Below are 243,793 nucleotides of genomic sequence, written 5' to 3' on the forward strand. Positions count from 1 at the left end.
TTTCCAATATGTCGCAGACTGGTACTATTGTAAAGTACAAATCTATGCAGACCGCTAACGTCTGCAACAAATTTCCAATTCGTCGCAGACTAGTAATAAAAAGTGCGCAGATGGCACCAGTCCACACTTTGAGTTGCACTGTCATAGCAGACCTATGCCATACAACTTGATCAAAAGGAGCAGGTCATTAACAGATTTCATCAAAGTAGCAGCTACAGCAGTGACGGTCTATTCATAGAGGCTATGGAAAATTTTAATTTTGCTACTTACTTTTTTGCAAAATAGTTGAAATGATTGTTCTCTGACAGTATATTGTCAGGAACAGTTATTTTAGATGATGGATTAGTCTCTCACTCCATTGGGTCCACACAGGTAGCGATGATTATAACCTTGCTCCACACACTGGGTGAAAAGGCCAAAGTTTGAATCTTGTGGTTCAAGCATAGACAGCTAGGCTTTTTATCCATTGGAAATTTGAGTTTCACCCAGTAAAACAGGCAAATCGACCAAAGAGCACATGAAATTGCATATTATCAGAAAAGCAATTCAGTAGCCCAAGTCCTATTTCAGATTATTAAAAATGGAAAACCACTTATCACACTTTAAAAAAAAAAAAAAGCCAAAAAAATTCACATGGTAACCAGGTTTGGTAAATGGACTTTACCAAAGCAGATACAAGTTGGGGGAAGGGTCAAGGAAGCCTAAAGCAAGTTTAGTGTAGATGTTAAAGATTAAATGAGGGATTCCAGTCTAGCATTTAGTTTCACCATGGAGTAGCGATTATAACCACTGGGTTACACAAGCGAGTGTTTGCAATAAGTGGCAAAGCAACTAAGATTATGATGCATCAGTACAGTAATACTCCGAAGTTACGCGATAGGTGGGTCCGACGAAAATCGCGTAAGTCGGGATACAACTTTGCATATAAATTTTGCTTAATTGGGACCAAGGACTAACAAAAACACTAGTTTAGAAGAAAAATATTAATAAAATTGCAGTTATTTATACATATTAATACAAAATATGTATTAAAAAACAAATGACTTACGTTAAAAAGTTATTTCGATGTCGATGGCTTCATAAAATCTAACAAATTCGTCTGACGACACAGCGCGTTCTTTTTTTCACTTCGTAGCAAGCTAATAATTTTTTTTATTCCTTGCTTTGTAGCTATAACGCGTTCTTCGTTCCATGTGCTTTTCGCCGTTGCTTCATTTAGGCCTGTAGCACGTGCAATATCACATGGCCTTTCATCTCGCTCAAAGCGTTTCACAATTTCATATTTTTTCTCTATCGACAGAGGCGGACTGGCCATAAGCCTTACCGGGGAAACCCCGGTGGGCCAGTGTGATTTTGGCCATAAACCATAGTATGAGGCCACTATAAATTTTCCCGGGTAAGAATTTTTGACCCAGTCCGCCTCTGTTTATCGATAATTGCTTTTCTTTTTCTCTCTGAATCTGCAGTGTCTTCACCAGGACGCTTCCTTTTCACACCTTTTAATTAAGTATTTTACTCATTTTTAGGGAATAAAGCACAATTACAAAACGAGGAGGCACGCTTGATACGCATAAACAAAGCTGCGCGCATGTAGCAACTGAATAAACAACACCATAAAGGCAGAGATACACTATTAACACCTCACATTTCTAGGGGTTACTACCATAAAACAATAAAAATCCAGTTGTGTTTCTGCTAGTGAAATGTTATAAACTGGTAGTAAACTCGATCTAATTGCATTTGCGATTATACCGATAGCTGGAATTGTTGGTTTTTACGTTATTATGGTGAAATGTGTTTCCCCTTCACTGATATAAAAAACATAAAAGCAGCAAAGTTGAATTTTGTTCATCTCTCGCTCTCATTCTCCGCCGTCGCACCGTATATCGATAACATATGAAAAACAACCTTGAAGATAGTGGGCGGTAGCGTTGCCAAACGAAAAAAATCAAGAACCGCGTAACTCCGAGTTCGCATAAGTCGGGGTATTACTGTACAATGCTTTCATTAATGTCTTGTTCTGTCAGCTTTTCAGATGAACACTTTCCCTGACAGAGAGCCATGCTAAGCACACAAAAACCCTGGCAGATAACTCATACCTGTTGCAAAAAAAAGCACAGGTAATTCCTATTCCTTAACAGGATTCATCATGGGGTGTTAGGAGCATCAGCAAATTTGGTTTGGAAAACCATGCATCTTTATCTGAGATAGCTAACCAAGCCACGTCGAGGAAAAAGGCTCCAAAATGTATCATGCCATAGATGGGACTCAAAGTAATATTTTCCGTGTGGGGAAGATACAAACCAAATGTGATATCCACATAGGCCTAGTGCGACAAAAGTGATCACCAAGAGAATGATATCCAGCTCAGGACCCCGGGTGTGCCAAGCCCATATTCACCAGATATGAGACCCTGGGAATTTGAGTTTCAGCAGCTGCTAAAGAAGCAAAATACATTTAAAAAGCCTTCCCCAAACACACTCAATCATTACATAATTGCAGTCTTGAAGATTCCAACTAATCAAAAGATGTAGATTTACCTACATTCCAATTTTGCTCTTAAAATGGAAAAACCAGTGTGTTAAAATGCCACGACTCAGCCAGCAAACACCTTTGCAATATGACATGCCAATAGCTTGAGTCAAATGAGCTGCGAACAGGGCATGCACGAGTCCTGCAGATGAAGTGTAGGTAAATCATAGCATTATCCTATTTCACCTTTTTGCAATTATGAACCACTTGGTGGATTATGCAATGGAGAGCGAGTTACAAATCTGATCCTCTTGTCAATGAGATCAGCATGGTCACTGACACAGCCAACTTACCAAGCATTTGGAAACTTTCAAAGTTGCTGTATACAAGCCACAGTTAGTTTTTATTTATGCTCCAAATAAAAATGAACTGCAGTCTGATTGTTACCATGTAATGGGACAGAAACAAACTTTACCCCTAGCACATTTTTTTTATAGCAATTTATCAATTGTGTTGGAGCAATAACACCATATCATCCTAACATGATTGATAAATTGCAGCAATCCTCGCACAGGTGTTAGTAAACCTCACCTTGCATGACATTTTTTTGGGTGGAGAAAACCTTGCTATTATGTTGGATGCAAATTTTTTTTTTTTTTTTAACTTTTCCACTTTTTGAATCCCAGCTAGTCAAAAAAAAAAAAAAAAAAAAGAGAAACCCCTGTATTATCGTCTGTGCTATTGAACTGCTGGAAAAATCTAAATCTCAAAGCTTTATTACTATTGGGTAGCACACCAGGCCATCCAAACGTTGAAGTTATGGTCCTACTGTCAGTTGTACTGGGTTAATACAAATTTTCCTTTAGCCGTTAGATAAAGGCATTATATCCACCTTTAAAACTTGTTCCATCAGAAAATCGTTACAATGGCCTTTGGGGAAAAAAAAATTGATACCTAATCTATTGAAGGCATGGAAACATTTCTCGATTGTGGACTGTATCAGAATCATAGCTTTTCAGATGATAGTGCAGATGAAGATTCTAACTTCCAAATTTTACACTGAAAAGCACAGGGGAAGGCATAAAGTTAGCCAACAATTAGTATCTTATTTTTTGAATGAAAGGAGCCCTATTCAGTAAAGAGCAGAAGATACAAAAAAAAAACCTAGAATATAAACCACCCCCCCTTTGTACTTTTTTTTTTCTTAGTCTCACATATCACATTTTATAGGAACATAAGTGATATGCAGGTAAGGCTTGTTGTGCAAATTGCAGTGTACTGAGACCAGGAAACTGCAGGGAGATCAACTGAGGTGTTTAAAGCCTTGAACAAGCTGAATGTTAATTGCATTCTTCCACTTGCTGAAAGTACACACGAGGGGGCATAAATTCAAGTTGAGTAAGGATGGTTGTGCAGAAATTTGCCTCCAATAGTGGGCAGTTGATTGTTGGAACAAGTTTCCATCTGTTTTTACATTTCTACTATTACCACAATCGGTGGCACCACCACTTCTGGGTAAAGAGAACCATTTGTTCAAATAAGCTTTGCCACAATTCTAGAAGTACCAATTTCCATTTTATTACTTAGACTTCAAACTGAACAATAAAACAAATCCCTACAGAGAGCATGGCATACTTTTATTGTAGTTATTTTGAACATTAATACAAAAATCCAATTTTAGTGCAACCTGAACTACAATGCCATCTTTCAAGTATTCAATATAGCAATCAACTGTAACAAAAACAGCCACACAGCACCCGACAGGCAACTTATTTTCAGAAGTTTATATTCTCTGAATTTTGCTTCAACTATACCAAAGCACTCAATCTTTTCTTAATGGGCAGCCACTGAACAAAGGTCACAAGAATGATAATGCTGCATCTCATGCCTCTGTATAATTACCCGAACAAATTCAAAATCTCATACCAATTCTAGTGTGGTTTTTAATAACGGTTATGTTCATATCCAAATAACATTCATAAATGCATATATACTGTGAATGTTTATATTTAGATACATATCTTATGTTACATATGTATATAAAAAATGCACAACACTAGATTTCTTTACAGTTCTGGTAGTAGTGGCAGGTTTGCATTAACATCAAAATTCATTATACTTTAGTACCCCTAGAACATATTTCTTGCACCTCAAGGTACTTGCAATGAAATTAGAACATTAGTTACTAAACTTAAGTGTTTTTGTTTACAGTGAGAAAAGATTTAAATTTCCACGAAAAACTTAGTTCTGAGAGAGAGAGAAAAAAAAACCCCCACAGATAATCAGGTAACATTTAGAATGAACATTTTTCTTAATTCAGAAGTTTTAGAAAAATGCATTACGGATGTATTTTTTTTCCATGATTTATTAACATTTTTAAGTGACTTTATACAAATTCTCTACACGTTTTTAGATTATATACAAAATGTAAATTTTTAAAAAACTGAATTCAAGAAAATGTAAGTATATTTTTCCTCTAGAAACCAAATAATGAAATTACATGATCTGTTTGGGAGACAATCTAAAAAACAAAGTACCACATAAAGTTTGATTTTTTTTAATACCAGCTCTTCAATAATACAACTTTGTCGTTAGGCACAAAACCACTGCATCAGAAACAAAATTTGACCAATTAAGTTAAACACTATCACGGAATGCCATCACATTATAGAACCATTTAATCAGTTTCAGTCAATTATGCCACCAGAAAATTTTCTTATTAGAGAAACACTTGCAGAAGTTATTTGCAACTAGAAATGGTTTATCTAGTAATATGAAAGCTAGATTGCATTTAAATTTTTACTATATTCAAATCTTTTTCTTTGTTAGAGTTCAAGGAGTGTTGAAGCATATACATTTAGGATACTTTTGTGGAAGATAACACTAAAAAATCAAACCAGACTGCTAACTTGTACAGAGGTAATAACAGCAACAGAATAAAAGGACAAAGTAATGACCAATAAGCTTACTTTATATATATAATATAAAATTTCCTATCAACATAAGGGCCTGATCATCTGTCAGACACCCACAAACTTTTAGAAACATTACTTTCTGAATTTAACGCAAGTTGTGAGTTCACAAAGTGCACTTAAGTCTTACATGTGCAGAGCACCCTTCTGTCACTCTATTTTAATCAGTTTCATTCACTCTGTACAATAACATTGAGGGGAAGGGTATAAGAAATACTATAACATACAAACTCCTGAGAATTTTCCATGTTTAATGAAACAAGACTGACAACACTTAAGATAAAAACAACTGCCTTCCAGCTTTGTAAGCATTTAAATCCCATAATGAAGCTGTAGTTCATAACTTATGGAAAAAAATAAATAAAAAAAATAAAATAAAAAAGATCCCACAAAGTGACAATTTTAATCACTGTTTTACATAAAAATTAGCCCAATTTAAAATTTTAATTTTGGCTTAATTGAGGTTTCAATTTATGTGAAATGAAAAATTTAGCACTAACTGAATCAGATGAAAGTGTGATTTCTTTTAGCTCTCAATACATGCAATGGGATGTGATCAATTTCAGTGAAAGTCCTCAACATTTCCCCCCCCCTTTACCCAATATAGTCTTGAGTCTTTAATTGGCATTTTTGCAAGCAATGATAGCTTCTTCTCCTACAGCACACAGAACTGTTACCTATTAAAAAAAATAATAAATTATTATATTAAAAAGCAACAACTTTCAAGCATTAAAGATAAAAGGGAAATTCAATAGGAGTTAATTTTTTTTTGTACCTACCACTACTTGGAGAATATTAAATGTCCTGTGCATTTACTGCTCTAACCTGGTGTAAAAATCTGCAATACTTTCTGATAATGACAATAATGGATAAAAAAAAAAAAAATTTTAATTGAAAAGGAAGGTTTGCAAGACAGATGTGTAAAATCTGTTTTCAGCCAATTGTTGGAACAACAAAGTTACACCCAGTAATTATGGAGCTGTAGGAATAAAGGATTAGAAATCGTTAGAGGGGAACATGCAGATACTAATGTCGTATGCACACATATGGATGGGGTACCTACCCTCTGATTTTTCACGTCAGTGGAGTGATGCCAGTCATAATATACAATATGCTTTGACTACCTAGCCTATACCTAGACCATACTTTTCAATCCATGCCAACTGTTGAGCATATAATAACCCACAGGAAACTTTGCAATAGCTTTGTGTTCACTGTTGCAATTAAGTAACTGCCACTGGAATATGTCGTAATTTGATTTTATTGCTGCAGGCCTGAAGGGTTCTTTTAACAAACAAATAAATTACGGCAACTAAAATGTCAACTGCCACTAATTCTTTTCTGTTCTGTGTCTGAAATCAATGTCCATACAGTTATTTAGTAAGAAACAAATTCACAGTTGGTTAATTATGATGTCCTGCACACACAGCGATAAGGCTTATTAAGGTTTCTTCACCTGTCTAACTTGTATATGCAAGGCAATATGAAACAGACCTGAACCAGGAGTACTATGCAAGAGAAAGTACACTGGTGGTAACTAATATCTGAAATCAGCTAACTATAGCCTTGACTGAAGAGGGTATTACTGTATTTGTCGGGTTAATAAAATGCACCTTTCCCCCTTGTATCTTAAAAAAAAAAAAAAAAAAACCTCCCTGCATCTTAGAAGCTGAAAGTGGGAATACAGCACAAGTACAAATCCGAGAGTTAATCTATAGCAGTTAACTACTATACATTAGTACACTTAAAATTTTGGACCACTGCCTACCGAGATGATAAAACGAAGCACACCATTCGCAAAATTCCACCTAAATGAACAAATTTAGAAGAAAACTGGTGTAGCTGGATAATGGAACTTGGGTATTGCAGTGAGTACTAAAATGATCCAGTCAGTAATGAAGCTGAAGTTGAAATTGTTGTTCTGACTGTTACTTAAATAGATATTCCAGTCATAGGAGACCCACCAAATACCATATAGATACTCCCAATTACGGCACAATACAAGTTTCCAGATCTTTTGCAGCATGGAATGGATGAGGAGCAATATTCTCCTAGAGACGTGCAATGAAGGATAATGCATTTTGACACAAAGGCTTTGGGATCAGAAATCTCAAAGCTACTAAGAGCATTGTAGCAAATATTATGTTCAACTGCTGTAAAGTGCTTCTTCTGTCAGTCAAACACAGGAGACCAATATACACACAACCAGATTAGTTTTGTAGAGGTGTACTGATCAGCTCCCCAAGATATGGATTAGAGATTGAAGTATGCAACTGCTTTAGACAAAGTACAGATGAACTGTAGTATTAACAAGTGGCACTGGAGCCAAGGTTGCTTGTGAGTGACAGGAGTTCCGTTCTGTCAGCCAATAGAGATCCAGGATTCTCTTTTGGTTAAATATCACGTGTCTTGTGGCTGATAGATGTTAAGGTCAGCCATACAGGTTATATCTAAGTTTACAAAGGTTTTTGGAATATTTTGTACCACATTATTGAACCATGAATGAGACAGTATGTATAGATAGCAGATCCAAGCCTAAAGGAAATTCTGAAATAAAAACAGCCTTAATTTACTAATTATTTAAGACAGCAAAGCATATATAATTTTAATAACAGAATTGTGGGGAATTCAATGCAGAAGTCAAAATCTGACAAATTTGGGACACATTGCATGCATTAGGTATATGATCACGACAGAACGTCCTGCTCCTCAAAAAAAATATTCACAATTTGGAATTAACCATTAGTCTTATTTTCATGTTCAGCATAAGAGAGAGAAAAACCCCACTACCTCATGGTACTTACAATCACAGTATTATCCTCTTTACCAAATTCTTCTCTAATTTTCTGACCAAGATCACCTTCTGGAATTCTAAGATCATCACGAGTGTCACCTTTGTCATTCATCAATGTGGCAAATCCATCATCACTAATATCAATAAGCTAAAGAAAGGAATAAATAAAAACAGCATTATAAATCACCAACAAATAGCTTACTCATTTATTGATATACTACATTGGGGAGGGGGTTGGAATAGACAAACACTAAGTGACATTCAAAAAAACAAGCAAGTTCAGTCAGCTCGAATGTCCATTATTTGGGAAGTCGCTATTTCAACAGTTTACTGTACATTTAAATGAATTTTATAGAACATTTAGCTCCTGTTATCGTTATGTTCCTAATTTCTCTTCTCTCGTCCAACCATTCTTGTGGCAGCATGTGCATTCTATAATCTACACAAGAGCTTGAGTGACATTTAACAAGTCAGCCACAAAGAGAATTTTACATTCCTAGACCTTTTAAACAGTTCATTTATATGAAACATGGGAAGAAAAATTAAGTCAACAAAGCATTAACTTTCTACACATGTATGGCACCACGCATTGTATGAGAAGAAAATTACCACACTACAGGACTGTATAGGATTACAATCAGACTCTCTGGGTTTGTTATTGAAAATGTTTTAAGATTCACAGTAATTTCCTGCTGAGAAGAAAGCTGTGGCATTTGAATGCTCCAGTATGTCGTGTGTATTTCAAATATTTTTTTATCCTGCATATTTTCAGCTGTCTTATCTTGAGGTGATTTTAACAGTATAATGTTTGGTTTTTATACAGTGATTCCCAAAGGATCAAATTTAAAATAACCCGTTTTTAATAAAACAAAAGCATCTGTGTCCAATGGATATTTAGATCTTGCCTCATGAAAAGAGAACTCAAAATAAAGATTTCACCTCATCTCTTAACAATTAATTTTCCAATTTCCAGGCAAGTATACATGTAAAAGAACAATCACTTGCAAAAGTGAGAAAATTTAATAAATCAGTTTTCAAATAAATAAAAATCAAAATACAGTTCTTGTCAGCAGTGGTTTTGCTGAAGTATAACATTCTGATAAATTTATATTGTAATTGCACAATTAAGACATTATGCCCTGAATGAATAATTTGTAAAAAAATGGGATTACCTGAAAATCTGAACGGCTAACATTTGGTACATCTATATTATGTGTAGAAGGACATAAATCTTCATATTTTTTGTTAGTGAAGATATCAAGTCCAACCAAGTGAACCTAAAAAAAAAAAAGTATATATATATATATATACACATACACACTGTAAAAAGATCAGGACTAATAAATAAACGTTTTCTGTAGTTATTTTGAGAATGACCATTAATTAGCATAAAATATTTCCACACAGATTTAAATCCAGTGTATTGGTATTGGGAAATGTCTTCCAGTCACAGGGTGTTATAAAGTGTCACCTCAGCTGTTATTTACACCAGGATGCACATCTAACCGTCACAAATTTTAATCACTGACAATACCTCTAAGTAAAAATGGCAAGGGAAAGAACAGATCACAAAATGGTATATCAAAAGAAAGATTGTTTTGCTAGTAAAGTTATTTTAACAGAAAAGCAGCAACTCCAGGACTGCAATAGATACCTTAAAACAGTTTCTCAAACTGTGGGATACAACCCCCCCAGGTGTGTGTGGGGGGAAGCTGGATACAACTGAGTGTGTAATGTATATATAAAAAATAATAATCTTAGTTAAAATGAGAGTTAAATCTCAAACATGTTAACATGCATCATTAACCAAATTACAAGACAAGCCCCCCTAAAATTGTTTTTTTTTATTGCCCAATTTTAACATCAATGTAATTTACTCATGGAGGAAGGGGTAGGGGTTGTGGTACCACAAAGTTAGAGAACCACATTCCCCAAACAGGCAGAATTTGTAGATTATGACAGAAGGCTCTGTGGTCACAACAGATGAAGTCAAAGAGATTGTTGCTATTGCTGATGATGTAGCAAAAGAAATTTGTCCAAAGTTCTTAAATCCATCATTCATTGATGTGTACAAACACTGATATAACAGCTAATGCAAACTTGATCTGCATTAATATAATGGCTGTGCTATATGATTTCTGACAAGGATTGTGGGTTGACAACATGGCTGGGAAACAATTTTGCAAACTAACAAGGTCTGTTTCAAGTGTGAATTTAAAATTAATTTCATTAACCATTTTCCTTCAAGGAATTTCAAACTAATCTCACTCAGATGTGTGAAATGGCAACCAAGTGTTATGATCTTCATATCATGTGATGCCTTGATCGCAAGGAGAAAGGTTTGGATTAATTTTTTTATTATTTTATGCAGTGCAAAATGGCCAGTCGGTAACTTAACTACTTTGCAAAACATTTGATGATCGTCACACGGTTCCCTGTCACTTTAAGAATGCTTGGCCATCTTGATCCCGAGACCTCAATCCTTATGACTTTTGGTTATTGGAATATCCCCAGGACATGTCCAACCTTTGGCTGATTTGAAGGAAAGCACAAGACATGTCACTAACATTCACCATGGCATGTTCCAGGCTACAGATAACCCTGCCACACTGCATCTCCCGGACACAAATGGTCACCATACTGAACACTGTAATCTGTACCATGGCTGCAAGAGATGCATTATTTTGTAGGATTTTGACAAAGCACCTGACAGAATCCTACATGAACTGGAACATGGAATTGCAGGAAAACCACACAGTGCCAATTGCTCCAAGGTGGCAGTTTTTGTAACTAATTTTTTGCACATCCATTTCCATGTACTGGATAGAGTTCCATTCCAAATTTATCCTTAATCACTTTAGCTGGCTGTATGTTTTCACCTACAGCCAGCTAAAGTGATGCACTTTATAAATACCCTGTATCTCAATAAAATAACACAGCTGTTGAATAAGCAAACACTTGCTTCCAATCACAAAGTGACATGGCTAAGAGGAACTTTAATTTTAGAAATACACTGATTATGCTTTCAGACTAAACTGACAATGGGGGAAGAGAAACTTTCTAATTTGGAAATCAGAATTTGTGGTATGCCAATTTTCACAGTAAATTCAAAAACATCAGTCCAAATATGACAAAAAAAAAGCCTCTAAACTTGAAAATAAGCAAGAACTCAAGTGCCATTTAATTGAAATACCATGCATATAAAAGTGTGCATTTAGTCAGTATGACATCTAGTTTTGGACCAAAGCCTTTATTTCTTATTCTGCAACAAAAGGACCCTTAGAGAAGAAAGACCCACCAAAGCAAAGATACCATACGAGTGAGGGTTATCAGCATGAAATTAGTGACACTGAAATTAGACGGCATTACATATAACTTGAATCTGGAGGCAAGTAAGGCTCCAAGAGTTGATGATATACACTGTTTGAAGGGGGCAGAGAGAGTGCATTGCCTCACTTGAGATTCCCCGCTACATGAGGAAAGTGCTAATGTACCAATATTAAAGGTGGGTCTAGAGCAGTGGTTTTCAACCGGGGTGCCACATAATTTGGGTTTAAGTTACTTAAACTTATTATTTTTAAAAATTTATAAAAGTTTATTTAATTATAAAACAGTGTACAGTATGGTAGGGGTGCCGCAAAATAAATTAAATTACTTAGGGGTGCCATTATTAAAAAAAAGGTTGAAAACCACTGGTCTAGAGCAAAGTGGTTCCCTACAGATCAGTGTGACTTCACTGGTGGACAAAATCATGGAGGCAAAGAGTGCAATACAGAAACATTCAAGCAGAAATAGAATTGTGATAGCTACAAAACATGGTCAGCTATTCTGACTTGGTCACCCATGAGCAGAATGTAGGAAATCATTTCTACATTGTTTTGTAGGATTTCAGCAAAGCAACTGACAGAATCCCGCATGAACTGGAACTGCAGGAAAAATCATAGATGGGATTTTTTGTGCAATTAATGGTTACTCTTAACATTGGTATTGGCACCAGTTCTCCAATTCTCTTAAATGAGATTGACAAAAGGGTAAAAGACATGTTTAAATTTGCAGATGGTGCTAAGGTTGGGAGAGTGGTTACTGATCAGCAACAAGCAACATCTTGGAATTACCTGGATATATTAATAGCATTGTTAATTATAAATAATATGCCAAGAAGATCAGTGCCAAATAAATGGAGCTTTTTTAGAATGACTTTTGGTGGAATTGAATTAAAAACAGGAAGGGATTTCGGAGTTACAGTATAGTTGGACATGAAAGCAGGAGGCAAGGATAGTCAGTGTTCCCTCGACAATCCATCGAACATTTGCTTGTAGAAATAGGAAGGTTAGAATCCCCTGTATAAGGCAATGCAAGAAAGGAATAGGAATACTGTCAAGGTATGAGCAATCCTCTTGGCAACACCAGCAAAAGGGATCTCTCAATGAGGTCTTTAACTAAGAGGGGATAGCAAAACGAAGGTAAACTTTCAATAAATGCTACGATTCCAGAACCAGGGATGATAAATTTAGGGGGGGGGGGAGCATTAATTTTCTTTTATTTTTAAAATTTTTTTAGCTATTTTATATTTTGGGCAGTGTTGCAAAGCCTGGGAGTCCTTGCACCATATAGTCATAAAACCAACAAAGTTTTTGGGAAATTCAGAGAGTTTATATCATTCAGTGAAATCTTTCCTACCAATGATCTCTAACACATCTATAATCAGAGTACCTATAGGTGCTGGCAGCTGTTTATCAGTATTAAATATGTAAAAACCAAAACAAATCCACAAATGACATTAATTACACAAGTTCTAGTCTTCCACTCTGTACTTTAGACAAATAAGATAAAAACAAGTAAGTTATACAGCAGGTCCAATCTGACAAGTTCTTAAGGGCACCATAAAAATGAAATGATAAAAAATCAAGAGGCACATGCACTGACATCTGTCATATAAAACCTTACTTCACAAATGGCAAGAATTTACACAGCATTAACACAATGATGGTACTGAATGCATTGCTGACAGACTTTCTCAGGCTACTGTTGCTTAATGAATGCCCAATAACACATCTTCTTCCACAAGACCATGGATTTATCACTATTGCTTCAAGTCAAAATAATCATTTGGTCATTGTTTAAATGACTTTAATACGTGCAAGGGATAAGTTGTATATGTAACACAGTTAAATAAAATATCTACATGTACTACAAAGTTAGTCTATGTGGAGAAAACAGGATTTCCAAACACCTGTAGGCCAGTGGTTTTCAACCAGGGTGCCGCAACAACATTCCAGGGGTGCCACGTAATTTGGGTTTGTCACTTAAACTTATTTTTTTAATTCAAGTGTTTATTTAATTATAAGAAGGTGTACAGTATCTTTTTAATTTTGTGGTGATCTATAATTGATGTTTACTCAGTAACTCTATATAAAGAATAAAATTATATACTGTATATATATAATCTGCATTATAAAATTTAATTTTTATAATTATATTATAATAAATATAACATATATATATATTTATATATATATTAAAAAATAACATTGTATATTAAAAATAATATATATATATATATTATTAATAATAATATATATATATATATATATATTACTTGGATCTTCATATAGAAATATTACATAATAATAAAATAGACGTAAACGTATATAATAAAAGAGATGCATTTAATTTTAACGTAGTCAGCCTTACAAAATGGAAATCAAATGTATCAAAATCAGTGCATGCTAATATAATTTCATCGCAATGTTTAAGGATTGCTTATATCTGCAATAGTAATAAAAATTGTTCAACAGGCTTAACAGCGTTGTACGGCAAGTTGATTAATAATAATTTCCCTATCGCTTACCTGAAATATCACTTCAGGAAAGCAATTAGCATAATTAATTTCAAAAATTTGTTTTCTGAACCTATCGTTTCAATATAATTTTCAATAAAATCGTTATATTTAGTGCCATGTATATATGTAAATAGGATACACTTTGCATTCTTGGTGTCTTACGGCGTAGAAAACTTGTACCCACCGGTTTGCAAATTACAGTGTATCATTTTTTTTTTTTTTTTTTTAATACATATAGTTAATTTCATTTAAATTTACTTAAATTCACGCTGAGATAACATGCAAATTCAGCTCAGGGTCCTACTATAGGAACGGGTTTGCGTTCCCGGGCATACCCGAGCTACAACTTATATCTTGTAATGTCTTTAAACTGTCCTACACTCTTTATTTTTATTTCTCCGAAATTATTAGGGCAATCCGAGGACGTAGGAGAAACTATTTCTTATCTATACCACTATTTTTCGCCTTTGTGGAGTTCAGGTTCTATTTTTCCTACTCCTTTAGTTTTTCTTCTTACTATCTGCATGTTTCTCTTTGCGGTAATTTAATTTAATTATTTATTTTTACCGTATCCATCACATAGGGGACACCACATATTATTTTGACGACTATTACATTATGTCCTAGATACGGTCAAATGTAGTATGTATTATATATTTAATCTTGTTTTAATCCTTAAATTACGTTCTCTGTCGGGTCAAGGATGATTAATATATGCTTACATTTATATTTTACTTATATTTCTTACCTTTGATTCTAATATTTTAAAATTTTTCTTAATTAATTATCTTCATTCGATTTATTTATATTCGATTTATGTTCAGCCTATACTGGTTTATATTTGGTTTAGATTTAAATTACTTAGCATATATTGATCATCACAGAAACAGAGAACTTCTTGTCGTTTTTTGCCTTCATTCTGGGTGGTTGGCCCCAGTTGAAGTCATCTAGATTGTCGGTAAAAAGCGATAATAATAATTTTTTTTTTTTTTTTTATTTTGCGTTTTCTTAAGTCCTTGATGGTATTCTTATTATTGGATTGATTTACTTTTTCTAATGATATTCTATAGACATTGTGGGTGTATTGCATGATTGCTTGCAACTGCATTAACCCATAAATATTAGTTATTGTCTTTTAACTTTCTTGCTTTGCTTTATTTCTTGCTTTCCTTTTATCACTATTATAACTATTAATATATACAAAAGCTTTGCTTAGGTTAAGTATACACTACCCATGATTGCTTTTTCTATTATATTATATTTCTTTTTTCTTAACTGCATTGATTGATCTTTCTTAATTTTACCTTCATGGATTTATGATTGCGCATCTTGATTTTATTTTATATTAACTTTGCTTTTATTTTATTTTAACTTTGCGCTTATTATGTCACTTAAATATAATAATAATAATATACTACATCGGCAGAGTAGGATAAAAGTGACCGAGGATACTATTGTTGCCCTGGATAGTAATCCTAACCATGTTAATACATTTACACATACGCAAATATCACACACTTTACAGAGCAGTTTAGCATATAATGCTTCTGGCACTAATATCCGATCTCTTAAATTTCAACCTTGTAATAACAAATTATGTCTTACTTGCCCCTATATGCATCCAAATCATGCTACAATGAATACGAATTCACATATATTCTGTAAAATGAATAATGTTATATATATGATCACTTGTCGTATATGCAATGTTAAATGTATTGGTCAAACTAGCAATAAACTAAATATCAGAATGAACCTTCATCGTTCCGATATTAAAACTTATAATAACAAATCCAGTAAGAAAACAGGTAATCTGGAACATGATATTGAATTCAGACATTTCCAAAAACATACTTTTGGTAATATTTTCATTTCAATACTTAACGTAATTAACAACGCAAATGAAAGATTATTGCAAGAAGAAATTAGCATGTTACAATATAAAACACTATATCCATACGGTCTAAATAATAAATTTAATCAAAAATATATGACGAATAATTTAAAAGATATTTGTGTTTATAATATGTTTCAAATTGCCAAACTTCGTAAAGATAATCGCAATAGGAAATATAGTAAATCCAACACGTATAAAAGCAACCGAGAACATCTAGGAGACTTTATAGATTTATTCAAAATGTGGGATACGGATCCTATAAATATTAGTAAAATTCACAACACACTTTTCAGTATTAAACTTAGTGTACTCAAAGCACTATATAGAAAAACCAATGATTACGTCTTTGCATCCTCCCACCTTATGCACATTATATTGGATATTTTTAAATTCAGAATTAATATTTTGAATGTTAGCAAGCAGCCTGAAAACTCTGTCCTCATCTTATACTTTCAAAATAAAATGATGGATGATTTAGATATACATAAAACTATTAATTTACGTAATGACTTGCTGCCTATTAATAACTTACATATTAATATCAGATTTAGATATTCTAAACCATTTGGTCTTAAAGCGTGTAACTATAAAACAATAGCTACAAACCTTCACAATATTAACATCGGACAGGATACACGTGTTTGTCACAAACCTTCATTTCATAGATACGTGGATCCTAACCATAATCACATTATAACCGGCAATTTAGATATAATCCCATATCCCGAACTTAGAGATATTTTATCACTGGGTTTTAAATTTCGACCTAATCCACCTATTAATAAATCTAATTTTAAAAAATTGTTATATCTAGATTTACTAAAATACTGCATAAGATCAGCATACAAACATAATATACCGGTTGAAGCTTATCACATGTGGTTATTTACAATGCTTAATATCATATCTAATAAATATAATCAATTGAAATTCGTACAGGATAATCTATATAATACCAAATTAATAAATAGGCAGCTCAAAGATATACATGAACATTTTATAATAACTCCCGTTGACAAAGCTGCTTGCAATTATGCAATCATATGTAAATCATATTATATAGATATTATAAAAAATGAACTACAGTCTAGCCGTACATATAAACAGATAACATCTTCTAATATAATAATCAAAAAATTAATTGCATTGCATAAAAAATTAAAGTTAAAGTATAATAACCTAAAATATCCATTTATATATTGCATACCCAAATTTCACAAAACACCAATTGCTTTTAGATTCATAACATCATGTAGAGATAGTTATGCTAAATTTCCCGGAAAAACGTTAGAAAAGTTACTTAAAAGTATATTAAATAACTTAAATAAAACTATTATAATAAATAATAACTTACCTATTATAAATGCTCTAAAAAATAATAATATTCATCAAATACAAACTTTTGACTTTAACAGTCTATTTACGAGCATTAACCTTAATAACTTAGAAGTCGTCCTCCAGAAACTATATTTAGAAAATAAAAATGCTATAAAGGTTGATTTAACCTATTGGAATTCTCTAATAAAATTATGCATCTTTAATAACTATGTATATGACGGAACATCGTTATATTTGCAAGTCACTGGCACCCCTATGGGAAGTCCAGCATCAAGCATAATCGCAAACCTTTATCTGTATTATACAGAAAGAGAATTTCAAGATAACCTACTTATATACAGATACGTAGATGATATATGTGTTTTTAATTGTCCACATTTTGTCCAGGATTACAGTGGATTATATCCAGGGGAGCTTGTGTTGGAAAAAACTAATAGTTCCGATACTATAGCAAATTACTTGGATCTTCATATAGAAATATTACATAATAATAAAATAGACGTAAACGTATATAATAAAAGAGATGCATTTAATTTTAACGTAGTCAGCCTTACAAACTGGAAATCAAATGTATCAAAATCAGTGCATGCTAATATAATTTTATCGCAATGTTTAAGGATTGCTTATATCTGCAATAGTAATAAAAATTGTTCAACAGGCTTAACAGCATTGTACGGCAAGTTGATTAATAATAATTTCCCTATCGCTTACCTGAAATATCACTTCAGGAAAGCAATTAGCATAATTAATTTCAAAAATTTGTTTTCTGAACCTATCGTTTCAATATAATTTTCAATAAAATCGTTATATTTAGTGCCATGTATATATGTAAATAGGATACACTTTGCATTCTTGGTGTCTTACAGCGTAGAAAACTTGTACCCACCGGCTTGCAAATTACAGTGTATCATTTTTTTTTTTTTTTAATACATATAGTTAATTTCATTTAAATTTACTTAAATTCACGCTGAGATAACACGCAAATTCAGCTCAGGGTCCTACTATAGGAACGGGTTTGCGTTCCCGGGCATACCCGAGCTACAACTTATATCTTGTAATGTCTTTAAACTGTCCTACACTCTTTATTTTTATTTCTCCGAAATTATTAGGGCAATCCGAGGACGTAGGAGAAACTATTTCTTATCTATACCACTATTTTTCGCCTTTGTGGAGTTCAGGTTCTATTTTTCCTACTCCTTTAGTTTTTCTTCTTACTATCTGCATGTTTCTCTTTGCGTTAATTTAATTTAATTATTTATTTTTACCGTATCCATCACATAGGGGGCACCACATATTATTTTGACGACTATTACATTATGTCCTAGATACGGTCAAATGTAGTATGTATTATATATTTAATCTTGTTTTAATCCTTAAATTACGTTCTCTGTCGGGTCAATGATGATTAATATATGCTTACATTTATATTTTACTTATATTTCTTACCTTTGATTCTAATATTTCAAAATTTTTCTTAATTAATTATCTTCATTCGATTTATTTATATTCGATTTATGTTCGGCCTATACTGGTTTATATTTGGTTTAGATTTAAATTACTTAGCATATATTGATCATCACAGAAACAGAGAACTTCTTGTCGTTTTTTGCCTTCATTCTGGGTGGTTGGCCCCAGTTGAAGTCATCTAGATTGTCGGTAAAAAGCGATAATTTTTTTTTTTTTTTTTTTTTTTTTTTGCGTTTTCTTAAGTCCTTGATGGTATTCTTATTATTGGATTGATTTACTTTTTCTAATGATATTCTATAGACATTGTGGGTGTATTGCATGATTGCTTGCAACTGCATTAACCCATAAATATTAGTTATTGTCTTTTAACTTTCTTGCTTTGCTTTATTTCTTGCTTTCCTTTTATCACTAATATAACTATTAATATATATATATATATATATATATATATATATATATATATATATATTGTATGCAGACAGAGAATTGGATCTAACAGGCAGAAAATTGAGTAGGGGTGCCACAAAATAAAATAAATTACAGTAAACCCCCACGAATAGCGGGGGTTACGTTCCTGAGAAATGCCGCAAATACTGAGTTATGGCTCCCATAGTAATAAAGGGGGTTCCGTTCCAAAGTATGAAATATATAAGAAAAACTAGTCTAAAATTTTGTCTACGTATGTATTATTTGTACCTTCATAATATGAATATGTACATAGTGAAATGCAAGCATATAGCATCGAAATGAAAATAAGAAACAATTTAATATTAAATGTAATATTTATTAGAAATTTCAAACAAATCTTTCAAACCAGCACCTTTGCTAGCAAAAAAACTTATCTATCCCGCCAGTGCTATCACCAGTTTCGCTAAAGTGTTGATAAAGGAGTTTTGCCTTTTCATGAATGATGAGTGAACGTAACGGAATTTTATTGAGTTCGGTCTTCTATCCACAGATTTAAAGCCTTTTCCATTTTTTCTAATTTAACATCATGAGTTACAGAGCAAATTTTTGAAGCAATTAGCACGTTCTCACGGACACTACGGCGGATTTTTTGATTGATCGTACCGTTGACTCATTGATTTTATAATGTTTTGCCACTGAGGAGACACTTTCACAATTAAAAATTTTATCTAATAACTCAATTTTATTCGCTAATGTCATCACCTTTGATATTTTCAAATTTCTCTTGTTATTCGTAGTCATATTTTTGTAGGGGATTAGAAAGAACTTGTCCACAATAAAGTCACTTTCTTCCGTTAACACACTCGAAAAAGTCTGTTTTACACTGCAAAATGGTAGATTTATCATTTTTGTAAGCATATCAATTTATAAATTGATAAATTTATTCAATTTATAAGCATATAAATTAAAAGCAAATGACGAAGCCTTCCATAACAAGCGCATAACACATATTGAACAAGGATTAGCGAGAAACATCCATGCTCGGGATTTTGGCACCCCCCCCCCACTGAGCTCTGTTTTGACCGAGAAAGATTTTTTTTAGGTTTCATTTTATATTAAATCGGCGATCGCGAATACAGATACCACGAATAGCGGGGGTTTACTGTATTTAGGGGTACTGTTATTAAAAAAAAAAAGTTGAAAACCACTGCTGTAGGCACACTCACTCAACCCTGCAAATTTATGACAAATTTCTAAAAAATACATTAGGTTTAATTTGAGCACAATATAGTTTTGATTGTATTGTTCAATGTAGTGTTAATTTCTTTATTTCCAGAAGAAATTCTTGAAAAATAAGTTCACAAGAAAAAGAGGAATGTAACACTAGGAATAATTAACATGAAGTAACCAATACTATACTAATCTAATTCCACAACAATGCAGGGTCATTATTGTGGAGTTGATAACACTTACACGCAAAAAATTTCCCACCCTATTAAAAAACACAATACATACCTTAGCATGACCATGTTTTCCTGTCTTTGATGTGCTCATTTCCATAATTTTGCATGGACGACCTTTCAGCATTACAAAACCATTTTTACGCAGAGAGGAACATTGGACTGGGTAGGTTGTAGATGCACCAGCATTGGCTTCAGTATATTCATCATCTCCTTCCATGATATTTGACAATCTGAAATAACAATGCAATTATTTTAAAACATAACCAAAATTGGTATACCTGTGAAATACAATATGCAAATTTATATGGAAATTAAGTATACAAATTCCTTCAGCATAATGTAACTTCCTGTACACAGTTTTACTAATATGTACCTCTTGCTGTTTTTTTTTTCTTTGAAATTATGGAAAAACAAGCATACTAATGTTGTCCAGGGAGAGTGTTTAATGACAAAGGTAATTATCCTTACCACTCTATAAAGGCAACAGTTAAGACCACAAAGAATTGAACATGAAAAAATAAAATAAAAATGTAAGTGTATATGAACATCTGAATGGGAAGAAAGAATTGTACAAAGTCAATTGTTGAAAATGACTAGTTCATTAACAAGTGATAGTAAGAAAATCTGAATTCATCACTGTGAAATTCACATCTACTAACTTTTGAAAAGCTGGATATTGTGAGAAACTTCACTGATAAAATAGATTTTATATTAAAATACAGCCACAAGACTAACTTTTAAAAATTAACTTACAAAGAAATTCCATTACATCTATGAATTTGTTTTATTGTGGGTTAGAAATCAACTGATAACTGCTTCAAGAAAGATACTCTTGCAGACTATGTCCTCTTTAGAAATGTTGAGTCAAAGATTTGTTTATAACAAAAAACTGCTGTTTAGACTTACCTGGCTGTTAATGGCATTTTCACACCAGAAAGGAAAAAAATTTCAGCCAAGTTTTTCTCATTCTTAATATTCTTTCCTACTCAGCACAGCTATGAGGAATTATTAAAATACAAAGTATGATTTGGGATCATCATCAGCCATTTTCAATCCGCTGCAGGATGAAGGATAACTTGCTTTATTTCAAGCTTTCTTGTACACTTGTCAGTTCCCCAACCAAGGACCATTGTACATCAATTCCTTTATTATAAAAGAACTGACATTACAAAAATGTCTATTTCTTCATCTTTAATGATATATACCGAGATGCACTAGAAAGTTTTTTTTTTATTATTTGGAAAATTCACTCATTTCAATTTGGCCGAAAATTTTCTCTCTCCAAACAATGTTACTGCTGTATTGGAAATGAGAAACCTAGACTGATTTTTTTTTTTTTTTTTCCCTAACTGAGCAATTACAGCAAACTAATCTCAGGTGCTTATTTCTTAATGAATATAAAAATTTCAATTAAAAAAATCCCGTTATGAACTAGGTTAACAGCAATGGGATGGAATATACAATTATATTTGCTGCACACAAGTTTTAGAAGACTAACCCAAATTCTTCACCCATTTGTACGTCTGTGAAATTGATTGCTTTATTCATTCTGTCGATGTCAAAGTGCAACCTAGTCTCCATCCATATAGTCCACTCTGCACAACTGAATGCTTTAAAGGGTTTGCTAATTGGAATGTCCAATACCTATTTAGAATAAATTTTTTTTTTTTTAAAGCAGAACATTACCAATTTTGGTTGTAGATTTATTGTCAACTTATTTGTTATCTGATTCACATATATTATGTACATGACTGAGGAAGCTCAAACATGGAAAAGCAGCAGAAGCAAATAATGGCTCAATTCTTTAAATTGCTTACTGCCCTTATTCTGAACATTTCTGCGATATCAGAACTCATATGTATCAGCCATATAGAAGGTTAATGCCACTCACAATTGCAAAACTACACTTTTAAACAAAAAAAAAAGTTTATAATTTTACAATAAAGATTGCTAAAATAATAATTTAAACATTAAATAAGTTTGCTATATAAATAAATCTATAACATACACATTCTGATATAATTTTAAATTAGCACAAACTATATAATATTGTGTAAAGCATAGGCATCCCAACTCATGGATGGATAAGATAAAACAACACAATCTTCTTTCCCAATGTCTCCAGGAATTTTTTCCCCCCAGATTATTTCCTCTTTTAAAATAATTCAATACCTCAATACCGCAGGATATTAATATTCTTATCCAAGAGGCTTGTCTTCTTTGACTGGGTGGAATGAATGAAGCTCAACATGATTGAATCCCAACATTAACACTACAGATGTTTAGTTGCAAAGTTAATAAAATCAGTACCCGAGTTTTTTTTTTTTTTTTTAATTTTTAATACTAAAAATAACTTTAGAATGACTACCCACACAGACCAACTATTTACAAGAACCAACCTTTTTGAGGTTGAATCATCTCACTGAAGGGTGAGAGAAAAACAGACAAACCTAAAACTAGTAAATAGGCATCATTGTTTTTAACAAATACATGACAAATTGTGGGAGATTCCCAAACTTATGAGGTTCATGTATGCAGTGCCTGAATTTGACATGCCTAAAGAAAAGCATCGAACACACTTCTCTGTAGTGAGAAGTTGGTTTAGAACATATCACAGAAAACTAGATAATCATTTATATCAGGTATCTTCCCAATTGTTTAAGAAAGGGTTTCCTAAACTTTATATAGCTGGGGACCCATATTTTCAGTAACCTATTTTGAGAGCCAAAAATAAATGCATATAAGAAAGGAATTCAGTCTTTACTTAATATATACATATTAAAAAACACATTATAAACTTATAACAAAAATATAAGACTGCTGTAAATTGGAGCAGTGTGGCCTTAAGGGCAAGTTCTCCCATTATTGTTTTTGTATGATATCAATGATACAAAGGTAGGCAGGGTAGCAGAAAATGAAAAGGGTATAGGAGTAATTATGCAGTCAGATATGAAGTTTTCTGGGCAGTGTAGACAGGCTGCCAGGACAGCTCATGGAGTTTTTGTCAATGACGAAAGAATTTTGTTAGCAGGGATAAGGTGATTATTCCATTCAATAAGGCAAAGGTCAGGCCACACCTTGACTACTGCACACAGGTCTGGAGGCCTCATTTTAGGAAGGATGTAGAGCTGCTGGAACAAGTACAGAGAAGAGCAACAAGATTGCTGAGGGGAACAAAGGGTTGTTCGTACCAAGAAAGGCTCAAGTTCTGCAAACTGCAGTGTCTGGAGACTAGGCAACTTCCAACTGTTGTCATGGAAGTACAGGAAAAATGGATTTTTTTTTTTTGCTGATTCTGTAAAAACTTGCTTTCTTGTATGATTTGCCACTACCTACTTCATTATATGTGCACTTCACAGCATTTAAATAAATAACTAATGTGGACAATCATGTTGTTTAACATCGCATTACTTTGTCAGGAGCAGAAGAAATTTATCTTTAAACCTTGTTCGGCATTCAATCGACAAATCAATGTTGCTATTTATTTTTGAAAACAAAAGATGAGAAAGTTTCACACCTGTGTTGGGACTTGCTGCATTCATGAATGTTGTACAGTAATAATAGGATCATGCAATTATGTTTATTTTCTTTGGGCCCTCTCCCATCACAAGACTAGCCACTTTGGGAAACTTAAGCTAAATTCAAAAGTTAAGTGTTTAGGTTTAGCACCCTATCTCCTTTTTTGACATTTAGTACTTCGTCAAAAACATCTGAAATAATGTTATTCGAACTAAATAAAATTTAAACAAACAAAAAAAAAAAAAAGTCCAACCTATAAAATTTTCATTCTTCATTAGTACACTACCCCGCCATTTCTTTCCCTTTATGAACTCATAGCATCTTTTATGTATTTATTAAGATGGAAGTGACCAATAATTTGATGTTTATATTTTAATAAAAAAAATTAAACAATTACTTTTGTTGAAAGTAGTAGTATTGTGTAGCCTGACTGGCCCACAGAAAAATATTGCATGCCAGTCACTGTCTTGTAAGTTTTTTTTTTTTTTTTTGTGCTATCTAAATGAAAGTGTAGAAATAACTGAATTAAAAACGTACTTCATAATGCCGAATTCACAATTATAAACTTTGAAAGACTTAAAAATCCATTCGAATTTCGTAATGATCGAGGGAGGAAAAAAAAAAAAAAAAAAAATGGAATTAGTGAATGGCCCCACAGTTCGCTTTACTCTTTTTTTTTTTTTTTTGTATAATATTCTGGTTTTGAAAGTATTGTACATATTTTTTTTTACATTGCGTCCAGGTATTCAATCAATCGAATAATATAAAACGCAAGGTGGAGACCATAAAATGCACGACGCATTGTTAACCGTTGCACTGATACAACGAGAGAGAGAGAGGGAGGGAAGAATTTTAACTTTTTCGGCAGCGGTGAGCAGAATCACACAAAACGGTTTTTTTTTATGCACCAGAAAAAGAAAAGAAAAAAAAAAAAAAAAAAAAAAAACACAACAAAACCAGTTATCACACGATGATGCCATTTGTAATCGTGGGATACTGTATGAATGTCGGCCATGCAAGTCAACTTCAGATTCCATAACTGAATGTCGCTGATTGTTTAGCCCGACAGTACCTCCAAAGGCACTACCCATCATACAGTACCTTTGTTGGTACTGTATGACGGAGTACCTTTGTTGGAAGTTTCAATTCTTGCAAAAATGCAGACAAACGTGATCGTAAAATAAGAATTCGGTGACAGCCTTATTACTGCTGTAAGACTAAACCGTAGAGTCTACAAATTGTACTTCTTTATGATGCTAACACCCAGGATTTGTCAAGTTCTATATGCATATATATACACACACCAAGAAAGGGGGAGGGAAGTTAAACACGTTGAAAAACGAAGAATCGAAAAGGTATGCCCCCGTCGGTATTTAGTGCTGTAAATCCTGGAAAGCTAAAACAATAATACGCTAGAAACGGATAAAAGAATCAGCAATTAAGTAGCATGTAATATCGAGATCACAGCCGTACCTATTTAGTGAGGACCGGGTAAAAATAAGCAAAAAGACATAAGAGGGAAAGCGATATTATAAGTTATTTCTACACCTAGTCCAAAACACCGCAACACAAAGAAACCTACTTACAATGGCATGCCACCTAATTAACTCACCTAACACGTGCACAACTCCAAAATCAAATGGCCGCTAAACATCTTAAAGCCTAGTGCCATGAATATGTTGAACAGCGCCCCCTCACAGAAAATGTTTAACCATTCCAAATTTACACAATTACAGCAAACCGCACGAAGGAAGGCAAAAAAGGAGCCACACAAATCAAAGACACAGGTAGCAGATTTCGAACTGCTTACACTACACGCAATTTGAAAGTAAAAAATCTACTAGTTATACAGGGTGATTCAGTATTTCTGAGCCAATTTTGAGCTAAAAGGAGTGCACATAAACATGGGTACGATTCCAAACAATCACAGGTTGTTTGAATCAGAGCGGGAGAGAGAGAGCGATATAAAATAAAAACAAACGTTAACTGACAAAAATGTTTTATTTTACAGATACGTATGCACATATGATTAAGGCAGATTCTCAAAAACGCCATTTTCAACTCACTTTAATGCATTTCGCAGATCTTGCGTGAATAGCGTGCGCTGCTCGCTTAAGCACATCACGGCTCTTTTATGCGGGTCGCAGCGTTCAACATGCAATCAAGTAATGAACCTCGAGTTTTCATTTGAAGGGCTGATGGGAAAATCCTCTTGTCTCGAAACTTGACTAGACATGTTGGACAGACAACTTGTGTGATCGAGACCAGCTAATTTTAATAGGTCTGGACCACACAAGTTGTTTGTCCAACATTTGAAGGGCTGGATGAAAGATCTTGTGTACCACAAGATCTTTCATCCAACCCACAGGCAAATATCTAAAAGGGTTTAAGTCAGCTTTAACGACAATTTCGTATGCAACAGATCTATCGCCTAAAGAACCGGTCATTAAGGTGAGAAAGCTGCATGGCAATGAGTTTTGCAGAAATTCTTCAGCGGGACGACCCTCAAACCAGTCAACTGATCAGAAGATTCCACACAACACAGTAATATTAACTCTGTGTTGAAAATTACTCTTTAGAGTGGAGTGGGAATTCATTTCAGACCAAACATGGGAACTGTTATGCAATATGAGCTTCACTGAATAGGATGGAAAGATGCAAATAGCGATTGTCATCCAGCCAACAACAAAATTCCAGCCGCCGAACAGAATCCCCAGGTTCGAGGTGTTGAACATGCCGGTGGTATGTGCAGATGCCTTCTTTATGCAATGTTCTCCATACTCGTAGTAGCAGTGGCATGTGATGCAAGAAAGCAAGTGTATGGGCTCATGCAGCATCGGCAAAAAAAAAACAAAAAAAAACCCTCTAAATGTTTGTCCAGTCCCTCCTTCAATTTATTTAACCTATCAACTTCCACAACGACAGATGGAAGTTTGTTCTAGCAATTAACCACCCGCTTGCTAAAGGCAAATTTCCGCACATTAACCACGTTCATGGGAAACGCCGAGACGCATGGATATCCTTCTCGTACTAGCATGAGGACTACGCTTTACACCAGCAACTATGTTCTCTTGCTCGGATATTTTTTTTCGATGCGCCCATATGAGCGCATCCCATATGCGCTCATATGGAATGTGAACTGTCTCGCGATGTTTGGAAAAATTGGCTAATGACCTGCCGATTCGGAGAATCGGCGTTGGTATTCTGTGACAGCACTTCCATAGCAAAATCTAAAAACACATCATACCATATCAGAACATTTAAAAAGCATCTTGTAAGTAACAAGGGAACATAAAGGAATGACACCAAGCTGCCCATTACACGTTTCGTAAGTCTTCGTTGATCAAGGTTGCGAGAGTTATCAGTGCAATTCACAGTAGTGCGTTGAGAATCTATTACCATAACCCCGTAACTATTCAGAATCAGATCCACGTTGATATGGCTAAATTTTTTTTTTTTTTTTACATGAAATTGCTTCAGAAATCAGCCCGTGAAGTTTTACCATATCTTCGTGAATCTTTCTGTATATATACACAAGTAAATCAGTTATAAACTATCATAAGCTAAAGCACAAACAACCTATCTTGCAGCCACTTAATTGAATAGCAGTAACACGGAATAATTTATGATTAACTACGTTAAATAAGTAAAGTATTCCCACCCCCCCAAACACCCATGATTTTTTTGAAAAATTTCCAAAGCTGCAAACTTTCAGAGGCACAACGAATGCAGTAAAATAATTTCAGGACGGTAAATGTCAAATAAGTATTGGTTAAATAGCACTGAGATTACTTTTAAAACATCCCTAGGAAACACTAGAAGAATCATTTACTGGTTTAGTGGTTGTACAAACTGAGTTGTGCACAACCCTGGCATTAGTCGTAGCTTAAAATATGAATGATTCTCGATGATTTTGAGGCAATGGTTTGTATACCGTGCATAGGAGGGTGGGGGGGGGGAGAAAAATATATATTGCTATAATTTTAGAAATGAAGTCCGAGGTGTGACAATAGTTCTCAGACTGGTGCTGTTGCAGTTCAAACTTTCTCCAACAGATGGTGTATAAAGATTGTCCAGTAGGCTAACAGATTGCAAGTAAGAACCAGTTATGTAGTAACATTAACATTGGGTTTCACGATTTTGCAATGGAGCAACGAACGAATATCAAAATTTGCTTTAAAAATGTTAGAAACGTTAAGTTGCATCAGTGTGGTTGAATTGTATAAGCGGTATATATTGTATAAGACGTGAGGACGTTCGCGATGACCTGAGAAGTGTAGGTTTGTCAACCCTTCGAAATGAGGACAGAGCTGCAAAAGTTCGGGAAACTGGCAAAATCGTCCTTTTACCCTCAGAATAATGGCTGATGAGTTGGATATGAGGAGACTATTCATTAAATTCTGCACGAAGATTTAGGGAAAAGGAGGGTTTGTGTAAAATTCGTGCCACACAGCCTAACGAATGAGCAGAAGCAACGAAGAGTGACAGCAGTGAAGACTTTATCCAGACTTTGGATGAAGGAATTTGTCTTGAAAAAGGGAGCCCATGCTGTGTTCTACATACAGGTGCTTCAAAGCCTACTAAGTGCATTTCCCGAGGGGGACCGCAGTTTCGAGAGAAAAGCAATTGGTTTTTGTTGCATTACAATGTCCCAGCCCATTCTGCACTTATAAAAGACATTTCTCTAGAAATATAGCAACCATCCACCCTACTCTTCCGATCTAACACTGCCTCAAAAAGATTTCAGGATCTTTTACAACAGGTGGTGACTACTTTGAATAAAAATAAAACCAGTTCTTTACTGCCACAACTCTTATAGCAATCACCAAAGATTTCACTAATGCGACCATTCTTTTTCGTCTAGAGCGAGAGCTTAAATTTTCTCCCCCCATACTCAAATCCAAAATATAAACTTTTCAGAATGCGAAAAAGTTTTCTCCGTATTGTGATGCAATGCGGATGAACTTCATATGTTCACTAGGCTTAGATCGAGGCACAAATATGAACAAAATTATCACTAGTAACAGAGGAATTATGAATAAATATCATTTAGTCATGACATAATGATAGATAAATAAACATATATATATATATATATATATATATATATTTGTGGGGGATAAGAGGCAAAAATTATTCCAAATTATCAAACTGTAACAGGAGAATAGTATATATTTTATAGAAACCAAAAGTTTGGGCCCATTTGGAACTTCTTAAAAGTAGCAAAAGTACAAATTCTGCCTTCCCAGGTGAGTTCAAGTACGCACCCCCCCCCCCAATGGCGGCATGGTAGTTTCGCCACTGCTTATATCATAATTTATTTCCATTATTACTGATGATTTGAAATTGAGAATATTTAACTGTAATAAAATAATAGGTTTTCACCTTAATTATAAATGAATACTGAACTTAGTCATAAAACAAAAATAAATAAAAATAGAAAATAATAATGAAACATAAACTAGCTCTTCATCCAAGCAGTAAACAGAATTTCAATGTTGCTGTCAATTCCGTGTCTCGTTTCAGAATTCATATAAATTGGGTATGCTGAAAACCTGGTATTATTTACTGTGCCCAAAATAAAAATGTCGAAATGATCAGCTTCGTACTCAGATCGGAAAAATAATACCTTTAAGTAAAAGAGTAGCTAATGTCAGCATTACCGTATTGTGAATTACTTAGAAAGGTTTCCAATCTTTACCATAATAAATCTTCTGCCACCACTCCAAGATAATGGACGATCTGTAGAGAAATTCTCAAAAAAAAAAAAAAAAAAACCCCTTATAATTAAGTTTGATAATATCATTGTTAAGCATTCCATTTTTGTCATACCATCAACTTTTAAAGCCAGAAGTCCTTTAGGCTTATCCATTTCCTTGAACCGCAATACCTTTATCAACAATACCTTCCATCTATCCTAATACTAAAATACGACCGATACAGCTACATCATCATGTTTCTCTTTCTTGGTGATTCCTTTCTACTTCTGATTCTCATTCTCTCTCTCTCTCAGGGTAACTAGGGAATTTTTTTTGGCTGGTGCAGCATAAGCGTCAGGCTTCCTTGCACAATATGGCTAATATTAATAATAATAATCAATGACAAAATAATTTAAAAGGGTGTAACGCTATTTTTCATGGGGCACTGATGCGAATCCACAATTTTTCTATTACGGGGGTAGATTAATACAACGACGTTGTGTGATTGCAATATATATTATTGAGAATAATTTACGTTCAATTACCGTACAATTTAACAACACAAACACAACGGCAGAGGTTCTATATTACGCAGGCTTTGGGAGAGGGAGAATACCCCTCCTGGTTCTGCGACTGCAGTGATTCAGACAAGCTGCAATGGCGTCACTGGCGTTCCTAATAGGGAAAAACGATCGGGCGTAAGGCAAGGACTATGAACTACAAAGACGCACGGGACGATTCCTTGGAATAAAAATAAATTTCAGATTAGGCAGAATTGCTTGGGAAAATATTACATGTGAAGTTTTGGAAGCAACCTCATTTCCAAATCACATTTAGTACCTAAAACAGAAATAAAAATCACTCCCTTTTTATGTTTGCCTACATAAATTTACCGACGCTGGTACAATATTTACTATGTTTGTGAGAACGCAGTCAGTGAACTAAATGCCCTTGGTTCATGCAAAAGCCAGTCATTGCTTTTTGCCATTAAAAAAAAAAAAAAAAATATATATATATATATATATATATATATATAAATGTACAATTACTATTTACTAATGCAGCTGAAATATGATGTACTGTGTACACTACCTAACTTGTTCAAGCAAGCACATCATAGCAAAGTATGCAATTGTGAGTAAAGCCCTAAATTACGTTAGCATTGATTTTGGGCTGATGATACGTTAAGACATAACTGAATAAGAACACAGAAGTGATAAATATGATTATGAAACCTCAGGATTGGGCTATGATTCTTCAGACAACAGAAATACAAGATACAGTTCAACTAGTGTAATCTTCTTTTGTTCTTTCAAAATAGGAATGCATACTGGCTGTTGGAGCACCTACCCCAGCACCCAGTTAAAGTGTAATAAAAGCTACTCCCACTCAACCACGAATGCTATTTCTAGAATAATAAAAAAAAAAAAAAAAAAACCCTTTCAACTCTATACTTCCCATACCATTTCCTCAGTGACAAAGATGTGGTAACTTAATTACAGTGTTCTCAAATGAATCAGTTTTCTTAGTTCTTATTACATTTAATTGTCAAATTTAAATCTTATAAAATATTAAATCTTACATTTAATAGACCATTCACTAATTATAATTTAATGATCAAGAAATACCAATGAATAGCAAATTTTAATGCTTTTTAAAAATGTGTTTATTTTTCAGGTTATCTCTATAGTTACACCAAGTCACTATGATCCAAAGGAATATATATATATCATCAGCCATTCTCAATCAACTGCAGGATGAAGGCCATCCATTTAATACCCACAACTCGTGAATTTCATGTGTCCATCTCAGTCGTTGTCTTCCACATTTTCTTCTAGCTCCTCTTGGGTACCATTCTGTTATTTTCTTAGTCCATCTGTCATCATGTCTTTGAGCTACCCAAGACTATTTTAGTTCTTTAGTTTTGATAAGAATGTCCTCTACTTGAGTTTGCTGCCTAATCCATGTGTTTCTCTTCTTATCTAACAGTCTGATTCCTAGTATAATTCATTCCATTCTTCGCTGTGCAGTTCTCAGCTTCTCTTCCATTCTTTTGGTGAGTGCCCAAGTTTCACTTCCATAAGTCATGGTGGGGAGTATACATTGGTTCACTATTTTACATTTCAGACAAATTGGGACATTGCTCCTCAGTATGTGACTAATTCCTGAATGCTATCAATCCAAAATTTATTCTTCTCTTGACTTCCAACCATTTATCATTATTACTGCTAATGACTTGTCCCAGATCAGTATACGAATCCACCTTTTCAATTACTGCTCCTTCAATGATTATATCCCTTTCTGTAGCATACTTGTTCATCATTACTTTTGTTTTAGACATATTCATCTTTTGTCTTTTCAGTGCCCGAAACATTGCCTTATGCTGTATGGAGTCAAATGCCTTTTCATAATCCACAAATGCCAGGCACAATGGTGTTTTATATTCATTTGCTTTCTCCATTAGCTGTGATATTACATGAATGTGATCCATAGTTGAGAATCCTGTCCTAAAGCCAGCTTGCTCTTTTGGTTGATTTTCATCAAGTATTCTTTGTAATCTGTTAGTATTTCACCTTGTGAACAACTTGTAGATGTGGGATAACAAGCTAATTGGTTTGTTTGTTCATATGCTTTACAGTGCAAGGTCATAATGCACCTAACTATGGTGATGTTAAATACATAGTTATATCTGTTTGAGGAAACTAAAAATTTTGTTCATATGTGGCATATCTGCTAGGAGGTAAGCTAAGTGGCCTATAATTTCAAATTTATCTCCTTTCTTATGCAGCAAAATTATGATTGCATTATTCCACTCCTTAGGCATCACACCTTTTCTAATGCATTTTGTGAACTCTTGCTAGTTTTTGAGTCATATCTCTCCCTACTAATTTAAACAACTCTACAGTAACTTCATCTTCTCTGATTCTTAATTTTCTTTAACACATGTTCTACCTCACCAGGAAGGATATCGGGTATGTTGTATGTGTTACTAATTTGTGGTCCACCCTCCCCACTGCTGGCATCATTCCCTTGCTCCTTGTATAATTCTCTATAGTAGTCTTCTGCTATTTATAAGTAAACAATCGCTATTCTTCAGTTTCAGTATCATTTGTCTTTCTGTATTACTGCTCATGGCTGTTGATTTCAGTCCTTCATTTTCCCTTAATGCTTGTTCTACTTTTCTTGTGTTAAATCTTCTTATGTCCTCTCTGAATCTCTTTCTAATGGCTTTGCATAACTCAGTATACTCAATTTTATCCCTGTCACTGTTTACCTTGCTCTTCATCATGACAAGTGTTTCTTCACTAATTTTTTCTTCTTTGGATTTATTTTTACCTATAGGTTTCTTGGGCTTTAACTTTCAGAACGTTGTAGAATCCCTCATCAATATCTTGGTCTTGAACAGTCTCCAGAAGCTCAAACTTCTTAAGTTCCAGCACACACTGCTCTTTCTCCTCTTCTGTTATTTCAAAGACCATATTATTTACTTGAGTCAGTTTTTCCCTTTTTCTTACATCTATATCATGTGCATCTTACCATTTTGTGATCACCTACAACATTTACCTTGTTCAGGATGGTAACATCATTCATGATATCTTCTGTTAGTGAGGATGACACGCACGCATGGAAAACAGCAAAGTTAAAACAAGTTTTGTATTAGAAATAGCCACCCCCCCACCTTATTAAACCGGTTGTACAGATCATTTTTACACACAAAGGTTTAAAGCCTATAACAACTCTGCAGCATATCGTTATTTGTCACCCCACCCCAATTCTAAAACTAATATTTTTCCAGGTAATACCACTACATGCATTATAAAAGTAAAATATCGTAAACGTAAGAGGTTTTTATTTATCACAGAACCCAAGATTTTCCAGAATAGTGTGCCATGAACAGACATTTATATTTCTCTCTCTGATTGACTGACACACTGTAAAAATAAAATATCTTAATCATTAAAAACTTATGACCCAAGTGGTTGCTTTTGTTTATTACTTTAGTTTGAAAGCTGTAAATAGAATTTTTACAGAAATGTTTTTCCCATTTAGCACAACAATACACACTGTTAAAAAATATCTTAATCACAAAATAAAGTTATAATTTTCATTTCTTAACCTGTTCAAAATTAAAATCAATACAGATGCTTTCTACTCAGTGGTAGATTCATAAAAAGAATTAATTTTTCACTCTCCATTCAAAAAGTACATAATTTTAAATATTTTAGTGGATTGGTTCATATTCCAGAACATTCCTAAAAAGAACTAATACAGATGGAGTGGATTTTTTTTTTGTGAACTTTATAGGAGAAAAATCCCCCCCCCCCACATGACATTGGCAGATTAAGAATCTTTAAATAAAGGAACCACTGGCAAGCAGTAATCATTGTGTATAATGTAGGAGGAATGTAAAGTAGGCTTAGTAAAGACACTTCAAGTGGTAGGGCATCTCACTAAACCTAATTAGAAGCCCCAATGCCATTAAAATAATTTTGGCCACAAGAAAGGCTGTCCTCAGTGGCAGCTTAGCTGGTAAAATTCATTGTCTGCCACTTGTTATGAGAGGCCCAAGTTCAATTAGATGATCTTAGGCAGGAGTAGGATTTTCGTGACGTATTCTCACTCTAGTGTGGGAAAGTGCTGAAGGAATTCCTTAGGCTTGCTGGCCTAGTCACGGATAAATTGGCAGTATGTAGGTGTGAACACCTGCAGTACACCCCTATCACAATTGCTCATGAAGAGCAGTGGCCATCCTTTATCCAACTGCATATCTCCTTACCTGCAGGGACTTGTCCTGAATCTAAGAATGTTCATATTTTGGCTTAACTACCTCTTTTGCAGCTTCTTTTAATATAATTGGATAAATCCTATCAGCCCTGGGTGCTCTGTTCACTTTTAGCTGCAGCAGTTTTTCTTTCAAATTTCTTTCCATTATTATAAAACTATTTAATCCTCAATCCATATTAGATTTCTGCAAACCGTCTCTAAAAACTTCATGTCTGAACAGAAATGCAAACTATTTATTCAGTTTACCAGAAATCTAAATAAGATCACCAAAAGTTATGCGATATATATCTAGTGAACTGACATGATTTATCTAGTGCTTGCTAAATGCATTAGGGATTTTTCTTTGCCCTCTAGTGTTAATATTGAAAAAAAAAAAAAAAAAAAAACATACTTGCAACTGTTTGCATTCTTAGCCTAAACCTTCTCATAATCTCAAGACTGTCACAGACACTCTCAGGTATGTCACTCTCAGGCAAGCCAGGATTACTATTTGGGAGTCTAAAACACTGATGGAATTGATATTCAGATGACACCCAAGTCAAGTGAACCAAAATTTGACAAAGTGTGGTCGTTCTGCAACAACCAAAACCTTCATGATGGCAAGACTGTTAGTAACTCTGGGTATAACTTCCATATGCAAACTCTCAAATAAGGCACCTAGTATACTAGAGGTGACCACCCAGGTGCAAACCAAGGTAGGTAGAGATCAAGGTGTGGCAGCCATACCACACTGAGGAATGCCATCCCTCCCAGTTACCAGGCAACATTAGGAAGTAGACGACCCATCAACAACTGCAATACCACCACATATCAGACTTGGAAGAGAAACCCACATTTAGTCTCAAGAGAAAAACTCTAGCAACCCCTATGGGCTCACACCTGGTGAGTATAGACTTGGCACACCCACGGTCCTCAGCAGGATATCATCCTTCTCTTTCTTGGTGATTCCCTTTTGATGCACTCTCTCTCAGGAATTTTATTTTTGACTGGTGCAGCGTGGGCCCCAGGCTTCCTTGCACCATATAGCTAGTAATAACAATAATAATCTCTTCCATCACAAGGAGATCCAATCTTCCTTACATTTCAAGAGTACAGCTCCAAAATGGTGTTCGCAGGCCAGCTGCTAGATAGTCCACCGGATCAGCTAGTGTACAATCTCACTACCTCTACCATGCCAGATAGTGACAGGAGGGAGTCTGAATAGGTTGTTTGTAGGGGGGGGGGGCAGCATTGCTGAGGCCACACCAAAAATTTCATTAATTCATACATGTCTCCAATACCTTTTCTTAATACTGAATATATCATGAATAGTCAAACTAATAGAACAAACTTATTTGTGAAAGATATGAACCTCCCAAATACTTCTTTGTTCATTTCACAAATATATGTTAGTCTCAATGATGTCCATTTCCACTTAATTTTCTGATAGAATCTGAATTATCAGTTGATTCACCCATTGCTCATCTCAGTTGTCCCAATGTCGCTGTACAATTCCTTTCACTTCAAAAGTGGCATCATGCACATATCTGCAATATTCCCTGTCAGACTTACTAATTTGGTATTTCCTCTTTTTGATCTTCACTAGCTTAAAATCCCCCTATCCCATTCTGTCAAATTCGTCTGTTACCTCATCATTCTCCCAATTTCACTAATCACCTGGAACCTCTTACTTTCTTTGAAACTCAGCTCTCTCCAGTCCAATTGCCTAACAGTGAGGTAATTTTTCTTGGTGATTTTAGCATTCACAACTCCAGCTGGTCAAGATGCCGAGGTTTTTGCAATTACTAATGGTATTGCACAGATTGTTCATTTACCTACCAGAATACCAGAAAATTCAAGGTGAGTGGTTCATCCTCTAGGTACCTCTGATAAATTGGCGATGGTCTCTTCTCCAATGTGGCCTTTCTCTCATGGCCATTCTCAGCATAGTGCTATTTGGCATTACAAGAATTCAAAATGGGATGATCTGCAAGGTTTCTATTCTTTTCCTTGGTTGGATTACTCCTTTAAATCTTCTGATGTCAACATTTGCTCAGATTGTGTCAGTGAAATTATTCTTGTTGGGATGAAATCCTCTATCCCACACTCCACTTTAAATTCTCACCCTTTATCTAAACCTTGGTTTTTAAATAAATGTACTTAGGCTGTTCAAGATAAGAGTGTTGCATATAGCAATTTGCTTACATCCAAACCTCCAGGTTCAATTTTCGCCTACACCAAAGCTGGCAGATGCCTTACAATCTCTCCCCTCTCAACTAGAATTTGAACTCGCACTGCTCCAAACGAGTAACAAGTGGTAAAACAACTATAACATCATGGAGGAGTATTTATACAGGGTGGTCCACAAATAACAACTGGTTATAATTAAAAGACATACACTAATACAATTTTTTCTTAGTAACGAGCACTATCATGACTAAGGGAAATTACAAGGTGGCTGCTTTGGTAATCAAGTGACCAATTCATTCAAGCCTTTACGAAAATTATTACCACAACCCTTTAATTCTACTGTCTGCAATTCAGCAATGAATGTCTCAAGTTGTGTTACTGGCATGAAGCATTGCTATCACCAAATTGCACACATTTACTTTTTCTTATACTGGCCAGTATATGATATAAAAACAGTTTTAAAAGTATATAAAGTTAAATTTTTGATAACTTATGTGACTTAGTTCTAGAGGTTATTTGTAAGTCAAGTAGAGAATGGGAAGATGTGAATCTGGCAGCTTGTTAAAGAGTCACAACTTTGTAAGTCAAGTAGAGAATGGGAGGATGTGAATCTGGCAGCTTGTTAAAGAGTCACAACTATGTTTATGGTAAGCAGCAGTACACACAGTATGGGGAGATAATAACATAGTAACAGAAAGGTGCACTAAATAAGGCCAGTGCATGGTCTAGGCAGCTCAATCTTTGTCTGTTCAGCAAGACATGCGTTCCATAGTTCCAGTTCTTACTTCATCTGTAATAGCTTGTGAGCCATGTTTGTTGTTTGGTTTTAGGTGCATCAGCAACTTAGACAACGTTGTGTTTCTGTGTATTATATATCTATACAAATGTACGTTCCCTAACAGATCTGCATGTTGTATGGGCTGAAAAATCCAGAATAACACGGGGGAAATACCATACTTACTTCACCTGAGAGTGGTTAACATCCCTAATTTAAGTCTCTGGAAATTCCTGCAGTCTACAATGGGACTAATCCAGATCTCTGAACGAGTAGCATGTGGCAAAACAATGAAATTGCCACGGAGGACTAACCATATTTGCACTGACTGTTCACAAGTCTGTTGTACAATTAGCTTGTAATTAGTGCAAGGGAATGGAGCCAGTGATAAAGGGGGATACTTGATCTGCACCACCTTCATTTTCTAGTATTTCATAATACCAGGAATTCAACAAAACTTAATGGTCAATTTATTTTCATTAAGCTGTACAGAATCTAACTTTCTTCACTAGGTATTTAATTTGCAGAGCCATCACTGCCTGAAGTAGTTCTGCCAAATGCATTAAAAAAAAAAATTATGTCCACTGTCCAAGCACACCCTGACTATATTTCTTTACTCATGGCTCTAAAAGCTTACAACTAAACATTCCTCAATTATGAATGGACTAAGTTCATGCTCACTAGCATTTTTTATGGACAAAGAGGAGAGCAGCTTGAAGCACATGTTCCATTGTGCCTGCACTGATCAAAACATTTTTGGAAGTCTTCTGTGTTCCAAATCAGGCAATTGCCACATGTCAGGAATGTTTGTCAGTTGAAAATTGCTGGATGGCTTGTAACATGTGAGTGACACATTATCATGGTGAAGGAGCCAAACACTTTTCAGGTATTTTCTAGTGGACTGCACCTTTAAACCACATCTGACAAATCCGCTATAAATATTATAGACATGGTACATTATACAATTATTGACAATATCTTATATACAGAAATACATTATACATAATTAATGAATTCAATTAGTACAAGATGACAAACTAACCATACTTTGCAATGTTCATCCCAAAGTCAGCTACAGCACAACGAGCTGGACAAGCAGGATAAATAGAATATCGAAGTTACTCCAACAGCTGCACAGCAAGGCAACATGTTCTTCTGATTCCACTGTAGCACAATGAGCTGTATGATTACTGACAACAAACTAAGTATACTCTGCAATGTTCATCTCGAAATTAGCCACAGCACAATGAGCTGGACAAACAGGATAAACAAAATACTAAAGTCATTCCAATAGCTGGGCAGCACAAGGAACTGCACAGTAACAGTTACAGCACCACTAACTGTAAATTTTTTACAAAATGAATTCAAGAGCAGCACAATAAGCTGCATAAATACAATTGAGGAGGTAGTCTATTAGCAGTGCAGCAACTGCAAAGTCAACATCAAGGTAGGAATTAAACACATTCAATTAGAAGCAGCCATTCAATACAATTAATCAATACTAGTAGGTACAACAAAAACCAATGAAGAGACTACACCATCTACAGATGAACATCACATCCTGCAGCTTGCTTGAACAACTCAGATGAAATGACAATCTGATGCTATTTTTGACCCTGTGTGAGAATGTGTGGAACAAACTTGCTTACCTGCCCCAAGTCCAAATCCTCAGTCAAAATAGCTGAACCAAACAAAATGGAAGTGACACTGCTTCAGTAATTTCTTGAATAGTCAGTCTTCATTCTGATTAAATGATTCATTGTGTTTTGATAATTTTGGAACGTTTAGTCATTTTCAAATGAGAGAGGTTTTCATTCAAAGCAGCATTCCACTAGATTGGCCCATGCTCAAAAAATGTCTTTGTAAGTCCTGTTCATCTTTCAGCTACTGTTTGCATTGAAGACTTATAAGATCATTTACCAAATTTTTTGAAGAAAACTTGTACAGATAGTTTCATAGGTGTATATGTGAATAGGCCACCAGCTCTCAGGATTTACAACAATGAATCTATTTCCCTCCCACTCAACTTGATTCCTTCTCCATTTCCCTGTTGTAATAGCTTTCCCCTCTGAGGGTATCTTCACTTTGTTGTAATGGTGGTGGGGCTTGTGTGACCAAATGATCCTGTGAGCCAAGACAGCGGTAATCTTACTACCAGCAGGGCCAGACAGGTTAAAGGTTGGGCATGGGTCTAATAACCCCACCCCAGAAAACAAACATAACGTTACAAAACCTCAAGGAAATAGCCGGTCTGTCTCAAATGGAATTTGACCCAAGCATGCCAAAAAGGATTAAAGAAATTTTTGTAGTTACATGGAACATTCGAAGTTTGTACCAACCAGGAAATTGGAGAAAGAATCGAAGAGATATAACATATGTTGTTGTTGTTGTTTTGGTGTTTATTGGCGCATCGACAACGGAGATCATAGTGCGCCAGTTCATTGATTATACAATGTTCTCTTTATATAAATCTTGTTTGAATGTGAAAGGTTAACTGTTTCTGCGGTATTATACTATTATTTACAGCAGATGGTATATGTTGATTGTTTGTATGAAACTAAAAATATCTGACACGTGTTCTTTGTCACCTATTAGATTTTCAAGGGTGATGTTTTGGTTTCCTTTATATAATGATGAAAAAATTCGGTGTCGATCATTTTCATATGTTGGACATTCTATAAGTATATGTTTAACTGTTTGGATAGTATTGCATACTTGGCATCTTGGGGGTTCTTCTGCACGTAATAGATAACCATTTGTTAAATGCGTATGGCCTATCCGCAATCTGGTCAGAACTACTTCTTCTCTCCTTGATTTCCTTATGGTCGTTTTCCAGTGCTCCACTTTTGGTTTTATTTCATATAATTTATTCCATGTTTGTTTTTGCCAGAGTTCTTGCCATTGAGTTAGACAGCGATTTTTAATGATTGGCTTGTAGTCATTATGTGGGACTGTGAAATATTGTTCTTGAAGGTTATTGGTTGATTTTGCAATTCTATCTGCTTCTTCATTTCCTTTTATCCCTTTGTGTCCTGGTATCCAGCAGAAACGTATATCTTGTTTTTTATTTGTGTAGCCTGTTAGTATCCTTTTAATTTGCCAGAGTACTGGATGGGTTATATTGCTTGTGTTTTGTATGACTTGGATTACACTTAATGAATCACAGTATATTACTGCTCTCAAGTGGTAGGTGGTTCTGAAATGCTCCAGGGCTATTTGAATTGCTACTAATTCTGCAGTGTAGACACTGCATTCTTTTGGAAGTTGGCGTGACAATGTAATATCTGGGAATACTGCTGCTGCTCCTACATGGTTCTCTGATTTTGATCCGTCTGTATATATTGGTATGTGATTGGGATATTGCATTCTATGTGCTGCATGCAATTGTTGAAAGTTGCTGTCTGACAAAGTATTTTTATTCCAGTTTGGTGTGAGGAGTTCATAGGCTGAGGTATGGTTTATCCATGGTGGATCTATATATCCTTCTTGGTTTGCAACATTGTCTATTTTGAGGTCATGTGTTATCAGTAGCTCCTGTAGTCTGATGCCTAGAGGCTGGTTTGCTCTTTTGCGGTTTCTATATATGTTTTCCCATTTTGGCGAGAATAAAGTTGTCCAAGTCGGATGGTCTCTTATGGGTCTTATCCTGTAAGCATACAACAATGACAACTGTTGTCTCCTCAGGAACAGTGGTGGTTCATTAGCCTCTGTATAGAGACTGTATATAGGGGATGTGCGGAAAGCTCCTGTTGCTATTCGAATTGCACTATGGTGAATCGGATCTAGCCATTTGAGGGCGCTCTTTCTTGCTGATGCATAAACCGGTGCTCCATAATCTATTTTTGACCTTACTAGTGCTTTATACAAGTTGAGCAGGGTATAACGGTCTGCCCCCCAAGATGTTGTTGTTAAGACTTTAAGAATGTTAAGTTGTTTCATACATTTTATTCGTAGTTCTTTTATATGTTCTACAAAGGTCAATTTTCTGTCTAGAATAAGTCCAAGAAATTTTACACTTGGTTTAACTGGTATTGTGTTACCTTGCAATATTAGTTCAGGTTCAGGATGTAAATTTCGTTTTCTACAGAAATGCATGCAGACTGTTTTTTCTTTTGATATTCTAAACCCGTTTTTCTGGGCCCAATGACTAACGTTGTTAATTGCACATTGTAGTTGTCTTTCTATTGTTCCCATGTTCTGTGCTTGATATGAAATACTGAAGTCATCTACATATAGTGCATATGACACTGTGGGTGGTAGTTGTTTTGTGATGCTATTTATTTTTATTGAAAATAGTATGGCACTCAGGACAGACCCTTGGGGAACTCCTTCTTCTTGTTTATATGATTTTGACATGGTGTTTTGTACTCTAACTTGAAATGTTCTATTTTTCATGAAATTTTGAATGAATAGTGGTAAATGTCCTCTGAGTCCTGCATCGTGGATATCTTGTAATATACCGTGTCTCCATGCCGTGTCATAAGCCTTTTCTATATCAAAAAATACCGTAACCATATGCTTTGAGGTTATAAATGCATCTCTTATCTCTGATTCTATTCGTACAAGGTGATCTAGTGTGGATCGATTGTGTCTAAACCCACACTGCATATTGGTGAACCAGTTGGTTGTCTCCAAAAACCAGACTAATCTTTTGTTGATGATCTTCTCTAGTACTTTGCTTAAGCAGCTTGTGAGGGCTATCGGACGATAGTTGTTTGGGTCCTTCTGATCTTTATTGGGTTTTTGGAAAGCTAATACTATTGCATGATGCCACTGTTCAGGATATTGATTTTCTAGAAATATGCGGTTGTACAGTTGAAGGAGGTTTTCTATCTCTGCCTGCTTTAGGTGTTTAAGCATATCATAGTGTATGTTGTCTGATCCAACTGCACTTGGTTTTGTTTGTGATACTGCTTGACGTAATTCGTGTATTGTAATTGGTTGGTTGTAGGGTTCAATCCTTTTAGTATTAAAATTAATTCTGTTTTTTTCCGTTTTCTCCTTATAGGTCAAAAATTCAGTATTGTAGGATTGTTTTGACGATACTTTAGCAAACGTTTCACCTAGTATATTAGCTATCTCTGATGGTTCAGTAATGCTTTCTCCATTCCAATGTAATACTAGTGATGGTTGGTTTTTATACTTCCCATTCATTTTTCCTATTTTATTCCATATTATTTTTGTGTTTGTTGTTCTATTTATAGAGGAAGTAAACTGGATCCAGGAAGTTTTTTTGGCTTTTTTCCGTGTATACCTAGCTAGTGCTCGTGCTTGCTTAAATTTTATCAGATTATCCGTTGTAGGATATCTCCGGAACTTATTCCAGGCTTTGTTTTGTTGTCTTCTTGTTTTCATGCAATTTTCGTCCCACCAGGATTTTGGGTGCAATGGAAAACGAGTCGAGGTTGTGGGTATTGTTTGTTTGGCTGCTTGTATTAAGGTATCTGTGACGTGCTTTAGAGCATCATCGACCGATGTTTCTTGGATGATTTGTGGATTAAATATTGCCAGTTCTCTAAATTTTTCCCAGTTACCTTTTTCTATTTTCCAGCGGGGTGGTCTGTTTGGGTGGCAAGGAAGGTTTCTGGTCAGTATGGTGATTACTGGGTAGTGGTCACTGCTGTATGGGTTTTCTATTACTTGCCACTTTAATTCCGGTAGGAGTGAAGGGGTGCATATGGTTAGGTCTACTGCTGAGGTTGTGCGACTAGGAAAGTGAAAATACGTATGTTTGCCATTATTGAGTAGAGAAAGGTTATGAAGGTCTATTATTCTTTCTATTATCCGTCCTCGTCTATTGATATCAGTGTTTCCCCATAGTTGACTATGCCCATTCATGTCTCCCATTATACAGAAAGGTGATGGGAGTTGGGAGATTAGTTGGTCTATTTCCTCAAATGGTATATTTGGTCTTGGTGGAAGGTACATTGAACAGATGGTTACCCTAAATTTCAGTGTTATTCTTACAGCTATCGCTTCTATATTGCTATTTAAAGGAATGTGTTCGGTTGGGATATGGTTATGGACTAAGATGGCTACACCTCCATGTGTTGACCTTTCTCTTAATCTGTCTTTCCTATACAGTCTATAATTTTTCACTGAAAGGGTGTCTTGTTGTCTAAGGTATGTCTCTTGTAGACAAAAACATATTGGCGTATGTTGTGTTATTAAATACTGGACATCGTCGTAATTGGCACGTAGTCCTCTACAATTCCACTGGATGAACTGATCCATTATTTGGTTTTTCTAGGGCTTCCGGGTTGCTTCCGAAATGGAGCATTCTTATGCTTTGTCTTATCTTTTTTAGGATAGTTTGGCCGGTCCATGTCCATATCTTCTTCTGTGAAAATTTCTAATACTGGTTCTTCAGTTGTGTTTATTTTTCCTATTTCCATCTGTTCGGCTTCTTTGGTGTTTATAAGTTTAGATCGGTTTTCGTTGTGATGCTGATTTGTGGATATCTGTTCTGTGTGAAGAGAAATTGAGGTATTCACTGTTTTCTCCTGTTTCTGTGCCTTCAGTCCAGTAGATGATTCTTTTGGCATCATGGAAATTTCGGTTTGAACTTCTACTGATTTATATTGGATTACTGCTTGTGCATATGTTGGCTTGTTTGTAGTCCGTGGCTGTATTATTCTTCTTGCTTCTTGGTACGTTGTGTTGTGTTCTGTTTTGTATTTCTGAATTAGTTTCTCTTGTTTCCATTTTTCACACGTTTTTGAGTAGGCTGGGTGTTCCCCTTTACAGTTTGTACATTTCAAGATGTTGGCAGAGCAAACTGTAGTCTCGTGTTCTTTAGAATCACACTTTGCACAGGTTGCTGAGTTTCTGCATGCCATTTGTGAATGTCCAAATTTCTGACATTTGTAACAACGTAGTGGATTTGGTATGTATTGTCGTACTTGGCAGTTCAGGTATCCTGCTTTGATTGTTGTTGGAGGTTTTGGAGTATTAAATGTTATGATAAGGGTTCTTGTTGGAATTATATTTCCATCCCTTCGGATATTAATTCTCTTCACTCCTGTAACTCCTTGGCTTCTTAATTCTTCTGTGAGCTCTTCCTCTGACACATTTAAGAGGTCCCACTCTGAAATCACCCCTCTGGAAGAATTCAGTGTGTTGTGTGGTGTTACAACTACTGGCATTCTTCCAAAAATTGTTGTTGAAAGTAATTTCTGGGAGTGTTTGGGATTTTCTGTTTCCACTAGTATGTCTCCAGATCTCAGCCGTCGAACTGACTTGGGAGATCCTACTAGACCCTCTAATGTTTTCTGGATTACAAACGGAGACATACTTCCTAATGTCTGATCTCCTGTCGCATGTATGACAATGAATGTTGGTATTTTTGGTGGGTCCATATCTGTCTTTTGTCTCTTTGATTTGGTGTTTTCTGTTTCACTACTTGGTAGAGCTTTCTCTTGAAGCCCTATAGTACTAGTAGTTAATTTACTACTCATATTTGCTCTTTTGGCCCTGGGAGTGTTACTTTCCTCTCCCAGGTTACCAGCCCCGCCACGTGGAGGCAAGAGCAGTGCCTCTTAGTGACCAAGCGGCTGTGTAAGTTAGATTAGTAAAAGTGAGAATAAGAGAAAAAATAAGAAAGGTGAGTTTCCTTTCTGTGTCTTCACTTACTGTTTGTAAGATAAAGAGCTGCTTCACAAAAAATAATAGGATTTTAACGAGGAAATTAAAGAAACTTGTTTATTTTTGATCACTCTATATATCGCTGGGAATCGCTTAGTCACTAATAAATCGCTTGGCACCTGGGGCCAGATATAACATAAGTGTAGCAGCATTACAAGAGATAAGATGGGGAAACTTAGAAATTATAGACCTCCGAGACTACACCCTAATAAATAGTGGAAGCAGAGACAACATTCTGGGGACAGGCTTTATGATTAAGGACACTAAAGCCCGAATGATGAGTTACAGTGTAATCAATGAAAGAATATATATATGCTAAGGCTTACTGGGGTCTTTTTTTTTTTAACACATTCATGATCAGCGCACATGCTCTGACAGAAGATGAAGCAAAGGATGCCTTTTACGAAGCACTGGAGAGAACATTAGATGAGGCTCCAAGACATGATATTAAACTCATCCTTGGAGATTTCAATGCCAAAGTAGGAAGAGAGGAAGTGCACATACCAACCATAGCAAGAAACAGCTTACATGAAAATGGGGAAAGGCTAGAGCATTAATAGTACAAATTTTCCACATAAGAATATCAACAAAGAAACTCAAACAGGGGGGCAGATTGCGATTTGGACCATTTTATGGTAAGGTGCCATCTGTGAAATAGGCTCTCAAAAGGTATATAGAGGGAAAGGAGAGACAACAAAGAAAAGATATCAACAAGATAAGCTTAAAGAAGATGAAGATAATACTAGAGAAAGATTTAGAATGAAAGTCAAGGAACAACTGGAGAAACACCAACAACAGGATGGTGAGCCCATCAATAAAAAATGGGAAGATATTAAGGAAGACTGAGTGTAACAGCAGAAGAGGCACTTAGAGTGGAACAAAAAAGAGTGAGAAATGACTGGTTCAATCAGGACTGTGAAAAGATTCTGGAAGAATGAAACCAAGCCAGGCAGAAAATGTTACAGAGAGGAACTAGAGAATACTGAGGATTACAGGGTCAAAAGAGCAGAAGCAAAGTCAGTATGTAGACAAAAGAAAAGAATAGGAAAAAATGCAAGAAGAATATGACAGAAGGCAGATCAAGAAATTCTATAAAGGAGTAGGAAATGTAAAAAAAAGTTTCCAGCCCCGTCTTAACCTGTGTAAGAATAAGAAAGGAGAAACAGTGGGGGACTAGTGGAGATCAAAGTTTGGAAGCAGCATTTTAATTCCTTACTTAATAAAGAACAGGCACGCCCAAAAGAAATTGAAGAGGTACGGGATGCAGTCCAAAAGGCTAAAAATAAAGCACCCGGAGAAGATAACATCCCAGCAGAACTTATTAAGGCAGGTGGCGAGAAACTGATTAAAAAATTACACCAGCTTATATTACTAATTACATTAGAAATGGCCAGGGAAAAAGACAGCTGGGCAAAAAATTGTCGAGGAGGCCAAGGTTCTACAAAGACCACAGCACTGTGGAGTAAGTAAGTAATGAGTCTTTTCCACAAAAAAAGCCTACATTAAAATTCTGCGAATTTTTGTTTATTTCAGTTGACAAATTAGTTAAGTGTGCTACTCTACATCACAAAACTGGAATGAAGGGTAATAATGCCATTTCCTGAATCGACTTCACTGTACTTGTGTGGTGCAAAGCTAATTAAATGTCCTTCAGCAAGAGTTGGAAAAAAAAAAAAAAAAAAAAAAAAAAGGTGCAATGCTAGGAACCAATGTCTTCTGAACAGTCAGAAAGCAAGTGAGATTCTTTTAAAAAATTGTCTTGCACTTACTGTTGGTAATGCCCCTGTTATTGTAGGCCTAAAACTGGAATAGCAAGGAATTAAGAGTTGAGGCAGTAACAGGCTACACATCTTGTGAAAGTGAATGAAAATTTGGTGGATATTTTCTACCACCTGACAGAAGTACTAAAAGAGAAGAGAAACTGTATTTATCAAATTGAAAAATGCAAGTAATCATTAGATAACATTAATTAGTGCCAAAATGCAGTCCATGATCCAGAAAAAGTTTGAAAGACAAAGATAATTACCATTGATGTGAAGAATGTTATGTGCAAATTTGTTATACCAACAATTTGTTTTTCAACTTTGGAAGATTACAAGAATGACAAATTTCTAACTTAATCACAGGTATTTCTATTTCCAAGTTTGTGGACAGTTTAAAGCAAAAGAAAAATCTGTTCTTTTGCTCAGTAAGGAAGTCCTTTATTGCCACAAAACGTTTCCACTGAAAAATTAGGTTCTTATAAATGCTGAGCTAGCACACATCTCATCAAACTGGTAGTGCAAATTTTCAAATTTTAAAATTTTTGAGGACAAGTTTCCAGCACTTCTCAGCATGAGTTCCACTCAGTTTCAGTGTTAAAATCCACAAGATGCTATTATGAAAGAACTGATATACAATGGCTTTTAGTTGAGGTGCTGACAAGTGCACAAGGAATTTCTCAAGTGCTTAGTATTTTACCAATTCCTCATAGTAATACAGAGCATGTGAGAATATTTAGCCAAGTGATGGGGGGGGGGGGAGGAGAGAAAAGGTTTAGATTTCTTTCTGAAGCTTTGGAAATGCTCTCAACCAAGTCAAGACAATGGGAGCCACTATTATAAATAAAATTTTGATTCAATATTTCTAAAGAGGACAAAGACTGCAACATTATCTTTCTTAATGCAATTATAGTCAATTGATGTCCAACACACAAAAAAAACTTAAGCTAATGTTTGAAAACATCGTACTGGTAAATGATCCCATGGCTATATTTTAATAACAGGGTGGCCACAAAGTTCCTTAAACCCATATATATATATAATTAGCCAACGTCAAACATAAGAATGTATCCAGCTAAGATTTCACTATTTTTATTTCCTTTTGCAATCAGTTAGTATTGGGTATTTTATATTTTCAGATTTAACAATGGCTCACCAGAGTAACTACACTATTAAAGAACATGCTGTCAGTTAGTGCACAACAAGGGAATAACTAAAAAGATAGTGAAAGAGTTGCAAGCTGATTTCCAGCAGCGATTCAATGAGATCCTCCACCAAAACAATTTTGTGGTGGGAGAAGAAACTCTTTAGCACCGGAAGTGTAAAGGATAAACCAAGTAGTAGTAGTGGTGGTGGTGGCGGCATGTAATGCAAGAAAGCAAGTGTATATGGACTTATGCAGCATCAGCAAAAAAAAAAAAAAATTACAAAACAATTCTCTCTAAATGTTTGTCCAGTTCCTCCTTAAATTTATTTAACCTATCAACTTCCACAAAGACAGATGGAAGTTTGTTCCAGCAATTAACCACCAGCTGGCTAAAAGCAAATCTCCACACATTATTCTACACCAGTCTTTCCTCAATTTGAATTTATGTCCCCTTAGGTTCATAGTCTGAACAAGTGGAAGAATCCCATCAGAATTCAGCATGCTCAACCCATTCAAGGCCTTAAACACCTCAATCAAATCACCTCGCAGGTGCCAGTTGCTGCAATTTGCAGAACAGAAGCCTCTCTTGGTAAGAGGATCCCTCCAATCTTGTTGTTCTCTGCACATGCTCAAGCAAATCTACATCCGTCCTAAAATGAGGCCTCCAGACCTGTACACAGTACTCAAGGCGTGGCATGACCATTGCCTTATACAGAGGGACAATCACCTCCTTTTCCCTGCTAGCAAAATTCCTGTATATCATTAACAAAACATCATGACCTGCCCTGGCAGCCTGTCTGCATTGCTCAGAAAACTTCATATCTGACTGCACAATTACTCCCAGGTCTTTTTCAATTTCTACTCCCTTAAGTGTAGTACCACACAGTTGGTATGTTTCTCTGGGGTAAGTTCTACTCATATGCAGTACTTTGCATTTGTCAATGTTAAACTTCAGTTGCCACTTCTCAGCCCATCTGCCCAAATTTTCTAGATCCTGTTGCAGTAGCACACTACCATTAACAACCTTGCCAACCTTTGTATCACTGCAAACTTCAACACTAAGCCTAATATACCTTCATCAATATCATTGATAAATATACAAAACAACAGTGGACCCAACACTGAACCCTGTGGGACTCCACTAATAACATTAGTCCATGAAGAGCAGCACCCATTGACTGCCACACTCTGTCTTCTCCTATCAACCATCCTTTTATCCATTGTAACAACTTACCCTTAATACCATTTTGCTCCAATTTGTGCAAGTCTTCCATGCACAACAGTGTCAAAAAAGCTTTCCTGAATCCAAGTATATGATATCAAAATAATATTTTGCATCCAGTTCCTTTGTAACCACATCATAATATCCTATTAAATTTGTCAGACAAGCCTTTCCCTTAAGTCACTGTCTATTATAACAGACAGTGACTTAATTTGGAGGAAGGAGGTATGTTCCAGATTACTTCAAACTTTCAACACAATTCTATGGTAAAGTCATATTTAGAGACAGATGCGCCATACATAGGAGTTGTCAATCATGAAATGTGGTCTTCTCTCGAATAACCTTGACATCAAAGAGAAATGCTAGTTTTGACATGGAGTGCCAGCACATTATGCCAGTGTAATAAGTGAATATCTCAAAGAGGTGTTACCAGGTCCCCTTGAATTGCCACAGTGAAGCCCTAATCTATCAACATGCAACAATTCATAAAGGAAACTATTGCACAAGAGTTATAATACCGCTGATGAGCTCAAAGAAGCTGTAAGATCCATTTTCGAATGCTGCACCCCCCCAAAAATGATAGGATGCCCCGCAGAACTTGGCAGCGAATTATCCTTTCTTCTGAAAATGATGGGGGAAACATACTGATCCACTGGATTATTATTATTATTATTTTTTTTTTGTATTGCTGTAAATAAATAGGGGTAATGGGGCTTTGTGGCCACCCTGTAGAATGCATACATTGTTCATGAAATTTATAAAAAAATTCCATCTTTTTTCAGGCCAAAATTTGGCAGATAGGTGAATGGAAGGATGGTTTCAGCACATGAAAGTACATGTTGCAGGTGAAAGTATGCTTATGAAACAGGGTCAGCACCCTTGGATAAAGCCTGAAGTTGTGCAAGGTGAATACAAATGAATGTTTCTCTTATGATGCAGAACTCAAATTCAAGTCCACTCGAGTGTTGTCATCCATGTTAGTTCTCATCCAGAAAAAAATTGAACAAGAACTGGAGGATTTAAAAGTAATTCTAAGTATGACTGGGATTGCACCTGCACAGCACCACCATTTCCTGGAGACTGTAAATCAATTTGCACAACAATGCAAAAATCTTGACCCTCTGCAAGATGACAGAACAATTAAGATGACAATGTTTTTAGACAAAGCATCTTAAGTATGCAGCAGACCTGCATGCTTGTAAAGGTAACTATCAAATATTTGTAAATAAAACTTTTTTTTTTTTTTGCAATGGTCAGACAGCAATTACTTTTTCAACGAATCATGGATAAGATGTCAATGCTACCATCTTTCTTTAATAGGTGTAATTTTATTTATATCTCATCATTCTACTTTAATTAGTGGTCACTAGGCAACTATATAAAAATTTTGTTGCTTAGTAACCATTAAATTCAAAGGAACAATGCCATCTTGTTCTTATTTTACAATATACAATGCCAAAAACAAATAAATGAACATTAATTCTTCTAATCCAGCAATAGCACTAGTGCCCAAAGATGCCTCAGCTAGTACAAAACAGATACGCCACAGTTCCAATTTTAAGAGTTTTCCTTACAGGCATTTCCTTCCTACTGGCCTATGTGTGGATCTATTTTTATAAGATAACAATATACTATCTTACCCATACTAACTCCCCTCCACTGTTATAAAAATTATTACTAATTCACAACAGTGAACCTAACACAAACATACACAATCTCCAAAAGGTTTCTAATCACTGTTCTAACAAGTATCTAATGAAAAGTGCCAAGTGAAAATTACAAATAAACACAAGTTTCTTTTTATACCAATATCACTCACTAATGGACAGAGGATTTTTAATTTCACTGTAATTGCATATAGCAGCCAATAAACAACAGCACAATTAATTGTACATACAAGTTTTTGTGGTAATGCATAAATTAGATTGCATAATATGCACACCACTAGTGCCCACATATATTGTTCCATGATCACAGGCAGCCTCCATCATGCACACTAAGAACAGCTTTCTCCTCCCACCTTTAACAGCCTAGACAAAGATATTAGCACCACATCCTACTGATCAGCCAGGATGGTGACAGCTGTCCAATATGTCAAAATCACTTGCCATCATTTTTCTAATCACACCACTCCACTAGAGACACTCCTGTTACCTAACAGAAGTATCTCTTCCTTCTATTAGCTGTATCCACAGTGCTGCCATTTGTACAACTGAAAAAATGGCTTGTTGCACATGTGTCCAAAGTACATAGAATGTTGTAATAAGAAACTCATGTGTGAAGGTTGCTATTTCTAAAAGGAAACCGCACCTTAATGCTATAGAGAGTTATGGTTCCAAATAACAGGCATAATCATAAATGCCTAAATGAGAAATTTTAATTCCAAATTTTGCTTTTCTGTATCAACCAAGGCCTTACATTAAAACTGATTTCACACTATATTTTTTCTACTCGTGGTCACAGCAGCTCTTGCACTAACTAATGTTAGCAAATCTACATTCTCTTATTTTTACTTTATTTTCTTCTTACTATGATATCACACATACATGCTCTGCCAAAGCAGAAGTAATGGACACAGTTTAAAACAAAATATGCATTTATTATGAAAACTGATATTGGGTTGGATCACCTTTGGTCTTAATGAATGGCCAATGCACACTAACTTTTCTACCAATTTCTGGTAAGAAATGTGGTATGGTGCTCTATTTTCCTTCAAAGCAGCAGTGAGGTCCGATGATAATGGGGACCTTCTTGGGCAGGTATCCAAATTCAGCATTCTTATTTGTCACAAAGGCACTCTAATGTGTTAAGAGTAGGGTTCTGTGATGAACATGGCTTTCCATATTTACCACAGAACCCTACATGGAAGGTGCTGAACTGGTTCCATAAAATTGCTATTGCATAGAACACAAAGAACCAAACTCAAGACAGTTGACTTGGGAGTAACTATGCAATCGCATATGAAGCTCTTTAAAGAGTGTAGCCAAGTTGCTGGAAGACCTCACTAATGATATAGAAGAAACTTGCAAAAAGAGCCGTGACTATTGTAAAACGATTTTTAGGCAACAACTTTTCACATGACCAAGGTGGAGAAGAGTAACAGGATTAGGGTGCAGTGGGATATTTGTATCAAAAAGAGATTAGTTCAATTATTGTTTGGAAACCAGACATCTTGAGGTGCCCAAATCAAGTTGTTTAACTCAGTAGTGGTTGCACCCTTTCTGCAACAAGTGGTTATGCTACATCTGACAGCTGCTAGATTTTTTTTTTTTTTTTTTTTAGTTACTGAAAAAAATAAAATTTTAAAATTTGAATTCTGCTTGGAGGATATCAATGCACGACTATTTACTAATGGGCTGTATTAGTTATTATACAAAATTATTTTAATGAAGTAATTTAAAAATGTCTTTTTTTTTAAACATGTAATTTTCACTGAAGCAGAGCTTTTAATTCTGTTCAAATATTAAAAGCGTTATAAACATAAAAAGTAAATATGGAAAAGAGTAGGAATGCAGCTGTAATACATTTCTTTACTCAATGAACAGCTGAAAGCTCTAAGGAAAACTAGCACTTATTTTATTAAGCCTAAACTTTTAGTCCAAAATGGAGCCTTTTTATGACTACTTCTTCAATGAAAAAAAAATTAGGCAAATGGAAGGCAGGTGACTTTTATGATACTTAAAAGAATACTAAAATTTTCACTTTCTACACCAAAAATGAGGTTTATAAAGAATGCTATGCATTCTAGTAAAATACATTGCTAATAACTAAACTGAACTAAAATTCAAGCACTGCACATAAAGGTACTGTTAATTTTTAAATAACCTTTTCTTTTAACGATTAACAATAATTACTCATCTTTAATTTGCCAATAAAATATTTTTGAAAAATTTGACTTCACTGAAAGATATTTGAGGACGTATGCTGTTAACATTGGGAGTTACAACTGTAGAACTTTTTTTTTTCATATCCTTCCTACAGATTGAATTTGGTAGCCCTTTCAAAGGCTGTTTGGAAAGTCTCCAATTCAACATCAATGCATTAAACCTCCCAACAATCACTGTTATCCAAAAAAGAATTACAATAATATTTTAAAGAGTTTGAATCATTCAATGCTCACAGGATAACTTACATATTGTGTAAGCCCACAAATTATTCAGGTTTAAAAAAAAAACAAACAAACTTGGAATAATTGCCATAATTCTTGGAAAATGAAACTGAAATCAATGCCCTACGCTGATGACATTAAACACATTTAGATCATACATCAAAACTAGGAATCTCAATGGTATTGCATGTGACTTAACCCTAAACAATCAGTTACCAAAATAAAGCTTTCCAAAGTGGGTGTTGCCAGATTTTGACATCATATCAGTATTGTTTTCATGGCATATAATGATTGATTAAAATATATTATTGAACAATACATTAAAACTTTGAGATTCGTTTCTTCACAGACAGTGAGTTCTGGGTGCAAAGCTTGCTAGAAAGAGAGAGAGACCACTTTGAAAGCAATCGATGTAGTTCTTCTCTTAGTTGGCCACACACACTCAAACAAGCTTGTCACACTGGGTGAAGTATGTATGGCCAACCCTACTCTTGTCTACATGTTTTTGTTTCAAAATAAAAGTATACACTGCATTTATTGGTGTGCAGTGAACAATTATAAATTCTAAGTAGAGTGCAAGATTTCGGGTGCACAGTGTTATCACCAAGAGTTTGAAAAATCACTACCCTAAAGCAAAAACACACTTGCACACCTATTAGATTCAAATTTTGGTTTTTTTTCCCTTTTTGTCAAACTACAACCTGTCTTTTATTATTATTTCTACAACTAACCCCATTTCTCCTCACTTTGAGCTGCATGTATTTTATTGCTCATTCTTATAGTAATGCCATACTGCTGTCGGACATTTTCAGAAAAATATGCAAAAAGCTAAGCCGAATTAATGAATTCTGCAGGTGCAAAGGTACTTCTCTTATTTTATTCATATACCTACCCGAGGTCCATCCATTGTAGCACTCTATACTGATGCTTTGCTGTTTGTAGCTTTCTTTGAATAGGCCTGGGTTCAAATCCTTGTGGAAAGTGGAGTTCTTAAAAGCTCCTTTACTGGAGATATAGCTAACTTAGTGGGTAACTACCCCTTTCCCCAATGATTTATTCCAGATTTTTCAGCCTACACAGTGTGCTAAAATTGGGCCTGTGAGCACTTATACAGCCATAATATTAGGATACTATAAGAATTGGTGCACTAAAGCTTCAATAGCCATGTGCCAGAAGTTTGGAATGACAAGACAAGATATGCACAATGAAGAGTTATTAGATGGGCAAATTAGTTGCTGAATGAGTTAGGTTGCCCACTCCAAACAAGACATTAGCACAAAATCTACTCCAAATTTTAGACAAACAGCATAAAAATAAAACACCAGTGTATCTGTTAGATACCATGGAACTAACAGATGGTTAAATAAGTAGTTACAATACTGAAAATATACTGATTTAGCAATTATCATCTAAAGTGCAAAGAGATTAACCAGAATATTGAATCCTCAATAACCAAGGTTATTAAATTGGAATGGAATGAAAAGCAATATCTACTTCACAGAAACATTAAAACCATAAAGAAATATATATATACTAAAAAATACATGCAGTGGAACTGAGTTGCTCCAACTAACATTGAAAGATTTTACTCAGATAAATTCAGGCTGCTGCAGTGGATGTCACGACTACTTCATAAATGATTGGAAGGGGGGGATAAAAATATATACTGTATCTCTTTTGTGCCACTCCTAAAAACAGCAATATTAAACATTGATCAAAATGACAGCTGGGATCGTACACACCTCATCCCCTTATGAAATTTGTCACTGGAGGACCACAATATTCTCAACACTGGCACTGAAGGCAACTCAGGTTAGCATACTGAGCCTAGATAAAACCAAAAGATTCTATCCATCCACTGATGCAAGCTAGACTAATCAACATTAAAAAGGACTGGACGTGCAGTGGAATGGAAATTCGGCTGGTCAAATAGCATCACACCTGAACTTATAACTGGTGTTAATTGACATGAAATTTTGATATCACAAGATTTTGCCACTCAGTAATTTGAAAGTTATTCAATAGTTTTATTGAATTTTTAATGGGCACAATAAGTATATTATATACTGCAATTTTCTAGACTAAAATCAAAGACTTCTCCGTAGAACATGTATCTTTATTATTACTTTTTATTTTATGAAAACTGCAAACACAAAAGGTATTAGAACCTATGTTACTCAGTATTTTGCATGGGTTGAGAAGATTGAAGATACTTGTTGACAGTAGCCTTGAATTTCTATAACATTGTAATTTTGAGGAAATACTTGAAGGGATAAATGAGAAAGAAAAGTAGGTTCTGTGAGTTTGAAGGACAGTAAATGGAAGCCGACTGGGACAATTACAGAAGTAATTCAGAAGAGCAGTGCCCATAGAATATCTATATAAAAGGCACACAACAGAAACTGAATACCTGGGACACAGAAAAGAGACAGGTAATCAACATGTATGCCTCTCTTTTGAATGTAGTCTCAAAACCTGAGAGGGTTTGGGGGGGGGGGAAACCACTCCAGATGTGAGAACAATATTCCATGACAGGCCAGATTTGTACAAATACTGAGAATGAAACAGAAAACCTAGTTTTTTTAAGACACAAAGTAAGCAATATTTTTGCTATGCATATGCCAAGAGAGATCAAAAATCAGGGTAATCCCTAATTGAAATTCATGATCTTGTCTAGAGTTCCAAGCATCATCAGAGATAAGCACAGTAGCAGTACATTCTTTTACAAAGATAAGACACGAAGTCAACTAAGTTATCCTTGCCCCATTGGAAAATTATCAGATCACCATTTAAGGAACTGCTGATGGATATTTGAGAAGTTGAAGCTGTTTGTGCAGGGGAAGGCGTCTGAAACTGGAATGCAATGTATTATCACCAGTCCTGAAGAACAAACATGCAGACACAAAAACAGTGTCCTGTTCCATCTTTGTGGCATGTTTTATTGACACCCTCACTTACCAGGTTTTGCACCTGCACAATTACTGTACAAGCTAACTATGGGTAGGCTTGAAAACACCTTCCTTCATTAAATGCCAAATGACATCACAATTAGTATTAGTAGTAGCAAACGATGCAAGAAAGCACACTTATAAAGCATCAGAAAAAAAAAAAAAAAAAAAAAAACACCACACTTCCTACATCACCTGCCAATCCCTCTAGTAGTTTGTCTAGTTCTTGCTTGAATTTATCTATTTTCATCAAACTATCCATTCCACGACAACAGATGGAACTTTGTTCCGACCCATTGGAACAAATTTCTACACATCTATCCTGTAACCATCTTTCCTCAATTTCAATTAGTATTAGTAATTGCCACATTGTGCAAGGAAGCCTATGGCTTATGCTACACCAAAAAAAAAAAAAAAAAAACCACAGAAAACACCAGCAGCATTGACCTTGCTCGATCCATTCACAGCCTTAAACACCAATCAAATCACCTCACAGGTGCTTAGCCTCCAGAAACTACAATTTTCAGAACTAAGCCTCTTTGTAAGACCACTCACCCTTTGCCCCTCCCCCCCACACACACTCACTGTCCTCCTCTGCACCCATTCCAGCTGATCTATATGCAAGTATGTACTAAAGATGCAAACCACTGCTTTGTACAATGGAAATTACCACCTTATTCCTGCTAGCGAAGTTCCTGTACATCATTTACAAAACCCAATGAGTTGTCCTGGCAACTTGTCTGTACTGCTCACAATTTATCTGACAGCACAATTAACCCAAGGTCTTTATTTTCTCCCACCATGAGTGTAGTACCACACACTTGGTACATTAACCAATGTTGGACTTCAACTGCTATTTTTCAGCCCATCTGCAGAATTTCTCTGGATCTTGTTGCAGAAGCATACCTTGATTACTGTCATTAACCACTTGGTTGGTTGTTTTTGATTTTATTGGCGCATTAGCTACTAAGGCTATAATGCGCCAAGACCATGTCATTTATAAAAAAGTTTAAACTTTCAGTGACCTAATTAGTTAGGTCACTATGTCCAAAGGTATAACAAATACATAAAAGAAGAATGTAAATTTTATATACGAGCAAAAATATTTATTGATTTTAAAAAGCTAAAAACAGCAGACACATTGTCATTGTCGGATAAAATCTGACTGAGTGTATAAGGCTCAGTTAGATGATTAAAAGCGGTAAAACGGATATTGCTAAAATCTGGACAATCAATTAAAATGTGTCTCATGGATAAAACTGTGCCACAGGACTCACACATAGGAGGGTCATCAGCCCTTAGCAAAAATGAATGAGTCAAATGACTATGTCCTATGCAGGTCCGGGCAAGAACAACTTCCTCCTTACGATTCCTGTGCAGACTAGACTGCCACGGTTCAATTACAGGCTTTATATGATATAATTTATTCGCAGTCTGATTTTAATGTCCATTAAAATCCCCAAAAAGTAAGAAAGGGGGAGGCAACTGCGTTACAAGATCATCAAGGTCTTCCTGGGAGATGTCAGTCCCAGGTGGCAAATAAATAGGGCAGACCGTTAATAAAAATCCCACTGTAAGGCGAATTGCAACAGCTTCTATGCTAGTTGTAATTAGCAAGGGCTGAACTGGGGTCTGGTTTCCCACAAGGATAGCCACTCCTCCATGAGCAGGACCATCCGCAATTCTATCCTTACGAAAAATTGTGGTGTTATGCATTGTGGGATCATCATTTGCCTTTAGGTAAGTCTCCTGCAAGCAGAAGCAAACTAGCTCGTGCTTTTGCAGGAGGGCCTTGATGTCATCAGTATTTCGCCGGAATCCACGACAATTCCACTGTAGGAATTTAGCCATTATTTTGGCTTGGTGGGTCCATCAGACGGCTTCCGAGGTGCTGAGGGCTTACTTTTATCAGTCTTGGGTTTATCTTTTTTGGGGAAGAATGGACGCTGTCCCGTGTCCATTTCTTCCTCCGCAAAGAGTTCCAAGACTGAATCTTCGGGTACTTCCTTCTGCTCGACATCCATGTTTTCTTGGGTACTAGGGGGAACTTCCCCTTTCTTATTCTTTTCTTTTATAATTACTTTTGTTACTTGTGGAGCATTAGGAGGTACTGATATAGGAGTGGCAGCTGATTGGTTTTTCTGTGCAGGTTTTTGATTACTTAAGAGATAACACGCGATGGGAGTGAAAGACTCCTTTGGAGGAATGGTCATGTCCGTCTGAGTTCCGACGGAACATCTCCCTGCTACCTTCTGGGCGTAGGTAGGTTTGTTGATATTCAGGGGTTTCACCAATTTCCTTGCCTCCTGGTATGATATATTTAGCTCTGCCTTCAGCCGTTTAATTTCTTTTTCTTCTTTCCACCCCTGGCATGCTCGTGAGTAGGCCGGGTGTTCGCCTTCACAGTTAATACAGGTGGGTTTTGCGGCTGAACATGCTGTTGTTTCGTGGTCCTTTGCACCGCATCGAGCGCATGCAAGGACTCCACGGCAGGCCATTTGAGAATGTCCGTACTTCTGGCATTTAAAACACCGTAAAGGGTTCGGAACGTATGGACGCACTGAACAATTGATGTATCCAGCTTTAATCTCGTCAGGAGGTTTAGGAGAGTTAAAAATCAGGATAACGCTCCTGGTTTTAACAATTTTTCCATCCCTTCGCGCGGTAATTCTCTTGACGGCAATAACTCCCTGTGGTTTTAATTCGGAGCAGATTTCCTCCTCGGTTACGTCGAGGAGGTCTCACTCCGAAATGACACCTCTCGATGAATTGAGTGTTCTGTGTGGTGTCACTGTTATGGGTATTCCTCCGATTGATGTTTTGATTGCCTGTCATTTTTATATTCAATCAAGAGATCCCCAGAACGAAGCCTCTTAACTGATTTGGGTGAACCTGCTAACCCATCTAACCCTTTTTGAATAAAAAAGGGCGACATTTTACCAATCAGTGTTTCATTGGTAGAATGCATGATTAAGAACCTTGGGACAGGCCCTGATGGTAAATCGGTTCGCTGCCTCTTTTTAGCAATAATGCTATCTGCTTCTCTGTCTAAATTTTCAGATAGGGACCGGGTTGGGGCCCCTGAAGAAGTAAGTTTACCAGGATTCATATAGTTTTTGAATTGTTCAGTGCCCGGGCTCCCCACTACCCACCATGCAATAAATGCGCTCGGGAGTGGAACGCCAGGGCTGCCCAGACACTATACCCGCACCGCCGCCAGCCTGAATCCTGTCCTTTGGACCATGAGGGTAGAGGCGTGGCATTGACACGGTTGACCCTCGCAGGCGAGCCTACTAGCTGATTGATCCTAGCCGGGCCTTCCAGGACCACCCGTCTTGTCAAAGCAGGGGCCAAAGTGGTGTACTGAAGCTGGGCCCCTCAACCACCAGGATCCCCCTTTCCGAATTTCCACGGGTCGCAACGCACGGCAAACACGCCGGATTCCATTGATGTAAGCCTGGAACCTGGGCTGTGGGCGTTGGATCCCAGTGATGCTAGTCATCTGGAAGTCCAGCAGCGTCACTGGGAGGTCCCCTCACCACGTACAGGTGCCCACGTCGAGGGGTCATAACCACTCCTGATACCTTCAATATCATTAATAAATATAGCAAATAATGGGCCTGGCATTGAACCTTGGAAGATTTCACTAATAACACCAGTCACAAAGAGCAGTTTCTATTAATAAGCACTGTCTTCTTTTGCTCACCCATCCCTTTATCCATAGCACCAGCTTGCCATTACTGGCACAGTGCTCCAATTTGTACAGCAGTTTTATGTGCAACAGTATCTAAAGCTTTCCTGAAATAATCTAAGGATATGACATCAAAATTATTTTTTTTTACACCCAGGTCCTTAGTCACTACACCATAGTATCCAATCAAATTGGTCAGACAAGACCACCCTTTAACAAATCCATGCTGTGACCACAGTATAACTGCATTCCCATCTAGATGGCCCTGCATTATCTCTTTAACCAGTGACTCCATTATTTTCCCAGGTACAGACATTAAGTTAACAGGTATGTAATTACTCATGTAACCTTTTGATCCCCCTTTGTGAATTGGGAAATACATTCACACATCTCTAGTCCATAGGAACCTCCCCTGAATCCAAAGATACTCTCATAATTATGGCTAAGGGTTTGCTTACATCATTTGAACCCCTTAACATAGATCCATCCACCCCAGATGCCTTTTTTTATGTTTAGCTTCAACAATTTCTCTTCCACTTTTCTCTCTCAGTTATCACAAAATTATTTAGCTGCCTGTTAAAGTTTGACACAGCTCCAGCATCCTAGTCCTTAAAAAATTCCTCATGTGTGAATGTAGATGCAAAATACCTATTTACCAGAAACCTGAACAGGATTATCAACAGTTAAATCATCAATATCAAGTGGACCAATGTGATGCAACCCTTTCCTTTTATTGTTAATGTAGATAAAGAAGAATTTGCTACTTTTCTTTGCCACACTTCTTGTAATCAGCCTTAGTTTGCCCAAACTCCTTTGACTTGACTGCAGAGTAAATTATATGCATCACATGAATTTTTTCCTCTGCCACAAGTCTCACTGGTTCATGTAACATCCATTTAGGTCTAAGCCTTAAACAGTATTTGTTAGTGTGAAAAGACTAGTAGCTTTTGCAATTACTTTCCATTTAGAAATTCCTGTTGGTAAAATCAGTTATCTCTGTGCGTAGAACTTAGAAACTGACTGAGACTACTGTAGTCACCCTTACAAAAGCCCTTCCCTTTATTCTTGGCAGTTATGTCTAAGTAAATCCCACATTGATACACAGTGTTCGATGTCACCCAGTGGATATTTTAACTGCAGATTCTTAATGCATAAAGAATCACTGCTGATAATCAGATCAAGAGTATTACACTCTCTCTCTTGTTGCCTCACTAATATGCTGGAGAAGGAAACAGTCATCCAATAAACCACTAAAAGTCTTGCTTATGTGAGACTGACCGACCAACCTACACGTTCTACTCAATATCTGGAAAGTTAAAATCCCCATTATAAGACTTTCTGATTTGCTAGCCCACTCTTTCTTTGTATAGTTTTGTTATAATCTTCAGTTATTAGGCCTATAACACACTACTAAACCCCATTCTTATTTTTTCAGTGCTTAAATCACACCAAACTAACTCACCGTTTTACTGGCCATACATGTCAACAGGATGCACCCAATAAGAATTAATATGCTTCTCAACTAAGAGCATAACTAATAAATTCATAAAAGTCTTGCTTGTGTGAGACTGACCAGCCTACACGTTCCTGTTAAGATCCCCATTATAAAAACTTCTGATTTGCTGGTCCACTTTTTTTTGTTATACTCATCAGTAATTAGGCCAACACACTACTACCTCATCCTTATTTTACCAGTGCTTAAGTCACCAAACTAACTCAACATTTTACTGGCCAGACATGTAGTAGTTGTAGTGGCATGTGATGCAAGAAAGCAAGGGTATGAGCTTATGCCGCATCAGCCACAAAAAAAAAAAAAAAAAAAAACAATCCCCTCTAAATATTTGCCCAGTTCCTCCTTAAATTTATTTAACCTATCAACTTCCACAATGACAGATGGGAATTTGTTCCAGCAATTAACCACTGGCTGGTTAAAGGTAAATTTCCGCAAATCTATTCTACATCTGTCCTTCCTCAATTTCAATTTATGCCCCCTTAGGTTCGTAATCTGAACAAGTGGAAGAATTCCATCAAAATTCAGCATTGCTCAACCCATCCAAGGCCTGTCAACTGGATGCACTCGATAAGAATTAATATGCTTCTCAACTAAGAGCATAACCCCCTCATCCTATTCTGTCCATACACATTGTACTGCCCATATTCAAATTCTACATCCCTTATGTCCGAGTGGCACCATATCTCTACAGTGTCCACATTTGATGACTTAATAAGTACTTGATGTTGACCATAATGAACTCATTTGCATGTGGCACTTTTTTTTTTAATTGCTGTGCATATATTATGTCTGTATAAAGTTTATGGGCTAGGGCTAATTCAGATATTATCAAGCCAGAAACTAATGGGATGGGAGTTATATCCTTTGCCTGGGATCAACTAATTCAGGTCTTGGCTGAGAGGCTTAAGAATTTGTCCAGTTTCTGGTGGGATTTCAACTTGGATCTCTACAAGCAGTAGAGAAGAAACTTGCAAAAAGCATAAAAAAAAAAAAAAAACTGCAAATGCATTATGACCAACATTCAAAATTCCATGACTGTATAAAGGGCTTTAGTAAGTGTACATGCATGGGACGAACATTCTTTTTAACTGGCAGTACACGAACAACAAAACATCTAAAGTATCATAATTAAAGTAATGGTAATTATGTATCCTAAATAACACATTAAGATTAGATTAACTTTTATGGACATTAACGGCAGACACCGAGTAAACACAAATACTTAGGTGCCAAATCCAGAAATATAGTATCCACGTCAATCTACAAATCATGTTCAAAGGAGAACATATTGAACAGCCTTACTATTAATATCCAAACACATATATATCTACAAATAACCTTTAGTCTTTATGACAGCATATAGCCTCCATGGAACACTCGACCAGATTTTGTAAATGTTGACCATTATTTCCTACCATTTGAACAAAGTGGCGACCAGTTCAACTCTTTTTTGGACAGTCTCCTCACATGCACCCAATGATTCAATAATCTCAGAGGTTCACTATAAGATTGTGGGCTGGCCAATCCAACTATTTGATGCTCATATCTTCAAACTCCGTCATAATGCAAGCAGTATGAATTGTAAAGTTGTGCTTATACAGGTACAGGTTCTCCCTGACATGACGCCACACAATGGAGGCAAAGAATTATTATCCAGGACATCTAAGGAGACCTTAATATTCGAGACTTTGTCCTAACAACGGTCCTTGAACAAACCATGAAAAACAGCTCCAGACCAGTTGCAGCTCCTGCCAAAGTTCACTGTCCAGATGATAGTCTGGCAGGTAGCTTTCTCCAGGCATCCACCACAACCATGCACAATTGCCACACTGGTAGACCCTCTACTGTGACTCATCACTCGAAAGTGCAGCTTTCCATTGGGCTACGGTCCAAGAACAGCAAAACTTATACCAAGCTAGATGACACCTGGCATTGGCCAAAGTGATCACTGGCTGGTGGACAGCTGTACAACCATCATAACCCATATTACGCAGCATCCAACACACTTTAGTGCTGACATGTCCCAACTGTCACACTGAGGGCCTGTGCTTGTTGCAACATTGCAAGCAGAAGATTCTCTACATGGCTCTCCTGTCAAGGCCCATCAGCTCTGGAAATTTTTGGCATCATTTAGTAACAGTTTCAACACCAGTCAGTTTCCATTTTCAGATTACATCGCCTATCACAGACAGGGATCTTCATAGCCATTGAAATGTCACATACTGATTCTTTATATGGTCCTCTATTTATCGGTCCATGTTGTAATTCTTAACTCCATCGATCACAGAATCTTGCATTTTACAATGTATTACTGTCTCCCGAAAGGCCCACGAGCATATTTATAATTGTCTCTGACATGTGGCACTTGTATAGGATACCAACTAGCAATGTGGTGTTAACATTAAAAAACTACCTAGACACCCTGTTTTTATTAATATACAGTTTATGGATATTAATGGTAGCGTAGTGTCGGCAAACCCACCTTTTAAATTTGGTTCTGATACAAGTATAGTGGCTCTTACGAAATTCTTGAATACTACTACAGTTCTAGTATTTACAACAAAAAAAAAAAAAAAACAACAAAGGAAACGGGCAGTGTCGCTCATTTCAGAACAGAAGTACGTAAAATATCTTAGAAAAATACAACTACGAGAACGTTTTATACAGAAGTACTGTACTAGTTTTTTTTTTTTTTGGGAGCGGTTAGGGGGACTGATTTCAGTATATACCCAAAATCCAATGACAGTACGAGCAGCTTTCAATTTATTTATAAAACTAAAAATCAGAAACCATATTTGTAGTATTTATAAAACAATATTTTCTTTAGCATAAACGCATATTAATATCTCTAGGATACAGAGGTCTTTTACCAATAGTCCCGAAAAGTTAGCATAAACGAGAAAATGCAGAATCAACTTTAATTGCTGGTGAAAACAGCTCGCGTTTAAATAATGGCAATGTTCCATCATTTTTGTCTCTCAAAACTTTTTCCTAAAGGCACCGTTTCCAATTTGTCCTTAAAACCCAGTAGCATGCATTATTCTTAGGCCTAAAGTTAAATACATTAGGCTTACACATTACTATATTTTCAGTAAGCAATAATGCTAATGGACCCATTTTGGTCGTTTCTTAAGCCAGAATAGTACTTTTATGAAATTCTCTTAAATTTAATATAAAACGCATATTTTAGCTAAGCATTTTAATGATAACATTTTAGGGACATAAGAGAATGGCGGTTTTTACTGTATTGTCATGGCGGGTAAACTTAACCCTTGTTTATTTTATAGCAATTTTTTTTTAAACAGATATTGCTTTCTTAATTGTATAGTAATTATAAATGACAAGCACTTACACTCAATCATGCGTTTGCAATAGCAACCCCTGCACTTTAATAAGCCATTTTAGAAAAATGGATGAAATATACTTTACTTACATGTGACTCTTCGTAATGTATATGGGAAAAAGGATTGATGCGCACGCGCTACACGTTCACCACGACAATACTATCTCAAAGGGGGCACAGCTATTTCGCAAACTGTGAACTGTCTCGCAGCAACAAGTTAAGTTTACGATAATAAATATTTTAATTTTTATTTAATATAAAACATTAATTTATTACATATTTATTAAGCAGTATTATAAACGAATTTTTACAAAACTATAAACTGCAGTACTTTCATTTATTTTTATGGCTTTTTTGATTGGAAGTCTAACCTCCAATCAGCTTAGGGAAATCTATTTGTCAAATTCAACCAATAGGAGGTTACTCACCGGCGTTCTGTAGTCAGCGTGCACGAGTGGAATAAGAAAACAGAACGGTTTGTAAACTACAACTCATAATTAAAGAGAAAAACAAATAGAAAGAAACGCCTGATACATATATATTTCTGCAATGTCGGAGGCAGATAAAAAAGCAGACCAGTTGCCAACTGTTGTGGCGAAGAAAGTTTTAGGTAAAGAGGTTTTGCTCTTTGGAGTGTTTTGAAGTGTAAATATTAATGTAGGACGTTAATTCATATGTAACAATGAATTTAAATGTACGTTCAGTACTACAATGTTCCACAGCCCATTTTGACACGAATCGGATACAGTGAAAAATTTTAAAATGGTAGTGGGGTTTTTAAAAAAAAAATCAGCGTGGTTGTTTTAGTAGTAGGAAGAGCAAATTAGTGAACAAAAAAAATTCTGAGTTAAAGAAAAAAAAAAAAGGCTTCATCACATTATGCTATCATACCTTGATAAAACAACGCAGCCAGAAATTGTATCTGGATGAAAGTGGATTGGGATTCTTGTGTGTAGAAAGTAATAACTATTCAGTTTCTATGTATGCAATGTGTATTAAGATGTTTAAAAAGAAAGGTTCAGGAGAGGAGAGTTCACAAATTCTTGCCCCCCCCTTCCTCCTTAGCACTACTGTCGTCAGCTCATTTATCGTGCTTTATCTGTGATCAGCTAATAGAGCAAAAACTCAATGCCAGCGTTATGATACTTTTTATTTATGAATAATACACAACAAAGAAATACTAAAGCTGTTCTAGTACACTTTTTTTTTTTTTTTTTTTTTTTCAATCTTAAAACGAAGAAAAGTCTTTTTTTTTTTTTTTTTTTTTTTGTCTGAACAAGTTATAACGAAGGTGAAGCTGCAGGGAAGCTTGAACGTGTGAAATAAGTGGCGTACTTGTACGAAGATAAGACTACAATAACTGAAAAGCATTAACAAAGAATACAAATATGCTATGATCTCATGCTTCTGTTAAAGTATTCTGAGATTTTAAGTAACCTGTGCCTGTTTATGGTAATAGGTGCCAATTTGACACATCAAATGTGAGAATACAGTAACTTAGATTATCAAACTATTGCCTTTTATAACTTCCCAAATTAAATGGGGTTCTTTCTCTTCACCTCTGTTGTTGTAGGTATAATTTTTTTTTAATAGAAGTTGGAAAATAATTTCGCAATTTTTGTGATCCAAAATTTTCACCTACCTTTTGACTGTCCTAGGGATACAGGATCATTACAGTTGGTGGTAATCCTAGCATTCTTTTAATCCAGGGTCTCACATTTAGGGAAGGTTACAATTGGATTCAAAATTTTGATTTTCATGAGGAGACTGTAGTGATCAGTAATTTTAGATCAAGTTTTCTTCAAAAATATGTTCAAAATTATAAAAACTTTTTACCAATAAGTTTTTTTTAATTCCAAAATGATTTAGAAATTGAGTACTCAAAATTAATATACATCTTGGCTACCAATGGCATTCCTGTGGGGAATGCATTGGAAGCCCAGAAGAAATTCCAAAGCAATATTCACAAGCCAATAATGGATTTTGATATGCAGAGATTAAACATAGGTGTGTGCAACAGGCATTAAATTACAAAAAAATCGGCTGAAATTTATTTATCTGGTACCCCTCGTTTGTTATTTGGTTTTTAGGAGCATTAGCAACTGAGGCCATATTGCTCCGGGGATATTTCACCCCAGGGGATCACATCTGGTTAGTATGGGCTTGGCACACCCAGGGTCCTGAGCTGGATATCATCATTCTTCTCTTTCTTGATAATTCCTCTCTCTCTCTCTCTCACACACACACACACACAAGATAACTCAGAATTTTTGTTTTGGCTAGTGCAGCATAAGCCTCAGGCTTCCTTGCACCATATGGCTAATAATAATATGCAGTGATCATTCCCTGACCTTTCCACATCCTCTGTATTTGGTGGTCACGGGCTCGAACTCCGGTCTAATCAAGGAGCATGTGCTACGCACAGCTGCTCCTGGCTATGGAGGTGCCGGTACCCCTTATGTAACGAACAGAAGGTTGCGGGAAGGACGTGAACTGAGAAGAGCAGTTGTAATTAGAAGGAAAAAAAAACAAGAGGGGTCATGTTTTTAATTGACTTTCATTTTTATTTAGTGAAAAAAGGTTAGGTTTTTACGGGATTTCAGGAGGGATTCAAGCAAAAACTGGTTGTTGGCAGTGGCCAAGGGGTACCGTATACTAAAGTTTTATCAAAAAGAAAAAATAATTGTAATTTTCAAACTCAAATGTAAAAAAAAAATGCAACAGAATGTTTTTTGCAAATCAATTTAAAATACAATTTCAGTTGCGATCTATTTTCCTTCTTTTAACTTAACCAAAAAAATATTTGAAATGTAGATTAATATACATGGGTAAATTTTAGTCAGGTTTTCTGTTTTTCAGTACTAAACATGCACTTAGATTGAAGTTCTCAGGGCAACTTCAAGAAACCCCTCTCAGTATGTTTGAAATGTTCTTGAAAGGTGCTGAAGAGTGGGAAGGGCTTTTGCACATGTCTCAAAGGTGTACTGTTTTCAAGATATTCATTGGGTAATTTTTACTGCATGAATGTACTCCTTAGTTAATAACTTTACTATTGACTTAGGTAGTTACTGTAAAGGCAGAAAATGTATAAAGTCCATGTTATCTGTTTTGGCTCATGAGTTGGTATGGATTGTTTAATGTCATATAGACACAGTTTGATATTGTTATTCATCAGAAAATTTCAGTTTATCGTACGAACTAGTCTAGAGAATAAAATTTACTTCACATAAGCTTTTGATATCCTAGGTTTTCTTATTTTTTCTGTGTATATAAACTGTATTCAGTAGATTACATATAATTTGTTTTGTTGTAGAGCTAGGGTAACTGTGCTTATTAGCAGAGGCATACAATCAAGTAAGCAAGCTTATACAGTATCAGCCAAAAAAAAAAAAAAAAAACCTTCCCATTTCACCCATCCATTCACTCCAAAAGTCTCTCTAGTTCAGCCTCGAATTTATTTAAGCTGTCAACTTCCACAAGAGCAGATGGAAGTTTGTTCTAGCAATCAACCACCCACTGGTTAAATGTAAATTTCTGCACATCTACAACTGTCTTTCCTCAGTTTGAATTTGTCCCCCCTCAGGTGTGGAATCTGAGCAAGAGAAAGAATCCCATCAGCATTGAGCTTGCTCAAACCATTCAAGGCCTTATACACCTCAACCAGATCACCTTGCAGGTGCCTAGTCTCCAGATGCTGCAATTAGAACTTAAGCCTTTCTTGCTAGCAGTAAACCCTCTATTTCACTCACTAATCTCATTGCCCTTCTCTGTACTCGTTCTAGCAGCTCTACATCTTTCCTACAATGAGGCCTCCAGGCCTGTATGCAGTACTCAAGGTGTGGCCTGACCATTGCCTTATACAAGGGGCTTGTATAAGGCAATGATCACCTCCTTATCCATCCCTGTTAGCAAAATTCCTATACTGTATATCATTGGCAACACCTCATGATGAGCTACTCTTGCAGCTTGTCTGCATTGCTCAGAAAACTTCATATCTGACTACACAATTACCCCCAGGTCTTTTTTATTCTAGTAGTAGTAGTGGCATGTGATGCAAGAAAGCAAGTGTATGAGCTTATGTAGCATCAGCCAAAAATAAAAATAAAAAATCACACCATTCCCTCCAAATGCCTGTCCAGTTCCTCCTTAAATTTATTCAACCTATCAACTTCCACAACGACAGATGGAAGTTTGTTCCAACAATTAACCAACCGCTGGCTAAAGGCAAATTTCCGCACATCTATTCTACCTCTATCTTTTCTTAATTTGAATTTATGCCCCCTTAGGTTCGTAATCTGAACAAGCGGAAGGATCCCATCAGAATTCAGCGTGCTCAACCCATTCAAGGCCTTATACACCTCAACCAGATCACCGTGCAGGTGCCTAGTCTCCAGCCACTGCAATTTGCAGAACTTAAGCCTCTCTTGGTAAAAGGATCCCTTCATTCCCATCACCAATCTTGTTGCCCTTCTCTGTACACGCTCAAGCAAATCTACACCCTTCCTAAAATGAGGTCTCCAGACCTGTATGCAGTACTCAAGGTGTGGCCTGATCATTGCCTTATACAGAGTACTGTATAGGGCAATATAGTAGTACTGCCAGTGCCAGCCACAAGCATGTTCAATCAGTTCTGTCAAACAGGGGCCCCACACTCAAATGGTCTAAATAATATCATCCGTGTCTTTTCCGCATTTCTGTCAATGAGCCTACCACTGTCTTAATGTCTAGTTACTCAAATTGTCATCACTCCAAGAGTGGAGGAATTTGAATATTGTAAAATTTGAAAAAATTGAAAAATCCCTATTACAAAAATACCCCTTATTTATTTTTTTACAGGACCCCAGTGCTCCACAAGTAATTCTTGAACGGGGTCCCACAAATTTTGGGGCCAGTCCTGAGTACCACACAGTTGGTATGTTACCGTGGGGTTAATGCTATCCATTTGCAGTACTTTGCATTTGTCAATGTTAGACTTGAGTTGTCATCTCTCAGCCCATCTGCTCAACTTTTCTAGATCCTGTTGCCGTAGCGTACCATCCTTACTGTCGTTAACAACCCTACCAACCTTCGTATCATCTGCAAACTTGGACATTAAGCTTTCATCAATGTCATTGATAAATACAGAAAACAACAACGGGCCCAACACAGACCCTGGGGGACTCCACTAATAACATTAGTCCACAAAGAGCAGTGTCCATTGATTACCACTCTGTCTTCTCCCACTCAACCATCCCTTTATCTGTTACAGCAAAATGCTCTTAAAGCCATACTGTTCCAACTTGTACAGTAGTCTTCCATGTGCAACAGTATCTAAAGCTTTCCTAAAATCCAAGTATATGATAAGAAAACAATTTTTTGCCTCTAGTTTCTTTGTGACCACATCATAGTATCTGATCAAATTTTTCTGACAAGACTTCTCCTTAACAAACCCATGCTTTGTCTGAACTATAATTGTAGTCTTGTCTAGATGATCCTGCAGTGCTTCTTGAACTAGTGACTCCATTGTTTTCCCCAGAACACAAGTTAAACTGACAGGTCTGTAATTAATTGTCACCTTTCAATACCCCTTTGTGAATTGGGGATACATTTGCACATCTTCAGTCCATGGGATCTCTCTTGAGTCCAAGGATGCCTTTATAATCATGGCCAAGGGCCAACGTACTCCCTTTGCTGCCTCCTTTATTATAACTGGATAGATCCCAGGTACAAGGTGAATGGATGGCCTCTTCTGTTCCCACCTGAATGTAAAGACCTAGATGTTCAGCAATTTCCTTTCATGCTGATAATCTTAAACTCACCAGCCACTAAGAACAAATAAATCAATATTTAGTAAAAGTGAAGTTAAAATAATGTAAAAATGTTACTACTGTATTATATATTTTTTAACATAAATATTTTAAAATATGCAATTTAAATCAGAATAGGTAGTTTTTGACAGTATATACTGCCATTTTCAACCAAAATAGTTTGATAATATGAGGCTTTACTAAGGTAAAAAATCTAACTCAAAGAAACACTATTACACTATACAAAGAAACAGACTATTACTGTGATTGTTACATTGGTAGAATATTACATGATGTCAGCAAATTGTGGTTAGACAAATACTATGTAATGAATGATATGTGCTTATGTGTTACACTGGAAGGTCTTCCTTTTTTACCCAAATTGATCATACTATAATATAGTCCAAATAGTTGAACAAATTCTGATTCCCTCAGTAGTTGGACTTGACACACCATGGCTTTAGTTGCTAATATGCCATAAAAACTAAAGTCACTCACTTAATCCCCCAGCATTATTAATGTTTGATATGGATTTCTGAATGGTGAGGACCTCAACATGTAGTAGTAGTAATAGTGGCGGCATGTGATGCAAGAAAGCAAGTGTATGAGCTTATGCAGCATCAGCCAAAAAAAAAAAAAATCACACCATTCCTTCCAAATGCCTGTCCAGTTCCTCCTTAAATTTATTCAACCTATCAACCTCCACAACGACAGATGGAAGTTTGTTCCAGCAATTAACCACCCGCTGGGTAAAGGCAAATTTCCACACATCTATTCTACATCTGTCTTTTCTTAATTTGAATTTGTGCCCCATTAGGTTCGTAATCTGAACAAGTGGAAGGATCCCATCAGAATTCATCGTGCTCAACCCATTCAAGGCCTTATACACCTCAATCAGATCACTGCGCAGGTGCCTAGTCTCCAGTCACTGCAATTTGCAGAACTTAAGCCTCTCTTGGTAAGAGGATCCCTTCATTCCCCTCACCAAACTTGTTGCCCTTCTCTGTACACGCTCAAGTAAATCTACATCCTTATTAAAATGAGGCCTCCAGACCTGTATGCATTTTAGGAAGGATGTAGATTTACTTGAGCCTGTGCAGAGAAGGGTAACAAGATGTATAAGGCCTTGAATGGTTTGAGCAGGCTCAATGCTGATGGGATTCCTCCCTTTGCTCAGATTACGAACCTGAGGGGGCATAAACTCAAATTGAGAAAAGACAGTTGTAGAACAGATGTGTGGAAATTTGCCTTCAGCCAGCGGGTAGTTGATTGCTGGAAGAAACTTCCATCTGTTGTGGAAGTTGATAGCGTAAATAAATTCAAGGAAGAACTGGACAAACATTTTGAGCGAATGGGTGGGTGATGTGGGAAGAGGTGTGGGTTTTTTTTTTTTTTTTTTTTTAAGCTGATGCTATATAAGGTTGCTTTTTCTGGCATCATAGCGATGCATTGGCAGAAGCAATGCTAATGTATTGCTAGCTATATCAGATTTAAATGATGTACTTGCCAGAAGTGATATGTAACTGGTTTACTTTTCAAATTTAATTGTAATTTACTCTTGGCATATAAATCATATATATGAAAGTAATATCAAGGTAGATCTATTTAAAGAAATTAGAGAAGAGTAAAAGTATGGTTTGTTTGGTACATCACTTTTTCAAGTGGCAACAGATTTTATATTATATATCTCTATACATTAAAAAAGTTTCCCTCCTATAATGATATTTATTCGAGCCAGTGGGAGAAAAGAGCAAGGCAATTGCGTCACTACAAATGTAATTAATTATTGACAACTGACTCTGTAACATTCACCACCTAGTCCACATGCTTCACTATCTAATTGGCATCAAACGTTCCATTGTAAATTTTTTTTGTACATTAATGAATATTGCATATTTGTAAATATTTTAAATATTGCCGACCGGGCTAGCCAGGTGGGTAAAGTGCCTGCCTGGCAACCCAAAGGTTACAGGTTCGAATCCTGCCTCGGGCTTGGATCACAGTACTGCAAAAACCTTGGGAGGTGCATTGTGGCCACAGAAGCCGATGCGCCAACAACTAACTGAAAAAAAAAAAAATTAAATATTTTTTAGTTTGTAAATATTTCAGTTAAATATTTTAGTCCTGCTCTTTCGGATACAACAATATTCCTCATGCATTATGCAACCTGAAGCAAAAGGCCTTTTCCTAAGTGACCTGTGTAAATGCATGTAAATAATAACTAGGTAAATAAGGTATATGGTATAAATAATCAGGTAAATAATTACATAGTGATATTTATTTGACCTGGTAAAATTTATTTGACCAGGGTAATTATTTACCCTGTGCACTACAAATGCACAGGGTAAATAATTATATAGGTCATTTCCTGATTAGATATCGATCATAGTGACAGTGTTTTTTTGCCAGGTGGCACCAGGTGTCTCTCCCAACTTTGCTTTTTACTCTGTGTTGAATACAATACATTGCATAAGGCCAGAGTGTGTGTTAGTGTGGGTTTTGTTGTTCCTCTGACCACTTAGCCAGCTTGGAGGCTTGTGGAGAGCCACTAACACCACCAGTTTCTGTCACTGCCCTGGGGAGGCAGGCCAGGACACATTAGGAGGGAAGAAAGCTCTGGTGGGGTGAACCCTGGGGTAGCCCAGGTATCCTATACTGGAGTTCAGCCAAAAAAAAATTTTTTTTTTTTTTTTTTTGGCTGAACCCCAGTATAGGGTACACTGATGAATGCGAGGAAAGACAGTGGTGATTGATGGGTGAAGGCACCTCCCACTCTGTGGACATGCTCATAGAACGGAGTGATTATACGGTAGAATTCTGTGATTGGGGGATTATTGTGGAGGCATTTTTCTTTCTTTATGATTGTTTTGTGTCGTTGAGGTAGTGGGTGCTTAGCTTAGGTAGGGTATTTACTCCCATCCTGTTGTTTTTTTAATTGGAAAATGAGTTTTCAATCTAAAAATAACAGCAAGTGGGGGAAACACCCTGGGCATAACAGCCTAGGAGGGGAGTGGGAGGAGTCAACTTGTCAATCACTGTTTTTCTAGAGTTTAATTCATTTGGAGTTTTACCAAATTTTTTATTAGAAAGGAGATAGGAAGAGGGTAGAATAAAAGGAGTAGAGACCAAAGGGGGCAGTAGTTGAGGAAACAGCCTGATTTGAAAGGGGAGACAGTAAGAGTACTCCCGGTACAAGATGCCTATCCTAGTCCAGAGGTTGGGAGTTGAAAGTGGGTGGTGGGGTGAGCCACCAGGAAAAAGGGGCACCCAGGGTAGGAAGGGTATTTATCAGAAGGAGAGTCAACCACTCCAGATGGTAGGAATAAAAGAACATAGGGAAAGAGATCCCTTTGGTGGAGTGTTCGTTTTGCAGCTCTGTCCCACACTGACCTGGGGGTTACCCAAATGGCCAGTGTCAGCATCTCACACCATGCCAGCTAGGAAAAGCTACAGCATGGTGTCAGCTTGGATAACCATGAGGGCTTGTTGTTTGTTATTTGGTTTTTAGGAGCATTAGCAACTAAGGCCTTATTGCTCCGGGGATATGCGGTGGTCATTCCCTGACCTTTCCGCATCCTCCGTATTTGATGGTCATGGGCTCGAACCCTGGTCTAATCAAGAAGCGTGTGCTACGCACTGCTGCTCCTGCCCACCTGGCTACGGAAGCACCAATCCATGAGGGCTTGCATAACCATCAGTCTGTGCAGTGAAGAGGCTAAGAACATGCAATTAATAATTACTTTTATTCACTCAACATTCACACAATTTTACATTTTATAGTTTTTTCTTGCACTTCCTATTTTCTTTTATATATTAAATTTCATATCGATCAGTGCGTTTTGACAGGTGTGTCTTTTACATAGAAAACATTTGACTTACTCCATCATATATACTCCAGGGTTCACACCTGGTGAGTATGGGTTTGGCACACCCAGGGTCCTCAGCTGGATATCATCATTCTTCTCCTTCTTGGTGATTTCCTTCTACTTCTCTCTCTCTCAGGGTAACTCAGAAATTTTTTTTTGGCTGGTGCAGCATAAGCCTCAGGCTTCCCTGCACCATATGACTAATAATAATAATAATACTACCCCTACATATTACGTATGAAAGCGTGCACGGGAGTTGACAAGCAGGGGTTAGAGCCACCCTAGTATGCATTAAAAATACAATTGATTATGTATTATAGTATTGTTGAATTATTTATATAGTGTATTTCTATTGTGTGTGCATGTGAACTTTTATGGTACTTGACTTCAGGAGTGTTCATCATCCCAGATCCTTGATCTTTTAGCATTATTCGAGAAACAGAACCATATTCCAAAAATATAGTTAGTTCCAGTAAGTTATTTTTCTTTAAGTTGAATGAGTCATGACCACCAGATTAAAGTAGTTGTTTTGTTTATATGCCCAATTGTTGTAGAATATACTTTTATATGTAAAGTTTTTTTAAAATTTAGGGTCACTGTATTTCAAAAGGGTTTGCCATTTAAAATGGCAGTGTGTGAACTGGGGATGTGCATAGTCATATGGACTTTGCAGTAATAGGAGGGGAAAAGAGCCTTTGTAAAAAGCCTTTTACATTAATTTTAGCCAGATTACATTAAACAGAAATAAGATATGCTATGGAATGGACAGTTCAGTAATAAAATTAAGTAGGGGAGGGTCAGAAATAATAGGCTATGCCAGGCACTGGATTAGCCCTTGTAGCATGATGTCAGCAGTTTGTGAAAGGTGAATTTGTACCCCTTGTTCCTTCTTGTTTTGCATGTGACCAAGAGCCTGGCATAGGATTTTTAATAACTGATACTCATTTATTAAAATATTTATCATGGTGTATAAAGTGTTAGAATACTTCATTTCTTGATGGATATAACCAGTAAAAAAAAATCCATCTTTTTTAAAGACATGATTAAAGGTTTACTATCTGAGACCTAGTGATGTCTAACATCCACTTTTAGGAAGGAATGTTAAGTAACTATTTGTAGAAAATCAGGGAAGTCATATATCTATACATGCTCTGTGTTTGTATTATCATAGATGCTGGGTGGGGCTTTACCTCCACCTGATAACTAACTAAACCTAGCTGGAAGAGGTGTCTATAATTCCTGTATTCTTTGATGGAAATTTATTCAGACTTTTCCAGCTGGACTGGTAAGTGACAACTCTAGTATCATTATACTGTACATTTACTATTGTAAATTGTCATCTGCAATGTGGACATAGGATTATTGTCAATTTGTTTTGTATAGCAAATTGTTTTCCCCCATCTAATTTTAGGGCACATCTTCTGTTGTGTGGAAATGCACACCATGTTGATGCCAGTCAGTCTCCTTTGAAGTTTATTAATTTTCTTTAAAAAAATCCAATTTAAAAGGGTTTTCAACAATTTGAATGATGGGTGAGAATAAACTGATATATTAAGCTGTTATAAAAGCATGGTTATGCTTTGGATCTTATGCAGCGCATATTAAATATGTCCTTTTGGTAATCTTATGTCAATTTTTGGCATAATTTGCTAAATACGAAAATACCCAATCTTGACTAATTTTATCCTGCTGAACATGAAGATCACATTAAAATTTGTTGTTTGGCAGTTGTTTTCGAATTACAGTTGGGATCTCATATTAGCAAGTTACTCTGCATTATCAACTATGACTCTTGGCAAAATGCATGGCAACACTGCAGTTTCAGTACCATCATGCTCTTATCACATGATCAGCAACTGTTGCCTTGCTCTTCATCACGTGATAAGTTGCCTCAAATGCATCTTCAACTCTGTTGCAGTAATCTTTGAATATGGCAAGGTACCGGGCGATTTGTTCTCAGTTAATGGTTCTTCTCTGTAAGATTACTACTTTTTGCTCAATATTTGTGTCGTGTAAGATTATTATGCCCTGTAACTGCGAATAGTCCGGATGACTTCTATTGCATATGTGCGCATGAATCAAAATTTTTAGCTCCCTCCATATCAATTTGCAGTGCTCATGATATGGAGGGAGCTAACAAATCATGTTACTTCTGTATGGTGCCTCCTATTAGAAAAGGGATGACAATGAAGAAAAAGGGGACAGTGACGTACCCAAATATACCATTGCAATTCGTCCTGCCTCACTGTGAAGTACTACCTATTCTTGAACCACTTGACCATTTATCTGTACACTCTGATGAAGAAGACACTGATGAAAATCAACTTGATATACACTAAAAAGTACAACAGCCATCTACATCAAGGGATCCACCATTTTGTCCTTCTGAACCACATAAGATCACAGAAAGTGAGCTTAATGACCTCATCAGGGATCTTGAACTACAGAAGAATAATGCAGAGCTTTTGACCTTATCACTACAACAGTGGAATCTTCTAGATCATTCTGTGAAAGTGACAACATTTTGTACTCGAAATAAAGACTGTGATAAATTATATCAAACAGAAGGTGAACTGACCGTTTGTAAGGATGTTGATGGTCTAATGGCAACAATGAACATGAAGCATTTTCCCGAAGAATGCCCACTATTTATAGACACTTCTAAGGTTAACTCAGAGGCGGACTAGGTCAAAAATTCTTATCGGGGAAAACTTGTAGCAGCCTCATACTAGTGTTTATGGCCAAAATCACACCAGCCTCCTCCGTCCCACTGCTGTTTCTCCCGGAAATCTTATGGCTGGTCTGCCTCTGGGTTAGTTTTAAGGCTGTGTTATTAGACAATGGAAATATGTTGCCTTCAATACTCTTGCGTATGCCATCCACAAAAAAGAAACATTCACAAACATGGAGGACATCCTCTTAGGTGTACACTGTCAGAAGTACGAGTGGAAGATATGTGGTGATTTAAAGGTAATCATTTTATTAAGACTACAAAAAAAGGTTACACTTAAGTATTGTTGCTTCCTATGCGAGTGGGATAGTTGTGCCAAGGTTATGCACTATGAGAAGAGGAGTTGGTCTCAACGAAAATCATTAACACCCGGAATGAAGAACGTAGCATTTGAACCTCTGGTAGATCCACATAAAGTTCCATACAGCCACTTCTGTTACATCTTGATAATTCTGTTGCATGTTTATCTAAAAATAATGCTAACATATTTTCTTTATATCCTTTTTTTCCCCTCTAATTCATACATCATTGACCTTGGTAAATCTCCACCTACTGTGCATCACACTCGATGCTTCCCTTGGCTTTCCAGCAGAAGGATTCTAACAGTCCTCCTGATTAGTTTGATACCAGTAAGTCTTCTTGTCTTGATGGCATTTCTCCACTAATTCTTCAAAAATTGTGCTTGAGAGTTAGCTCCTGTTTTGTGTTACCATTTTATACTTTAAATTTTTTACTGTTTTTCCCCCCTTTTACACAGAAATTTGATCACATACAGTGAATCCTAAGAAGGCTGACAAATCCTTTCCTTTTAGTTGTCTTGTTATACTTATCTCAACTCTTTCCACAGTAATGAAAAATTCATTGACTTCTGCACTGTTCTGAAACCTGTGTTAAAGATTCCAAAATGGATTCTGTTATGATGATCCATTATATCTTAGTTTACGTTACTCATTCATGCATACATTCCATGGAAACTTTTAGAGAAATTTGAGCATTTCTTGACATTTTAATAGAGCCTTGGAACCATTTTCTCTGTTTTAAATAGGGGAGGTAGTCAGTTTCCTCTGTGACTGCACATTGTGTGTGATGTTAGATGACTCTTTCTTCTAACATCTCAGGTAATGCTGAAGTTCCTCAAGTTTTCTGTTTTTAAATACTTTTCTCTTTTACATTAATGACCAATTTATTCATTCCAGTTTTGAACAAACCATGTTTTCCATAAACAGCTACAGCCTCTCGAATATTTACCACCAGTTCTTTAAGCTGATCTACAGGTAATTCTCCAGTAGAAAGAAAAAAACTAAGTTAACTTTAATCTTTCTAAAACTCACACTTTATTTTGTGCAGGTAAAGAATCTGCTGTTTCTATATTAATCTTAAATATTATTCAAGTATCTAGACAAACACATCTTTAGTGGGAATAACTCTGACCTCTGACCTTTCTTGGCACAATCCCAGGGGCTCACATCTGGTGAGTATGGGCTTGGCACACCTAGGGTCCTGAGCCATCATTCTTCTCTTTCTTGGTGATTTCCTTCTACTGCTGACTCTGACTCTCTCACTCAGTATAACTCACATTTTTTTTGGCTGGTGCAGCATAAGCCTCAAGCTTCCTTGCACCATATAGCTAATAATAATATCACAAAGGTAAGCAGGGGTCGAGGTATGGTGCCCAAACAACATGGAGGAATGCCGCTCCTCTGTGTTACCAGGCAATACTAGGTGGCAGATGACTCTCATCAACTGGTGTAATACCACCACTTTGCTTATTGGAGGCTTGAAGTGATGGAAAAAAGCTAGGTTTACTCTTGGTGTTCATTTTGTTCCCAGAGCTTCTCTAAAACAACTCAGCTCTATCCAGAAGGGAGTGGTCAGGTTAATTAATGATCTCATCTTACAAACTTAGTCTGCTACTTGTCATATAGGCATTGTTTTTTTTTTTCACGTGGTTTTTCTGCAGATATTTACATGAGCACTACCTTTTAATTATGAGTAGTATCTGTAATTTCACTCCTTTCTTCCAGATTAGCCTGAACACATGCATCACCTAGTTAACACCTACAGTTCCAATACATTGAACTAATCCTTTTTCTTTATTTATCTGTTTGACTTCTATTCTTTGGAGTAAACTTCCTTATGTATTTCCTGAAAATTTCAATATACAGAAATTCAAGATCATTGTCAACAATGATCTTACATCTTCTCAACCCAAACACTACTATAGTACAATAGGTTCCAGTAACCTTTTGTCTTGGGCACGGGTGCCGGCAGGATATTTTGAAAGGTGGTGCAAAAAAAAAAGACTACAGTAGAACGTAGATTATCCAAACCACCGCAGCTCCAAAAAAAACAATTACAGTACTTTTGGGAGTCTAAAACGCTGATGGAACTGATATTCGGGTGACTTGCGCCTTCACGATGGTGGGACTGTTAGTAATCCCGGGTATAACCCCCATGCACAAGCACACTGTGGGTGACCACTCGGGTATGAACCAATGTAAGCAGGAGTCGAGATGTGGTGCCCACACAACATGGAGGAATGCCGCCCCTCTGTGTTACCAGGCAATACTAGGTGGTAGATGACTCTCATCAACCAGTGTAATACCACCACTTTGCTTATTGGAAGCCTGAAGTGGTGGAACCCATGTTTAGTTTCCAGAGCTAAGTTCCGGCCAGCCCTTCCCCATCTCTTCCATCATGCGGTATGACTGATGACTTTTGAGGTTATGATGAACATCGTGGCGAGATCCAATCTTACTTACATTTCGAGGGTACAGCTCTAAAACGGTGTTCGCAGACTTGCCGCTAGTTAGTACACCGGACCAAACCTATTGGTAACTCTTTAGGAGGCTTCCGGATCAGCTAGTGTATAATCGTGCTATCTCTACTCTGCCAAACAGTGACTGGAGGGAGTCCGAGTACTGTGTATGCGGAGGTCATTGTCGAGGATCTGGGTATATTCTTACCACTTGTATGCCATATCCAAAAATTTCATTACTTCATACAGCATGTCCCCCCCCCCACTTTTTATTACTATTGAATAAACCATGAATTGTCAAACTAATAGATTAAGCTTATCTGCGAAAAGATCTAAACCTCCCAAACACTTCCTAGTTCATTTCACAAATATACATGATCTCAACAATGTCCATTTCCACTTGAAGTCTGCCAAACCCCATGTACTTTTTCTGACAGAATCTCAGTTATCGGTTGATTCAACTACTGCTCATCTCAGTTGCCCAAATTATTCGCTGTACAATTCCTTTCGCCTCAAAGGTGGTACTTGTGCATATGTCCACTCCGATATTCCCTGTCAAAGACTTGGTAATATGGAATCCCCTCTTTTTGATCTTCTCAGACTTAAAATCTCTCTGCCTCATTGTGTCAAATTCATTTGTTGTCTCTACCGTTCTCCCAACTCCACTAGTCATTTGGAGCTCTTCGACTTCCTCTCTTTGCAACTTGACTTTCTCCAGTCCAACTTTCCTAACAGTGAGGTAATTTTCCTAGGTGATTTTAATGTTCACAACTCCACATGGCTTCCGTTTTCTAGCCACACCGACCCAGCTGGTCGAGATGCTGATGCTTTTGCAACTCCTAATGACCTTGCAGACTGTTCATTACTTACAAGAATCCCGGAGAATCCTAACCATACAGCCAACACGCTTGATCTTTTTCTCACAAACAACCCTTCTGAGTACATGGTCGAAGTGAGTGGTCCTTTAGGTACCTCAGGTCACAACTTGGTGATTGTCTCTTCTCCAATGGAGCCTTTATCTCATGGCTATTCCCAACCTCGTATTGTTTGGCATTACAAGAATGCAAAATGGGATGACCTGTGAGATTTCTTTTCCTTGGTCAGATTACTGTTTCAAAACTTCTGATGTCAACGTTTGCTTAGATCGTGTTAGTGAAATTATTCTTGCGCGAATGGAATCCTTTATTCCACACTCCACTTTAAAATCTCGTCCTTTATCTAAACCTTGGTTTTCCAATAAATGTGCTAAGGCTGTTCAAGAGAAGAATGTTGCATATCGTAATTGGCTTGTTTCCAATTCTTCAGTTTCATTTTCTGCCTACACAAAAGTTCGCAACAATTGTAAAGCAGTTATTAATCAGTCCAATGTAGATTCTGAAACTCTGGTCTGTTCTTCAAAGCTAATCCAAAATAGCTTTGAAAAAGAGACCAGAATGCTTAATGGTTAATGGTAGCCGAGCATTGTGGTCTCTTTGATGTGCAAAAGTTGCAGCCAAAGCAATTGGCTGCAACTTTTGCATATCTCTGCTCCCACCTCTGTCAAAACCAGATGGTTCTGTTGTTACTTCAGCCAAGGATAAAGCTGACCTGCTAGCATCCCATTTTTCTTCCAACTCATGTATCAATGATCTTGGTAAAACACTTCCCACCATTCCCAACATGCTCCATTCAATGCCTCCTGTGGTCTTCCACCAAAAGGATGTCAGAAGGATTGTCGAGGGTACAGCTCTAAAATCATGATGCCAAGAAAGCTCCAGGTCATGATGGTATTTCTCCACCTGTTCTAAAAACCTGTGCTCCTGAACTTACTCCTGTTCTTTGCCGCCTTTTTTCACTTTCTTATTCCAAAGGTGTTTTTCCTTCTGCTTGGAAATTTGCTCATATCCAGCCAGTTCTTAAAAAGGGTGACAAATCCCTCCCTTCCAATTATCGTCCCATTGCAATTACTTCTACTCTTTCTAAAGTAATGGAGAAATCAATTAACTGCCAACTTTTAAACTACCTAGAAACCTTCCATCTGATCAGCGATTACCAGTATGGATTCCGTCAGTGTCGATCCACTGGTGATATTCTGGCTTATGTTACCCATTTATGGACAAATTAAATGGAAAAGTTCGGTGAAACACAAACAATTGCTCTTGACATCTCAAAGACTTTTGATCGCATTTGGCATGAAGGTCTTCTAAACAAGCTTCCATCTTATGGTTTGCCAACTGTTTTTTGTAATTGGTTATCTAGTTTTCTCTCTCATCGCTCACTGAGGTTGATGGTAGATGGCTCTCTATCTTCTAACTTCTCCACTAATGGAAGTTCTTTCTCCCACTCTTTTCCTCTTGTATATTAATGACCTTCTTACATTGACTGTAAATCCTATCCATAGTTTTACCGATGATAGCACATTGCATTCCACTTTCTATTGAGAAACCTTGCCCTGCTCAATCAGCTTCAACTTCTCGAATATCTGCTACCAATTCCTGAAATGCCGATCTCCAGGTAATTCTCCAGTGGGACAAAGACGACTTAGTTGATTTCAATCCTTCTAAAATTCAGTCTTGTCTTATATCTCGGAAAAAGGATTCTTCTGCTCCTATGCTTGTCTTTGGTGACACTCTGATTTCTAGGCAAGATGATATATCTCTTTTGGGGATTACACTGACTTCTAATCTCTCTTGGCACACGCACCTTAGAAATATTGCTTCCTCTGCATCTAAAAAACTCTGGTTTTCTCTTTCGCTCTCGGCGTTACTTTTCTTCCAAACAGCTGTTCACTCTTTACAAATTGCAAATCCACCCCACCAGGAATATTGTTCCCACATCTAGGATGGTGCCCCCCAAAACCTCTCTCAGGCTTCTAGAATCCGTTTAGAAGAGAGCAGTTAGGGTAATGACTCCTCTCTAACAGTCTCTCCACTCGCTGCCTCATAGACTTACTGTTTCTGCTGTATGCCTTTTCTACAGATACTTCCATGGGCACTGTTCTTCTGAATTGGCTTCTATAATTCCCGCTCTCCCCTTCAAAACAGTCCGAACTCATGCCGCCAACATCCATTTACTGTTCAACTTCAGACCCACAGAACCAACTTTTTTCATCATCCTCGTTTATTCAATCAATTGCTGTTTTCTGGAACAACCTTCCTTTATACGTATTTCCTGAAAATTACAGTCTACAGAAGTTCAAGTCTAATGTCAACAAATACCCTCTTTCATCTTCTCAACCTCCAACCCAAGCACGGTACTAAGTACTATAGGTTCTAATACGTGTTTGGTGTTTTCATAAAAAAAAAAAAAAAAACTCTTTTAGTGCACTGGTTGTTATGCTGAAATATTACTCCTGCTGCTTGATGCATTCGTTTTTGATTATTTATTTGAAGATATATGCAGTATTGCATAGAAATAGTGTTAATTTGTCAGTACAGGATTTAAAAATGAAATGTTGGATTAAACTACTGTGTGGACCCATGATAGTCTCCCTTGTCCTTGTTGCACCATTATCTGTTGTACCGTTGGGAGTATGGTGGGGGGGCAGTTAGCTTTCACTTAGTCTGCTGCGAGCCACTGCTGAGCGAGGTTATTTCAAGCATTTTGTTTCTAATTACTCAATGTTTGAGTTTTTGTTTGTGGCTATTTAAAAGTGAAATGTGTCATTTTGCTTTTTAATTTTAATACTGCTGCCCCTTTGTGTTAATAATGGCATCTATAGGTAAAAGAAACCATAATGTGTTGTCAATAGAAGACAAGATAACAATTATTAATAGACTGGAAAAGGGCAAAACTGGTATATCTCTTGCTAAGATTTTTAATATTGGTATAGCAACCATATCTGACATAAAGAGCAGAAAAAAATGAAGTTTACTTCAAAGTTAGACAATGAACATGACTCTAAAAAAAGTAAAACTCTGAAAAAAGCTAGCAATGAGAAATTAGAAGACACTGTTTATTTATGGTTTCTACAAAAGAGAAGTCAAGGCGAACCTATTTCTGGACCTCTGTTATGTGAAAAGGTGTTACAATTGAATCAAAATTTTAAAAGCCCATCTGCATTTAAAGCCAGTACATGATGGCTAAAAAATTTAAAATCTCACCATGGTATAAGGGAGCTTCAAATTCAAGGAGATTTATCAGGTGATGTCCCGGAAACAAAAGCTTTTAAAGAGTCTTTTCTGAAAATGGCAGAAGAAGAAAGTTTTTCAAGGATGACGTTTACAATGCAGATGAAACTGGTCTTAATTGGAAGTCACTCCCTCGTAAATCACTTGCATTATGACATGAAATGGCTGCTCCTTGTTTCAAAGCTAACAAACAGCGTGTTACAGTTATAGGGTGTGCAAATGCAAGTGGACAGCATATTTTACCATTGTTGGTGATTGGGGAATCCAAGATGCTTTAATGGTGTAAAGTGCCTACCAGTATGATATAAAGGACAGAAAAATGCTTGGATGAATTCCGTTTTATTTGGATTGGTTTAGCCAAGATTTTATTCAAAGTGTGAAGAGGTCGAGAAAATGAGGGTAAAGCTGGTAAATTTTTGCTTATTATCGATAATACACCATCCCACCCTCCTCTTGAAAAACTGAATTCAATGATGAAAACTTCATTGTCAAGTTTTTACTGACAAATGTTACAGCCAGTGGATCAAGGTGTTATAGAAAAACTAAAAAAGATGTACAAAAAACAAGTCTTGTGTCATTTACTGCTACCAGAGGGAGATGAAGAGAGCATGGTTGAATTTTCAAACAAGCTAAACATTAAGGATTGTTGCTACGTGTTAGCAGATGCCTGGGATGTGTTGTCAAAAAAAAATCTGAAAAAGGCATGGCATAAACTTTGGGGTGCTGCCGAAGAGACAGTCACACATGTTCAAGTTTTGAATGAAGACATAGGTGAGATTGTAACCTTATTTCAAGGGATTCCCAGGTTTTCCGAGTGTGGGCAAGATGATGCAGAGGCATGGTTAAACCACAATGCTCATGATCCTGGTTATCATATTTTAACCAAAGAAGAATTGTCCCTTTAACTTCTGTTTTCTGGAGTAACCTCTTTTAAAATGTATTTCCTGAAAATTACAAAGCTATACAGACATTCAAGTCTAATGTTAACAAGTACAGTGTATCTTCTTTCATCTACTCAACCAAACTTGAGCAGCAAAGCAGCGGGCACAAAGTGGTAGGAGTGCTGTGACTTGGGGGAGAACTGAGGGGGGGGGCGATTCTCTGACGCATCACATCCTAAAAAAATGTGCAACTTGTGAAATGTTTGCCGAGCTCTCTGGAACGGAACATGATATTACCATGGGGGATGTCTTTGTGTGTGTGCGCGATGTAAGGAGTGTAAGGAAATCAGGCGACAACTCACGAAAGATCTAAATTGAGGGGCCCATCAGGCTCTCAGCTGCCCACATCAACGCCAGAGTTTGCACTTGGTCATCACGCAACACAGCGGCAACCCCCAAGGCAGAATGCACTGGTCCCACAGGAACTAGTAGTTGTTGGTGACTCTATTGTCAGGGAAACGGGGAACATGCTTTGTAAAAAGGATAGGTGGAACAGGACCAGGGTATGTCTGCCAGGGCAAAGGTTGATGACGTTGTAGAGCGAATATCATCTTTTAAGGGCACAAAAGGTGATATAGTTGTACACGTTGGCACTAATGATATTAAGAGTAGGAGACTGGCAGAATTACTTAACAAGTACAGATCACTGTTGAAAAAAAGCCGGGAATTAGGGTTGAATTTGAAAGTGTCTGTAATTCTGCCCAGACACGATAGAAGGGAGTATATGATGACAGCCTTATCGATCAATTCGGTCCTGGAAAGATTGTGCAAGGCTCGAGGGATAGAAGTTTTTTTCAGCCTGGTCTGTACTTGTTAACAGGAGAAACTGCTTCTACAGGGATGGGATACACTTAAATAGAAAGGGTGCAAGAATATTTGCTGATGCTATCGAGGCAGTGTTAAGTGGGTCGGAAAACTGCTAGCTTTGGGGGATACAAGGACTAATAGTTTAACAGTAGCTGCAGGCAGAGGTGAAGGTGATTCTTGCACAACTTCTATTAGAATAAGTAGTGATCTGGAGCAAGGGGTGTTGGGGGTTTCAGGGACGGATGGCAGTCATCGTGAAATAGGTGGGTATATGGGATGTGTTAGGGTAACTTGGAATAGGAACAGGAGCATGTATACCAATGCTAGAAGTATAGTAAATAAATTTGATGAATTTGAAGTGTTGGTCAAGACATCAAAGGCGGATATTGTTGGGATAGCAGAGACGTGGTGTCACACAGATATAAGGAATGCAGAACTGGAATTTGGGGAGTACAATGTGTACAGAAAGGATAGACAGGGAGGAGGTGTTATGCTGTTAATTAAGAAAAACATAAGATCAAAAGAAGTGCATCCAGTTGATATTGATGAACGGTGCACTGTTGAGACAGTTTGGTGTGACATAAGCACTGCAAAAGCAAAAATAAAAGTAGGAGTGTGTTATAGGCCTAATGACTCGAATGAGTACAATGAACAATTGTACAGAGAAATAGTGAGCTAGTAAATCAGAATGTCTTATAATGGGGGATTTTAACTTCCCAGATATTGACTGGAACTTGTGGGTTGGTCACACACACTAGTCAGACTTTTGTGGATTTATTGGATGATTGTTTTCTGCAGCAGCATTTTCGAGAGGCAACCAGAGAGAGTAACACTCTTGATCTGGTTATCAGCAGTGATCATTCGTGTATTAAGAATTTGCAGATAAAGGAACCACTAGGTGGCAGTGATCACAGTGTACTGATGTGGGATTTACTTAAAGATTTAATTACCATCAGGGGTAAAGGAAAGGGTTTTTGCTTCCGTAAAGCTGACTACAGTGGTCTCAGAAAGTTTTTAAATTCTGTACAGTGGGATCAACTGACGATGTTACCAATAGTAAATTCTAAGTGGGAAGCATTCAAGGAATTAATCGTGGATGCTACTAAAAGTTTCATACCTATTAAAAAATATTGTTCAAGGTTTAGGCCTAAATGGTTATCTAATGAACTAATGAGACTCGTAACAGAGAATAAAAATGCATGGGATGCATATAAATTATCAAGCGACTCAGAAGCCTATGGCAGATATAAGCTAGTCTGTAATCAGGTCACAAAGGAGGTTAGGCAGGCGAAGGCAGATTACGAGAAATCCTTGGCAAAAGATTCTAAGAAAAACAGCAAGGATTTCTTTACTTATATAAACTCTAAAAGGAAGGGGATGAATCTGACTGGTCCACTTGACATCGATGGTTCGACTGTTGATGATCCTGCTCAGATAGCAAACAAACTGAATGAGTATTTTGCATCTACATTCACACATGAGGAATTATTAAGGTTTGAAAATGCCAGAAGGTTATCAAATTGTAGCAGGATACGTAATGATTTTGTAATAACTGAGAGCAAAGTTGAGGAGAAATTGTTGAAGTTAAACATAAGAAAAGCACGTGGGGTGGATCGGATCTATCCAGTTATATTAAAGGAGGTGGCAAAGCAACTAAGCAAACCCTTAGCCATAATTATGAGGGCATCCTTGGACTCAGGGGAGGTTTTTTGAGGCATCACATACCTCAATTACTATTACCATTCTAGGAGTACTCAATATATTTCTGAATTCCATCCTTTATCGCACGATTAAGTTTCTTATGATATTGATGTTTCCTGTGAAGATTTTCCAAAGCAAATAGTCTGTTATTAATTTTTTTTTCTCTGTGCTGTTATAGACTTATAACAGACTGGAGATGTGCAAATGTATCCCCAATTCACAAAGGGGGATCGAAGGGTGACACTAGTAATTACAGACTAGTTAGTTTAACTTCTGTTCCGGGTAAAATAATGGAGTCACTGGTTAAAGATGCATTGCAGGATCATCTAGACAAGACTGCAGCAATAATTCAGACACAGCATGGGTTTGTTAAGGGAAAGTCTTGTCTGACAAATTTGATTGGTTATTATGATGTGATTACAAAGGAACTGGACGCAAAAAATAATTTTGATATCATATATTTGGATTTCAGGAAAGCTTTTGACACTGTTGTGCATGGAAGACTATTGTACAAATTGGAGCAGAATGGTATTAAGGGTAAGTTGCTACAATGGATAAAAGGATGGTTGAGTGGGAGAAGACAGAGGGTAGTAATCAATGGGTGCTGCTCTTCGTGGACTAATGTTATTAGTGGAGTCCCACAGGGTTCTGTGTTGGGTCCACTGTTGTTTTGTATATTTATGAATGATATTGATGAAGGTATATCAGGCTTAATGTTGAAGTTTGCAAATGATACAAAGGTTGGCAGGGTTGTTAATGACAGTAATGGCAGTGTGCTACTGCAACAGGATCTAGATAATTTGGGCAGATGGGCTAAGAAGTGGCAACTGAAGTTGAACCTTGACAAATTCAAAGTACCGCATATGGGTAGAAGTAACCCCAGAGAAACGTACCAGTTGTTTAGTACTACACTTAAGCTGGTAGAAAATGAAAAAGACCTGGGAGTAATTGTGCAGTCAGATATGAAGTTTTCTAAGCAATGCAGACAGGCTGCCAGGGCAGGTCATGGCGTTTCGTCAATGATATATAGGAAGTGATTGTCCTTCTGTATAAGGCAATGGTCAGGCCACGCCTTGAGTACTGTGTACAGGTCTGGGGGCCTAATTTTGGAAGAATGTAGATTTGCCTGAGCGTGTACAGAGAAGGGCAACAAGATTGGTGAGGGGAACGAAGGTATCTTCTTACCAAGAGGGCACTTCCGTAGCCAGGTGGGCAGGAGCAGCTGTGCATAGCACACGCTTCTTGATTAGACCGGGGTTCGAGCCCGTGACCACCAAATACGGAGGATGTGAAAAGGTCAGGGAATGACTACCGCATATCCCTGGAGCAATATGGCCTTAGTTACTAATGCTCCATATAACAAACTAACAAGTTAGGTAACTTACCAAGAGAGGCTTAAGTTTTCTGCAAATTGCAGTGGCTGGAGACTAGGCACCTGCGCTGTGATCTGATTGAGGTGTATAAGGCCTTGAATGGGAGCACACTGAATTCTGATGGGATCCTTCCACTTGTTCAGATTACGAACCTAAGGGAGCATAAATTCAAATTAAGAAAGGACAGATGTAGAATAATGTGCGGAAATTTGCCTTTACCCAGCGGGTGGTTAATTGCTGGATCAAACTTCCATCTGTCGGTGTGGAAGTTGATAGGCTGAATAAATTTAAGGAGGAACTGGACAGGCATTTGGAGGGAATGGTGTGATTTTTTTTTTTTTTTTTTTTTTTGGCAGATGCTGCATAAGCTCATACACTTGCTTTCTTGCATCACATGTCACTACTACTACCACCTCCAACCTGCACACGGTACTATAGGTTCTAATATCTTTTGTTTGGTGGTTTTATAAAAAAAATACATATATATATACATATGCAATAAATAAAGGATACATTATGAAGACTATTACACAGTTCCTAAACTGTTAAGTTGGGTATATTGTATCATCAATTTTTGTTTTTGATCAGGTCAAATAGTATGGCATGGATTGGTTTTTGCACCACACGGTGAATGCTGGTTATGCTTAACAGTGACAATAAATTTAGCTTGCATTATGAATAGTCATCTTGAAACTTTAATATTGCAATAATATAATCTTATTTTTGATTGACATTGTTTACTGTTTTGTGGTCGTTGTCTTTCTGACTAGTTCAAAATAGTTAATAAAGATTAAAATCGTTATGCAGTAAGGAAAAAATGAGATATAATTAAATATTTTAGCTTGGAATTATTTAAAATGAAAAGTAGTGAACGGGTTAGTGCCATTGCACCATGTTTTGTTTGTAGTGAACTGCCGAGGTAGTTAAATTGGCCTTGTTTTAATTGTATCTCATACTGTGAATATATTCACGAGTTGTCATGGTATTGCACTATTGAATAAGTATGGCAACTCATTGTTGAAGGTATTCACAATATGAGATACAATTAAAACAATGCCAATTTAACTACTTCGGCAGTTCAATACAAATAAAACATGGGGCAATGTCACGAACCTGTTCACTAGTGAATCTTATGTTTAGTCTCATGCTTTATGCAAAATAATCACATTAAAATAAAACTATAGGTTTATTCGGTTCTGTTTCAGTAAGATATTTTTAAATGATAGAAATTCTTCAATTTTAATTTAACTGAATAAAAGCATAATATACAGGGCATTTCAATTAAAAGGCATCACTTATTTTACACTTAGGCTGTGTTATATCATCTGGACCCTTTTTGTTGTATTTGGGCTGATTTGATTTTAAAATTGGAGTAGGTGTTAGCATTTAGATTTTGTGATTTGTATTTTTAAATTTTGCCAGTCCTGCTGCCGTTTTCTCAGTGCAAAGTTTTCCATCCTTGGTTTTAGTCTAAAAAATGTCTTGGTATGCTTCTGAAATAATCTTAAACTGATTTCATTAGAAGGTGGGGGGGAAACAAAAAACAGCTGTATGTGATTTTTGCTCTTGCTGTACATGCATTTAGCTGAGAAGAACAACTAGCTGTATGAGTGGAGTTATGTTGTAACCCCATGCTACAATCTACTACAATCATTGTAAAATTTCCTTCCACACCATTTGTTTCAGAAGTACACTAACAACATTTTTAGACTAAATCAGAGACTGGGAATAATTTACCCAATTTAGATGAAATGCAAATTTACAAATTGTGAAGTTTTACTTAGTGGAATTTTAACATAAACAAACATTTAAGCCCAAATATGATAAAGAAAACAATCCAGATGACAAATAACATAAATCTAAAAAAAAAAATAAGTGAGATAGACTCCAGTGCCCTTTGATTGAGACACCCTGTGTCCTGTGCACATGTATTTACCTATCATTGAAATATGACACCCATGCTGCTGCTGTGAATAGTGCATTGTGTTTGTTGTGAGCAGACCTGATTGCAGTGCATCAACAAGGAACACCAACTATGGCTGAGTACTGTGGTTTAATAAACCACAAAAGAGTATGAACATGGGTGCAAAGTTTTCCATCCTTGGTTTTAGTCTAAAAAATGTCTTGGTATGTATGTAAATTGCAGTGGCTGGAGACTAAGTACCTGCGAGTTGATCTGATTGAGGTGTATAAGGATGCCACTAATTGATGCAGTATGGTTGATGAAATGTTTGTACAGGCCACATTGTTGTCTAAGAAAAAATGGTAGAACATATTTGAGTCAGTAAAACATAAAACAATGGCATTGTTGTCATTGGCAATTTCCAGCAGCCCATTTGTGGTGAAACCCTCTTCTGGCATAATGGCTACAGTTATGCTTCTATGTGAGCCAACATCACAAGAAATGATGATGTGCATGGTACTTGGAATATTATAAATGGACTGTTTGTGATTTGGAAAAAGTTGACTGGTTGGATGAATATTTCTGCCATGGTTTTGTGGGGTACATTTTGAGATATCCCTGATATTGCACCTTCGTGAAAAGAATGACGTTTCAAGAAAATGGAAAAGAATATTTAACTTTGATTTAACAGAATAGTGTCATAATAAATGCATCAGACTTCAGTTTATAATTATATCACGTTGGTTTTCAATAGTATGAACTTCTGCATCTTCTACTGTCTATTGTTATACATTAATTTTACTCTCAAAATATGAGAATTTACAAAAGCTATTTGAGTTATAACTATCAACCACTCGCTGGCTAAAGGCGAATTTCCGCACATCTATTCTACAATTGTCTTTCCTCAATTTGAATTTATGGCTCCCTCAGGTGAGTAATCTGAGCAAGAGGAAGAATCCCATTAGCATTGAGCTTGCTCAATCCTTTCAAGGCCTTATACACCTCAATTACATCACTTCGCAGGTGCCTAGTCTCCAGAAGCTGCAATTTCCAGAACTTAAGCCTTTCTTGATAACAAGTTCTTTGTTCTCCTCAAAAATCTCATTACCCTTCTCTGTACTCATTCCAGCAGCTCTACATCTTTACTAAAATGAGGCCTCCAGACCTGTATACAGTACTCAAGGTGTGGCCTGACTATTGTCTTATACAAAGGGATAATCACCTCCTTATCCCTGCTAGCAAAATTTCTGTATGTTATTGACATGACACCATGAGCTATTCTTGCAGCCTTTTTTCACTGCTCAGAAAACTTCATATCTGACTGCACAATTATAATTACCCCCAGGTCCTTTTCATTCTCCACTACCCTGAGTGTAGTACCACCCAGTTGATACGTTACTCTGGGGTTACTGCTACCCATATGCCGTACTTTACATTTGTCAATGTTAAACTTCAGTTGCCACCGCTCAGCCCGTCTGCTCAACTTTTCCAGATCCTGTTGCAGTAGCACACTATCTTTACTGTCATTAACAAGCCTGCCAACATTTGTATCGTTTGCAAACTTAGATGTTAACCCTGATACACCTTCATCAGTATCATTGATAAATACCGAAAACAACAATGGGACCCAACACCGAACCCTGGGGAACTCCACTAATAACATTAGTCCATGAAGAGCAGTGTCCATTGATAACCATTCTCTCTCTTCTCCCACTCAACCATCCTTTTAGTCATTGTAGCAACTTGCCCTTAATGCTATACTGTTCCAATTTGTAGAGTAGTCTTCCCTGTGGCACAGTATCAAGAGCTTTCCTAAAATCCAAGTATATGATATCAAAATTATTCTTTGCATCCAATTCCTTTGTGACCACATCATAGTATCCAATCAAATTGTTCACACAAGACTTCCCCTTACAAACCCATGCTGTGTCTGAACTATAACTGTAGTCTTGTCTAGATGATCCTGCATTACTTAACCAGTGACTCCACTATTTTTCCTGGAACAAAAGTTAGATTAAAAGGTCTGTAATTACCCGTGTCACCCTTTGATCCCACTTTGTGAATTGGGGACACATTTGCACATCTCCAGTCCATGGAGACCTCCCCTGAGTCCAAGGAAGCTTTCATAATTGTGCCTAAAGGTTTTCTTACTTCCTTTGCTGCCTTCTTTAATTTGATAGTATAAACTAGAGCTGTGATGCTCAATAAATCTAATATAACTGAGTTGTATAATACAAATTATTACTATTACAACTACAGTAGTGGGGGGAGGGGTTATGCTATTAGTTAAGAAACACATAAAAACCAAGGAAGTGAAGCCAGTCGACATCGCTGGACAGTGCAGTGTTGAGTCAGTTTGGTGTGACATAAGCATTGGGAGATCAAAATTGAGAGTAGGAGTGTGCTATAGGCCTAATGACTCTGATGAGTATAATAAGAAACTGTACAGGGAAATAGAGTCGGCCAGTAAATCAGAGAGTGTCTTATAATGGGAGATTTTAATTTCCCAGATATTGACTGGAATTTGGGGGCTGGTCACTCACACACTAGCAGGGCTTTTGTGGATTTATTGGATGATTGTTTTCTACATCAGCATGTTCGGGAGGCAACTAGAGGGAGTAATACTCTTGATTTGATTATCAGCAGTGATTCTTCATGCATTACGAATCTGCAGATAAATGAACCACTAGGTGGCAGTGATCACAGTGTGCTGAAGTGGGATTTACTCAAAGAGGTAACTACCATTAGGGGTAAAGGGAAGGGTTATTGCTTCCGTAAAGGCGACTACGATGGACTGAGACAGTATTTAAATTCTATACAGTAGGACCAACTGATGATGTTACCAACAGCAAATTCAAAATGGGAAGCATTCAAAGAACTTATCTTGGAAGCTACTAGGCTTTACATACCAACTAAGAAATATTGTTCAAGGTTTAGGCCAAAATGGATGTCAGATGAACTAATGAGGCATATGGTAGAGAAGAAAAATGCATGGGATACTTACAAATTAACACATGACACAGAAGCCTATGATAGATACAAGTTGATATGCAACCAAGTTACAAAGGAGGTTAGGCAGGCGAAGGCAGATTACGAGAAATCCTTGGCAAGGGATGCAAAGAAAAACAGCAAAGAGTTCTTTACTTATGTAAACTCTAGAAGGAAGAGGATGAATCAGATTGGTCCACTTGATATCGATGGGTCAACTGTTGATGATCCTGCTCAGGTAGCTAACAAACTAAATGAATATTTTGCATCGACATTCACACATGAGGAGTTATTCAGCGAGGGGAATGCCAGAGGTGTATTCAACTCTAGCAGTAAGCTACAGAATCTTGAAATGACTGGGAGTAAAGTGGAGGAGAAACTGTTGAAGATAAACACAAGAAAGGCACCCGGGGTGGATGGGATCTATCCAGTTATATTAAAGGAGGCAGCAAAGGAAGTAAGCAAACCCTTAGCCATAATTATGAGAGCTTCCTTGGACTCAGGGGAGGTACCCATAGACTGGAAATGTGCAAATGTGACCCCAATTCACAAAGGAGGATCAAAGGCTGATACAAGTAATTATAGACCTGTGAGCTTAACTTCTGTTCCAGGAAAATTAATGGAGGCACTGGTTAAAGAAGCACTGCAGGATCATTTAGACAAGACTTCAGTTATAGCTCAGACACAGCATGGTTTTGTTAAGGGGAAGTCTTGCCTGACCAACTTGATTGGATACTATGATGCAGTCACAAAAGAACTGGATGCAGGGAATAGCTTTGATATTATATACTTGGATCTTAGAAAGGCTTTTGATACTGTTGCACATGGAAGACTGTTACACAAATTGGAGCAGTGTGACATTGGAGGCAAATTGCTGCTATGGATAAAGGGGTGGTTGAGGGGGAGAAGACAGAGTGGAGTGGTAATCAATGGACACTGCTCATCGTGGACTAATGTTATTAGTGGAGTCCCTCAGGGCTCAGTGTTGGGTCCATTATTGTTTTCTGTATTTATAAATGATATTGATGATGGTATATCTAGCTTAATGTCCAAGTTTGCAGACGATACAAAGGTTGGCAGGGTTGTCAAGGACACTACTGACACTATGCTACTGCAACAGGATCTGGAAAGGTTGAGCAGATGGGCTGAGAGGTGGCAAATGAAGTTTAACATTGACAAATGTAAAGTACTACACATGGGAAACAGCAACCCCAGAGCAACGTATCAACTCTGTGGTACTACACTGACAGTGGTAGAGAATGAAAGGGACTTGGGGGTGGTTGTGCAGGCAGATATGAAGTTCTCTGAGCAGTGCAGACGGGCTGCAAGAGTAGCTCATGGAGTATTGTCAATGATATACAGGAATTTTTCCAGCAGGGATAAGGAGGTGATTATTCCCTTGTATAAGGCAATGGTCAGGCCACACCTAGAGTACTGTATACAGGTCTGGAGGCCTCATTTCAAGAAGGATGTAGAGCTGCTGGAACGAGTACAGAGAAGGGCAACGAGATTAGTGAATGGAACAAAGGGGTGCTCTTACGAAGAAAGGCTTAAGTTTTGCAAATTACAGTGTCTGGAGACTAGGCACCAGCGAGGTGATCTGATAGAGGTGTATAAAGCCTTGAATGGTTTGAGCATGCTCAATGCTGATGGGATTCTTCTTCTAGCTCAGAAAAATCACCTGAGAGGGCATAAATTCAAATTGAGGAAAGACAGATGTAGGATAGACGTGCGGAAATTTGCCTTTAGCCAGCGGGTGGTTGGTTGGTTGGTGGAACAGACTTCCATCCCTTGTAGTGGAGGTTGATAGCCTAAATAAGTTTAAGGCTCAGCTGGACAGGTATTTTGAACGAACAGAGGGGTGAAGTGGAAGTGGGGTTTTTTTTTTTTTTTTTTTGGCTGATGCTGCATAAACTTGCTTTCTTGCATCAAATGCCTCTGCTAATGCTAATTACAACTGGCAATTAATAATGCAGATGGTATGGCACTGAAAAGATCTGTTACAATTACAAAAAGTGAACAGTACATAGCTACAAATCATTAAAAGTACATCATGATATCCAGGAATATTATTACTATTAGCAAGGTCTAGGATTTTTTTTTCTTTCCTTATTAGAAACAAATTTTTGTACAGTGGTGTTAGGTTGAAGGCAGTGGGAAGTTTTGATTTGAATTTCATCACTTGAAATTTTATGCATTACTGCATATAACTTTGCCCTCTCTCTTCTAATTATTTTTATATGTGCAAGCTTTACCTCATTGTTGGAAAAATTGTTAATCCATTTGGGTGCATTTTTTTTTTTTTTTTAAATTTCCAAAAATCCTTATGGTGTTTCTGAAATGAAATAAGGATTCCTTTTTTCTTTGCTGAGCTTATTAAATAAGTATATTGATTATGCATATAAACAGTTTCAGTACTATCCTATTCTTTGTCTTTTGACAACGGACTGAATGGATAACCCTTGTTTTGGTTATCACCATTACTTTGAAATTTTTGTAATAGCTTTGATATTCAATTTGCTAACTGTGTGAATAATACATCACAGTAATGAACTCCTTTTTTTTTCTCCCCCTCACTACTGCAATTGTCAGAGTAAAATGTGACTTATATTGTTGCCTTTTTTTTAAACATATATCTGTAAACACAAGAATCAATCTCATTGCCCCACTATTCCTTTCCCTCCTTGCCACACATAGCATTTACCTTTATTACTCATTAATTCACATATTGTGAAACTGTATCTTTCAGTTTGGATTTGAAATAAAAAAAAAATAAGGAATCTGTTCTCTTGGGCAAGGTAGAATAGACTGAAGTTTGTAGTATGCCACAATTAAATTATTTCCTATTTTTTCTTTGACTCTTTCCTTTTCTGCATAGGATGTTTCTTCCATATCAAGAATATTCATTTTTCTTCTAGTGCTTCTCTTTCTGATCCTTCGACTTCCATCTGATGAGTATGGGCTTGGCACACCCAGGGTCCTGAGCTGGATATCATCATTCTTCTCTTTCTTGGTGATTCCCTTCTACTCTCTATCTCTCGGGGTAATTCAAAATTTTTTTTTTTTGCTGGTGCAGAATAACCCTGCAGGCTTTCTTGTACCGTACGGCTAATAATAATATGACATACAAGTTCACAGATATTTTTTGGTATGAAAAAAGCAATATTAAACTCGTGGGTAAATATCCTGTGAAATTTTACTTAATTAGCTTACGGGCAGTTCTTTTTGAATTCATTAATGTAATTGCTGTGTAGATCTGCAATTGAGTTTTGTCCTTCATTATACTCCCTACTTGTCTAAGATCAAAGGTAGTGACTTTATATTCAACAAAGATTGGCAGGATTGTTAATGACAATGGCAGTGTGCTACAGCAACAGGATCTAGACAATTTGGGCAGATGGGCTGAGAAGTGGTAACTGAAGTTTTAACGTTGACAAATGCAAAGTACTGCATATGGGTAGAAGTAACCCCAGAGAAATGTACCAACTGTGTGGTACTACACTTAGGGTGGTAGAAAATGAAAAAGACCTGGGAGTAATTGTGCAGTCAGTATATGAAGTTTTCTGAGCAATGCAGACAGGCTCCAGAGCAGGTTGTGGGGTGTATTGTAAATGATATACAGGAATTTTGCTAGTAGGGATTATCCCTTTGTATAAGGAAATGGTTATGCCATGCCTTGAGTACTGCATACAGGTCTGGAGGCCTCATTTTAGGAACTATGTAGAGTTGCTTGAGTGTGTACAGAGAAGGGCAACAAGATTGGTGAGGGGAACGAAGGAGTCCTCTTACCAAAAAAAGCTTAAGTTCTGCAAATTGCAGTGGCTGGAGACTAAGTACCTGCGAGTTGATCTGATTGAGGTGTATAAGGCCTTGAATGGGTTGAGGTTAATTTTCCAAATTACGCTGAATTCTGATGGGATTCTTCTGCTTGCTCATATTACGAACTTGACGGGGCATAAATTCAAATTGAGAAAAGACAGTTGTAGAATAGACGTGTGAAAATTTGCCTTTAGGCAGTGGGTGGTTAATTGCTGGAACAAACTTTCATCTCTCATTGTGGAAGTTGATAGCTTAAATAAATTTAAGGTGGAACTGGACAAACTTTTAGAGGGAATGGATGTGTGAAATTTTTTTTTTTTTTTGGCTGATGCTACATAAGTTCATATGCTTTCTTGCATCACATGCGTCAATTACTATTACCATTCTAGGAGTACTCAATATATTTCTGAATTCCATCCTTTATCTCATGATTAGGTTTCTTATGATATTGATGTTTCCTGTGAAGATTTTCCAAAGCAAATAGTCTGTTATTAATTTTTTTTTTCTCTGTGCTGTTATAGACTTATAATAACAGGCCTATAATTAATATCAAGAATTGTCTTGAAAAACCTTTGTGCATTCAAATGCACTTTCGTACTTCAAATTGACTTGGCACATTATGGCCTTAGCTGCCAATGTGCCATCAAAAATCAATCAATCAATCCTACTTCAAAATAAAAAGCATTATAGGTGTCTTACTGTTATGCCCAATAATGGTATGTGGGCTTTACAAATTACATGTTTAATGTAAGAAAATTATATTGTCTTGCTATATTTCCTAATTCCTGGTACAGTACTTTGTAAAAGTTTCTTACCTCGCTTCAAAATTTATTCTAGAAGCACAGTGAAGCATACATTTGTTGTCACAGGAAACTTTCAATTTTCTTGATGTAAAGGTTTTTTGAGCTGGAAATGACCAATTAATTTTTTTTTTTAAATGTTTAGCCCATTTTTTGTTCCATTGTGACTCTAAGATTTACTGCAAGTACTTTTTTTTTTGTGAATCACTAGGAGTTATTGTCACTTCAATATTATTAACAGGAACCTTGAGAGAAATATCTTCATCAGTGGCAGTTTCAGGGTCTGCATCATATCTTTCTTGATTACTAATAATTTAATCAATATCGCCAATGGCATTATCTATATTTGAGTCGCTTTCTGTTTCGGAATTAGAATCATCTGAAAAAAATTGGGTATTTAAATTTTAACTTAAAATTTAAAAAAATTAAAATTAACATTTTTTCAATAGTTCGTAAGCAAGTATGTATCATTATATATATATAATAATATGTATTAGGTATGTATCATTAAAAATAATTAAATATTGAAACTGTTGTACTTATTCACCTTTATTTGCAACACTTCTAGTGCAATTTTTAGTGAAATTTTCATTTGTAGATAGAGCAGAATTAGCACTATGTTAACAGTTGCTTCTAAAGATACCAATGTCCAAATATGTTTAGGACCATGTATTTTTTCTAAAATTACTAATTACATCTTTGAGCTACTAAAATTACATCTTTGATCTTGCATTCTTGCTTATGAACTATTGAAAAATATAAATATTGTTTCCAGCTTTCTAATGGGCACTTGGTATGTTACTCCTTTCAACTTCCAGTTTGAAAATAGACGGCCACAAACTAGTTTTTGGTATCTCACACCAGATATCCCATTTAGGCTGATTTTAAAACTCGTGTTGCACCTACTAGTAACATAAAGTTGATGGAATTATCAGGTTTACAGATTGTTATCAATAAATATACAACATCTAAGAATGACAAAAACTAAATAAGTAATACAATAAGCTGAATGGTCTCAAATTAAAGCAATAATATAGTTTGGGTCATCCTTACTTATGATTTCAAATAGATTCTTTAAGTTATAAAAATAACCAAGAGAATTAGAAATTATGGATACTATATATCAATTTTTTTTTCCCTCATGAGAACTAGTCCACAACTTTCAGTATACTGCTTAGTTGAGTGTTATACATATATTGGTAGGGTGATATTTTTTTTTTTTTCTTGAAAAACATTGAAGAGTCAAAATGGTTTTTATTACTTTTAGTAAGGCCAAATGAAGTGAGGAAGCAAACTTTTTCCGTATCAGCCAAAAATAAATAAATAAAATGATAATAATAAAAAATTTAAATACAATGCATTTATTTGAATTTTATTTTATACATTTGTACAATGAAAATAGTGGACAGTATCAATTAATGTAGCTATATAAATATAAGCAAAGTTTGCATATATAGCTCTATTATGACATCTCATATAGTGAATCTCTTTGCAATGAGTTTCTCTGCTTATATATTTCAAATATATGATTGGGGAAACTCAATGTGAAGACTTTTCCATAAGAGAAGTACATTTTTACTTGTTCTCAGGTGTGTACCACCACTTAGATAGCTGTTTGAAGATGTCTTCTCATTTGTGTAAGGGCCTAAGCTGTCAGCTCCTTACCCTGTGTTTAAGAGCTGACAGCTTGGTTGTCAGATGTTATACTCAGAATACCTATAGACTGGGAGACAACTATCTCCAAATCAGTGCAATCTGCATGGTGGTGAAGGGAGCCACAATGTGAGATGTTATAATGATGACATTTTATGCAAGCAAAACTTTGATTTCTTCCATTTATATAGCTATGTTAATTGATGCTCTGAACTATTTTCATCATAGTTATATAGATTTCTGTAGCTTGAAGCTTGCTGCTCTAAAATTGTATGGAATCTAAGCTTTATATGTTTCTTAGTAGTATCTGCGTCAGGTTATTAATATTGGAATCATGATGAAAGGAAGCAAAGCTTATACAGTGCCAATGGACTTGATGCATCATGGCCTAAATTGCCTTTGAGCCATAAAAATCTAAATCAAATCAAAATTATACAGTGCCAACAAAAAAAAAATCTATTTAATTTGTCCATTTCTTCCCATAATTTGCCCAAGCCTTTAAATTTATTGGAACTACCCACTTTCACAACATTGGTGGAACTTTATTTCAACAGTTACCCTCTGGCTGCATGCAAAATCTGAACATTTGTTCTGCACCCATTCTTTTTCACTTTAAGTTTATGCACCCTTACACCCATATGTTTATGCCATTTGAGAAACTGTGAAGATGCCTTCAGCGTTTAGTTTTCTTAACCCATTTAAAGCCTTATACACTTCACTGAGATCACCATGCAGATGCCTAGTTTCCAGATACAGCAATTTACAGAACCAGTCTTGTTTGGTAAGAATATCCTTTTGTGTGCCCCATCTAATCTTGTTACTCTTCTCTTTCCCTCCTTACCACTTATAATTTAGAGAGGTCTGGGTTGATGTCCTGCCAGTGACTGGAGGAATTTCTAAAGGTCTCTTCAATGGAAGCTGTAGTTAGCTGGTCACAGGTGGAAGGATTAATGTTTTTCCCTCATGAGTCATTCCAGGTTTTTTAGCTCACACAATGCAAAAGTAGTCCTTGAACACACCTTTGTACAAACATAAGGGTGCAGTATGACCTCTAAATTGTTGATCTGCCTAAAACCCAATAACAGCTCTTCTCTGCACCTTTTCTAACAGATATGTGCCCTTTCTAAAATGAGGTTTCAAAACTATATACAACAGGATGGACACTGCTTTGTCCCTGCTGGCAATTTTCCTGTATATTATAGTAGTTTTTTTTTGCACTGGTCAGAGAATCTCATACTGAGTTGTACAATTACTCCTAGTTCTTTTTCATACTCCACTGCCTCAAGTTTGATACCACCCAAATAATATGCCGACCGGGCTAGCCGGGTGGGTCAAGTGCCTGCCTGGCAACCCAAAGGTCTCGGGTTCGAATCCTGCCTCACGCTTGGATCACAGTACTGCAAAAACCTTGGGAGGTGCATTATGGCCACAGAAGCCGATGCGCCAACAACCAACTAAAACAAAAAAAAAAAAAAACAAACCCAAATAATATGTTATTCTGGGATTACTGCTACCCAAATTCAGTACATCTCTTAGTCTCAATTAGCATTTTCCAGCCCATCTGCTTAGTTTCCCTAGATCTTAAAGTAGCATATTTGATTATGGTAATTAATCACTATGCTCACCTTCATATAATCAGCAGACTTGTACATTAAATTGAAATACCTACATAGAAAATACCTACATTTTTTTCTCCACCTACATCAGTATTGTTAATAAATAATAAAAATAGCAAGGGCCCAACACTGACCCCAATGGAACCTCACTCGTCACATTAGTCCATGAAGAGCAATGGCATTTATAACCGCTCTATATTTTCCCGCTCAATCACCCCTTTATCCATAGTAATAATTTGCTCCTAATTCTACATTTCTTCAATTTATAAATAGTCGTTCGTGTGGAGTATGAAAGGTTTTACCAAAATCTATATTATGTAAAAATTATTTTTTTAGTCCATTTCTTGTGTATAGGAGATACATTTATGCATTTCCTGTCTGCAGGGACTTCTCCTTACTCTAAGAATGATCACATTATTATGGTTAAAGGATTAATTATAGCTTATTTTAACATAATTTGATAGATTCTATCATACCCCAGGTGCTTTGTTTACTTTTAGCTGCAGCCGTTTCTCCTCCACCTTAATTTCCATTATTCTAAAAAAAATCATTTGACTCCCAGTCAGTTTTAGATAAATGTTTGATAACCCCTTCTATAAAAATTTGAGTGAATGTAGATTCAAAATATAATGTATTTCAGTTTATTAACAGTCTGTACAGTATCATCAATAGTTTTTGTCATTCATATCTAGTGAACCAATGCGATTCATCCATTTCCTTCTAGTAGTTTTTCTTTCAAAAAGAAATTCTTTGCATTCTTAGTCAAAGACCTCATAATCTGCCCTAGCATGCCTATCTCCTTGAGTGAGTTGATTACAGACTGGTTTGTGTTTACTGTAGGACTGTATTCCCCCGAATACAATTTAAATAATGTTTTTCTAGTCAGGAGATCGTGTGGTTTTGTGCAAGAGCCATCATATAAAAATATTTTGTAATTTCCTTCAGCGATGTGATACACCGGTATGCAAAACTTAAGGACCAGTCAGATTTTCACCTGTAGCTTCTCATAGGAGTGGCCTGGATGTGGGAAAAGCATATCAAAGGAACCTCGTGAGGTACAGAAATGATGAAGGAAACAAAACAGTACAGAGGTACTTTATTCAAAAATGGTAACATGACACTGGCTGCCATGATACAGATGCATCACTGGCAAAGATGGAACAAAGGGAAGAGGTGGTCCATTTCTTGTGTATAGGAGATATAAGGAAGAGGTGGTCCTCATCAGGAGATATGACCACCCCTAATGTCATTGCAGGCTTTGCGCCGCCTGTCCATACTTAGAACAATGTTGTTGATAAGTTCTTGCAGTAACATCGTCCAATCCTCTCTCAGTGCCATCTTCAGCTGGTGAACATTTTCTGGTGGATGTGGATGTGCCGCTAGGCATCTCCCCATAGTGTCCCATATGTGTTCAATGGGATTTAGATCGGAAGAATGGGCAGGCCAATCCATACGAACAGTTCCTCACTTTCCAAAAGCATATCAACAGCTGCAGTATGATGGGGTGTGGCGTTATCATCCATAAACATGAACTTGGGGTTAATGGACCTTGGAACAGACACACATGGAGAAGGATTACCTCAGTACAATAGCATGCACTGGTTACAGTTGGGTGGGCAGGAGCAGCAGTGCGTAGCACACGCTTCTTGATTAGACGGGGTTTGAGCCCGTGACCACCAAATATGGAGGATGCGGAAAGGTTAGGGAATGACCACCGCATATCCCCAGAGCAATATTGCCTTAGTTGCTAATGCTCCTAAAAACCAAAATAACAAACTACTGGTTACAGTACTGCCTTCCAGTATCTGGAATTGTGTACATCCATCCAAGATAACGCCTCCCCAGACGAGAACATCTAGACTGCCATATCAATCCCTTTCAGTGATGTTTGCAGGGGGGTACTGTGTGCCAACCTCTCGCCAGATTAGCTAATGTGCAGAATCACTGCTGAGACTGAATCTACCCTCATCAGTAAAGAGTACCTTACCCCATTACACTGCTGTCCAGTCCTTGTGTTCAATGCACCACTGTAAACGGTGTCTCCGATGGGCAGATGTTAAAGGGACATAGCATACTAGCCGTCGGGCAAACATTCCACCTTTGTGGAGTTGCCTTGCCACGGTAAACTGCGATATCCTGTGCCCTGTGCAGCTGGTTTGCAGTGGATCCTGTTGTCTAGTGTTGGTCCATTTTGGCCTGTAGGAGTATATAGCGGTCATCATTGGGCGTTGTTTTTTGTGGACAACCACCACTGGTCCTTCAAACAGCTTTGAAACGCCTGTCGTTCTGAAGGCCGACCACACACATGAGACGATGCTATGGGCGATACCGAACTCTGCAGCCACACTCCTCGCATTTCGAGCTTCCCAATTATTTGACTCCGTGTAAAGTCATCCAGGTGTTGTCTACTGGCCATTTTGTTGTCTGTAGCACTGTATGAAATCAATCAAACATCTGTAACAATCGTGCTCACCATTCGGTAATTTGCAAAATAAGATAAAATAAGATAAAAACAGCAGTTTAGCATGACTGCTAAACTGCTGCTTTTATCTGTTTTTGTGAGCCCTCTCATCACGATTCAAATTTTTGCATTTGCACCAGCTTTCTACTGAACAGCCACAGTTACAAATTGCCACAGGCTGTTTCGTTTGATCTGGTTGTAACCTTTAGAAATAGTGTTAGTCCTTAAGTTTTGCACACCGGTGTGTTAGTGTGCACTGTGTGCATATTATTGTGGTTCATAAATCCTTTAAGACTCCCTGATCTGTACCGATCAATCCATAATATTTTCTTTTCTTTCCCTTCTCAAATCTCAATAAAATGTCATGGCTATTAACATTCTCTATCCAAGTAAAATATATTCAGATATAACCTAAAACTGTTATTTTATTTGATATCATGAGATCAAATAAAATGTAACAGTTATGTCCATTATAATAAATGTTACCCATGCACCTTTTTTTTCCTTTCTAGTCTTGCATCCTACATTATGAAGCTGGAAATTGAATCTGACCTGTTATCGGCTGCCGTAGCCTAGTGGTCAGGCGCGCGGGTGCATAAGTACCCGTGCCTTGAGTGACCAGGGTTCAAGCCCGTGACTGCTGAATACGGTGCTGTTTCTTGTATTCTGTCTATCTTGTTAACTCCTCTGACTGTTTGGTCGTCCCAGAGTATAAACAGAAAATTTATTTATTTATTATTTATTAGTGCCAAAAGGTTTGCCAACACATTGCTTGGGTACAAGAAACAGATTCCGGAAAAGTATATTCTGTAGATGAGTGTGTTCTGTTTACATATATGATGGGAACACTATCATTTATAGCAATGGTAACATTAATAGTATGTTATAGATTAAATATGTTGAGGTAGAATGGTTATATGGAGGTAGGATATCAAATTGCCAGTCCACGGGTATCAAAGGTGCCATTGTCCATTAGCTGTAGATGATCAATCACCTACAGCTAATGGACAATTTTTACAGATTGATAGTGTTAAACCTACCCTAAAATTCAATAAAATTCATAAATTATGTGAAATAATAAATGTTGCTATTCAGGAGTAGTGTGTTTTTGTTTCAGTGATGCCATATTAGTGTGCACTTTGTGCAAATACTAATATGGCATCACTGAAGAAGATTAAACTGTGGACCTCACTAATGTGCAGTCAGCAATCTCTAAGAGTCATTTTTGGAGTGGGTTAGAGCATTTCTGTGTAGACAGATGGAGTTGTTGGATTCGAATGTTGTTATGGGAGAATTGAATTCCAGAGTTTGGTCACTATCCCAATAGCAGCTTATTTCTTAACTGGTTTAATGAATACTTTCTGTATTAGCATATTAGAGATGCTACAAGGGCATCTCTAAGCAATATACTTAACTAGGTTACAATTAAGGATCCATTGGATGGTAATAATTTATTGTACTAATGGTATGATGTGAGGATTGTCTGAAAAGTAAGGTTGCACAGGTATTTGTGAGATGACTTTATCATACAATTCTGAAGTTAAATGATAATCAGGGTTCATATCTGTACTATTTTTCAACATCATTGTACTAAGGCATTTGTCCCATTTGGGATGAGTTATCTGTACCCTTCTGGAATAAGTCAAGGCTCAACTGTAATAGCAACAATTGCGCTTCATCCTGTGAATATGCACATCTCCCGAAAGATACCTCTTTTAAGGCCCATAGAAATTTCCAGAACCTTCCACTGATGTATCAGTGCAGCAGTGTGAGAGGTAGTATTGTCATGCAACAAAACAACAAAATGAATCAGCAATCCTGAACATTTGTGACAGATTTGCTACTTCAATTTCTTCAGTGTTTTACAGTATTAGTCAGCAGTCAGCATTAATTATGAACTCACCATATTCCATGAGGTCAATAAAAAGAATGTCTCCACAATCCCCAAAAACACCCTTGTCATGACTTTTGTTGCAGTCATTGTGGTCTTCATTATTTTGGCTATAGGGAATCTAACATGTATTTCCCACCGTATAAGGCAATTGTAAGACCACATTTGTAATTCTGTGTTCAAATATGAAGACCTCATCTGAAAAAAAGACATTGAGCTTCTAGAAAGGGTCCAAAGATTGGCAACATGCATGACGAGATCAGCAAAATGGCGACCATATGAGGAAAGACAGTATATGTGAGCTACAGAGCTTGGCAACCAGGCAACTCAAACATGACCTAATTGAAGTTTATAAGGCTCTGAGAGGGGTTATTAAAATGAATGAAGGCAGAATTTCCACTGTTATAGAGAATTCCAGAACTCTGAGGCGGGGCCATAAATTCAAATCACAGGGCAGGAGGTTTAGACTAGATTGTAGGAAGTTTTAGCCAGCGAGTTGATTGCTGGAACAGGTTGTCTTCACAGGTAATTGAGGCTGACAGTTTTGAATAAATTCAGAGGTTAACTGGATAGTTATCTATGCAAGGAGGAAAGCATATAATTTGTATTTTCTTATCTACCTATGGTGTTTTTTTTTTTTTTGCCAATTCAGCAAAAGCCTGTGGCTTCCTTGCACTGTATGGCTATTGCTATTACATAACATGCTTCCACTTCCTTGCATAATCTTGTTTCATTTCTAGGGTGCAATGATGCACCCACATTATGCTTCTTATAATCCTGATTAGAAACTTGTTGCCTTCATTACAGTAATGAATCAGCAACTGCGTGCTCATCCCAATGTATGATGTGTTGTGTTTTGGCAATTGCTTGGTTTTCTGGCATGCATAGTAGATTTGGGCAAACCAACCTCCCGAGCAATTGTTTGAATTTTCATATGCCTGTTTGATAAACCACACTGGTTGATGCTCCTAATATTGCCATCTTTATTTAATAAAAAAACTTTCGAGCATAAAGTAAGGCTCCTGGGGTTGATGGCATATACCTTATAATTTTAAGGGAGGTGGCAGGTGAGTGCATCGAACCATTAAGGCTAATTATGAGAGCATTACAGGACTCAAAAGAGATTCTGTTGGATTGGAAAAGTGCCATTGTATTGCCAATACATAAAGGTGGTTCTAAGAGTGTGGTGGAAAATTGCCGACCAGTCATTCTAACTTCAGTAGTAGGGAAAATCATGGAGGCGATGGTCAAGGGTGGAATTCAGGATCATTTAGATAGAAATAGAATTCTGAAGGATACACAACGTGGTTTTGTAAAGGGAAAATCATGTTTAACAAATCTGGTTAGCTGTTTTGACAGGGGTCACTCGTGCTGGATTTAGAGAATAATTTCGACATTGTTTATTTAGATTTCAGCATAGCATTTGACTCTGTCCCACATGAGTGGTTTTACTTTATTAGCTGTAACAGGTTGGAATCACAGGGAAATTCCTTAGATGGATAGCAAGATGGCTTCAGGGCAGGAAGCAGAGTGTTGTGATAAATGGTTATTCTTCTGATTGGGTTAATGTAAGAAGTGGAATTCCCCAAGGATCAGTATTGAACCACTGTTATTTTTGATTTTCTTAAATGACATCGATGAAGGTATAGAGGGCATGATGTCTAAATTTTCAGATATAAAAGATTGGTAGAGTAGTTAATGATCCCCAAGTGACCTAGATAGACTTCAGGGATGGTCAGAAAAGTGGCAGCTTTGCATTAATTCAGCAAAATGCAAGATCTTACACCTGGGGAACAGCAACCCCAAAATAACTTATACACTTGGTGGAGTTGAACTAAAGTCAGTAGTGGAAGAAAGGGAGTTAGGAGTTACAATATGGTTAGATATTAAGTTCTCTGAGCATTGTAGACAGGTTGCAAGGAAGGCCCATGGAGTCGTATCAATGATTTATCTAACATTTTTTAGTAGAGATAAGAACGTCATAATCCCATTATATACGGCTATTGTTAGACCACACTTGGAATACTTGTTCAAGTGTGGAGACCACACCTAAAAAAAAAGACATTGAGCTTCTTGAAAGAGTTCAGAGACGGGTAACTTGCCTGGTGAGATCAGCAAAAGGGCATCCACATGAGGAAAGACTTCGAATATGTGGGTTGCACATCTTGGAAACTAGGCACCTTAGAGGAGACTTGATTGAGTTGTTTAAGGCTCTGAGTGGCAAAAGTAAAATGAATGAGGACAAAACTTTTACGGTTATAAATGATTCTAGAACTAGGGGCCATAAATTCAAGTTAAGTGGGGGGAGGGATGTTTAGACCGAATTTCAGCCAGAGTTATAAATTACTGGAATAAGTTACCTACATGGGTGGTTGAGGCAGACAGTTTGGGGAAATTCAAAGGCCAGCTAGATAGTTACCTATGGAAGGAGGAAAATGCATAGGTTATCTATTTCCTATTATTTTATTATTTATTTATTTAATTTAATTTTATGATTATTATTATTGTTTTCCTTTTTTGGCTTGTGCAGCATAAGCCTTAGACTCCCTTGCACCATATGGGCATTACTAATACTAATCTATTTTGGTTTTTTGAAGGTCTGCCACCCATTGGTTTATCAGTGTTCACATGCCCATTCTTGAATTCATTACACTAAAAATAGACTTGTTTCTTTGACAACACTTCGCTATAGATTGACATAAGTTCTCTATGAATTTCACTGGTTGGCCCTTTTGCAAGCAAAAATGGAATTACTGAACACACATCCACACTTGACCATACCTCTAGTAGCACCACCATTTTTGTTCTTTCTGATGGATGTAAATGATGAGCAGCAGTGCCATCTGTTTACACTTCTCAGAAATACTAAACTCTTACCTTAGTTGTGATATGATTCCACAACAATATGATTAAAAGTTTTACAAATACTGGCATTACCTTACTTTCAGACTGCCCTCATTGTAGGTACACAATGTGTATTAATAGGAATTATCCACAGAAGAAACTATTTTCAAGGGGAAAGCTAATTTACTATTGTGGAAATATAATGATTTATTGGGAAATATATTCTCGACCAAGTGATTTCACATTTAATGCTGATCATTGTATTGTTTTTCACTCAAAATTTTTTTCCCATATTTCAATTGAGCTTTAAAATCATTAACACCAATGCTTTCTTTGCAGCAACAAAAGTCTTGGGAACAGTGAAGTGGTTTAATGTTAAGAATGGATATGGATTTATTAACAGGTATGTTAGTAATTTATTAATATATAAAACTTTTTAAAAATTGCTTTGGAAAATTTTTTGGTCATATTGTGGCATTCAATTTGTATTCATTATAACAGCCCTTCATCAGCCAACTCTTTATATTTGGTGGGAATTTATCAGTTATTTATTGCCCTTTATAATCAGTAATAAAAATTATGTTCAAAAGAAATTAGTTTTTCTCTGATTTTATTCTGGATAGTAATCACCAATTGATTTAATTCTAAGCCCTGCTTTGAACTCTACAATCTACATTCTACAATTGATCAAATATTTGGTAAATAATTTGTAATATCTTTTTGGAGATTCTTTTTAGGTAGAATATTTATATTCTTATGTATTAACCTTGTGTTAATTACATGGGTCAATCCTGTCACCAGATAATGTTTGAATGATTTGTTCTCTTTATCTATGTCCACATGGCTGAAACTCCTAATAGCTGTTTTTGAAAATGTTTTGTTTGATTTCTCTATTGGAAATTCCAGAAATCTGCATTAATTATTACACAGTTAGTAAAATTCCTTGAATTAAGTTAAACCTAATTATATGCATGTGTTGCATTCAGTTATTGATAGCAAGTTGTTTGCTGTTGCATGCTTTCCTCCATTTGGTAATGCTCTCTAGCTTTGTGACGGCGCCTCCGTAGCCAGGTGGGCAGGAGCAGCAGTGCGTAGCATAGCACACACTTCTTGATTAGACCAGGGTTCAAGCCCGTCACGGGCTTGAACCCTGGTCTTACTGATATTTTACTGATATTTTCTTTAATCGCATTAACTTAGGTATCATTTCTGCTCATGGGTTATGAAATCTCACAATTACAGATCTGGTAGCTTGACTTCTGTTTGGGAAAATAATGGAATCACTGGTTAAAGAAGTAACATAGAACCATCTAAATAGGAATGCAGTTATATTGCTGTCACAGTACGGATTTGTTAAGGTGTGATCTTGTCAGACCAATTTGATTGGATGCCATGACACAGTAACAAAGGTACTGGATGGAAAAAAAAAAAAATTTGTCTTATACTGTACTTTGTACAGTATCAAAAGCAGAAATGCTTTTGATACTGTTGAACATAAAGGACTACTTTACAAATTGGAGCAGTGTGGCATTAAGGGAAAGTTACTGCTATGGATAAAGGGAACATTGAGTGGGAGAAGACAGAGGGTGGTTATCAATGGGCACTACTCTTTTTGAACCAGTTTTATTAATAGAGTGCCCAGGGTCACTGCTGGGCCAATTCTTGTATTTTACACACACACACACACACACACACACACACACACACACACACACACACACACACACACACACACACAACACACACACACACACAGAGGCAACCCCTGTATAACATGGTACTTCTACAACACAGTTCCACTCTAACACGATTGATAAGTTGCGGCAATTCTCCCACAACACGGTTAGAGGATTTTGGCAAACCTCACATAAAAGGGCATTTTTGAGCTTATGTTAGATGTAATTTTTCAACATTTCCACTCTTTTTGAATTCCCGCTGTTGACCTGCTAGTCAAAAAAAATTTATTGAGAAATCTTTGTATTTTATTTTGTTGGGAAATCCCTGTGTTACATTCTGTGCTATTGAACTTGTGGAAAAATCTACATTTCAAAATTTTATTACTATTGGATAGCACGTCAGGCCGTCCAAAAGATTTAAGTCATCCAAATGTTGAAGTTGTTTCTACCAGCACAGTTGTACTAGGTTAATACAACTTCTTTCATTCCATTAGCTCAAGGCATTATATCCACCTTTAAAACTCATTACATCAGAAAATCATTACAATGGATTTTGGAAAAAATTGATTCCAAATCTATTGAAGTAATGGAGGCATGGAAACATTTCTCAATTTTGGACTGTATCAGAATCGTAGTTTTATCGCTCAAAGAAGTAAAACCGTCAACGTTAAATGCATGTGAAAAATTGTATGGCCAGAGCCAGTTCATTCAGGAAATATGATCGAACCAGCAGAAAATGGAATCGGTGCAATTTTTTTTTATTTATTAATTAAAGCAGTCCCAGCCAACCAATGGCAACCCCACTGTCAGTTACACATAATTTAGCAGTATTCTGATATACTCCCTCTCCTGTTTGACCAAGTACAGGGAAGAAAAAACTTCCACGACCATAAAAGGTTGATATGAACAAACTGAGAATAATCAAATTGCATAAAAGATAAATATACATATAAAGGTAGGTCCCGTTTTATGATGGTCCATTTTACGACTTTTTACATTAACGGCTGTTTCAAAATATTACCTGAAAAAACTGAAACAATAACAAAAAAATTGCAACTCAGTAACACATTGCAGCAATGCCTATGAGTCCAAACACGCACTAGGCGTTTCTTTTGTCTTTTGTGGTGCATTGTGGGTGGAATGATAGCGACACCAAGAGTTGTTTACGTTCAGTGCGCCATGTTGGTTTCACTGTGAATTTTCCCTCATTTGTTAATGGGTTACACAGTGTTATTATAGTGCTATTTCTCATTAATAATTTTTGTGTAACCATGAGCTCTAAGCATAAGGCAGTGTATGTGCCAGGGGGACCAAAAAAGAGCATGAAACACTTAACAATTTAAGAGAAAATGGATCTGATTCATCACATGGAGTCTGGTGAGGTGAGCATCGGTCAGATGTGTGTAAGGAATTGAGTTTCATGCCTGCTAATGTATCAACAATTATGAACAATGTTGATAAAATAAAGCACATACACACAGGGATAACAAGTGTATCATCCTCCAGAACAACTTATTCACGCAGTGAGACAATGGAAAAAAATGTTAGTGTTGTGGGTTGATGATATGAACCAAAATAACTTTCCTGTTACACAAGCGATAATTCTGGACCAGGCGAAGTCATTATTTGACGAAATATGTGAGGAGTCTGGTAGCATTGAAACATTTACAACCCGCAAAGGGTGGTTTCATTGGTTTAAAAACTATTCTAAAATTCACAATGTGAGAGTGTCTGGTGCGGCTGCTAGTGCTAACGTTGCAGTGGCAGAACAGTATCATTCCGAATTTAAACATTTAATAGACAAAGGCAACTGCCACCCTGATTTAGTTTTTAATGTGGACGAAATGGGGCTTTATCGGAAAAAATTGCCGAGTAGGACATACATCGCCTGTGAAGAGAGATCTTCCCCTGGTTTCGAGGTTAGAAAAGATCGGTTGACATTGCTTCTGGGTGGCTATGCATCAGGAACATTTAAACTGAAACTGATGTTGGTGCACCATTCAGAGACGCCTTTTGTAATGAAGGACATTGTGAAGACAAGACTACCTGTGTTTTGGCCCTCTAACAAAAAGGTGTGGGTGACTCAGGCAATTTTTAGCAAATGGTACACTTCGTACTTTTTTCCAGAGGTTGCTCAGTTTTGTGCAGCAAATGGCTTGCCTCCCAAAGTCATGTTGGTGCTGTACAGTGCCCCAGGACACCCAGCCAACCTCCAAGAAATCCACAATGACTATTTGGAAGTTGAGGTCGTGTATTTGCCCAATACAGCTTCACTTTTGCAACCGATGGACCAGGGTGTAATTGTGATCTTTAAGCTATATTATTTGCATACAACTTTTAAAGGGATTGTTGAGGCTGTGCAGTCTGATATAACTGTGAGGGACTACTGGAAGTTGTATAATATCCTGAATGCCATCACAAACATTGATTCTGTCTGGAAAGAAGTGTCACAGTCCTGCTGAATGGCATCTGGTGTAAATTGTGGCCCGAAGCAGTGATTGATTTTGTAAGGATTGAGCCAGTTTCAGAACTGGCTAAAGATGTTTCTCACATGGCTAAGGATGTTGGCATTGACATTGTTGATCCAGATGATGTTGACCAGTTGCTGGAGAGTCATGGTGAGCCACTTTTGAGGAAGAAATTGAAGGAACTGACTGTGTAACTTCAACATGAGGCTGACACACCAGATGGAGTGGAAGAGTTGGAGCCAATCAGAACATTAAAAACAAAACATTCGGAGTACTCTTGCCGAATTTTGTGATAATGATCCTGATTGGGAACGTAGCCATGGCATCTAAAGAGGTGTCAACATGATGTTGAAGCCCTACTATAACATCTTAGAAGAAAGAAGTAGGAAGTCACGCCAGACGTCAGTACTACAGTTCTTGACAAAGAAGGGAAAGGAACCCTCAGAACCCCATGACCCTCAACCAGGAACATCCTATTAATGTTGTCCCATTATGCCATTGTCACATAAAATATCAGTGAAGTAAATACGTACTCAAGCGATGACTCCAAGGACCAAAGTAAGTTAAAATTTTATTTTATTCATTGTTTTTTGTATGAGTATAAATAAAACATGTGCATTAAATGTTTAAAATATTTAATTATTATTTATAAAGAACAGAAATATTAGTACATACTTGGGAATTTGGAACCTATCTCATTCAATTACATTATAATTTGGTCTTGTTTTACGATTATGACTTTTCATTTTACGACCCTGTTTTGCTGGAACCCTGTCATAAAACAGGTCCTACCTGTAATTAAATTTCAGACAAAGTCCAAACTTCATTGGAAAGACTGCATCTGTTCACAGTCTGTTGGAAAGCCAGCAGTGCAAGAAGCTGCCGAGAACAGAAATGCCAACACAAGGAGCCGGAGTTTTGCAGTGGATTTAGCAGACTCGTGCCTCCACCAAAGCAAAGCCTTTCGTAACGATTTCATAGAACTTGAGATAATTCAGCACTACATCATATTGCATTACAAATCCAAGGTTTCCAGTTGTAGAAGAGTCTTCCGCCTAAGAAATATTGCAGTTGCAAAGGCTTGGAAAGCCAAGAAGTTCTGTTTATTAATTAGAATTGTCTCACAGCCTTCTGACATAAGATTGAGATTACTCACCCGACATAGCAATTCAATTTGTAGATCCCTGTACTCCTTACAGTTGTACATAATATGTTCTCACGATTCTCTTTCTCCACAATGGCAACTAGATCTTTCGGTGATTCCAAAATCATGCAACTTTGCTTTAATTGAACCATGACCAGTCAATAAGAACATAGTTTGTAAGTTTGGTGCAAACCATTTGAATTTTATTGAGGCTGCATTTCTTAAATCTGGGAAAATTTTTTGTGTAATCTGCCCTTTATTACAAACACTCCAATGGTCTTGCCAGACTTTGACCAAAGTATCTCAGGGAATCAGTGCGATTGTAGAACTTGTTAAGTCGGTTTTGATGATATGACTATTGAAGCCCTCGTGCATAACACAGTTGGTAGAATCGCCCTCATCCCCACACCGGGTGGAAAAGACTGCAGTTCGAATCCCGTCAATAACGGGAGGAATTTTTATGGGTCTTTTTCACGAAGTGGCTGAATTAGTCGGGCTCAGGTGAGGGTAGCATGGCGTTTCTCCCGGAAACTCTGGTTATTTGTCCAGCAAAACAGAAAATCGACTTCAAGACACACGCAATTTATAGACATTATACGCAGAGCAACATTTTTTATTTTTTTAGGAGCACCACCAACTAAGGCCGATGCTCTAAAAATAAAAAAAATATGATTACTGAAGACGTTCAAGAATTACTGGTAGAAAAAGAGGCTGGTGAAGTGGATTTGGTGAAAATGGCATCGGAGGCAAATCAAATCAATTCAGAGGATGATAGTGCAGATAAATTCTAATTTTCCAAATTTTACACTAAAAAGCATACAGGAAGGCATAAAGTTACCTGAACAATTAGTCTTATTTTTAAATGCAGATCCTTGAATGTAAAAAAGCCTAAAGTTCAAAAGGAAGCTTCAAAAATATTAGTTCCATTTGATGAAGTTCAAAAGATTTATCAACAAACCCAGATTACTGATTTTTTAAAGAGAGCAGAAGACACACAAAATCTAGAATGGTATATTTTTGTTAGTTTTTTAACGAAATAGTGCATTTTTGTTACCTTTTGGAATTTATCCCCCCCCCCTGTACTTTTTCTTTATTATGATTATTATTGTTGCTCTTATATTATTTCTCCCTGATTGGGGGATTCCAGTCCGTGACGGGTACTGCTACCAAGTACACAGGGTGGTTGTAATGTCTGGTGTTACTGTCGGTCGAGGAAATCTCTGACTATCCTACAGGTGTTCAAGATTGCAACTTTCTGCAGTTCCTTGTAGATGTTCTCTGGGAGACCTATTGCTGCTAGGCTGCTATGTAGAGTCTTTGGTACCATACTGGTTGTTGACACGATGATTGGGATGGTTGATACTTCTTGCATATGCCACATCTCCTTGATCTCATGTCTCAGGTTCGTGTACTTCCTAATTTTTTCCTCATGGGTTTTCTGGGCATTGCTAGTGTTCGGCACCGCTATGTCAATCAGGTAGGTAGCCTTTTCCATCTTGTCTACAAGGGTTATGTCCGGTCTGTTGTGTGGGATGGCCTTATCTGTTATTATGGTGCGGTCCCAGTACAGCTTGTGGATTTGGGTCTCTGGTACTGCCTAGGGTTCGTACTTGTAGTATGGTACACTTTCTTTGGTCAACTGGTATTTCCTTGCTAGCTTCTGATGTATTATCCTGGCTACCTGGTCATGTCTATGAGTGTACTCAGTCTGGGTGATCACCTTTCACCCCGCATTGATGCATTGGATCATTTCTGAGGCCAGGTGGCATCTTCGACATGTCATTTGACATTCCGGGCTCCTTTGCAATGTATTTTCTATAGTTTCTGGTGTTGATTACCTGGTCTTGGATGGCCAGCATAAATCCTTCAGTCTCGGGGAAGAGCATCCCGCTTGTGAGCCATGAATTGGAAGCAATGTTATCGATGTGATCTTGATGGAGGTCATTGTAGTGTCTGCCATGGAGTGTCTTCTTTGCCCATCTTTCTATCTTCATTTCTTGTACCATTTGGGTGGGAGGGGTTTCCTCGCTTAGGTTGAGTGGGGTATACCACTTATCTATCTTCCTTATGGTCTGGTGGATTGGTGCTGTGTTGTTCTCGAAGTAATCCTTCAGGTTAACTATCGCTGTTTTCTGTTGTTCTGTCAAGTCTATCAGGCCCCTTCCTCCCTCTTTCCGAGGTATTGTTATTCTCTCCACTGCTGACTTCAGGTGGTGTTGGCGACTCTTGATCATCATTGTCCTTGTCTTTCGATTGATATCTTCTAGCTTGGTGTTAGTCCAATCTATGACCCTGAATGTGTATGTTATTACTGGAGCTGCATAGGTGCTTATGGCTTTAACTGTGTTCCCTCTGTTCAATTTTTCTTTTTGAGTCTGAGTTCAATTCTGAGTCTCTGATGATATTTTTCGGTCAGGCACTTCTTGATTTCCATGTGTTCCAACTGCTCAGCGTGCATCATTCCTAGGTATTTGTAGGTCTCTCCTTCTGTCATAGCTTCGATCTCTTTACCAGTCAGCAGCTGGTAGTTTCGGTCAACTAATTTTCCCTGGTGCAGTGTGTGGGTCTTGCATTTTTCTAGACCAAATTCCATCCTGATGTCCTTGCTGAATTCTTCGGTGATCCGGAGTAGTTGCTGGAGTTATTATTATTAGCCATATGGTGCAAGGAAGCCTGAGTCTTATGCTGCACCAGCCAAAAGAAAATTCCTGAGAGAGAGAGAGAGAGTCAAAAAATCACTAAGTCAGGATCCTGGGCGTGCGAAGCCCATACTCACCAGACGTGAGCCCCTGGGGTTATTAGTCCCATATAACATGGTTTCGCACAACACAACATTTTAGAGGAACCTAACTACCATGTTATATGAGGGTTACCAGTATATATATATATTATTATTTTTTTTTATGTAAACCCCGAGTATGAGAGATATTAGAACATATAGTACTTAGTACCATGCATGGGTTGAAGGTTGAGAAAATGAAAAAAGGTACTTGTTGACATTAGACTTGAATTTCTGTAGATTGTAATTTTCAGGAAATGCATATGAAGGGAGGTTGTTGACGGAATAAATGAGAAAGAAGGAAAGTTGGTTCTGTGAGTTTGAATTTGGACAGTAAAAGGATGCTGATTGGTTGCAGCATGCATTTGGACTGGTTTGGAAGTGAGAGAGAGAGAGAGAGAGAGAGAGAGAGAGAGAGAGAGAGAGAGAGAGAGAGAGAGAGAGTGGGAATTACAGACACCAATTCAGAAGAACAGTGCCCATGCAACTATTTATAGAAAAGGCATACAGTGGAGAAAATAGATAGACTTCATTAGAGATGGGTCATTAATTAGCCTAACTGTCGTCTTTTGAATGGAATCTAGAATCCTGAGAGAGGATTTGGGGGCACCACCTCAGATATGGGAACAATATTCCATGGTAGGGAGATTTGCAATTTGTACAGAGTGAACAGTTATTTGGAAGAAAAGTAATGCTGAGAGTGAAAGAGAAAACCGTTTATTTAAATGTAGAGGAAGCAATATTAGTAATGTGCTTATTCCAAGAGTGATTAGAAGTCAAAGTAATCCCTAATATAGATATGTGATCTTGTCTAGAAATCTGAATGTCATCGAAGATAAGCATAGGCACAGAAGAATCCCTTTTGCGAGATATAAGACAGGACTGAGTTTTAGAAGGATTGAAATCAATTAAGTTATGTTTGCCACACTGGAGAATTATCTGGAGATCAGCATTTGTTTGCCACACTGGAGAATTATCGGAGATCAGCATTTAAGGAATTGGTAGTGGATATTGGAGAAATTGAAGCTGTTTGACTGGGGCAAGCTTTCTCAAACTGGAAGGTGGAATGCAATGTGCCGTCATTAGCAAAACTATGGATAGGATTTCTGATCAATGGAAGATTATCAATATACAAGAGGAAAAGAGTGGCAGAAACACCTGAACCTTTTGGAACACTTGCATTAATGCAGAGGTTAGAAGACAGTCAGCCATCTACCATCATCCACAGTAACCTATTAGAGAGAAAACTGGATAGCCAATTACAAAAAACAGTTTACAAACCATAAGATGGAAGCTTATTTAGAAGATCTTTATGCCAGTCATAATCAAAAGCTTTTGAAATGTCAAGAGCAATTGCTTAGGTTTCTCCAACCTTTTCCATTGAATTTGTCCATAGATGGATAGCATAAGCCAGCATATCACCAGTGGATCAACACTGACAGAATCCATACTGGCTATCATTGATCAGATGGAAGGTTTCTAGATAGTTTAAAGAGTTGGCAGTTAATATTTCTTCATTACTTTAGAAAGATTAGGAGTAAGTGCAATGGAATGATAATTTGATGGGATTTTTCGCCCTTTAGGAACTGGCTGGGTATGAGTAAATTTTCAAGCAGAAGGGGAAACACCTGTGGAAAGGGAAAGTGCAAAAAGGCCACACACAACAATAATGAGCACAGGTTTTGAGAACAAGTGGAGAAATACTATTAGGATCTGACACTGTCTTGGCATCAAGACTGTTCAAAATTCTTCTGATGTTTTGATGGAAGACCACAGGAAGCATTGAATGGAGTGTGCTGGGAATGGTAGGAGGTGGTTTACCAAGATCATCAATACACAAGTTGGAACAAAAGTAGGATGCTAGCAGGCCAGCTTTTTATCTTTGGTTGAAGTGGCAATAGTAATTGCCACTTCAGCCACTAAATCCACAAAACTGGATGGTACTCCATCCAGTTTTGACAGAGAGGGGGGAATAGAGATGGGCAAAAGCTGACACCAATAACTTTGGCAAGAGACCAGAATGTTTGACTATCATTTCAGCAAGAAGCAAGTTTTCTACTCTTAGTCTGTTCGAAGTCTAGTTTGGACTGATTAATAACTGCTTTACAGGTGTTGTGAGCTTCGGTATAAACAGAAAATGAAACTGGAGATTTTGATACAAGTCAGTTGCAATATGCAGCATTCTTATCTTGAACAGCTTTAGCACCTTTATTGGAAAACCAAGGCTTAGATAAAGGACAAGATTTTTAAGGTGGAGCATGGAATAAAGGATTTTATCCATACAAGAATAATGATTTGAAACAGTAATCCGACCAAGGAAAAGAAGAAAAGAAATCTCACAGATCATCCCATTTTGCATTTTTGTAATGCTAAACAACACAAGGTTGAGATTGGCCACAAGAAAAATGCTCTATTGTAGAAGAGACCATCACCAAGTTGTGATCTGAGGTCCCTAGAGGATCACTCACCTTGATCATGTACTTAGAAGGATTGTTTCTGAGAAAAATATCAAGTGTGTTGGCTGTATGGTTAGGACTATCTGGTATTCTTGTAGGTAAATGAACAGTCTGTGTGAGGTGATTAGTGATTGTAGAAGCCTCAGCATCTCGACTGTGTGACTTAAAAATGGAAGCCAGCTGGAGTTGTGAACATTAAAATCACCAAGGAAAATTACCTCACTGTTAGGAAAGTTTGACTGGAGAAATTAGAGTTTCAAAGAGTTCCAATTGATTAGTGGAGTTGGGAGAACAATAGAGGCAACAGACGAATGTGACAGAATGTGGTAGAGAGATTTTAAGCAGAGAAGATTCCAAATTACTAAGTCTCTGACAGGGAATATCAGAGCAGACATATGCACCATTGAAGCTAAGAATCATACAGCAAATAATTAGGACAACTGAAATACGCAATGGTTGAATCAGCTGATATTTCAGATTTTGTCATAAAAAGTACTTGGGGTTTGGCAGACTGTAAGTGTAAATGGACATCATCGAGATTGGAATTGAGACCATGTATATTTGTGAAACGAATGGTGAAGTGTTTTGGAGATGTTAGATCTTTTCTCAGATAAGTTTGTTCTTTTAATTTGACTGTTCTTAATGTATAGTCTGACTATATTTATTAATGGCATTGATGAAGGCATATCAGCCTTATTGTCTAAGTTTGCAGATGATACGAAGGTTGGCAGAGTGGTTAATCATAGTAATTAGGGTATGCTACTGCACCAAGATCTCAACAAATTAGGTAGATGGACTGAAGTGGCAATTAAAGTTTAATATCAATAAATGCATATGGGGAGCAGTAATTCCGCATGAATGTACCAACTGTGTGGTGCCACCAGGGTAATTAGAGAATGAAAAAGAACTGAAGATAATTGTCCAGTCACATATGAGGTTCTCTGAGCAGTGCAGACATGTTGTGAGTACAGTTCATGGGGAGTTGTCAATGATATACAGGAATTCTGCCAGCAGGGATAAGGAGGTGATTATCCTGTTGCTTAAGACAATAGTTAGGCCACATTTTGAGTCCTGCATGCATGCCTGTGAGTCTCATTTGCAGGAGGATGTAGATCTTTTGGTATTGGTGAAGAGAGTGAGATTAATGATGGAAACAAAAGCATGCTCTTACCAGGAAAGGCTTTAGGTCTGCATATTGCAACATTTGGAGACTAGTATTACTCTAAAGACTAGTAGTATCACTCTGTGATGATAGTATAAGATGGCCAATCCTCCCCATGTATTGCGCTCATGTTTTCACGAATTGGTTTTTTAGTTAGAAAAAATGTGGATGATAGATAAGCACTTCACATTGTCCAATATCTTACTTGTTTATACTCCAGCATGACTACCAGGTCAGAGGAGTTTGCAATAAATCATGAATACAATCATTAATCATATTTGGCTGTCACAGGCTTGAACCATGGTCCACTCAGAGAGCTTGTGCAACTGCACTATGCTGTGTCAGGCCTTCCTCCTCTGTAGGCTCTGTATCAGAATAACAACTAGTATATACATTGAACTATCTGAAAAAAAAAAAAAAAAAAAAAAGACTGAAGATATAGTTGTCTAGTAAGGAATAACTATATATATATATATATATATATATATATATATATAGTTATTCCTTACTAGACAACTTTTTTTATCTATTAGTCTAAAAATCATTTACAGTATTATATTTATAATGTATAGTCATTTTAATTAAAAAAAAAAATTTTGGTAACTTAGTGATCAAAGGAGATTTTTATTTTTACACATCTAATTTAGAAGCTTATGATGCATCCACAAATATTGTTCCTTTTCAATTTTTTTTCTTCTTATGGTCAACAATAATACTATATGTACTGCAATAATGAAACACTGTAATCCCAAAGTTATTGGGATAAAAGGAATCATTTCATTGTACAGAAATTTCACTCTTAACAAATATTGCTTGGAATTATTTTAGATGAACATTAATTATTTGTTCAAATAAGTTTAGCTGTGCTTTTTCAGGATACAGAAGTAGCAATTTCCATTGTTATTTTACTTATTGACTTTAAATTGAATAATAAATAAACTGTCAAAACTAGGTGATTCTATTGCCACTTCAGCCAAAGATAAAGCTAGCATTGTACTTTTCTTCTAACTCATGTATTGATGATCTTGGTAAACCACCTACCATTCCTAGTACACTTCATTCAATGCTTCCTGTGGGCTTCTGTCAAAAGTGTCAGAAGACTTTTGAACAGTCTTGATGCCATGGAAGCACAAGTTCCTGATAGTATTTCTCCACTTGTTCTCAAAACATATGCTCCTGAGCTTACTCCTGTTCTGTCACCTTTTTTCACTTTCTTATTCCAAAGGTGTTTTCTCTTCTGTTTTGAAATTTGTTTATACCTAGAAATGGTGCCAAGTCCCTCTCTGGAACAGAAGTCAAGCTAACAGGTCTGTAATTACTCAATCACCCTTTTATTGCCCCCCCCCCCATCCAAAGGGAAATAATGTATCCCCAATTCCAGCATCTGTATCCTTAAAAAATTCCTTTTGCGAATATAGATGCAAAATGCCCATTCAGTTTTTCAGCAATCTGAGGAGGAACATCAACGATTAAACAATTCATATCTAGTGGACCAATGTGATGCCATCCCTTTTCTTCTAGTGTGTACATAAATAAAGAAGTCATATTTGCTGTTTATCTTTCATTCTTTGCCAAAGACTTCTCATCTGCCTTAGCTTGCCCAACATCCTTTGTGACTTGATTGTAGAGTAATTTATATCCATCATAGGCTTCTGTATACCCTGGTAATTTATATGCATCCCATGCATTTTTCTTCTCTGCCACAAGGCTCATCAGTTTATCAGATATCCATTTAGGTCTAAGCCCTTAGTTGGTATAAAAAGCATAGTAGCTTTACAGTTGCATCTCTGAATGCTTCCCCTTTAGAATTTGCTTTTGGTAACTTCATCAGCTTGTTCTTTTGTATAGAATTTAAACTCTCTGAGACCATTATGAAAGCAAAAGCCTTTCCCTTTACCCTTGACAGTAATTACACCTTTAAGTAAATTTCACATCATTACACTGATCACTGCAATCTAGTGAGTCTTTTATCTGCAGATTCTTAATACATGATGGGTTGTAGTTAGTTGCAGAATAGATGTGTGGAGGTTTGCCTTCATTCAGCAGGTTGATTGTTGTAACAAACTTTCATCTCTTATCATGGAAGCGGATAGTTTGAATAAATTCAATGAGCAACTGAACATTATTGCTGGGGATAGACAGGTGATGTGGGAAGTTTTTTTTTTTTTTTTTTTTTTTTTCATCTGATCCTTTATCAGTGCTTGCTTTCCTGAATTATATGCCAATACTACTAACTAATAAATAATAATAATATTAATCAGTCAACACTGTTGCTTTCTCTCGTTGATTTTCTAAAATGCTGGTGTAGAAAACAATCATCCAGTAAATCTACAAAAGTCTTGCTGCTGTGCATGACATCCTATAGGATCCAGTCAATACTTTGAAGTCTCCCATTATAAGACTTTTACTGGCTGGTTCTGTATGTCTGTTCAGTTGCTCGTTGTACTCATCAGGCCTATAACACTTCTCTTTTTTTTTTTTTTTTGCAGTGCTTATGTCACACTTAACTGACTCAACATTGCACTGGCCACTAATGTCCACTGGATGCATCGCCTTTGATTTTATGTCCTTAACTAAGAGCATAATCCCTCCTTTCTGACTGTCCTTTCTGTGCACATTTCAGTGTCCATATTAAAATTCTGAATCCCTTAACTGAGTGACACCATATCTACAAATAACCCCACAATGTTTACATTTGATGACTCAACCACCACTTCAAATTCATGAAATTTATTTACCATGCTCCCAACTTTGGTGTACATGCAAGTATATATGCACCTGTTTTCACTCTTAGTAACCATAATGCAGCCGATGTATTTGTTAGTTCCTTGAAGAACCTCAGATGGCCTTGAAATCCCCCACACCTTGGTTTCCAGGCTGCTTCATGTTCCAACTGAAGCTGTGCAAGAAGCACTTTTCATTTCTGCCTGTGGCTGCTGTCAAGCTATTAGTCTGTGTATCTCCCCCCTTCCTACAGGCTAGCAGTTTTCTGATTCAACTAACTCAATAGCATGAGCAAATATTCTTGCACCCCTTCTGTTTAAGGATATCCTATCCTTGTAGAAACACTCTCCTGTTAATGAGTACAGAATATGCCTAGACAAATTATAGTCCATGAGCCTTTGTGAAGTCTCTGCAGGGCCGAATCTTCTATTCTTAATATCATTAGGACCAATGAGTATAGCAGTATCACCTTTTATGTTCTTAAAAGACTGTATAGCTGCTTTGCAGCTATACAGTCTTTTAAGCTCATAAAAGGTGATACTGCTATACGCATTGGTCCTAATGATATCAGCTTTAGTCCTCTGGTAGATATACACCAGTCCTCCTGTTCCTTTTGCATGGTACGTTTCCAGTTTCTCTAACAGTTGAGTCACTAACTATAGCTACTTCCTGTGGAACCAAGGAACTCTGCTGCAGAAGATCTTGTGTGTTCTGATGCTGGAGTATGAGCTTAAGCATTGGAATTGGCTGCTTAGTGCTTGATGAGTCCCTCTCTTTTAATCCTTTGAGGGTATCAACCTTATTCTTCTAGGTCCTCACATAATCCCATCAGAATGCAGAATTTGCACCTAATCTCCTCATGCTCTTTGCATTTAACACACTCAAAGGATTGCAACTCATGGCTCTTATCATATCCTGCTAAAGGTAGCTTCACAAAGAGGACACAAGTAACACACACAATATAATCCTGATTTGTAGGAGAGTTGCCCTTGGAAGTTCTCCCACTGTACCAAAGCAATTATACTACTTTGAGATCTTTGCTTTGCTGCTTTAGTCTGAGGCATGATTTTAGTATAAATTTAATTTAAAAACAAATCGCAAAACTAAGAGATTGAAAAGGATAATGCTGTGCTAATTCTTATCTGACTGCAGTACAAGCTATTATAAACTATTATTTTAGATTTTGTTACATACTGTGTTGAATTTGTATTGCTATAAATTTATAGTTTATAGACCTAACAAGAACACTTCTGATACTGATTACATTGCTACAAAACTACATAAATCTCCAAGTAGCACCTATATTTGGAGTAGCAAAGGATAGGATGTAGGAGGAAAAGGAGATGCAGCCAGAACTGCAAGTAAAACAGCTCACAACAAAAAGGATGCCTGAAACCTTCAGTTTGTTTGGGAAAGGGATGGCCATTCCCATTGAAGATGTTCCAAACATGGAACAGAGTTAAAAGTTCAGTTGAGGGTAGAGTAATCTTTTGTGCTGCTATACCATATACACTGCACAATTACATATGTGTTTGTTATTATTATTTTGTTTGTTTATTATTTTGCTCTTTTTATCCTGACTTGTTCAATTTTTTTTTTATTAACAGTTAAGCACAGCCTGAATGCTTAACTATTACTGAACACATCTCCTCTTTATAACATGTACATAGGTAAAATGTACCCAATTTACACTGCTTTTGTAGGAACACATCCCCACTTTAAATTGGAGACAATCTGTAGTTAACAAAAACTCTTTCTTACAATTTTTTTTAAAACGTTAGATGAACGGATTTATGTACTAATAATAATAAGCATAATAATAGCACATATAAACAAAATAATAGCAACAAATTTTATGAAAAGCTTTGACATTGTAAGGCTACCACCACAAGCAGCCAGCACTCCCCTACTAATAAATAATACTTCACTAAGAACAGAAGTATAGCATTGTTTATTAATTATGTGATGCCACTTCCCAGATGGCTGTGTTATTATTATTATAGACCATAATTATATCTTATTATTCTCTTATATTATTTCTCCCTTATTGGGGACTCCACCTCACAACAGGTATTAGTATCAAGTACGCAGGGTGGTTGTTATGTCTGGTGTTACCATTGGTTGAGGAACTCTGACTATCCTATAGGTGTTCTGTATTGTGACTTTCTGGAGTTCCTTGTAGGTGTTCGCTGGGAGACCTATTGCTGCTAGGCTGTTATATAGGATCTTTGGCACCATACCGGTTGTTGACACATAATAAGAGTTTTTATATTATTATTGTTGTTGCTGCTCTTATATTATTTCTCCCTGATTGGGGATTCCACTCCGTGACGGGTACTGCTACCAAGTACACAGGGTGGTCGTAATGTCTGGTGTTACTGTTGATTGAGGAATTCTCTGACTATCCAACAGGTATTTAGGATTGCAACTTTCTGGAGTTCCTTGTAGGTGTTCTCTGGGAGACCTATTGCTGGTAGGCTGCTATGTAGGGTCTTTGGCACCAATACTGGTGGTCAACACACAATGATCGGGATGGTCGTTACTTCTTGCATATGCTACATCTCCTTGACCTCATGGTTCAGATTCGTGTATTTCCTAATTTTTTCCTCATAGGTTTTCTAGACATTGCCAGTGTTGGGCACCACTATATCAATCAAATAGGTAGCCTTTTCCATCTTGTCCACAAGGGTTATGTCCGGTCTGTTGTGTGGGATGGTGTTATCTGTTATTATGGTGCAGTCCCAGTACAGCTTGTGGATTGGGGTCTCTAGTACATCCTGGGATTCATACTTGTAGTATGGTACACTTTCTTTGATCAACTGGTATTTCCTTGCTAGCTTCTGATCTATTGTCCTGGCTACCTGGTCGTGTACTCAGTCTGGATAATCACTTTGCATCCCATGGTGATGTGTTGGATCATTTCTGAGGCAATCACCTTGCATCCCATGGTGATGTGTTGGATCATTTCTGAGGCAATCACCTTGCATCCCATGGTGATGTGTTGGATCATTTCTGAGGCCAGGTGGCATCGTTGATGTGTCATTGTTCACTCCACGTTCCTTGGCAATGTATTTTCTGTAATTTCTGGTGTTGATTACCTGGTCTTGGATGGCGAGCATAAATCCTTCAGTCTCAGGGAAGAGCGTCCCGCATGTGAGCCATGCATTGGAAGCAATTTTATATATGTTATTTTTATGGGGATCATTGTAGTGTCTGCCTTGGAGTGTCTTCTTTGCCCATCTTTCTAGCTTCGTTTGTGCCTCCTGTTTGGGAGGGGGACTCCTTGCTTAGGTTGAGTGGGGTATACCGCTTATCTATTTTCCTTATGGCCTGGTGGAGTGCTGCTGTGTGTTTCTGGAAGTATCCTTCAGGTTAGCAATTGTTGTTTTCTGTTGCTCGATGAGGTCTATCTGGTTCCTTCTTTCCAAGCAATCGCCAGTCTCTCCACGGCTGACTTCGGGTGGTGTTGGCTGTTCTTGGTCATCATTGTCCTTGTCTTTCTCATGAATCCCGCCAGCTCGGTGTTAGTCCAATCTATGAGCCCAAAGGAGTATGTTAGCATTGGGACTGCACAAGTGCTTATGACTTTAACTGTGTTCCCTCCGTTCAGCTTTGCTTTCATTAAGTTTCTGAGTCTCAGATGATATTTTTCCGTCAGACAGGCCTTAATTTCCTTGTGCTGTAACTGCTGAGCCCTCATCATTCCCAGGTATTTGTAGGCATCTCTTTCTGTGATGGCTTCAATCTCTTTACCAGTCTGCAGCTGGTAGTTTTGGTTGACTAATTTTCCCTGGTGAAATCAGTGGGTCTTGCAATTGTCTAGACCAAATTCCATCCTAATATCATTGCTAAATTCTTCAGTGATCCGGAGTAGTTGCCGGAGTTGCTTCTTGGTTTCCATGTAGAGCTTGATATCATCCATGTACATCAGGTGGGTGAGGGTGTAGAGGTTATATCCTTACTTGCTGCTACTGTTGAGCATGCTGGATAGCGGGTTAAGTGCTAGGCAGAACCACAGTGGGCTCGGGGCATCACCCTGAAAGATTCCTCTCCTGATGGGGATTGGCCTTGTTGTGATGTTCTCAACCTTAATGGTGGTACTCCATTTCACCATCGTTTCTCCTAGGAAGTTTGTCACTATCGGATTGACTTTGTAGATGTTCAGTGCCTCTATTAGCCAGCTATGAGGCATGAAGTTGAGGGCCTTCGGTAATCAATGTAGGCAGTGTACAGGTTGTGGTGCTTCTTGTAGGCTTGCTCTATAACCACGGCATCTATGGTTAATTGCTCCTTGCATCCTTTGCTCAGCCACTTACATCCTTTCTGCTGTTCGGTCATTACGTTCTGGCTCTCCAAGTTGCCTGATATCTTCTTGGTTATGCAGCTGGTCAGGATCTTGTACATCTTCGGGAGGCAGGTGATTGGCCTGTATTTCACTGGGTTTTTTTGTATCTTCGTCTTTAGGCTTCAGATATGTGATTCCTTGAGCGAGAAACTTCAGGATTATCTCTAGGTGCTCCTAGGACAATCCTTATCATTAGCCAATCCTTATCAATTGCCCTTATCATTCGGGTGAACTGCTCTGCCAGGTGAACTGTGCAAGTGAGCTTCTTGTACCAGTAGTTGTGGACGTTATATATTCCTGGAGTTTGCCAGTTGCGAGAGTTCTTGATCGTCTGTTTTACATCTTCCTCCCAAATCTCCCACTCTCTCATCTCTTGCACGTCCTTAGTTTTCTTCCATTCTAGTTCTATCCAGGGGGCTTAGCTATTATGTCTTACTTCTATGCTTCATATGTTGCCCCAGAGCTCCCCGATTGTCTTTGCTCGGGTGGTCCATTTCCTTCTTTCGCATCTTCTCCGAGACTCCTGTAAAAGACTCTTTGGTCCTCATTGAAGATTTGGTTGTTTACAAAGAGAGCTCCCAGAGGTTCCTCTGGGAACTCTCTTTGTATTGGCATAATCGCTTGCTGAGTGTGAGGAGGTTCTGCTTCAGTGTGTCCAAGTATTCTCCTATTCTCTGATTTTGTTCTCGTGTTTGCTGTGGATGCTGTATCTCTTGAGGATACTCTTCACTTTTCCAATCAATTTCTTATTCATATTACCCCATTGGTATTGGGTCAGTTGGCCTATCTTGACTCTTAATTCTTCTATCTTCTGCTGAACTCTTCTTTCCCAAGCTGGCGGTTCCTTCTGTTTTTAGTTTTTCTGCTGCTGGTCTCTTGTTTCTCTTCCATTAATCCTAGTGGCTGCTATGGCAGCACACTATACGGATGTGTGGATGGCCTTCAGTGTTGCACCATTGTTGTCGAGGTAATATGGTATTATTTGCCGATTGAGGTGGTCTGTGACTTTCCACATGGTTCTATTAGGCCATCTGCTTCGGTATCACATGGGTCTTTGTGGGTCCATTCCTTTGAGTTCTGTTAGGGCTTTCTTCCACTCTCTGTTCTATTTCAATATATCATGATCTTCTCTCTTTCCAATTCAGCTGCTATGGGTTGTATTTCTTGTTATTCCTTCTCTGGTTTGGTAGTGGTATGTTCTTCCTCCTCTGGTTCCGTATTGACCATATTCTTTATCCTTTGTAGTTGATTGCTCATGTCCTGCTTGATTTTTTCCAAGATTTCAGGAGCTATCAGATTCTTTGTGACAATGGGCCTTCTCTAGTCTGCTATTCGCTGTTTGGTGACCTGAATATCTGGGAATCGTTCCAACCACTTGGTATGTAGTCTCGCCCTGTACGTTGTCATATCGATCTCCAGCTTTGTTATTTCGTGATATGCTTGTATGATGTGCATATTCATTTCCATGCTCCGCTTCATGCATTAGCTTTTTCTTCCTTCCTGGGTGGTCACTAGTGCAGTTGTGCAGGAAGCACTTCCACTTGGTGGGGCTGGATGGTCTTGCCCTTCTCTTACTGTAGCCATACGGAGGACAGCACCACTTGCTCCTGTCTTCTTCGGGAGACTGTCACTGATGTTTCGAGCCAACCCTTCTGCCTAAGATGTGACCAGTGGTGCAAGATAAAGTCATTCGCGCTCATGTTTGAGTGCGAGTGACTTTATCCTGTGTTACACTCATTGCAGTATGATTAATATTTCTCTGCGACATCATCCATCTATGGATGTGGACCTGTTTAGCCTCAGCTTGCTTAAGTCCAGTGGTAGTTCTCAGGAGTGACACCAGATGGTGCCACAATCTGCCTTGGCTGCCACTCTGACCTTGAGGTAGGTAGGTCCACTGGAGCAACTTTTGTGATGTTTATTTATTTATTTTTTATTATTATATTATTATTACTTTATTATTATTCTAATTTATTTTTATTATTATACTGGTCTCCCAGCATGATGGAGCCGCATTCGCTTCCACCAAGGCGGGACTCAAACCCGGAGCCATCAGGCTGGTAGTCCAATGTTGTAACCACTGGGCCATTGCGCCTATTATTATAATTATTTCCACTGCTAGGGGGCTAAGAGTAAGCATGTCTATTGTATTAGTGCTCTTAGAGTAAATTGGAAATCTTTGTCATTTGTAAGTTGTTAAATTCTTTCTTTTGTTGTTAATTTGTACAAGTGTATTAACTGAAACGTCTTGTGTTAAAACTAACTCTACTCTGAAGGTTTGCAAATATGAGTCACAATATATGCAAAAAATGTAACCTGCCACTGCACCTGCTAGAGGTGGTATGTAATGGCTGCAACAGTGGGTATCATTATCGATGCTCATTGAAAGAAGCAACCTATAAAGGGATGGCGAAACAAAAGAAACAGCAGTGGAGATGTATATTGTGCAGGAAAGAAGAGAATGAAGAAATATGTGATATTTCCTACTCGGCAGAAAAATATCACGATTTGCTGCATTCTTAAACTGTAGCAAATGAAGCCTTAGAGGTTACACAAAAGCAGGCGAACACCCTAAATATAGAGGACATACTAAGGAAGCTATCCAGTAAAATCCATTTGCTCGATTTACTAATAGAAATTATACTAATAAAGAAGCAAATGGAAGACAGAAGCTGAAGATATCAAGAAATCAATTTCATTTGTCTCACATTCTTTTGACAAAATGCAAAAAATAAGTAAACTACAGGACTCCAATGCTGCAATCAGTAAAAGAATTGTGGATCTGGAAGCTTCATTCAAGCAAAATGAGGAAAATTTCAATTTATTTAACTTAAGAATTGACTCAGTAGAACAACAGCTGTTAGCAAATAATGTAGAAATAGTAGGATTAACTCGATTAGCAGGACAAGATCTAGAGCATGTTATACAGCAGCTAGGGCTTGCATTACAGCTACAGCACAATAAAGAAGTAGTACATTATTATATACCTAACAATAAGAAAAAAAATGATAAGCCTGCACTAATTGTGAAATTTGCAAATCATGTGGTAAAGGAAAAATGGATTAGAAAGGCAAAGGAGGTCCGGCTGACTGCAAATGATGTCTATCAGAACAATAGCAATATTCCAATTTTCATAAATGACCACTAACAACTCACTTTAAGCAGTTGTTTTGGGAAACAAAACAATTAGTAAAAACTCAGTTACAAATTTTTATGGTTAAAATATGAAAGGTTTTATGTGAAGAAGAATGAATCATCAAGAGCTATAAGAATTTTGAGTTCAAAATATTTGCAGTAGATACCCTTAAGGGCTCACATCTGGTGAGTATGGGCTTGGCACACCCAGGGTTCTGAGCTGGATATCATCATTCTTCTCTTTCTTGGTGATTCCCTTCTACTTCTCTCTCTCTTAGAGTAACTCGGGAATTTTTTTTTGGCTGGTCATAAGCCTCAGGCTTCCTTGCATAATAGCTAATAATAATAATAATAAAAAAAAAATAAATAATAAAACACTCTTATTTTGCATAATTGAAATTTCTTGAAATCTAGAGCTAAGGTAAAATTAAGATATCAGGTATGCTTTTTGAGGACTCACAGATTTTTAATTCACCTTTGCATTTTTAAAATAATCCGAATATTCAAGCTCTTATAATTGATAAAAATCAGTTCTTTCTGGTAGCTCTGAATATCAGGTCATTAAGAAAAAATTGGTTTAACTTCTTGCAATATATAAATGCAATGAAAGAATTTATTTCATGTATAGTTTTAACAGAGGTTAACATAAAAAGTGATGAAATTTCTTATTATAACGTACAAGGCTATGACAAGGTCTATATGTTGAGAGATTTGAGAAGGGGTGGAGGAATAATAATATACTATAGAACATGCTTTAAGGCAGTACAGGTTTACCACTTAACTCAGTCTTGTGAAAACTGTTGTCAAATTATTAGGAGAAGATGCTGAAAACACATTCATGATTTGTGCTTTTTATAGGCCACCATCAGATTCTATAAACAGTTTCCTAATAGAATTAGATAACACAATTTTGCAATGGGATGACATACAGGCTATCAGACTATACTAGTAGGAGATTTTAATATTAATTTACTTACCAATGAAACTGATAATGTGATACTCAAATACTCTGCAGTCTTAAAACAATTATGGATTTGAACACACCTTATTTGGAATAACTAGGCAACAAAGGATGGAGGGTGATAGAACAGTAAGCTCTTGTTTAGATCACCTTATGACAAATATAAAGTTGAAGTATGCTAATTTTTACATACTATTAAATCAATTTTCAGATCACAGAACATGTATACTAATAGTGGATATGTACTCAAAACAACGTCCATATGAAGATATAAAATTAACAAATGTTATGAAGAAAAATTATTTATCAACAGGTAAACTGAAACAAAACATAGATAATATGTTAATACAAGAGCAAGTACCTTACACAACAAATGTAAACATCTTTTCAAATAAGATAATACAAATGATAAACAATTCAAGGCTTAATACAGAGAGAAAAGTAAATCACTCGGCTTGCAACATAAATTCTAGTAGTAGGAGAAATAAGTTTAAGAAACATTGGATAACTAACAAAATAGAAGAATTAATGGTTCAAAGGGATAAATACTTTAGGCAGTATAGGAATTGTCCATCAAAGATAGAACATTATCACAATTATAAAACACTTAGGAATAAACTGACAAGTATGATTAAAAAACAAAAAACCCACTTATTACAATCAACTTTTTATGTATAAGCAGATAACCCAAAAGGATAAATGGAACATTATAAATAACCTGTTAAGTACAAGGAAGAAATTATCAAGGCAAAATCAAATTAAAACACTATTAGAACAGATTTCTGGTACAAAAAAAAAACAATGAGGCTGAAAATGGGTTTGCCAAAGCTATATTAGATCTCAATAGATATTATATTCATTATTGCCAAAATTTTTTTAATCAACAAGATAGTCTTTCTCAGATAGTTAACTCTTGTGTAGTCTTAACTCCACAATATACTGAGATGCTTAAGATTATAGAATAGTTGAAGAACAAGAAATCTTACGGACTGGACTGTATTACAGTAACTGAAGTGAGGAGAAATAAAGAACAGTTCTCTGTTCTCCTGGTGGAGATTATAGCACAGATGTTAGTCAGGAAGCTACCTTACTAATTTACTTTCATTTAAGGTAATTCCAATATATAAAAACTGTTCACCAGATGACCTTTGCAATTATAGACCAATAACAATACAATCAGTTATAAATAAGATAATAGAAAATTATATTTTTTCCCATATTAGCAAATACTTACATCAATATGGACTGCTAAACAACTCTCTGTTCTCATATCAGAAGGGTAAGAGCACACAGACATTATTAGAGAATTTAGTAGATTCTTTTAACTTACATTTAAACAACAATAACTTCATAATGATTTTATTTATAGATTTGACCAAAGCATATGACTTAATTGATATACCAATATTGCAACATAAATTACTGAAATATGGTTGTTGTTATTTGGTTTTTAGGAGCATTAGCAACTAAGGCCATATTGCTCCGGGGATATGCAGTGGTCATTCCCTGACCTTTCCACATCCTCCGTATTTGGTGGTGACGGGCTCGAACCCCGGTCTAATCAAGAAGCGTGTGCTACGCGCTGCTGCTCCTGCCCACCTGACTACGGAGGCACCCTGAAATATGGTATTAGGGGACGAATCAATCACCTCTTAGCATGTTATTTAATCAAAAGAAAAATAAGTTGAAGTAGAAAATCATAATGTAAAGGAGGAGTACCTCAGGGCACTCATGCAGGGCCAATCATGTTCAATATCTATATAAGTGACATATTCAAAGTAATTAAGAACTCCTCCATATTTATGGAGATGATATAATCTTATATACAATTGGAAAGAACTTAAAAAAATGACTAAATATTTACAGGAGGATGTAATACATTTACAAACTTGGTTGGATGATAATAAATTAGCACTCAGCTTTGAAAAAACAATTTTTGGTAATTAGACCTCCTCATCAAAATCTTGGATAGTCATCCTTCTATTAAAATTACATAAACGTGAATGCCTACATGATCAGAATTTCCAGAATTGTAAATGTCAAACTGTGGTAGAAGTTTCAAATCATTGTTACCTTGGGTTATGGATTGACTACAGTCTAAGTTGGGCAATTCATATAACAAATTTGTACAAAAAAATGAGATTTTATGTGTACTTTTTTTACTACATTAAGAATAAGTTAAATCTTAGAACAAAAGTTACCTTATATTATGCATTAGTGGACTCCTAACTCGATTATTTAGTAAATGTATGGGCATGAGCAAATATAACTGAAATAACAGTAATGAACAACTTAATTAACAGGATTCTGAGACTTTTAATGGGAATAAACTTTTTCTGAGACTTTTAATGGGGATAAACTTTTGGAATGACCTGAATAAGAGAAGGCAATTTTTGTTGAAATATAAAATATGTTATCCAGTTCAAAAACTGAAGTTAAATTTAATCTCGAAAAATCTTAACACTATTTTTGAAGAGTTGAATCTGCAAATGAATTTCTCACATAATTTAAGGAACCCAAAAGCAAATGTTTTGCCTCACCCTAGGGTATTAAATAGATTTGGAGATAGGCATACATTGAATATAATAAACAACTTGTTGGCTAGTGTTGATTTCAGGCTCAAGAGAAGTTATTCTATCTCCAAATTAAAATTCCTAATAAGAAAATTTTTGATACTCAATGATACAGTAGATTAGAATTTGCTGTGCAGATAAATTGCTATCTCTGTTTGCAGTGTGGAATGTACTATGTGTTGTGATTTCATTATCTTTTCTGTTAGATAACAAATTTGTATGGAAAAACTATTGTATATTCAATTTTTATTGTTAAGAAATTTACTTTTCTTAACAAGTTCATTTATTGTAAACAAATTCTTTTGATGAAAAATAAATTGTATTGCATTGTATTGTATTATTATTATTGTGCAAGCAAGCCTGATGCTTTTGCTGCACCAGCCAGAAAAAAAAATTCTGAGTTACCCTGCGTGAGAGAAAGAGTCAGAAGTAGAAGGGAATCACCAAGAAGAGAAGACTGATGATATAAAGCTCAGGACCCTAGATGTGCCAAGCCCATTCTCACCAGATATGAGCCAGTGCTTGTTGGCATCTCATTAGCACAACATCTGTGAACCTAGTGATGGTTTAACTCACAAGTTCAGAGATACCAAAGATGTGAATAGTAAATTTTCAAAAATTAGCTAAGAAATGCTTGGAACCCATTTGTAAATCATACACTTTAGCTATGGCAGGGCATCCTTATTTTATAGTCTCTGACTGAAATGGGGAATAGGGGTAACACTACATTAGTAATCTATTATAAACTATCGAAAACTGTTTTTGAATATGTGCTTGTTCATAACATTGGCCTTGATTTTTGCATCTACAGAGATAAATCATATATCATTTGAAAAGTCACAGCCAGGAATCTCATTTATAATATTAACCAGATTTAACAAGATAATTTTTAAATGTGAAATTAGCTAATTGATGTGCTTGTGCAAATGGCTAACTGATGTTGTAAATTAGGTTATTATATTTTATCCATTACTACTGATTCAATTTTTATTGTTATGGCAATAACAATAGAACTAGTAGTAATAGATAACAGTTTCATGTGTGTTTTTATTATTTTGGGTATACAGACATAATCAAATACAGACAGGCAATTTTTCCCCTTTCTAATTATTCCTTGATTTTTTTTGACAGAAAAATTAATGTAAATGAGAGCAAGAGAGAGATTAAAAAAAGTCACCAGGAATGGAATTTACTGATTAAATAAACTGAACCATCGAACATTAAATTGTAACCTTATTTTTGACCTTTATAACCAGCCTCCATGGCATTCTGTGATTCATTTGGATCACAAATATCACAGCAAGTTGATCACAGGATCCAGCACACCTCCAGCCAAAGTAAAATGCATGTTTTGCATATGTATTGGAGAAGTATACTAAATATGTTATCATAGTACTCTTAAAATTTATAACATTATAACATGTATCTTGAATACCTTCTCAAGTATCTTTTAATATAGGCAACTTTTCTAAAACATTTATTACCAAATTAAATAATCACAATGGAGTATGTAAGTAATGTTATTTCTTTTTAGAGAAATTTTACTTAGTAGTGTAGCATGGGGCAACTTGAAGTGTAGTGGCATTGAAATTTGATTAATCAGTGCCTTACTATATTATTTATAGATCAGTTCAGAGCATTTTTAGCTCATTTTTGAAAATTTATTATTCACTCCTTTCAGCATATGCCATCTTGAATTAAACCATCACTGGGTTGGCAGATGTTGATGAAATGCCAACAAGTACTGAAAATAGACATTTGGGGGGGGGGGCATTAATAATAAATAACGTTACATGTATCTTTTTAGAAAAATGTTACTTATTAGTTAGTACAACATAGGACAATATAGTGGTAGTCTTGCAGTTTAAAAGATCAGTGTCTTTCATAAGAATTGGTCTTTCCCCCCATTCCATAAAATATAATGTAAGTCCTATCATAGTTAAACATTATTATTTGCAGACAGGTCTAGAGCATTATTTATTCATTTTTGAATAAATATTTTGAATAAATACTTATTCATTATTCATTTTTGAAAATTTGCAACACTATACTTAATAGAAAAAAAAAAAAAAAATGCCCATGACAAAAAATCAACACAACGTTGCAATTATGATTATAATATTTTAATTTTACAATGTTTGTATTGACCAGAAAAAAAAAAAAAAAAAATCTGAGAAATATTCAAACCTGCCTGAAGAAGCAATTTATGTTTGCAGTGGCAAGTTTAATCCATCCTGTTATGCCTGTAAGAAGGAATAGATATAGCTACATTATTATGAAAGAATCACCTTCTACATGTAACTTGAATGACTTACATTAATAAAGACTTTCAAATTAGCCATTTTCTAGTTGATATAATTTCTAAGAAAATTGTATCAACTGAGCTGGACAGACTGCCATTATATCAGCATGTTCATTTGTCTTGGTATGCTTGATTGGGCTTAGTTTCATTTCATATTTTAGGTGGTATAATAGTGTAAAATATTCCTTGTAATCTTTTGAGCCCTATAGGGATCAACCCTTACACATTTTATGCCAAACTATTTCTCTTGATTTGCAGAGGTGTTAGTACCTTTAGAACAAGAGCTTTCAGCCCTTTCAAATCATATATTTCTTTAAGTTCTTTGGCATTATTACTCTTTCTGTCCAGTTAGTACTGAGATTATTAAACTATTGAAATCTTTGTATGTATCCTAAGTCATGTTTGTGTACTCCCTGAACAAAATTATCTGCTATAGAGCATTGCATTAGACATTGGTAGTTCTCAAACTGTGGGAGCATGTGAAGCCATTGCAAATGAAGCACATCACGGTAATGCATATTTTTATTGCACGAGAACTTGAAATGTTATTCTCTCTTAAATAACAGCTGTATAAAATTAGAAAATCTTGGTTTCTCAACCTGTAAGGTGGTACCATTTCCAAAGATTCCAGCTCTTGCTCGTAAAGTGCAGGCACACCTTAATTAATGATAGCTTATTTAATGTAATTTCATTATAATAACAGTTGCAGAATTGATACCAATAACTGCCAGTTGTTGATTAATTGAGTTTATATGCACAAGTAGGAATTTAAAAAAAAATTATTTTATGCAAGTGCTTGTTGACTTATTCTTATTTTCAAAATTCAAAATGTTAACTTGTTATTTTTAAAATTCAGATAATGATAACTCTATAATTCTTGAGAATTGGACCTGTGTTTATGCAACATTTTTCGCTGTAAAATGACCTCTGGAATAAGCTCTTGAAGTTGTGACTCATACTTTATAAATCATTGATAGGCCACAATTTGAATATTGTATATAGATTTTGGGAAGATCTGCTAGAAAAGGTGTAACAAAGATTAGTTATAAAGAAGTACACACACACACACACACACACAGAGAAAAGAGAGAGAGAGAGAGAGAGAGAGAGAGAGAGAGAGAGAGAGAGAGAGAGAGATGAACATGTATGACTGACTGACTGACTTGTGGTATGTAGTGCCTTGGGGCTAGATACTTTAATATAAATAATGAGGATTTTTTTAGGCACATCTACAAAGCATAATGCATCTGTTGCCCTCACCATGTAACATTTTAGCTCCCAGCAGACAAATTTTCAACGAAATTTCGTATTTTCATCTTTTGAGCCATCCAAAAATGTCATTAAAATTTATACCAATAGAAATTTATTGATAAAATCTTCAGTACCCTCTCTCCACCGCATGTGCATATACACAGTAATCTATATATAGTTTTGGATCTTTGCTTAAAAGAAAACTCAGCTCAACACAATTTTCAGAACACGTTTTATTGGTTCCTGGTGAGATTTCAGTTCCAATTCACATTTCATAGCTACAATAGTGGGAACAGTAGCTCCCATCATTTTTGGAATTTCATTTTAGAACATGTTACCAAATTTAATGTTGATAAGGTAACCCATTTTTATGCTCCCATTTCAGTTCCAATTCACATTTCATAGCCACAATAGTTCCTATTTCATAGTTCCTAGTTCACAATAGTTCATAGCCACTTACAGAAACAGTACCACAAATTGGGAACAGCAGCTCCCATCATTTTTGGAATTTCGTTTTAAAACTTGTTACCAAATTTAATGTTGATAAGGTAACCCATTTTTATGCTCCCATTTCCTCCGTCCACCCTCCCTAAAAGGAATTGCTACACAAATTCCACTTCATGGATATCCATTGAGGTGGTGAAGTTTTAATGAATAGCTCTTGAATACAGCAGAAAAGTTTTAACCAATGGCATACATTATTTGATAATTGGCCCTGTCTGAAATATAACACAATGCATACATTAGTTATATTTCTTTAAGAGGTGGCAAAAGGGGCTCACATCTGGTGAGTGTGGGCTTGATGTACCCAGGGTTCTGAGCTGGATATCATCATTCTTCTCTTTCTTGGTGATTCCCTTCTACTTTTGAGACTCTCTCTCTCTCTCTCTCTCTCACTCACTCACTCTCAGGGTAACTCAGAAGTTTTTTTTGGCTGGTGCAGTATAAGCCTGGCTTCCTTGCACTATATGGCTAGTAATAATAATAATAAAAAAGCTGTGGAATATGTACTTAAATTAAAAATGGATAGTGATAAACTGGATGTGAAAAAATTCTCTTTTAGCTATAAGGCACAAGCCGAAGTAAAAACTTGTTGCCTAATCTTGAAAAGTTAGCTTCTATAAATTTAAGGGTTTGAAAGATATTTGGATGAAACTGTGACTTTTTTTTTTTTTAAGGCCAACAAATCTGGCTACCTCACGTTAACTTGCCTTTATTAATACTTATAGTAAAACACACTTGAAATTTTTTTGAATTGGTTGTGTTCATAATAATCACAAAACAATTAACCATTGTTTTTACCAAACAGCATTTACAAATAGCACTTTTTATTAAAAACAGAACAGTGCTCAAATAATTCAGTTGGAAGAAAGTCCAACTTTAGGTTAAAAGGTAGTTTAAATCTATTTTGTTTGTTTCTCTCTCTTTTTTTTATTTAATTTGGCATATATTTAAGTATTTTTATATCCATAGATTTTATGTAGTTCCATAGCTAAAGTATGCAGTATTTTTAAAATTTATATTGAATGTTAATTTGAAGGGTTTCTTTATGCTCATTCATTTGCTATTTTAGATTTGGGAGTTGAGAGTGCTTCAAAAGCAGTATTCTTTTAAGATATTCTCTTTATCTTCTTTAATTAAATGGTTATATTTTTTGCATAATTTCTGTAATGTTTATTTTTGTGTATTGATGTGTTGCAAGTGACATCATTTTAAATTCTTTTCTCATAAAATTTCTGATCAGTTATTGATTTTACTTTCTTTTAATTTTTTGAGGAAAAAAAGTATCAGTTAATCAGTAATCAAGGTTTTTCAAGAGAAGAATTAAGATAGTGAATGACCTTGATTAAAACTCAAGGAGTTGATCGTTCATAATCATCTGTTTTTATCTCTGACCTTCTGTTGGAAAGCATGGCATGAATGTGCTTTACTTTATTTTATTAACTGAGTTATTCAATAATCTGTATTGCTTTGAGAGTTAGCTGAGCAGTTTATTCTTCCAAAAAGTGTAACTTAAGTTTGATATACAACCTAGTGTATATGCTGTTTTAATTTCTTAGTTCTGTGTTTATGTTAATTTAAATATTGCATAATAGTTGATATATAAAAAAAATATCATGAAGATTCCAATTGTAGAAGATTGCTATTTTCTTACAAATTTTATTGTAAGATAAAATTGGACACAGTTTTAGCAATCAGATTTCGATTGTATTTTTGGCTTTGTTATTGTTTTCTTAGTAGTGGAGCAATGGAATGATTGGAGAAATACCTTATTTTGTATTTTATCTCAAAAGTGTATAATTAATAATTGCTAAAAGAAAATGTCCTGAAATTAGCAAATTAAAAATCCATGACAAAATCTGTTTACACTAAAGAATAAAATCTTTAAAAACATGAAATACAAAACTTTACTTGGATATGCAACTTCTGAGTTAATCAAAATTAGATGTAGCATTATTCTCTATAGGCACCAGTGTAACTTGTAACCATTTGGTGAAAAAGTCTTTCTGAAATACACATTTTTATGCTAACTTATTAAATGGTGATCACACTCTTTATTGCAAAGGATGGTGACACATTTGTTATTATTATTTTTGCTTTAAAAATTTAGTGAGTGCTAGTAGTAAATTTATGTTCTGCACTAATTTTTAAGCAAAGTTATGTGAGGAAAGAATAGGCAATCTTGCTGAAACTAATATTGGAGTGGTATGGAAGTATTATATAATCAAATTTAATGTGTTTGAGCAGCACATTCCCCACCTTTAATTTAATATCACTTTTGAAAAAAAAAACCAAAAAAAAAAAAAAAAAAAAACCACAGTAATAGCAAAATGATGTAAGAAAGCAAATTTGTATGGGCATTAGCCATTAAAAAAATATATTTAATTTGTCTTATAATAATTTGTGCAATCCACTCTTCCTCTAAATTTATTCAAACTACTGACTTCCACAGCACTTAGCAGATGTTTATTCTAACAATCACTTACTGGCTGAAGGCAGATTTCCACAACACTATCCTGCAACCATCCTTTTCCAATTTAAATTTATCTCCTTGTGTGTGGCATCAGAGAAGGAATGATGCCATCAGAATTTAGTGTACTCAACTGATTTAAAGCCTTAAACATTTCAACCAGCTCTCCTTGCAAATGCTTAGTAACCAAATGCTGCAATTTAGCATTTGGTTACTCTTATCTAGGGTACCATATATTGCAGCATCCTTTACTCATGGAAAGGTATTCTTACCAAATTTTTCTTGGTAAGATCATCCTTTTGTGTTCCCAGCTAATTTTGTTGCTCCTCTAATTACTACCTATTCCAGTTGATCTAAGGTCTTTGTAGAATGAGGTCTCCAAACTTGTAGCGTATTCAAGATGTAGCCAATAGGATTATCCTATTGTATTGCCTTATACAATAGGACAGTGTTTCTCAAACTGTGGGCACTACCCCCAGTGGGTCATAAGCACCTTAGAGGGGTGTGGCAGCTGGATATGGTTGAATGTGTAATGTATGAAAAATCATCTTTGTTCATAATAAAAATGAGAGCAAAATCTCAGATATGTTATTAGCACTCCCTTCATTAACCAAATCGCAAGACAAGCCCCTATTCCCACTCGCATGCTATTTATGCTATGTTTTGTTTCTACTTTTATCATAGTGTTAATAGGTGTAGTAATGGTAAAAAAATAAATCTAAGGTTGATGACGTTTTATTTGATGTCTGTTCATTAGTTAACCCTATTTATATTTCTTACTACAGGATTCCAAATTTGAAAATTTTTGTTATTTTCCAATAAAATATTAGCTATTAAAGTTATTGGGATATTTATTTATTGCCCAATTTTAACCTCAATGCAATCATTCATGAGTTTGTGGGTAGTAAATGGATGGCCATTGCACAAAGCAGAAGGAATTTGAAAGTTGCTGGAGAGGCCATCTTGCAGTGGATTGAAAATGGCTGATGATGATGATGTAATCATTAGTTTTACTCATGGAAGAAGGAGTGGGATTGCACAAATTTATTTAGCATTTTAGGTGGTCATTATATCACATAGTTTGTGAACTCCTGCAGCAGGATAATCAACTTTGTCCCTTTTGTTAAAATTCCTGTGTCACTTAATCTCATGAGCTGTCCTGACAGCCTGTTTTCTTGTAAATCTGTTTAGGCCTTTCCAAATTCTAGTGTTCAGCCCCCCTTTTTTTTATATATGTATATAGGCCTTGCCACTGAAATCCTCAGAAATCAGGTGGCCAGCCGGCCAGAGTACTTAAATAATCTACTGGGTGCCTGACTTGCCTCCTCGTGGCAAAGTGTGGGCAAGAGTGGGTCCCAATAGGGGCCCAACAGCTAAATGGTTAGAGAAATAACATACTACACAACAAACCACTCCCCACACACTTTTTAAATCTCTGGCCTCCACAGAGTTGTGTCACATGTACAAAGAATACAACACAGATGGGGGAAACCGCAGGTGCAGTCAGACGACTAACACACTTTACACTTTTGCGACTTATCCCTTAACAACTGGGGAAAGGATAGTTCTCCATCTGCTGTCTACTTGCAGCTCATTTCAGCTCACTGATCTGAACATTCTGACTTCCTGCCAGTCTACACAGATAGTTCGAAATCAGAAATGGCTGTGGGATCTGTGCAGACATTACCCACATCTTCCTGGTGTCCCACAGATGCAGTGTATTCACTTCAGAGCTGCATGCAATTGAGCTAGCCTTGGATCATGTTCAAACTAACAACCACAAAAAATATGATATATACCGACTCTCTCAGTTCATTGCAAGCTTTATCATCGATTAGGTTCAATATTCATTCTGTTCTCCTGGATACAGCAGAAGCTGCACTTCCTTTTGCAATCCAAAATTGATGTTTGTTTCTGCTGGATCACCAGCCACATTGGGATCTTAAGAAATGATTTGGCAGACAAAGCAACCAAATCAGTGACCCTTTTTAACTCTTACCTGTTAGTACCCTATACAGGCTACAAGCAATTAGCACTTAAGAAACTGGTATCCCACTGGCAACACTCATGATGGTGTGGGGGGATGCTCGGGTCTGTATTTGTGTGTACATCAGTGGATTTGGGCCAAGTCCCATGGGGGGGGGGTTCTCCCTCACTGACCCAAATCGACTGATGTACACACACAAATACAGACCCGAACACTCTTCACCCCCCCCCCACTTTATGGCATGGGCAGGCAGCAAACAAGTTATGAGATTAAGCCTGTAATTGAACATTGGCAGTCTAGTCTAAGCAGGAACCATAAAGAGGAATTTGTTCTATCTTGACCCCGCATAGGACATTGTCACTTGATACATTGCTATCTGCTGAGGGCAGACAATCGTTCTATGTGTAGAAATTGTGACACCGTTTTGACAGTCTGCCATTTTTTAATTGAATGTGCATGTTTTAATAATGATCATCATTTGTGTTTTACCCATCTGTCTGAGCCTTATACACTCGGGCAGATTTTATCGGATAATGACCGACATATTTTATTTTTTACGTCTTAATTTATACAGTTTTATCTAGAATGTTTATTGTTTTATGCTTTATAACTGTTTTATATCATGTTCTCTTTTACAATAATTTACTAAATAATTATAATATTATACTTTTATATATTTTAACTCTTTGACTTGGCACATATAGCCTCAGACACTGATGTGCTATAAAACCCCCAAACAAACAAACTTGGAAGATTCTTAATGCTTGCAGAATCACGAGTATTTTTCAGAGATCAAGAGTATTTCTTCCTCTTGTAAGAGGAAAAATAACATTCTGCGGTAGAAAGCAATCTTGCTAGTGTGTGAGCAACCAACCACAAATTCCAGTCAACATCTGAAAAGTTAATCACCCATTATAAGACATTCTGGTTTATTAGTCCACTCTATTTCTCTGTATAATTGTTTGGTATACTCACCACAGTCATTATAACACACTCTTACTCTCAATTTTGTTTTCCCACTACTTATGTCACACCAAACTGACTCAACAATTGCACTGTTCACACATGTTGACTGGACGCACTGCCTTAAATTTAATATGCTACTTAACTAAGAGCATAACCCCCTTTCATCCCTCCTGTATACTTTGTACTCCCCATATTCAAATTCAGCATTGCTTATGTCTGAGTGACATGTCTCTTCTGTTCCTATAATACCTGCATTCGATGATTTAATCAGTACTTCAAATTCATCAAATTTATTTACAAGCTCCTAGCATTAATGTACATGCAAGTATACATGCACATGCAGGATGTTTTAGAGACTGCTGGGAGTCATTGCAGTACAAGTAAACACATGGGTTGTGTTAGGGTAGCTAAGAATAGGAACAGGTGCATGTATACTTGCGTGTACACCAATGCTAGGAGTTTGGTAAATAAATTTGATGAATTTGAGGTATTGCTCAAACCATCAAAGGCAGATGTTGTTGGCATATCAGAGACGTGGTGTCACACAGATATAAGGAATGAATCTGATGAGTATAATAAGAAACTGTACAGGGAAATAGTGGGCCAGTAAATCAGAGAGTCTTATAATGGGGGATTTTAATTTCCCAGATATTGACTGGAATTTGTGGGTTAGTCACTCACACACTAGCAAGGCTTTTGTGGATTTATTGGATGATTTTTTCTACATTAGCATGTTCAGGAGGCAACTAGAGGGAATAATACTCTTGATCTGATTATCAGTAGTGATTCTTCATGCATTAAGAATCTGCAGATAAAGCAACCACTAGGTGGCAGTGATCACAGTGTGCCGAAGTGGGATTTATTCAAAGAGGTAACTACCATCAGAGGTAAAGGGAAGGGTTATTGCTTTCGTAAAGGCGACTACGATGGTCTGAGACAGTATTTAAATTCTATACAGTGGGACCAACTGATGATGTTACCAACAGCAAATTCAAAGAACTTATCTTGGAAGCTGCTGGGCTTTACATACCAACTAAGAAATATTGTTCAAGGTTTAGGCCTAAATGGATGTCAGATGAACTAATGAGACATATGGCAGAGAAGAAAAATGCATGGGATACATATAAATTAATGGGCGACATGGAAGCCTATGATAGATATAAGCTGATCTGTAACCAAGTCACAAAGGAGATTAGGCAGGCAGAGGCAGATTATGAGAAATCCTTGGCAAAGGATGCAAAGAAAAACAGAAAAGAGTTCTTTACCTATGTAAACTCTAGAAGGAAAGAGATGAATCAGATTGGTCCACTGGATATTGATGGTTCAACAGTTGAGGATCCTGCTGAGGTGGCTAACAAACTAAACGAGTATTTTGCATCTACATTCACACATGAGGAGTTATTCAGGAAGGGGACTGCCAGAGGTGAAGTAAACTCTGGCAGTGAGCTAGATGATTTTGTAATAACTGAGAGGAAAGTGGAGGAGAAATTGTTGAGGATAAAAATAAAAAAAGCATCTGGGGTGGATGGGATCAATCCAGTTATATTAAAGGAGACAGCAAAGGAAGTAAGCAAACCCTTAGCTATAATTATGAGAGCTTCTTTGAACTCAGGGGAGGTACCCATAGACTGGAGATGTGCAAATGTGACCCCAATTCACAAAGGAGGATCAAAGGCTGACACAAGTAATTATAGATCTGTGAGTTTAACTTCTCTTCCAGGAAAATTAATGGAGGCACTGGTTAGAGAAGCACTGCGGATCATCTAGACAAGACTTCAGTTATAGCTCGGACACAGCATGATTTTGTTAAGGGAAAGTCTTGCCTGGCCAATTTGATTGGATATTATGATGCAGTCATGAAAGAACTGGATGCAGGGAATAACTTTGATATTATATATTTGGATCTTAGAAAGGCTTTTGATACTGTTGCACATGGAAGACTGCTGCCCAAATTGGAGCAGTATGGCATTGGAGGCAGATTGCTGCTATGGATAAAGGGATGGTTGAGGGTGAGAAGACAGAGTGGTAATCAATGGACACTGCTCATCGTGGACTAATGTTATTAGTGGAGTCCCTCAGGGTTCAGTGTTGGGTCCATTGTTGCTTTCTGTATTTATAAATGATATTGATGATGGTATATCAAGCTTAATGTCCAAGTTTGGCAGGGTTGTTAAGGGCACTACTGACGCTATGCTGTTGCAACAGGATCTGGAAAGGTTGAGCAGATGGGTTGAGAGGTGGCAAATGAAGTTTAACATTGAAAAATGTAAAATACTACATATGGGAAACAGCAACCCCAGTGCAACGTATCAACTCTGTGGTACTACACTGACAGTGGTAGAGAATGAAAAGGACCTGGGGGTAATTGTGCAGGCAGATATGAAGTTCTCTGAGGAGTGCAGACTTGCTGCAAGAGTAGCTCATGGTGTCTTGTCAATAATATACAGGAATTTTTCTAGTAGGGATAAGGAGTTGATTATTCCCTTGTACAAGGCAGTGGTCAGGCCACACCTTGAGTACTGTATGCATGTCTGGAGGCCTCATTTCAAGAAGGATGTAGAGCTGCTGGAACGAGTAGAGAGAAGGGCAACAAGATTAGTGAATGGAACAAAGGGTTGCTCTTACGAAGAAAAGCTTAAGTTTTGCAAATTACAGTGTTTGGAGACTAGGCACCGGCGAGGTGATCTGATAGAGGTGTATAAAGCTTTGAATGGTTTGAGCAAGCTCAATGCCGATGGGATTCTTCCTCTTGCTCAGAATAATCACCTGAGAGGGCATAAATTCAGATTGAGGAAAGACAGATGTAGGATAGATGTGCAGAAATTTGTGTTTAGCCAGTGGGTAGTTGGTTGGTGGAACAGACTTCCATCCCTTGTTGTGGAAGTTGATAGCCTAAATAAATATAAGACTCAGCTGGACAGGTATTTCGAATGTACGGAGGGGTGAAATGGAAGTTTTCTTTTGTTTTTTTTTGTTTTTTTTTCTGGCTGATGATGCATAAGCCAGATGATGCATAAGCATTAGTAGAGGCATATGATGCTTTCTTGCATATGATGCAAGAAAGCATCATATGCCTCTACTAATGCTAATGTTCTTTTTCATAGTTACCCTAACACAGCCCATGTCTTTAATTTTTACATTTACTAATTAACTGCGGACCGTGGTGATTTGCTTTAAAAGTGATGCATCTCTCATAAAATTCTGCTCCAGTGTTCTAAACCACTGCTTTGATATCATTGTTGTAACCCTTTACTTTAAAAACAAGGCCCATCACATGTTGTGGTGCCAGCCGGGCTAGCCGGGTGGGTAAAGTGCCTCCTGGCAACCCAAAGGTCGCGGGTTCGATTCCCGCCTCGGGCTTGGATCAAAGTACTGCAAAAACCTTGGGAGGTGCATTATGGCCACAGAAGCCTATGCACCAACAACTATCAAAAAAAAAAAACATATTGTGGTATACTTACCTCTCCCCTGTGTCTGAATGAACCACTCAGGATTTCTGTGCCTAGAGATCCAAAATAATTTGCTCATCTTCCTTTTCCAAAAAATTATGGAATATTACTCGCTGAGAAGTAAATTCACTGAGAAATTGACTGCATTACCTCTCTTCCTGGTTGAATCCTTCTCCTACTAGGAATGATATCCCTTTTCAACAGCCTTTTTCCAACCAGCGACAAACTTTGCAGATATTTGGATCTGGTTTAAAATACCAGGCTAACCAATGAAAAAGGAATAAACACCACAATGATCTGCTTATTTGATCTGCTTAGAGAACAACTAACGTTAACTGTTTCTTTGAAGTCTTGTTTGATGATGAAAAGATCAAGATTGTTAGGTGTGTGGTTTAGATTGGTACTCTAAGGTAAATGAACAAGTTGTTTAAGGCCTGAAAAGGTTCTTATTATGAATTCTTTCCTGTGATGCCTTGGAAAAATTCCAGACACTTTAAATTCAGAGTAACTGATGGCTTTTTCTTAACATCATCTCATCTATGAAGTAATCTTAGTTTGCCTCACTTAATATTATTCTGATTTGCTCACATGTATATCATCATCTTTGTGTCCTTAAAAGATAAAAGTGTAATGTTTAATTCCCCAAATAAAATGGGCGCCTCAGTAGCCAGGTGGGTAGGAGCAGCAATGCGTAGCACACGCTTTTTGATTAGAAGTGGGGTTCGAGCTCGTGACCACCAAATACGGAGGATGTGGAAAGGTCAGAGAATGACCACCACATATCCCTGGAGCAATATGGCCTTAGTTGCTAATGCGCCTAAAAACCAAATAACAAACAAACAACCAAATACAATGTGTGATATGATTTAAGGTAAGTGAGAACATATATTATATGAGTTTAATATATAATATAATACGAGATTATTATAGAAGTTGTGGCTATTAAATAGACTGTTGAAATAAAATAAATATATTTAAATATTTCATACCTTATATATTATCCCTTTCAAAATAATTGCCTGGGCATGCACAAACTGTTTTATACTTTTGTTTTGAGCACAGAAATACAACAGTACAACCTCGATATAATGTGCCTCTCATACCACAGTTTCAGATATACTGCAGGTATGGTCATGTCCCCCAAAATGAATTATAAAAAAAAAGTAGTGTGTTCAAAGAACTGGCAATTTCATATTAGAAACTTGAAAAGGCAAATACTGTATATACTTGTATCTACTATACATCCCACTACCATATTTCCAAGAGGAAAAATTAGCTAAAATTGGCTGTATATTCGCTTTAATATATTCAGTATTCATTTTTGTAAACAACAGAAGTCAGTAGAGTCTAATTACTATAGACACCCAGTTTCTCCTTTCAGCTAGAGATGCAATAAAAGAATATATCAGTGAAATGCTAATTACAAACAGCTACCTCTGGAGGAAAATATGGCTACCATTTGTCAAGTGCATTAGTTACAAAGTAAATTTATGTTAACAATGACATTCTTCCTTTGATTAGAAGTTACACTTAGGATAGCAAAAACTGCTAAGGGCTAAACCAGACAAAAATATACACAAACTGACAAGTGCATTATGGAGAAATCATGTGACTTCACTTCAGCACTCTGTTAGGCCAGACAGTTTTGTTTTGATTTAGTTTTCTCAAAACATGGTGAATTCCAGGGCATTAGAAATAAATACATGGTTAAATAAGTAGGACTAAACTAATGGCCACCAAAAGAAAAAATTAAAGACTACTGAAAGAGTTAAGTGGCAAAACAAAATGCAATATGGTTTGCAAGTGTGAAATTCCAGAAGGAATGATCTACGATTGGATGAAAGAGGAAGAAAAATTGCATTCATTCATAGACTCCGTAGAAGATGAAGTAGGCTTCCAAAGAAAGAAAACTAGACTTTGTGAAAACAGTGATGCGAATCAATGCTTTACAAGTGGTTTCTACAGAAGCGTAGTGATGGAGTACTGATAAATGGGGTAATCTTGAAAGCACAGGCTCTTTAATTTCTTAAGTTACTTGGTAGAGATGATGACACATTTAAATCTTCTGAGGGGTGGCTTTGGAGATGGAAGACTCATCATGGGATATCCCAGGTTAGTCTTGTAGGTGAATCAGCATTTGTTGACATTACAGCAGCAGAAGCATTTCCTGAATTTCTGCATAATGTGATTCAAGATAGTGAATTCACAGGATGAACAGTTCTAAAAATGTGATGAAACAGTGCTGTATACTATAAGCTTCTCCCAGACAATCACTGGATATTAAAAAGGCACCCAACAAAGCAGGTGTGACAACTAACAAAGAGAGAATTACTGTGTTCAAACAAGACTGGAAATCACAAACTAAAGCCATTGTGCATAGCCATTGGTAAAAGTCATAATCTCTGGTGTTTTAAGCACATAAACGTGAAATCTCTACCCTGTGATTTATAAAAATAACTCCAATGTTTGGATGATGAGTGATGTTTTTGCTTCATGGTTTGAAAGTGAGTTTGTACCATCAGTGAGATGCCACTTGCTTTCCAAAAAAACTTGAAGGTTCTGTTGCTGTTGGATCACTGTCCAGTTCATCCTTTGGCTGATGTCCTGAAATCAAAAGATGGCAAAATTAGAGTCATGTTTCTGCCAAGGAACACAGCTGCACTAATTCAGCACATGAATTAGTGTAGTTGTGTACTTACTGGTGTTGTAAACTCAGAAATTCTAGTTCTGGAATTTCTGAAAATATTAACACTGAAAGATGTTGCATACAATATTGGATTAGCATGTAATAAAGAAAGCTCAACAGCAGTTGAAAACTGCTGGAAAAGTATTGGTAAAGATGAGATTGCCAATACAAGATTGCCTTGAATTAGCAGCATTTTCAGAACAAGAAGCAAAGGGCTGCTTGTAAACATACTTGGTGGCAGTCTTGGAGCAAATGACTTGGCTGTGTGGATTGAGGTAGATCTGGAAGCATAGTTGCACATTACCTGAGTGAGGAAGAAATTGCAGCCTCTGTGAACAGTGCGAATGCAGTCAACAAACAGAATTATAGTGACATTGGGAGTGACTCAGAAGACAATGTGAATGACTTGTGCAAGGAAAAAATACCAGAAATTAACAAAGTGCTTGAAAACGTTAATGAGGTGATGGCATGGTTAGAATTTCAGAATGATAGTGAACAACTTCATTTATTGCAACTTACACTGTTAAGAGTTGTGTACTGAAAAAATGTTGTCATCAGTTGTGGCAAACTAAATTACATACTATTTCAGAATGGATATGTAAAATGGAATCCATAACAGTATTGTGTATCGGTAGAAATACGAAATTTTTAGAAATCTTCAAGTACCGTGTTAATAGACTAGAAAAGAATAGCGAAAGCTTAAAAAGCGGTACTCACCTTGAAATTAATCTGCAGTGGTTTACTTAGGTAGCGTGGTTAATGTTTAAGTTGAATTGTTAAATTGAAAAATTAAAAGGGAGGGAAGTAGGTAAAAGTTGACTGAGTTAAATGGGCGCAAGGAAACAGAAGTGTACACATCCAATCCTTGGTTGTCATCGAAATAAAAGAAAGAAGAATAATTAAAAACTATGTAAGTGAATCTGGCGAAGCCAATAGTCTTTACGAGGACTTTCGTTAGTTAAAGAACGTCTTCAGTTGGCAATGTGTGGGGAGAGAACGCGCATGGTATTTTAAGAATAAAAATTATACTCTCGTGATGCCTTTTTTGACATGTGGGAACTTTAATCTCGAGAGGTTCCAAATTGGGGAAAGATTGAAGGGGAATTTAGAATTTTGAGGTTAGAGTGGTGCTTGTACCATTCGATAACTAGAGCTTCATATTGAAGTATTCTGTAGCTGGATTTTAGTTTAATGATGGAAATGGCACAATCGATGAGCGGGTTGTGGTTGTGAGTCTGGGCATGAGTTGTAAGTTCTGTGACAGATTGGTTAGACGTGAGACTATGGAAATGGTAGTATGCACGGGTGTTGGATGTTTTTGATGAGCCAAATTTGGTAGTGGTACTTCCGATATAACATGTGTTGCAGTTTGGTTGACAATTAATGAGGTATATAATATTATTAAGGTCGTTTGTAGAATATTTGTATGTGTCTTTATAGGTGCTGAAGAAGGATCCTAATTTGTTGTAGGTGGAAAAAACAAGGGAGATATCAGTGTTGTTAAATAGGCGTCGGAACTGTCCTGCCAGTTCATTGTGGTAAGGGAGGACTATGCGGATGTTAGTTTTATTTTTGTCTTTGGTTGGGATGTTAGATTTAATTTTATTTTTAGCGTTAAGGATTGTATTTAAAATGAGTTGGTGGGGGTAACCTCTGGATATAAATTTGTCGGTAATACACATTGCACACATTGCCAACTGAAGACGTTCTTTAACTAATGAAAGTCCTCGTAAAGACCATTGGCTTCACCGGATTCACTTACATAGTTTTTAATTATTCTTCTTTCTTTTATTTCGATGACAACCAAGGATTGGATGTGTACACTTCTGTTTCCTTGCGCCCATTTAACTCAGTCAACTTTTACCTACTTCCCTCCCTTTTAATTTTTCAATTTAACAATTCAACTTAAACATTAACCACGCTACCTAAGTAAACCATTGCAGATTAATTTCAAGGTGAGTACCGCTTTTTAAGCTTTCGCTATTCTTTTCTAGTATCAGTAGAAAGTAAAGGGAATGGTATAACCTTTAATACTTCGTCTTTTAGTTTGTATAGTCTTAAAACATTAGTAAATAAAGTGTAAATATTATAAATATTTATGATATAAATATTTATAAGGTGTACACTTTGCTTGCCAACCCCCACACATGCTTTTCTAAGTAAAATGTAGAGGTATGACAGAGTAAGTAACATCTTTTCTATGTAAAAGACACACCTGTTGAAATGCACTGATTGATATCTAATCAGGAAATTACATATATATGTAATTACAGTAAACCCCCGCTATTCGCGGTATCTGTATTCGCGATCGCCGATTTAATATAAAACGAAACCTTAAAAAATGTGAATTTTAAAGTGCCGTGAATATTTTCCGCCATAAAAAAACATGGGCGTGGCTAAAATTATCTTTCCCGGTCAAAACAGCGCTCAGTGGGTGGGGGAAGAGGGGTGACAAAATCGCGAACGTGGATGTTTCTCGCTAATCCTTGTTCAGTATGTGTTATGCACTTGTCATGGAAGGTTTCGTCGTTTGCTTTTAATTTATATGCTTATAAATTGAATAAATTTATCAATTTATAAATTGATATGCATACAAAAATGATAAATCTACCATTTTGCAGACGTAAAACAGACTTTTTTGAGTGTGCTAACAGAAGAAAGTGACTTTATTGTGGACAAGTTCTTTCTAACCTGTACAAAAATATGGCTACGAATAACAAGAGAAATGTGAAAATATCAAAGAAGGTGATGACATTAGCGAATAAAATTGAGTTATTAGATAAAATTTCTAATGGTGAAAGTGTCTCCTCAGTGGCAAAATATTATAAAATCAATGAGTCAACGGTATGATCAATCAAAAAATCGGAAGGAAAAATCCGTCGTAGTGTCCGTGAAAACGCGCTAATTGCTTCAAAAATTTGCTCTGTAACTCATGATGTTATTAGAAAAAAAATGGAAAAAGCTTTAAATCTGTGGATAGAAGACCGAACTCAAAATAAAATTCCGTTAAGTTCACTCATCATTCGTGAAAAGGCAAAACTCCTTTATCAACACTTTAGCGAAACTGGTGATAGCACTGGTGGGATACGTTTTTTAGCTAGCAAAAGCGCTGGTTTGAAAGATTTGTTTGAAATTTCTAATAAATATTACATTTAATATTAAATTGTTTCTTATTTTCATTTCAATGCCATATGCTTGCATTTCACTATGTACTGTCTCTATGTACATAGTCATATTATGAAGGTACATATAATACACACATAGACAAAATTTTAGACTAGTTTTTCTTATATATTTCATACTTTGGAACAGAACCCCTTTATTACTATGGGAGCCATAACTCAGTATTCGCGACATTTCTCAGGAACGTAACCCCCGCGAATAGCAGGGGTTTACTGTATTTACACAGGAAATTATTTACCTGTGTATTTGTAGTGGTGTAATTGCCCCGCCCACTTCTTCATCGTGACCCACATCCTTCTTCTCCCATTGCCTACCCCACCATGCAGCATTCCCAAAGTGGAATAAATATCACTATGTAATTATTTACCTGCGTTTACATAGGTCACTTAGGAAAAGGCCGTTTGCTTCGGGGTCCATAATGCATGAGGAATATTGTTGCATCCGAAAGTGCTGGACTAAAATATTTACAAACTATGCAAATATTTAAAATATTTACAAAATACTAAACTATTTACAAATATACAAACTATATTGGGTCCCTTCATCAGTTGACATTACAGGCAACCCCCATATAACACGATTTCGCTCTAACATGATTGATAAATTGCAGCAATCCTCGCACAACACGGTACTTATATAACATGGTTAGAGAATTTCTGCAAACCTCGCATAGTAGTATTTTTGAGCTTTTGTGCAGGAAGACCATGCTATTGTGTTGCGTGTAATTTTTCAACATTTCCACTCTTTTTTAGAATCCCCACTGTTGACCCCCTAGTCAAAAAAAATTATTGAGAAATCCCTGTATTTTATTTTGTTGGGAAATCCTGTGTTCTGTGCTATTGAACTTGTGGAAAAATCTAGATTTCAGAGTTTTATTGTTGGATAGCACACCAGGCCATCCAAAAGTTTTAAGTCATCCAAATGTTGAAGTTATGTTTCTACCACCACAATTGTACTAGGTTAATACAACTTTTTTCATTAGATCGTGGCATGTTTAAAATTCATTGCATCAGAAAATCGTTACAATGGATTTTTGAAAAAATTGATTCCAAATCTATTGAAGTAATGGAGGCATGGAAACATTTCTCAATTGTGAACTATATCAGAATCATAGCTTTATCACTCAAAGAAGTAAAACTGTCAATGTTAAATGCGTGTGGAAAAATGCATAGCCACAGTCAGTTTATTCAAGAAATATGGTCGAACTGGCAGAAAATGGAATGGGTGTGATGGTAGAATTTGCTACGTCGGTGGGAGGGGAGGGTTTTGATAATATGACTACTGAAGCCCTCGCGGGTAGCACAGTTGATAGAATCGCCCTCCTCCCCTACACCGGGTAGAAAAGACCAGAGTTCGAATCTTGTCAATGATGGGAGAAAATTTTTATGGGTCTTTTTCACAACATGGCTGAGTTAGTCAAGCTCAGGCAAGGGAAGCATGGTTTTTTGTCCATCAAAACAGAAAATCGAACTCAGGACATACGCAATTTATAGACAATATATGCAGAGCAATATGGCCTTAGTCGCCGATGCTCCTAAAAAAATAAAAGATATGATTACTGAAGACGTTCAAGAATTACTGGTAGAAAAAGTGGCTGGCAAAGCAGATTTGGTGGAAATGGCATCTGAGGTAAAACCAAATCAATTTATAGGATGATAGTGCAGATGAAAATTCTAAACTTCCAAATTTTACACTAAAAAGCATATGGGAAGACATAAAGTTAGCTGAGCAACTAGAATCTTATTTTTTGAATGCAGATCCTTGAATGAAAGGAGCCCAAAGTTCAAAAGGGAGCTTCAAAAATGCTTAGTTCCATACGATTAAATTCACAAAAATTTATCAAGCAAAAGAAAACAAAACCAGAATACTGATTTTTTTAAAGAGAGCAGAAAATACACAAAATCTAGAATGGTGTATTTTTGTTAGCTTTTGGAACGTAACCCCCCCCCCTTTTTGAACTTTTTCTTAGTCCCGTATAATACAGTTTCGTGCAACACTACATATTATAGGAACCTAACTACCGTGTTATACGAGAGTTACCTGTAAATGGAACATCAAATGATGCCTAGCATGGTCATGTACTAGACAGTGAAGCACGTGCACAAGGTTGGTGAACATTATGGAGGCAGTTGCCTTTCAGTGGAAGACAACTATGTAATTATTTACCTGTGCATTTGTAGTGACATAATTGCCCTGCCTTCTTCTCCAATTGGCTCAAATAAGTGACATAATGGCCCCTCCCTCTTTTCCCATTGGCTCACATAAATATCACTAGGAGGAAAACTTTTATTATTTAGAGAGATATAAAAAAAATCTGGGGGGAAAAAAAGGTAGTCTTTCTGCTATAATGCACTTCGTTTATAACATGGGTATTGAAGTAACCTGACAGCATGTTATATTGAGCTTGTACCATGTATAATTACATGGTGTCTACATCTTTTCATAAAAGCATAAAATATTATCTTATGCTAATTAGTGAAATCATTATCTTTCCAATTTGTGTGAAATAGCATAATTTTTTTTTTGAACTTAATCATTTACACATGTATATGCATGCTTACTCTTACATTTTGAAATCTATGCTTTTTAAGTTTATATTGATATTTCACATTTCTGCAACTCATTTTAAAGTTATATTATCTAATTTCAGGAATGATACAAGAGAAGACATATTTGTGCATCAGGTATACAGACTTTTTAATATCTTTTTTTAATAATGGTTTAATAGTTTTCAGTGGATAAACAAAAAAATGTGAATATTAAAAAATTAGTGAATCAGCTTGAATGTTGAAATTTAAGTAGTCCAAAAACTGTGTTACTACCATAACATCTGATGCCTTTCCTCATAAAGGGAAATAACATTATTATTGGTATTGTAACTTGAATTTGAAAGCCAACATAAATTGTACCATGTGTTGTTCAAGATGACCACCATATATACACTGGTGTTCAAAGGAAGTGCATCACCGCTTAAAATTGTAATTGTCATCCAAATAATGTAAGTATATGGCAGTATTTCTTACAGATTGCATCAGATAAGATTGACACGCATATGTGATGATGTAATATTGCATCAGCTGTTACTTTCAGCTATATAAGGATGCTCTGCAAGGGTTGCAATCATTCCTTGCTTGTGTTAGGATGGCGAGTTACGTGCAGTTGACGCCATGAAGAAAGAGCGCTATTGTTGCTTTACTTGAGGAAAAATGTTCTTCCTGTCATATTGCTTATAGTGTCTTGTAATCAGTCTACAGTGAGTAGATTTCTTTCCAAATTCAAAAATACTGGTTCTGCTGATAGGAAAAAAGGAACTGGACACCGCAAATGAGTCTCTATGCCAAAACAGGACCGCGTTTTGAAGCACTTATGCCTTAAAAACCATAAAGCTTCTTCATTTGAGCTGAAAAGAGAATGGGAAGAACATACAGGAGTGGTATCAAGTGCAGTAACAGTCAGAAGATGCCTCTTCAAAAATGGACTTGTAGCCTGTTGTCCTAAAAAGGAGCCCCTCCTCATACAAAAAAAAAAAAAAAAAAATGAAAAAGGCCCGATTAATTTGGTGTAAGGAGCATGTCAAATGGACCCCTGAGCACTGGAAGTCAGTTATTTTCTCGGATGAAAAGAAATTCAACCTGCATGGCTCTGATGGGAGACAAATGATTCGCCATAAGACATGGGGAAGAATACCATCCAGACTGTATGGTGTCTACAGTGAAATTCCCTACCAGCCAAATGAAATGGGGGTGCATTTCGTATCACGGAGTAGGTCATCTGCAGTTTATAAAAGGTTCCGTAAATGCCAATGGATACCTGGCTGTATTGGAAGGCAAATTACTGCCAACCATTAGAGACCATTTCAACCTGCCAAGTAACTGCATCTTTCAGGACGACTGTGCTTCTTGTCATTAGGCGAAAAGTGTAAGTAGGCACTTCTGTAGTTACTTTAGCTTCATTTCTGCATTAGAGGTTCGACAGTAATGCGTTTACATTTGTTACAGATGAAATAAATGGTTGGAAGAATGGTCCATTACAACTCTTAGCTGGCCAGGAAACAGCCCAGACCTGAATCCTATAGAAAACTGTTGACCTTGTGTGGAATCTGCAGTTGCCAGAAAGAAACCAAAGACCCTTCGTGAACTTCAGGAAGCCATAATTCGTGTTTGGAACCATGAACTATCAGTTGATTATCTTCAAAAATTGATCTTGTCAATGTCTCGACGGTGTGCTGCTGTTAGTTTGCACCTGGTGAACTTTTCATTTTGCTTTCCATTTAAAATGATAAATTGAAGCAAATTGAGGGCTTCTGATAACATTTCAGCCATGATTGTCGTGTTTACCAAAACTGTTGTATAAAGGTTGCAGATGCTCATTTTGGAATATTTTTAGAGCACCTGTCAAAAATTACTTAGCTTTCCTTTAACTATTAATAAATACCTTTTGTTTATATTTCTATTTGTGATGCTAGTCATTAATGTAACATACCATCTAAAAAAAGAGAGAAATGTGAAATTCCTAGGTGATACACTTTCTTTGAACACAAGTGTATATTCAGAAATTATCTGCAGCGTACCACAGCTGAATAGCATATACAGGTACACATTTGTATATGTGCCACTACTGAACTCTCTGTGCTTTTCAGTTGCTATGGATTAATGCCCACTTTATGTTTCAGATGTATCTCACAATGAAAAAAATCATCAGAAAATAGCAGGAATTCCATATATCAAAATTTTGATCTGTTGTACAGTGATTCCTTGCCAACTGCAATTGGCAAGACTAAAGTCTCATAGAAAATTGGGGATTAGGAGAAAAACAATATATATGCTAATAAAATATATGAAAAAAATGCACTAAACTTGATTAAATTATTAAGCATTTATTTTAATGTTCTTTGTTGACTTATTAAGCACTTATTTTAATGTTTAAATGCCATAACGTAACAAAGCAAAACTTGTGGTTAAAAAATTGCCTGCACAATGGAAATGATTGTGTACCACTCTTTAAAAATATGCAGCGACTAGCTGTACTCATAACACTTGGTATGTGATACTGCAGACCTGCTGTGCTGTTCAGTCATCTGGTGGACAGTTGAATGAAAAACAATGCATTAAGTAGTTGCTTGGTCTGCTGGTTTATGAATGATGTTGAGTTTTTCAGAGTCGTTAAAATGATAATGGAGGGTCTAGTCTAGCCATCGTCAAACATCTCTGTCATAAGCATTTTGTGTTTTTAACTGTGTGTGTGCTATTTAAAATTGTTTTGTGCAATTTCTGTATCTAGTAAAAATTGCAACTATGCCTGGACCAGTGAAGGAGAAAAGGAAGTGATGAGCTTGAAATCAAGCTTAACCTTCTCAAGGATTGAAGCCGGAGAAAGTGCATCAGCCATAGGACATGAATTTGGAATCAGCGAATCCACAGTGTACACCATTCCTGCAAAGAAAAATGCTGTAAAGTTATCTGTACAGTAAAAACTATTAAATATACACGAAATCCATTGTTGAGTATGGAATTGCTGTTGTTGATATGATAGAAGATAATAATCAAAGCACATCCCAGTTGATGGAAAAATTAAAAAGAAAAAGGCCATAAATATCTCACAGCACTTGCAAGCTGAAGAAGGTAGTGATAGTCTTTTGGCAAGTAAGGAATGGTATGACAAGTGGAGAATGAAAAAGACCTGATGATAATTGTGCAGTCAGATAAGTTTTCTGACAGTGCAAACAGGCTGCAAGAGTAGGTCATGGGGTCTTGTCAATTATATATAGAAATTTTGCTAGCAGGGAAGTGATTATCCCCTTGTATAATGTAGTTGTCAGGCCACACCCTGAGTACTGCATACAGGTCTGGAGGCCTCATTTTAGGAAAGATGTAGAGCTGCTAGAACGAGTACAGAGAAGAGCAACAAGATTAGTGAGGGGAACAAAAAGAGTTACTGTTAATCTGCAAATTGCAACATCTGGAGGTTAGGTGCATGCGAGGTGATCTGATCAAGGTGTATAAGGCCTTGAATGGTTTGAGCAAGCTCAATGCTGATGGGATTCTTCCTCTTGCTCAGATTCCACACCTGAGGGGGCATAAATTCAAACTGAGAGAAGACAGTTGTAGAATAGATGTGCAGAAAAATGCGTTTAGCCAGCGGGTGGTTGATTGCTGGAACAAACTTCCATCTATCGTTGTGGAAGTTGACAGCTTAAATAAATTCAAGGCCGAACTAGACAAACTTTTAGAGTGAATGGATGGGTGAAACAGGAAGGTGTTTTTTTTTTTTTTTTTTTTTTTTTTGCTGATGCTCTATAAGCTTGCTTTGCTTCCTTGCATCATATGCCTCTGCTAATGCTTAAAGTTTCACAAATGGTGTAAGATATTTCTTTATTTCTAAGGAGGAAGCAAACCCTCCAGGATTCATAGTCTCTAAAGATTGGTTAACTGTGCTGTTCTATAGAAATGCAGAAGGAGATTTTAAGTGCAAGTGCCTTTTAATTTATCATCATCATCATGAACTTGTCCGGCTTAGGTCTTTTAAGACCTTTTCCATTGTAGCTCTTGGAGGTGGTCTTGATCTCGCCATCGTTGTCTTGGTCGACCAGCATCTCTCTCTTGCTTGTAGGTTTGTAGTTAAAGGCTAATTTTGGGATCTGGTCTGGGTTCATTCTTTCAATGTGGCTGATCCACTTTTCCTGATACTGTTTTATATCGCATTTACTATGTTATCTACTTTTAATTTCTCGCAAATATCTAAATTTCTTTGGTGGTGTCTAGTTTTGTAAAGCCTAATAATGGTCTTAAAAATCTCATTTGTTTTGCTTCTAGTTTGTGTGCATCTTTCTTATTTATGACCCAAGTCTCACAGCTGTAGAAGAGGGCTGGTTTTGAAATGATGTTGTGCAGTCGTAATTTTGTTTCAGTTGTCATTTCTTTTCCGAAGTGACATTTAATCGTTCCATTCATTTTATTATATTTTTATAGTTTAGTGTGGATGGCTTTCCCTTCATTTGATATTAAATTTCCCAAATAGGTGAAGTCAGATATTTGTTTTATTATTTTATCATCAATAACAATTTTGACTCTTTGTATGTTTTTTCCACATAATCCCATTGATTTTGTTTTTGAGGTGGAGATTTTTGTATTGTACTTTTTGCCTATTTTATTAAGTTCATTTGCTTGCTATCTGTAGTTCATCTTTGGATTTTGCAATTATAACTTGATCATCAGCATATAATATATAGTTTGGATTTTATTCCGGTTGTTCAACTGTATTCCGTTGTTAATTGTTTGTTTCAATTCTTTAATAATTTTATTGATGTAGATATTAAATAAATTTGGTGATAGTCCACATCCTTGTTTGACTTCTTTATTGGTGTTAATTGGGTCTGATAGTTGCCAATTAGAATATTTTGTACAGACTTTTGAGTTTTTATATAGGCTTTGGTTGGGATAGAATCTGCCTTCACATAGAATCTGCCAAAGTTTTTCCCGATTTACATTGTCATATGCTTTTTCATAATCAATAAAGAGCAGAAATGTTGGTAGATTGAATTCTCTTCTTTTCTCCAAAATTTGTTATAATGAGAAAATGGCATCTATTGTGCTTCTCCCTTTTCTGAATCCACATTGTTCTTCTTCCAAGAATTGTTCACTGTATTTATTAAGTTTATTCTTTAGTATATTAGAGTATAGCTTTGCAGAAGTTGACAGCAGTGTTATCCCTCTGTAGTTGTTAGGGTTATTTCTGGAGCCTTTTTTGTGTAAATTGATTACTATTCCTGTTTCCCAATCTTTGGGTATCTGTTGCTTATGTCATATGATGTTAAATAATTTTAGTAGTATGTTTTTTAGTAAGGTGCCTCATATTTAAATAGTTCTACATTCAAATTGTCCATGCCTGGGCTTTTTCGGTTTTTTGATTTTTGTAATATTAACTCAAGTTCTTCAGTTGTTATGTTTGTTTGTTATTTGGTTTTTAGGAGCATTAGCAACTAAGGCCATATTGCTCCAGGGATATGCGGTGGTCATTCCCTGACCTTTCCACATCCTCCGTATGGTCACATGCTCGAACTCCAGTCTAATCAAGAAGCGTGTGCTATGCACTGCTGCTCCTGCCCACCTGGCTATGGAGGCACCTTCCATTGTTATATTTTTTTCATCTTTGGTTACCACTTTGATTACCATCTTCCAGTTCCCTAGTGCCAGGGTTATACCATAGTTTGGAATAGTGTTGATTCCATTCTGCTTGAGAGATGGAATTGGTTTTTATTTGATCATTTGTGTTTAGTTGTAATTTCTTAAAAATTTTAAAACCTCTTTTCTGTCAGCCCGTGATATCACGTTCTAAAGATTTAACAAATTTATTCCAGTCATCTCGTCGGATTCTTCTGGTTAGTTTTCTGACTTCTGCTCTAAGCTTTTTTTATATTTTATGTATAGATGTAGGTCTTTAGTTCGTAGGAACAGTTCATAGGTCTTTTTTTTCTCATTGATTGTTTGTTTCAATTCTTCATTCCAAGTTCTTAGTTAGTTTTTATTTTTTATAGGTTTATATCCAAGACTTTCTTCAGCAGCTTCCAGAATTGATTTTTTCATGTTTGACCAGATTTCCTCAACGTTATCACTTTCATACAGGAATTTAGTGCTTTCATCTTCCAACAAATGTATTTTTAATTTCTTAGTAGTTTTTGTTGGTATTTTCTTCTTTTTATTAAGATAATTTCTTTTTATTTTGAAAATGCTTTCTGCTAGGTAGTAAACACTGTCAATTTCACTGCCTCTGAATACTCTAGAGACACTAGAGTATTCATTACCTCTGAATACTCTAGTGTCTCTAATTTTGTCATTTAAATTTTCATTAATGATAATATAATCTGTTATAGACTGTTTCTTGCTTCCCATGTGAATTTATGAATATTCTTGTATCAGAAAAAAGTATTTGTAATTTTTAAGTTTATTAAAAATGCAGAAGTCCATCAGGCATCTTCCATTATTGTTGACCACGGGTTTGCCTTCTGATCCTATACATTTGTCTACTGATTGAGTACCAATTCTTGCATTAAAATCTCCTGCTAGTATGAGATATTCATTTTTATTAGTTTGGTCTATGATCTGTTTTAATTCGTCATAAAATTCTGCGGTTTCATCAATGTTGCCTTCTACTGGTGCATAGACGCCAATGATTGTTATTGCATAAGATAGAATTTTTAGTCTTAATTTCAATATTCTGGGTGATATCCAAGAGTAGTTTAATATTTTGTTTTCCCATTCTTTCTTTATAATAACAGCAACTCCCGATTATGCCCACATTTCACCTGGTACGCCAGAGTATATCATTATGAAGTTACCTATTTCTTTGGCTCCTTTGTTCTTCTTTTTTGTTTTGGTAATGACTGCTATGTCAATATATTTCTATTTTCTAGTTCCATGGTCAATTCATGTAATTCGTGATTTATTCCCCTAACGTTCCAAGTTGCTACTTTAAATTCCTTAATCGTAGTCCTATATCCATTGCCTAGGTCGTTACCCTTGAGATCCATCCAGTTTTTACCCTTGAGCTTATTTCGAGTATTTAAAATGTCTCCCGGATAGGTTACCAGCTTTTTGCGGGGTAAGTCTAGTGGTGGGGCTGCCACCTTATAGCCTCTAGACAGGCTTCAGCCTTTTCATTTATAAATCAGAAAATCCCAGAGCTTAAAAAAAAAAATAAAAAATAAAAAAATAGCCTGCCCACCCACTGGAGGTTCAATAATTGAGCATGAATGACAGGACAAATATTCAACAACTTGTTCATAAAGGACTTTTGTCCAGAAGTTGAACGTATTGTAAAAGGCAGAATTTGTAATACAAGGCACTGATATTAACTGATAAAAACCCAAGTCATTTGCAACACTTGGAAATCATGAATGAAAATCTTAAAGTTGTGTTTTTGCCCCCAAGACATCATTTCCACATTTAAAAGATTATATTTTAAAGAACCTTTAACGCAGTGTTCGATGCCTTGGAAAATCCAGAGGTAAATCTTCATGACTGAACTCAATTAGTCTTACTCACTCATGGATGTGATTCACAATTCATGGTGCATGGACATGCATAAAATAATCTACAGTGAATGCTTGTTGGAAGATACTGTGATCAGAATGCATTCACATGCAGCAGCCAGCAGTGGACATCCAAGAAGCAGTTGTGGAAGACATCAGCATTAGCAAGGGCACTTGATGCAAGAAAGCAAGCTTATATAGCATCAGCCAAAAAAAAAAAAAAAAAACACACCCCCTTCTCATTTCACCCATCCACTCACTCCAAATGTTTGTCTAGTTCTGCCTTGAATCTGTATTTAGTGAATTGATAGCACTTGGCAGACAGCTTAGTGGCAAAAGCTTCGATGACATTAAAATTGTGATGAGCAAGATGAGGATGCTATTGTACTTGCGCCACCTGTGAACCTCTTAACCATTTCCAAGGTAGCATTGATTTTTTTCAGAATCTTGAAGCCAACAATGCTCGTGGAAATTCAGTGAGATGAGATGTTAACAGTGCACTGGCTCAGTATAATCGAATTGCAAAATTGAAGAAGGAAGTTTGACAGCCAACATTACTGGAGTTTTGCAGTTGACCAAACAGTGTTTCTGAACCAGGAACTTCTGGAGTGACATTTATTTACTATCAGGTTTTTTTTTTTTTTTTTGTTTAGTGTCAATCTTCAAATAGCCATATGAATGTTCCTGCTTGGCAGCTGGTTATATTGGCCATTGGCAACTGTTTTTTTTAGCATAAAATTAAACATTTTGCTCTGCTAAGATAGGTTAGAGACTTTGAAAAATGGCCAGTTAGTATAATACATTGGGATTTGATCAAATATGGCAACAAAATTTAGGTTTCCCGCTTCTGTAGCACAGGTTTAGAGGCAACACAATGCTCTCTGAAATTGCTACACTTTGTTTTAATATTGTCAATCCTGATATTCTGGTTAGTTGATCTCAATAAGGCACAACATATCTAAAACAGTATAATAAAATATATTTTGCATATGAGGTAATATATAGAACAGAGCATGTCTTTAGAAAAACAAGCATTAGTAGTTTGTTTGTTTGTTAGTTAATTGGTTTTTAGGAGCATTAGCAACTAAGGCCATATTGCTCCAGGGATATGCAGTGGTCATTCCCTGACCTTTCCGCATCCTCCGTATTTGGTGGTCACGGGCTCGAGCCCTGGTCTAATCAAGAAGCGTGTGCTACGCACTGCCGCTCCTGCCCACCTGGCTACGGAGGTGCCTAGTAGTAGTAGTAGTGGCATATGATGCAAGAAAGCAAGTGTATGAGCTTATGCAGCATCAGCCAAAAAAAAAAAAAAAAATCACACCATTCCCTCCAAATGCTTGTCCAGTTCCTCCTTAAATTTATTTAACCTATCAACTTCCACAACAACAGATGGAAGCTTGTTCCAGCAATTAACCATCCGCCAGCTAAAGGCAAATTTCCGCACATCTATTCTACATCTGTCTTTTCTTAATTTGAATTTATGCCCCCTTAGGTTCGTAATCTGAACAAGTGGAAGGATTCCATCAGAATTCAGTGTGCTCAACCCATTCAAGACCGTGTACACCTCAATCACCGCACAGGTGCCTAGTCTCCAGCCACTGCAATTTGCAGAACTTAAGCATCTCTTGGAAAGAGGATCCCTTCATTCCCCTCACCAATCTTGTTGCCCTTCTCTGTACACGCTCAAGCAAATCTACATCCCTCCTAAAATGAGGCCTCCAGACCTGTATACAGCACTCAAGGTGTGGCCTGACCATTGCCTTATTCAGAGGGACAATCACCTCCTTTTCAATATCTTCTTTTAAGCCAAAGCAAAAAAAAAAAAAAGCTGTATCTGATCTACAGAAATAGATATTTTGCCATATCACTTTTTTCATAATAATAGAAGAAGAAAGAATAGATGTAAAACGGTTCTTGATTGGGAACTGACAAGTGCACAAGGAAGCTTAACAAATTATCTGATGTGTCATGCTTAATATTCTAATAATTGTTTTTAGCAGTGCTTATTGGGAGTTAATAACCAGCTGGTGAGAAAAACAAAAACTCAGTTGAGATTTACTCTTTGTAGTAAAATGTTAGAAATGCTCTTTTAGCATTAGCATTAGTAGAGGCATATGATGCAAGAAAGCAAGCTTATTCAGCATCAGCCAAAAAAAAAAAAAAAAAAAACCCTCTCCCATTTCACCCCTCCGTTCGTTCGAAATACCTGTCCAGTTGAGCTTTAAATTTGTTTAGGCTATCAACTTCAACAACAAGTGATGGAAGTCGGTTCCACCAACCAACCACCCGCTGGCCAAAGGCAAATTTCCGCACATCTATCCGACATCCGTCCTTCCTCAATTTGAATTTATGCCCTCTGAGGTGATTATTCTGAGAAAGATGAAGAATCCCATTGGCATTGAGCATGCTCAAACCATTCAAAGCCTTATACACCTCTATCAGATCACCTCGCCGGTGCCTAGTCTCCAGACTCTGTAATTTGCAAAACTAAAGCCTTTCTTCGTAAGAGCAACCCTTTGTTCCATTTACTAATCTTGTTGCCCTTCTCTGTACCCATTCCAGCAGCTCTACATCCTTCTTGAAATGAGGCCTCCAGACCTGTATACAGTACTCAAGATGTGGCCTAACCATTGCCTTATACAAGGGAATAATCACCTCCTTATCCCTGCTAGAAAAATTCCTGTATATCATTGACAAGACACCATGAGCTACTCTTGCAGCTCGTCTGCACTGCTCAGAGAACTTCATATCTGCCTGCACAATTACCCCCAGGTCCTTTTCATTCTCCACCACTGTCAGTGTAGTACCGCAGAGTTGATACATTGCTCTGGGGTTACTGTTACCCATATGTAGTACTTTACATTTGTCAATGTTAAACTTCATTTGCCACCTCTCAGCCCATCTGTTCAACCTTTCCAGATCCTGTTGCAGCAGCATAGCGTCAGTAGTGTCCTTAACGACCCTGCCAACCTTTGTATCATCTGCAAACTTAGACATTAAACTTGATATCCCATCATCAATATCATTCATAAACACCGAAAACAACAATGGACCCACCACTGAACCTTGAGGAACTCCACTAATAACATTAGTCCACGTTGAGCAGTGTCCATTGATTACCACTCTCTGTCTTCTGCCACTCAACCATCCCCTTATCCATAGCAGCAATTTGCCTCCAATGCCACACTGCTCCAATTTGTGCAGCAGTCTTCCATGTGCAACAGTATCAAAAGCCTTTCTAAGATCCAAATATATAATATCAAAGTTATTCCCTGCATCCAGTTCTTTTGTGACTACATCATAGTATCCAATCAAATTGGTCAGGCAAGACCTGCCCTTAACAAAACCATGCTGCGTCTGAGTTATAACTGAATTCTTGTCTAGATGATCCTGCAGTGCTTCTTTAACCAGTGCCTCCATTAATTTCCCTGGAACAGAAGTTAAACTAACAGGTCTATAATTACTTGTATCAGCCTTTGATCCTCCTTTGTGAATTGGGGTTACATTTGCACATCTCCAGTCTATGGGTACCTCCCCTGAGTCCAAAGAAGCTCTCATAATTATGGCTAGGGGTTTGCATACTTCCTTTGCTGCCTCCTTTAATATAACTGGATAGATCCCATCCACCCCAGGTGCCTTTTTTATGTTCATCCTCAACAATCTCTCCTCCACTTTCCTCTCAGTTATTACAAAATCATCCAGCTCACTGCCAATGTTTACTTTACCTACATCATTCTCCTTCCTGAATAACTCCTCATGTGTGAATGTAGATGCAAAATACTCGTTTAGATTGTTAGCCACCTGAGCAGGATCCTCAACTGTTGAACCATCAATATCCAGTGGACCAATCTGATTCATCCCTTTCCTTCTCGAGTTCAAGTATGTAAAGAACTCCTTTCTGTTTTTCTTTGCATCCTTTGCCAAGGATTTTTCGTAGTCTGCCTTTGCCTGCCTAATCTCCTTTGTGACTTGGTTACAGACCAACTTATATCTATCATAGGCTTCCATGTCACCCATTAATTTGTATGTATCCCATGCATTTTTCTTCTCTGCCACATGTCTCATTAGTCCATCTGACAACCATTTAGGCCTAAACATTGAACAATATTTCTTAGTTGGTATGTAAAGCCTGGTAGCCACCAAGATTAGTTCCTTGAATGCTTCCCATTTTGAGTTTGCTGTTGGTAACATCATCAGTTGGTCCCACTGTATAGAATTTAAATACTGTCTCAGACCATCATAGTCGCCTTTACGAAAACAAAAACCCTTCCCTTTACCTCTGATGGTAGTTACCTCCTTGAGTAAATCCCACTTCAACACACTGTGATCACTGCCACCTAGTGGTTCATTTATCTGCAGGTTCTTAATGCATGAAGAATCACTACTGATAATCAGATCAAGAGTATTGCTCCCTCTTGTTGCCTCACGAACATGCTGATGTAGAAAACAATCATCCAATAAATCCACAAAAGCCTTGCTAGTGTGCGAGTGACCAACCCACAAATTCCAGTCAATATCTGGGAAATTAAAATCCCCCATTATAAGACTCTCTGATTGACTGGCCCACTCTATTTCCCTGTACAATATATTATTATACTCATCAGAGTCATTAGGCCTATAGCACACTCCTACTCTCAATTTTGATTTCCCTATGCTTATGTCACACCAAACTGACTCGACACTGCCCTGTCCATCGATGTCAACTGGCTTCACTTCCTTTGACTTTATGTTTCTTAATTAATAGCATAACCCCTCCTTCCCTCCTGTCCTGTCTATCCTTTCTATATACATTGTATTCCCCAAATTCCAGTTCCGCATTACTTATATCTGTGTGACACCACGTCTCTGATATCCCAACAATATCTGCCTTTGATGTTTTGAGCAATACCTCAAATTCATCAAATTTATTTACCAAACTCCTAGCATTGGTGTACACGCAGGTATACATGCACCTGTTTCTATTCTTAGCTACCCTAACACAACCCATGTGTTTACTTGTACCGCAATGACTACCAGCAGTCTCTGAAATATCCTGCATCTTGTTTTTCAGACTTCTGCTCATTTGAATAGAAGCAGTGCAAGAATCACTTCCACCTCTGCCAGTGGCTACTGTTAATCTATTAGTCCTTGTATCCCCCCCAACTAGCAGTTTTCCGACCCACCTAACACTGCCTCGACAGCATCAGCAAAAATTCTTGCACCCTTTCTATTTAAGTGTATCCCATCCCTGTAGAAGCAATCTCTCCTGTTAACAAGTACAGTCCAGGCTGAAAAAAATTCTACCCCTTGAGCCTTGCACAATCCCTCCAGGGCCGAATTGATCGACAAGGCTCTCATCATATACTCCCTCCTATCGTGCCTGGGCAGAATTGCAGACACTTTCAAGTTCAACCCTAATTCACGGCTTTTTTTCAACAGTGACCTGTACTTGCTAAGTAATTCCGCCGGTCTCCTACTCTTAATATCATTAGTGCCAACGTGTACAACTATATCACCTTTTGTGCCCTTAAAAGATGATATCCGCTCTACGTCATCAACCTTTGCCCCTGGCAGACATACCCTGGTCCTATTCCACCTATCCTTTTTACAAAGCATGTTCCCCGTTTCCCTGACAATAGAGTCACCAACAACTACTAGTTCCTGTGGGACCAGCGCATTCTGCCTAGGGGGCTGCCCCTGTGTTGCCTGATGGCCAAGTGCAAGCTCTGGCGTTGATGTGGGCAGCTGAGAGCTTGATGGGCCCCTCAATTTATTTCCTTCGAGGGCATCCACCCTGTCCTTCAAGGTCTCATAAAGGCCCATAACAACGCTGAGTTGTCGCCTGATTTCCTTGCACTCCTTACATCGTGCACACACAAAGACATCCCCCTTGGCAGTATCATGTCCCGTACCCGACTGCTCCGCAAACATCAAGCAAACAGTGCATTTTAATAGACTGTGATTCAGAGGGCAACTGCCCCCCCCAGTTCTCCTCTGAACCACAGCACTCCCATTAGCTTGAGCCTTTTGCTTTGCTGCTCTGGTCAGAGTCATGATTCCAATTTAATTCAATAAAATTTAAAACAAAAATTAAATCCTTAAGTTATATCCCAAAACAGTTATGTTATATATATATATATATATATATTTTTTTTTTTTTTTCAGTATCTAGTGTTCCCTTTATACAACTTCCGTATCACGTGTACCACTATAGTTATGTATTAATTATTTGTTACGATTAAGTCGTTATATATATTTATAGAGTTAAAAATACAATTTAATTGACAATAAAGTTTATCAAGATTAATAGATTTACTGATTAATTGACAATATTATATTATGCAGTATACTACACTAAGCTTATGCTATCGTGTAAAAATGGCGGGAATTTACGAACGGTATTTCTACGGACTCGTAAGTATTGATTAGCTTCGAAATCTCGCTATCTCAATTTAGAATAAACTAAGGATCCTGACTAGGTCTATAATCTACTTATAGAAGATAATTTGATATAACAATTGGTTAATAAATCGACTAAATTTGGTTAAAAGACCTCTCGTTCAATTTGTGACACGTGGATTTGATACCGTTACCGATACTAAGTAATATCTACGAAATCTCTGTCTAAGTTAAACTTTAAACTAAGTATCGTAACTAGGAATATAAAGCTACTCTAGAAAATAAGTTAATATGACAATTTAAACTAATAAAGCAGAAAATAAATCAGGAAAAACTTCTCTGTTTGAAGAGCTTTAAGGAGCAATGCCTGCACAGGCTAACCTCGCACCCAGACTCTTGACAGAAAGCATTTGAAATGTTTTATGTCAAACCAAGTCTAAACAACAATGCAAATTTTATAAACAAAACTTTGACTCAACATTCTGAAGCAGTCAAGTCCACATTGATATTTTATTTGAATTAGTTGGTACCTAACAAACAAACCAAACATAAGTCCACAGATTTCTGTGGTTTGGTTTGGCTGTTGGACATCAACTGATTATGACTTACTTATGTATCACATTTTATACATAACTTATGTATGTTTTTATTTATATTTAATGTTTTTTTTACATAAGTGAAAATGCATTAGTGTAGTTCTAACAATTTTGTTTTGTCAAGGTGTGTGCAAACAATCTAATGAAGTTTACAACTTCAAATATTTAATACAGTCATAGCTGAAGCTTATGGTTATGAATAAATTTGGTAAACTGTGAACTTAGTTTGGCAACTAGTAAAGCTGGACTCTGTTCGGCTTTTCTTTCACAAGTTGCTAAGACCAAAGCATTTCCTTATGGCTAGAAAGTTTTCTGGCTCCGAACAGAATTCGTAGCTTGCAAATTGCCAGCTGAATTGGGAATATTTTCAACTTTGAAATCTGTAATTCACAAGAAATGTCACTTTTCACTTATTTTGCTGCCAGTTTTTCTCAGCGTGGTCTGCACTTTAAGAGACTTTTTTTTTTTTTACAGGGATAGGATACACTTAAAAATAGAAGTGATACAAGAATATTTGCTGATGCTATCAAGGCAGCATTAGATGTATTGAAAAACTTCTAGCTTTAGGGGTACATAGATTTATAGCAGCTGCAGACAAAGGTGGAAAGCAAAATGTTGGGATTACAAGGCCTGCTGGGGTATTCACTAGGAGACAAGCACATACAGGGATGTGTTAGAGTTACTAAGAGGCAGAAGTAGATGCATGCAGATCCGTGCCAAGGGTGAGGCAAACGAGGCTCTTGCCTCAGGTGAAAAGCTGAAAGGGGCACCAAAAGAAAGATTAAATAATTGCCAACGTTGCCATCATTAACAGTAGGGTGCAATTTTTCATTCTTGCCTCAAGTACTAAAATGGCTCGGCACAGCCCTGGGTGCATGTATACTAATTTTTGGAGTACAGCAAACAAATTTGATGAATTTGAAGTACTGGTTAAGTCATAAATGCAAACACTGTAGTGTTATTGGAGCCATGGTGCCACTCTGTAGGGAATGCAGAATTTGACATGGAAAGTACAAAGTGCCAGGTTGAACCAGTTTGTGTGACAAGCACTGGAAAACAAAAATGAAAGTAGGAGTGTTATATGCAAAACAACTGTGATAAGTATACTGAAAGGCTATATAGAGAAATAGTGGGGCAGTAAATCAGAATATCTTATAATGGAGGATTTTAACTTTCCAAATATTGGTGGAACTTGTAGTTTAATAAGTAATGACTTTTTATTGGATGAGCACTAAATTTATTGGATGAGCACTAAATTATTGCTTTCAAGAGTATTAAAAGCAATGCTCTTGAACTGATTATCAGCAGTGACTTGAGTGAGAGAGCTGACTGCTACTCTGTCAATGGGAGAAAAAGCTAACATTTGGTGGTTTGGTAGAGGAGGTCTGTGGTCAGGCCAGGATGTGCTGGCACATTGTTGTTAGACTGACTTCCTGTACATTGTTGTTACTTGTAGGGCTTGCAATGCAGGAACCATTAGCAGGGAGTAAGCATGAAGTTTTGTTGGATGATGTGGAAAGAGTAACAGTTTTTAACAGGTTGTAATTTAAGGAAAGGAGATTATGACAGCTTAAGATGCTACATGGCTTCTATCAACTTTGGAGATGACCCACAGAGCATAAATACATTAGAATTATGGTGTACCTCTAAATCTCTAGTCACAGAGGCCTTGAATGTATATATACCGTTAAGAAAATACAACATGAGGAGGATTTCAAAATGAATGAATAACAAGCTATTCAACTTAATAGAGCAGAAAAAAGATGGCACAGAAAAGTTAGTTTGATAAGAAGTACCAAAGCCTATAACAGCTACAAATTGATCTGTGATAGTACTACAGGAAAGGTCAAAAGGTAAATTATGAGGAATCGCTGGCTAAGAGAGAAAGGGTGGAAATGAGGAGTTTTTCACATATGAATACAAAGAAGAGAATGAACCAGATTGGACCCATGTGTAATGGGTGTGGGAAAGTCTTAGATCACCCAGCTAATGTTCAGGTACTTTGCCTTGAGCTTAAAGGCAAGTAAGGCTCCTGGAGTCGATGGCATATACCATGTAATTTTGAGGGAGTCAGCAAGAGAGTGCATTGAACCATTAAGAATAATGGTTCAATGGAGTTTACTTATGCGTGGGTTAAATGCACACACATCATTTATACTACCAAGGTAGTCTTAATGCACGTTTTAATTATATCTCATATTGTGAATGCCTGCACAGTGTTTGCCATGGTATTGCACTACCTTGAATAAGTAACCCTTCACCTATGGAGAAGACTGTTACTTATTCTCGCAAATACTACCACTAGCTGGCACCATTTCGAAGCATATTGGCTTCTCATTGGTGGGTAGGGTACCTGGTGTTGCAATAATGACAACCCAGTTATGAAGTATAACTCCATAATATGAGAGATGCTTGAAGGTATGCAATGGTTTAGTCTAAAAGACATTTGTTGGCTAAAGCCTCAGAGTATGAAGGAGTTTACTGATGCGTGGGTTAATGCCTTTAATGCATCATTTTAATTATATCTCATATTATGAATATCTTCACAACAAGTTGCCGTGGTGTTTCACTACCTTGAATAAGTAATACTTCACCTATGGAGGAGACTATTGTTACTTATTCTTGGTGGATACCACCACCCACACAGCACTCATTGTGAGGGTATTCATAATATGGGATATAATTAAAATGATGCATTAAAACAATCTTGGTTAGTATAAATGGTGTGTGTGTGTGTGTGCGTGCGTGCGTGCGTGTGTGCGTGCGCGCATGCATTAACCCACGCAAAGTAAACTCCTTCATACTCTGAGGCTTTAGCCAACAAATGTATTTTAGACTAAACTATTGCACACCATCAGACATCTCTCGTACTGTGGAGTTATACTTTATAACTGGGTTGTCACTATTGCAACACCAGGGTACCTGCTCATCTACCAATGAGAAGCCAAAAGGTTAGAAATGGCACTGTCTGGGTGCTGGTAGGTATCTGCCGAGAATAAGTAACAATAGCCTTCTCTATAGGTAAAATGTTACTTATTCAAGGTAGTGCAATATCATGGCAACTCATTAGCATTAGTAGAGGCATATGATGCAAGAAAGCAAGCTTATTCAGCATCAGCCAAAAAAAAAAAAAAAAAAAAACCACTACTCCCATTTCACCCCTCCATTCGTTCGAAATACCTGTCCAGCTGAGCCTTAAATTTGTTTAGGCTATCAACTTCAACAACAAGCGATGGAAGTCTATTCCACAAACCAACTGCCCGCTGGCTAAAGGCAAATTTCCGCACATCTATCTAACATCCGTCCTTCCTCAATTTGAATTTATGCCCTCTCAGGTGATTATTCTGAGCAAGAGGAAGAATCCCATCGGCATTGAGCATGCTCAAGCCATTCAAAGCCTTATATACCTCTATCAGATCACCTCGCCAATGCCTAGTCTCCAGGCTCTGTAATTTGCAAAACTTAAGCCTTTCTTCGTAAGAGCAACCCTTTGTTCCATTCACTAATCTTGTTGCCCTTCTCTGTACTCGTTCCAGCAGCTCTACATCCTTCTTGAAATGAGGCCTCCAGACCTGTATACAGTACTCAAGGTGTGGCCTGACCAATGCCTTATACAAGGGAATAATCACATCCCTGTCCCAGCTAGAAAAATTCCTGTATATCATTGACAAGACACCATGAGCTACTCTTGCAGCTCGTCTGCACTGCTCAGAGAACTTCATATCTGCCTGCACAATTACCCCCAGGTCCTTTTCATTCTCTACCACTGTCAGCGTAGTACCACAGAGTTGATACGTTGATCTGGGGTTACTGTTTCCCATATGTAGTACTTTACATTTGTCAATGTTAAACTTCATTTGCCACCTCTCAGCCCATCTGCTCAACCTTTCCAAATCCTGTTGCAGCAGCATAGTATCAGTAGTGTCCTTAACAACCCTGCCAACCTTTGTATCGTCTGCAAACTTGGACATTAAGCCTCATACACCATCATCAATATCATTTATAAATACAGAAAACAACAATGGACCCAACACTGAACCCTGAGGAACTCCACTAATAACATTAGTCCACGTTGAGCAGTGTCCATTGATTACTACTCTGTCTTCTGCCACTCAACCATCCTTTTATCCATAGCAGCAATTTGCCTCCAATGCCACACTTCTCCAATTTGTGCAGCAGTCTTCCATGTGCAACAGTATCAAAAGCCTTTCTAAGATCCAAATATATAATATCAAAGTTATTCCCTGCATCCAGTTCTTTTGTGACTGCATCATAGTGTCCAATCAAATTGGTCAGACAAGACCTGCCCTTAACAAATCCATGCTGTGTCTGAGCTATAACTGAATTCTTGTCCAGATGATCCTGCAGTGCTTCTTTAACCAGTGCCTCCATTAATTTTCCTGGAACCGAAGTTAAACTAACAGGTCTATAATTACTTGTGTCAGCCTTTGATCCTCCTTTGTGAATTGGGGTTACATTTGCACATCTCCAGTCCATGGGTACCTCCCCTGAGTCCAAAGAAGCTCTCATAATTATGGCTAGGGGTTTGCTTACTTCCTTTGCTGCCTCCTTTAATATAACTGGATAGATCCCATCCACCCCGGGTGCCTTTTTTATGTTTATCCTCAACAATTTCTCCTCCACTTTCCTCTCAGTTATTAGAAAATCATCTAGCTCACTGCCAATGTTTACTTCACCTACGACATTCCCCTTCCTGAATAACTCCTCATGTGTGAATGTAGAGGCAAAATACTCGTTTAGATTGTTAGCCACCTGAGCTGGATCCTCAACTGTTGAACCATCAACATCCAGTGGACCAATCTGATTCATCCCTTTCCTTCTTGAGTTTAAATAGATAAAGAACTCTTTTCTGTTTTTCTTTGCATCCTTTGCCAAGGATTTCTTATAATCTGCCTTTGCCTGCCTAATCTCCTTTGTGACTTGGTTACAGACCAACTTATATCTATCATAGGCTTCCATGTCACCCATTAATTTGTATGTATCCCATGCATTTTTCTTCTCTGCCATATGTCTCATTGGCCGACCGGGCTAGCTGAGTGGGTAAAGTACCTGCCCGGCAACCCAAAGGTCGCGGGTTCGATTCTCGCCTCGGGCTTGGATCAAAGTACTGCAAAAACCTTGGGAGGTGCAATATGGCCACAGAAGCCAATGCGCCAACAACTACCAAATAAAAAAAAAAAAAAAAAAATATGTCTCATTAGTTCATCTGACAACCATTTAGGCCTGAACCTTGAACAATATTTCTTGGTTGGTATGTAAAGCCTGGTAGCTTCCAAGATTAGTTCCTTGAATGCTTCCCATTTTGAATTTGCTGTTGGTAACATCATCAGTTGGTCCCACTGTATAGAATTTAAATACTGTCTCAGACCATCACAGTCGCCTTTACGAAAGCAAAAACCCTTCCCTTTACCTCTGATGGTAGTTACCTCCTTGAGTAAATCCCACTTCAGCACACTGTGATCACTGCCACCCAGTGGTTCCTTTATCTGCAGATTGCTAATGCATGAAGAATCACTACTGATAATCAGATCAAGAGTATTACTCCCTCTAGTTGCCTCCCGAACATGCTGGTGTAGAAAACAATCATCCAATAAATCCACAAAAGCCTTGCTAGTGTGTGAGTGACCAACCCACAACTTCTAGTCAATATCTGGGAAATTAAAATCCCCCATTATAAGACTCTCTGATTTACTGGCCCATTCTATTTCCCTGTACAGTATCTTATTATACTCATCAGAGTCATTAGGCCTATAGCACACTCCTACTCTCAATTTTGATTTACCTGTGCTTATGTCACACCAAACTGACTCGACACTGCCCTGTCCATCGATGTCGACTGGCTTCACTTCCTTGGATTTTATGTGTTTCTTAACTAATAGCATAACCCCTCCCCCCTTCCTATCCTGTCTATCCTTTCTGTAGACGTTGTACTCCCCAAATTTCAGTTCTGCATTCCTTATATCTGTGTGACACCATGTCTCTGATATCCCAACAATATCTGCCTTTGATGTTTTGAGTAATTCCTCAAATTCATCAAATTTATTTACTAAACTCCTAGCATTGGTGTACATGCAAGTATACATGCACCTGTTTCTATTCTTAGCTACCCTAACACAGCCCATGTGTTTACTTGTTCCGCAATGACTTCCAGCAGTCTCTGAAATATCCTGCATCTTGTTTTTCAGGCTTCTGCTCATTCCAATAGAAGCAGTGCAAGAATCTCTTTCACCTCTGCCAGTGGCTACTGTTAATCCATTAGTCTTTGTCTCCCCCCAAGCTAGCAGTTTTCCGACCCACCTAACACTGCCTCGATAGCATCAGCAAATATTCTTGCACCCTTTCTATTTAAGTGTATCCCATCCCTGTAGAAGCAATCTCTCCTGTTAACAAGTACATTCCAGGCTGAAAAAAATTCTACCCCTTGAGCGTTGCACAATCTTTCCAGGGCCGAATTGATCGACAAGGCTCTCATCATATACTCCCTCCTATCGTGTCTGGGCAGAATTGCAGACACTTTCAAATTCAACCCTACTTCACGGCTTTTTTTCAACAGTGACCTGTACTTGTTAAGTAATTCTTCCGGTCTCCTACTCTTAATATCATTAGTGCCAACGTGTACAACTATATCACCTTTTGTGCCCTTAAAAGATGATATCTGCTCTACAACGTCATCAACCTTTGCCCCTGGCAGACATACCCTGGTCCCGTTCCACCTATCCTTTTTACAAAGCATGTTCCCCGTTTCCCTGACAATTGAGTCACCAACAACTACTAGTTCCTGTTGGACCAGCGCATTCTGCCTTGGGGGCTGCCTCTGTGTTGCAAGATGACCAAGTCCAAGCTCTGGGTTGATGTGGGCAGCTGAGAGCCTGATGGGCCCCTCAATTTATTTCCTTCGAGGGCATCCACCCTGTCCTTCAAGGTCTCATATAGGCCCATAACAACGCCGAGTTGTCGAATACCTTCATATTGTGAAGGTATTCACAATATGAGATATACAGTAAAATCTCGTTAATACAAACTCGCTTTATACAAAGTACTCATTTATATGAAGCACATACCATTCCCCTGCGAAAAGATAGGCTTTTCTGTGTAAATATATTCATTTATTACAAAATTCGGTAATATGTATTACAAAGTTCTTTTTCACCCGAATAAATATTGTAATTTTGTATGTTTAATACAAATCTTGGCAGAGCTGTCCTATTATTGCCCCTATTATTGTCTCTGGCCACCCGGCTCGTTACTTCCCGAAGGATGGCACTGACTTGTTAGAAATTAGTTTTGTGTAAACAAAAGCAGTTTATGGTAGCTACAATGTCAAGTGCACTCTGAAAAACATCTTTCTGAAGGATGAGTTGTTAAATTAACAAAAGAATAAAAAGTTTTTCTAAATTGTTTACATGCACTCCCTCCCTCTCCAAGGGAATCAGGTCATTTGCAATTGTTACCCCAGTTCAAAGACTTTTCATACCATATACAGCAATCTATTTTTTGTGCCATTTTATCTGAGCTGATGTGTTTTTTGGAACTTGTCTTTAAATTTGTTTATATTAAATCTTATGTAGTAGTGTTGTGGCGACAAAATGTAAACGGACAGAATTAAGCTTGGAAATTAAACTAAAAATTACACAAGAGGCTGATAGAATGGAAAGAAGCAAAATGGACATTGCAAACAAATACGACATCCCTTTATCTACAATACTGAAAAACCAAAAAAGACTTGAAGAAGTGCGTGACACGGAGCAGTGATGAAAAACAGGAAACAAATTCACGGTGCAAAACACGAGGAGCTCGAAACAAAATTTTTTGAGTGGTACCAACAAATGCGTGCATCAATTTGCCGATATTAGACCGATTTTGCAAGAAAAGGCAAATTATCTAGCTTAGCAACATGGAATTAGTAACCATCAAATGCAGCAGTGGCTGTCTCCAAAGATTTAAAGACAGGAATAACTTGGTTTTGCGAAATATTTGTGGTAAGTCTGGATTGGTCGACAAAGAAAAGACTACTGGTTGGTTGTGTTCTGTATGGTCCATTCTTGAAATGTGAGGCAAAGGATATTTTTAATCATGACGAGACAGGTTGATTTTGTTTGCTGCCAAACAAAACATTTGCTGTTCAAGGAGAGTCTTGTCATGGTGGAAAATTTAGTAAACAAAGACTCACTGTTCTGTTATGCTGCAATCGAGATGACTGCCATATCAATTGCAGCATAACAGAACAGTGAACAAAACTATGCCCATTTGTGATTGGTAAGTTTTCCAAGCCAAGATGTTTTAAAGCAGTTAACCAACTTCCCTGTGATTAGGAGGCCAATAGAAGTGCTTGGCTTACTGTCAAAATTTTTCAGTCTTGGTTATCAAAAGTGGACAGAAGAATGGCTTCAGAAAAAAGGAACATTTTAATGATTGTAGATTATTGTACAGCACATTCTGCCGAGACGCTTAAGTTGACAAATATACGGCTGTTGTTTTTACCACCAATACCACCAGTTTAATGCAACCACTGGATCAAGGCATTATTTATAACCTCAAGAGAGTATAAAGAGCTTGCCTGATAAGGTACTTGATCCGCAACATAGAAGGAGGGAACAATTTGCAGCCAAATTGGAATGTCTTGAATGCTATCCGTAATCTTGATATTGCTTGAGACAGTATATGCATCAATGTAATAATCAACTGCTTCAGAAAGAGTGGCTTTGGAGGGAATATCATCGAAAAACATAGCCCAGCAGATGAATGTGATAGCAACATTGAGGAATTTGAAGGAGCATATGGATTTTGTTGGCAAATTTGAAGACTCTGTGAATTAGCATTAGGAGAGGCATTTGATGCAAGAAAGCAAGCTTATGTGGCATCAGCGAAAAAAAAAAAAAATAATAATAATAATAAATAAAAAAAAATAATAAATAAATAAATAAAAAATAACCGCTTCCACTTCACCCCTCTGTTCGTTCGAAATACCTGTCCAGCTGAGCCTTAAACTTGTTTAGGCTATCAACTTCCACGACAAGGGATGGAAGTCTATTCCACCAACCAACTACCCACTGGCTAAAGGCAAATTTCCTCACGTCTATCCTACATCTGTCTTTTCTCAGTTTGAATTTATGCCCTCTCAGGTGATTATTCTGAGCAAGAGGAAGAATCCCATCAGCATTGAGCATGCTCAAACCATTCAAGGCTTTATACACCTCTATCAGATCACCTCGCTGGTGCCTAGTCCCCAGACACTGTAATTTGCAAAACTTAAGCCTTTCTTCGTAAGAGCACCCCTTTGTTCCATTCACTAATCTTGTTGCCCTTCTCTGTACTCATTCCAGCATCTCTACATCCTTCTTGAAATGAGGCCTCCAGACCTGTATATAGTACTCTAGGTGTGGCCTGACCATTGCCTTATACAAGGGAATAATCACCTCCTTATCCCTGCTAGAAAAATTTCTATATATCATCGACAATACACTATGAGCTACTCTTGCAGCCCTTCTGCACTGCTCAGAAAACATTCATATCTGCCTGCACAACCACCCCAGGTCCCATTCATTCTCTACCACTGTCAGTGTAGTACCACAGAGTTGATACATTGCTGTGGGGTTGCTGTTTCTCATATGTAGTACTTTAAATTTGTCAATGTTAAAGTTCATTTGCCACCTCTCAGCCCATCTGCTCAACCTTTCCAGATCCTGTTGCAGTAGCATAGTGTCAGTAGTGTCCTTGACAACTCTGCCAACCTTCGTATCATCAGCAAACTTGGACATTAAGCTGGATATACCATCATCAATATCATTTATAAATACAGAAAACAATAATGGACCCAATACTGAACCCTGAGGGACTCCACTAATAACATTAGTCCACGATGAGCAGTGTCCATTGATTACCACTCTGTCTTCTCCCCCTCAACCACCCCTTTATCCATAGCAGCAATTTGCCTCCAATGCCACACTGCTCCAATTTGTGCAGCAGTCTTCCATGTGCAACAGTATCAAAAGCCTTTCTAAGATCCAAGTATATAATATCAGAGTTATTCCCTGCATCCAGTTCTTTTGTGACTGCATCATAGTATCCAATCAAATTGGTCAGGCAAGACTTCCCCTTAACAAAACCATGCTGTGTCTGAGCTATAACTGAAGTCTTGTCTAGATGATCCTGCAGTGCTTCTTTAACCAGTGCCTCCATTAATTTTCCAGGAACAGAAGATAAACTGACAGGTCTATAATTATTTGTGTCGCCCTTTGATCCTCCTTTGTGAATTGGGGTCACATTTGCACATCTCCAGTCCATGGGTACTTCCCCTGAGTCCAAGGAAGCTCTCAAAATTATGGCTAACGGTTTGCTTACTTCCTTTGCTGCCTCCTTTAATATAACTGGATAGATCCCATCCACCCCAGGTGCCTTTCTTGTATTTGTCTTCAACAATTTCTCCTCCACTTTACTCTCAGTTATTACAAGATTCTCTAGCTTACTGCCAGAGTTGAATACACCTCTGGCATTCCCCTCGCTGAATAACTCCTCATGTGTGAATGTCGATGCAAAATATTCATTCAGTTTGTTAGCTAACTGAGCAGGATCATCAACAGTTAACCTATCGATATCAAGTGGACCAATCTGATTCATCCCCTTCCTTCTAGAGTTTACATAAGTAAAGAACTCTTTGCTGTTTTTCTTTGCATCCCTTGCCAAAGATTTCTAGTAATCTGCCTTCACCTGCCTAACCTCTTTTGTAACTTGGTTATAGATCAACTTGTATCTATCATAGGCTTCTGTGTCACGTGTTAATTTGTATATATCCCATGCATTTTTCTTCTCTGCCATATGTCTCATTAGTTCATCTGACATCCACTTAGGTCTAAACCTTCAACAATATTTCTTAGTTGGTATGTAAAGCCTAGTAGCTTCCAAGATAAGTTCTTTGAATGCTTCCCATTTTGAATTTGCTGTTGGTAACATCATCAGTTGGTCCCACTGTATAGAATTTAAATACTGTCTCAGTCCATCATAGTCGCCTTTACGAAAGCAATAACCCTTCCCTTTACCCCTAATGGTAGTTACCTCTTTGAGTAAATTCCACTTCAGCACACTGTGATCACTGCCACCTAGTGGTTGATTTACCTGCTGATTCTTAATGCATGAAGAATCACTACTGATAATCAAATCAAGAGTATTACTCCCTCTAGTTGCCTCCTGAACATGCTGATGTAGAAAACAATCATCCAATAAATCCACAAAATCCTTGCTAGTGTGAGTGACCAGCCCCCAAATTCCAGTCAACATCTGGGAAATTAAAATCCCCCATTATAAGATTCTCTGATTTACTGGCCCACTCTATTTCCCCGTACAGTTTCTTATTATACTCATCGGAGTCATTAGGCCTATAGCACACTCCTACTCTCAATTTTGATCTCCCAATGCTTATGTCACACCAAACTGACTCGACACTGCACTGTCCAGCAATGTCGACTGGCTTCACTTCCTTGGATTTTATGTATTTCTTAACTAATAGCATAACCCCTCCTCCCTTCCTATCCTGTCTATCCTTGATGTAGACATTGTACTCCCCAAATTCCAGTTCTGCATTCCTTATATCTGTGTGACACCACGTCTCTGAAATCCCCACAATATCTGCCTTTGATGTTTTGAGCAATACCTCAAATTCATCAAATTTATTTACTAAACTTCTAGCATTGGTGTACACACAAGTATACATGTACTTGTTCTTTTTCTTAGCTACCCTAACACAACCTATGTGTTTATTTGTACCCCAATGATTTCCAGCAGTCTCTGAAATATCCTGCATCTTATTTTCCAGGCTGCAGCTCATTCCAATAGAAGCAGTGCAAGAATCACTTTCACCTCTGCCAGTGGCTACTGTTAATCTATTAGTCCTTGTATCACCCCAATCTAGCAGTTTTCCGACCCACCTAACACTGCCTCGATAGCATCAGCAAACATTCTTGCACCCTTTCTATTTAAGTGTATCCCATCCCTGTAGAAGCAGTCTCTCCTGTTAACAAGTATAGACCAGGCTGAAAAAAATTCTACCCCTTGAGCCTTGCACAATCTTTCCAGGGCCGAATTGATCGACAGGGCTCTCATCATATACTCCCTCCTATCGTGTCTGGGCAGAATTGCAGACACTTTCAAATTCAACCCTAATTCACGGCTTTTTTCCAACAGTGACCTGTACTTGTTAAGTAATTCCGCCGGTCTACTACTGTTAATATCATTAGTGTGATATCTTTTGTGCCCTTAAAAGGTGATATCCGCTCTACAACGTCATCAACCTTTGTTGATGACGTTGTAGAGTTGAATGTGGATGATGAAGTTGCTATCAATGCAATGCCAACACCAGAAGAACTGCCAAGCACCAAACAAAACGATGATGTTTTTGTTATCAGCGAAAGTGAAGAAGCGCACATACTGCCATCTAAAAAAAATGCCCAAAATGCATTGAACATAATAGAGAATATGTTGGCCTGCAGTAACGTTGATAAAGAAACAACTATTGCATTTGATAATGTCTGTGCTGTAGTTAAAAATGCATATAGGACAAAAACTGCACAAACAACATTGGATTCTTTCTTTAAATTAGATTAATTTATTAAAAAGTTAATGGTTTCTATGTCTCCTTTTATATTAAGATTGTAATTCTTTTTAACTGTGATACTAAAATATTGTATATATCAAAATATATACTGTACAATATTTTCATTTCCGTTAATTGCTATTTTCTTAGTTTATCTTACAAATCAAATAAAATCTTTAAAGAAATATGTCATTCCTATTACTGTATTGTTAGACAAGACTTTTGTTTTTATTTTATTTTTATTATTTTATTTTATTAATTTAAATTAATTTATTTTTGATATTATTATTATTAGATATATAGTATGTACCCAAAAAAACGACCTCCGTAGCCGAGTGGGCAGGAGCGGGAGTGCAGTAGCACACGCTCTTTGAGTAGACCGGGGTTCAAGCCCCTGCCTGCTGAATACGGTCGATCTGCCAACCCGCACTGGACCAGCGTGGCAGATTATGGTCCATTTCCCTCAGCATGAATTGTTGAGGAGGCTTCCACCCTGCAGTGGGTTGATAATGGCTGCACTTTACTTTTTACCCAAAAAAAAAAAAAAAAAAACTAAAATTTTGGCACTTTTGGGGGACCAAAAGTTATCACGCTATTACAAAACATGAAAATTTAGGTCCCTTGAACTTCATATTAACGAGATTTGGCTGTATTTAAAATGATGCATTGAAACTACCTTGGTAGTATAAGTGATGTGTGTGTGCATTCTTATGCACACACATTATGCATAAGAATTCTCCTTCATACTCCGAAGCTTTAGCCAACAAATGTCTATTAGATTAAGACTATGAGGGCATCACTGGACTGAGGAGAGATTCCCTGGGATGGAGAAGTGTCAATATATATTGCCAGTACATAAAGGCAGATCCAAGTATGAAGTGGGAAAATACCAGCTGGTTGGTCTTATTTTAGTGGTAGGGAAAATCATGGAGGCAATGAGCAGGGGTGTAAATGGAATTCTGAAGAAAACAGCATGGTTTTTTAAAGGTAGGAACATGTTTAATTGACCTGGTTAGCTATTTTGACAGAATTACTCATTAGCTGGATGTAAGAAATAAATTTGACATTATTTGGATTTCAGCCAAGCATTTGACTCAGTTTCACATTAGAGGTTATTGTATAAGCTGAAACATATTTGGATAATAGGGAAAATCCTTATATGGATTTCACATGGCTGCAGAATAGGAAGCAGAAGGTTGTGATTGATTATTCTTCAGATTGGACTAATCTAAAAAATGAGGTCCCCCAGAGATTAGCACTGGGATCACTGTTTGATTTTCTTAAATAACAGTGATGAAGAGATAGAGCGTGTGATGTCAAAATTTACAGATGATGTAAAATCAGTGGAGTTTTTATTCAGTTTATAGTCAGCGAGTTATTATTACTAGAACAAGTTATTTCCGTTGGTGGTTTTGAGGCCGATATCTCTTGGGGATCAGAGGTCAGCTGGATAGACAACTGTGTGAAAGGAGGAAGTTAAATAGTTTATTTTTCTGTAATCTAAATTACTCCACACCATCAGGCATCGCTCATATTGTGGAGTTATACTTTGCAACTGGGTTGTCATCATTGCAACACCAGGGTACCTGCCCACCCACTGATGAGCCAATAAGCTCTGCAATGGTGCCATATGGGTGATGGTATCCACTGAGAATAAGTAACAATAGTCTTCTCCTGTGGTGAAGCGTTACTTATTCGAGGTAATACAATATCATGGCAACTCGTGAAGGTATTCACAATATGAGATATACTTAATGATGCCAATTTATAACTACTTAAGTAGTTGGCTATGTACTGAAATGATGCAATTGCACTAACTTGTACGTCAGTTAACTCCCTACATAACCTGAGGCTTTAGCCCTAAACTATTCTGTAATAGTTTATTTTATTATTTATTTATTATTTTTAATTAAATTTTCTTTTGCCTGGTGCAGCAAAAGCCTAGGACTTCCCTGAACCTTATGGCTAATACTGTCCTGTTGATGGTTGTAGGGTGCTCTTTTTTTTTCAGACATGGTTAATCTGGTCCTGGAAAAAAAGAAGGTTTTCCAAGCTAGGAGTGTGGTTAATATGCCTACAATCCTGGTAACTGTGTTTTTTATAATCTTTGTGTATGGAAAACCTCTAGAAATTCTCTTTTTGGCAAGGAGCAATATTGATGACTTTCAGATTTAGAATTTTGAACTTGTGGTTTTCTGCTAGGGAATGGTAAGAAATGTTGCTTTATTGTAAGTTCCCATGTCTAGTTTGGTGGTTTGTGTGTTCATCAATTCTTGTTTGCAGTTTTCTAAGTGACTGTCCAATATGGTACTGCTCACAACCACAGTCCAGCCAGTAGCCAACAGCCCTTAATGTAGTTGGCTGGAGTATGAGTTATTTCAGGTTCTTTTGCTTGTAAATCTACTGTTGGCATTGTTTTTTGGCTAATCTATATATTGTCAGCTGTCCATCAGGGGAATATCCAAGTTTTGCTTATGGCAGAGAATCATTCATTTGGAACATTGAGCCTTGAAATAGTTCTAATTATTATTTTCAGCAGCTCTGCATATGCCAGAGAGTGAGAGGACCTGTTAGGATATATAGGAAAAAAAAAAAAAAAAAAAGTTCCCTAATACAGTTATTGTTCAATGAATTATTATGCTTTTAGTAAAAGATCTGATTTTAATCATTTTATGTCTTTTATAAATTAAATGATTGTGAATTTCTGATACTGTTTTAAATTATTTTTAATTAAAAATAAAATAATTTTTAAACACAGCTCACTTTTTAAAAACATTAGGTAATTTTATTTTTTTATTTATTTCAGACTGCTATTAAAAGAAACAATCCAAGAAAAATGGTCCGAAGTGTTGGTGATGGGGAAACTGTTGAATTTGATGTTGTAGTTGGTGTTAAGGTATGGTTACCCTGTTCTTCCGTACTATGCTCTCAGAAGACTTTGGACATATTTTCTGATATTAATGAAGTGGGATGGGCCAGATGTAGAAAGAAGATGGCAGCTATTTAAAGTATCAAGAAAACACTACAGATATTAGCAGAAACTAATATGGATTATGGTTCAGAGAGGATTGGTGGTCATATGCCATATCATCAGTCATTTGTCATTGCATACTACTGCCATCTGCTTTCACTGAGTTGTAGTTGACCTATCCAAGGTCAACTGCAACTTAGTGAAAACTTGGAAAAATGAGAGTAGTGTGACAAGTCAAGAAATCTGGCTATAACCTTCATCTGTGAAGGAAGATTAACAATTCCTAAAGTGGATATTTTAGTCCTGTTAACAATAACTGCCATAAATTCATTTTCCTTGCTTTTCTTAGTAGAGCTGATGTCTATAAGTGCAAGATACCAAATCTTATTTGAAGGAATGCATTGTCCACCATGTTTTTTGATGCTGGCATGATGGAAAAAGTTATTGTGGAGAGCTGTCACACTATGCAGTATTACCAATCAACTGTAAGTTTGGAGAATGCACAGAGAACACTATTCACTGGACTGTATCACCCAAAGAGTGGAATTTCAGAGAGTGGATATCTTGCAAGTTTGTACAAGGTCATGATTCTGGGTAAGAATGCCCATAGCCATGACCTGTATTAACAATTTGGATACTTCTACTATGCTATATATAGCATTAGTAGTGTGGCAAATGATGCAAGAAAGCAAGCTTATAACAGCATCAGCCAAAATAAAAAAAAAAAATGACACCTCCCATTTGACTTATTTACCCCCTCCCATTTGACTTATTTACCCCCTCCAATAGTTTATCTAGTTCTTCCTTGAATTTATTCAAGCTATCAAATTTTAGAACAACAGATGGAAGCTTGTTCCAGCAATCAACCACCTGCTGGCTAAAGGCAAACTTCCTCACATCTTTTCTACAACCATCCTGCTTCAATTTGAATTTGTGCCCCCTCGTGTGTAGTCTGAACAAGAAAAAAGAATCCCATCAGCATTGAGCTTGTTCAATCCATTCAAAGCAATCAGATCACCTAGCAGGTGCCTAGTCTCCAGATGCTGCAATTTGCAGAACTTCGGCCTTTCTTGGTAAGAGGCACCCTTCATTCCTCTCACCAATTTCATTGCCCTTCTCTGTACTCATTCCAGCAGCTCTACTTCCTTCTTAAAATGAAGCCTTTAGACCTGTATGCAGTACCCAAGATGTGACCTGACCATTGCCTAACACAATGGGATAATCATCTCCTTATCTCTGCTAACAAAATTCCTCAATGTCATTGACAAAACCCCATGAGCTGTCCTGGCAGCCTGTCTGCATTGCTCAGAAAAATTCATATCTGAGTGCACAATTATCCACAGGTCTTTTTCATTTTCCATTATCCTGAGTGTAGTGTGTTTTTTTTTTTTTTTTTATGAAAACCCCAAACACAAAAGGTATCAAAACCTATAGTACTTAGTACCGTGCATGGGTTGAAAGAGAAGTATGGGGAGAGGGGGATGCCGGAAACTTTGCTCTAGAGACTAAACATGGGTTTCACCACTTCAAGCCTCCAATAAGCAAAGTGGTGGTATTTCACCGGTTGATGAAAGTCATCTACCACCTACAGAGTAGTACCACACAGTTGGTGTGTTACTCTGGGGTTACTCCTACCCATATACAGTACATTGCATTTGTCAATGTTAAACTTCAGTTGCCATTTCTTAGTCCATCTACTAACTTCTATAGTTCCTGTTTAAGTAGCATACAGACATTCTTGTCATTAACCATCTTGCCAACCATTGTGTCATCTGCAAACTTGGATATTAAGCCTGATGTGCCTTCATCAATATCATTTATAAATATAGAAAACAACGATGAGCCCAGCAGTGTCCATTGATTACCACTCTCTGCTTCTCCCACTCAACCATTCCTTTATGCATAGTGGCAGCTTGCCCTTAATACCACACTGCTCCAATTTGTACAGCAGTATTTTATGTGCAACCGTATCAAAAGCTTTCCTGAAATCAAAGTACGTGATATCAAATTTTTTTTTTTTTTTTTTTGCATCGAGTTCCTTTGTGACCACATCGTAGTTATCCAATCAGATTGGTCAGACAAGATTTCTCCTTAACAAACCCAGGGCAGCCTGGGTTTGTTAAGGAGAAATCTCTGTATAAGTATAATTGCAGCCTTGTGTAGATGATCCTGCATTTCTTCTTTTACAAGTGACTCCATTATTTTCCCTGGAACAGAAGTTAAACTAGCAGGTCTGTAATTACTCTTCACCCTTTGATCTCCTTTGTGAACTGGGTGTACATTTGCACATCTCCAACCTGTAAAGACCTCCCCTGAATTCAAGGATGCCCTCATAATTTTATGATAAGGGTTTGCTTACTTCCTTCACAGCCTCCCTTAACATAATTGTATAGATCTCATCCAACCCCAGGTGCCTTTGTTATGTTTAACTTCAATTCTGTTCCACTTTCCCTTCAGTTATTACAAAATCATTTAATTCCCTGTTGGAGTTTAATAAATTTCTGACCTCCACTTCCTTAAAGAATGGTGCCTCCGTAGCCAGGTGGGCAGGAGCAGCAGTGCGTAGCACACACACACTTCTTGATTAGACCGGGGTTCAAGCCTGTGACCACCAAATACAGAGAATGCGGAAAGGTCAGGGAATGACCACCACATATCCCCGGAGCAATATGGCCTTAGTTGCTAATGCTCCTAAAAAAAAAAAAAAAAACCCTTAAAGAATTCCTCATGTGTGAATGTAGATGCAAAATATTCGTTTAATTTTTCACCCTGAGCATGATCATCAACAGTAGAACCACTGATATCAAGTCAACCAATTTCATTCGTCTCCTCCTTCTAGTGTTTACAAAAGTAAAGAAGTCTATATATATATATTGTGGTAGTACTGTGGAAATGGATCCTGCAGGTACCAGCACAGTAATGTTTTGAGCCATAAAGCTAGGTTTGTAAGAAGCAGGTTTGAGAACATGTTGAATTGTCTTGGTGTACATAGATTCCTGATATGTATCATTGTAAGCTCTGTGGAAAATCTTTATGATGAGTTTATACTGTAGTAGGTTGTGGCCAAAACATCCCCCTTTAACTATGCAGTTAACTTTGAAAGAGGAGTGGGAAAAATATTAATCAACAGTAAAGTAAATAATAGCTGTTTTCCTTAATGTGCAGTGGGTTTGTGATCTGAATGTAAGTGTTAGGGAATTTAGACAATTTATAATTTGGTTGTTTCCCAGCTGTATATTACTTTTCTTTTCTTTGCCTGTATTGCATATTGTGTGCATGTATCATTTTTATGTTGTTTGGGCTGAAAAAAAAATAAAATTTCTGGAATAACTTACAGGGGAAGGCTTTACTCCCCTTTTATAAAATTGGTCAATTCTGCTCCAATTGAAGCAATTAGAAATTCCTCCAATTTACAGCAGGATTCACAACCAGATTTCTTCAGATGAGTGACATGTCAAAACTACCATATTATCATGAAGGACATAAAATAGTAGTGGTCAATAGTAGTTGTATGTATTCCTAAAAGGATCACAGCTGTAATTAAATGCAAGGGTTATCCCACGCACTGTAAAATTTTTGAATGAAGATTCGTTTCCGAAGTGTGTCCAAATGCTTTTGAGAATAGTGTCTTTGTTACTCTAACATCAGTTTATCTAATTATTAGCTAGAAATTAGTTATAAAAGTCTTTAAAATGTAATCAATTAAAATTTTTTAAATCATGAAATTTAGTGTATTAGTGTACTGTAAAAGCCAGAAATCTATGTATCCTAGGATTTTCAAGGAGGAAAGTGACCAAAATTTCATATAATTTAACACATTTTACTTTATTTCGAACTTTCACTGCTGTGATGATAAATCCTAAGATTCACCAGTTCATGTTGGTAAAAGCCTGTTTAATAATCACATTTTCAAATTGTTTTCCATTATCTGAGTGAAGCACTATATATTAGAAATATAGTGAATAAGTTACCAGACAATTTTGCATGGATAGGAGATATAATTCCCCCCCCCCATTCCCTTGTTTAGAAATCTGAAAAGTAAATGGACCACTATTGTGGAATTGATATTTTAATTGATTATTATTTCTTCCCTTTCTGCATGTTAACAAATATCTTTTGGGGATTGGAAGTATACCTCTCATATATATGTCCTTGTTTGGAAATCGAACAGAGGCTTGTGACAGAGAAAAAGAAAAGAGAACAGAGAAAAGCGATAATTGCAAATGAAATTATCACTTCTGATATTTAAAAAAGGGCATAGGAGGAGATATATCCTCCTATCCACACAAGGTTGTCTGAGTAACATATTTACTATCTTTAAAATGCTAATATGCAGTACCTCACTCAGATAATGGAAGATATTTGTACGTTCTATGTGAAATGATGCTACAAGTAGGGTTTTACCAATGTGAACTTGTAAATCCTAGGACTTACTCTATCAGGCAGTAAATATCTGAAATAAAGTGAAATGTGTTGATATTTTGTTCTTTTATCACTTAAAACTTGTAAGTAAAAAATGAATTTTGAACTGTGACTGTTTTCTATATTGTTGAAATAATTGTAACTATACTAATTAAATTTCAAAAGGTGAAAACACAGACTTCATGTATATTTGCAAATTAAATGGTTTATTGAGCCCTGCTGACTGACTGAAAAGAAGATTGCCTACAGAAGGTGTGTTCAATTAACTAAATAAAACTATACTCCTAGCATTGGTGTACTTGCATGTACACCAATGCTAGGAGTATAGTTAATAAATTTGATGAGCTGAAGTGCTAGTCAAGACATCAAAGGCAGATATTGTTGGGATATCAGAAACATGGTGTCACACAGACATAAGCAGTGCGGAACTGGAATTTGGGGAGTACAATGTGCACAGAAAGGATAGACAGAACAGGAAGGGAGGAGGGGTTATGCTGTTAGTTAAGAACCACACAAAATCTAAGGAAGTGCATCCAATTGATGTCGGTGGACAATGCAATGTTGAATCTGTTTGGTGTGACATAAGCACTGGGAAAGGAAAAATGAGAGTAGGTGTGTGTTATAGGCCTAATGAATCTGATGAGCATAATGAGCATGTTAACTGGCCCACTCTATTGTGCAGAGAAATAGAGTGGGCCAATAAATTACAGTGTCTTATAATGGGGGATTTTAATTTCCCGGGTATTGACTGGAATTTGTGAGTTGGTCACTCACACACTAGCAAGACTTTTGTGGATTTATTGGATGATTGTTTTCTACAGCAGTATGTTCAGGAGGCAACTAGAGGGAGTAATACTCTTGATCTGATTATCAGTAATGATTCTTCATGCATCAAGAATTGGCAGATAAAGGAACAACTAGGTGGCAGTGATCATGGTGTGCTGAAGTGGGATTTACTCAAAGAGGTAACTGCCACCAAGGGTAAAGGGAAGGGTAAAAACCTTTTGTAAAGGTGACTATGGTGGTCTGAGACAGTATTTAAATTCTATACGGTGGAACCAACTGATGATGTTACCAATAGCAAATTCAAAATGGGAAGCATTCAAAGAATTAATCTTGGAAGCTACTAGGCTTTGCATACCAACAAAGAAATATTGTTCAAGATTTAGACCTAATGGATATCAGATGAACTAATTAGACATATGACAGAGAAGAAGAATGCATGGGATACATATAAATTAACATGTGACACAGAAGCCTACGATAGATATAAGCTGGTCTGCAACGAAGTTACAAAGGAGGTTAGGCAGGCGAAGGCAGATTACAAGAAATCTTTGACAAAGGATGCAAAGGAAAACAGCAGAGTTCTTTACTTATTTAAATTCTAGAAGGAAGGGAATGCATCATATTGGTCCACTTGATATCGATGGTTCAACTGTTGATGATCCTGCTCAGGTAGCTAACAAACAAAATGAATATTTTGCATCGACATTCACACATGAGGAGTTATTCAGGGAGGGGAATGCCAGAGGTGTATTCAACTCTGGCAGTAAGCTTGATAATCTTCTAATAACTGAGAGTAAAGTGGAGGAGAAATTGTTGAAGATAAACACAAGAAAGGCACCCGGAGCAGATGGAATCTATCCAGTTGTATTAAAAGAGGAGGCAAAGGAAGTAAGCAAAACCCTTAGCCATAATTATGAGAGCTTCCCTGGACTCAGGGGAGGTACCCATAGACTGGAAATGTGCAAATGTGACCCCAATGCACAAAGGAGGATCAAAGGGCGACACAGGTAATTACAGACTTGTTAGTTTAACTTATGTTCCAGGGAAATTAATGGAGGCACTGGTTAAAGAAGCATTGTAGGATCATCTAGACAAGACTTCAGTTATAGCTCAGACACGGTATGGGTTTGTTAAGGGGAAGTCTTGTCTGACTGATTTGATTGGATACTATGATGTAGTCACAAAGGAACTGGATGCAGAGAATAACCTTTGATATCATATATTTGGATCTTAGAAAAGCCTTTGATACTGCTGCACAAATTGGAGCAATGTGGCATTGGAGGCAAATTGCTGCTATGGATAAAGGGATGGTTGAGTGGGAGAAGACAGAGTGGTAATCAATGGACACTGCTCTTCATGGACTAATGTTACTAGTGGAGTCCCTCAAGGTTCAGTGTTGGGTCCATTGTTGTTTTCTATATTTATAAATGATATTGATGATGGTATATCAGGCTTAATGTCTAAGTTTGCAGACGATACGAAGGTTGGCAGGGTTGTTAATGATACTAATGACAGTACACTGCTGCAACAGGATCTAGAAAAGTTGAGCAGATGGGCTGAGAGGTGGCAAATGAAGTTTAACATGGCAAATGTAAAGTATATATGGGAAGCAGTAATCCCAGAGTAACATATCAACTCTGTGGTACCACACTGACAGTGGTAAAGAAAGAAAAGGACCTGGGGGTAATTGTGCAGGCAGATATGAAGTTTTCTGAGGAGTGCAGACTTGCTGCAAGAGTAGCTCATGGTGTCTTGTCAATGATATACAGAAATTTTTCTAGCAGGGATAAGGATGTGATTATCTCCTTGTATAAGGCAGTGGTCAGACCACACCTTGAGTACTGTATACAGGTCTAGAGGCCTCATTTTAAGAAGGATGTACATCTGTTGGAATGAGTACAGAGAAGAGCAACAAGGTTAGTGAATGGAACAAAGGGTTGCTCTTACGAAGAAAGGCTTACGTTTTGCAAATTACTGTCTGGAGACTAGGCACCTGCAAGGTGATCTGATTGTGGTGTATAAAGGCTTGAATGGTTTGAGCATGCTCAGTGCTGATGGGATTCTTCCTCTTGCTCAGAATAATCGCCTGAGAGGGCATAAATTTAAATCGAGGAAAGACGGTTGTAGGATAGATGTGCGGAAATTTGCCTTTAGCCAGCGGGTGGTTGATTGCTGGAACAAACTTCCATCTGTCGTAGAAGTTGATAGCTTAAATAGATTCATGGCAGAACTTGACCAACATTTGGAGCTAGTGGATGGGTGAAATAAGGGGTTTTTTTTTTTTTTTTTTTTCCTGGCTGATGCTATGTAAGCTTGCTTTCTTGCATCATGTGCCTATGCTAATGCTAAAATTGCAGTTGATGTCAGTGTTTTAGATCTGCTTTGGAATTCTGCTTTCAAGACAAGTTCCTGCATTGTAGAGGCAAATGGACTCTTTTTGAGACAGGTGGTAAACTGAGACTCAAACTTTCACAAGAATTCAGTCACCCCTATGTAATATAGTAACTTTTCTTGAGAATAGACTCCCTAAGTGTATGTGAAATGTTGACATCAGTTGCAATTTTATTTAGTTAATTGAACATTCTTTGTTGTAGGAAATCCTCTTTCCCACTTCTGACTAACAATCACTGAAGCATTTAATTTGACATTATGAATGGAGCCTGTTTTTATCTTTTGAAATTTAATTATATTATTAATTTCCATGTAATGCGTTTCACGGGACACATGTAACTATTACTTTTCTTGAGATTAATTGAATGTTTTGATTATACAGTACTTTAATTTGATTATAAAATATAAATTTATAGAATATAAAATTATTTATAATACTATTGTAATTTTATAATATTAATTATATTGAGTAAAAATTGAATTTAATTTTAATATTAGTTATAATAACACTGAAAACCTTTACTGTATATTAAAAAAAATAGGAAAGCAAATTGAAAATTGTATATATATTTTTTTATTTCAATAGCAAGTCCAATTTTTGAAACAAGGCTTAATTTTAATTCTATGTTATCAATATTAGCCACAGATGATTTAAATTTAAACTACATTTAAAAAGTGGCAGCTCTCTTCTTACTCTTTTTCCGTTGAGTCAGCCTTATTTGAAATTGACACCATCTTCCAAACTTTTAATTAAATAAATACATATTCCACAAAAGTAAAGGTTATAGCATATTTAAATAATTTGAAAATTACATGTATTTCTGCATTCAGTTTCTGTCATGAGAGTTGCTTTGGTCCCTCTGATGATGTTGCATTACTTGCAATGTAGGCTAATGTCATAGATGATATTGTTATCCACTAGTTGACCTATAAAATGATATTACCTAATAGGTAATATTGTTTTATGCAAACAGCAATACCAGTGGATAAATCTCTGTTCAGTTTGTGTTGATAGGAATACTTTGGTATCTCCAATTATGGCAACTTACTTTCATTTTTTTTTTTTTTTTTTTTTTAATAGCCAAAAGTGAGCTTTCCATTAGAAGGATAAAAATGTTCTCAAATATTTTGAAGCTGAATTAAGAACTGAATGCAGAAAAGACATACAGTTTTCAAATTATTTCAGTACCTGTTTTGAAACGTAACCCTAAAACTATTACTATTGTGCTATGCAGGACAAACAGCCAGTAGGTTAAATGTACACATAACTTCTGTTTTGTTTACCTTTATTCTATTAAATTGGATGGTTTTTCTTTCACACATACTTGGCTGCTCATAGACTCAATATGTTAATCACAGATTAACATAAATTTACTAATAGGGGTATCCATCATCCGATAAGAGACCAGTAATCTAGAAACAGCTGTCATGATATAGCTCTGAGTTTTAGGCAGATTGTATATCCATCTTTTGGTTAAGACATGTATAAAACAATATTAGCAATGCAAACACAACCCCAAATCATTGCAGTCAAAAGTTGACTACCATCACTGGGGGGGGGGACTAAAGTGTTCCCAAAGGATAGATGCCTTAGCATGGTAGGAGTGTTTGCACGTGTCAATAAAGTTGAGAACTATGCCATTGATTGCGATCATATACTCCTAGCAGGGTCACCCATGTGATAGACAGATCAAAGCTAAGACACCAGACTAAATGGATTCAAAATCTGCCAACCCACACTGAACCAGCAAGGCAGATTATGGCCATTTCCTCAACATGGCTTCATAACAAAATAAACTACCCTCATTCCACAGAGGCCTGTGAGCCACTACCTACGGCAGCAGGGATACCAGCTCAATAGTACAGGATGCTAAGAATCACTGGGCTTGATCTGCAAGTTTGAAGTTGGACAGTAAAAGGAATGTTGGCTGGTGGCGGGTATGTGTTCGTACTGTTTTGAAAGAGAGCAGGAATTATAGAAACCAATTCAGAAGAACAGTGCCCATGGAAATATCTGTAGAAAAGGCATGCAGCAGAAACAGCAGTCTCTCTCCACTCACTGTCTATGAGATAGCGAGTGGAGAGACACTGTTAAAGAGGAGTCATTAATTAACCTAATTGCCTTCTGCTGAATAGAATCTAGAAGCCTGAGAGAGGTTTTGGCGGCACTGCCCCAGATGTGGGAACAATATTCCATGGTAGGGCGAATTTACGATTTGTACAGAGTGAACAGCTGTTTGGAAGAAAAGTAACCACAAGAGTGAAAGCGAAAACCAAGTTTTTTAGATGCAGAGGAAGCAATATTTGTAATATGCTTGTACCAAGAGAGATTAGAAGTCAGGGTAATCCCCAAAAGAGAGATATCATTTTGTCTAGAAAACGGAGTGTCACCAACGATAAGCATAGGAGCAGAAGAATCCTTTTTGTGAGATATAAGACAAGATTGAGTTTTAGAAGGATTGAAATCAACTTTTCGTCGTCTTTGCCCCACTGGAGAATTACCTGGAGATCTGCATTTAAAGAATTGGTAGCGGATATTTGAGAAGTTGAAGCTGATTCAGCAGGGCAAGGTTTCTCAAAATGAAAAGTGGAATGTAATGTGCTATCATTAGCAAAACTATGGATAGGATTTCCAGTCAATGGAAGAAGGTCATTAATATACAAGAGGAAAAGTGGGGGAAAGAACCGAACCTTGGAGGACACCAGCATCAGTGGAGAAGTTAGAAGACAGAGAGCCATCTACCATCACCCTCAGTGAGTGTCCAGAGAGAAAACTGGATAGCCAATTAAAAAAAAACAGTTGGCAAACCATAAGATGGAAGCTTGTTTAGAAGACCTTTATGCCAAACACGATCGAAAGCTTTTGAGATGTCAAGAGCAACTACTTGTGTTTCACCGAACCTTTCCATTGAATTAGTCCATAAATGGGTAACATAAGCCAGAATATCACCACTGGATCGACACTGACAGAATCCATACTGGCGATTGTTGATCAGACGGAAAGTTTCTAGGTAGTTTAACAGTTGGCAGTTAATTGATTTCTCCATTACTTTTGAAAGAGTAGGAGTAATTGCAATGGGATGATAATTAGATGGGAGGGATTTGTCACCCTTTTTAGGAACTGGCTGGATATGAGCAAATTTCCAAGCAGAAGGAAAAACACCTTTGGAATAAGAAAGTGAAAAAAGTTCAGGCGCACAGGTTTTGAGAACAAGTGGAGAAATACCATTTCATAACAAGGACCTGGAGCTTTCTTGACATCAAGATTCATCAAAATGTTTCTGACTTCCTTGTGACAGAAGACCACAGGAAGGCATCAAATGGAGCGTGTTGGGAATGGTGGGAGGTGTTTTACCAAGATCATTAATACATGAGTTGGAAGAAAAATGGGGTGCTAGCAGGTCAGCTTTATCCTTGGCTGAAGTGACAACAGAACCATCTGGTTTTTGATAGAGGTGGGAGCAGAGATGGGCAAAAGTCGTGACCAAATAGCTTTGGGAGACCAGAATGTTCAGCTACCATTATGGCAAGAAGCAAGTTTTCTACTCTTAGCCTGTTCAAAATCTAGTTTGGACCGATTAATAACTGCTTTGTAATTGTTGCGAGCTTTGGTATAGGCAGAAAATTAAACTGAATAATTGAAAAAAGCCAATTACGATATGCAACATTCTTCTCTTGAACAGTCTTAACACATTTATTGGAAAACCAAGGTTTAGATAAAGGACAAGATATTAAAGTTATGTGTGGAATAAAGGATTCCATTCCTACAAGAATAATTTCACTGACACAATCTGAGCAAACTTTGACATCAGAGGTTGGAAACAGTAATCCGACCAAGGAAAAGAAGAAAATAAATCTCGCAGGTCATCCCATTTTGCATTCTTGTAATGCCAAACAATACGAGGTTGGGAATAGCCATGAAATAAAGGCTCCATTGGAGAAGAGACAATCACCAAATTGTGATCTGAGGTGCTTAAAGGACCACTCACTTTGACAGTGTACTTAGAAGGGTAGTTTGTGAGAAAAAGGTCAAGCGTGTTGGCTGTACAGTTAGGATTGTCTGTTATTCTTGTAGGTAAATGAACAACCTGTGCAAGGTCATTAGTAATTGCAAAAGCCTCAGCATCTCAACCAGCTGGGTCGGTGTGACTAGAAAACAGAAGCCAGCTGGAGTTGTTAACATTAAAATCATCAAGGAAAATTTCTTCACTGTTAGGAAAGTGACTGGAGAAAGTCAAGTTGCAAAGAGAGGAAGTCAAAGAGCTCCAAGTGATTAGTGGAGTTGGAGAACAGTAGAGATAACAGATGAATTTGACACTATGAGGTAGAGAGATTTTAAGCCTGAGAAGATCGAAAAGAGGAGATTCCAAATTACCAAGTCTTTGACAGGGAATATCGGAACAGACATATGCACAAGTACCACCTTTGAGGCAAAAGGAATCATACAGCGAATAATTTGGGCAACTGAGATGAGCAGTAGTTGAATCAACCGATAACTGAGATTCTGTCAGAAAAAGTACATGGGGTTTGGCAGACTTCAAGTGGAAATGGACATTGTTGAGATTAGAACTGAGACCATGTATATTTGTGAGAGCAAAAATAAAAATTGATTGCAAAAAAGAATGAAAGTTGGTCAATTAAGTGAAGAAGATTGACACTGACTATTGAAAAATCATCAACACTTTGAACTAGAACTGCCCATTCATTTTCATGTGCTGCAAGATCTTTCTGATAGATATTTCAGCCGATAATGACAGTCATTGGGACTATTGTAGACACTGCCTATGGCCTTGCACCTACCGAAAGACAAGAAAAACCAACCAGAATATCAAAAGAAATTATATTTGATATTCTGGCCATTATGAAAAGGTGAGGAGAAATGAAGCAAAGTGCTAATATATAGAAATCTGCAAGACCATAAGAAAGCTCATAAAAGGAGAAATTTGTAAGTTCAGCGTTGATCTCATCAGAACAGTAGAAGAAAACCAAGGGCTAAAGAAAGCAAAATGAAAAGTGGTTACACACAAGAGCCGAATGTTTACTTTGAAGCTTGAGGATGGCAACAACAAATACTGAAATGAGAGGATGAATTTTATTCAAATCTTTATAAGGATATAGGACAACTGGATCGAACACTAGATGCAGAAACTGTACCAGGGTAGAAGTAGAATATGTTATAAAATCAGTGAAAAATGGCAAAGTAGCAGGACCCAATAAAATGCCTTCTACTTTAACAGAGTACCTGTAGCATGGAAAAATGCAGAAGCCATCCAACTTCACAAAACAGGTAACAAGGCAAATTTAAAAAACTACCAACCAATAAGCTTACTGCCAGTTGTCTACAAAGTTTTTACAAAGATACTTTCAAGAAGAATAGGTACAATACTTGATGCAGCAGAATTCAAAGAACAAGCAGGGTTAACCTAATCACATCCGAACAACAGATTATAGAGCAGCATAATGAATACAACCTTTCATTATGTGTAGCCTTCATGAACTATGAAAAAGCATTTGACTCAGTCACAAAACAAGCAATGCTCAATAATGCCTTAATCAACCAAGGTATAGACAGTGCTTATGTCAATATTTTCCAATCAATATATGAAAAGGCAACTGCATCAATATGGGTCAAAAATGATAAAGTTCAGATTAACATAGAAAAAGACACTACTAGATTCAGAGGGATTCAAACTGCATGTTGTCTTATTCCACTTGGCTGATTCCCCCCCCCCCCCCGCATGGAAGCAATTTTCAATTATCCACAAATACAATCTCCTCAAAACTATTTTCTGCCTGTTTAGAAGAAATTTTTTGCAAGCTAAATTGGAATAATAAAAGACTCAAGATAAATAGAGATTTATCTTGATTGTCTGAATCTCTTATAATTTGCAGATGATATCATTCTTTTTGCCAGTGATCTGAAAGAATTGCAGCAAAACATTGAAGAACTCCAACATGAGAGAAAGAAGTTCAGTTTGTAGATGAATATCAAGAAAGCACAGGTTATGTTCAGCAAATTTACCAAACCAAAGAAAATCATGGCCGATGGACAAGAACTAGAAGTAAATTGAATGGCGTATAAAATTGGGATGGCAAGCATGGAAAGCTTGATTAGTCTTCAAGACAAACTTGTCACTCTGTGTGAAACAAAACGTTTTTGATCAGTATATCCTCCCTGTCCTAACATATGGTTGTGAATCATGGACATTGAATGTCAAAGCTTTACAAAGACAGGGTCACGCAGAAAAGTGGTGTGCCAAATTTTGAACACCAAAAGAGACTTGAAAACATGCGTTGATTTGCCAACAGACTATGGTCTGTGCCATCATTGTAAAAACAAAGCACTTAAAATGGAAATGGGGAAGTCACAACTGATGATAGATGGACCAAACAAATTTTGGAATGGATACTGCTTGACTAAATGCCCAAGAAAAAGATGAAAGAAGAGGTGGATTGATGAAATTGGGAAATTTACTGGTGTACAAGAAACAGAGCACAAGACGACATTTGCTGGAAACATGTTGAGGAGGCATTCATCCTGCAGGGGATCAACAGTGGCTGAAGATGATGATGCTGAATCTATAGATATATACAATTTTCAACTTATATATTGACAGTCTTTTTTATATAATTAGGTGAATTGCCAATATGTACAGGAATCATCTTATTAATATATGCTTCTAACTGTTATAAATATCAGTTAGAGGCATCTAACTCTTTCGATATGTTACTCTTAGTTAATTTTTAAAAATTTTTCATTTTATTTCACTCAGACATGTAAAAGCATGCTTAGTTGGGTGTTGATTCTAAATAAAATTTTGTTAAATTGAAGATTTATTCTGCATGCATGTGCACATACAAAATCATGAGCCTCCAGAGCATGAACATATTCAAAAGTCTCTCAGAGCATAAGAAGTATATAAAATAAAAATGGAAACTTTTGATGAGATTATCCTGTCTGGCTCTAGATGGACCATGAATGTGTCTGTCAGAAAAATGGTATGTTCCCACCAAGAAACTGATTGCAGTTGCTCAAGGCAACTGAGTTCAGGGCCCTTTTTATCTTACATGACAGTTAAGTGGGTGGTGGAGCTACCATGTTTTTTTAATGAAAATATGCTTACCCTTAGGTATACATCAAACCAGGCCAGTCTTACCAGTTGCAGCTCTGGACACCATAGTATAAAATCACCGTAAGTTGCTTTTTTGACCACCACATACATCTGTCTAGTCCCTAATAACTATGTTACAAAAAAGTTTGTTTATATTTAACTGATGTATTTTGTGTTCTGAATCTAGTAGTGTCATTAGCTTTATTTCTGATGTCAATATTTTGACAGCAGTTGAAGATTTTGTTTTTGCATCATTTATTTGTGTGCGTGTACCAATACTAATCAGAGCCTATAGTATTTGTATAATAAATTTTTTTTTTTTTTTTTTTTTTGCAGTTTTCCATGACTGCCAAATGAAAGTAAGTTTTTATCTCAGTGATATTATGTCTGAAGCAGGTGAGGCATAAGATTTGATACTAAGTTTCTGCAGTACATATGAGAAAGGCATAACCAAATATGGGCAAATTTTAGCATATTTTTACCAATGGTCCAAGGATAATTCTTTGCATTTCGATATTTTAATATGTTAAACATAAACATTGAAAATTTTCATTCTTGTTCCTTTTTCTTTCAAAAGGTGACATTTTTGATGGGCTATTGAAATTAAGCAAAAGTTTGCACATGGCGTTTTCAATTCATATATTAAATATGTGCCGCCAAAACTTCTTTGCAAAATCAAAATTTCATAAATTGGATGTCTATAAACTTTGAGTTATATAAAGGACTCTGATTTCATATTCCAATTTTTTTCTTTTACTCTCCATTTATTGTGCTTATTTTTGGCCTTCCACATTTAGCATGTAACTCTTTCACTTTCAGCATTTGGCCTTTCTATTCTTCAATTCACAAATGCCTGCCTTTTCCGTTTGTACTGCCTTCACATACGCACTGCTTATAACCTACAACCCTTTCTCAAACTCTGTTTTCTCACTATGTTTTCTTTCACCAGATCTGTTTTATAATACGGATGATGTGTCCATCCTATTTGATTGTATTTATGCTGTGTCTTGCTATGTATATCATAATTACTATTTGCAAATCAGTGTGATTTAAGTTGTAATATCACTCTTGTTTTTAAAGGGTAATGAAGCTGCTAATGTAACTGGTCCAGATGGTGCTCCAGTACAAGGTAGTCCTTATGCTGCTGATCGCAATTATGGCAGAGGTAGATGGTTTCCTCGCCGTCGCCGCCCACCTCCTCCTCCTCCTCCTCCAAGACAACCACAAAGAGTAAGTTCTTTGGTATAAAGATGACAAATTCTCTCTCTATTATATTACCAATTAAACATGATCCTTGTGTGGATTACTTTTTGAAAAAAACTTGGGCTATTCTTCAATTCATGTTAAGCATAAACATTGGAAATTTTCATTCTCTTTCCGTTTTCTTTCAAAAGGTGACATTTTTTATGGGCTATTGAAATTAAGTAAAAATTTTCACATGGTGTTTTCAATTCATATATTAAATATGTGCTGCCAAAACGTCTTTGCAAAATCAGTTTTTTACATCCAGTTTTATAAATTGGAGTAATTCTTGTATGGATTACTTTTTGAAAAAAAAACTTGGGTTCTTATGGAGCTCATAAAATCAGTTCAAGTAAATAACTGGATGTAAAACCAACTTTGATATTAATTGACATCTGTATTATTTGTATTTGCAGTACTTTATGCCTTCAAAGTAATACTATAGGGTGTTGAAATAACTTCTGCTGGCTAAGCATAATTGAAAAGTGTATACATTTTTAAAAATATATAAGATGCACTGGAAAAAAAAAACAAAAAAACCTACGAACCTGAAAAACAACTTAATCTCTCTTTCCCAGTTACAACAAACATTCCAGCAGTCTGAAATTTAGAAGCTCATTCACCAGGGGCTTATCTCATCAGGTATTCAGCAGACCTTTGTGAATGAAATAAATGACACAGCATTTCAGTAATCCCTAAATTCATTCACCTTTCACATGGCTAAGAGGCTGGGGTCCTATGATGAAAGAAGAAAGACAGACAGAAGGGATTCAAACTGCATGTTGTCTTATACCACTTGGCTGATCCCACCCACACAGAAGCAATTTTCAGTTATCTACAATCAGTTCTGGTTTCTCAATTACGCCCATCAGTGATATATACTTCTTCAAATAATGTTCTCTTGATGGAAACCGAAAAGAAATCTGAAAGTAGCAGAAAATTAATTGCATAAGAGTAAAACAGTACACCAGTGAAACTCATGTTGATCTGCTTAATGAAAAACAAGATTCCTAAAAATCATGCTAAAGTGCAAAATGAATTAATGAATTAGTTGTAAAAAAAAAAAAAAAACAATATGGAAAGACCTAGAATAAGAGATCAACTCAAAACAATTAAACTGACTGTGCTATAAGTGAATGCTAATGAACTGTTTGTGGGTGGGGGGGGGGGGAGAACAACTTGTAATTACCTAGCAACTAGCCTGTGCTGAAAGGTCCAGAACTGAAAATAATCCCTCAACAACTGCACTAGAATGATTTTGCTTACTGCAAAATAAAATGTGCATCAAAAATTAATGGGAATTGTTTAATGACTATTGCTTACTAATGATAGCAAAACCTCAAGTATTAATGAGGCCAATTTGCAAAATATACAGGGCCACTCTGAAGCTACTGCCTTCAAATTGTTTTCCAGCTCATGTGATGTTGCATGCAAAACTTAATGGTGTTGAATGATAATATAAATGTTACCACCAATACCTGCAAGTTTCAACACTGCACATGCACACCAGGTGGCAGAGATGTAGCAGTCTGTGAAAATGGAGGGGAACATTGATGTGCATATGAAGCCATATTGTGTTATTGGGTTCTAAATTGCAGAGAATGCACATTGAAATTCACCAGTGTTTGAATAAAGTTTATGGGGACATGACAGCCAATGTGAGCAGTTTAAAGGTGGTTTAGGCATGTCAGCATGGTGCTAGTGGTTTGAAGGACATGCCAAGGTCAGGCCACCCGTGCACTGCACTGATGGTGAAAAATGAGAAAAAGAGAGGCTAAAGTGATACGTGAAAACCTAGGAATTATGTGCAAGAGTGGGTAAAGTAAAAAAGTAAAGTGCAGCCATTATCAACACACTGCAGGATGGAAGCCTCCTCAACAATTCATGCTGATGGAAATGGACCATAATCTGCCACACTGGTCCAGTGCGAGTTGGCAGATCGAACGTATTCAGCAGTCAGGGGCTTGAACCCCGGTCTACTCAAAGAGTGTGTGTACTGCACTCCCGCTCCTGCCCACTCGGCTACGGAGGCCGTCTAGAGTGGGAATAGGCTTTAAATCATTGAATATGCTTTAAAACAATTCTGGACAATCTATGGTAAAGAAAATTTTCTGCCAGGTGGGTCCACAAATGCAAACATCACATCACAAGAGGCAGCAGTACAAGCATGTGCCACTCTTCTGCACTGGTATAAAACCTAAAAAAAAAAAAATCAAGTTTCTTGAAAAGGTCTAAAGACAGGGAAATATGTAGTAAGAGTGGCTAAATGGTGCCTATATGAGGAGGGGATTTGAATATATGAGATTGGCAACTACCTTAAATGGGAATCTAATTGAGGTTTATAAGGCTGTGGGAGGAGGTAGTAAAATAAGCAAAGGTGAAATTTTCATGCTAGTAAACAATGCTAGAACCAGAGGCATATTTTTAAACTAAGGAATGAAAGAATTATAGATGTATTGTAAGACGTTTTCCCTTTTGACAGTGAATTGTTAATTGGAATTATCATTAGAATAAGTTGCCTTGACAGAATGTGGCCTGGGGAAATTCAAAGGCCTGTTGGATCAGTACCTATTTGAAGAGGAAACCAAACCACAGAGTAGTTTTATTCTTCCCTCCCTCTCCTGATTGCAGGAAACAGTCTGGGTTCTTTGTGCTGTATGGCCAGCTATTACTGGCTAGTCACTAGATAATCTCTCTCTCACATGACTAGTTTATTTTGTTAGTTTACTTTAGTTGACTTTTGCATCATGTAGATCAGCAGCAGCAGTTACATTGGTTTCCTCCCCTCCCCCTTTAAATGAGATCATCATAGCATAGGGTCATAAACTGTCACAAACTCTGCAATGATGGGATTTAGGAGTTATTGAAATGCTGTATTCTTCCTTTTTTTCATGAAGACCTAATGGCACCTTGACAAAGTTGGGACCCATTGAAAAAATCCCATTTCAAATTTTTGACTAATTTAGGTTTAGCTCATGATGCACACACACATTGCTCCCTAAGATTTTACATTTGTGACCACTAGTTGTCATCTACCAGTGAGAATATACCTCCTTCCTTCATTTTACTATTCATCTCCAGGCCTTACACACCTGCAATTACGTTCCCCCACCCAAGATGTCTTGTTGCCAAGCTTTGCAGACTATACCTTTTAAGCTGTTCTTCATATGGATGCTGATTAGCATCCTTCTCCTTGTTTGCAAAGGTCCTGTAAATCATAGGATGGGATGCTGAAATTTACCAAGTCTTTTCATCCTGAACTACTTTCAACTTCTCTTTCCCCAGTGTTTAAGTAATTCTGGGATTTCTTTCCCTGATGCAAAATTTAGAAGCATTAAACTAAACTTCAGTTGCCATTTTTCAGAACCTGTTCACAATAGATCCAAATCATTTTGTAGCAACAAGACCCAGTTCTGATCATTGTGTACTCCCTTGTCAGTGTCATTAAGGAAGATTAAAAATGGAAGGAGATCCACAACTGAAACATGAATTCTACTTGATAAACTGGTCTACCCTGAGGAATGCCCATTTATGGCTACCCTCTGTCTCCTATCTTTTAGCCAACCCATAATCCAATGAGTGAACTTACCAGTAATTTCAGTTTATTCCAGTTTATATAATAGCTTTTTGTCTGAAACCATATTAAAAGCTTTACTGAAACCATCGCAAATAATATTGTTTCTTGCATCAAGGTTTTCTGGCTTTATCATAATAATTAACTAGATCAGGCAAGACTTCTTTACAAACTCATTTGTAATATCCCTTAAGGATAGCCCATCAAAATGATCCTATATTGTACCCTTAACCACAGTTTCCATTATCTTACCAGCCACTGAAGTCAAACTCACGAGTCTCTAACTGTCCATTACCTGTTTTGTATCTCCTTTGTGAAATGAGTAAATATTAGCACTTTTCCAATCCATTGGAATCATTCTGGAATCTCATCTTATTAACCTTCCCAAATGGCTTATGCACTCACAGGCAGCCTTTTTAGTGTAATAGGATGTATACTATCCAGCCCTGGAGTCTTACCTCTCCTCAGTTTTTTTTTGTTCCCCCATAGTTTCATAGCAATCTTTCAACTCTATTATTACAAGGCATCTGTTTAGCTTGTCTGCCAATTCTTCTGGGCTTATTGTGATTCTGCTTCAATCAATTAAGGAGTCTGTCTTTTTTTTTTGTATGTGCTTAAAAGAACTTCATGTCCCCATTCTTAGCTCTCTCTCTTTGCAAGTGATTTCCCTTACTCAGCTCTTGCCTGTCTTGCTGTATGTGTAGTTTGTAATATATGTGCTTATAATTCTCATATAAATTTGTGTCTCGTGATAGTTCAAATTCATTCTAGTGGGACTCCACTGGAAAAAATGTTTGTGGCTTCTAGGATAAATCCTTTCAATACAGTTTGGTTTCTTGGTGGGCATTGTGTTTGAGGATAGCCTTTGCACTTTCTCTGACATACTGTAACAGATGTTTCAAGAAACTGTTTCTGTGTGACACATTTCTAGTCCATGATTAACAGTCTACAAGAGGATGTCTTGGACTGGATAATGAGGAAATCACACTTGCTTGCCATTCAAATTGCCTAAAGAGATTTTTGCCATATTCCTCAATTGTTTGGGCTATAACATATACCCACTTTGTCAACTTTACCTTACCACTAGTCATCTTGCAATACACAGTCTAAATATCCATCCAGGCTTGACTCAACTCTAATAAGAATTGTGTTGTTACTGGTTGAAAGTATTTTGTGGTGATTTCAAGAGTTACTACTTACATAGCATCTGTTGGAAACTAAGCAGGTAGAAAATACTGTACCATTATTTAAAGAAAATTGGTGGGAAAAGGTATATAGAGGGATATGATATTATCCCCTCCCCCTCAAAGCATCTTTTATACACTATTCAATGGATGAAAGGCTAAAGTGGCCAGGAATATTACTAATGTCGTACTTAAACCCAAGGCTGATTTTATTTAAATGCGAAAAAATAATATTCAGTCCTCTTTTATATTAACTTTTTATTGTTTATAAAATAATGGGTCTGAAAATGCCTGAAAGCTATTTTAAATTGCAAATTTTTAAATGTATTACAGACATTTCTCTTTCTTTTTATATATATATATATATATTTTTTTACAATGGAAAAAAAATTTTTTTACACACACACACAGTCGGAGCTCTATATAATGAAATCGATCATTCCCTTGAAAAAATTCATTATACAGAAATTTCGTTATGAAGAAATATGACCTTTTCAACAATGAAAAATACTGTAAATTCAGAAATATAGTAAAAGATGGGAAATAAATCAGAAATAAGTGGGAATGGTTACATTTTCTAACATTTTGAAACAATTTAATAATACATACATATTAAGAAATGACTACGTATATGATGCATAAAACATATTAGTATGCTTTTAAGAATTATGTCTTAAAATATTGGTTATTTTTTGTTGTACACTGGATTCTACTGTACACCATTCATAAAAATGTTCAAATTTGTTTAAACTTTAACCATTGAGATGTATTTTCTGTTAGATTTTATTCTCACTGAAGGCCTCGATGCAAAGTTTCAAATGCTGCTAATGTTTCTTGTTTGGAATGTTTAATATTTTGCCCTCGTTTTTATCCAACTCATCGTCAATATTGTCACTAGTTCTTTAAACACACTCCAAAATGTTGGACTCACTCAGATATTCAGCTACTATAACATTATCAACTCCTAAAAATTCATGAAGAACAATTTCTTCACTGATCAAACCTTGCTTGGAGCTCTTCCCAAGATTGCTCAATGTCTTCTAGTAGTTCATCTTTCTCATCTTTATTAATTAGCATTTTAGCAAAACCTGCTTTTGCAAAACAATTCTTAATTGTTGTTTCAGTCACATCTTAACTCCACACTTTCACCACCTCTGATTTCACCACCTAACCTAAGCTGTAACATGTATGAGGCCCTTCTCCCTTACTGTTCACCTGTGACAATATTAAAAAACGATTTTTTAAGATGGAATGTGAGGCCCTAAGCTGTAACTTGTTTAGCTTATATATAAATCTGGCACTGGCTGCAGTTAAGACGAATTATTCAGAAAGAAGAAAACAAGCTTCACACTTGTAAGTTTTTAGTGAACAACTTCCCTGCTCACCTTCACTTCGAGTGAAGGTGGGCAGGGCAGTTGTCGACAATCAATGCGATTTTTCTGTTTTCTTTTGTCATCTTTTTATTGAAATTTAAAATGCACTGCTCAAAAATTTCACTTGTCGTTCAAGTTTTTTTTGTTGTAGTTCCGCTCTAACGACTTAACTCCTTTGAAACATAGGGGATGTTTACTTTTGCCTATTATCAAAAGCTTCAGTTTCTCATTACCAGTCATATTTGCAACCAAGAGTAATTTTCTCTATTTTTACCACCTACACATTTATCACCTTTAAAAGTTAGTGTCTTGTTTAGTGAACATTTAAAAAATAGACCTCTTTCATCAATGTTGAATATGTCTTTGGACTCGTAATCCTCAATATTTTTCAAAACTGTTTCTTTCCAATGGGTATAGTCTTCTTCGATTGCAACTCCACTTACAGAAATAACTTTTTCAAGTAACCCACAATGCTCTTTAAATTTGTCCAGCCAGCCAGAACCAGCTTGAAATGTTTTGTGCTCCAGAAAAGATATGTACTCTATAGCCTTTTCTTTTATTAATAGTCCTGATAACGGCATGTTTTGGTCTGGAATAAACTTCATCCACTTAAAAACTGCTTCATCTACATCTTCCCAGAGGCATAATTTCGCACGTTCTGACTGGGTCCAGTTTCCTCAATCAGTTTGAAAATCGAAACATGGTTTTTCAGAATGGTTGACACACTACTGGCAGGGATACCAAATTTTAAAGCGATTTCTTTTTTACACTGTTAAGCACTTCCACTTTTTTCACACCACACTCAAGGATATTTCCTCTTAGACACTGTAAGGTTACTTACACAGTAGTTAAAACAAAGCTGAAATTAGGGACCACTTGTAGTTACCATGTAAACAGAGACAGGTGAAAGTGTGGATGACTCATTTCTTCGAAACAACAGATGTATTTTCAAGATGGAGGAAAATCACTCTCTCCTAATTCTATAATAGGATGCTTAGGTAGAAAATAGGTTGATCAGAGCCAATGCCCGCGTCGGGAATATGCCTTAATCTTTGCCAATGGCTGTGGGCAGCTGACCAGCAGGACCTCTCGGTATAGTAGTGTATAAATTGTATAGGTTTTAATCCTTTTTTAGCCATTGCTGATCCTCTGCTGGGCAGTCTCTCCCAGAACCTTGCATCTTTTTCTATCCCACAGCATGGTTGGCCAGTTTCCTCCTGCAGGGTTTTAAGGCACCATTAAATTGTAAAATGTTTTAATTCTTAATTTGTGGAATTTAATGCCTTTAGCTATTAAAGCTAAAGGGATTAATTCTTAATTCGTTTAGCTCTTAATTTGTGCTTTCTACAGCATCAGCTCTATTGCCTGAAGCTCAGAGGTGCGAGCAATGTGTACCCAGGTCTCTCGAAATCATTTCCTAATACAGAAACTATTTTCAAAGTAATGACCAAGGGGAAATCAAAAAAAGTTCGCTACATAGAAAATTTCACTATATAGAAGTTCGTTAAAGAGGGTTGGTCCAACTGTATATAGAAACCCACAACAGAATATAGCATCATTAAACTGTTACCTTTACTTTTTGACGTTTGCTCTGTTAGCTACAACTGATTTTTGCAAATTTTTCTATTGGTTTGGTAGAAATTTTCTTGTGCTGTATTATCTCTGTGCTATATTTAATAAACTTATGCCACGTTTATTTATGTAAATAAGAAAATATACCATTATACTATATTTTATTTGTTATATTTAATAATTTTTTTTCAGTTTTGTTGAATCTGTGTAAAGATAGTTTACTGTAATTACATATTTGGAAATTTCTGGACTTAATTTTGCTTCAAGAAGGATAATATATCAGATTGTTTATTATTATGTTCCTTAAACTGCGAAAGATGTTTGCATTTACATATTAATATCATTAATTAGAACTACTTGTAAAAGTTTCTTTAATTTATAAGGAATTCTTATTGTCTAGTCTAACTAGTTTCATGATGTTTGAGAAATGAACTCAGAATAAATTTTGTGACACTTTTAAGAATCTGCAATTAATATTTTAAAGGATTATGAAGTTGCTAATGCTCAAGATGGAGGCCGTGAAAACCAGCAACCTCCCAGAAGGCCCCCAAGACGGCCATTTTGGCCCCGATATTATCGCAGACCCCGTGCACCCCCAAGAAAAGCAATGATGGATCAAGAAGTTAATGTAAGTTTTTTGTTCGACACTTATTTTTGTTGTATAAATTGTAATAAAATAAATTGTAATAAAAACCTGAATTTTAATTTTAATATGTAAGTGGCAGACACTATAACAGAAATGCAGTAAAAACTTTTGGAGTGTTGCATGAATCATTGTTTTTAATGAAATTTTATTCTAATAAATATCATTAAATTATTTCAAAGAATCATTGTCTGTATGAATATATTCTACTGCACTCTTCTAATATGTTGAGGTAGTAATTTTTGATTTATTTTACTTTAATATCAACATTAAAATAAATAAATAGTCATGAAATATGTCTTTTTGGAAGTTCGTTAAAGAGAGGTCCGACTGTATATAGAAATCCACAACAGAATATATTATTGATTCCTTTAATTGTATTGCTCAGTGGTCCATGACCTATGATAGGAGTATAGGTCATGGACTGCTGATTAATGGCAGAATGCAATATGGTCTGAAAAGTTGTCCTTCACACTCTCTTTATATGCACATGTTACTTGTAGCAACAAAAAAAAAAAAAAGAACTATACCTTCTATAATGGTGTGGGGCATGTTTAGTTGACATGGCCTCTGTCCACCCTCCCAGAAGATGGCCATCTCAGTGGTGTGAGTTATGTGACCATTTGTGCCCCTTGGTTGCACTGTACCTGATAGATGTAGTGCAGAAAGAATCTTTGTACAAAAATTTTTGGTTCAGCATTAATGACTAGAACTTTCTCCATCTTCCTTAATGTCAACATTTTTTTACTAGACTAGTTTTTGAACTGAAATTTTGTGGTTTTCATCACACAGTTGTGTGCAACAATTTTTATAACTTTTTTGTTTAGTGGTAATGATACATCCCGCAGTTGTTTTACACCCCCTGCAAATAACAACTAAATAAATATCTGCCCTGTGTGGGTGTACTTGTGCATGTTTAATTTAATGGAATTTATTTGCATTGCTGGTCAAATTTTGATATCCTGAATAGTTTTAATATATCTTATTAATCCATCAGTTTGCAAGCCTAGTAAAATTTAAGCCAACATTTGCACTCCGACGAATGGCCAGTAGCCATGTTAGAAGCTTCATGTTGCCCTATGAATGTATAATTGAATTTCAGAAGCAATATTATTAACAAAGATAGAAACAGAGATAAAAGGATGAAATTTTACAAGTTTTATTCATTCCACACGAACATTCTTCCATTATGTCACTGAGGCCTTTAAATAGATTAATATTCAATCAGAATGAACAATATTTTATGCTCAGTGGTCCATGGCCTTCATGTATGTTTCTGTACCTTATCCAGTTTTACTAATATCTTATAAATTAGGTTTTAGTTTTTTTAGTTTAGATTTTGTATATATATAATAATGTCAAGCAGCCAAATCCAACCACATTATTTTTCACACATTACATTTACAGTAAACAGGGATAAGCAAACAGAGTCTTATATACAGTAAACCCCCGCTATTCGCGGGGGTTACGTTCCTGAGAAATGCCGCGAATACCGAAAACGCGAATACTGAGTTATGGCTTCCATAGTAATGAAGGGGTTCCGTTCCAAAGTATGAAATATATAAGAAAAACTAGTCTAAAATTTTGTCTATGTATTATATGTACCTTCATAATATGACTATATACATAGACAGTACATAGTGAAATGCAAGCATATGGCATCGAAATGAAAATAAGAAACAATTTAATATTAAATGTAATATTTATTAGAAATTTCAAACAAATCTTTCAAACCAGCGTCTTTGCTAGCTAAAAAACTTATCCCGCCAGTGCTATCACCAGTTTCGCTAAAGCGTTGATAAGTTTTGCGTTTTCACGAATGATGAGCGAATTTAACGGAATTTTATTTTGAGTTCGGTCTTCTATCCACAGATTTAAAGCTTTTTCCATTTTTTCTAATTTAACATCACGAGTTACAGAACAAATTTTTGAAGCAATTAGCGCGTTTTCACGGACACTACGGCGGATTTTTTCTTCCGATTTCTTGATTGATCGTACCGTTGACTCATTGATTTTATAATGTTTTGCCACTGAGGAGACACTTTCACCATTAGAAATTTTATCTAATAACTCAATTTTATTCGCTAATGTCATCGCCTTATTTGATATTTTCACATTTCTCTTGTTATTCGTAGCCATATTTTTGTACGGGTTAGAAAGAACTTGTCCACAATAAAGTCACTTTCTTCCGTTAACACACTCGAAAAAGTCTGTTTTACACTGCAAAACAGTAGATTTATCACTGTTGTAAGCATATCAATTTATAAATTGATAAATTTATTCAATTTATAAGCATATAAATTAAAAGCAAACGACGAAACCTTCCATAACAAGCGCATAACACATACTGAACAAGGATTAGCGAGAAACATTCACGCTCGCGATTTTGTCACCCCTCTCCCCTCACCCACTGAGCGCTGTTTTGACCGGGAAAGAATTTTAGCCACGCCCATGTTTTTTTTATGGCGGAAAATATTCACGGAGCTTTAAAATTCACATTTTTTAGGTTTCATTTTATAGTAAATCGGCGATCGCGAATACGCGAAACCGCGAATACAGATACCGCGAATAGCGGGGGTTTACTGTATGTGCATCCTTGTAACTGATTAATCTGAGTTTAGGTTAAAATTAAAATTAAGCAAATTATAATAATAAAGAAATTATTTATGACTTACAAATTTTAAAGAATGTTTATTCTTCATCATCAACTAAATGCACACTCGTTGATCACTTATTATTGGCTTGGCACTCATTGGTTTGTTACACAAGGAGTTGTCTTCAGAAATGCTTCCAGAGGCATTTGTTTCCGAGATAATCTTATATTTTATTTATAAATTTCAATAGATGCATAAGCATTTTTTAATGGAACGCACAAATTGCAACTAACACAATTTTCACAGAGTAACAAGTTTACAAAGCTTAAAAAAAAAAGGAATGAAGAGAAGATTCTGAAAACTTGTTTTTTATACGATTGAAGATTTCAATAAAGGGGAAACACATTTCACCATAATAACGTAAAAAACCACACAATTCCAGCTATCGGTATTTTCGCAAATGCAATAATATCGAGTTTACTATCAGTTTATAACTGCTTGCAGTAACAGAAAAGCCCAATAAACCAGAAAGTGCAAATTGTTTTTTATTGTTTTATGGTCGTGACCTCCAGAAATGTGCTTTAGAAAAATGTCACAAAGGCGTTCAAAATTGGTTCTTATAACATAACATATGATAATGATGAAAGTGAAGTGCATTTTAGTGATTAGAATTGGTAACTAATACAATTTGCACTATAAAAACAACCCTTTAGAGAGTTATATAGCGAAAATTTCAACTTCCGAGGTCGTGAAACGAATTACCAAAAAACAATGTGTTATTGGGTTCACATTATGATATTTTCTAGATACGATGGTGTCTCTGGAACGAATTAATATTGTAAAACTGGGTACACTGTATTGTATAGCTACGCGCATGGTTTGAAATGCAGTATTTATGAATGTTTAACATTAATTTTTTCAATTAATGTTCATATTTTCGATTTTGTTGATACTTGATACTTTAAAAAAAAAAAACTCGTAAATCCGGGAACTCTTAAAGCGAAAGCTCGTAAAGCGAGACTGCCTGTATTAATATTAGTAATGGCCACATGGTGCAAGGAAGCCTATGGCTTATGCTGCACCGACCAAAAAAAAATAAATAAATAAAATAGTAATAAAATTAAATTAAATTAAAAAAAATAATAGTAATAATAAAATAACAAAAAAATAAATAAAATAAAATGATAAGAATAAAATAATAAAAATAAGAAGAACAAGAAAAAAAAAAAAAAAAATATATATATATATAATAATAATAATTAATAAGTAAGAAAAGGAAATGGACAACCTAAGCATTTCCCTCCTCCCATAGGTAATTTTCCGGCTGACCTTTGAAATTCCCCAAACTGTCAGCCTCTACCATCTATGTAGGCAACTTATTCCAGTAATTTATAACTCGCTGGCTAAAATAAAACTTCCTGCAATCCAGTCTAAACAACTCCCCCTGTAACTTGAAATTATGGCCCCTAGTTCTAGAATCATTTATAACCTTGAAAATTTCATTCTTAATGCAGTGCGTAGCACACGCTTCTTGATTAGACCGGGGTTTGAGCCCGTGACCAACAAATACGGAGGATGCGGAAAGGTCAGGGAATGACCACCGCATATTCCCGGAGCAATATGGCCTTAGTTGCTAATGCTCCTAAAAACCAAATAACAAACAGCCTCTTAGAGCCTTAAACACCTCAATCAAGCCTCCTCTAAGGTGCCTAGTTTCCAAGCTCTGCTCCTTTCTAACTTTCATGAGATATTTTTACCTGAGACACACATCTAGTATAAGGAAGAAAAAGAAAGTAGAGAGTGGAGGGAAACTGAGTTATATTTCTCTTCTGGATCAAAGGCTACTACAATTAAATTAATATATACTAGGAGGCTTCACCCCCTGCTCACTTTGCTCACCCACCCCCGCGCACGCTTTTCTACATAAAATGTAGAGGCATACGGAGTAAGTCAAATTTTTTTTCTACATAAAGGATACACCTGTTGATATGCACTGATTGATATCTAATCAGGAAATGACCTATGCATTTGTAGTGCTCGGAATTTTCAAGGTAAAATAAATATCACTAAGTAATTATTTACCTGCATTTACATAGGTCACTTAGGAAAAGGCCTTTTGCTTCGGGTTCCATAATTTATGGGGAATATTGTTGCATCGGAAAGAGCAGGACTAAAATATTTAACTGAAATATTTACAAACTATACAAATATTTAACTGAACTATTTACAAAATACTAAACTATTTACAAATATTGTATACAATATTCATTAATGTGCAAAAAAGATTACAATGAAACATAAAATATTAGACAGGGAAGCACGAGGTCGGTGAACGTTATGGAGGCAGTTGTCAATAATTGATTGCATTGTAGTGACATAATTGCCTAGCCCTCTTCTCCCATTGGCTTGAATAAATATCACTAGGAGGGAAACTTTTTTTAATGTATAGAGAGATAATAAGTAACAATTTCCTATGAGAAGTATGCTGCTACTTATTGATAATGTAGCACTGCTTCCACATAAGTGGGAAGGCAAGCAGTTATCACTGACAACCCATTAATGATTTAATATCATAATTATGAATGATGACAAACGGTGTGCAAATTCAAACATAGATAATTTAGGTCATAATCCTTTGTCTACCAGAAAATGACCTCTATAAAGAAGTGCATTTCATGTGCTTCCTATGAAAAGTTGGTAAAGAGTAATCAATTGCGTGTTTATTTAAGACAAATGTTTCATGTTAAATATTAATCAGCTTTTTTTTTTTTTTGGCTGATGCTACATAAGCATGCTTCCTTGCATCATTTTGCCAGTACTAATTGTTCAATTAAAATTTAAGTGTTAAATGCCAATTAGTAGTGCAGTACTGAAGCAGTAAGTTGTTTTGGTATTGCATTATTAATAAGTAACATTTATCCTTAAAGAAATGTTATTCATTACTAATGTAATGCCACTTCCCTGACAGCCAGTGAATTCTGGCACATTGATAGAGCAGGCATCCATAGCAACCAAGCTCATAGAGAGTTCTATTTTAGAGAAAAATGTTCAACAGAGAAAGATTTTTTACTTATTTACAAGAAAAAAAATGTTTCCAGGCTTCATGAAAAGTATTCAGAACTTTAAATACTAAATTCTGCCTGAAGAGAAATAAAGGATAGCACATAGATAATATCAGGAATCTAGATTTAAATTTATGAAGTTAGCTTTCTTTTTATAAATTTTTTATGAAATTATTTAATTAAATCACAGTTATTTCTAAATAATGGAATTTTGATACATAATCACATCAATATCATTAATCTTTAGTTTAACTTAAGATTTACAGTTAGAGAACTGATGTCAGGATGAATTGATTTCAATATCGGTAATTTCAATTTCTTTTTTTGTTTATTAAATATAAGTTTTGTTAAAATAGGGAGATATGCAGCAGCAAAGGAATGGAGATGCAAGAGTTCAGCAAACTCAAGGGCCTGGAGGCCGTCGACCACCTAGGCGATTTTATCGTAGGTTTTTCAGACGTAGACAGAGGCGTTCTCGTAGTGATACAGAAGGTAGCCAAAGCGGTCTTGAGGGTGATACTAGTAAGGTAATTTTTTACTTCTTAAAATTAAATTATATTAGGTGCTTACATTTTTATTTCATTACAAGTTAGTCATTGTTACTTTTAAACTTAATTATTTAATATTAAGTATTTAATATAGCAGAAAGATATATGGATTCTGAAAATACTCTGTCCTACCTTATCCTTCTGTACATTTGGTGGCCAGCAGACGTTTGCCTGCTGTAAGTAAACATAGTTGTCTTAGAACTCTCAATAGAGCTAACCTCGTGTATTCACAAGTCATCCTGAAATTCACTACTTTGAAACATATATCATCCCTGAAATGATAATTTAATATTTGCTTAAAATATGAAACTGCCATGGCTCTTCAGCTTGTGGTTTCAATATTTTAAACAAATAGCAGATTATCAGCACCAAATCCTGCTCAAAAAGTTTAATAATCAGAAAAATCCCGATTCTTCTTGGAAGTGTTTTATCTTCTTCATCCAATATACAGTAATATCCAAAAGTTGAGTATAACTAAAATAATCTGAGGTAATGTACTTTGGAATGCCGTCATGTCTTTTATGGAACAGTATTATTAAAATACGTAGTTATGGTTGAGTCTTGTAATAATAAGATTGCCTGACTGTCATTTCCATGTCTCACCTCTTAGAGACAAATATTGGTCATTATGGGATGCTGGAACTATTTAGAAAACTTAACTTGCCTTTGAGGCACTTCTTGTGTCTTAACATTGCCATAACCTTTAAATTACCATTCTTGACATAATTTTAAGGTTCTGGGCACCTTAGCTTGATGGCACAAATGGTGTTGTTCAGAGCATTCAAAAATTCAGTGTAATTTCCTTAGATTCATCATGTTTTTACGAACAAGCTTTTTTAATGTGTTAAGAATTACTTACTTTTAGGTGTGGGTCAAGAATCTCATCAAGACTTCATTCCTCCAAATGAGTTAAATTCAAAATACATTGTATATGTGCTACAGAAAATTTTTTTTTGTGAACAAAAACTCAATTTGTATAATTAGTTAACCAAAATAATTTACTCAAATTTTTTATTACCAGGTTAAATTATGGATACACTCGCCAGTTGGATTAATTCTGGACACTTATAAATAATAGTGTAAATTTTATGGTGAGGAGTACAGTTAGACTCGACAATCCCAATAACTAAATGAAGTTGGCTACATTTCAGATTCCAATATTGAAGCTCATTTTCACACCTGGATTTTTTGGGTTTTTCTCCTCACCACAAAAATCACCCACATATTTGAATCCATAAATGTAAAGATTTCACTTATCTCTGTTACTGCCTTCATTTTAAATTATTTTATTTTGAAAGAAAAATATATTATTTGCAGTTTAACCAATCTCTTTTTTAAAAACTTAAGACTGGAATATAAAATATGTTAATTAAAAAAAAATAAATGTAGACAATTTTTGCCTTTAGAACAGCTTTAATTTGTCTTGGCATAGCTCAAGGTCTAGTTATTCAGGTATGATGACACTCAAGGTCTATAGTTCTTCAGGTATGATGACCCCAATCCAACCCTGATTGGTGGATGGCCTCAGTCAGTTCTCTTTTATTGCTGGGATTTTGACAGGAAACAGTACCTTTTATCCCTGATCAGGAATTTAATTGGATTTAGGTCTGCACAATTACCTGATCATGTGAATACACATGATCTTTCAACCATATTGTGCTGATTTTGGTTGTGTGGCAAGATGCATCATCCTGCTGAAGGATACTATCACCCTGTGTACTAGGATATATCATTGGTTAATATTTGCACTTGACATACTGTCAGTAACATGCAGCTGACTGACACTGTCCCTTGACAGACATCCCCACTCCACAACACTAACTGGATGCTTGATTGTTGTGGCCACCAAATATATAGAAGGATAAGGTAGTAGCCCCCAATTTACTAATTGTTGCTTTTGTTATCCTATTATTGTACTATATCATATTTTTAATTTTGAAATTCTAATATTTGCAGTTGTGTATAAACCTAATTATAAATGTGCTGCTAGTACTTTAAGATAAGTACTTATGCCGAATGACTTTTATTAACAAGGCGATTTTTATAAAGTGCCTATTTTATATTATTCGTTTATTTATTTATATCATTTAAATGGATGCTATATTAGGTATTTTCAAAAGTGTTTACAAAAATTATGGGATGTGTTAAGATTCCAAAATAAGAAAAATTCATATGAACACATTCAATTCTGAATAATTAATGGAGCTGTGAGTGAATTTTATAAAAGGTGTGGAGTTCTGAATGACAAACAAATAATAAAATAATGCGAATAAGCAAGCACATCATCCCTGGTATAAATAAAAACTTTGCTAAGTACAGTATTATGTCTGCTTAATTTTTTTTATTATTCTTACCATTGAAAGTTCCATATACATTTTGTAAAATTCAAACAGCCATATCTCTGTTAATCACTCAGAATTGAACACGTTTATGTGATTTTTTTCTTCTTATTTTTCACTCTAGAACACATCCCAGAATTTTTAGCATATACTTTTGAAATACCCTGTGTGCATATATATTAGTGCATTCTATCAGTTGTATATTTCACATTTTTTTTTTTTTTTTTTTTTTTTAATCCAGTAACAAAATGAGGGCTATTCACCAGGCCAATTTCTCATGTTCTGCTATTGCTGAGCATTATTGGTGTGAGCAGCATTTTAATTTTAACCCATGTAGCTGTTCCTCCAATATCAAAATTCCTAGTCCTCTTACTTCTCTTTTAATATGGAATTGGTTCATTCTCTCCTGTTTCTGGATGTCTTCGTTTGTCATGTGAGTTTCTGATTGATGACTTCGGTATATAAAAATCCAGTGTGCAATGGACAGTTCAGCAATTATAGTCAATGCATGCCTCAGGATATCTGCACAGCACTGCAGAAGTGTTATTTAGTTGAGCATGTGGCACTGCTGTGATTCAATTGATGATGGGAATACCAAGATATCTGGGATCAGGACACATTTTTTCCAGGTGTGGATATCCCCCACTACCCATGTTCTGGATAGATTCCCAGCTGTATGGGAATAATTTAGTTTCCCATTCCGATTGCAGTAGTGAGCTAATTGCTACAGCTTATATTTCCCACTATTCAGCCTTTTCAGTATGTCTCAGCAGGGTGTTGCCACACTACCATATTACCATATTAGTTGTGCTCTCTGGAAGTTGCAGTGAATGTTGTTGCAATGTGCAGGTTCCATTTATTGGATCGTGTGCCCAGATTGAGAGATTGGTGAGGCAGAATGTAGGCTTTGCGATCATATCTTGGAGCATTATACACCAGGCCAGTTTTTCACATTCTGCTGTCAATGGCATACTGCTATTGAAATATGCTATTCAACTTAGCAGTAATGGCACTGCTGCTGAGCATTGGTGTAAGCAGCATATCAATTGTAATCCACATTCCAATGTGGATTACAATTGATATGCTGGAATCATGTGCATGTTCCAAAATTTTGGAACATGCACATGATTCTTGGTAATGGTCCATGTTTTAGAGCAGTAACTATAAAAATATTTTTCAGAAATAATTACTTTATAATTTCTCTTTAATTGAGCAGCATTTACATTTTAAGAAAATTTTTAAAATTGGAACTATTGTTAATGGTTAATGCAGAAATACTCTGACATTTCTCAGGCATGCATAATACTGTGTAATTTTGTGCATGAAAATTATAAATTTGCATCCTTTAGGATATATGAGTTTATTTAAAAAGCTTAGATTACTGAGAAATTAAGATATTGACTTAATTTTATGTGCAGTTAATGAAAATGTTCTTAAGTTTGTGGAGAGTACCAAATTTTATGGTTTTTCTGTAGTGCCTTTCTTTTATGTAAGAATGTCAAGAGTAAATTTGACTGACAAAACAGGGGTTCACACTTTAACTTTGGAGAAATCCCTATCATAGCTTTTACTGCCAGTACCTTGGGAATAGCTCTCTGGGATGCTGTATTCTGAATTAGGGCATCAAGGAAGGAGGGGACTGGAAACCCACAAACATTTGAAATGCTCACCCATGATCCACAGATTGTTCAGCTGTGGTTAATGTCACAATCAGTTAGTGGCAAAACAAATTTACTCATAATATTGTTAAATAAGTAGCAAAACAGAAAAACAGAATTTACTTTGAATAAATTGTTTTTGTCATACTAGTGGTGGTAGTAACCATTATAAAGTATAACTTTGTGGATATGAGCTACATTGCCTTTGTGCAGTTGAGGCAATTGACAGTTGTTTTGGGGGAGAGAATATGAGTGCACATAATTTTTGTACTGCAAAGTATGCAATTAGAATTACTTCATCAGCCAATTTGGCTTTCTTGCTTTTTTGATTGTGAAGGAGAGCTGGCTTTTAGCAGAAACACCTGTTTTCTGAGCAGATAATGGAGTTATATTCATATCTCATTGACAGTGATGTTATTGTCATTTATCTTCTCATATACAGTTTTTTAGGTGTGAACACACATCTGTATACTGTTGTAATACAGAAACGTGGTTGAGCAAAGACTACACATACCTGAGACGTACTAAATTCTGCTATCCATAATGTAGTGATAATAAAGTGGCATGTATGTGAATAAATGCGTTAAGGAATATTTCATTGGAATCCTATCCATGTACAACAACCATAATGAATTTTGTTTCGTTACTTGCTAAACAGCATATGTATTTTTGATTTTTTTCAGTTCATTTATTTATTTTTTTATTTTTTGTCACAAGGACAGTGATGGTGCGACTACATCTGCTCAGGAGCAACAGCAGCAACAAGATAACAGAGGACAAAGAAAAGCACCATATAGATCTCGGCGTCAACGTTTTCGCAAAGGTCGTCCTCGTCGCAGGGGTGAAGAGACTGAAACCACATCTTCTAATACTATAACTACAAGCACAGCTAGTGATGCTGCAGTAGGTGATACTGTTTCCAGTTCAAGGCATGAAGAGCAAGAAAATGCAGATTCATCTAAGCAAATAAAACCTTGCCCAGATCATATTCAAAAAACTATAAAAGTGGAGGCTCAAGGTGGTGGTGAACCTAATGGTACTGTCACTCCCCTCATAAACCCTGATGTTACAAGTGGTGAAAGTAAACAGGTAAACTGCAGAAGGAATTCTTTTTTATGATATTTTTAATTGTACAAGATAATTTTTAATCTTTATTCAATTTAAAATTTGTTACATTTTACATCCTGTGGGCACAAAAAAAATCTGAGTGGTTTTGCATTCCAGAATAAAATAAAGTAAAATGTATGTAATAATGGATAGTTTTAGTATAATTATTTTTATGCTTTAGACATGAAAAAATAAGAAGCCAAAACAAATTTTTCTGTCTGTAAATACTTCTGAAATCCATTATTTCAGAAGTATTTACACACTTTTTTACAGTTTAGGTGGGCATTGTTATAATAAAGGCTGAGAAATGCTAGTATATACTACTTTTTATATACTCTATTAAGACTCATGTCAGGATAGTGTGTTATAACTTGCCACCCATTTGGAATAGCCCAGGGTTGAATCCTCTTGACAAAGTGAGGAACTTATTTTGAAGCCTTTCAAGTGGGACTGACTTTGGATTTGGATTATGGGTACTGGGTTTTGCCTCGATTTTTCCATGAGGGTTTTCTGTCCTATGAAAGGGAAAAGTACATCCTTAGAACATGGTTTATGGACATTATACACTGGCCTGAATTGCCTTGTTAATTAAAAACAACTCCACACTTTTTAACTGTATGGTATAATTTTGCTTACCTGACATATAGTGGTTTTAGGGACATCATATAGTGGTTTTAGATTGATAAGAAAAAGATATATAGCGGCACTTCTTGCTTACAAGCTCCTGGGTTTATGAGTTCTTTTTTTTCAAGTATCACCAAAATCAAAAATATGAACATTAATTTCAATAAATAAATGCTAAACGTATGCGTGCTATATGTATAGCTACGCGTACTACTATATGTTCATTTCTTTGTTCAGGCAGATGAGTCACATAACACAAAGCAATTTTTTTTTTTTTTTTTTTTTATGTGAACCCCAAACACGAGAGGTATTAGAACCTATAGTAATTAGTACCGTGCTTGGGTTGGAGGTTGAGAAGACGAAAGAAGATATTTCTTGACATTGGACTTGAACTTCTGTAGATTGTAATTTTCAGGAAATACGTATGAAGGAAGGTTGTTCCAGAAAACGGCAGTTGAATGAATAAATGAGAAAAGATGAAAAGTTGGTTCTGTGGGTTTGAAGTTGGACAGTAAATGGATGTTGGCTGGTGGCGGCACGCGTTCGGACTGTTTTGAAAGAGAGAGCGGGAATTATAGAAGCCAATTCAGAAGAACAGTGCCCATGGAAGTATCTGTAGAAGAGGCATGCAGCAGAAACAGTACATCTATGAGAAAGTGAGTGGAGAGACTCTGTTATCGATGAATCATAAATTAACCTAACTGCCCTCTTCTGAATGGAATCAAGAAGCCTGAGAGAGGTTTTGGGGGTACTACCTCAGATGTGGGAACAATATTCCATGGCAGAGCAGATTTGCGATTTATACAGAGTGAGCAGCTGTTTGGAAGAAAAGTAATGCTGAGAGCAGAAGAGAAAACCAAGTTTTTTAGATGCAGAGGAAGCAATATTTGTAATGTGCTTGTGCCAAGAGAGATTAGAAGTCAGGGTAATCCCCAAAAGAGATATATCATTTTGCCTAGAAATCGGAGTGTCGCCAAAGATAAGCATAGCAGCAGAAGAATCATTTTTGCGAGATATAAGACAAGACTGAGTTTTAGAAGGGTTGAAATTAACTAAGTTGTCTTTGCTCCACTGGAGAATTACCTGAAGATCGGCATTTAAGGAATTGGTAGCAGATTTTTGAGAAGTTGAAGCTGATTGAGCAGGACGAGGTTTCCCCAAAATGTAAAGTGGAATGCAATGTGCCATCATCGGCAAAACTATGGATAGGATTTCCAGTCAATGAAAGAAGGTCATTAATATACAAGAGGAAAAGAGTGGGGGAATGAACTGAATCTTGGGGGACACCGGCATTAGTGGAGAAGTTAGAAGACAGAGAGCCATCTACCATCACCCTCAGTGAGCGATCAGAGAGAAAACTGGATAACCAATTACTAAAAACAGTTGGCAAACCATAAGATGGAAGCTTGTTTAGAAGACCTTTATGCCAAACATGATCAAAAGCCTTTGAGATGTCAAGAGCAACTACTTGTGTTTCACCGAACCTTTCCATTGAATTAGTCCATAAATGGGTAACATAAGCCAGAATATCACCAGTGGATCGACACTGACGGAATTCGTACTAGCGATCGTTGATCAGACGGAAGGTTTCTAGGTAGTTTAAGAGTTGGCGGTTAATTGATTTCTCCATTACTTTAGAAAGAGTAGAAGTAATTGCAATGGGACGATAATTGGATGGGAGGGATTTGTCACCCTTTTTAGGAACTGGCTGGATATGAGCAAATTTCCAAGCAGAAGGAAAAACACCTTTGGAATAAGAAAGTGAAAAAAGTCTGCAAAGAATAGGAGTAAGTTCAGGAGCACAGGTTTTGAGAACAAGTGGAGAAATACCATCAGGACCTGGAGCTTTCTTAGCGTCAAGATTCATCAAAATCCTTCTGATATCCTTTTGACGGAAGACCACAGGAGGCATTGAATGGTGCGTGTTGGGAATGGTGGGAGGGGTTTTACCAAGATCATTAATACATGAGCTGGAAGAAAATTTGTAACGTCAGCATGGTAATGCTGACGTTACAAAGAATGGTTGTGTTGCTCTTCATTTCTGCTGTCTTGTCTTATTTCAGATTTATCCCTTATTAATACTGTACAGTATGCCAAAACGAAGTAATACTATGGAGAGTGATGGTAGTAAAAAGAAACAGTGAAGAGGAATAACAATAGAAACAAAATATGAGATCATAAGCAAACATGATCTCATTATTCTTCATCATCATCAGTCGATGATGAGGAATAAACATTCTTTAATGTTTGTATGACATAAATAATTTCTTTATTATTATAATTTACTTGATTTTAAAGGCTATGTTTTCATTTCTTTGGATAAATAAATCATTGTTTAAGCATAAACTATTTTGTCGATCTTTATTTAACATTACTATGGTCAAATTTCATTGTTGAGAATGCAACCCCTGTTTTTAACGTACGTCTATGGGAAATGAATTCCTGCTTTACGAGTTTTTGCTTACAAGTGCACGCTAGGAATGAAATAACTCGTAAAGCCGAGAACACACACACACACACACACTCTCTCTCTCTCTCTCTCTCTCTGTGTGCGCGCGCATGCGTGCACACACATATATATATATATTTTTTTTCCTTTCCAAAATATTGGCAATTTGTGTCTACAAAAAACAATAAAAAGGTTAGGGTTCTTTATCTCATGGAATAATTCATATAATAATAATACCTTACAAAGAAAGTTGATGCAATGGTTTAACATCAGAAATTACTTTGTGCTGTGGAGGAAAGATTTAGATGCAGATAATCTGCTCACGTTATTAAACAATTACTTACATTCAAATCTTAGTCAGTACATTTAGTGAATATATAAGCATGACTTCAGGGCAAATAGACATACTAGACTGGGACATGAATTAATGGGATTATAAAAATTAGATAAAGTGTAAAAAGTAAATTATCCACAGTGAATTAAGCAGTGTCACAAATCATATGTAGAGTATTATGATTTATACTAATTTATTTAATAATATAGAAGCTAGCATACATTTCTGCAAGTATGCAAAACATGCTTCATAGATAGCAGACTCTTTTTTATACAGAATCAATTTTTTTAAAAGTTTTTCATCCCTCCTTTCATGATATTTTTTGATTCCTACAGATTATAAGTAACCTGTTGGAGTTTGCACTTTCAATTGCTATTGGCTTTGCTTGGTTTTTAATGACTACCAGTTAGAAGCCTCAGTTGAAGCCATCACATTTTTTTTTCTTCTAATAATGTAATCTATAGTGCCAGTTATCGAGTTGTGTATTTAATAGCAGTATTTTAGCATTGTCATTAGCATAGGCACGTGATGCAAGAAAGCAAGCTTATATAGCATGAGCCAAAAATAAAAAAAATTATTTTATAGTTACCAAGTTTTAGTTTGTATTATAGGATATTGGCCAAGATTACAAACTAAAACTTGGTAACTATCGCTCTCTCTCTCTCTCTCTCTCTCTCTCTCTCTCTCTCTCTCTCTCTCTCTCTCTCTCTCTCTCGCATAAAATATGCATAGCTTAGTGAATTTAATGTAGGATATTTCTAATAGGAATTATGTAACATGTTAATTTTTGTTCCCTTAGGCTGCCACTGCACATGAAAAAACTACCACAGCAAATGAAGCAACTCCAGCAGAGGGAACAGTACTAGCATAAGTTTAGCAAAACAACCTAAGGTTGGTATAGATGTCAGGCGGATAATATTTTTGCATTACACAAATTTGAAATAACACCTAACATCTGGTTTGTGTATGAATGTTTTATAACATACAATGCACATATATAATAAATTCAAGTGCAAATTATAGAAAGATCAAAGAACTTATTCTGTTGCCAATTCTATACTTGATCTCATGGCAACTATATAAAATGCTAATGAATTTAAGTCATCATCATATAATTGCACCTTAAAGAAAACATTGCAGACACTTTAAAATGCCCAGCTGTCGAATGCATATTTATAAGCTGGTGTTAAGTCTGAATAATTTAATTTATTCCAGAGAACTCAAGAGATACTGAAAGTCAACTTTCTGACATGTGTATTTTGTAAAGCATTGCAGTTATGTACCTTGTACAGAAATTTTCCCAGATGATAAATTTGTAAAATGTGCATTTACAATAAAAACTTGTTAAAATGATGTGTTTCTTTTCCTTTCATAAAATGAAAACTCATCACATCCTGCTTACTTTTATCAGTTGATACTTGCATATCACTCATTCTTCAAGCATTCTTTATGATATTTCTTTTCCCATATTTTTTTTTTTTTTTTGCCACATTAATAACTCTTTAAAATGTGCTGTAAGATGTGCAGCTGTGCCAAACAAATGGAAACTTTTGCATAATTACTTAGTTTCAGTTTACTCAAGAACAGCCATACAGCAAGAAGAGTTAACTCATTGTTATTGAAACCACATGGCAACCACTTTTCGAAGTGGCAAATGATGCAAAGAAGCAAGCTTATACATAAGCCAGAATTAAATAAAAATCAACCTACATCATTTGTCCATCCCCTCCAATCCAGGGGTTCCCATACTTCTGAGCTGGCATATCCCTTAAGAAAATAACTGATTTATCAATGAACCCAAAACAAATTCTCAATGTATATATATTTAATATTAGTACAGTGGTACCTCGATATACGAGTGCCCTAATATATGAGTGTTTTGAGATACGAGCCGCCGAGCGAGCGATATTTTGCTTTGAGATGAGAGCAAGATTTGAGATACGAGGAATCGCACACTACACCGCTGCACACGACCCCAACATGCGGGGCGCATGTTGGGGTCGTGTGCAGCGTCTAACAGTTTCTCCCACCTCAGACTAGACCTGTCTGTGTGCTTGTTTCCCTCGTTTTCGTAGTATTTTTGATAAGTTGGGTTCGCGTTTTTTGCTTTTTGTACATTTACAAAACATTATCAAATTTATTTTTATAACCATGGGTCCGAAGAAGAAGATGATGTCTATTGAATTAAAGCGTGAAATCATAGAAAAACATGAGCAAGGTGTGCGAGTAATTGACTTGGCGAGGATATACGGGCGTAGCACATCAATGATGCTTAAACAGAAGAAGTTGATAAAGGGTATAACGCCAGCCAAGGGCGTTACAATAATTTCTAAGCTCCGGACCTCTCTCCATGAGAAAATGGAGAAACTACTGATGGTGTGGGTGACACAGAAGCAGCTTCAAGGAGGATTCTTAACACAAAGTATCATATGTGAGAAGGCACGAGCGATTTACAGTGATTTGCTGAAGCAGTTCTCACACACTTCCACAAACGAGGAATCGGAAGACTCGTTTAAAGCCAGTCGGGGCTGGTTTGACAACTTTAGGAAAAGGACCGGCATTGACTCCGTCGTCAGGCATGGTGAGGCAGCAAGTTCGGATGTGAAGGCAGCTGAGGTTTACATCAAAACGTTTTCCGAACTGATAGAAGCCAAAGGATACATCCCTCAGCAAGTCTTCAACTGTGACGAGATAGGGCTTTTCTGGAAAAGGATGCTGAATAGGACTTACATAACGGCAGAGGAGAAGACGATGCCAGGTCACAAACCCATGAAGGATAGATTAACTCTAGCACTTTGCGCCAATGCGAGTGGCGACTGCAAAATCAAGCCTCTGCTAGTATACCATTCGGAAAATCCCAGAGCCTTTAAGTCACATAAGATTTTAAAAGAAAAACTACAAGTTATGTGGAGGGCAAATCCGAAGGCGTGGGTCACCAGGAAATTCTTTGTGGAGTGGATAAACCTGGTGTTTGGCCCTTCTGTTAAAAAATATCTACAGGAAAACAACCTACCCATGCAAGTCCTTCTCGTCCTCGACAATGCCCCTGCTCACCCAACAAATCTCGAAGATGATTTACTCGAAGAGTTCAAGTTTATAAAGGTTCTCTACCTACCACTCGTATCCTGCAGCCCATGGATCAGCAGGTGATTTCTAATTTTAAGAAGTTGTACACCAAGCACATTTTTCGGCGCTGCTTTGAAGTGACGGAGAACACAAACCTTACCCTTCGAGAGTTCTGGAAGGACCACTTTAACATCGTGATATGCCTAAGAATTATTGATCAGGCCTGGCTGGGTGTTACAACGAGGACCTTAATATCTGCATGGAAGAAGCTGTGGCCTGAGGCTGTAGCTGAAAGGGCTTTTGAAGGATTGGAACCCGAAGTGTCAGTGATAGAGGAGATTGTTTCTCTGGGAAAATCCATGGGTCTGGAGGTGGATGAGAGAGATGTGAACGAACTTGTCGAGGAACAGACTCAGGAGTTGACAACCGAGGAGTTACACGATCTACATTCGCAGCAGCATATGGTGGTTCAACGAAAAATTAGTTTTGAAGAGGAGCCAGAGATGGAGAAGGTTCTCTACAAGAAATATAAAGGAGATCTTGGGAATGTGGGTGAAAGTTGTAGAGTTCGTGGATAAAAACACCCCAAAAAAGTTGCAACTGGTCGTGCATCGGAGTTGTTCAACGAAACTTGCCTAACACATTTCCGCAATATCCTGAAAGGGAGGAAGAAACAAACCTCCTTGGACAGTTTTTTTTAAACGATCTGCAGGTGAAAATGAGCAAAGCGTGACAAAAAAAGCGAAGACCAATGACGAAAATTATACGCTTCCGTAAGCACTTCACCTTTTCTTTTATTATGTTTCTTCTTGTAAATACATTTTTCTTATTCAAAAACACTTAACAAAAACAACTGAGGTGGTTTTTTGGGAGCTGGAACGGATTAATGGCATTTCAATTAATTTCAATGGGGAAAATTGCTTTGAGATATGAGCAATTTGACATACGAGCAAGGTTACGGAACTAATTAAACTCGTATGTCGAGGTACCACTGTATTATATCAGTAATTTGTAAAAGAGTAAAAACAAACAGTGTAGCAAATCTTTTAATTTTAAGTCTTAACAAGTTTAGTTCCTACTGAGAACTAAGGTTCAAACTAACAAACCTGCAGCCTAATATTTGTGCCGTTCTTGAGCCTCAAGTAGGGCACAAATATTAGGCTGCAGGTTTGTTAGTTTGAACCCTAGTTCACAATGTTTGTTGATGTTCAGCTTATTTCTCTGCCCAAAGTGCATTCACATGACTGAATTCAGCTTAAACCATATAATATTTAGCAGTGTATTTGTTGCCCCAGTAATCATGGAAGCCTTTACATTTAAACATTGGTTTTGCCTCCAGATCCAAACTCATTTCAGTGAATTCTTCTTGTAAATTAGGCTCCATGTGCACTCTATTTTAATGTCATAAGGAGAGAAAATCCAATCAAGACCCATCATGCTTTCAAGATCTTTAAAACAAACCTTAATCTTCCAAGTTTTCAAGGTAGATTGGATAGATAAGCAAGTTGCTATCTGAAATATCTTTTGCTTCTTGCTCTAGATACAACACCTCAAAGAACTGAAAATTTCAGCACTCAACGAAGGCTTGTACAGCACAATTTTTTGCTTGTACAGGCCAATCTTAATATAACAGTGGAGCTGAATTATTGCAACTTCTTTTCCTTGTAATCTTTTTCTGTATTTCACTGAATTTAGAATATAAGTCAGACAGATATAACAGATGATATTTACATAGCCACAATTCATCACCAAGTGATAGTTCAATATCAGTTAAATTCCACAGCTGAATTAAAAAGATAGTCGTTGCAAACAGTCTTTTGATAATTACCTTACTTCTGTATGGAGGAGGAGTTGGTTGAAACTTAATTTTTTCAGATAATGTTGCAGAGTTGAAGTAAGTGGCCTTACTTTCATCATATTTTTTTTAAAAATACTTCTTCAAACAAGTGGAACAGTCCATGTCAGCTTTTAAAAAATGTCAAAAGAAATTCACCAATAATGCATCTTTGTCTAGGACTATAATACCTCCCATAGACCTTAAGAATATTTGCAAATATATGCACTTCCAGACAGATTCATCCAGTTGAATATCAAACTTGACTTGTTGCAATTACGGTGTAAAGTTCTTTGAACATCGACTGCCATCTCATCAATAAGATGTTGCGCTATATTTTTACTCAGTGATTTTTTTTTTTTTTTTTTTTGCTAAGAAGAGAATTATTGCACAATGCCTGCATTTCTCCTTCAATGGAAGCTGCTCGTCTGCTGGCTTGATAAAAAGAATTAGGTTATACACCTTAAACTTTCCTTCAGTGTTTTAAAAATTCTGTTTACTACAATTTTTTTTTTTAATCAGAATGCATCTTCTCCAGGTGATCTTTCCAATTAGAAGGCTTCATTGCATCATTAATGAATGTTTTTCATATCACAGACATGGGTATTATTTCATTAATGCCTGAAGGTATGAATCCAAATTTAAAATATTTTTTGTCCTTTTTATTTTTTTATTTATTTTTTTTTTAGCATTGGGGATTGAATGATGGACAGTTTTATCAAATAAAAGTGCAATTACAAGTTTTTTTTTTTACTAATAATACTGCCGAAACTTACTGCCAGTGAACAACCTCACATGAATACTGTGCACCATTTATTCACACTTGATTTATTACCACAATGGCACAAATTTATGAAATTTTGGAAACAACAATCTGTTGTTTTATGCGATGTTATGTTTATCGTACACAATGAATGGTTATAATATAACATCATTACTATTTCATACATCCTCATTAGACCATGTGTACATGAGTTTTAGCTCCTTAAACTTTTCTGATTTCTTTTTCAAGGATAAAGTGATCTCATTTGATTGCACGTCTGGTATACCATTTCTCAAATAGGTTGTACATATTTATAATATAGTTATGTTGCATCTGTTTATGATTTCATCACAGTTTACTCTCAATGAAGCACCATTGTAAAAATTTAGCATAATTTTTTTCCAAGATAAGGCTTAATATCTAGACCTTAGATTGAGCACTTATCGACCCCCTAGATATTTATATCCCCTGAACAGTTTATTAACCACTTTCAGAAATGCTTGGTCTAATCCTTAAGTTTATTCAAACTGTTCACTTCTACAACACCCGGCGGAAGTGTGTCCCAATAGAAAACGACTTTGGCTGAAAGCAAATTTAAATTTGTCCCCTTCTCTTTCTATGCCATCCTAAAAAGAGTAATGCTGCCATCAGCATGTAGTTTACTCAATCCATTTAAAGTCAAACACTTTAATCAAGGAGACTTGATTGACTGTTTATGACTCAAAGATGCAAAAGTCAGACAAAAGACCTTTTGTTCCCTGCTGCTAAATGCCTATATATTATTGACAGAAACCCCATGAGTTGTCCTAGTAGCTTCTTTGCATTTTTCAGGGAATTTCACGTTGCATGTTCTGCTTTGAGTGTGATAACATCCTCTTGGTATATATTATTTTGGAATTATTACTACCCATATGCAGTACCTTGCATTTATCAAAATTAAATCTGAATTACATTTATACCATACCTCCATCAATATCATTAATAAATGTTAAAAACAGTAAGGGAGCCCCAACACAGAATTCTGAGACTCCACTCATAACATTAATCCATGAAGAGTGTTGACCATTAATAGCCACTGTCTCCTGCCACTCAACAATCTCTTTATCCATAGCAGTAACTTTCCCCCAATACCACTGCTCCATATTGAATAACATTCTTTCATGTGGAACAGTATCAAAATTATTTTTTGCATACAGTTCCTTTGTGAATGTCATAGTATCTAATCGAATTGACTGGACAAGATCTCCTCCTTAATAGGTCACTGTTGGAAAAGTCAAAAAGCAGTTCCAAAACTTCGAGCGGTAGCAGTTTTTCTATTAATTATGTGGTTTATATTATCAGGCAACCAAATGGTAGAATTACATATGAAAAAAAAAAAGAAAAATACTATGTTCCTGATTATTTAGTGAGACAGTAAAGCTCATAATGAACATATAAGCTGTATTCTACCAGATACAGCAAATCTTTTATAGTACAATTGGTCGGGCACTTTTGATATTGTGTCAGTATGAATGTGCAACATGCACACCTATGAATTAGCACACTGTTATTATACTGCTGTATATATTTTTATAAATTCATTTAAACTAACTTTTTATTTTTAAAAAAAGTAATTCACTGAAACCAAATACAGTAGACTTTCAGAATAATGGCACCTTTGGAGATTCAAGGTGCTGTTATTTCAATTTTTCCATTATCTAGAAAGTTTTATTTTTAATATATTTAATCCAGAAATAAGGCTAAATAAGAAATAGAGATTAAGAATGCAATTTTATTAACTGCACATAAAAAAAACTTAAACATGTTGAAGATCCAAATGTTATATTCTACCATTAATATACTCCTGCTTAAGCCCCATTCTATTTTCTTTATTATATTAAGTTTAGTTTGCACGGGTAGCACAGTGGTATCATCACTGTCCTCCCCATCAGGAGGAAAGGGCCCAGGTTCGAATCCCGTCGATGATGCGAGGAACTTTTATGGGCTTTTTTCACTCTGCGGCTGAGTTACTCGGTCTCGGGCGTAGATAGCAAGGGTCCCCCCCCCCCAACAAGAAATTGCGGGTTTTTTGTCTAACAAAACTCAATCGACATCGACCAGAGAATACAATAGTTTGTCACCAAACTTTTTTGTTCTTTTCTTCTCTGTATGAGGTTTATTAACTTTACGAGCCATAGTCGAATACAACTCCCAGATCTTTGTGTATATGAACACTTGGAACTGAGGAGCCATTGAATGCAAGCTCCAGCATAAAGTCAACTTACAAGCATTCTACTTTTCTTTTAACTCCTGTATCGGTGACATGGGTAAACCACCTCCAACCATACCCAATACATTCCATTCAGTTCTTCCTGTGGTCTTCCAACAAAAGGATCTTGGAACAATTCTGAATAATGATGCCAAGAAACCTCATGCCTTGATGGTATTTCTCCACTTTTCAAAATCTGCCCTTCAGCTTGCTCCTCTTCTGTGTCACCTTTTCACACTTGCTTATTCCACTGGTGTTTCTCCTGCTGCTCAGAAATTTTGTCATATCCAGCCAATTCCTAAAAAGTGGATAAATCCCTCCCTCCCGTTTATTGCCACATTGCACCTGTACTTGCTCCAAAGTAATGGAGAAATCCAATAACCACCAACTGAAACTATCTCAAAACTTGCCATCAGATCAATGATTGCCAACAGGGATTCTGTCAGGGTAGATGCACTGCTGATATACTGGTTTGTTACCCATTTTTGGCTCCACGTGAATCACTTATGTCATAACTATTCATCAATGACCTAAATACCCTGTTGATTCCAGCGGTGATTGCTGCCTGGGAGAGTTCACCCCTGCTTGAATCCCATCAAGCATCTGTGGGATGAAGTTGAACAAGTTGACCAGATATGTAGATCTTCCACCCTCTAGTGTGGGATAATTATGGGATGCTGTACAGATAAAATAGTGTGCCATATCTCCATATGTGTTTCAAGCGGCTTGTAACATCTGTGCCATAACCATGTGTAAGCCATTCTGTGAGACCATGGAGGCCTGACTTAATATTAGGTAGGTAACCCTGCTCTAATTTTCTTCTTGAGTGTGTGTACACACACACACTAAACTGAACTTTATGCCTGCATTTGGAACATAGAGTTCCAAATGCACCTATATTTCTGAATGTATTCTAGTGTCCAGAATAAGAGAGTCAAATCAAATGTTTCCATAAGTGGCATGAAAGTGATAAGTAATTTGAGGTTGTATGCATAACGGTAGTGTGTGTAACAAGCCAAAGTAACTAAGGCTACGAGGCATGTAAACTGTATTTTGTGGTCGATTTTGCCTGTTTGCAGAGGAAAAAACCCAAGCTTCCTGGAGATAACACTGTGAAACAGTTGCAGTAGCCCGACTAGCTGAACCACGTGAATAAAAAAAAAAGCCCAAAAAATTTCTTTCATTGACTGAATTCAGACCGAAGCCTTTTCCACATGAGGTGAGGAAGAGGGCAGTTGTGTTACTACTCGGAGAGCCAAAATTAGTAAATTAAACACCAATATTGTTGCTTTGTTCAAAAGAATATTTAAAAATGGAAAAGCTTTTACTGTTTGGGTTCTCTAAATATACACATTAACATATGGTCACCCTTGAGGAAATATGCAAAGCAAGATGATTACAGCACAGGTCAAATTGTTGAATATTTGTGGCCTTATAGAGAGTTTGAGAAGCAATCAGTCAAAGCATGTTTAGTCGTGCAAGGCTGGCAGGGAAACTACAAGTACCCTCAAGATATTGAAGACAAAATTTTTGTTGTGGTGCAAGAGGATTTGTGAACAAGCACTTGACAACCTGTTGCTGCTCTCAAGGTTCCTCACACATCAGTTTGGTTCATTCTTTGGCAACAGTTACACACCTTTCATCTGAAGAAAGTATGATTATACTTTCTTCAGATGAAACTACGGCATTTGCGCGGGTTGGGACACTAAAAAACACCTGATACTGAGCTCCGTAATCAGTGCTACTCTTGTTCTTCATATGGGAAAGGCAGCAGACTTAAGCGAGTTTGACAAAGGCCAAATTGTAATGGCCAGATGACTGGATCAGAGCATATCTGAAACAGCACGGCTGGTGGGATGCTCTCAGTGAGCCGTGGTTAGTACCTACCGAAAGTGGTCCGAGGAGGGGGAACCTACAAACTGCCGACGAGGTGTTGGACAACCAAGGCTCATCGACGCTTGAGGTGAGCGAAGGCTCTCCTGGATGGTATGTGGCAACAGAAGGGAGACTGGCGCAACTCACCAGTAATTGGAATGCTGGTGATTGGAGTAATGTGTCAACACAGTACATTGAACCTTGCTGAAAATGGGGCTGCATAGCTGCAGGCCACTCAGAGTGCCCGTGCTAACCACAAATCACCGGCAACAGTGCCTACAATGGGCATGCGAGCATCAAAATTGGACTTTGAGTGATGGGAAGAAGGTCATCTGGTCTGATGAAACATTTCCTGTTGCACCATGTGGACGGCCAGGTATGTGTGTGTCGTTTACCTGGGAAGTGATGGCACCTGGATGCACCGTGGGGTAAAAACAAGCTGGTGGTGGGTTGTCGTGCTTTGGGTGATGTTCTGCTGGGATACCCTGGTTCCATGTGCTGGGCACTCTGATGTCTACCACCTACCTAAACATTGCTGACCAGGTACACCCTTTCATGGCAATGGTCTTTCCCTCTGGCAGTGCCATCTTTCAGCAGGATAATGCACCATTCCACACCACCTGGATTGTTCAAGACTGGTTTGCAGAACATCAGGAAGACTTCCAGGTATTGTCCTGGCCTCCAAATTCCTCAAACATCAATCCCATTGAGCATCTGTGGTCTGTGTTGGAACAGCAACTCTGATCGGCATCTCATCCACAGATCTTACAGGAGTTAAAGGATCTGCTGGTTACGTGTTGGTACCAGATACCACAAGACACATTTAGAAATCTTGTAGTAACCATACCTCGCCGGGTATGAGCTGTTTTGGCTGTATGTGGAGGACCAACATCAAGGTAGGTGGTCATAATGTTTTGGCTCATCGGTGTAGCTGTCAGTGACATCATGTCTACGATACTGGTTTCTCAAATCGGATACTATTTACTGACAAAGCAAGCTTTCTGCAGAATAGAATTCATTAACACAACTTGCACCTGTGGTCAGAAGAAAATTCTTGTGGTGTAATGGTTTAGTGTCCAATAAATCAGACCACATGTACTAACGTTACTTCTGAATGCTCATGTTTACCGATATCTTTTGGAAGGTTGTTTGTCTGGACTGCTTGTTCCTCTTTATTATTATTATTATTATTATTATCCATATGGTGCAAATAAGCCCGAGGCTTATGCTGCACCGGCCAAAAAAAAAATTTCCGAGTTACCCCGACAGAGAGAGAGAGAAGTAGAAAGGAATCACTAAGAAAGAGAAGAATGATGATATCCAGCTCAGGACCCTGGGTGTGCCAAGCCCATACTCACCAGATGTAAGCCTCTTTGGATAAGACATGACCTGGTTCGCACATGACGGTTCTTACTCGTTTTTCAGCCAACAAGAAAGCTCATATCGATGCCATCTATCATCCCTCAGACAACGTCATGGAACCCTGATGATTAGGTAGCACAGGATTTAAGTTCTTGGTTCATGCATTGAAAGAGCCTAGTTATTAAAGTAGATGTATGATGTCCAGAACTGCAGCGACTAATAGAATATGAAATGGCTATAAAACTTCCCACCACCAAAGGATTGTTCGAACTGGTCGGCAGTCGCTAATTCAATGGGTCTGCATTCAAGCATAAAGATATCACTTCAATTATTATAAAATCAGGTCGTGAACCTAAAAAATTAATGGCTGTATTTGTATGTTCTCTGAACGTTTAATATAGTACCTCCAAAATATTTCATTTATTTATCTATTTTTGTGATCGATGGAACTATGTTCGTGTACCTCCGCATACCCCATTATTTTCATCCCAGGTTTTAAATATGTCAGCCTTAAACCGTAATGCCTAAGCCCGCCAATGTGCTTACCTTATGCAACTCAACAAGAATTGGTTTAGGTAATCTCTTCCTAATTATCAGATCTTAAGGTAATCCTCCTTAATTGGTAGGATCGCCGTCTTCCCCACACCGGGTGGAAAAGACTTCAGTTCGAGCCCCGTCGATGATGGGAGGAATTTTTATGGGCCTTTTTCACAATGTGGCTGAGTTAGTCGGTCTAATACAAGGGTAGCATGGTTTTTCTCCCGGAAACTTGGGTTTTTCGTCCAGCAAAACAGAAAATTGATCTCAGACCACACACAATTTACAGACAATATACACGGGGCAATATGACCTTAGTATCTGATGCTCCTAAAACCCTACAACAACCCTCCCCAATTATTGGAGCTTATTAACAATAATGTATTATGATGTATTTTGAGTTATACTGTTGGTTTGCGTAAATTGTTATTATTATAGCAGTTTAACACGAACGGTATTGTTGATGGAGTTCTAAGTTTTATCCTCACTCGAAGCAGAAATGGAAAAGCTTGCAGAAATTGCGATATTTGATGATAAACATGGCGTTTACAGGGTAAACACATTTCTTTTGTTATATCAGGTATAAAAATTAAAAAAATTACAATTAAAAATGAAAAAATTAAAAACATAAGGCCTAAACAAATTTCCTATTGTTTATTTCTTGCGTTTTTCAATTGGGCGATCAGTTTCATTCGTGGTCGTTCGTTTTTGATGATCAACAGTTCTCTGTCTTCCAAATTCTGAACTTCTATCTATTTATTTATTTATTATTCAGTTGATTGTAAGATACAATCGCCCCTTGTACGGCGTGCAAGCCAGAGGGGTATATTTACAATGCAGAGGATAAATTTATAAAAATATTTAGTTTAGCAATAAAGGAAATGTATATTAATATAAAAATTTTGTTCTTCATCTCTGGATGTCTTCGTAGAGGAGCATTCACAACACTAAAAGACTGAGTTCCAGCTATTATTGTTGCAACTCAGTTGTTTGCTGGCAGATAGTCTTATTGGAGCACAGTTTTTCAGTTAAACTGAAACCGGTTTAGGGTTTCTATGGTATTTAGTGGAAACATCCTGTTTAAACTTTTCAAGGAGTTTAGATTAGAGCGAAGTGGTTTAATTTGCCTCTGATTGCCTCTGACTTCGTAGGTGCGAGATGATGCCTGTAAGTACTGGCGCATTATATCTTTCTGTCAATAGCTTGGCCAGTATATGAATCTTTGTCCAAATGACAATAAACATCCACGGTGTCCACTCCATATTTGCGTACAAAATGCCTCTGGAGACAGTGAAGAGGAAATGGAAAATCTTGTTAAGCCACCTGAGTATCCAATATTCTATGTTTAGGAAGGTTTTAACGTACGTTTCAGAAGCTGAGGTTTACTTTAAATGTTAAGTAATACGCATGAATGGATTCGAAAAAGGAATTCTCTGTACTTTCAGAGAAATTACATATTAATCTGTAATAAATACATATTCCACTCACACAGCTATACAAATTCTGGCCATGTTCCAGTAAATTCAAAAAAGCGGAAATCGGGAAACTGCCATTACTTTTGATGTAATTAAAAAATATATCCTAATTTATTTTCTAAACTGATTTCATTTAAAAACAACAATAGTAAAGTTATATAATAAGTATTTGCGATTGGACACAACAAAGCATCATTTAAGGAATGGAAATATCCCTGATCCTAGTTTCTCTAATGGTGATATTTGTGTATACTATTTATGATATATTGTCTTCTGACCACAAAGCTGTTATATTTATTAGTATCAGTGACAAAAATTATGATGAATTCAGATAAAACTACAAGTATTATTGAAATTTAATCTTAGTTCAATCAACTGGGACATTGTTTTAAATAAACCATTCATTAATGAATCGCCGTTGAGATTGTAGGAAATCTTTGAAGGAAGATTTCCTTGAGTACTTCTAATAACAAAAATTTTGCTTTTGCTGTGTGAGCTAAAAAATAATTTACGTGAGAGCAACCAATGGAAACTAAATTCAGTCACAATGTAATGAATGATTTCAATCTAATGATGAAGTACCGGAATGGGGGATTTTGATCTTTGCTAAGAGTTATGCGGTTCCGTAATTATTGCATTTTCCAGGATCAGTGCATTGGACTGTTGGTGTGTTACACACCTCAAGAAGAAATGGACAGTCTTCTCCTTGCAAGGAACCTGGACCAGAGTACAATCAGCAAAAGTCCACTGCGATACGTTTGGTCAGACTTTTCTTATATCTATTGGACTGAAGTGGAGCAGCGTGGCAGAAAACATTATAGAGCATCACTGGAAACATATGAAGAGCTGTGGAGTTTCTGCGAGTTAATGAAAAAGGTAAGTATGGCTAGAGATCATCTCTAGTATTTTTAACGTTTTATTAACGTAAAATTTAACCAAATTTTTAACGTTTATAGATTATCTCTATAAACATTAAAAATTTGGAGAAATTTTTTTGCCTAAGGACTACATTTTAGCCATTATTTAACCGATATTTTACAGTTATATGTTTCTAAAGCTTCCCAAATCAATCTATAGAGAGAGCGGCTTCACACTATTTTTGTATACAGGTGGGAGGGGTAAGGATGGTGAAATCTAGGCTGGGGAAGCAGTAAATCAAAATGAAGTTTGAATTTAGATGGAATTTATCTCGAATTTTTAAGGAGAATTTATATAATATACGTGGCGGACAAAAAAACTGAATCACTTGTGAATTTTGCAAATAAAGTTTTGCACCGCATTGTGGGTTGCAGAAATGTTCGAAATGCATTTCTTAAATAGGATATATATCTCTGTGAATTAAATACAATAAAAAGACTCCACTTGATATACCTAATTGGGAAGATATTTATTATCTTCCCAAAGGGTAAAATGCGTAATTAATGGAATTATGAGAAAACATGCAAATGGCAACCATGACAACCAAACATACATTTTATTGCATTTACGTGTACAAACTGAAATGACAAGTTAACGCAATAGTATCATGTACTGTTAATCAGCAAAATAAGTCCTCAATATTTTGTTGTTCCTCCTCGAGCTGCAATTATAGCCTTGCAACGATCTGGCACACAGTTAATCAACTTTTGGATATACGGTTAACCATTTTCGTGGTACCACACCCATATAGTGCTCTCCTGCAGCTGAATCTTACTTGTTGGCTTTTGAGTAATTTTAGACGACATTATGTACCAGAAATTTTCAATATGGTTCAAATCTGACTGTTGCAGAGCCACTGTAATGTCAGCATTTCTGAGTTATGACTGCACGTTAAGAGAGAAAAACGAGGGGAAACATTGGTGTAAGTATGTTTTAAGCTTTGTGAGACAAGAAGGCAAACTCATTAAATCTAAATAGCATAAAACTTACCAATTTTGCTGTGTGGCAAGGTGCTGAGTCCTGTTGAAAAATGCAGTTTTGGACGTCTCTGTGGTGATTGCTAGCAAAGAGTTTCAGGCCCTCCTCCAAGATAGCAGTGTAGGTTTCTTCATTCACCGTTCCGTTAATAAACTTAATTCGCCCCACCCCTTATTATTATGCATCCCCAGACCATCTGACCGGCTGGCAACTTTACAGTCGGTGTTATGCAGTCAGGATGGTATGCCTCCGATTTTCATCTTTTGACATATCGCTTCCCATACGAGCCATGCACGTTGAATTTCGATTGGTGTGAAAAGATGCCGGTGTCCCATTGCTTTTTTGTCCACGAAGCGTTTTAGCCCAAGCAAGTCGCTTCTTCATCATTTGTTGGGTCAACAAAGGCTTCTTCTTGGGCCAATAGGCATGCAGACCACATTCCGAAAGCCGTCTTTGGATAGTTCGTGCACTTGTTTCAACACCAGAGGCCATCTCAAAGTCCAGTTTTAGGTCAGGAACACTAGCATGGCGATTACGAAGGCATAGCCGTTTCAAATATCGATCTTGGGAAGGCGTAGTCACTCTCTTACGACCTGATCCATGTCTTCTGTTCACATCACTGTTTTCACGCTTTAATTTTAGCACCCGGGATATTGTTGACTGGTGGCAGCCTATTTTATCAGCAATAGCACGTGTAGCACCCCTTCCTGGGACAGAGCAAAAACTACACTTTTTTTTTTTTTTTTTGGTGTCAACTGAACACATGGAGCATGGCTCCATATGTTCAGTTACACCTCCAGCAAACAGAATACTAATGAGCGTGTATACCCTTGCAAAGCCGTATTTATAGAAACGGCTGATGCAATAGCTTGCAATTACTGTCTGAAGCAATAGAAGCGTTAACAATACCTTTGCTTTGCGACAAACAAAATGAAATGACTGTAATGAAACAATATCTTATACATTTCATTACAAATGTTGCTCTTTTTAAGGTGATGCAGTTTTTTGTCCGCCACTGTACATACAACAGCTTAATATAAAGCATTCAGTATTTGTCCAATTTACTCAGGTTTTGAGTGGGGGCGATCACTTCGATCACCCACTCTCTTCTGTATCCGCAACTGCTTTCATGTTACTGTTAGTCCCAAGACAGGACGCTAAATGTAGCCAAACATTCCGATTCAAAGTAATTAATTCGCTAGAAATGGGTAGGGAGGAGGGGCTAACAATAAATTTCTCCGATTAAATGCCCTCATAGATAACATATTTCATATAATCACTGCAACACCCCCCCCCCCCACACCGAGTGCAAAAGACCTGATTTCTAATGACGCCAGCCAGTAATTTTTTTGGGTCTTTTTCACAATCTGGCTCAGTTAGTCGGTCTCAGGCGCGGGCAGCATGCCTTTTCTCCCAGAAACTCGTGTTTTTCGATCAAAAAAAAAAAAAAAAAAAAAAAAAAACACAGTCGACAACACACGCAATTTACATTGTTGGCTTTTGAGTATATACGGAGCAATATGGCCTATAATCTTATAACAACAACTGTTATAACAACAGCTGGGATTAAATAAATTATCTTATAACAATAACTGGGATTAAATAAATTAAAAATATATATAGTAAATTTATCAATTACTGCATATTTTGTGTTTTCTTCAAAGTAATCTCCTTTCGAGTACAACAGACCAAAGTTTTTACCATGCTTTCAAATACATCTTGAAAATAGCTTTTTGAAAGGTCATTTAGCTTTTTGGTCACAGCTCTCTGGACGCTGCCGCTCGTTGAGGAAAGACTAAGTTCCTTTTCCAGTCTTGGAGAGATACCAGCTTGTCAAACAAAACCTGGGGCCTTCATTCTTTCTGTTTGACGCGCATATACTCTCGGATCTTCATACCGCACATCTCTCTCTGATGTCGCGATTTTGGATACAATCAACAGTCCTTCTGTACATGTTCAACTTTGCTGTTATCATTCTGACTGCGACAAATGAACCCCAGGGGCTCACATCTGGTGAGTATAGGCTTGACACACCCAGGGTTCTGAGCTGGATATCATCATTCTTCTCTTTCTTGGTAATTCCTTTCTACTTCTGACTCTTGTTTTCTCTCTCTTTCTGAGGGTAATTCAGAATTTTTTTTTTTTTTTTTTTTTTTTTTTTTGGCCGGTGCAGCATACGCCTCAGGCCTTGCACCATATGCCTAATAATAATAATAATTGATTGGAAAGTTGAAAAGCATCCTCAAGAAAGACAGCGTCCACAAATTCAAATTATTATATTAGGACTACCCGTAATCTGTTACATATACCCATATATATATATTATGTCTGTAAATTGCGAAAAACCTTGCAATTTACAGACATAATAACGAAAAACGGGGTGGGGGGGAAACCTTGCTATCTACATCTGAGACCGACTAACTCAGTCACGGAGGGGGAAAAAAAGCCCATAACAGTTCCTTGCGTCATCGACAGGATTCGAACTCGGGTCTTTTCCACCTGGTGTGGGGAGGACGGTGACGATACCACTGTGCTACCACGCAGACAAAGGCTGCGTCCACAGCAAACATGAAACCAGAAATCAGAGAATAGGAAAATACTTAGACACACTGAAGCAGAACTTCCTCCCACTCAGCAAGAGACTACGTCGATACAAAGAGAACTCCCAGAGGTAAATAAACAACCAAATCTTCGATGAGGTTCAAAGAGCCTTCTACAGGAAACTGGGAGAAGATGAGAAAACAGGAAACAGAACACACGAGAAGAAGATGATCGAGGAGTTCTGGGGAAATATTTGGAGCAGTGAAGTAAGATATATAACTCCGTAACTCAGCTGGCCAATAGAGACCCTGAAGATCTACAAGGTCAATCCGACAGTGACATACTTCCTAGGAGCAACAATGGCGATACTGACTACCGCCATTAAGGTCGAGAACATCACGATCAGACCAGTCCTCATCGGAAGAAGAAGAATCTTTCAAGGAGATGCTCTGAGGCCAATGTGGTTCTGTCTAGCGCCGAGCCCCCTGGATAGAAGTAGAACGGAAAAAAAAACTACTATATTAGGGTTACCCGTAAATGATTACATTAACCCGTATTCGTGTCTGTAAATTGCGTGTGTTCTCTGGTCGATTTGCCTGTTTTGCTGGACGAAAAAACCCAGTTTCTGAGGGAAAAAACCTTGCTCAAAAAATCTACGTCTGAGACCGACTAACTCAGCCACGGAGTGAAAAAAGCTCACTAAAGTTCCTCGCGTCATCGACGGGATTCGAACTCGGGCCTTTTCCACCCGGTGTGGGGAGGACGGTGACGATACCACTGTGCTACCCACGCAGACAAGTAGAACGGAAGTAAACCGGCGCCTCCGTAGCCATGTGGGAAGGAGCAGCAGTGCGAAGCACACGCTTCTTGATTAGACCGGGGTTCGAGCCCGTCACCACCAAATACGGAGGATGCGGAAAGGTCAGGGAATGACCACCGCACCGGAGCAATATGGCCTTAGTTGCTAATGCTCCTGAAAACCAGACAACAAGAACAAGGAAGTAAACCAAGGACGTACAAGAGATGAGAGAGCGGGAGATTCGAGAAGTAAAATAGTCGATCAGGAACACCGACAACTGGCGAACGCCAAGAATTGATAACATCCACAACTACTGGTAAAAGAAGCTCACTTGCGCACACAAGCACCTAACAGAGCAGTTCACTCGAATGATAAGGCACCTGAAGACAATCCCGAAGTTTCTCACTGAAGAAGTCACATATCTGAAGCCTAAAGATGAAGATACAAGAAACTCGGCGAAATACAGGGCAATCATCTGCCTCCCAACGATGTACAAGAAGATCCTGACCAGCTGCATAACCAAGAAGATATCAGACCACTTAGAGAATCAGTACTTAATGGCC

At 36.8% G+C, this 243,793-nt stretch overlaps 2 protein-coding genes across 6 annotated transcripts; one reads left to right on the forward strand and one right to left on the reverse strand.

Annotated features, from left to right (window-relative positions):
- Nucleotides 1-5,013: 5,013 nt before the first annotated feature.
- On the reverse strand, nt 5,014-65,181 carry LOC150085343 (eukaryotic translation initiation factor 5A-1-like). 5 transcript variants are annotated; one of them, XM_090373998.1, is made up of 5 exons: nt 65,067-65,181; nt 20,706-20,883; nt 9,411-9,515; nt 8,249-8,386; nt 5,014-6,121 (listed from the first exon to the last, which is right to left on the reverse strand). In XM_090373998.1, exons 2-5 carry the CDS (start codon nt 20,868-20,870, stop codon nt 6,062-6,064), a joined length of 468 nt encoding a protein of 155 aa, XP_090230124.1. In that variant the 5' UTR covers nt 20,871-20,883; nt 65,067-65,181; the 3' UTR covers nt 5,014-6,061. The 5 variants fall into 5 exon arrangements, with proteins under 5 accessions (XP_090230124.1, XP_090230125.1, XP_090230127.1 ...); XM_090373999.1 differs by having other exon boundaries at nt 64,986-65,097; XM_090374001.1 differs by lacking the exon at nt 65,067-65,181 and adding an exon at nt 47,014-47,090.
- Nucleotides 65,182-65,384: 203 nt separating this feature from the next.
- Nucleotides 65,385-225,835, forward strand: LOC150085344 (uncharacterized). Its single transcript, XM_090373164.1, has 9 exons — nt 65,385-65,586; nt 109,363-109,426; nt 155,892-155,925; nt 185,656-185,745; nt 201,612-201,761; nt 209,961-210,104; nt 216,132-216,302; nt 221,038-221,409; nt 225,634-225,835. Exons 1-9 carry the CDS (start codon nt 65,526-65,528, stop codon nt 225,703-225,705), a joined length of 1,158 nt encoding a protein of 385 aa, XP_090229290.1. The 5' UTR covers nt 65,385-65,525; the 3' UTR covers nt 225,706-225,835.
- The last annotated feature ends 17,958 nt before the right edge of the window (nt 225,836-243,793 follow it).

Source organism: Mastigoproctus giganteus, chromosome 5, assembly GCF_048544385.1.
Source record: "Mastigoproctus giganteus isolate SK-2022 chromosome 5, ASM4854438v1, whole genome shotgun sequence".
Classification (NCBI taxonomy): Eukaryota; Metazoa; Arthropoda; class Arachnida; order Uropygi; family Thelyphonidae; genus Mastigoproctus; species Mastigoproctus giganteus.

Coding starts and splice junctions, on each gene's coding strand:
- LOC150085344 (XM_090373164.1), top strand. CDS start 65,526: ATGTCGGAGGCAGATAAAAAAGCAGACCAGTTGCCAACTGTTGTGGCG. Junction 155,926..185,655: donor AAGACATATTTGTGCATCAG/GTATACAGACTT, acceptor TATTTATTTCAG/ACTGCTATTAAAAGAAACAA. Junction 201,762..209,960: donor CTCCAAGACAACCACAAAGA/GTAAGTTCTTTG, acceptor AATATTTTAAAG/GATTATGAAGTTGCTAATGC.
- LOC150085343 (XM_090373998.1), bottom strand. CDS start 20,870: ATGGAAGGAGATGATGAATATACTGAAGCCAATGCTGGTGCATCTACA. Junction 9,516..20,705: donor GAAAACATGGTCATGCTAAG/GTATGTATTGTG, acceptor TTTTTTTTTTAG/GTTCACTTGGTTGGACTTGA. Junction 6,122..8,248: donor AAGAGGATAATACTGTGATT/GTAAGTACCATG, acceptor TTTTTTTAATAG/GTAACAGTTCTGTGTGCTGT.